Source organism: Crocodylus siamensis, chromosome 10 (assembly GCF_052110815.1).
Source record: "Crocodylus siamensis isolate JL-2025a chromosome 10, ASM5211081v1, whole genome shotgun sequence".
Taxonomy (NCBI): Eukaryota; Metazoa; Chordata; order Crocodylia; family Crocodylidae; genus Crocodylus; species Crocodylus siamensis.
The window spans coordinates 41,630,284-41,911,412 of NC_143404.1; the positions used below are offsets into that span (position 1 = coordinate 41,630,284).

Consider the following 281,129-nt stretch of genomic DNA (forward strand, 5'->3'; position numbering starts at 1 on the left):
TGTAGTAATTGTGGGGGTGGTGGAGATGTGTTGACAGGTTTTGCATTTCTTGTCGTGGCATGGTTTGGATCCATTCAGTGTGTTTTGGGCCTGAAGAAGTTTACTTCTGGTGATGAGGTTAGCAAGGTTTGGTGGTTGTTTGAAGCCTAAGATGGGTGGTTCTGGGAAGATCTCATTAAGAGTAAGGTATCTTTCTAGGGTATCATATGCATACCAACCCAGCCTCTGGCTTCTTTACTATTCATTCCATCCAGGAACCAACTGCAGAAACTTCCTCAGCTCGATGAAGGGTTTTGAAACCCAAACCTTACCAAAAAACATTTTTTCTAACTATTTAAGTTGGTCTAATAAAAGATATCAGATTCACCCACAGAACCTTGTCTGCCTATATTACTGCTTGTCATTTCAGAGTTTCTGCTGTATGGCCTCTGTTGGCTACTGCAAATAATGGGAGGAGCTAAAATATCTCACTGAAATCCAAGCAACAAAGTCCACTCTTGGCAAGGAAAGTCTTCCATTGGAAAGAGATGACTTCCCTTTCCCTGGGATTTTGTACCTGGAAGTAAGACTGCCCTAGTACTGTCATCTCCCTCCCATTTCTCTCTTCTCCTGAAGGGCAGGAAGCCAGGCTGCACTCAAGAAAGACACCATTCTGTCTTCTGAAGTTAAGTGGTCAAGGAACAAGGAAGAGGAGGCAGGAAGGGGATGTAATGGGACATGTAATGAAATTGTCAAGAAATGGAGTTGGGGCATGCACAGGGGAGTGGGTAGGATGAAGAGGATGGAACAGCAGTTTCTGCACTGCAACATTTGGAGGGAATGAGGGGAGTCCTTTCTAGGAGCCAGCAGTTTTGGAGTTACTTTTAAGGTCAAGTTTGAACTTGACATGATGCTGCCCAAGCAAGGATCTTCCCCCAAAAGATCAGTCTAAAAGGCACCTATTTGGACACCCAAGGTTGCCAGTACAACAGGGAATAAATGCAACAAACACAAGCTCATGTACTTCCTACAGCCCTGGAAAAGTGATTGCATCTCACCAGCTGGCTTTGGGAGGGAACCACACTGGGTCACTGTTCATATTGGTGAGTTAAATCAGTTCTGAAATCAGAGCTTTAGATGAAAAACCCTCCCATAACTAATAGAGAGAGGGTAGGGCAAAGCCGCCACCCTGTTTGGCTCCTTAGCCAACTGATTAGAAGGGCTGGGTTTCAAGATAATGAAAGGTGCACTGGTAATACACAATCTGGTATTTAAGTTGTCTTGTACTTTGGTGCTTCTGCTCTCAGCAGAAATAAAAATACTGAGTGGAGAATTGGAAGTCCAGAGTCAGAGAACTAAACGGGTGCAGGACAGGATGCTAGTGCATATTGGTATGAATGAATTAAAGCACATTGATGCTTTCCAGAGAGAGAAGTCACTGTTTTAGGAGGCAGTTGCTGTACCTCTCAGGAGGAGTGACTTGACACTGCCATGCTGGGATAGGGGCAGCTTCCTTTGTGCTGTGACTGACAGATGGGGCACTCTGAGGAAAGTAGAGGGAAGTTCACAATGCCAGGTTAAAGACTTGAAGGGGCAGATAAGACAATGCACAGATGCTTTATTGTCTTCTGGTATGTGAGGCCTCAGTCAGATGCTCTAGAAATTCTCAGTGATTGGGAATGAGGCCCTGGCACACTGTGGACCTGTAGCTTAACATATTTGATCACAGCATGGCTGGAATCAGGGAATACTGTGAAGGTGCATGCCTTGACTAGGTGCCCCATGTGCTGATGAACTGCAGGGGCTTTAGCACTGGTATGAATGTCCCACATCCCATCCTTATTCTGAGATCCTCACTGTCCTACTGATGCTGAAGGCCATACCCCTGAACAACAGAGGTGCCCACCACACTCACAGCACCCTCAGCAGCAGATGCCCTTCCAGCAGTACTCTGGATGAATGTGCTAATGAAGACATTATGGCTGTGAACCAAATTATTCCACTGGTAGTATCATGGAGTATTTATTTTAAATTAAACAAATTTAAATTAATTAATGTTTAAAACATTTAAATTTGATGCTCCTTTAAGAATATGACATCCCTGTAAAAGCTCTCCCCCTGTGTTGATATATCATTATCAATGTTGCTGCAACATTATAGCTTGTTTTTTGCTAAATTCTGATCAGAAATACTGATCACTTTAGAATCCCTGATGTGCTCACAGTTGTTGGATTCACAATTACAACATCCTGATGATTCATATAGCTGTCTTACAGAAGTTTGGACTGATTTTCCAGGTGTTACCCAGATTAGAGGTAACTTTGTTGGTCGGCTACGGATAAAAGAAGCAGAAACAGGTTTACAGCCTGAACTTTTATTTGCTTGCACTTTAAAACATGGTAACAAACTTTTATCCCAAAGCCTACCTGGCTACCTGCAACAACACAATATCGAACCTCACCTATCAGCTGAGGTGACTCAAGATGTGGGAGAAGAGTTGCATGCAGATTGGCAGCAGGTCTTCTTGACTTTGCTGATTCTTCAAATTTCTCTCCTGCCTTTGCCACATATTTATAGATGGCTGGTTTTAGTATTTAAATAAATGAGCTCTGATTTATTTAAATTTCTTTGTTTCACTGAAAGTTTTGGAACTAGACTGAACCATATCTCTCATGGGCTTGGAAGGTGTCAATAAGTTGGGATTTGTATCCTTGGGAAAGAGAAAGTGTTTCTTATTTCCTTTCCTTCCACATTGTGGAAGGCTGTTCCTATTTCTTCTTTACCTAACTTTATGGTCTTTTCTGACAAAGCTATTTTTGTTTTTACACATTATCTAAGCATTTTAACAAAAATATATCTATTATAGCAAAATAACATCTAATATATTTGGTTACATCAATCACTGCTACTACTACTTTAAGATAAAGCTATGATATAGTTTATATGAGTTATTTATTGTATGGTTTTCTCTCATCTCCTTTTGGGCCTTGTGCTTTGTTTAATGTTGTTTAATGGCTTCCTTTACTTTGACAACTAATTTGGACAGCATTTGCAAAGTTTCACATTATAGTCACTCAGAAACAGATTTTGAACCATCTGCTTAGCACCACTTCTGGAACTTAGCCGCCAAGGCTGGCAACATTGGCTTTTGGCTGTACTCCTGAAAATAACCTCTGTCATACTGATGATGAAATTTAGGCATCAAGCAGTAATAATCAGAGTCCTTGAAGTCTTAAGACTATATTAGGCCACCTCTACATAGGACAGATATTGCACAATTAACTGGTTAATTAATTAATCAATGTAGATTCCAAAGAACATGCAAATTTTGCTGAGACCTAGTCATCAACAATCTCAGAATGTATATAATGCAAACTTGCAACAGGTTGACCTGCTGTGTCACAATCATGGGCTTTTTTCAGGGGCGGTACTGACAACCATCGTTGTAAACCTAGAGGGACTCAGAAGTCAAATAGGGCATTCTTTCCAGGATTTGCACCAACTACGGTGGTTGTATGTTCTACCTCCTGGAGACACACAGAGGGCCAAACAGCAAGGCCATTGATCCCTGGGATGAGATTAGCCATTGAAAGGCAGCATGAGAAATATGGCAGCACTATCTTCATAAAACCAAAACTCATCATCAATACAACATCGATGACAGAACAAAATGACATTGAAATTTTGATGATTGATATGAACAACTTCTCAAAAGCATCCATTTATAAGCCTCCGGGGAAACGTTTTGCCTGTGTGAGCCTAGGAAACCTAGACCATGAAAAAACATGCGTGATCATTGGTGACTTTAATAGCCACAGTGACACATGGGGTTACAGTAAAAACAATGAGAATGAAAACTTTGTCAAGATGCAGACTGAGGCACAGCACCTAAGCCTGATCCATGACTCAAAGCTACCCAGGGCTTTGACTAGCTCCAAATGGAAACAAAGCTATAATCTAAGCCTCACCTTTGCTGAAAGCAATGTAGAAGTTTATGTGCAAAATAGATGTATTGGAACCCATTCTCCTCACATAACACAGACCAATCACTATCAATGTCACAGTAGCCACAACTCCAACTATAGTACTAATATGCAGATGCTTCAATTTTAAAAGCAGACTGGAGAGGCTTTTCTAAAGACCTATACAAAAAAAGTAGGGGTGCACCAATATATCAGGTGGCTATCAGATCAGCACCAATAAAAGGAGAAATTACATTACCAGCTATTGGCTTTTTTTGGTCGTTGTAGTAGATAATTACAGCTGTGTGCTCAGAGGACCCTGGAGAGCGTAGTCTGGTCTCCATGCCCGGCCATCGGCCTGAGCCCATGGTAGACTACAGGTCCCAGAGAACAGTGGGAGGGGGATGAGGGACTAGAGAGCAGTCACAGGGCACTGCACTCAGCAACAAAGGGACTGTTACGGGATCCTGGTGCTGCTGATGCACGGACTTGAGTGCTCAGGCTGCCATGGAGGCACTGGGCTGCATGTGGATGGGGTAAGATGCTGTGTGAGGGACATTCCACTCCGCCGGGCACCTTTGCAAAAGCAACTTCTTCCCAGCAGCCACAGGAGCTCAGCTGTGCAGGGCCTGCCAGCGCTGAGGCAGCAGCATGCTCTGGGGCTCCAAATGTGCCCAGCATCACTGTCCATGAGAAGATCTGCCCTGCCCACCTGGGGCAGCAGCATAGGCTGCACAGGAAGCAGGGCTGCAGGTAGGAGCCATAAGTGAAGGGGCAACGTGCATGGGAATAAGGTGGTCACTGCCTTCCTCATCGAGGGCTGGAGTAGGCAGGTGTGTGTGTGTGTGTGTGTGTGTGTGTGTGTGTGTGTGTTAGAAATGCAAAACAAACAAAAAAGGTTTATTTATGTTAGTAGTTTAAAATGCCTTTCACTGTTACTAAACATCAGTTATTGGATTGGTATTGGCTGATATGGTTGGTTGAACATTGACTATTGGTATCGGCCAAGAAATATTTATCAGTGCACCCCTACAAAAACATAAAACACATTGAAACAGTTTTGGAAAGCTACAACCTCTTCATGAGTGCACTGTGCAAAACCTCCAAGAGGTATATAGCTTGAGGATCAAAACTGAGTATATTCCAGAGCTTACTCCCATACTAGCAGTCAAACACAAAAAATACCAGCAAATATTTTAAAGAGATCCTTTCTCAGAAGACACTATTGTGGCAGGGACAGTGTTACGCAAATAGCAAGAATACCACCTTGATGTTAGGTAAATAACATGGACATAGACTTTTGCTTATTGCTTTTAATCTTATGAATTTTCTTGAGTTTTGCATTGTCTTAAGAAACTCCATTTTGTATTGCTCTGTAGTTTGACATAAGTGCTCAACCTTTTTACTTTTTTGTATGCTGTATGGGTAAAAGTATGTTTGTGGAAAAGGAAAACATCAGCTGGTGACTGATTGAAGAATGCAGACAATAAAAGACCAAACAAGAAGAATCTGCCCCAGAACAGCACGAGAGCAACGACAATCGACCTTCAAGAAAAAACACAGTGATAGCCCAGCAAAAGCCCAAAGGATGGGGCAAGACATATCCATTTTGGGTCTTGTTCTGCATGTCATCCTAGAGCATTGGTTCATCTGATGAGATGGACTGGCAGGAGCCCAGCTCCCACTCGGATCAACTTGGATGGCTGCTATGTTGATCCAGGCACTGATAAGACTGGTAACGTATACCAGCACAGAACAAAAATTGGGGTATGAATGTGGGGGGGGGAGGTGTATTAAGTGCTTAATCAATAAATGCAGCACTTTTCCTTATCCCTCTCATAAATTCCCGCTCATGATTTGAACAACTGGCAATTTGTGTAACAACAACCCTAACTAATAAGATCCAAGAAGAAAGGCAATGGAAATGGAAAGAATTGATCAAAGATTCCACGCTAGCAGGAAAGCATGGTTAACCATTTGCAATCTGAGTAACGATCCAAAGAAACACCACAGCCAACCACATAGCTCACCAACTTTTCAACAGCAAAAATAGCCTAAAATATGGATTAGACAGCAAGCTGATCTGGAGGAAAATCATTTTAGCATGCCATACACAATGGATGAAATCAAGTTCATTTCAAATTCCATCATTCAAGTGTTGGAATAAGTCACTTGAAGAACAACAAAGCAACTCGACTCGATGACATATGCATGAAGCAGATCAAACACTTTGGTTCCACAACCAAATATGGGTATTACACCTTTTTAACAATTGCTCATCAACCCTTAGAATACCTAAATTATGGGGACAGGCCCATGTAATAGCTCTATTAAAGCCAAGGAAAGAGAACCTTAGGCCAATGTTATTTCTGTGCCATTTATAAGCTTATGAACACCTTAGTCTCAATCGCCTTTCACCTCATATTGAACAATATCTAATACCAGAACAAGCCAGATTTAGACCAGGCAAGTCCTGCCCTGGCCAAACTAAACATTACCCAGCATATAGAAGATGAATTCGAGAAAGGGATGATAATAGGTGCTGTGTTTGAAGACCTATCAACAGCATACAACACAGTTAACCACCAAAACCTGCTTGCCAAAGTTTACAATATGACACATGGCTACCATCTAGTGCAGCTCATCTGATCTCTTTTGAAGAACAGATGTTTTTACTTAGAACTGTGCAAGAAACAGAGCCACTTGAGAAGACAACAAAACAGCATCCCACAGAGTAGTGTCTTAGCACTGATCCTTTTTAACATAGATACCAATGACCAACCCATACAGAGTAATATGAGGAGCTTCATATATGCTGGTGATCTATGCATCACATTGCAAGAGAAGGACCTCACCACCATCAAAAACAGACTGACATGCACACTGTACAACCTCTCAGATTGCTACAATAAGAACCAGCTTTGTGCAAACACAACCAAGACACAGGTCACAGCTTTTTACCTATGCCAGGGGTGGCCAATTGTTTGGGCTGGAGGGTCAAGTTTTGGTAAACTGTTGAGGGCCATGTGCAAGCTCACACATGTGTTTACACACACACCAAACTCCCTGCAGCCTGGCTGAGGCTAGCACCAGAGCAGCAGAAGGAGTGGGAACATGAGCCCACCAGGGGCTGTAGCATCTTATCTCCACTCCTTCCCACCCCCTGGCTGCCTGGCTTGACTAATCCCAGAAGGCAGGAACAGGGCTGAGAGTTGCACTGTGCCAGAGGTGGGGCCATGGCATTCACAGTTTTGCAGAACCGGGCTGTGGAGGGGTTGAATGCCTCTGTATCTTGGCCTACCCCCTGACCCACTGTGCAGACCCCTGCCATGCAGTGCTGGGTGAGTGGGCAGGGCTCTGGCCTCTGCTGGCATAGCTGGGGATACCGAGCAGAAGCAGTGCCACCCACTGGCCTGGCACCAGAGGGTCAGACCCCATCTCCCAGGCTTCCATCCAGTGCTGGGCAGACAGGCGAGACTGCTTCCATCCAGTGTTTCCTGCCACGCCAACAGAGGCCACAGCTAGAGCCACCACCAATGGGCCCATCAATTGATTCTGTCTGGCCCACCAGCTCAATTGGTGGGCTGGATACAGCCCATGGGCTGTATTTTTGCCTATTCCTGACCTACACCATGTCAAGAATAATTCTTTGTGTTTCCATATGACATGCAAACAGAATAGCATTGGAGTGTTCAAATAGCTCTGATGGTTCAGGAAATGGTCCAGAGGAAAATGTTTTTGTGATGTAAACCAACTGTGTAGGTGGGAGTGTTGTTGGATAAGCTTTTGAGCACAAAGCATCCTTCTTCATGCAGTTAGCCCAGTAAGAGACATCACAAAAAACCCTTGTTTCTAGTCTTATGCAAAATATAGTAATATGATTGTTGCCGGCACAAGGTGCCCGAGGGAGGCAACAATTGGGTTTGTTGCCTGGTGTGCGTCGCGCCAAATAAACACACTGGGGGGAGAAGCAGACAGAGTTTATTTGAGCTCAAGTAAAAGGCGCAGGGAGACTGTATTGTCTCAAATCCTGCGCGCCTAGCCCTGCAACAGTGTATTTTTTATACCCTGGTCAATTTTCTGCAGTGGTTTTCCACTAGTTGGCCCCCCTCTTCCTCACCTTTCCCTCCTCCCTTCTCTCTCCGAGCGGTGCCCTTGCATTCCACAGATAACAGTTTTAGCTCGCCTGTTTTCCAGAAGGACAGGAGATTACAGGCGCCAAAGAAAGGGTTACAAAGATTGGGGGGGGCAGGGCCCTGGCTCGCCTGGGCCCAGAGCAGAGGGGCTTCATCGACACTCGTGGTCTTCCGTCTCTCAGAGTTACCTAGGGTTATGCCCAGTAACACCAACAACTCCCCCCTTTGAGAATACTCAACAAAGTTTTGGCTGAGTTTTCTCATATTCTGAAGATAAAAAGCGACTGAGTGTTTGGGGATTGGGATCTTCAATGCAGGGGTATAGTGAAGCGCTCGGGGAGGGGGATACACAGACTTTGCGCAGGAGGGCATTGCAAATAAGAGCAGGGTAATTAAACACAACACAACACCGGTGACCAGGAGGTGAAAGATGCCCATTCCTAGGCCTCCGAGGTTGGGCAACCAGCTCCAGAGAGAACCAAAAACAGTGGGTTCACGTTCCTGACTCTTCCACTGCTCAAAAGCCTGTTCGGCTGACAAAATGTGTTTGTTAATACCTTGGGAATTTGCTGGGATATAAGTACAACATTCGTTCCCAATTAGAGCACATACCCCCCTGAGATGCTAAAACATAATCTAGAGCCTGACGGTTTTGAAGAGATAATAAACGAAGTTGATAAATCTCGGAGTTAAGGCTCTTTTCAATAGCTAAAGTGTCATTGGCAAATTTTGTAAGAAACGCAGAAAGTTGACGATACAGCTTGGCTAACCGGCCCACTCCATATGACGGGAGAAAGCTCATACCAAATCGGTCTCGTGATGAATCCAGTTCTTGTGTCCATCGACCTTTGCCGCTGTGTGGGAAACTACTAGGACAGTGTGAGGTCCTTTCCACTTCTCTTGGAGGGGCTCATCCTTCCAGGTACGAATGAGCACGGAATTCCCCGGCTGTAACACATGGACTGGAGCATCCAGCAGAAGAGGCTGCAAGTCTTTAGTGTACCTATGGAGAGAAGAAAGAACAGCAGACAGAGAGCACATATACCGTGACAAAATATTACATCCTATTTCCCACTCCCCTGCTAAAACTGGCGTCCCGTTCATAGGCCATGCCCTTCCAAACATAATTTCAAAGGGGCTAAGCCCTAATCTTCCCTTGGGGAGGGCACGGATGCGAAGCAGAGCAAGGGGCAAAGCATTGGGCCATCGCAGAGAGGCCTCCTGGCAGATCTTTGATAGATGACACTTGAGGGTCTAATTTGTACGAGTACTGGGGATCCAGGAGCTCCCCCACTGATGGAATGAGGGCATGCATATGGGTGTCAGCAGGTCTTGGTGTCCTCAGGGCGGCAGCATTTTTAGCTTCTCTGGCCGCCCGGGTGTTACCCCTGGCTACGTCTTGATCCTCTTTCCGATGCGCCTTACAGTGCATTACTGCCACTGCCAAGGGAAGTTGAACAGCTTCCAGGAGTCAGAGAATCTGGGGTCCATACTTCACTGGGGAGCCTTGGGCTGTCAGCAGTCCCCTTTGTTTCCATAGGCCAGCATGGGCATGCAGTACTCCAAAAGCATACCTAGAGTCGGTATAGATGTTGAGCCGTTTCCCTTTTGACAGTTCTAGCGCCCAGGTCAGGGCCACCAGTTCAGCAAGTTGAGCAGATGTTCCGGTGGGCAAACCCTTGGCCTCAACAACATCATAGAGGGTCACAACAGCATAACCTGCCCTCCTTTGCCCTTTTACAACAATGCTACTGCCATCAGTGTACCACTCACAATCAGCATTCAGAAGTGGCCGATCCTGTGGGTCTGGACGGCTGGAGTAATGTGCATCTATGATGTCTAAACAATCATGCTCTTGTTCTTCCGTTTCAGGTAAGAGAGTAGCCGGGTTGAGGGAGGGGCAGGTTTGCAGAGTCACTTCAGGGTTCTCCAACAGCTTAGCTTGGTACCGAGCCACTCGAGCCTGGGTGAGCCAGAGACCCCCCTTTGCGTCTAGCAGAGCCTGGACCATATGAGGGGTATACACCTGCACGACTCCTCCCAGCGTTAACTTTTCAGCTTCCTCAAGTACTAGGGCAGTTGCCACAACTGCTCGTAAACACGCTGGCCATCCCTTGGCAACTGGATCAAGCTGTTTGGAGAAATAAGCAATGGGACGTTTCCACGCCCCCAACAATTGAGTAAGCACTCCCAGAGCCATCCCTTTTCATTCATGCACATACAATTGGAAAGGTTTAGAAAGGTCCGGTAAACCCAGGGTGGGGGCTTCCATTAGTTTCCTTTTTAGTATTTTAAATGCCTTGTCGGCTTCTGAAGTCCAATAAAAGGGGTCATGGTTTGCTCCTTTTACACAGTCGTATAGTGGTTTTGCCTATAGTCTAAATTCAGGGATCCATATTCTGCAAAAACCTGCCATGCCGAGAAACGCTCTGAGCCGCTTACGGTTGCTTGGGGTGGGAACCTAACATATAGCCTCCTTTCGCTCGCTTGAAAGCTGGCGCTCCCCCTGTCTTATGTGAAATCCCAGGTATCGTACTTCGGGGAGAGCAATTTGAGCTTTATTTCGAGCCACCCGATATCCTCAAAGTCCAATAAAGTTCAGGAGGCTTACAGTGGCGTTAAGGCAAGAGTTTAAATCTACAGCAGCAATTAATAAATCATCCACATATTGTAACAAGAGAACTTCATGCTCATTATTCCACTCCTCCAAGTCTTTAGCTAAGGACTGGCCGAAAAGGGTAGGAGAGTTCTTAAATCCCTGGGCTAATACTGTCCAACAAAGTTGTTTCTTAACCCTTTTTCTGTCCTTCCATTCAAAAGAGAATATCTCCTGAGACGGGGGTCAACTGGAATCGTAAAGAAAGCGTCTTTCAAATCAAGAACTGAGAAATGAGTATACTGCCCCCCTATGGAGGCCAGCAAGGTATACGGGTTTGGGATAAGGGGATGAATAGTTTTAACTCATTCGTTAACTGCCCTTAGGTCCTGCACCAGTCGATATGTGCCATCAGGCTTTAGTACAGGCAAGATAGGAGTGTTCCAGGCTGACTGACACTCTTGCAGTATGCCATACTTTAGGAAACGGTCTATAGTCTCCTGCAGTCCCTCTCTGGCTTCCTTTTTGATTGGGTACTGCTTGATTCGTACTGGACCTTTTCCCGGCAGTAGTTGGATATTAATGGGGGTTTGATGTGTAGCCTTTCCAGGGACCCCCCTTGCCCACACCAAAGGGTATACCCGGTCTTCCCACTGGTTCCACTCGGGGGGAGCGTTCATAGCCGAGGGTTCAACCGCGAGGGTCATTATCCATGCATTTTCAGGGGGCAATGCGAGGGTTATTTCATCCTGGGTAAAATGCAGTGATGCACCTAATCGACAAAGCAGGTCTCATCCTAGCAGGGGTGTTGGGCAATCTGGAAGGTAGACCAATTTGTGAGAGAGAGCCCGGTCTCCCAGAGCATATTCTGCAGCAGCATACACTGGGCACTGAGTCTTTTTTCCCGTGGCACTCGCCACGGTGAGAGAGTCCGCTACGGGAAGTTGAAGAGGTTGATTTACAGCGGTCCGTGCTGCCCCGGAGTCTACCAAAAAATCAATTTCTGAATTCCCCACCTGCATTTTTACTCGGGGTTCCGGGGGTGGGGTGGTCCGTTTCCCTGACACCCCTACTCCTGTCCTTCCGCTGCCATTACAGGAGTGCAGTCTCTCCCTTTCTCTGGGCATTCATTCTTCCAGTGTCCCTCTCGCCGGCATAAGGCACACTGGTTCCATCCCAGGCATCTTTCTTGTGGGCCAGGGCGCCCGCACCCATGACCCCTTATACCTCTGCCTCTCCCACCTTCTTGTGGCCTTTCTCTGGCTCCAGCCTGTACTGCTGCTATTAGCATTCTAACTTGTCTCTTCCTCTTCTTCCTTTCTGAGGGTATACGCCCTGTTTGCAGTCTCCAGGATTTGTGCTACAGACATACCCATTAAGCCTTCCTTTTTTTGTAAGAAGTAAGACGGGTATGATCCACAGGGTTGTTAGGGTCCCATCTAGGGTCTGCTAGGGGAACCACATCTGCTGGAACAGGAACATTGACAGGATCCCTTTCATGCCTCCGCTGCGCTTCCTCCCTTGCTTTGGAAATAACTTGATTCCACTCTACTTCAGATAATAAGGTTCGCATAAGGATATTACAATCGTCCCAATCAGGCTTGTGACTAGCTAAACATCCCTCAAAGACAGAGATAAACTTACTGGGGCTAGTTGAAAATTCTCCAGCCTGTGCCTTAAAAGCCGCCAGGTCCACCGGATTAAAAGGTACATGGGTGTATACTTGCATGGTCTGGGCTGCAGGCCCATCTGCCCCAGGCCGGACTATTACAGTTTCAGTAAGTAAAGGATAAAATCCCACTGAGGGAGGGATCTCTGGAACCGGGAGCATCTGATCTTTATATGGTGGAGGTGTTAAAGCTGAAGGGGACACTGACTCTAGCATTACAGTGGTTGTGGGGGAATGCTGAGACTCAACACTAACAACTACCAATCTTGTCGGAGTCAAATTACACTTCTGCAAAATATCTGTCTTATTTTGTAAAGCCATAAACAATTGCGCATACTAATATTCATTCCACTTACCCATCCGCTGACAAAACAGGAGTAATTGGAGGATTGTATTGTAGTTAATTGACCCTTCTGGAGGCCACCTTTCCTGATCCTCCAGTTGATAGTGAGGCCATTCCACTGTACAGAACCTTTTAAGATTGTTTTTAGTCATTAAATCTGACTTAAACAGTTTCCAATTAGTCAGAATGCATTCTAAGGGTGTACACCGTGCCCTGCCAACAGTACTCTGTCCCTGCCCCATACTCCAGGGAGACACTGGGCGTCCCCAGGACCTACAGGGAGACACTGGGCGTCCCCAGGTCTTAACGGGCAATGCTCAGACTGCTGAGCTTATCCTACCTTGTCCGAGGGACCGGCTCCACACCATCGCCCACGATCACTTCTCCACTATTTGAGTGCGTTGCACTGTTGTGCCCTCCGGGGTCGATCAAACCGAGGCCCCTGATGAAACCACCGTGTCTCTGCCGAGGCCCCTGATGAAACCACCGGTGCGCGCTGGGCGTCGGTAGTTGCTGCAAGTCGTTGACCCCAAGAGGGATCCGGGCAAGGCGAAATGTTAGCCTCGAGCCCCACATTGGGCACCAAAAACTGTTGCCGGCACAAGGTGCCCGAGGGAGGCAACAATTGGGTTTGTTGCCTGGTGTGCGTTGCACCAAATAAACACACTGGGGGGAGAAGTAGACAGAGTTTATTTGAGCTCAAGTAAAAGGTGCAGGGAGACTGTAATGTCTCAAATCCTGCGCGCCTAGCCCTCCAACAGTGTATTTTTATACCCTGGTCAATTTTCTGCAGTGGTTTTCCACTAGTTGGCCCCCCTCTTCCTCACCTTTCCCTCCTCCCTTCTCTCTCCGAGCGGTGCCCTTGCATTCCACAGATAACAGTTTTAGCTCGCCTGTTTTCCAGAAGGACAGGAGATTACAGGCGCCAAAGAAAGGGTTACAAAGATTGGGGGGGGCGGGGAGCCCTGGCTCGCCTGGGCGCAGAGCAGAAGGGTTTCATCGACACTTGTGGTCTTCCATCCCTCTGAGTTACCTAGGGTTATGCCCAGTGACACCAACATGATGATGACTGATTATCCAGGAGTGATTGAATGTCTCATAAAAAGTTGAAAAAGTGGCTAACTACTGATAATTAAATCATCCCTGGGTAATAAATCAGCATTATCAGTCTCCATGGAGAGACAGATTAGCCATATTTTACAGTGGGTACAAACAGCACAGGCAGTTTTAATTTTTCAGTACATCATCAGAGGCCATATCCTTTTCTAGAGCCCTTCTGTCTATACAAGGGCACCTGTGGGTGGAACAATAACAGTGTAAATCAATAGTTCAGGTGCCAGGTCAGTTTACATCTTATAGGCAGAAGGCAGAGAGCCAAGTGGCATCTTAAAGATTAACTTGAGGCATGAGCTTTCATAGGCTAAATCCAAATTTGTCTGTACAGGCTGAGACACTCAGGCTATTGCTGAGCACCTTAAGGTCATTACATGGCCCCTGTTGTGATAAGGAACTAACACAGAAGAAGGGAAAGAAACTGAGTAATGGGATTGGGGTTGGGATGATCTGGATTGGGATGACAGAATTAGAATCCACTGACTTCAGAGGAGGCTGTTGCATTTAGGAGCTAAGTGGTTCATTCTGCTATTGCCAAAGCCAAAGGTGTTCTAGCCACACAGAGGGGCTTCTCATAATACTAGGGCAGCATGATCCAAGGTGCTAAACACTAAGTACCACTGAGACTCATCCCAGTCAGCCATGTTTCCTCTGAGCAGAAAGCTTGGCCTTCAGACAAGCATCCAGAGTATGACATACAAGGAAGCTAGAAGGAAAAAAATGATTGCAGCCCAGTTGTGAAAACCATGCAGACCTCTGTAGAAGGAAGAGCCTGCCCTGCTCAGAACAATTCCTAACATACAGTTACCAAACACAGCATCTTGACAGGGACTGCCTGGCTTCTCTTCTTAACGCATCTTACTTCAAACAATCAGAAGCACAAGGGTGTGGATTATTAGTAGAACTTTAGAAATACACAATCCCCACCCCACCCCACCCCGCAGGTCTGGCTATGCATGCTGCTCCTGCTTACTTTCCCACCTGACCTGGAGGCTACTTGTGAGGAACGCCTCCAGCACTACTGCCAACATAGAAGCCTACTACTGTGTAAGTATCCTTCCAGTTTATGACATAGATCGATAGTCTTTCTCAGCAAATACTGAGCTACCCATTTCTCAGGGGTGAATCATCCCTGGGTGCAACTTCATGGTACTTTAAGTCCTGTAGTTATTTCATTTTGTTATTTTATTGCATGAATACTTCCTGGTATAAAAACAATGGTAATAGTTACAATCTGTGCCTAGGAGAATAATGGTAGTGTTATGAGCCAGGATCTTAGTTTTCCCTAATTAAAAAAAAAAAAAAATCTCTGATAGAAACCCCCAAATCTGTGATTAAAATGAAAGGCTACTATAGATATAGGTATCAGTTGAACACAATATTTTCTTGATATATTTACAATTTTAAAGCAATTTGGAAGCCTACCTGTGCCTCAATCACTATAATAAAATAAATTCTAAATACCTATAAATTTTGGTATTTGATTTTGGTTTTTTTAATCAAGGAAAATCAGAGTGCCCCCTGACCCCGTAGCTCACAGTCCAGCACCCTCACACACAAGCCACAGCCCCCAGCCCCTCACTCCTCCCCACAGCACCCCTGTCCCTGCTGGTGCCCCTCACTCCCCCACAACCTCCCCAGCCATGCTGGTGCCCCTCATCCCCTACCCACAGCCCCCTGCATCCCTCAACCCTGCCAAAGGGGGCCCCCAGCTGCCAGGGTGATGGGACCAAGGACCTGGGTCTGCAGCCCCCTGCAGCAGCACCTGAGCCCTGGCCCCTGCTCACAGGAAGCAGCAGCTGCTGCAGTGAAGAGGAGCATGGAACCCATCTCCCCCTCCTTGGTGCTTGCCGCCTGTCTGCTGCGGACTCGGGCAGGTCTGCTACTGTGTGCACCTCCAGGAGGGACCCATGCTCCCCAGATCTGTGCACTAGGCAGGTGTTGGTGTGGGCTGCCTGCTGTGGGCTCAGGCTCCCTGCTCTGTTGCCCTCCCCCAGGGCCTCTGCAGCCCAGTGGGTGTGACCCGGCGCTGCAGGGCAGAGCGGGGCCACACAGGTAAGCTCTTTGCCTCTGTGAGCTCCATGCCACTCTGGCAAGGAGGCAGCAGGAGCAGTGATGTGGGGTTGTGCCCCTCACTGCTGCCCACACCCGTCCCCCCTCTGTGCACAGATCTGGGAGGCATGGGTCCCTCTGCCCCCTGAGCAGTATGCACAGTGGCAGGGTGCTGGCCCCACTCCCACATCTCCTGGACAAGCTGCCTGTAGCCCTGTCCCGCTCCCCATCGGGGCCCTGCAGCTGTGCATTCCGGCCCCAGGACCCAAGCCCCATGCACCCCGCTCCCCGGTTGGGCAGCAGCAGTCTCAGCTCCAGCCCAGCCCTACCCAACCCACTCCCTCCCTCCCTATGAGGGACTCAATCTGCTCCCCCCAGACTTACCTGCAGGAGCTCTTCTCCAGGTTGTCTGGTGGTCATGTGTATATACATTCACATGGCACCCCCTGCCTGATCCCCCTCCTTCCACTCCCCCACAACCTCTTGCAGGATGGAACTCTGCCAGCCTGCAGAGAGTTCCTTACAAAACAGCTAAATCTGCTGGGTTCTCTGTTAAAATAGAAATCTGCATTTTCCTCGAGTTAATAGGAAAATCCATGTTTTTCCCTGTTTTTCTGTGAGAAACAGAAAACCCAAATCCCTGGTTATGAGTGACGAGTAGCTCCCATCTCTCAACAAGGTAATAGAGTGCAAAAAAAGGCTTGGTCTATACCCCAACTGGCACCAGTTTCTTGAAGATGATTTAGGAATTTTGCTGAATGTCTGTTTAGGGAGGCTTTGGGAACATCTACACACAAACAGTAAAATCTATTTAATTCTTACTTGATAGGTTAGTGCAAATCCATGGTGGCCCAGCTCTCATTATAGTAAAACCATCTCAGTGCCTAGTGGGGAAGATTATTGCAACTCAGAGCCCTTTCTCCTAGATTGTGTGTGGCTTCAGGTAGACATTACTCAGGTCCCTAATAATTCTTACTGGCCAGAAACAGGTTGTTAGGTACCTGGAGAGGACTGAGAAATTTATGCTATATAGGTGTTTCCAGGTCCAGGTGTTCCCAGCTTAGGGCTGTTTGGAATGCAGATCTTGGGTAAATAGACTGACTAATAGCCAGTCCCTTTCTTGAGAGGTGCTGAACTTGGTCCTACTGTAGGTTGCAAAAATGCTGTGCAGCTACATTCCAGCCACTCCCGGGGTCAGTGTGGGAACACATAGGAGGGGCCAAATGCACTGTTGCCTCAAAAGAGTGTAGCAAAATAGGCCAGATTTTATCTGCTTCTCAAGTCAAAGGATACAAGGTTTGGGGGGAAAAGTAAGTCTTAAGAGAAACTAGACCTCTCTGTGCAATCTCAGATTTAGGAAAATCTGGGCAGATTTAGTAGCTGGGCAGATTTAGGAAAATGTGGCTGTCTGACAACCCTTTACTTTGCTTCCCATTAGTTTAATTCTTGTCTTTTGTGTGTACTAGGATATAACTTGGAACTCATTCCTTTACTTTGCATTTACATCATCACACACTTTCTACGGGGGGAGCTGAGATTCTTCTCTGAATTATTCATCATTGGCTAGACACTTATTCACAATCTCTCCCACTTCTGGGTAGTCTCCTTTTCACAGAAAAAACTGACTCATTAAACAACATCAGTATTAATTTATTTATTAGCAAGAGACTTGCAGTCAGACAACAAAGTGACTCTTAGGTCTGAAGTTAGTAAAGCCTGTGTATTGGGAGCTAATTTATGTCCACAGAAAAGGGTCTTTCCAGGTAAAAATGACCTCTTATTTAAGCAAAGTAGAATACTCCACCTTGGAATTCCACAGTCCTGTTTGCTAGACCTTCCAGAAACTTTGTTATTTAAGTAATTCCCTAAACAGTCTAAAGCAGTTTGGGAACCTCTGATACTGTTCAAAGCCATACAGAAAAATATAATAGTAAACTGACCTTGACTTACTTCCTTTTATTGTGTTTTATTGTGTTTACAAAAATCACTGTACATTTCTTTTTAATGCTACCCTATCCCCCCATTGGCAGACAACTGTTTTAAAAGTTCAGCATATCTTCTGGGCTGAAGCCCTTTTCAGTTGAACTCAGCCTCAAATTAATTATTTTTAGGGAAGTTAAAAGGAATAAACCATTCTGAGTTCTAAGAAAGAGGAAGGCACTCCTAATTATAAAAAACATTCTAACTGCTTTAATTTAGCTTTATAGCAAAAGTGACTAATCTTGGAAAGATGGCATATAGCCAGCCCTAGATGAAGGGTTGTATCCTTTAAAGCAGCTTTCATTGCACAGTTGTGAACATCTGAAATTATTCCATTGCAGGTCTGCTCAACAAGATCCTTAGGGAATGATGTTCTACACCAGGGGTGTGCAAAATATGGCCTGGGGACCAGATGCGGCCTGCCAAGCCATTCTATCTGGCCTGCAGGGCCCCTACAAAATTTAGTAAATTAATATTTATCTGCCCTGGGCTGCCTGTCATGCGGCCCTCGATAGCTTGCCAAAACTCATTAAGCGGCCCTCTGCCCAAAATAATTGCCCGCCCCTGTCTTACACAAACTCATTTATAAAAGTACACAGCTAAGTTCAGAGAATCTACAATCACCCACCTTCTGAATAGTCTCAGTGTTCTTAGTAATTAGAAGTTATGTGTATATAATACTAAAGTCTATGTTAAAACCTGAAACATTTGATTGCCTAAGTTATAGCAGTTTCAACAGCAACATGAATTTGCTCCTATGTACCTATTTGCACATCCCACTTTCCTTGTTAAATAGATAACTTTTAATTTAAGACTTCATTATGGTAGGTGTAAATCTATGCAACTTGAGAAAGGCTGCTTTATGCTTTCCCACAACTCCTACTGTGTATCCATAACACACAAAGTCTCCCATCATTTGCTGGGTGTAACAGGTAACCCTAACCCCGTTACTAAGAGGCAGGGTGGCCTCTTTAAGCCCAGAACCTTCCAGTCATGGCCAGCTGGTCAAGTAGCGGTTAAGGCTCAAGCCCTGCCAGCCAGTCAGGTGACCAGAAGGGGCAGGGCTTGGTTCACATATAAACCCCAGGGCTGAGGCCAAGGTGGCAGTTCCCTGCCAGCAGCCAAGGGGGAGGGAGCTCTCCCAGAGCAACCAAAGGAGAGAGGCCTGACTGTAGGTACAGCCTCTGGTACAGGTGGGGGCTGGAATACCCTGGGTGTGGCTTGGATGATGTTATAGCTGGGCAGTTTGAATTTATGTTATAGCCCAGGGGCTTGTGTTTTGTTTGCTGTTTAAGACCGGGTGGTTTGGGTGAGGCTATTAGGGGATGGAGGAGGCGTCATAGGGGACCCACCCCAGTACCAGAGAGGGAACAGCATTTTGGGGCATGCCAGTGCCGGAGAGGGGCAGAAGCCCAAGTGAGGATTTTCTTTTTTTGAGAGCTAGAGCCTGGGAGTCAAACCCTGATTAGTGGGTTGTTTATTTGACTGATGGACCTAGCTAGAGAAAAAAGGGGTAGGCCCACAGTGGCCTAGACCCTGACATAAAGAAGAATTTACAAATACCATCTGCAAGGCTTGGGATGCAGTGTAGGGGAGGAATGGAGCTGCAGATAGTGCCCCTTGGCATTGGGGCAGAGAATGGGCAGCCTCCTGCTTAATTACATCTATTAATCAATTAACAACAAGGTGTGGCAGGTGAGAAGGTGGGTGGGGCCACCAGTACAGGGACCCCAAAGAGGCACCCCTGTTAGACTGGGAAGAATTAAAGTCGCTCAATTTAGTGCAGCCTAAATAACTATGGGCTAGACACCTAGAAAGCCTAGCAGACCACAGGCAAATGCAGCACCTGGGAGGACAAAGTATCCCAAAATATCTTTGCTCTGTGGCTGCTTACCTAAGCAAATTTTCCCAGGCACTGATTTCCTGGGCTTACTCTGCAATAAAGACATACCTTCAGTGAAAATGCATAAATGCAGCTAAAAGGTATGTTAATATAAAAAGCAGAGAGGAACTGAAATAAGAGCTCAAACAAGGTAACAAATCAAAGCTGGTTATTTAGAAAACTGCAAGTGGTGTTATTTTACTGAGTAACAAGACTGAATTATTTTATTCCCATTTTGAGAGAAACTATTCTCATCTATGCTTTCACAAAACTTTCCCTGTCCTGTAACAGCAGAGAAACCAGGAATGTTACTCAGTAATTTAGTTTCCTCTTCTTTTACACAGACCAATCAACAAGATAGTACCATCAAGAAGGAAGCAAATCTGCTTGGAAGTCATACCCCTCTCCTGGCATAAGTTTCTCTAAGCAGCATCTTTTTCTTTACACTTGTACTCTGCTTTTTTGCATATCTGTGGAAATCCTCTTCTGGGAAGAAGAAAAGGTCTGAATAGAATTCACAAAGATTTCATAATTCTTTTGCCTTCTTACTTCCTGCAAGTGATGCCCTTCAGTCAGTTTTCCTGAATAGCTGATGAAGGTTAGGAGAAAAAGGCCTTACACCAAACTTCTGCTTCATTTGCTGTCTCTTTTACATTTCTTTTTAATCAAGAAATCATGATACTGGGAACCAGTTGACTTGCCTTGTAGTTAGTGACCTGCTGGAGTCTCTTTGGTCAAAGATTAGACTATTATGTGAAACTACAATAAGTTCCATCATAAAACCAAGTTCTCAAAAACCCAGAGTTGATCACAATGGAAGTAAAGTTGCAATGATTTTGGACAAAATACTGTTTTCTCTCTCTTGTCTTCAGTTACAGACATTTCTAACCCCACATGGAGAACTACACTGTACATAAGAGGGTCTATGTATATCAAGGCTCAGTGAAATTAACACTGATGCACTCCCTCAGGCAGTGATGCACAACCCCTTTGTCCAATACGCTGGATGGAGCCCCATCTGGACATGCAGGGGAGAGGGCTTGACTGGGCCCCATCCAGCCCTGAGGGATGGGGGTCAAGGCCCAGCCCAAACTCAGCCCGGGGGGGGGGGGGGAGGGTGTGTAGCCTGGCCCTGATCAAGCTGCAGGGGAAAGGGGGCATGGCCTGACCCCAATTCAGGCTTGGGGGGAGTGGGGCATGGCCAGCCACAATCCAGCTGCAGGAGGGGAAAGGGTTTGGGTTGGCCCTGATGCAGCTAGAAGGGTGGGTTGCCTGGCCTCATTGGGGGAAATAGGCACAGTTGCCACACAGGGCTTAAGGGTTGGACATTTGGCAGGGGAGAAAGTGGCTGTATTAATGGCCACTGCTCTCCCACTGCCAAATTTCTTGACCCGTGGGGAACCCTGTGGGCCTATTGGCCAGATACAATAGCTGCATTTGCCCACAGACCAGAGCTTGAGCACACCTGCCTTGGGGGAAGGGGGGATACCTGTGCTATCCTTTTAGGGACACACATCTGGGATTATTTTGAAACATATTGGGCACATCTGCATGAAATGCTAAATTTGCAGTAGCCTAATACTACTGTGCAGTAGTGTGTCATGTCTAAAACAGTATTAAGACACTACTGTGCAGTAATATTAAATTACTGTGCAGTAGCATCACTAAAAAGGTGTTCACAGGTGCTAATGCACAGTAGCACTGGTTACTCTGCCTTGATTTAGTACTTGGTTAGTAGCTGGAGAACTTGCAGGATATGACATCAATATTACTACCCTAAGCAAGACCTGGACAGATAAAGGCCAGCTGAAAGAAGAAGAAGGTGGCTATACCTTTTCTGGAAAGAAAAGTCACTTGAAGAGAGGCATATTCACAGGGTTGGCCATCAAGAACAATATTGTTAGTCAGCTTTCAGAACTCCCTCTGGGCAGTAATAAGCACCTTATGACTCTCCACCTCAAGCTCAGTAACAACCAGTATGCATCAGTGCATGACCAGTGGGCATCAGTGCGTATGCCCCCTGTACTTGACAATGAAGAAGTCAACAAGGAACAGTTCTACTGTGCTCTTGACACAGTCCTGACTGCTACTGCCAAGGAAGACAAGCTCATCCCTCATGGGTGACTTCAATGTAAGAGCTGGGCAACACTCTGAACTCTGGAGTGGTACCATTGGGAAAGAGGGGGTGGAGAAAGTCAATTCCAATGGTATCCTCCTCCTCAGAAAATGTGCAGAGCATGACTTGCTCATCATGAACACTATCTTCAGACAGAGTGACAAATATAAGACCACTTGAAAACTTCCACGCTCCAATCACCGGCACCTTCTTGACTATAGGCAGTCCTCATACTTACGACAGAACTGGTTACTGAAAACCGCGTCGTAAGTCAAAACATTGTAACTCAGAACCTATTTTTTACAAATGGAGGATTGGTTCCTTTATGATGCTCGATTACCAGCTGGACACAGCTGTAGTCTGTTGTGGTAGAAGGGGAGGGGGCAAATGAACACCCCAGGAGTGAAGGAGGGATTAGGGCTGGGGCAAGCGGTGCCTAGCTGGGGCAGAGGATGAAGGCATGGCTTGTCTGGGGGGCACAGGGATGGGGGGGGGCAGTTCCCACTGCTGTGCACTACTGGTCTGGGGGGGCATGCCCCCGGATCTGCATGGTGGGCAGGGCCAGGGCCAGGGCTGCACGATGCTGCACTCCAGGTGGGCGAGCACTGGCAGGGCATAGCCCCCACTCCCAGCACTGCTGCGCCTACCTGGAGCACAGCACAGTGAAGCCCCAGCTTTGCCCCCCCCCCACGCAGATCTGGTGGCACGCCACTCCCCAGTGCCCTGCCGGACCAGGAGCACAGTGGTAGGGGCTGCCCCCCCATCTCTGCACCCCTCAGATGAGCCGTGCATTCGTCCTCTGCCCCCATGCCCTCGCTGGGCAGGGCTTGCCCCAGCCCCAATCCCTCCTTTGCTGCTGGAGCATTCATCTGCCCCCTCCCCTTCCACCACAACAGACTTACCAGCTGGACGCAGCTGTATTGAGCTTCATAAAGTTGAAACCTGAGTTGGAACCTTAAAACAGGGTGTCCATTTAAAAAGGCCGTAAGTGCCGTTTGTTGGAACTCAAAATGTTGTAAGTCGAGGACTGCCTGTATATTATTGTCAGAGCCTGTTATCGCACTGATGTCCATATCACAAGTCCTAAGAGGTGCAGATGACTACTGAATGGACCACCGTTTAATCAGATCAATCATGGACAAGCAGCTTGCACCACAACACTGTAAACAACTGAAAGTAATGTGGAAGGGATTTAATATTATTAAGGCACTCCAAGACCAAGCTAGATGCAAAGCTCTTCAGTACCACCTTACCAAGAGGCTCTCTGACTTACCTGATGACATCAAGAATACCCAGGCACATTGGGAGGAACTTAAGAACATTATTTACAAGGCATGTGCCGATTTAACTGGATACTTGCTGTCACCAAGATTGGTTTGATGAGAACAATGAGGAAATCCTAGCACTTATCCATCAGAAGAAAGCTGTGTTCTACAGTTGGCAAAATGAACCCTCCAACCAGCAAAAACAAAAAACTTACCAACGGTTCATAGCTGTAGTTCAAAAGAGGTTATGGGACATCAAGAACCATTGATGACAAGCAAAGGCCATGGAGATCCAGAGTTTTGCTGACCAACATGACATGAGAATCTTCTTTTAAGCCATAAAAGCCATCCACAGGCCATGTTCCAATGGCCCAACCCCCTTGTGATCACAGGATGGCTCCACCCTTCTCATAGACAATGTATCCATCAAGCAATGTTGGAAGGGGCACTTCAAGACTGAGCTGTGAATCTAATGTCTTCAGCTGCAACAGATCCATAGAAGTTTAGGGCTGGAAGGGACCTAGTGAGATTGAGTCCAGCCTCCCTTCACTGGGCAGGAAAGACTATTGGGGTCAAATAACCCCAGCAAGGTGTGCGTCCAGTCTCCTTTTGAAGATCTTCAGAATAGGTACCTGCACCACCCCCACTGGGAGTCTATTCCACGATATGCTCACATGAACTATGAAGAAGTTTTTCTTCATATCCAGTCTGAAACCTTCTAGGAGTTTATGAACATTGCTCCTGGTTTTCCCCTAGGGTGCTTTGGTGAGCAGTTGTTTTCCTAGTCCCTGATGCTTTCCCTGATATATATGTAAGCTGCCACCAAATCCCTCCAAAGTCTTCTCTTTTCTAGGCTGAACAGTTCCATGTCTGTCAGCCTTTCCTCATTTGGCTTTCTCTTCAGGTCTCTAATCCATATAAGTGGCTCTTCTCTGGACTCTCTCAAGCTTCTCCACATCTTTCTTGAGGTGTGATGCCCAGAACTAGACACTATACTCCAGCAGCAGCCTTACCAATGCTGAGTAGATTTAATAAATGATAGGGTTGAAAGGGACCTTGGAAGATCTTCGAGTCCAGGTCCCTGCCCCAGGGGCAGGAAGTCAGCAAGGGTCATAGGATCCCAGAAAGATAAATATCCAGATGTCTCTTGAAGGTGTTCAAACTAGGTGCTTGAACCACCTCCAATGGCAGGCTGTTCCAGACCTTGGGGGCTCAGACAGTAAAGAAGCTCTTCCTTATGTCCAGCCTGAAACGGTCTTGGAAGAGTTTGTGACTATTCAACCTTGTCATCCCTTGGGGCACTCAAGTGAACAGACATTACCCCAGATCCTGGTGAGCACCCAATAAACTTATAGGCAGCCACCAAATCATCCCTGAGCTTGTGCTTTTCCAAGCTGAAGAGTCCCATGGCTCTCAGCCTCTCTCATAAGGTCTGTTTTCCTGACCTCTGATCATGCACGTGGCTCTCCTCTGCATGCTCTCAAGCTTCTCCCCACCTTTTTTGAACTGTGGAGCCCAAAACTGGACGCAGTACTCCAGCTGCCGCCTCACCAAGGCTGAGTACAACAGGAGAATAACGTCCTGGGATTTGCCTGAGAAGCATCTATGGATGCAAGCCAGTGTTTTGCTTGCTTTACTAGCAGCACTATCACATTAAAGGCTCATGTTCATTTTGTGGTCAATCATGACCCCCAAGTCCCTTTCGTCCATAATGCTAGCTGGCATAGCACGACTGAGCCTATAAGGATGCTGCAGGTTTTTCTTCCCAAGGTGGAGAACCTTGCATTTTTCAGTTATAAACACCATCAAGTTCTCACCCGCCCATTTCCTGAGCCTGTCAAGGGCAGCCTTATGTCCAGTCTGAAACAGTCATGGAGGAGTTTGTGGCTGTTCAATCTTGTCATCCCTTTGGGTGCTCTGGTAAACAGCTGTAGAGTAGAGCAGAATAACTTCCTTAGTTTTGCTTGAGATGCATTGGCTGTTGCATGCCAGTGTATTGTTTGCTCTGCTAACTGTAGCATCACACTGGTGGCTTATATTCATTTTATGGTCACTTATGATCCCCAGGTCCCTTTTGGACATGGTGCTAGCTAGCACCACTGAACTTGTAAATTTGTTGCACATTTTTCCTCCCCAGATGGAGCATTTTACATCAACTCCGCTGGGCTGGCCACTGTGTACGGATGGATGGCTGACACATCTCCCGAAGCAAGTCCTCTTCTCTCAGCTTAGTCGTGGTAGGGGGACCCATGGAGGGCAGAGGAGCACTACAAGGACACCTTGAAAGCATACTTTCAGAAGGGTGGCATCAACCCTACAAATTGGGAAGTCCTGGCTGGGAACAGGTCTCAATGGCAATGCACCATACATCAAGCTATAGCCTATTTCAAAGAGAACCATCTTGCTCAGGAAGCCAAGAAATGGCAGGGGAGCAATGGCATACTGGCAGGGGGGTGGCGTGGGGCCATGCCCCCAGGGACCAGCCTGGGGGGAGAGGGGGAACGCTGGCTAGGCCAGGCCCTCCAGGGGTACTTGTTTCCCTGGCAGCACTTTTGGTTTCACTGCCAGACTTCTGGGCTCGGCAGTTGACCATGGACAGGGTGGGGGCCACAAATGGAAGCATTGGCCCCCAGGTGCTGGAGACCCACAGTATCCTATTGCAGAGGAGGAAGAAAAGCACACAACATCCTGGCCAACAGTTGTGTCCTCCTCAAGGCAACACCTGTATCTGTGGAAAAACTTGCAGAGCACAGATTGGACTCCGGAACCACCTTAAAACTCACCAGTAACCCCCACCCCCAGCAGACATCATCCTCATATTGAGGGATACCCAATGACTGGGTATACCAGTACTAAACTTAATGTGTAGTAACTACATTCATTAATGACTGTGTAGATGACTCAGGAAAAAGCTTTTTGGCCTCGGAGGTGGGAATTGCATACTACTACACTGTTTCAGAATTGTGAACCAATAGATAGCAAAATAACATTTACTATGGCTGAGTAAATACTTTTTTCACCTGTGAAAGATAACTCTTCATAAAAATCAGAGAGAAGCAGATAAAGCCTTCTGAGGCTGGAGACAGACAGCATTTGAAACACCCAGGGACCCACTATCATATTCCAGAAAGCAGTGATTCTCAATCAGGTTGTAGCATCCTGAGGTATCTTAAGAACCTTTCAAGGGTGTTGCAGGGTGCCACACACCATTATCACTGTTAGGTGTGCAAACATGATTTACAAGATTAACCCGGAAATTTCAAGTGGAAATCTGTAACATTAAAAACATTTTGCCCTGCTGTGGTCTTTGGAGTTCTCTGCAACAGAAGAATTGTTCTATTATTTTTCTGTAATCAAAAATTGAATTAAAACATTTTTTTTCCAAGTGCTGCCATGGGTCTATTGAGGGATACCTTGAATCTAATAAGGTTAAGAATGCTCAACCTTTTAAAATAAAAGTACCCCCAGTGACCAAACGCGCAGTGGGGGGAAAGGAGGGGCATGCACTCGGTAGGACACGGATGGCATGCCAAGCAGCAGCAGGGCAGGGTGGTGGCAGTGGTTGCTGTGTGCAAGCTTCCCTCCCCCTGCCTCCCTGCATCTGGCCAGCTGGGTGGCACCTGTGCGGCCCGCAGAGGGGCGCCACTGCCATCGCCCCACCCCAGCCTGGCCTTAGGAGGCGGGGGTACGTGTACCCCCAGTTGACTACCCCTGCTGTAAAGCATCCATACGTAACCTGAAGCAACTCATTTAGAAGTGCTTCTAAATAGTAGCTCTTTCCTTCAGGATTAATTTGGGAGTGCTTCAGCCATTTTTGAGCACTTCAAAAGGTGCATATGTGCTTGGCTTGCTTATTTTAATACTTCAAAGACATTTGAAGGACTTTAAATGCTGTATGTCTGTCCACATCCGAAGACAGGGGCTGGAAATTCTTTCAGGTGGCCGCTTACCGAGCTTTGGCAAGTTGTTGAGAGCCAAAGGGTAGCCCTGCCCCCTAACAGGTGCCTCACCTCCTGGTTGCCATCTTGTGGCCTGAAGTCCCACCCCCTAACCTCTAATTTTTGCCACCAGAAGTCCCTCCCTTTGCCCCTGGAAGTACTCCTTTTAGCAAGAGGTTTTGCCATCTTGGGACCAGAAAAATACCAAATTATATTCTAAAAAATGAACATCTACATTCATTAATTTCAAAAAATATTTTTGTCCTGGTTTACATACATTTGTGTAGTGTGCATAGAAGTGATTGCATAATAGCTTAAAATGAAGTGTTACTCTTGTATATTGTAGTGGGGTGGGCTCCATGGTGGGTAGATATAGCTTTGTGAGGGGCTGTGGTTGTGTGGGTATGTGGGGTGTGTCCGTCAGGTGGTGTGGGTGTGGGGTGAGGGAGTATGTGGGTATGTGTGTGAATATGTGGGATGTAGGTAGATACGGAGTTTGTGGGGGGTATGTGTGGGGGGAAGGTAGCTGGGGGGTATGAGGGGTGCAGGTGTCTGTGTGTATAGCAGTGGGGGGGCGTGGGTGCATGTGTATGGTGGGGTGTGCATGTGGGACTCACCCTATGAACACATACTCACACACATGCTGCCCCTCCCTACACACACATGCTGCCCCTCTCTACAATGCCCCCCCCCCAGTGTGCCCTGTACTCCCTGGTCTGGTGATGCAACTGGGAGCCATTGGAGCAGTGCAGGGGCAGGAAGGCAGTGGGTAGGCTGGGGTGGGGTAGGGCAGGGCTGGGCTTCTTGGTCCTGCTGGCTCCTCCTGGGTCCTACTGGCTCCTCCTGGGTCCTACTGCTTCTATCTCCCATCATCTTTGACAGGCAGCCAGGAGCAAATAACTCTTAATTTACTAATTTTTTTAGGAGACCCGCAGGCTGGATATAATGGCCTGGTGGGCTGGATTCAGCTCATGGGCCGTATTTTGCCTGCCCCTGTCCTAAGAGAAAATTTCCTCAGTGCTGGTTCTTGTTGTGACTGTCTTTTATTAATCTTATTTACATTTTTTAAAATAGCCATTCATGCTATTTTGGCACACTTTATGTTTTATAGTAAACTCATTTTATTATCAATACTCCATAATGACTATTATGGCAGAAGCATTACATGATTTGCTAAGTGCAGCAAATCAATTTCCCCAACATATGCAATTTACAATATTTAAGAGGTTATACTCAGTTAAGGTATCAAGTTTAAACCAAACCTAATATATTCCCCTATTCTGTGCAGCCTTCAATAAACGTCTACCAGTGCTACACAGCCCTGTGGGATTATCATGCGTTTAATGTAGTTTTGCCAACTACTTCATAGTAGGACCACCTCTTAATAGTCTGGATCCTGTCTGCTACCTCTGTGGTAATCCTGAACTGAAAAAATGACAGTAGGAAATATTTCAGGTACATTTAGCATTTTTAATGTTTCTAACTGTTGAATTGAGGAGAGAGATATTTATTCTTTCAGCTCCTATTGCTCAAAAGTGGCTACGAACCATGGAATAAAGTATGATTTTTTTAGTTCATAACAAAAGCTTCATGCAAAAAAGGCACACAGAAGTAATTATTGTAAAAAAGAAAATATAATAGAGGTTATTTTTGCAAAATCTGGTAACTAAAATAAAATCTCTTTTTAAAAAAACAAACAAGCGATACTAGTAATACTTTATAAAGTTGCAATAAAAATTTAGTTTTTCCTGATAATCCAGACAACAAGCAACTTGGATGTAAATTGATATAAAAGGATCTCCCTTAAGTTAATCTGACAGAAAAGAAACTGTCTAGAACAGGGATTGGCAACCTACAACCTGCAAGTTGGATCAGCCTGGTAAGCGATTTTACCCAGTCTACACAGCCTAGATATAATCAGCAACTCTGCAGTGAGGCAGGGTTCACATGTGTTGCTGCAGCAGATGGTTCCAAAGCACCAGCCCGCTTTGGACCAAGCTGCCATTATTTTGGCCCATTGATTCTGAAAGGTTGACAACCCCCGGTGTAGCACAATGAAGTGCAGTAAGTGTTGCATATTGGCAAACATGATCTTGCTATATTCCATGGAAACTTGTGTTCCTTATACTCATCATAGAAAAAAAATGTTACTTGGATGGCAGCTTTTGGCAGACTGACACACCGTATGACAGGGGTTGGCAACCTATGATCCTTGAGCCAGATCTAACCTGCAAAGCCATTGGATCCAGTCTGCAAACATAGAGCCTTGGTGGCATTCAGCAGGTTTGGGGGCGCTTCCCCTGTGCTGTAGTAGGAAGTGGCAGCAGGGTCCTAGCACTCACCTTCTCATTTCTACCCAAGCTGGGTCATTCCAGCCCGCAGACTGAAAAGGTTGCCTACTGTTGCCATGGGAGGTTTGAAATCAGGCTTACACCAAGCAATGAAACTAACCTGTTTATGTGTTATTCTTGCAATATGGAGGTCAGTTTTGCTATTTCTATTGCAATAACTTACTTTCATTAATTCATTCTTCTGCTAAAAACCTGCCAGCAGTTACATTTTTTTCATGTTTATATTTCTCACTCCTAACATACACAGAAAGCCAAGGATATAAAACAGACACAGATCAGAAGTGATAGAGAAAAAAATATATGCAGAGATGCTCTCCCAGTTTGGGGGGAAGTACACAATGAGCATGCTCTAATTTATTCTTTCTTTGCTTCAGGTAGCTTCACAGGGGCCCATCCCTGCATCTTGTAATAGGACACCAACTGCTTAGGAATTTCAGCCAGGACTGTCTGGGAAAGAGCTTCCTGAGGAGCCTGTGGAGAGAGGGCAGTGTAAATAAACCAATGTTACAGTACATAAGTGGCTCATTTATACATCATTCCCTTAATACAAGGAAGGGCCCATATCCCAGTGTCTCCAGCTTCAACTCTCATGGATTACTAGGGACTAAAGGAATTCTGAAAAATGACTACAGCACTATCAATAGAATGCATAAGGACACTTTAGATACATTTAGGAGCATGTATTTGCTTTCTCTACCAGTGAATTGTTTGTTGAAAGAACTAAACTTTGATAAGGAGCCCAGAAATCACCAGAATCAATCAGACTGTGGTTCATCCATATTTTGAAGTGGTCCTTCTGCTCTGTTTAGCACTGGTGAGGCCTCTCCTGGAGTAGTGTGTTCAGTTTTGGGTATCAGATTTCCAGAAAGATGTGGACAAATTAGAAAAAGTCCAGGAGGACAACAAATACAATTAGAGAACTGGGAAACATGACTTACAAGGCAAGGCTGAAATAAATGCCATTATATAATCTGGAGAAGAGAGGGGGGAAATCGGTTACAATCTTCAAATACCTGAAGGGTGTTAAGAAAGATGGCAATAGACAGACTATTCTTTGCAGCCATGGGAGACAGGAATAGGAGCAATGGTCTCAAATTGCAGCAGGGGAAAATTAAGTTAGATGTTAGAAGAATTTTCTCACTCTGATCCTGGCTAAGCATTGGAACAGGCTACCCTAAGAATCTTTATTCTTGGAAGTTTTTAAAAGCACGTTAGTTAGACAAGCACTTGGCTAGGTTGGTTTAGTCAGGGACAGTCCTGCCTTGAGCAAGGGGTCAGACTAGAAATCCTTCTGAGGTTCCTTCCAGCCCTACTTCTAGATTATTCCATCTGGTCAATGTTCCCTCTCTTACGTCTAGCACCAGAGTTTGAAAAAGAGGTACTGGAAATCCTGCAGCTGGGGAAGTTTCTTTTTTGCCATTCAGATTCAGCTGGTGGCTTACCTTAGGGCATCTTTTCCATTATCTCCATTTTTTGTCCCTCCCACCCGCTCCTCCATATAGCAATTTGGATATTCTTGTTATCCAGATACCGTACTTCACACTGTAGAGTCGAGGTTTGGAACCAAAATATTTACCTTTAAATTTCTACCTCGACTTATACACCATTATCAATACTTTTGACCCTCACCCTAGCATCACCTAAGCCCAGCCCTGACTCGACCCAACCGAACCTTCTTCACTTACTGACAGCATCCCTATTGCTGGAGACCATGGGACCTGGGCCTAGCCTGAGCATGACCTGTTGGCCTTGCCATCACCATGGAGATGCTGCTCAGCCAAGCACTGAGCCCAGCCCCATCCCCTGCAAACGGCGGTGCCTGAGCCACCCCACTGATCACCAAGTCAGGCCTTGTCCCCTGAGTGGCACTGGTGCAATCCCATCCCCAGCGAGCAGCTCCAGGGTTGATGCTCAGCTGACATGGCCCAGGCAGCACCACTCGCAGGGGATGGGGCCACGCCAGCCAAATGCCGAGCCTGGCTCCATCCAGAGTGGCACTGCCTGGGCCACACCAGCTGAACGCTGAGCCCAGCCCTGTCCCCTGCAAGTGGTGCTACTGCACATGTTCACTCTCCAGGTGCCTGACCTGCAGTGAGGGTGCACAGGGCCTGGTATAAGTTGACTTCATATTTCTGATCCAAAAAGTTAGGAGTTTCATAGATCTGTTTAAATGTTTAAGTCAACCTAACTTTTTGGATCAGAAAAATGGGGTCGACTTATATACAATGTTGACCACTCCACTGAGAAATATGGTAAATAAATGTCTCAGTCTATTTAAATCCTGCCTCAACCCTGGCCCTATGTCTTGCAGCAGTGAAAACCACATGCTATGTTCTATGGAAAAAAAATTCCCTTTTCACTAATAATTTTTCTACCTTTCAGTTTCATTTACTGACTTGTTCTTGTATTTTGAAAGAGAATAAACAGACATACCTAGCCAATCCTCCCTATAATCCTCTTTGTTATTCTATGTTTTTGTCACATGTCTTCTTATTTGTCCCTCTCTAGGGTAAACAGCTCCAGTCTTTTTTGGTCTTGCCCTGTGGAAGTCTCTGTGTCTCAAATCTTTTTGTTAAATTGCGAGTAAATGCTAATATTCACTTCAGGAAGAGAGAAATAAGCAACAAGCTGATATCTAGAATGGCTTGATGACAAATTCTCCTATGTTTTGTATGTAAAGACTACACTAACAGAATAAATTTGTCGGTATAACTTAAGGTGCTAATTCAAGCAGATGCAACTGTATTGACATAATCTCCCATGTGGGTGAACTTCATCCAAAAGGAACAGCTAGCTGCAAGAGTAATATGGAGGCCCACTTTCTGTAAAAAGGTTACCTGCTTTATGCATTAATCATATGATTAATAGGTTTCCTAGACAAATGCTTTCTCTTGGATCCAATCTGTAATAACTGTATAGAGTAGGACAAGAATTAACAGGTTAGGTTTTCTTCCTAAAACATTAAAAGAAAAGGTAACTTACATTTTTGAACTGTCTGAAAGGCACAAACTGAACAATGTCTCGTGCAACTGGTTCATTTGTCAAGGACCTTAAAACACCATTGTCGCCATCAAGGAATTCCATGGCTTTGAAATCAGCATTGCCAACTCCAACAATAATAACAGACATAGGCAGCTTAGAGGCGCTAACAATTGCTTGCCTCGTTTCATCCAGATCGGTGATCTCCCCATCTGTGATGATCAACAGGATGAAATATTGCTGCAAAATATTAAATCATGCAATCAGCAAATTTAATCCAAATATTAGGTGAAGAGAAGTCTCTTCCTATCAGAAGGGAAAGGAGTTAGTTTTGTGAATAAGGCAAAGGACCAAGCATTATATAAACTAAGTTATATTCCTAATTTTGTTTTTCACTATGTGATCCCCTGGAAGTTATTTTTCTTTTTGTACCTCAGATCTCCCATAAAGGTAGTACTAACATAATATTTCAGGAAGGGATTTTGAAGCTTAGTTCAAAGATGTTTATAAAGAACTCTACCTTGTGACAGAAAGTAGTTGAGACCATGCCAGTAATGTACCATGACAACAAGCAAGCAGGCTGCAAAACCTGATACTGGATGCTATTTTGCTTGCTACAGCTATTATTACATAAAAGAACAAAAGAACTACCATATTTACTTTGTTTTAAAGACGAGGGAAAACACCTTTTCTCTACTGCTGCAGGGAGCAGAATAAAGACCAATCAATGGTCTGAAGTTGCCGCAAAGTCTAGTTATCAGGAAAAACCTCTTCAATGTTAGAACAGTCAGGCAGTGGATTAGACTGCCTAAGGAAGCTGTGGAATCTCAATCACCAGAGGTTGGATAAGTGACTGGTCAGTAATCATCTAGGAGGAGCTATGTCTGTAAAGAGAAAAACAGTCAGAAGCCCAGGAGCTCCACCTCAACTCCCCTCTCCCCACCCAATGCAGATTGCTGGGAGATTATAAAAAACTCGGCAATCCAGACCAGAAGGACAGGGATGATCCTGCCTCAAGCACAAGAGTTATACTAGATGACCTACTAAGGTCCCTTCCAATTCTACTTTTCCATTACTCTGCAACTGGGGGGGCTTGTATTTCCTGGTGGTCCTAGGTACACTGCCAGTGTATGACAAAAAGGTCTGTATTTGACTGTGACAAGTACTAGATGCGATAAAGTAGGGGTGCTCCACCCCTGGCCTACAGGCCAGATACAGCTCTTGGAACCATGTCATCCAGCCAGGAGGGCTCCCCAAGGGTCTGAAAATCTGATATCAGGGGAGTGGTGGCTGCTCTTCTGCTGCCAAATTTGCAGAACTGTAGGGAGCCCTATGAACTGGCCCAGTGTGCTAGATCAGGCATGCAGGGCAGGGCAGGCCCAGTCCTGGGAGTGGAGGGACAGCATGGGGCCCAAACCCTGTATGCAAGGTGGTGTGGGGTCCCAGGGCCCAATCCTAGTGCAGTGCATGATGAGCGGTGCACAGTGTATGTGGCTGGGTAGGGCAGCACAGAGCACCAGCACCTGATCTCACTATGTGGGGCTGGGCAGAGGCAATGTAAAGCCTGATCTAGCCTGCAAACTAGCTCTGTGCCACTCATCTGGCTTGTGGGGCCCAAAGGCTTTAGAGGAAGAATACATGAACAAGGCGATGACCTGGTGGGGGATTTGCAGGTGCAAGGTAACCTAGGGGATAGTGACCATCAATTGATTGAATTCACTATCCGGTGTAGGGTGGGGAAAAGTAACCAGCAGGGCTGGAGTGCTAGACTTCAGAAATGCTAACTTTAATGTGCTCAGACTAGTTAGTAAGGCATTGAAGATCAAGAGCATTGGCGAGATGGGAGTTCAGGAAGGGTGGTCGTTCCTCAAGGGAGAAATCCTTTGGGCAAAGAAGGAGACAATCCCATTGCAGACTAAAGGGAAGAAACCCTCTTGGCTAAACAGGAAAATCCAGGAAAGCCTAGGAACAAGAAAAGAGGCATACGGGCTGTGGAAGCAAAGGGTAGCTACCAAGGAGGAGTATACCTCCTTGACTCCCTGCAAGTGCGTGTCAGTTAGGAAGGCCAAAGCAGCAATGGAACTGAGGCTGGTGACAAAAATTGAAGACAGCAAAGTCCTTCTTCAGGTATATAGGGAGCAAAAAGAAGGCACAGGGTAACACAGAACCCCCACAGAACAGGCTAAGGCAACTGGTGACAGATAGGAGGGACAAGGCTGAGCTCCTCAATAGGTTTTTTGGCTCTGTGTTTCTGAACATGAATCAAGACAAATCTCCCAATTACATTATATATAAGCACAGGGGGAACACTAGCCCACCAATGGTCAGCACCGACCTAGTAAAGGGACACTTAGAGGGGTTGAATGTGTTTAAGTCAGCAGGCCCAGGTGATCTTCATCTAAGGGTACTGAAGGAATTAGCCAGTGTCATAGCAGAGCCACTGGCATGGCTGTTTGAGCACTCACGGTGCTCAGGTCAGTTCCAAGAGGACTGGAAAAGGGACAATGTGGTCTCTATTTTCAAGAAGGGGAGGGCGGAGGTGATTGTCCCATCTCCAGGTACTTGTCCCATCTCCTCTTAAAGACCCCCTAGGTAGGGGAGAGCACTACCACCCTTGGAAGACTATTCCAGATTCTGGCAACCCTTTCTGTAGAGTTCTTCCTGATGTCCAACCTAAATCTCTCTGTAAGTTTGTGGCCATTGTTCCTGGTTATTCTGAAGGGTGCCCTGGTAAACAGAGCATCTCCTACTTCTTGCTGCTCGCCCCCCACCGATGAGTTTGTAAATTGCCACAAAATCCCCTCTCCGCCTTCTCTTACAGAGGCTGAAGAGTTCCAGGTTCCTCAGTCTCTCCTCGTACGGCCTTATCTGCAGGCCCTTAACCATATGAGTGGCCCTCCTCTAGACCCTCTCAAGGTTATCCACATCCCTCTTGAAGTGCAGCACCCGAAACTGGACACGAGCAGAGAGACTACTAGTGGCGAGCAGAGAGACTACTTTGATGAACATATAACACTTTTGTTTATACTTTTCTGAGATATAGTTAACCCATTCCATTTGTGATCTAGTATAATTCTCCAGATCTTTTTCTGCATAAGTGCTGTCCAGGCAGTCATTCCTCACTTTGTATTTGTGCTTAAGTACTACCTAAGTACCCTTAGGTACTTGTGCCCCTGATGAATGAAATGGGACGGCTAATAACTGATGCTCAGGACCAAACTCCTGAATGAATACTTCACATTGGTATTCTACCAATCCAAGGGTTAGCTTGCTTGACAAGATACAGGATCACGGTGGGGGTGACCAACCTCCCCACAGTTGGTATAGATCTTGTGGGGGAGCACCTACAAAGGTTAAATATCTGCAAGTCAGCAGAACCAGATGAACTACATCTGGGGTTGCTAAAAGAACTGGCTGATGCCATTGGTCGCACAATGACAGTTATTTGAAGACTTGTGGCACTTGGGAGAGGTCCCAGAAGACTATTTGGTGCCCATCTTTAAGAAAGGCAGAAAGGAGGACCTAGGAAATTACAGGCCAATCAGTTTGACCTCAATCCCTGGTAAAATCCTGGAGAAAATGATCAAGGAATCCATTACAAACAGGTTAGCAGAAGGCAGTATTCTGAAGGATAGCCAACACGGCTTCATCACAGGCAGGTCATGCCAGACCAACCTCATTTCCTTCTATGATCAGGTTACTTGCCACCTGGATAGGGGAAGTGAAGTTGATGTCATATACCTGAACTTCAAAAAGGCCTTTGACCTGGTCTCCCATGAAGTCCTTATGAAAAAATTGGGAAAATGCAGCCTCTACTTTATGGTCTGGTGGCTAGGTAACTGACTCTGCAGTAGGATCCAGAGAGTATTGATTGAACTCAGTCATCATGGCAGAAGGCGATCAGTGGCAGCTCTCAGGGTTCAGTACTCAGACTAGTACTTTTCAACATGTTTATCAATGATTTGGATTCGGGTATTAAAAGCAAACTAGCAAAGTTCACTGACAACACCAAACTGGGGGAGCTTGATCATGCCTGAAGACAGGCTGGCAATACAGGCTGACCTGGACAGGCACATGAGATAGGCAGACCTCAACCCGATGTTGGTTAATACAGAGAAATGTAAAGTGCTCCATCTGGGGAGAAATAATCCACAACACACTTACAGGCTTGGCAGTACTATACTTGCTAGCACCACATCTGAACAAGACCTAGGTGTCATGATACATAACAAAATGAACATTAGCCACCAATGCAATGCCGTAGCTGACAGAGCTAATTAAACACTGCCATGCATCTACTGAGGCATCTTGAGCAAGGTTAAGGATGTCATCCTCCTTCTCTACTTGGCCTTGGTGAGACCACAGCTGGAGTTCTGCATCCAGTTATGGGCTCTGCACTTCAGGAAGGATGTGAAGAAGCTCAAGAGAATCCAAAGGAGGGCAATGCACATGATTAGAGGCCTAGAGACCAGGTCATACAAGGAGGCAGAAAGACTTGGGACTGTTCAGCCTGGAGAAGAGAAGACTCAGAGGGGACTTGGTGGCAGCCTATATCAAGGGCATACAATCAGGGCCTGGGGGAGCATCTGTTCACCAAGGCCCTGGAGGGGAGAACAAGAAATAATGGGCACAAACTGACTGAAGATTGCTTCAGGCTAGGCGTAAAGAAAAACTTCTTTACAAGTCAAGTACTGAGGGTTTGGAACAGGCTCCCTCCAGAGGTGGTACAGTCACCCACCCTGGCGATCTTCAAAAAGCATCTTGATGCCCATCTTGCTGGGGTCAGCTGATCCCAGCAATCTTTACTGCTCAAGTGCAGGGAGTCTGGGCCTGATGATCTGTAAGGTCCCTTCCAGCCCCTAAGAACTATGAAACTATAAGTAGTAGACTTGCACCTGTTGAACTGGATCATATTTATTTCAGATAATCCCTCCAGAATGTCTGGAGTATTTTGAATCCTAATACAAAATGCTCACCACCCAACCCAGATTGGCATTATCTACAAATTTAATAAGTGTAGTATATTCCATCATTCAAATAATTTATGCAAGTATGTTAAGCAGTACTAGATGCAGGACAGGTGCCTGTGGAAGCTCACTTGATAAATCCTACAGTTTGACAGTTACGCTATCTATATATGCTGATTTTTCAACTATTTATATAACATACATTTGTATATCTCAGAGTAGTTTCACCTAGATCCTATTTCCTTAGCTGGCTTATGAGAATGTCACATAAGACAGTAGCAAAAGCTTACTAAAAATCAAGATATTTCACATCCACTGCTCTTTCTTATGCCCAAGGCATGTTCAGTCATAGAAGAAAATTACATTAGTTTGTTTTCTTGCCAAATCCCTGTCAGCAGGAATTTATGACATCATTATATTTTAAATTTTTATAAACTGATAGGTTTATTGACTATTTGTTCCATTGTGTTTCTGGGAATTAGGAAGGCTAATCTGCACTACAATTTTGAAAGAACTTCAGCTCTGCAGTTGCACTGAAACTGCAGACCCCTTTTTTTTTAGCTGACATTTAGCATCATCTCTACTGAACCAAGTAAAGTTTCTCTTACAGGTGCTGGGTTGTGCTGATGCAACAACACTGCTTCTGCTCCAAAGCTAGCGCTGGGCATCTCTACACAATGCTGCCTTGTGCCATATAGATACACTCACAGTACTCATACTTTGGATCTCTATCTAGAGGTGCTGGAATCCTATCTTAGAAGGCAATTAAACTCTTCATTTTCACTTTCTTCATCTCACAGGATTGCCCAGCACAGGTTGAAGGCATGTCCAGATACTCGCATGCCTTTTGCAGGCTACCACAAAGAGAGCTGTGTGGCCAGTGGCATCCTGCAGGGTTTAATTCTTGGCTTCGTGCTGTTCAACATCTTTATCAACAGTTTAGATGAGGATGTGGAAAGCATGCTCGCCAAGTCTGCAGAGGAAACTAAGATATGGGAAAAAGCAGTCACACTAGAGGATAGGCTGTAGAGCCAAATGGACCTGGACACATTGGAAAGGTAGGTGGAGCAGAACCAGATGCAGTTCAATAAAGATCAATGCAGAGTGCTTCATCTGGGGAGGAGTAATCCATTACATGAATATAGGTTAGGAGGAGATCTTGTGGCCAGCACACTGGTCGAAAGGGACTTTGGGGTTATGGTTAGTCACAGGATGAACATGAGCCGTGAATGTAACACTACAGTCAACAGAGCTAATAGCATACTAAGATGCATTAGCCCAGGGGTTTTCAACCTTTTAAAATCAAAATACCCCCGGTGGCTGTATGCAGAGTGGGGTGGGGTGCGGTGGGGGGTGGCGTGCAGCTGGATGTGGAGCAGGGAGGCAGGGATGGAGCACAGGCAGGAGGGGATGGAGCTCCACTGCCTTCCAGGAGCAGGAACGGGGCAGGGCAGGGAAGCTCACTGAGCTGAGGTGAGGGCAGTAGTGCCCCTCTGCAGGGCAGAGAAGCTCACCAGGCTGGTAGGTGGTGGTGGCTGCTGCCACATGTGAGCTTCCCCGCCCTGGCCCTCCTCTTGGGAGGTGGTGGCGCTCCATCCCCACTGCCCGCACATACGCCGTAGGACTGTCCCAAGTACCCCCATTAGCCAATGCATCCTGAGCAGAGCTAAGGAAGAGATATTTTCTCTCTACTCAGTGCTGGTGAGACCCAAGCTGGAATACTGTGTCCAGTTCTGGGTGACACACTTCAAAAAAGACGTGGAGAATCTTGAAAGGATCCAGAGAAGAGCCACAAGAAGGATTAAGGGCCTGGAGGCCTCCAAACCTTGTGAGGAAAGACTGAGGGATCTGGGATGTTCAGCCTGGGGAAGAGAAGACTGAGAGGGGACTTGGTGGCCATCTATAGTTATGTAAGGGATGAATATTGGGAGCTGGGAGAAAAACTATTCACTAGGGCACCCCAGGGGACGACAAGGAACAATGGCCATAAGCTGTTAGAGGGTGGTTTCAGGTTGGATGCCAGGAAGAACTTCTTTACAGTAAGGGTCACCAGAATCTGGAACAGATTCCCTAAGGAGGTGGTGCAGCCCCAACCTTGAAAGTCTTCAAGAGGAGACTTTCTGGGATCCTTTGATCTCAGCAGTATTCCTACCCAGAGCAGGGGTTTGGACCCAACAATCTTTTGAGGTTCCTTCCAGTCCTAAATTTCTATGATTTCCCAGGGATCATTTCATGCCCTAGCGGTACTAGTATTGAATAGAGATAAGTACAGCCAGCAGAAGCAGGCAGATGTTCATATGCTGGGATGGTCTGGCAGCAGCATGAGACGAGTATAGACAGGGACCAAGGCTGACTGCTTGAATAATTCCCTGAATTCCTTTTTCTTTTTGTAAAGACAAGCAAACAGTCTTATGAAACACTACAAATCCTCCACAAGTTTTCAAACAGACTTTCTAGCAGCTCTTAGGTTGGTTCAGCCAGATCCCAAAGTCCTCTCAGACGAAACTGATCAGATCAAGCTGATTGAAAGACACTTTTATAACTTCTTTCCCTATTTTAGCCTGAATTTTTATCCCTTTGTTGTTGATTTTGATTGTGTTAGTTGGCTTATCACCCTTAATTTTTTTGTGAAGACTAAAGTAAAAAAGGTATCAACACTTCCACTTTCTCATCATTGATTATTAGCTTTCCCTTCCCCCACTGAGTAAGTTGGCCGACTCTTTCCTTGGTCTTCCTCTTACTACTCTTCCTCTTAGTTAAAGAGTACTTTCTTATTACTCTCTATGTCCCTTGCTAGTTTAGTTGCATTTCATTTTGTGCTTTGGCCTTTCTGATTTTGTCCCTACACGATCTTGATATTCTTTCAACTTTGTATACAAAGTTACTGCTTTTCACATAATTCCTTACTGAATTCCATACCTCTGAATGGCTCATGATTTAACTAAGTTGATTCAACTAAGTTGGTCTCTAAACTTTCTATCTTTATTTCTATAATAACTAACTAAACTTTCTATCTGTCCTTCTTTAATAAATTGCTAACATTGCTCTTTAGGCTTTTATATATTCAGCCTATCATGATAGAAGGACACATGGTCAAACCTGGTCATGCCAACTGTGATTACACATAGTTTTTCACTGTAAAAGTGTTTGCAAACTTTTAAAGTACAACTTCATTATGTTATTCTGTCATCCTTTGCCAAACTGTAGCACCTCCAGGGAAGGCTGTAGCAAGATTATAGCAACTTTAGTGGAACAGGACATATCTAAAAGCTGATGTGGGTCACAGAGGCCTCCTGCTCAGAAGTAAGCAGAGCCAGGTTGCCAAAGACACGTAGGAAATATTTACAGAGATGTAAGCACGTAGGGGGATAGCAAACTAGAAGGGCCTGAGTTAAGGAGAAATTACTGCACTTTCATAAAGGGAAACTGAAAATGTCAAACAAATGAAAGTCCATGGACTCACAGCAGCTATCCTTTGTTGTGCTGCTTGAGCTGCAAATCTTGCCACATGGTTTATAATAGGAGAGAAATTTGTTGGTCCATATAGTTGGATCTGAGGCAGTGCCTGCCGATAAGCGTCCACAATTCCTTGGACACCTGTACAACAAGAATATCTGACTTACCACAAAAAGTTTTACATTTCAAATATCTTGCTAATTCTTTCACAAACATAACAACATGTACAAAGGATGCATTAACAGTTAATTTGTATGTAGAAGGCCATAATGGACAGATTATAAAATAGCAGACAGTACTATGCATGGCAGGGTAGTATTGAGTATGTAATGTGCTATTAGGCATAGCAACTGGGAATCTGCAGAGAAAAAGAACGGTGCATGGCAGATTTTTCCCTTCCTACAGTCTTCATTTTTCCCCCCAAACAATGCAGTTCCTGTGACTTTATGATATAAGGGAAGTTTTGGAGCAAGATACATTGGTAGGGTGGCTACCATCATGATGTGATTTATGCAAACCCATATGACCTTACTATTACAATAAATGTATATCAATTTAACTAAAATCAGATTTTAAGTGCAGATGTATGGAAGCAATGCAAACACTCAGGTAGGTATGTTTCCACCAGATTACTCCTTGCTTGTATCAGTTTAGTTTCCTGCTGTCTGCCTGTCTGCCACCCTAGCTTAAATTGTGCCGGTGCAATGTCAGCTTGAAGGGGACAGCCTTGAGATCTGCAAGGAAAGAGACTGTAGAAACTTAATGGGCAACAGTATCTGTTCTAGGAACATAACCTGGATTCTAAGAGTGAACCTCCCAAAGGTTAGTTTTCTGTTAATTTCAAACAAGAGAGAAAAAATGCTTTAGTATTATGGTAGGACACGTTGTTTAGAAAGTCCCTATTCTAAGACATTTATAATCCGTTTAAAATAAAGAACAAATATTAACAGGAGCTCAGAAACAAGCTACTGTTAACAACTTTAGGGAACAGAGAAAATAGCATCAATATTTTTAAGGCATGAACATTTAAGTATTCTGAATATCAACTACCCATATCCATAAACTGAGAGCCCTAACAATTCTGGCAGATGTCCAGCTAGGATTACTCTACAGTGCATTCAGAAAGCATGACTGCAACGCAGGTACACATGTGTGCCTTTTTCTTTAATCTACCTAGCATGGCTAACAAGAACAGTGAAGATGCAAGTGCACAGATTTCAGCATGGACTTGGAACCCAAGTGTTTAACCAGGGTCACCAGCAGCCTTTGACAACCCACAGCAAAATCTTCATTGCTACTGGTGCCCAAATTCGATTAAAGTTAGAACAGGTACCCATGTTGCAATCCCACCTAGTAAATACGCTGCCAACATGCCTTTTGGCTCATGTAGCTTGTTTTAACAGACTTGTTTCAAAAAGAGGAGGACTGTTGTCCCACTTCTGGTTTTTGTTAAGAAAAGGAAAACATAAAACTAACCCACAGTCATTCTGTTAAAGAAATATTATCAATAAAAAGAAATGTTTACCCTCACAATAGGGGTTGCTGGGATTAAAGTTCAAGGCAAATTCATGAGATATCTGGAAGAGAGAACAGTTACAATCATTTAATAAGATGCTGACATGCACAAAAGGTGTTGTCTGAATTCTGAGATGCCTACCTGGAAGTTTGGAGGAACCTGAGCTCCAAAGCCAAATGCTGGAAACAACTTATCTCTGAAAAAGAAAGGAAAACAATGAGAAGTTTGTAAGTTTACTAGCCAATTGCCCATCAAGTATGACCAGGGGGCGGCGGGGGGCAGGGACAGAGCACATGCTGCTGCTGCTCTGCCTCTGGCCCTCAGTCTCTGTTGACGTGGCGGCTCCATCCCTGCTGTCCCCCTCTGCCTCCAAGGAGCAGGGCTGGGGCCAGTGTTGTGCTTTTTTGTCATTGTGGCTTTTTTCCTTTTGCATCCGTTGGATGCTGCGGCAAGGCTGGATCCGCCTCCAGCCGCTGTGCCCTCCCTCACCCGCCATGTCCAGCCCCATGTGCCAGAACAGGGGGGCGAGGCCAGCAAAGCTGGCCTTGCCCTCCAGCTCTGGGCCCTCAGTCCCCACTGTCATGGGGGGGATGGGGGGAGAGGAGGAGGGAGGCAGGTGGGGCCTGCTTTTCCTCCAGCCCTGTTCTCTCCCATGATGCAGTGGCGAGACTGGATCCACCTCCAGCCCCGTGCACCCTCCCCCACCCCCTGTGTCTGGCCCCGTGCGCCAGAACAGGGGAGCCAAGACCAGCTTCGCTGGCCTTGCCCACCCACTCTGGGCCCTCAGTCCCCACTGTCATGGGGTGGACAGGTGGGGACAGAGCCCCACGTCTGGCCCCGGTCCGCTTCTCCTCAGCCCCCACCCCCCCCGTGATGTGGTGGCGAGGCTGGATCCAAGGTTAGATCTCTCTCCATGCACGCCGCTCGCCCCCCCCCACGTCCAGCCCTCTGTGCCAGATTGGGTGGGGCAAGGCCAGTGCTGCTGGCCTCACCCCCTTGCTCCATCGCCAATGCCTGCAAGGAGCAGGGCCGGGGGGGGAGCAAGGACACCACTGCTGGCCTTGCCCCCCCCCCCACTCTGTCCCCTCTGTCCCTGCCATCACAGCGGTACTCTGTTACGCTCCTGTCCAAATGCTTTTGGAGCACTCTGACTGGTTGGTTTAGTCAGCCAATCAGAGTGCAAAAAAGCGTTACAGCCAGACAGACAGACTAAGGTTTTTATATATATCGAATACCTCATTCTCCTCACCCATTCTATCCCGTCTTAACTAAATTAATCCATTCATATCACTACTTCAGTTGATGAAAGTAAATGATATCATAGAGCCCACTGAAATCAGCGATAGGAAGACTGGACTAGAGCAGTGGCTCTCAACCTTTTTAGACTCAAGGCTCCCCTTGGAAAATGCCAGCTCTGAGTTCTTACTCTTTATTTTACTACAGAAAAATAATAGAGCAGTTCTGCTGTTGCAACGAATTCAGAGAGATCACAACTATGGATTTCTATTTGAAATTTCTGGGTTTATCTTGTGAATCATGTTTGCACACCTAGTAGAACTAACATTGCATAGCACCTCGCAACACCCTTGAAAGGATATCAAGACACCCTGGTTGAGAATCACTGATTTAGAGATTTCAAGTCATGATGAATCAACCACCACCCTTGGTAAATTGCTCCAAAGGTTAATTATTCTCAGTATTAAACATTTACACCTCATGTCTAATTTAATTCTGGCCTAGGTTTGCCTTCCACCTACCCAATCCTGTTATATCTTTTTCTGCTAGATTAAGGAAGTTTCTGCCATCAGAAACCCACTGTTCCCTCTACAGTTGTTTAGATTGATCAAGGTATCTTTAATCTTCTCTGTAATAAGTTAATTCAGGACTGTCCAACTTCTGAACAGCCAGGGACTGCATGCTGCACAAAGTCACATGCCACACACATCATTGGTCACATGCCATACAGGATGTCTGGGACATGAGCAGCACAATCCCCTCATCACAAGGGCAGTACAAGCCCCCTGGCTGCCATGTGGATTGCAGGCTCACTGGGCCCCCTACTGCCACACTGCCCTGCCCCAGAGATCCTGGATGCCAAAGCAGCAGGAGCAATGTGGGGAGTGGCAACCAGGCATGATCCTGCAAGGTGGTTGGTAACAACACAGGCCACAGTTGTACAATTCTGAGTTAAGGAATACAGCCAATTTAAGTCTGTTATTGTAATACAGCCTTTCATGACAGGGAGCCATTCTACTGGCTCTTCTCTGAAGTTTGACTCTTCTCTTCTCTACTCAACATTGGTGCGGCTGCAGTTGCAGTATTGTGTCCAGTTCTTGGGACTGCACTTCAACAAGGACATGCTAAAGCTCAAGAGGAACTTACAATCCCTTGTATGATCAGGGACTTGCATGGCAAGCCATATGAGGAGAGGCTGAGGGATCTCAGACTCTTCAGCCTAAAGAAAAGAAGGCTGAGAGGGGACCTTATGGCGGCTTACTGCTATATCAGAGGCATACATCAGGGGCTCAGTGAACAACTAGTTCACCAGGGCACCCTGGGGGAAAACCAGAAACAAGGGCCACAAAGTCCTGGAAGACAGTTTCAGGCTGAACATTAGGAAAAACTTCCTTATAACTAGGTTGTCCAGACTATGGAACAAGCTCCCCGCAGAAGTGGTGCTATCATCTACTCTAGAGGTCTTCAAGAGAAGACTGGATGGTCACCTGGCTGGGGTCATCTGACCCTGGATGTCTTTCCTGCTCATGAAAGGGGCTGGACCCAATGATCCTTCGGGGTCCCTTCCAGCCCTATGATTCCAATTCTATGATTTTATGTTTATAAACATCTCATTTTACTGTTTATGTATCTATAGATATATCTATCTATATATATCTATATCTATCCATCTATCTATATATATCTATATATAGATATTCAAGGCCCATTTGATTACATGAATTAGGTGATTTAATAAGTCACTGATCTCATATTCAGCTATTTCACAGCGATAGTTAAAAACCAATCCCAGGCATAAGGAAATAGACTTTTGCCCAGTCCCACTAACCCAGAAGGATAATTATAATGTAGATCAGGGGTCGGCAACCTATGGCCTATGGCCGGTTCTGGCCCAGGAAGAGACTGGATCTGGCCTGTACAGCACTATGGCCAGAGCAGCATAGGAGACATGTCCGGGGTCCTACTGCCTGCCATATTTATTTTATTTCCTTTGCTGTGGCTGAGGCTGTGACCTCAGGGACCTACCAACTGCTTTTTTCTCATCTAATCCCTCTGCAGCATCTGCTGATTGCTGGTGGGTACAGAGATTTGCTGCCTGCAGCAGAGGCTGGGTCACAAGGTTTGCTGACTCTTGATGTAGACTGTGAAAGAACTCCATCTCAGCCTCCTGTTTTAGGTTTTTTTTCCCCTTTCCTTTTTCCTCTCAGATGTCTGTCAACCTGGTTGCCCTGGGTTACTGCATACATGACCTAGCTCAGGTATGAGGGTGTGGATTTAACCTCTCTACTGTTTTGAGTTCTGACCTCATGACATGGGGGCAGGGGCTTAAGCCCATGTCACTCCATCAAGTAACTGATGTTTTTCAAATCGATTGGCTGGTATCAAATGACACCAGTCCCTGACTAGGTCCAGGTGGTGAGGTCAGGAGGCTATTTAAGAGGGTCTCTGCAGGAAGACATCAACTGGGCATTTTAAAACACACACACAGAAGACTGGACCTCTGCAGCTCTCTCTCATTTGCTGGATCAGAAAGTGAGTAACTTACTGGAAATTGAACTAGAAATTTAGTTGACTGGAATCTAGTTGCATATCAAAAGGCTACCAAGCCACTTCTGTTTGCTCAGGGTTATTCTTTTGCTACTTCTCTGACTTGTACCCCTCCCCATGCCTACCCTCTCTACAACAAAGCTATCCAGTATAGCCAGCCTTGTTGTACATGCTTGAGAGATTGGGCAGGCCTTCTTGCTCCCTTTACTCAGCTGACTAAAGAAGGCTACTTTCTATGCCTCAGGCTACAAGAAACACCCAGATATATCCTGCTGGGGTTAAGCAACCCCTAGGTCTACAGGGTCTGTGCATCCCAGGTGGCACAGGGCCCAGACAAAGACCTGAGTCTGGTTGTGGCAGCAGTACGCTTGTGGGCGGGCTCAAGGAAGGGGATTGGCCATAAGTTGGTGCCCCTGGGGAGGTACTCGGAGCCTGGTTTTTGGCCGGGCACAGTGAAGTGGGTGGTTCAGTGCAGGAGCGCTCCCTACTGGGCCACCACAGGACTGCAAAGAAATTACTAAAAACATTGGCATAGGAAGAAAGCCCGCAAGCACTCATTCCCCACTGAATTAAGATTTGGGAAAACAGTGTATTCAGACATGTAATGCATCTTCAGCAATACGGGATCTGAAAATTACAAAATAAACTGTAATATGTTATTGCAGTTGCTTAAGAATTCTTGCACCTTTCAAAAACCTGTGGTTGGATCAACTAAAAAAACTGTTACATACGTGTCATAATCTTGGACCACATTCCCTACACTCCAGATGGCAATCAGGTACTCGTTTATCCCATTTGGACTGATGAAGTGAAGAGAATCCGGTGATTTTGGATCTCCATTGGAACCAGTGAAGTCTATACCTACCTGATCAAGAAGATAAATACAGTAGATCACTGAATCATTACCAATGTCACAAGTGAGGGAAAAGAAAACTATTACACCCAATAACAGGGTTGCAGCTAGCCCAATATTAGCACTCTTGTAGAGTAGCACCATGCCTCTACAACACCACCATACAAGCACTTTCTTACTCCCTGGCTATCCTATATACCTGTGCTAACACACCCTTAGGACACAAGCAGATGATAGTGTGCCCATTCCTAGGAAATGGCAGTTTGATCATTATTGGTTTAAACACAGAGTACTTGGAAAGAAAACATATAAGTTCCTCTCTACCTAGTAAGCATAGAGCAACAATAATGATTAAAAATAACCAAAGAAATTACATTTTTCAATTTTTTACAATCCTAATCATCTCTCAGAAATACAGACATTAAAGAGAAAAGAATTTTTCATATAAAACCTCATAATTATTATGTTATTTACATATGAAGACAAAGCAGGCAAGCAACTCACTGTAAAATTAATCTGGCAACCTCCCATGATATAATCCAGGAAAGAGTATTCCGTTTCAATCTAAATAAATAAAAGATCAGAGTTACACCTCCTTCCAACAGCATAAAAAAGATCCTGGTGGTTAGGAAAAATCTCCTTACCTTGCAAGATTTTATTATAACAATGCCAGAGTTCTTGTACTTCTTTTTCTTTTGTTTCTTCTCAGGATGAATACATTCAAACTCCACCTGCAGGAAGCAAGGCAAAGAAGAACCAAATTACACAGAGAACTGAAGCAAGCTGAGTTCAGAGACTTAAATCAGAACCCAAAGAGCCCAAATTCCACTTTGTTGCATTTTAAACCAGGCCCCCAATAAAATTAATAAGATCATTAAACATAGATTCAGTAAACAAAACTAATTTAACTTTTGTGATATCTCTGTTTTAACAGCTAGGTATATTTAAATAGTCAGGCTTTCAAAAGAAGATAGATATGTACAAAATGCCCTTCACTGTGTGCCTAAAGTACATGGCCCATTACCAAGAATGGACCTGCAACAATATGCTTAGATAGCTCTGTGTGCTATCAGTTAATCTTTTTTGCACACCTAATAATTTTAAATTTTGTTATAAAAAATCCTTCACACTGGATGGATAAATATCTGGAACAGCTTGAATCAGTACTATGTAAAACAGAGATCAGCAACCTATAGATTGCAGGTTGTATCTGGCCTGTGGTTCCATTTGATCCCGCCTATGGACATGGGGCTTCAATAGCTGGATTGAAACAGTTTGGGCGAGATGCAAGAAGGCATATGGAGTGTTGGCACTAGGACCCAGCCATCACTGCCACTTTTCCCAACAGCAGCACATGGAAAGCACCTACTTTTCCCTGCAGCAGCAAGGGGCTTTGGCATTAGTTACTTTCCCCTTCTGCAGTAGGTACAAGCACCAGCTTCAAACACTCTCCCAGTGCTGAAAAAAGTGATGGTGGGTGCTTTTCCTGCACAACCACTGGGCAAAGTGGTGGCAGTGGGTGAGTCCTAGTGCCTGCCCCCTGCAGGCTGGCCCACCTCTGACCCAAACTGCGTCAATCTGGCCCACAGCCTGAAAAGCTTGCTGACACCTTATCTAATGGTTTAAAATAGTACTCCTCTTCCTTCCGGGCCTGTGAGCTGGAGGCATGATCTCATACACTAGAACTGTCCACAGAGTGACCCCACATGCCCGTGTGACCCCACATGCTATCCACCCCACAGGGTACTCTTTGGTCTGGAACTTCGGTGGCAGGGGAAGAGTGGCAGCATTAATTGCCATAGCTATGGAATTTGCAGTAATTAATCCTGCCACCACTCCCCACAACAAGATTTCTGAACACTTGGGATGCTCCACGGGCCAGATGAAATGGCCTCACAGACCAGAGGTTAACCACCACTGGTTTAAAAGCTCTGCCACTTCAACATTACACTGGTAAGTTGCTGAACATTTACAGTGCCTTGTATCTTGGGGATGGGAGCAGTGGCAGTTAGACATATAACAGATTTTTAAAGGAACTGGAAGATTTGGCAGAATCCTGAAATTTAATCTAAATTTTTTAGAAACATTTTGCTGTTAAAAGTTAAGCAGGATGATCCAAGTGCTTCTGGATTCTTGCACAGTTAAGCAGGTCATGGAAAGATCTCAAGGAACCATGAATGGCGTGTGCCCCCAGTGGCTGGGAGGGGCATGGCTGAGCTGGCAGCAGTGGGAGCACAGCGGTGGTGGTGGGAGCCTGGCAGCGATAAGCACAGAGCTCCTGCAGACGCTGCCAACATTGTTGGCAGGGGCGGAGGTGGTGAGCGCCAACCAGGGGTTGGCGACCACCCACAAGTGCTGTTGGCAGCGGCAGCAGCAGCCAATGGCGATAATGGGCCTTTTGGCAGGGTGCACCACCGCCCTCAGGGGGTGCACGTGCACTCACGTGCACCCCCTATGCGTTGACCCTGCAAGGAACACTCCTTCATCAGCAATATGATTAGTGGGCACATCTATACATGATATTAATGCTATAAAGACTTACTGCACAGTAAGCCTTCCTTGGGAGCAAATCTGTTCCCACTCTGCTCTAGCCTGGTGCAGCAGCCAGGGGGAGCTCCAGGCTCCTTTGGGGTGCTAGCCTGGTGCCTGGCAGGGAGTATGGGGCTGGTCCGCATGTGCACAGGGCTGGTCCCCATGTGCACAGGGCCAGGAGAGATCTGCCACCTGCAGTGGCAGCTGTCTCCTTGCCCTGTACACATGAGGAGGGGTCCAGATGTGCATGGAGCCAGGAGACAACTGCTGCTGCTGAGCTCTCTCAGTCCTATGCACACTGGGACAAGCCCCATTCCCAGTGGGGCCTCTCTGTATGGCCTGGAGTTGACCGAGAGTTGTCTCACTTCTGGGACAGCTCCCAGGCAGCTCCGGGCTGGGTAGAGATATCCCCAAGCAACCTGGTCTGGTCTGCTTATCTCTTGATTGAGGGAGGGTATACATTCAAAGGGAGCAGGAGTGTCAGGAACTCTGATCAGGCAGGCTAGCCCAGGCCTAGTACCTAAGCAGCCATACCTGCAATGTTACCAGCTAATGAACTCTGTCCAATTTAGGAACAGCGAGCATCCTGATTGGCTTCTGGGAGAGCCACTTAACCATTTAGTCCCTGCTGAGGCAGTGGGTTTCCAGGACAATCAACAGCTTTGACCTAGTCTGCTGTGCGAAACCTCTTGATTCCTCCTTTCTCTGGTGTTCCTGGTTCCTGAACCAGGTTTCAGCCTTCCCCTGGATCTGGCCTCAGATTTCCCCTGTAGATTGGTTTCCTGGTTCCTGATCCCTGGCTTTGACCTGTGAATTACTCCCCGGCTGTGCTAACCTAGATGCTGGTTTTCTTGATTCTGACCCCAGCTTGTGTTGTATATGGTGCTCCAGTTTCACCCTCCAAATCTGGTAATTGGCCCCCAAACCCTCAGCCCACCCTTAGAGACCCAATTCCTGCCCCAGGCTTCCTATGACTCAGTCCCTTAACAATGAGAAGGAAGAATCTTGGCAGGAAGATGGAAAGCACAAGCCTAATTTCCCTTGTAGGTGCAGCATAAGATAAGAGATGGACCAAGATCCAGGAGAGAGAGCTATTCCCTGTCCTACTTGTCTTGGATGGCTCACCCAATTTTCTTCTCCCCTACTTCTGGTTTCACAATGAATTGAGGAAATGGGTTGAAGAAAAGGTCACATACTTCCTCTAACATCATGAAGTTAACTCACCTATGCAATCAGGACCCTTTCTGGCCTGTCTCCTGCAATCTGCTCTGAAGGGGTGAGAACAAGAGACAGAAAACTGCTCTGCTTTCACCCAAGTTAGCAGAAACAAAAGAAAGCAAAGCTGCTGAAAACATGGCACCATGGAACTTCAAAACCAGGAGAAGTAACAGACCAGTTTTTTCTGGGTGAAGAACTTTTTCCTGAAATGTGTTTAGTACTATACAAGGTACAAGACAAACACAGTTACAATAGAATGGGGAACAGAAAATCTGTATCGCAAGATTATATAATCCCTCTCAAACAGCTGAATAAAAGGGGAGAAAGAAACAGCTTACCAAAGAACCATCATGTGCTTTCTGCAGCTGAGACAGGTTAGTTTCAAAACTCCCTATCAAGTCATGTGAGCCATCACTATCATAATCTGTACAATGTACCTGAAAGGAAAGAAACAAGAGGCAATAGACTAGTGTATTCTATCAGAAAGAAGAACTCTTGGCTACAAAAGACCAACTCAGGGGATCATAATAAATTCTAGTTTACTGGACGGGATGTGAAGTTACCAATAAAATCATAAATGCAAACTTTGACTTATGGGTGGTACTGGTCACCTTAGCACATACACACACACATGCACTCATTCATTCAGACCCATGTAGTATAGTGTGTAGTGGCTGCTGTAGTGATTGTGAGCACTGGTGTCAGCATATCTACGTAACGGAGGCCCTGGAATCTGCTGTTGATGGTCACTTCCTTCAAGGTGATGTCTTCTCCAGAAAGGGGTTGCCTGCTTCTCCTGTTTCGATAGGTCAGGTGCTGGATGAGAGGGTGCCACTAAGGGTCATGCTTCACTAACTTTTATCCCTTTCTGGAAAACTTGTGTGATCCCCCAGCATCATCTTTGCTATCCAATTCGGAAGTTGCTGTCCCACATAGGTCTTGAGTAGTACCTGACAGCTGTTAGTCACAGGGGTCTTTGCCTGCTGGTACCTGGAGTTTTAGGAGTCCACCCTTGACTTTTAATGGCTGTATTGTTATGGGTTACATAAATAGTCCATAGGGTGAGTGCTCAGTTCCAGGAATCAGTTCTTTAGCTTGATTAGCTTAAAATGGAGTTCCTTTGGCTAGGCTATTGTCTACTGGTGATCATCATTCACTTGCATTCACTCAACAGATTTTATCACTCCACAACTACAATTTCAATGCAGTTTTAACAATGGTCCTGGGTGTAACTTCATTCTAGAGGGAGTACATTCCTTAAGAGTTTAAAAATATAACATATAAAATACAAAATGCCATGGTAAAGATGAGACAGATGAATATAAAATGCACAGTGAGAAATATATAACAATGCAATATGAGGTAGTGAGGATCAAAGGCTACTGGGGACAGTAAGTGAGTTAGGTTAGCACAGGACATATTTAAAGACTTTGCAGTGGATATTTTAGTTCTTTTGTTTTCTTTAGTGACACTGAGCTTAACTGATATGTAGATGTATCTTGTAGTGTTCTCCTACAGAAAGCCACTTCAGCTTTCTGGCTTGCTCTGAGCCTTGCCACACCCATGCAATGGGTGTGCTAGGTCTCTGCCAAAACTGAGAAGGAAAAGAAATGCCCAAAATTGGGTGGGGGTTGCAGGCAAGAAGGGGCTTCTGTTATATCCATGTCCAGAAGGGAAATGTACAAAGGGGGCTTTCTGCTACAGAAGAACTGCTCACCACATGATTTCTTGCTTCCAACAGCTTTGCAGTGATGAAATGAACTCCCCTATCAAATCTGAATTGGTACTGTCATCCACATCACTAACTGAAACCTGACAGTAAGAGAGACACTCAAAATGAGTCCTGATTAGTTTGAGATATAACTTCTCAATCTTTTAATTATCATGCAAAAAAACCTAAATCATACAGAAAGCAGAAAATGTCCTTCATCCAAAATCTCTCCTTGATTAAATGTGATAGGATGTAGAACTGAATATTATTATGCAAGTCCAGAAGTATAAAATGTGAGTTTAATTGTACACAAAACACAACTAGATTAGAGGAAAGGAATAGTAAGCATGCCACACACACACCCACAAACACACTTTCTACTTATTAAGATCTCAGAATGCAAGTAACTGAATTGTAAACAATTAAAAAGCAATACATATAATCAGAAGCTTTTCCCTTCTGCTCTAAAACAAAGTCCACTTAGAATTATAAACCTAGCATCCTTCTAGGGTCTGGCTTTAGTAACTCAGAATGAATATCACCACAATAGCCTTCCATCAACCTCAAATTTTCCAAACATTCCCTGTCAGGGCCTTCCACTAAACATTCTAGATCAGGGCTGCTCAGCCCCATCCTGTCAGCCAGATCCAGCTCCTAGTGCCTTATCTGCCCTTTGGGCCCCCCCCACAGATCTGTGGAGAATCCTGTGGGCCATGACCACACGCACTAGACCAGGTGCACAGTGCCTGATCTTTGTGTGGGGGGACTGGGCAGAGATGGTGCACAGGGCCAAGAGGGGGCAGCATGGAACTCGATCCAGCCCAGGGATCAGCCCCACACTATTCATTTGACCTATGGGTCAAACTGTGAACACCGCTATTCTGAATGAGGATGTCAAACTCTTTGGAGAGGCCAAATTCCACATTACAGTCTAGAAAGCAAAGTGCACATTCAGGACTACTATGGATTTTCCATAAGTCAGTGGGAAATCTAGGGTAAAAAAAAATCAGGGTAAAATATTGCCTTCATATAACAAATACTAGTTCCGTTAAGAATCAAATTTTCTCACTCAGCCTCCTGAGTGTGAAAACATGCTCATTTACATGACCATAGCTATTTCTTCCCATTATTTCTATTCCTTCCCTCATCCTCTTTTTCTATTTTCCTCCCTTCTTTTTATTTCCATCCTCTAGCACACTCCAGTTTCCACTTCGGGCTTCATTACATCTCTTCCATCAATCCACTAGTTGGTGAAAACCACCAGGTAATAGTTAATACAGGCAGTCCTCAGACTTACGATGCAACTGATTCCTGAAAACTGCGTCTTAAGTTGAAACGTCATAACTTGGAACCAATTTTCCCACAGGAACGTTATAAACGGGGGATTGGTCCCTTTACGACCAGCTGGTAAGTCTGTTGTGCTGTGGGGGAGGGAAGGGGCATGAGGGGGTGCAGATCAATACCTTTACAGCGAGGGAAGGAGTGGAGCTGGGGCAAGTGCTGCCCAGCCGAGTTTGGGGGCAGCTCCTGCTGCTGCGTGCTGCCAGGAGGACATGGGAGAAGAGGCTTGTGCCCCTGGATCTGCATGGGGTGGGCAGGGCCGAGGCTGCGCCGGGCTATGCTCCAGGCAGGCAGTGGAAGGTTCTGGGAACAGGGGCTATGCCTTCCTGCTGCTTGCCCAGGCAGAGCCAGACAAGCGCAGCAGCTGCGCTGCCTCTGGACAAGCAGCGGCAGGAGCCGCCCCAGCATCCCCATGCCTCCTGGACAACCTGTGGCTTCATCCTGCATCCCCCTGCCTGGCTAGGTGAGTGGCAGCAGCGGCAGGGCATGGGGGGGGTGCCCCCAGATTAGGGCAGGGTGGGGGCTATGTGGGGGCTACCCTAACCCCCCCTGCCAGCCCGGTGCAGCCCTGGCCCCACCTGCCCTGTGCAGATCTGGGGGCACATGCCCCACCATGCCCTCCCAGACCAGTGGCACACAGCAGAGGGAGCTACCCCTCCACCTCCCTGCAGCCCCTTTCACCCCAGCTGGGCAGCGTTTACCCCAGTCCCAGCCTGAATCCCTTCCTTGCTGTGGGGGTGCTAATCTGCCCCACCACACCCCTTCCCCTTCCACCACAACTGACTTGCCAGCTGGACGCAACTGTGTCAAGCATCGTAAAGTCGAGACCTGCGTTGGAACCGCAAAGCAGGGTGTAAATTTATAAAGGTTGTAAGTACCATTTGTTGTAACTCCAAAAGTTGTAAGCCGAGGACTGCCTGTACTGACATTTAAATCAACATAAAAAAAACCCAAATGACCAGCCAGAAAAAATAACGGAGATCTCACCTCTGAGCCAAAAAAAACCAAATTTTGTTGAGTTTAATAAAGGGGTGGGCAATGAGTTGGGCTGGAGGCCTACTTGACAAGTTTTGATGAGGTGTTGAGGGTTGCACACATAAAATTAATGGTGTTTAACAACAGCTATACTTAAAAATTGTTATGGCTTTTATAATATAAACTTTATACCATAAATGTTATAACCAGCTTTCTGTACAATATCACCATATTTCTACACATAATTCCAGAAAAATTATGACTCACAATTACCAGTTTTCCACATAAATCTCATTTCCACACATTTTCAGAAAGAGTTCTAAAATTACCATACAATTTTCCAAATATCCTATTTTCATAAACATTTCCACAAAACATTTCTCAAATCACCACAGACAATCGCATTGCCAGTTTCCACACAACTCCCTCTCCACTGCCCAATGCTGTGGCAGTGCCCAGTGCTGGGTCCTGCCCATGGGCCTCACACCTCCCCCTCCAGTTGTGCCGCCACTGACCTGGTGCAGGCTGTGCTGTGCCCTCTGCTATAGAGTGAGGCTGCGCTATGTCCACCACTGCCTGGAGTGCAGCATAGCCATCATGGCTTGCCTGGAAGTGGCAAATCCATATGGGCGCAAGGCAAGCAGTGGGGTCAAAGGCAGGCAGCATGGAGCAGCATCTTGTTGGCACCGGCTCTGTGGAGCACGGGCCCATATCCATCTGCTGCTTGGCCCCGACCTCCAGCCCTCATGGGACCTTACAGGAGAGTGGACAGGGGCTGTGCTGCCCTCCTGTGGTCAAGGGCAGGAGTGAAGCATTGGGCCCTGCTGCCCTCCACTGGACAAGTGCAGTCATAGAACCAATGTCTGAGAACTGCCTCCCTCACCAGATTCTCTTCTTCCAGCTCTCCGTTGGCCAACATTTAAAGGATGGCCAAGGGAAATGGTACAAAGACACACACTCAAGGTTGCCCTCTAGCACAGTGACATCAACACCAATGGCTGGGAAGAGCAAGCTGCTGACCGTTCAATGTGGCGCCACCTGGTCTGCCAAGGTGTGTGCCACTTTGAGGCCCAGTGACTCGATGCTGATGTGAAACAGAGGTGGTGGAGGAAGGAGATCAATCTGGGGCTGCAAATTCCACTCCCCTATGCAACAACATGCCCCCATTGCCGAAGAATGTGTGCATCCAGAATTGGGCTCCTCAATGACCTGAGGACCCATCAAACATGACAGACATCATCCTCAATTTCAAGGAACTGCTTCCACTGCCAAGTAGCCAGAAAGGCCACATGCAGTTTTCCATCCTTCATGTCATTTCCACACTTAATCAAAATAACATTTATGCTAATTAAGGTGATACAGGTCTCCCGAAAAGTTACCTGTGGGCTGGACAGAATCAATTGGCAGGCCAGATATGGCCCACAGGCCATATTTTGCACACCCCTAGGTTAACACTTCATATCAGGAAAATTATTTTCACAGCCATGAAAGACACTTTGAAGATGTAAAATGAGATTCTGCAAAATCTGAATATACTCTGGGGACCTTTGTTATAACACACAGATCAGATCTGACCTGCAATCTGAGCGTTTGACAACACAACTTCTCTAACGAGAAAACCACTCCCATCTGCTCTATATCTGGATAAAAAAGGAATGCAGGGAATAAATACAACTCATTCACTCCTTTTCATAGCATGCTCATACCAGCTGTTAGGGTGGGGAGTTGGAGACAAAACACTACTAGGCTATTATAATGATTTAAAGGAAATCATCTTAGGTCTGCTTTACCTGAGGAATACAATGTGTGCAATACAAAGGTGTGTGAATTTACAAGTGTGCTCAGCCTCAGTTTCCAGTGCGTAAAAGTCTGATTAGTGGTGGCTAAGGAAAATCTTATCCCTCCATGTTTGAATGCCTTAAAAACCATTAAAATATTCACTTTTGTAGTACATCATTTTAACTTTAACACTAAATCATAAAAAGCAGCAAGTGGGAAATAGCAAGATCTACTCACATTTTGCATTTAACCATTTTTCAGGACTCAAGCATTATGGGATAGGATCACACTAACACCTGAATCTTCTTTGGCAGTCGAGGATGATTGTCTTCCATGATTTCATAAAAGACACCTGTGTGTGACTTTCTTATTGTGGAGAAGGTGCTGCACATCAGCTTCCACATGGCTCTTGACAGAATGTGACCTTGATCCCATGGCAAGACAACTGGCGATCTCATTCCGCTGCAGCATTCATCTGCCTTCACAGCCAATGAGTTTCTAACATCTTCTTCTGCCTGCTCTGCCGCTGAGAACTTGTGGACCCATAGCTGGGGCCTGAGCAGGCTTATTATAGTGGCAACCTGTACTCACATCATGTCACAGCACAGTCAAAGGATATATGTAGCTTTTCAGGAGGGAAAGCATTGTCATCTGCTGTCCTCACTACATCCTGATGGTGCTGCCACTGTTTGTTCCGCAACTGCTTATTCATGAGAATTACCCCTGCTTATTTCACAGCTAACCTTCCCTGAAGGTCATTCCACTATTCACCACCTGTGGATGCGCTGGCTAGCAGTACAGCTGTGCCTCAGAAGACACCTGAATATCACTTGGATGATCAACATGAAGAATAGGTTCTGACCTTAAAAATGACTTCATACCAGGTACCAATTCTACTCTCAAAAGTGAAGTAAACAGTCCTGTATTTAGTGGCCTTACAGTTTTCACACAGATAGTGCAGAGTAGGTAGTGCACTATAGTGGCAATATGTAGGGGGTACACAGGGGTGCACATGAACCCCTTGACAGGCTGTACTTGCTGCTCAGGGCGGGGGGGGGTAGACAGGAACGCCAGTGCCCCCGCTGTGAGCGCCAGGCAGGGACCCCCACAAGTCGCTCACTGGGGGGCATGTGCCCCCGTAACGAAGGTGGCACCAGTCACCCATGGTGCACTATACAATCAGATCCTAAACTACTACGTAGTGATTGCCATATGTAGGGAATCACTGCACAGTCTATGTAGGCAATCCCTCTAAAACTTGCTCTTTACAGTGGAATCATATGCTCAGCAATATAATAGAGTATAGTTCAAATTGCCAAGATTGTCAGCAAATACTACACTGCATTTGTCCAACAGGAACCAAGAGGTACTCAAAGTAAATAAAGAATCCCTTTCCCTGCCAAAAATGAAAACCTGATCAAAACTCACAGAAAGGACAGAATTTTGTTCAAGTTTTATCAGTAAGCAGATGAATTAGCTATTTTGGTTTTTTTAATCCCATGTTTATATACCAAAATATTTCTAGAGAAAATACTTCTGTAGAGAAGACAGCTGTGTCAGTTTAAAAAAAAGAGAGAAAAAGAGTCAAGGATGTTATTTTGTCACAAGATTACTGTACAAGTTTTCCTCGCCAACCATGGTTTTGCTAACCACAGTTTTGACTACCCATGTTTAATATTCTATATACCATTTTGGCTACCATGGTATAGTTTTGAGTAACCAGGTTTTTCTGTGGCTGTGCATCAGCTCGCCACCTACCATTTTCCCCATAAGCCATTTGTCTTGCCATCCACAGTTTTGCCAACCACAGGAACTTTCAGGAACCTAACCCCAGCAGTTGGCAAGGGAAATCTGTATTTTAAAAACATGAAAGCAACAAAACTTCAAGACCAATCGCTACATCATAATGCAAAAAAGCAGTAGTTGCAGCATATGAAAAATACAGTGAAATATTAGCAAATATGTCAGTGGTAATCTGTGTAAACCAAGATTTATGTTTTATCTTAACTTTGGTTAAACACTTTTTCAAAAATATCCTTAAGATTTACAAAGCTACATTTTAAGAAGCCAAACCAAACAAGCTGACTTTTACATCCACATGAGATCTTTGAGTAACTATGTTAATATATTAAGAAGTTCAAAACGGAGCCCACGTTGACTGATTGTTATGCTTCATGCATTCTTAGAAATGGCCATGATCCCACTCACTACATAAACAGATCAGGGGTCTGCAAACCAAAAACCTGATGCGAAGTTACTTCAAAATGAAGCAGTTCTTGCCAAACAACTGTCCTACTATGATGTACAAATATTTAAACCAAGGGACTTGACACCATAAATATCCCATAAAATTTTCTCTCAATGTCTTCAGAAAATTCCAGCTTGATAACATTTTATATGAACGCTACTAAAATACTCCTATATTCCAACCTAGGATGCAGATTAAAAATAATAAACCAATTTTTCCAATCAAAGAAACTGTTTCTGCGGGGGAATGGAGAGAGGAGATCATAGGAATTAGCAGGGGTCTGGCAACAGGGAAGGAAGTGGGGAAAGAGGGTAAGTAAGTCCAGCTCTAGCTCCAGTAGCAGCAGGGGTAACTGAGGGTCTGACAGAGACAGGGGTCCTAGTAGGCACCTAGCAGTGCCCTAGGACCCAGAGTGGAACCCAGCAGTGGAGAGCTGGCAGGGTTTTCCCCCCAGTCCCTATGCACAAGTAATAAAAAGTTAAATGCTTCAAAATATCAGTTCATTTAAAGAGGTACTCTTGCACTCTTCAGCTACTCTTGAAAGTTTTCAAAGAGCACATACATTTGTATAGCTGTCCCTTTGAAACATTTCAATTGTTATTTCTTTCCTACACCCAGACTCACCTCTGACTCACTTCCCTATTTGTAAGCAGAGAATACTACTTCCCTACTTCCCAAGTGTGTGGGGAGGACTAAGTGTCTAAATATTTTGAGCTCTGTAGCACATAGTGAAAAGCATTATTATTAAAATGCATTTGTGCAAAAGTGAACATGAACTACCACTGTAAAATGAAGCTTTCAGCATAATAACCCCCTACACAAAATACTTAGCACAGAAAATTTTTAAAAATTATTTTCACCTGGGCAAACACAAACACCTTTCAAATAGCCTCATCATATCTGCTCTCCTAGACCAAAAGGAGTCATTTTATGTTTTAGTCATTTTCCCAGTAATGAATCCCATAAAGTTATCACTTAAAATCTTTTATCACGTACTTAACACCCTGGGCCACATCTGAACGTTTATTTAAAAATTAACAAATCTCAAGAATTCTTTGAATTTATCCTGATACACATGCACACAGAAAAGCATGAATGCTTTTTTGTTAAACCTGTAATAACAGATTCCCACAATGAGGTTTCCTCTTGGAAAAGATGAAACAGGAAAAAATTGTTGGGGAGTGGTTGACAGGATAACGGCCTAGTTTAACTAGAACAGCATGTGTCTTTGAAGGCATTTAATGCGGAAGAGGGATAGTGTTGACTGCCATGTAAGAGAACAGATTTCAGTGAATTAAGTACATAATATAACTGTCATATATTTTGAGATACAGAAAACTGCCACAGTAAGTGGTGACTTGTTAATAGCTCTAAGTCAGAAAGAAGTAATTTATTATATGTAGGAACTCTAGGGCAGAATCTAGACTCAAAACCAAATCAGTTGCAAGGAAGAACACCTACTCAAGGTGGCGATAAGGAAAGATCCCTTATCTATACAAATGGATTAAACTGAAGATGGCACTAAGGTTCATTCTTCATCACCATCAATCGTACTAGTTTCAGCACTTATGAGCATGTTCATTACTTTTTAAATAGAAGTGGGTAGGAAAATAAAATGTACAATCTATTAAAAATTCATATGAGCACAGTGCAAAAATTATTGAAAAACCTGCTAATTCTTGCCATAGATCTGTCATTAAAAAGTAACAGAAACTCTCTTTTGCATTTCTTGATTTAAATTTGACAGCTCATATTATATTAACAAAGTTTTTGTAATTTAATAGAAATGTGGTAACTTGCTAATATTTAAGATTGTAAAGAACTGTTATAAATAACCAAACAGATAATATAAACCTGGAGACTGGGACTTCCAATAGCAAAGGACTAAGAAAAGTAAGCTTAGTCATTCAAGAGTTGTCATGGAGTTTACCTTGATTGGCTTGCTGAAGTCCCCACCACAGAATGTATGCAAGGGAACACTAAACCTCCTCCAGCATGGATTTATATTGTTCTTAATCACCTTCAAGGAAAAAAAAATTATTAATTATCTTATATGACAGATATCTCATGCAAAACATTAAAAAAATTAAGAATGTAAGAACCAAGGGTTCTGAACTAATGGTGGAAACCTACTGGAGGCAATTTGAGCAATGGGCATAAGCATGTTGGGCTATGAACCTATCAGATGATTTTACATACCAACAAAAGCTGGACCTAATTAATACCTGAAAGAGAAATAAAGTAAAACATAAAGTATTTCAGGAAATAAGAATCTGTAGCTGAGTAGGTGCCACTTTTTCTTCCAAGTCAGCATTAAATCAATGCTGTGTTAGGGAATGTTGTGCTTTTTTCACAGTAAACAAAGTCCTAACTTACGGCTCTTAAAGATTTTCTACTGTTGAAAAGGGTCATAAATTATAACTCTCCTGGGCTTTATTTGGAAAAAATTTTGGAAACCTTGCAGACAAAACATGCTATTTGAAGTGCAAATTATCATTAATTGAGTTAAAACCAACTTCTCTAAATACACAGCAATATTCTGATCCCTTATAATCACACACATTATTCTTTCATTACATGCAATGAAAACAGAACTGAAAAATGCAAGAAATCTTTGGATCACTGTAAAAGTTCTACCTCTGATCTGTAAACAAGCTGCCATGGTCCACTGTCACTCTGTTTGTAAAACTCCAAAAATGGATCTGATTTGCCCAAGAAATCCTGTAAACAGCAACACAGTTGTAGTAATCAACCCCTCAAGCTTTACCCAACTAATGAAGGACTATGACAAAGTAACTGCTATGCACGTATACACTATGTTACCCCACTTTTTAAAAATGTCTTTTGTTTTCCTCTTTTTCCATTTGCTGACTTTTCAGAAACATCAAATACAACAGACTCCAACAGACTCTTCCTCATGCCCTTTAAGCTTACATGCTAGCTGTCATCTCAGCTCAATGTCTTATCACCCCTCAAAAAATGCCAGCTCTTAGCTTTCATTCACTTTTGATAACAGAAAGATAATAGAGCAATTTGTCTGATGCAAAGAACTCAGAAAGACCACAACAGCTCAGAATGGCTTTGCCACTACGGAGTCCTGTTTGAAATCTCTGCGTTGATTTTGCAAAACATATACAAGTGGCACACTTAAAAGGATCCCATGGTACTGATACCTTGGTTGAGAATCTCTGGCTTGGGACAACATTTCAAAGATCTGCATATCACCACTGACAAAAGGGAAATTTACATTATTGGCTTTCCTTGGCTGGTGTAGCCAATAATGTTCACTAATAAATATAATTAATTATGCCTTCTGGCCAGGGCCCCCAGATGCCTGAGTTCTCTCTCACCAACAGGGCTGGGGCCCCCATAGCCTTGGGTTTCCTCAGGAAATGGCAGACTTTCCATTGTAGGCGGGCAGCAAGTGCAGTCCTGCTCAGGGCTGCAGGGAGCAAAATGCAGGGGGTGCGCACATGCACGTAGCCAGGAATGAAGCCAGGCAGTGTGGAGAGCAGCTCCTTGCAGGTACATCTGTGGAGGGGAAGGGGTATGTGGGGGGAAGATTGAGGCCCCCCATGGTGAGGGACTGAGTGGGGCAGGGGCTAGGGGCGTTACTCAGCAAGGGCGGTGCAAGGGATCCAAGGCCAGGGCAGGGAGTAGGATGGAGCCACAAGCAGCTTGTCCAGGGAGCATGGGGGGGGGGGGGGGGGGGGGAAGAGGAGGGCAGCTCCCTGCCACTGCACACACCACCTGGAGGAGGCATGGGTGGGGGGGCATGTGCCCCTCTAGATTTGTGCATGGGGTGGATGCAGGCTGCTGGCTCAGAGCTCTCCACTCAGCTGCCTTTCTCTTGGGAGCCCCACACTGGCCGCATGGGGGGCAGCAAGTTGTGCCTCTTGCTGCCAGGCAGTCAGGGGATGCACGGCTGGCATGGTGCCCCTGGGGCAAAGGCAGCAGAGCAGAAAGCCCTGAGCCCACACTGGGCAGTCTGCATTCGGCCTTGCCCCACTCAGCTCTGCTCCACTTAAAAAAATCCTTGGGCTTAAAAATGGTGGTGGCGGCAGCACTTAAACTATAGTTCATTCAATGAACTTTAGTTAAAGTGCCCTGCTGCCTTTTTAAGTGCCAGGACACTGATCCCCTGTACGAGCCGTCTGTGACTCTATCCTGCTCCCCACCTCAGCCCTGTGTCACATGCAGCGCCCTGGCTGAGCAGTGCCCCCAGCGCCAGCCCGTCCCACTCTATCCCTCAACAAGGGGGCCTTGATCGTCTCACCACTCCATGCCCCTTCTCCTCCACAGATATACCTGCAGGGAGATGTTCTCCACACTGCCCGGATGCATTGCTGTAAATCAGTTATCAGATACAGCTGGTTAATAATCGGGTATCAGTATTGGCCAAGAAAATCTTTATTGGTGTACCCCTATTAAACTCTTGTCCAGGCCCCTATCTAGCACCTTGACTTATGCAACCTCCTCCTCTATAGCCTGAACTATTGCAACTTTGCTCAAGTATTTTAACAACCTACTTCCTACCTTTGCAGTGACAAGATATTGACAGTTCCTTTGTCCCCCTACTTTACTTGTGACAAGTTAGACCGTTTTTTGATGTTTCTACAGGTATTGTGCCTGGTATTTCTACTAGACAGTTGCTCATACAATTTTATGAACTGGTTAAGCCAAAGGCTGGTCTAGAATGGTTTAGACAGGGATGATCCTGTCATGAACAGGGGGTTGGGTTAGATGACCCAAAGCTGGGCTTATGGCAGCAACCCCTCATTTGCCTCTAGGGACTGGGTGGGGAGCAGGTGCGTCCAGGACCCTGGGGTGCCCCCAACTCAACCCCACTGATCACACCAGAGGCATCTTGTCCCAGACCCTGGCGCTGACCAATGCTGGGTCCTGACACCCAGCTGAGCATCAGGTAAGGATCTGTCAAGGATTAGCCCCAATATGCCACATGTTCAATTTAAGGTGAGATACAAATGGGCCACAAATGTGGAACATCTTTGGGGCTTGTTTGGTATATTATCATGTCATTTATTCACTTTAACATATGGGGAGATTACTATTTATGGAACAAGAAACACCTTAATTGCACTATAAATGATTTCAATTATAATGAATAGTTATAAATGAACCAACATTCCTTTTCCTGCCAAGACCAGCAAGAAGCTACATACTGCACCAAATCTACTTGAGATATGCCTGTTAAGCAAGTTTTAATAGATTACGTAATGGTTTTTAATAGAGGTGCACTGATTTATCAGTGACATATCAGATCAGCACTGATAACAGGAAAATTAACATTACTGGCAGCCGGCTTTTTTTGGGTGATAATGTTACCAATAAATGCTGCGTGCATGTGCGCGGCTGCAGCATGCATGAGGCCAAGAATGCGGCCCAGAAACTTGGACAGCAGTGTCCTGCCGGTAAGTCTGTCAGGGGGAAGGGGCATGCGGGGGCTGATGGAGGCCCCCATGGTGAGGAAAGGAGTGGGGCAGGGGCAGGTGCTGCCCAGCTGGGGTGGTGAATAGGACCCTGGAGCTGAAAGCAGGATGGAGCAGTGGGTGGTTCATAGGGAGGAGGGGTTGGCTACTGCTGAGCACACCCCAGGGGAAGCATCAGGGACATGTGCCCCCCGCCCCCCCTGGGATTTCTGCAAGGGATGAGAGTGGGTTGCCTGCTGTGGGCTTGGGGCCAGGGGCTGTGCCAGGCTCTTCCCAGTTGGGGGGCTGGGCTCAGAGTAGGTGGGGGTAGAGCAGGTTCCTCTGTGTGGGGTGGGCAGCAGTGGCGCTGGGAGGGGTGGCTATGGGAAATTTTGGGCTGGCTATAGGCCCCCAAGTGCTCCTCTAGCATTGCTCCTGCTTGGGGAAGTCTGTTCTGCTGCCTTTCCCTTGGGAGCCCCCTGCTGTGGGGTGGGCAGGGGATGTGTGGCCAGTGCAGGGCTTCTCAGGGAAGGGCAGCAGAGCAGAGTGCCCCGAGCAGGGGTGGTGCTAAGCGGGAGGCTACAGCCACCCCTAAATTCCGCAGAACCACCTCTCCCAGCATCACCACCACCAGCCCTGCACAGCTGGGTCATATTCCTGTTTATAACCAGTATCTGAACACAAACTTGTACATAGGAGACCTAAATTCCACCTCATTGCAAATCCTAACTGTATCTATTAAAATATGTAAGACTGCATATGAGTCATTACCTTTTTGTCCAAACTCCGTGCTTCAATCTCAAGATTTACAACTCTGGTGTCCTTAATCTCTGCTGCTGAAATCTGTATTATAGGAATTTAAAGGCAAATTGATTATTAATGCGCATGAAAAGGACTTTGCATAATATATCTCAAACAGCCACTTCGCTTGACCACTACAGGTAATTCAAGTGATGCAGTTTAGCAATGCTAATATGAATGCTGGAATTTTCAAATTAATTTGTTCAAATCAATTTAAGTGAAAGTAAGCAGTAAAATAAGTCTACACACAAAGAAAAGATGATGATATTTACCGTAATGGTGCCTTTACCAGCTGGTTTTCCTTTTTTTAATTCCAAAGGTCGAGTGAGTCTTTTACTTGACACAATCTAAAGCCAAATGACAGTCATACAGAAATATGGAGTTAACATGGTTTCAATCCAAGGGTAAAATTCTCAAAATTACTCGACTTCAAAGCCTGACTTCCATATGATAAAGCTTCTAAATGCCTTGAGTCCTTCCAAAAATTTTATTATAAAACTTTACATTATGAGGTTTTTGTATTCCAGTTCTGATATCTACTGGCAAGATCCCAATTTAATCCTTCACCTCTAATTTTTGCCTCCCATTGACACCAAAAGAGATTTTACAATAAGTTTTCAAGAAATTTTAGATGTGGGATGATACCAGATTTATGTGAATACCTACCATATTTATGTGAATCCCCATTCAAACATGGGAGGGGGCAGAATGTCTTGGATTAAATACTAACCTAGGGCAAGTGGTTGTTCCTCCACCCAGGCCAATGAGCTGGAGCCTATCATAGGGCTGGAGCCAGAGGTACCACCTTTGCTGCTGCCTGGAGTGAGCAATCATGGAGTCAGCAGCAGCTGTGGCAGGGACGGGGCCAGGGGCACAGGCCAGGGAATTGGGCAGCAGCATGGGTCAAAGAATCATGTGGGAGAATGGGTCAGGGCTGCTGCTTAGCCAGGGCCAAGGCTGCTGCCACTGCAGCTCCCTGGCCAGGACTGGAGCCATCATGTGCTCTGTACCCTAGGCTGGAGCTGAATCCAGAGCCACTGGATAAAGTAAGTGGTGAGGAAGGTTGGGCAGCAGCATGGGGGCCAGCACAGGTGGGGAGGGCAAACAGGAGGCCTTCCTCCCCTCACCACTACTTGTGCCTCTCTGATACTGCAGTGGATGGAATGGAGGGGGATGACTTTTAGGAACAATGGCCTGGGCTGCACTACGTAACTTGCCAGAATTCCAGTGCACTTCACACCCCAGTAGTAAGGTTCCTGAATGGAATTACCAGAAGCACTAGTGCACGTATATGGACTGGTGGCCTGGCAGTGGCAGTTGCTATCTACCTCCAGAACTTCTGTTACCAGAGTAATTATAGATCAGACCTATGTGTGCCTCCTCTTCCATGCACTTCTATTGCTACAGCATACAATTCATGTAGGATGTCAACATATAAAACTGTACTGGAAGGACAAGCAATAACAAGATGAGGATGCTATGTTGGAAGGTGTTAATAGGAACGATCCTTCAGATCCTTAATGTCTACACAATTACAAATGTGGCTCTACTAAGCAGGGTTCCAAGCATTTCCCTATTTTCTTCAAAATCAAAGCAGTTTTGCCTGCCAATCCCTAGAACTTCCCCTGAGATTTTTAATTTTGAATGGATGTAGTCAAAAAACTAAAAAGAGACAGTTGACAAAATTGAATACAGGGACTTGCAAGTTCAGCCAAAACAGTAAAAAAGAAAAAGAAAACCCCAATTTGAAAACAAAGCAACAAAATACTTTGGGTTGAGACAAATATCAGGACATTTTCACACTAAAAGCAAGTTTTTGACCACACTACAAAGGAAAGTTATTTATGTTTAAGAACTGAATGGATCTTTCAGTTAGTCAGACATGACCAACCAGGACGTCTCATTTTAGAGGACATAAGAGCCAGCAACAAAACTGCTGTGGTCATGGCTCAAAAGGTCCTACACTGAAGGAGAGAAGTCAGATGCAGGGAGTACAAATGCCCCAAAGGCATATTTGAAAATAATATTCTAAATGGAAAGCAAGACATACTAAATTTCTGATGGCATTATTTTTAGAACACCAGAACTGGAAGAACTCTATGCCAACTCAGACTAAACTTAACGGTTATGGATGACTGAATAGCAGTATTCCTAGTCCAAAATATTTATGCTTGTAAAATTTAATTTCAGTACAAATCAGACAAAATCAGCATTTTCAAAGTTCCAAACAAACTGAAAACAATGGGAAAACTGTGTTTCAGAAACACTGGAAAATGACACAGCTTCCCAAACTGTGCCACTATACAGTGAACTGACACTTGGTTTCACAAACTACACTAACCCTAGTGAAACTGATTAGAACACTAGTTTCACAGAGCAAAACAGGCTTTTGGGAGCTAGGGCTGCCCTTGTATTGAAGACTGATGAAGGACTCAGACTACAAGTCATGGCTCTGCAAAGAGGAGCTTGTTAGCTCTGAGAGCCTGGCTCCAGCTAGAGTTCTCAGAGCTTCCAGGCTCCCTACTACAGAACCACCAGTGATCCTCTATTACAACCAAAATCTTCAGGTTTAGGGCTCCAGGGCAGAGTTTGGAAGCTAAGGCAGACTGTCTGCCCTAGAGCTGGAAACTGTGGAAGCCCAAAATCAAAGAATCAGTATTTCTGGGCAGCTTTAGTGCTGGCATGCTTCTTTTTGATGGAACAGATTAGCCTAAGGAAGTAGGTATTTTAATATTTAAGCACATCAAACAAAGCTCTTGATGCCTCAGTTTCTTCTCTCAGTTACAGAATTAAACATACATTTAACTCCATTTTGCATGCTAATTGATCTAGTATTTTTACAAGTACCTGTCCCAATGAACACTCAGTCCCTCCAAGATAATCATCATCACTTAAATCAAAGGACTTATTATCAATATCATACACGCCAAACTTTATTTTCTGTACTTTCTCGAAGTAATAATCAATGAGCAGCTTCTTGGAGAATTCAGGTTTTTGGCAGTTCTTTATCCTCTCAGTTCGATCCAGCTGTGAAGAGAGAGAGAGAGAGACATGATAAATTTAGGTAATCACAAGGGATCTAGGTTTTCCTTTTCCTGTGGAAAAATGCAGAAAAACGTGGATTTTCTTCCCTTTGAAGGAGGAAGATGCAGATTTTTCCCTTTGAAGCAGGAAATCACAGGTTCCCCTTGCAGGCTGGCAGAGTTCCAGGCAGGGTGGTGGGAGCAGCCCTAGCAGCTGGATACTAAGTCTATGGAACAGGAGAGAGTTAGAGGGTCAGGGCTTGAGGACTGTCTGGGTGGCTTTGTGTGGGGCATGTGTGTGTGGCAGGGGTGTGTAGAGGGTGTGTGAAGTATGTGTGCGTGTGCAGTGTGTGGGAGTCTGTGTGTCTGTGGGTGCCTGCCAGTGCTGGGGAGAGGTGTTCAGGCACCAGACCTGCAACAGGGCAGGGGGGTCCGAGGCACTACTCAGTGCTGCTGTAGGGGATGTCAGTGGCAACACCTTGCCCTAGGCTGGGGTTGCCATGCTGCACCAGGCAGCCTGGCCAAGGTCACCCCCCCTCCCTCCCAGGCACTGTTTTCCAGCTGCAAGCATGGGCATTGGTCCCCAGTGGCCCAGGCACACAGTTCCCTGCCACCCTAGAAGGACCCCTCCAACCACCTTCCTCCACTGTAGTCTTGTGGGTCTCACAGGGATGGCCAGGGCAGGGGGCAGCTGAGGGCACCCTCTGGCAGGGGGACAGGGGCCACAGATCAGGAATGAGGGGTACCAGCAGGGGTGGGGAGCTATGGGTTGGGAATGAAGAGCCTCAACAGGGCCAGGAAGCTGCAGGTCAGGAGGCTGGTGCATCAGCAGGGCTGGGAGGATGGGGGGCTGTGGTTTGGGAGTGATGGGCACCAGGCAAGGCCAAGAGGCTGCGGGTTGGGAGTGAGGGGCAATGGCATGGGTTGGGCTGCTCAGCACCACAAACCAGTAGGGGGAAGAGCTGAAGCTGGACCTGAGTCCTGGTGAGTGAAAGGGGTAGGAGGAGCTCTGATTTCCTTCAATAAAAAAAAACCAAATCAAAGCAGAAAAATGCATTTTGGGGGTTTTAATCAAACAATTTTGGATGTTTTTTCTTTTATCAGAGAATAAGGGATCTGGGGGTCATCATTGGCTCCAAGATGAACATGGGCCAGCAGTGTGGAGAGGCAGTAAGGAAGGCCAACCGCACCTTGGCATGCATCCACAGATGCATCTCGAGCAGGTCCAAGGAGGTGATCCTCCCCCTCTATGCGGCACTGGTCAGGCTGCAGCTGGAGTATTGCATCCAGTTCTGGGCGCCACACTTCAAGAGGGATGTCGACAGCATGGAGAGGGTCCAGAGGAGGGCCACTCGTATGATCAGGGGACAGCAGTGCAGGCCCTGTGAGGACAGGCTGCGGGACCTGAACCTGTTCAGCCTCCAAAAGAGAAGGCTGAGGGGGGATCTTGTGGCCTGTTATAAACTAGTCAGGGGGGATCAGCAGGCATTGGGGGAGTCACTGTTCCCCCGAGCACCGCCAGGAGTGACCAGGAATAACGGTCACAAGCTGGCAGAGGGTAGGTTTAGGTTAGATATCAGGAGGCGCTACTTCACGGTCAGGGCGGCTAGGGTCTGGAACCAGCTTCCAAGAGAAGTGGTGCAGGCTCCTACCCTGGGGTCTTTAAGAAGAGGCTGGATGAACACCTTGCTGGGGTCGTTTGACCCCAGTATTCTTTCCTGCCATGGCAGGGGGTCGGACTAGATGATCTGCTCAGGTCCCTTCCGACCCTAGAAACTATGAAACTATGGGATTACTAAACAGAGAAAACCAGGATCCCTGGTAATCATAATAGTCACATGTTCTTACATACAAGTCTGTCTTCCTGTCTCCCAATTTTCTTGCAGATCTGTATGACAGTAATGGAAGCATGCAACATCTAGGCTGCTTAATCTAGCAATTGCTATAGGCTTCTGCTGGCCTTTCTGCAATTCTTACTCATATATTAATGAATAACTTATGTCAATTTTCTATTTCTTTTTTACTAGAAACTGTAAAATATACGGGAAAAAAGCCAATGAAGCACCATATAAAGTGCTCACCTCACAGGAATCTCTCAGAGCACAGCATATTGTAATAATAATAATTTAAATAAAAACCCAAAAATCCTAAGTCCCATTCCCTAGAGGAATGTGAAAATTGAATATCACAAATTATTATTATTACTACTATAACTACCTCTGCCCATTGATCATCTCCTATGTTTTGAAGTAAGACGCACAGAGGGTCAGATTTTGAGCCAACATCTTTGTCAAGGAGATTCTCACAGGATATAGACAGTTCTATCTTGGTCACACACTGAGCCATCTGCCAGAAAGAATTGAGAACAAAAATAAATGTAAACACTGATAACGTACTAGCCAGTAAAATCACATCCTTCACACTGAAAATAGTGAAACGCAACAGTAAGCAACACATCACCTTGAAAAGACCTTAAATTAGAGACAAACCCTTTAGAGAGTGGGAGAATCTCCCAAGAGTTTCAATTCCAATTTTTGAAGACAGCAACACTTAAATGTTGTTTTACCATTATTTTATCTGCATTTGGATATTTTTAAAACAAAGGTTCCATGCAGAATTCTTATATGTTGTGCTCAAGGGTTGTAATACACAGCAACTTAAAAGACTGTTAATATAATTTATATTAGTTAATGGCTCCACTCAGGATTGCTTATAGCATACTCCGTATTCTCTAAAAAGACAAAAGGTCCTCCCTACAGAAACTTTATTACTTGGACTAAAACCTGTAAAGTGAAAATGGCCCATGCCAGTAAAACTGCACGCTGGAAACTATTTTCACCCCAAGCACTACACAGAATACCTTTGTAAAAAAACCCAAACGTGAACAACCAACATTACTGAATTTAGTGGAGAGCTTTGCATAACCAGGCAATTTTTTTATATATATTTTAAAATTTAACATCTTGAAAATATAAACTTGAAAAATATAGACAAGCTAATATTTTAATTAGTTTACAACCAAAATTCTAGTAATCTATTTGTTTTTTTTTTTTTTGAAGCCTTGTAGTGTTGCCGAGTAAGAAAATTGACATACCAAAGAATATTGTAGTATGGGTATAAAAATGATTGTAAAGGAAACATTCTTTATTTATTCTCTCAATAACCTATTTTAAGTGCAGAGTCTATAATTACACACACTTGACTGGCACAGCATTGTATACCATTGTGCAGTTGTTTAAATGAATGTGTTTTTAAAGTGTGTACTAATTTAAAGATACACATTTTTATAGGCATCCTTTCCTTGATTCCCAAATTGATATGCTGAAGTGGGGATACTTGGAAAATTTGCTTTTGTACCACAACTTGTTCCCCCAAAACAGTATTTTAGGCCAATTTCATTTGGAAAAAGAGGAGTTTTACTTAGGCACATTTTCAAATACATTTTTGTAGAGACATGATGAATAAAATGTTAATAAATGTTGAGGGTGTTATTTATTATAAATCTATATACAGCCCTTGTTCCATTTCCTGCTGAGTAAAAAAAAAGGGGGGGACTCTCTCTCTATGGAGTCTTTAGTCCAAGAATTTGCCCTCTTCCCATATAGTTTTATAACTTTTCAGATGCTGCTCTGCTAGTACTGAAAAACAAACAGGTGCATCTGGACATCATTCAGTGGGGGGACAACTTTTTTGGCAGGTGTGCCAGAAATTACCCCAGCTCAGCACCCTCCCCAGGTGCCACTCTGATCCCCTCCCATGCCCAGTCTGTTGCTGTTTCTTCTCCTAGCCCTGCCTTCCCTGCCCGATTGGCTGCTTTGCTTTCCTACCCTGACCTACCTGCAGCTGTGCTGGACCCCCTCCCGACCTGCCGCCTGTCACACACAGGGCCCCCTGCCAGCCCCGACCCGCAGGTTTGGCTGCCCGGGCTGCAGGTGAAAACTTCTTTCCGACTAACAGAAAACCGGTGCTTGTTGCAATAATCGTTTTTCCATCTCGGGCAGGCTGTGCCCTTGCGCACGAGCTGTTAGCTCCTGACTCGGCGCCCGGGACACCCGGAGGGAGGCTGCCCGGCCGCGGACACGGGGGCACCTCCACACGCTGTCTGTCACCGGGCACTTCCGCGGCGCGCCCGCGCCTCTCGGGCGCTAGGCCGTCGCTGCGGGACCGAAGCGCCCGCCTGGCCGCGCTCCTGCCCCCGGGGAGCGAGGCTGCGGGCGAGGAGCAGCCCGGGGACGGAGGTGACCCCGGCCGCCTTTCCCTGCCCAATACGGCGGTGACAAGGGGGAGGCGGGCAGTAACATCGACCGGAGCGACCCCGAGCCCCAAGCGCGTCCTTCGCCGCCGCCCCGCGCGGGCCCGGCCCAGGCCGGCAGACTAAGGGCGCAGCAGGGCCGCGGGCGGCTGCGGCCGGACGGGACGCGACGCGCGGCGCGACGCGACGCAAAGCCTGCGCGCAGGCCCTGGCTGTTGGCTCCCGCGGCCCGGCGACGCGGCTCGGCAGTGGCGCTCGGACCGGGAGCCCCGGCGGCCCCTGGGAGCGACGGCCGGGGCCCAGAGCTCCCCGCCCGGCCATGCGCACCGTGCTCGGGGCCGAGACACCGGTGGGAGGTGGCGCTGGTGCTCCGCGGTGTCTGTCTCCGAGTCCCGGCGCCGAGAACGAAGAAACCGGCTCTTTGCCCGTCGGCTCAGGACTGTCCTGCCCGCCCAGCTCCCGCCGCCCTCCCTTCCTCGCGCAACAACGGGGCAGGAGGTCTCGGCCGGACACAACGCGGCCGCCAGCACTGGAGCCCCTGCGCTAAAGCCGCTCGGAAAGACACCTCGCTTCGAGCGCTCCTGCCTCGCGGAGCCGGCCCCAACACGGCTATCAGCTCCAGCATCAGGAGTTAACAATGAATCAACTGTTAACTACTTAAGGATGTTAGCCCTTGCTGGGTAGCCTTCCCCCGTGGGTCGGATTCGTAGGTACCTTCCTACCCTACCGGGGAGAATCGGGTTTGAGGGGCTTGGGTTTCCTTCTTGCCTCCAGAGTTTATAAAGGACAATGAAAACCTAGGCACAGGGGAAGACGGCAGTAGCTACATTCTAGAAGAACCAAAAAGATTGCAGGGCATGAAGAAGGAAGAACAGCACAAGTAGGAGTCTTTCCATCTACCATATCATTTGTCCAGGCCCTAGAACCTCACCCAACTGGTATCATACTTGGAAGGAGGGTGCCACAGCCCCATGATGAGCGTAATCTTGTCCCACACTAATAAACCCTTGAAAGCAAACATTGCTTGCTGAGTTCCAGCTTGGAAGACACTGAGACTTTATCCTTCATCAAGGGGGTACCAGAAGACTTAAAATTATTAAGCAGATCTTCAGATCGCATCAAGGCTGTGCTGCTTCTGAGATCATGCTACTTCATATTATTCATTTCTGTCCACTCTGTATTTACCAGTATTTTATCTAGATATGAACACTCCTGAGTCCAACAGTTTTGACAGATCTCCCTCACCATCCCTGCCCTTCCTTCAGCAGCTGAAGAACTAAAGCAAAGAACTGGCTTGCCCCAGAGTTCACACAAAATATCTGAGGAATAAGCAGTAGATCCAAGTTGATTCTTGTCACTACCTCCTGCAGCTAATCTTAAGGAAATTCTGCTTTCACAAGGAAATTTGAGGTAGAAAACAGCTCTTAAGGTCTCATGAATGACCTATGAAAGAAGATGTTAATTACTGTCTGATTAGACCTATCCTTAGTACCAACCAGTCATCAACATACTGAAGGTCTGTGATGCCACTCTTGGTAACGTCAGTTTTGCTGTGATGGGGCCGCAGATTGAAAATCTGACCATCCATTGGATACTGAACCCCAATTACAGGAGGAAGGTGGTCACAGAAAAGAATCAAAAATCACAGCAAGATAGATGGAAAAAAGGGTTAGGGCAATAATGCAGCTCTGCTTGACACCAGTACAGATGGTAAATGGATCCCTTGCAAAAGACTGTGGCAATCATCCTGTCACAGAGTAGCCTGAGGACACTGATGAACTTCAGTGGACAACCAAACCTAGCAGCACCTGCCATAAGGCTTCACGACTGATGGAGTTGAAAGCCTTGGTTACGTCAATGAATGCCATAAGCAACTCCTGGTGTTGCTCTTTACATTTCTCCTGGATCTGTTGTGCAACAAAAATCATGATGGTGGTGCTTCACGAGAGTCTAAAGCTACACTGGGATTGTGGAAGGACATCTTCAGCAAGAGGGAGGAGGCATTTCAGAAGGATGCAAGTAAGAACCATCCCAGCAACAGAGAGGAGAATGCCTCAGTAGTTCCCACACACTCAGTAGTCCCCTTTCTTGAAGATGATCACAATGTTGGCATTCTTTTAGCCAGGTGGAACTTCCTCCTTAACCCACATTTTGATGAGAAGATAGTGAAAGTTTTGCTTTAGTGCTGTTCCACTAGCTTTGAAGACCTCTGCAGTGATGCCATCTAAGCCTGGTGCCTTATTGTTCTTGGTCTGAATGATGGCACGCCAGCCTTCCTTGAAGGACAGGGGTCAGCAAGAGGTGTTGAGGGATGGACTCCATGGTGGCAGCTGACACCTCAGATTCATGATTGAGTAGAGTCTTGAAGTGTTCCTTCCAGCACTGCTCAATGGATACCGACCTTCAGGACACTGATGATGGCTATCCTTGTGCACAACAAGACCGATCTGTAGTCCACCCTTGAACTTTTCTCAGGTACCTATCACAGCATGGGACTCTCCCTTAACATTGGGAAGACAAGGTGGTTCATCAGCCTGTCCCAGCACAAGCTGCCCCCCTCCCCATACAAATTACCATTGGGGGAGAGCCCCTAGAAAACATCAAGCATTTCTCATAACTTGGCAGCCACCCCTCCAGTCAGTCACAGTCTTGATGTAGAAATTGAACATAGGATTTACTGTGCCAGCGTATCCTTCAGAAAGCTGCTTAGCTGTGTCCTTGTTGACCAAGATCTGCAGATGGAAACTAAGATCCTGATCTACAATGTAGTGGTTATCCCCATGCTCCTCTGTGGGTGTGAGACATAGGTCACATATCAAAGCCTTCTTAAGTGCCTGGAATGGTTCCTCAGCATTGCCTCAGGAAGATCCTTTACATTAGATAGGAAGACCACTGCTCCAATGCCAGTATCCATTCTGCAGTTAACATAACCAGCACTGAGGCAAAGATCACAGAACATCAACTCCACTGGGCTGGCCACTGTATGCAGATGGCTGGCACTCATCTTCTGAAGCAAGTCCTCTTCTCTCAACTTAGTCATGGTAAGAGGACCCGAAGGACAGAGGAAGTGCTACAAGGACATCCTGAAAGCATACCTTAAGGGTGGCATCAACCCGACAAATTGGGACATACTGGCTGAGAACAGATCTCAATGGCGCTGCACTGTACATCGAGCCACAGCCTACTTCGAAGAGAACCATTTTGCTCAGAACTGAGAAACAGCAGAGGAGGAAGGAAGTGCACAACATCCTGGCCAATAGTTGTGCCCCCTTGCCCTGCAAGGCACCACTTGTCATATCTGTGGAAAAACTTGCAGAGCATAGATTGCACTCCTCAGCCACCTTAGAACTCACCAGTAATTACCCCCCACAGCAGACACCATCCTCATATCAAGGGATAGCCAATATATAGGTATAGTACCAACCACTTCATCTTGCTGAAAAAAGCAGCACTGTAGCTTAACGGAAAGGGTTTCCAATATGAATCTTTGCCATACACCTAAACTTACTTATTTGAAAGCCTGAGTCTAAAATCAGAAATACAAGAGCACTGGTCCTGAAGTTTCTCAGCTAGGAATCTAGAAAATGTCAATGGTTTTATAGGAAATGATGCCTCTGTGTATCTTTATGTATAGACGGCCTTTATAGGCATGTCCAGATGAGCAGGAGTGTGTATGGGAGATGTTGGGGCTAGCAACTGTGCTGGTTCCAACAGCCTTATCTGGGGTCCTGGGGACCTCCAGGATCTGCAGCTGCAGGGGGCCTGCAACAGGAAGCTTGGTCAGCACCCAGAGTGTGGCTCCAGTCAGCCAGGCTCCATTTTGGGCAACACACACTGCCTCCACATGCACGGCCACACTTGTTTTGGCATAAGTTTTTTTGACCATGGGATCCCTCCCTGCACTGTAGGATATCAGTACAGGGAACACTTACATGTGTGGTGTGTGGCACCACAGACCTGTCTGTGGTGCCACATACTGCACGTCTGTGCCCATCTGGATGTGCCCTCGTGTCTTCAGTCTACTGTGGTCCATCTTCTAAACCTGTGACTGCATGACACATGAAGCTTGGACTTTGATCCTTAGGTTAAGAAGAACATGCTGGTCTTCAGGATCACATGGATTTCTTGGGCTTCACAGCTGCTTTAGGAAATCCCCTGAACAAGGCAGTTGCCCAACACCTAACTCTAGAGCAGTGCTTCCCAAATTTTTCCTCAGCATGACCTCATTTATGGCCCCATTTCCTCAGCATTGCTCTGTAATCCCAAACCACAGCCGATCCACTGATGTTCTGACCCCATTTGGGGTTGCAACCCACAGTTTGGGAACCACTGGTCTAGAGACTACTACCAGTAACTACTTGCTTATGTGCTTTCAGGACAGAGCAAAATACAAGAAGAGTGTGGTTGCCTTATGATAGAAGAAATTATTTTCTAGAAAAACTGTTAAAGAGGTCTTTAACAACTTGTCATGTCAAGGCTTTGATTACCTAAACTTGGTCAACAAAAGCAGAAGTCAAGGTAGAGATATACCCTATAGGTCAACTGAATTACATCTGTACACAGCTAACTACCTTTGTCCAAGGAAGTTATGGCCCTTGAGGACAATGGGTTGGTATTAGTGGTTGAGACTCAGGAGGTGAAATAACTCTACCATACTTCCGTTGGGCAGTACTGTCCTACAACAAAGTTAATTAGCTTATTTCAGCCTAATAGCACCACCCATGTAGAAGGTGATGCTTTACTGCAGTGCTCATTTGCCAGCTCTGCAGTAAAGTATCTCCTGTAAATGCATCCAGGATCACATAAAGAGGACTGTTCTTCTCTGGCAGTCCCTGTGGGATAAATAGCTCTTGAAGGTGATCATCAGGAATCCAGGTTTTCCATTTGCCACAGAAAAATGCGGTAAAATACAAGGAGACAAGTGTGGGAAACAGTGGGTTTCCCCTTGCTGAGTTCCAACCTGCTAGGGGCTGGAGGGAGCAGGGGAAGGGCAATCAGGCAGCCTGGAGAACAGCTCCCACAGGTAATTGGGGGGGGGCAGGAATCGAGGCCTCCATAGTGAGGGATGGAGTTCAGCAGGGCTGGGTCTGCTGTCCAGCCTGGGCAGTGTGTGGGGCTTGGGGCCCAGAGCCAGAATGCATGGTCGCAGGGTGGGGAATGGGATGGGGCCATAGGTGGCTCATGCAGGGGTGGGGGCTGAATCCTCACTGCTATGCACACTCCTGTGTTGGGAGTTGGGCAGGGCTGGGGCCATGCACAACCACAGGGCCTGGGCGGGGAGCAGGATGGGGCCACCGGCTGCTCATCTGGGGGGATGGGTTGGCTTCCCACCGCTGCATGCATTTCTAGGGGGTAGCGGGGGGTACATGCTTCCCAGATTTACGCACAGGGCAGGGGCAGAGGTGTTCTCTCTGCCATGCTGCCGCACTCCCAGAGCCTCCGCAGCCCAGAGGATGGGACCCTGCCCAGCAGGGCAGAGCAAGGCAGGAAGGTCTGTGCAGCTGTCGGAAGCCCTGGGCCACCACAGCAAGGCACCCCCTACCTGCCTGGCAGCAGCAGGAGTAGCAGTGTGAAGTTACGTCCTTCATTGCTGTCAGATGGCAGGGGCCACCCCACAACAGCAGCATGAACTTCCCCACCTAGCCCTGCCCTGCCGGGCCACAGGAAGAAGGCAGCAGTGCGCAGGAGCCCAAACCTGCAGCAGGCAGTCTATACCCACGCCATGCTGCCCATGGGGAAAGGAGAGCAAAGCTCCACACTTTGCCCTGCTGCAGCAGCCACCACCTCCCACGAGCAGCATCTGGGGCTCAGGCTCTGCTGCAGGGGGCAGGAAGCTGCAGACCCAGGTCCCTGGCCCCATAGCCCTGGCAGCTGAGGGCCCCCTCTGGCAGGGCTGGAGGTCTATGGCCTGGGAGTGAGGGGCACCAGCATGTTGGGTATGCTCAGCACCACAAAGTATGATGGAAAACAGATGCAGCTGGACCCACATCCTGGTGAGTGAAGAGGGCAGGGAGAGCTCTGATTTTCCATCATAAAAAATCCAAATATCAAACTCCAAAATTTATGGTATTTAGAATGTATTTTATTAGAGTGACTGAGGCACTGGTAGGCTTCTTAATTGTTTTGAAGTTGTAAATATATCAATAAAACATCTTCAACTGATACACACATGTGTGTGCATGGTGTTTCGTTTTAATCACAGATTTTGGATTTTTAAAATTGGAGAATTTGTGATTATCATAAGAAATTTTGCAATTTTTAAACAGAAAACCAAGATCCCTGGCGATCATCTATGAAAGAGACAGCTTTCTGGGATCCATTTTTAGATGAATTACACATTATTTCTTGTTGTTGATGTAATTTCTGTATATGCTTGGTTGGCCTTTGCTCTACTGAAGCAAATCTCATACCACCTCAATTATAGCCCCTACATTTGAATGGACTACGTTTGTTTTTCTTTGACTTGGAGGGAACATAATTGTTATTCTTTATAACCTCCTCTGGCTTTTCCCATTAGTTAAAAGGTACTGTCTCAGAATGTAGATTTGGAGGGAAAAAAATCTATTCTAGGTTTCTTAGGGCCATCTTGTTCCCAAGTAGATTTTTCTAAAGAAAGGGAAACAGTAGAGGATGAAAGGACAATCGGTGCTGCCTTAAAATAGTTATATAGAATTCTTTTACTTTCCATTAGCACGAAAGGAAAGAAAGCATTTTCTCCTTGATTATTTTTTTTTGAGAGAGTTGTAGAACTTCCGATTGATCTGAAATATGGCTTAAATCCATCTGTTTACATCTTAGAAACTTGTTTTGGCTTTTTAAAAATTTTTTAATACCTTGGCACAAGCAGTACTTTGTAGATAATTAATGTGGTTCTCTAATTGTCCTTAAAAGTTTTGTTTTTCACAATATGCAAAATAATTTTTGTAGGATTAGACCCCATCTCTTTGAGATGACATTTGGCCACTTAAGACTTTCTTCACCTCAGGATGCAGCTTGAAAAAGAAAAACAGGGTCCTATGCTTCGTGGAATAATAGGAGGATGAGGACTAGCATATGATTAACTCATCTTTCTTTACTAGGAAACCTTTGGGGTGGTTATTTTATACTGTGCACAGACTGAAAGGCTGCGTCTTGTTTGTCCTGGCCAGGGGAAGGGAGTTTGAAAGACATAAACATGTCTTAGAGAATCTGACAACAGAAAGCTTCATTCCTAGCTAGGGCTTCTTTCACCAACAGAAGTTTCAATAACTTTGTGACAAGGCATCTTTTTTAACTACTGCACTTTAATCTGTAATTGATGTCTTGCTCATGGTATAGACTGTCCCCATCAAATTATAAAGAGGCATAAATAATGACGCATGTGAGTGGACAGCATTACGCTAAGTAATAACAGTATTAAAAGCTTGCAGAGAACTGTTCTAAAGCATTGAGAAGCACTGTAGGAGAGGGGGAAGGAGGGAGGATGTGTCGAACATGAGGCCAGATTATTTGATCTTTTTGGGAATCAGTCAGTACAAAATCTGAGAAAGCCATAGGTATCAACCAAGTACCAGGGGTGTGCAAAATGGGCTGTATTCGATTTGGATTTGGCCTGAATTGGGGCCAGTGATTCAATTAGTTGATTCAGCAATTCAGACATAGACACGTTTAAATGTTTTTTCTACATACCTCAAGGTACCAGGCATGGCTCATGAATGCTGGGGTGGATGGAGTGCCTCAAAGGAGTGCGTGTGTGTGTGTGGCGGGGGGGCACCCTCCGTGTGCTCAGCAGCAAACCCCAAAGTGAATCAGAAGTACTTCTGGTCCACCAGGGAGCACACTGAGGGGCCTCACCGTGCCCCCCTGGCTTGGCAATCAGTTGCAGAGGGACCCCAGATGCCCCCCCGCAAGACACAGGAGGCACTAGTTGCTGAGCCAGGAAGTGCACAGGGGCCCTGCCCCCCACACCCCCTGGTACCCAGAAATGGACCGGAAGTGCTTCTGGTCCACTTCCGGGTCTGCTGCTGAGTGTGCTGGGGAGTGCCACCGCCCCGTGCTGCTGTGGGTCACGCCACGTGCCCCACCATTGCAGCATTCATAAGCCGCCTGCTACCTGTTTTTTCTATGTCCGAATCTTTCTGAAAATCGATCTGGAAGGTTCCGATTCGATTCAGAGAGATTAAAAAGGTCCTATGATTGGATTTGGATTCAGAGATTTGGCCACCGAAGCGGGCTGAATTGAATCAGGGACCAAAGCTTCGCACAGCCCTAAGTACCTATCATATTCAGCTCATTTCAGAAAAATTATTTTCTTGACTGGCCACAGATATCTATCTAAAGTATTGACTATCCTTTACATCAGAGGTTCCCAACCCCCAGGCCACAGCTCAGTACCATTCCACAAAGGGTTGGCTGCCAGTCCACAGGAGGGTTGGCTACCAGACCAAAAGTGACCAGCATACTGGATGGCTGCTGGTCTGCAGTATGCCAGTCCACAGTCTAAAAAGGTTGGGAACCACTGCTTTAAATCACACTTCAGATTTGAATCATGCCACTTAATTAGAATTTTGGAAGGTATTCAGACACTACAATGATAATGGCAGTATAAAAAAATTATGCCAAATGCATTTTACTGAAACTTTAGAAGTGGACAAGACGCTTTAGATATATTCAGATGCAGGCAAGTCATCCTCCCCCCACAACACATCCTTTTAATTAGACTAGTTTTTATTATTGACCTCACATATAAACACAATCATTCAACCAAAGGGGCTGTGCACTCAGCCTCAAAAGTCTGCCATTACATTTGATGAACACATTTCTTCAATGCTGCTTAACAGTAGCTCTGATGCTCCTTGTCCCAGATCCATCTATACTGTGTCTCCACATCCCAGTTTAGTATATAGATCAAATCTATTATGAAGTCCATGTAGTTCTTTACAGCTCTCCTATGCATGCTTCCATTCCTAAAAATATAGCTTAAAATACAGCTTTTTACAATGTAGGAAATAGAATTATAGCCCTAGCTCTATAGCCAGAAGCCTTAAATGTTACCTACTGTAACAGTCTGATTTTCATGCAAAAATAAATAAGATGCTAGAAAGAGCAATTCATGTCATCTCCATTTGTATGTTCACACACATAGCTCAGCACAAGATCTAGAGCATGGTTTGCCTACTCAGCAAACTGTCTCCTCTGTTTAAGGTTCGCTATCTCCAAGAAACAACTATCCTTTGTAGGAAGACTATCATAACACTGGCTTTGAATTTATATGATGCAAAACACACAAAATGCACATTCATGTTTTTTCCAACAGGGTTTTTTGTTCTAAGTCACTTTAGAACGTCCCATATCACAAAATATACTTATTTGACTCAATGTCCCCATTTTTCAAGTAGTCCCCCATCTTCCTTCCTACTTTCTATCAGTCAAATCACTAGCATCTTAAATTAAGCCATTAAATTAGTGACAGACATTTTAAGTGGCAGCACCCATAAGTCTCCCCCAAGATTTGTTATTGCTTAATTTTAAATTAAGCATTTGTGTTAGACTTCCCCTGAAATGTATCCCAAAACACACACTTTTTCTCTGGAAAGTTTCAAAGCGCGAGAACACAAGAGGTTTTACCACTAACCCAAGTGTTTCTAAGAAGGGTGGGTAGGAACATTTCCTTGGACAGACACTTCCTGAAATATCTGACCTATTAGGCGTAGTGATAAAGTAATTTTGCTGCCACTAAGGGGGAGCAACCAAATTTAAAAGGAAGAAAAGCTACCAATACATTCAGACAAGCATCCAAGACTTTATCAATAAACCCTAAGCAGTAAACATATGTATATTTATTGGTACCCATCTTACATCCACAAAAAGCTGCGATACTATTTTCCCATGAGATACATGGGATACATTCCCTTTTGTTCAGTGATTAAAATCCATCCACATCTCCAAGCATTCAGGAGACTGAAGTTAGGTCATGAAGTTCTTGAACATGTCAATCAGAAAATACTGATCATAACTAGCCAATTATCAATCTAAGCAGAACCAAGGTCTGCAAAGCCTATTGAACCAGGAGTTCCATACAAATCAGATTTGAAGCTCATTGTTATAGTAATTTGAAAAGAAATACTTCTGCAGCATGTATATATAAACAGAGGACTCAGGGACTGAGAAACCAAGATACATTCATTCCAAAACATTTATATAAAGACATGGGTAGAGACCCCACTAGCTCTTTTGCTACTTCATTAAGAATTTCTCTTAGAACTTGTTGTTGTCAACTGTTTATTAAAAAACCAAAACCCAAAAAACACACACAACCCCAAAACAGTAGTTTCAACTGTTACTGTGTAAGTGTTGATGTTAGAATCAACTGTCAACTTATGCTTGAAGTCACATTAGTATTATAACATGTAGATCACCTACTGAGATTTTCATGAGCAGCATTCAGTTTCAAAACCCTCCCAAATGATGTTTTTCTTCTCACTGGAGGTTTGGTCTTACTGGAGAGAGGTACCAGATGTGAGATATGATCTTCATTTGGATTCTGCTGTACCCACTTTCCAATGTTAAAGTGCATCCAGCATATAGTTTTAAATCTAACCAATCCTTGCATTTCCTTGGTATCAAAACAGGTGTTGGTTGGGGAAATAACTTTGTATGAATCTTACCCTCTGGACTATCCCCATGTGCTTGCTCCATATATTAGAGCCAGAATGAAATACTGTGATTTTCATATAGCTCTTCTACATGCTCCTGTTAGGACATTATCAGTGACTGAACCTAGAAGACTTGAGGTCATAAAGGGTACCTTCTTAAATTGCACATATTTAGTACAGGATAACCTCTAGATTCTATCAACCTATGTCTTATAAAGTGTGTGTGTGGGGTCTAGTTATTAAAGATTTAGGTTGAAATTAAAATACCTTAAGTAAGTAGGCTTTACTAGGTAGTTCATCTTTCCTCAAAAATAAGTTATCCTATTCCAGTACGGACAGGAAGCTAAGTTTCAGTTCACACTTTCAAGCCAACTCAAACTACTTTTACTCTGGCAGAAAGGGGATGTAAATAACTTAGTAGCATTCCAATTGAGATGCTTTAGTTACAGCAATCAAAAAAGAAAAAAAAGGAAAATCTCAAAAATATTTTAAGAAGAATAGCTCTTGAACATGCATTGTTCATATGTAGAGGCAATACACCAAAGAACTGGTTAATCTAAGCATTCTGGGTCCTGCAAGTAATTCCAGAATCTTAAATATCGTTTCAGTAGAAGGTTCTACACAAAATTAGTTAGATATTCTTAATATACAAGAATAGTTTAATAGTGAAACTTAAAATGAAATCAGTTTTACAGGAGAGTTCCATCTAGATAATGTCCTTGGGTCACCATTTATTTCACAATTTTGCAACTACAAATTTTGGTCTGTGATTTCAAATCTTGGTTTTAAGATATTTTTCTAGTCATTATAGTTATGAAATAAATTTTAAAGCAAGAGTAAACCAATAAGGTGCTGTCTACCTGTATCTGCAGAATCTGGAACAAAAGCTCTGAAAGGTTAAACTGCCCTATTCATCTCAGAGACTTGGCGATGTCTTGCATTTTTCAGAAATGCAATAGAAAGCAATTGTGCTTCAGCGCAAATACCAAAGACCTTTTAGCTCTCTGGAGCCTCTTAATTCAATTTTCAACTCAAAGGCTCCTGGTTTTCTAGCCCTGGAACAGTTTAAAAGGGATCCACCCAAACTAGCTACAAGCTTCTCTTTCCCTAATGCAGATGGCAGGGGAAGGGAGTTCTGAACCAGGTCACCTGAACATCACAGCAGCTTTAAAAACCTCAGAGCTAGGACATCTGGAAAAATGTAAAGTCTCCATGCTAATTTAATTACAATTGAAAACATTGATCAAACATAATATTAATCAACTGTAAGCCATAAGTGTGCATGTTTTTAATGGGACCAAGACTGACAAGGATGTCAGAGAAAAAAAATATTTTAAATGAATCTAAAATTTAGGGCAGTTTGCACTGCATAGTATGGTTCTACTCTTCCCCAGAGTGCCTTGCATCTTATTTCTCCTGCATAAAGACCATGTTCATTCATAGCTAGTTTTCAATAGTTCCTATTGTTTTATGATTGCTTTGTAGTTGTCCTCAATATAACCTTACCCTTCATTGAGGTTATAGAAAAGTATAAAGCCAACAGTCAAAAAGTCTGAAGTTGTTTCTCTGTAATAAAGAGGGGAAAGAGGAAATAGGAACTCTCCTTTTCAACTTCTACTTCAAACTTTATCGTATATTTCAAAGTAATCGCAATACCATTGCTATATGGTTAGTTTACACAACAATTGGTTACAGCTGAGTTTTTTTGCAGACAAGTAATAACCTCATAGAAGAAATGCCACCTCTGTCAGTGCCAGCTTGATTCCAAGAGCTAATTCTCCATTTTCTCCTGTCCAGTTTCAAACTCCTCAAAAAGTACAGATTCCATCACTTCTCATAAGAAATCTATTCTTGTTCCATTGCTCTTAAGATTTCTTTCATATTCCTTTTATGCAATTTGTTTAACCTCATGATACCTAGCTAGACTATTTTCAGTTCTTTAAACTGGTTCATCTGTATCCCTAATTTGAGAGGACGTTTCCCTTATGTGTACTCATCTTCATGAAGCCAGATTGTCAGTCAACTAATAAGTCTTCTTCTCTGAAACATTCACAATTTTTTTTTTTTTTACCTTCATGAGAATTACATTGGAATGCAGGGAGCAACAGCAACATTTCTTAATTGTATGGGTCAAATCATACTATTAAGCCAGTAGAATCATACCAAGCATGCAGCATTACTAATAGCATTAAAATGCACTAAAAAAATTCAGACCATTAATAGCTTTTAAGAAAAAAGGTCTGTATGCTTTTCACATAAAATGGTTCAGGACCTATAAAATATGCTTATAGATATTAGGTTGTGTGATCTCCTTGTGGCATCACTAGCCTCTACCCTAAGCATTCATAAACTCATCCTACAACAAAAAGCCCCATAGCTGAAAAAGTAATGAGTTCCACAATGATTTTTCAGCCATTTTATTTCAGTTTGGTGGCGGAGGGAATAAAAAAGGAGCTTTTATATCCCAGTGATTAATAGCAGTAGCAAAATAAAGTGTTATGAAAGTTGCACTAGGAACTCCTGTTATCCAATGGTGAAATTTTAAGTTTTATGTACTGGACCTCCCTTCAAAATATGCATTTGTGTACTTGGCTCAATTGTTTAGTCACAAGAAAAATGCCTTTTCAGGCTAGTAAATGTAATGATTTCAGAAAAATCAGTCCTGGAAACTGACGACTTCTGTTTATCTACAGAATAGCAGAACACTGGCAACACTAACCTTCTGTACATACTGTTCTGGAAAACTGATTCCATCCTGACCAGGAATAATGAAATTTAGATGCAAGATGCTGGGATTTCTATTGCCCAATTCAATACCCTTGGCTTCAATATTGAGAAATGCTGCAGGCACAAAAAGTTAGGCTGAGATGCCATTTTTCCAAAGGCTACTGGACAAACAACTTTGCGCTAACCTGCAACAAATCCAAACCTGTGATCAGCGATAAAAGGCTCCACACCATTACTAACAGACGGAAAATTCAAGGAACTGTTTGTGATGTATCTGAAATACACCCAGGAATCTGAATGTTTTTCATAGCCACTTTGACTTGAAAACTGTGGCTAGAAATCTAAAGATAGGCTCTAAAGTCTACTGGTGATAACTGTTTTCAGGCAAGCTAGACATACATTTGACAACTGTTAAATCTTTTTGGGGCTAACAGACAGCTCCCGCTGTCATAAATGGTAATGTAAAAAGCATTTTACTTGTCCAATAACACATGAAAAACAAACACTGAGGAAGTTTTATAAACTGACCCTAGGCTAAACTTACTACAATGAGGAGACAGCCCTCCTTTACTTATGATAATCAAACTTAAAGCCATCATCAAGAGCCTCCGAATTGTTATCGAAGGGTGAAAATGTTAGGAAGGTTTAAACCATTTCTTCTCTTTTTTAGCACAGCTTTCCCCAAAATCACATAAGCTGAGCCTCATTTCAAGAAAATGGGTCCCAGTTAACCATTCCTACTCTTTGATTCCACCCTGTGCTATAGTCTTGTCTCATCAGTATCACCAACTATACCTCCCATTCCTGGAGTCACACCTTGCTTTGAGAAAGGTTTGAACAGACTTTTATAATATGCCATACCCTTCAATGCACAGTAAATAATTAAATATTTCAAACTTCTTGTTTATAGGTAGCCAAAAAACTTCAAAATTTGGCTGAACTTAAATATAGATGCTTCTAGTTTTTGGCGATGAACAGTTTAATTTACTAGAAAGAATGCATCAAGTGATAAATGTCTCCAGACTATCATACCTCATTCTGGTTTGGACCTCAAGCCAGGATTTCTATTTGTAGATAAATGTCTCCAGACTATCATACCTCATTCTGGTTTGGACCTTAAGCCAGGACTACTATTTGTAGGAAGATTTGTACTCTTACTCCATCCATTATGTAGCCATGGTGGTTCAGGAAATGTATGGGAAGCTAGGATTTTGTTATCTCTTTTACTGTACCAATTTTATATTTGGGAGAGTTACTGGACAAGCTTTCAGATATCAGGTGCCCAGACATCACCTCATAGATGCTAGGGTCAGAAGGGACCTCAATGGATCGTCGAATCTGACCCCCGCCTGTGGCAGGAAACAGTGCTGGGGTCATGTGACCCCAGCCAGGTGCTTGTCCAGTCTCTTCTTGAAGACCCCCACAGTAGGGGAGTCCTCCCTTGGAAGCCTGTTCCAGATTCTGGCAACCCTTACTGTGAAGTTCTTTTTGATGTCCAACCTAAATCTACTCTCTTTTAGCTGGGGGCTGTTGTTTCTGGTTATTCCAAGGGGTTCACTGGTGAACAGAGCAGCTCCTATTCCCTGCTGATCCCCTGCCCCAGTGAATTTGTATACTGCCACAAAATCCCCCCTCAGCCTTCTCTTTCGGAGGCTGAAAAGGTCCAGGTCCCTCAGCCTTTCTTGCAGGCCTCTAACCATATGAGTAGCCCTCTAGACCCTCTCAAGGTTGTCCACATCCCTTCCTTCAAAGAGTTTCAATCTAATAATCAAGACAGACACAAGATAAGAAAAAGGAAGGTGTCATCATCCCTCATCTCTTGATATTCTACCCATGAAATATCTAATTATTTAACCACCCCTAGATCCAAAGGGAAAAAAAGGGAGAACAGACACTAACGCATAAGCAAACTTTAAAGGTCCAAGCCAAAACACTTGAGATGGAATACGTTTTGTATCATTTTTCCCCAAGTACTTGTGCAAAGGGAGAACCCCACTCCCCTAAAAAAAAAAAACAACCCCCAAAACAACTAATTTTCATGCCTTCTCAATTTCCAGTAATATTCCATGGCAGGATATATCAAAAAAGTTTCTGGGGGAAGGATTTTAAAGCAAGTAACTGGGGGCATTGTACTGGTCAGTCATTAGGCTTTATAGTGAAAAATATATATAAATACCTAAACATTAAGCTACAAATTTTGCTCCAATATGTGCAGTTTCTTGTACTACTTGCTTGTTCCTCACTCCAACTGTTACATTTTTCATATGATACTGAGAAACTGATGTTTTTGGGAGACACCAGAACTGAAACCAAAAAGTTTTAAGATTTTGATAAAATATGTTGATATATTTGAGGATTCAGAATGTTTTTGTTAATCAAAAGTGATGTTAAGATGTACATATCCTCCCACTATGAAGTCAACCCTCTTCCTTTTGCTTAATCCTCAACAATTTGCTTTTCTCCCTCAACCCCTTCATTCATGGTGTTGACAAAGCAAGCTTCTGCAGCACCCTATGTTTTGCTCACTCTACAGCAGCAGGGAGACAGCTCAGGCTACTGCAGAGAACTAAGTGTGGAAACACTCAAAAAATGCCCTTCTACACTCCAAGCTCCCCCTGTGGGAGTAGAATACTAGCCTCTGTCTAAAGACAGAATTAATCTCTGCCAAGCAAATAAGGCTTATATCACATCACCCAGAGAAGAAATGGTTCAGAAGCTGATGAATGTGGAAGTGGAAGAGTTGAGTGACAATGATTATGAAGCGATATAGTCAAGATCCTAAGGAAAGGAAGGATAGCACCTAAATAAAAATTGTGGACTTGAGGAAAGCTCAGGAAACTGCATAGATAGGATCCCACAGAAAACAAATTCGAGGATAGTAGTAGCAAAGGGGTTGGTTCTACGTGAAAGAGATGGGTACACAACTGATCAAATCACCACAACTCTTGAATAGTCACCAATGGCTCAAAGTCCAACTTGGAGGATGTGTCAAGTGGGGTTTCCCATGGACATTTGTCAGGGGCTCAGTACAAATTCTTATTAATGACTAAGAAGATGGAATTCAGAGTACATTTAGTACAAATCTGCAAATGACACCAAGTTGGGTGGAGTTGCAGACGTTTTCTCAGACAGAATAAGGATTCAAAATGACCTGGATAAACTGGAGAGATGGTTCAAAATTAGTCAAATGAAATTCAATAAAGAAAAGTTCAAAGTACTGCAAAAAGCAACCGTCTTAAATTGCAATAGGCAATTTAGATTGGATATTAGGGAGAACTTTCAAACTATGAAGGTGGTTTAATACTGGAAGTTTTTATATGCTGGTTAGATGGACATTTGTTTGGAATGGTCTCGTCTTGAGTAGGGGGTTGGAGTAGATGTCTTTTTCCAGCCACTTTTTAAAAAAAGTAAGATTCTAATACTGTCAGAGTTTACCACTCCACCGAGATGACAGGGATAAATCGCTTTTTAAAAGATATTTTGTCCAAGATTTAATACATTAATTACCTTAAATAAGGATTAATCTACCTCCACTGGACTACTGCACTCACTTAATAGAACTGTTTTAAACTCATGTAGGTTGTCAACATCAGAACAATCCTTATTTTTCGTGGTGTAAAATGGTCTTTACAGCCAAAAATACTAGGCAAATATTAAAATTAATACTTGGTTCCAGAATGTGAAAAAATGGCATCCACCTAAGGAAAATACTAAGTCCCACAAACCAGTCTAGATGAAGCCTTGCTCTCTGTACTTGGAATAACTAATGGTGTTAAGCTGCATCATTCCTTCCTTAAGAAAGCATACCCTATTGCTTCAGCAGCAGTGAAGAGTAACTTCTACTCAAGTTGTAGCTTTGTGCAACATTTTTCAAAGCCATTATATTATGTCCCTTGCCAAAAATTATTTTCAACAAAAGGAAAGAAGAAGTGTAGCAAAATCTTTCAGTTGTCAAAAGAATCTTAAGATGGATATTGAAACAGTATATCATACTTACTGAAATGGAAGATAACTGATTACAAGACCCCCCCGCCACTTAATTTCAAATAGGTGGCACTAAACTTATCCTCAAATCGCTTCTTGGTCTTTTGGCTAAGATTACCTGGCAGGGGAAACACTATGCATCTGGGTCCATGAAGGCAGTTTTCCTTAAGCGCTCCCAGGGATAATTGTTCTTCTGGCGTGGTGTAGTACCTGCCAAGGTGTTGGGGCTTAAAGCCCACTTTATGGAAATGGGAGGCTCCTCCCTAGCTTGCTCTTGCAGCCATATGGCTGAGGACAGGTGGAACTTGGGGGCATCTGAACTCCAAGCCCTCTGGGCTTGGGCCTGCACATAGGATGCCTGCCAAAAGACTTCGGAAATATCTGAAGCTCCTGGAGGATGTTTGCTGGTTGTAGGCCCACTGATGGTTCTGGGCTGGGAGATTCATGCCTGTGTGGTACTACTAACCAGCAAGTATGATTGAGCTCTCCTCAGTCAACAGAAATTGAAACTGATTTGGCTAATTTGGCCTGAGACTTGAAATTTGTATTTAAAAAACCCCTCAGATGAGCTGCATTAACCTGTCCTTGTGGTACTGACCTAATCAGCATATTTGTTCAATGTGGGCCATGTCTTTTATAGTTATGCTCACCGTTAGCTACATTTAATCAAATCCATAGTTAGTTTCTATTACTGTGCCTATGCTGCTTTTGGCAGTAGTTTAATGATAGACTGTGTATTCAGTGAGATTTCCTTGCATGTGATTACAAGATGAGGGGCTTCCGCCCCGTCAACTGAGGAAAAACAACCCTCATCTTGGAATTGAGTAAATACAGTATTATGAAAAACCACTAAAATGCATTTTCTGCATATCCACCAAAAAACCTCTCTTTTTAAAATATAAGTATGCTACAATCTCTACAGTAGGTTTCCCTTAAAAACTTTGCATAAATATAAATTTAGTATTTATAATCTTGAACTAAACAGAATAAACAGAACCTTTCAAAGGACACTTGTCTTTCAACAGATTCTGAACATCCAGGGCAGTATTTTTCAAGTGTCTCACGCTGGTCTAACGGTTTCCATTGAAGCTGAATCATTATAATTTATTTTAAATGGAAGCAGATTTGGGTAACTGACAAGAATTTCTGGAAAATCTCAGCCAGTCCATTTTCCAAGGTGTATCTTATTTTATGTTTTGGATTATTTTAATAGCACAGATGTAATCAGATCTTCACTTTTTTTTGTCCTTTGACTCTTCCACAACAACTTAATTCAATATTTGAACTACAAACACTGATGGGTAAAGCTTAGAGATGCACAATTAATTCTTACTTTTTAAAAGATACCATATCTGTTAATCTTACATTTTGTTGAGGATACGAGTCTTCAATCTGGACCAGGTTTGGCCAGAGTGTCCCTTTAACCAATTCCAGGAAGTGAAACAAAGCTGATGTTGCTTCAAACTTGGAGAACAGTCATAGCCTTCTTTACTACTGACTCACTAGATTTGAGTGATTATTTCAGCTCCCAATTAGCAAAAACAGAAACATTTACTTACCCCAACCTCAGTAAAGAATTAAATCCTTCAGATGAAAAGCTTTAAGTAAATGCAAGGCTCCATGACAAACTGGAACTACATTTTCTAGGAACATTGGAATGGAGGTCTGAAATCCTAAGCGAGTTAAACAATGTTTTACTGAATTTCTTGTGAAGATAAACTGCCCCATTTTTTTTAAAGCTCTCACAACCTGCTCTTAAATTGTGATTTCTTGTATTGCTAGCCCACGATTATGTTTCGTTAATTATCTTAGTTTCTGCGGTTTGAGTACTATGATTCTGAACAGTGAACAATCGTGGACTTTAGCTCCTCAGAATTTATTGAAGGTCTACTGGAACTGAAAGGTGCGGTCATTTTAGCAAAAGCATTCGGCTAATCGTAAAATAAGATGAACTGTCCTTTTTACCTTACTCATTCCCACAGAAGGTTTAGATGTGAAAGGACACTTCATACTTGTATACCTTGTGTGTCAACTCCAGCAGTGGTGCTTTGGTTAACTAATTAATATTTATTCATAATCGCAACACTAGCACATATAAAATAACACTCTGGAACCTGAGTGTATTTCAGAAGCCACATTTCAGTTTTCATTATAAATTAAAAGAACAAATGTCAGCTATACTAGGAAAAGGACCATGTAAGTACCTGAAAAGGTACATAGAACTTTGAAGTCCTGCTTTCGGGGGGGGATATACCAATCAATCAAACTTTAAAGGGTTCCTCACCCTTTAAAATTTGCAAAAGGAGCTCATTTTTTTTTATATTGTATTTGTAATTTTCCATGTGAACTGGCCTTGCTTTGGTTCAAAACTGGAATTCTTACTATTGCAGAAAGCAGCACAGTGTTTGTGTCAACTCAAAGAACTAGATTTAAAAAACAAAGCAAAATCCACACATGCAGGTTGGAATGAAGTTGTGTGATTGCTTGACATTACTAAATAGCTGGCAAAAATTTCACCTACCTTAAAATGGTTAGAATTCAGAGTTATATTGGCCTCTGGGGTCTTTGCTTAATTAAAAATGCATCATAATTGTTTTATTAAGTCCTCAAAAAGTCACCATTTATTCAGATTATACCAAGAGGCCCAAAGAGACAAAGCGCAAGTGCTTTTAGTGAGGGAAGATTCTTGGAATACCATGCAGGATTTGAGACATCCTGCACACCTCCCATTGTAACAAACTTACATACAAGATGACAATTTCTCTCTTCACTGTACAGTTGTGCTGCACAGCCCAAGATGAAGTAAGAAGTACACTCAAATTTCATTCCCAGAACTATGCTGCACATGATTTACTATACAAGTGCAGGAAAAGACATGCTAATAACATCAGTAACAACAGGGAAAATAAAACTGTCCCAAGAAAAGAATTAAAGAAATTTGAGAAGTATTAACAGAGGAAATGGGCAAATATACATTTAACTGCTTTAAAAGGTCAGGGGGGCTTACACTGTACTTATGTCAGCATGACCCAGTAGTAATACCAGTTAGGTATGGACAGACATAACATCATTTCAAGTAACTTCGGCAGCTTCAGAAGGTGAGCTGATGGAGGTAAACACTCTTTGAAACATTCCCAAAATGGCCAAACTGCTCCAAAAGTAAGCCGGAAGGAAACAAGTACTATTTAGAAACCTGTTATATGGACATGGTCTACAGAGCATAGCAGTAAAAAGCAGAGTCCTCCAATATCCCACGTACTCCATGTTCCTTCCAATATAGTAAGACTGAAGGCCCCATCCCCCACTTGCACCCCCCACAACACTAAGGGGCGGTCCTCCAGGGCAGAGATGGAACACAAAACACTCATTGACATGCTGGCTGCGCCCAGAAGCCACAGGTTGCAGTGCATCCTGACTGGAGAGCATGCCATAGCATGCAGCTGCAAGGACTTTGGAGTGCTCCATGGGGGTAGGGGTGGGGAGAGGGAAGCTAGAGAAAGGCAATAGGGGAATGTATACATTTCTGCAGCTAAAGTGCTTCAAAGTGCAGCTCACTTCAAATCTTTGAATGTTAAATCTGTCCCTACACCCTTAACTAAAATCACCCTAAAACTTGACTCTAAATGAATCAGGGTTACTTTGAATGGTTTTGTTACACTTGTATCTCTACATGCACAGATGCAAGTTGCATCCTAACAGCTTGTACCAGTATCCTTTGAGATCGATACAATTGTTATGTCCCCCTATAACCAGAGGGTTCTACAAAGTGTCACTCTTGGTCCTGTGAAAAGCATTCTTTGCTCTGAAGGCTCGCTTTAACACATTTGGGAAGCAACCAGTAACTATGTTTGAATTCAAATGCCATTGTATCTAGTGCCAGAATTTAAAAGCTGCCTAGAATTGAAAGATCCTATACTAGAAGCAGTTGCAAGGTAAGAGGAGGAGGGGGCAGAGGAAAGGCTTTCATTTTACTTTGTGCATTTAATAGAATTTATATATAGTCAGTTTCCACTGTTTTGCTGAAAGCTAACTGCACTTAATTCTGCACTAATACATCAAATCATGCATTATTCTATGCGAGTCTACTCTCTCTACTCATTCCAAGGCTCTGAAAAAACATTTACCAGCAACAGCCTTAGCAAAATGAACTGTAGGGTCTGCAGGCAGGAGGCTGCGAACAGACAGGAGGAAACCTAGCTAACACATTTAATATTTGTTTTCAGGCCACTGCACATTCTGAACTACTTTTACACAAGTAGAACAGAAAACTCCAATAAAATCCTCCACTTCATTATGAAGAATGATCAACCTTTTTTTTCCCTAAAAGCAGTCCATTAAAACAGAACTGGGATCAAGAAATGTTACATAAAAGATAGCAATGTCTACTTTCTTTCACCTCCACTACACTTCAGGCAACTTGGATAGTTTCTCAAGGTCTTCTTGTCTTATTTTAGGAGTTCACAGACATGACTGAAACAGGAAAACAAACCCATGCAAAGTTTCTAGCCTACTTGTTGACCTCCTCTGAAAACCCGGGTGTTTAAAACTGCCTTAATATCATAATTTTTGTTGACTTCCTTATTAGTTTTCCTTCCTACTTCCAACAGACTCAGACATTATGCATGTAAGGGAAAAGGAAATAAACTGTTTACTGTATAAAGGATATCCTTCAATTTTCTAAAAAGCAACAGACCTTCAAAAAGTAATTCTACTTTTAAAAGGCAACACAGTGGCCCTTTACTGAGAAATTCTTACCTTTATCAATATACAACAGTTGTAGTTCAAAAACAAAGTTGTACTTGCTCCATTAAGAGCAAAACTTTGTTTTAGTTTGTGCAATATTCATTCAATAAATACTGCTTTAAGAGCAAAAGTTTAGATTTAGTACCATGGTGGCATCTTCTTGTTGGAATTTAAAGTCAGTTAAAGCCTCTTTTCATTTTATTCTATTTTTATTTCACATTGTTGACCTTAGTGTACAAATAAGCCACAAAGTCATATTTCTTTTTACACGGGGTATTTTCATAGCTGAATGTTTAATGCTTTTGACATATTTCTGAAACTCACCAGACACATTTAGATCCTGATTTGGCTCCAAATTAGGCAGCCTAACTTTAAAAATAAAGCCTTACTCCGACAACTTGGTCAATTTCAAAGGACTTCTAGATTAATGTTTCAGTTGACACTATATTTAAAACAGGCCACATTATGAATCGGGTCCAAAATGCAATGGCTAAATCTGAAGCAATTTATTTTTTTTCAAGTTCTTATGATAATGGTAATTTGGTAGCAAGTGATCCTTCCTCTCAACCCACCATGTAATAAACTATGTACGATTACAGGTCTTACCACAGCAGCAATATCCTCCACATCTTCTACCTCATGTATTAAACCTCTAATTGTTGCTAGTTACATTTTTTTTTTAAATAAGCAAGTCACTTTTTTTCCTGCACATCTTACAGTGTGCCACAAAGTTCCAGATAACTAGGATCCTTTAAAATTTCACTGCCTTGATTTCCACAATTTTGGACACCAACTAACGCTAAAATGACCTATGACATATTTGGTTATAATGTATTTGCAACTTATTTTAGCCCACTGCATTCTTTTCTTTATACTATCTTGAAGGAATTTTAATTCATCATTACTTATGGTAAGCAGCATGCTACTAAATCATTATATAGAAGACACCTCAAAGCTTTACATGCAAATACGACTTCCTAATATTTGTGGGGAGTTCACATTTATTTACAAGTATACACTTTACAAAGATGCATTTACTAATGTATTATGCTAAAGGTCATGAGTATACCAAAGCACACAGCAAGATACGGAAAAGCGAACTCAAACCCGTCATTAGAAAATTCCTTTTCCATCAGTATCAATCCTACTAAATACAAAACGCAAACTTTGTTTTACATAAAATTTTGAAAATGAAAAGTGTTTACAAATGCACAACTTAGGAAATAATTTTACAAGTCCTTTAGACCATACAGAAAATTAAAATAACCAGAAATGTAAGTTTTCCCAACACAAACCTGCAGCTTGTTAGAAAATCTGAAGAGATGTGTAAAAGCAGATATCACGATATAAGAAATTCCTGGAGTATTTCAGAAAGGTCTACTAATGCTCTGACATCCAAAAGAGAATCAAGATGCACTGCACTATTTTAGCTCTTAGATGCATATGGATCAAATTTCACATACCAGTAGTTAAATTACAATTTCACAACAAGGAAAGCATGTTGTGATTCATTTAAGCTTGAAATAGTTATCATCAATGTCTGCAAGCCATATACTAATATCTTCTAAATTCAACCAGTTCTGTCCACAGTGAAACCAGGTTTTCCTTTTCAGTACTTTTATTCTAATGTGAAATATGAAGAAACAGCACCCAAATAATAACTGAAATATAGTAGGAAATTTTAATTAGAAAATTGTTTCAAGAACAAAGAGCAAAATTTTAAAAAAAGCTCAAATACTTGTCTCCTATTCAAATCATCTTACTGAATCAGTAATAGTACTCTCAAAGAAAAACATCTGTTGAAACAATATCCCCAAGACTGTTAAAACGCATAACAAAGACAGACAATTTTATTAACAGGAGACTTAATTGTAAACAGTATATACAATCACAAAGCTTTTCAAATGTGGGAGTGTACCACCTAGTGATTTGTCAAAAACAAATTTATTCTGATGAATTTCAAAAGGATGTGTAATGCAACCACCTCTTTATTGTAGTACACCTTTTACAAGCCTTCCAAAAATTCCTGTACTGGAAAATCCTCTCAGAAGGTAGCGTTGCACAGGTTTTCAGATCTCCCCTATACACTACATGAATAAAACTGTTGCCACTTGCACCTATAAATTATGCCAGACAGTATACTTCAGTGTTCCATAATATGCAACACTAAAAGGCACGAGATTTCTTTGACCAAGAAACAGAACAGCTTACAGGCTACTATGTTTAAGTACAATGATTTGCAGGGAATTGTGGAATTTCAGACAGCAAAAAGAATTTGAATATCTAATAAACCAAGAGTAGACAAACTACAAATTCTATTGTTCAATCTTGTGAATAATTGCTTCCTTTTTGATTTTCTATTCTCCATGAAAGTCTTCACTGCACAGTAAAGAAAATGTCAACTCTTTACAGAATTTGAATAAAACAGCACAAGTTTATTGCAAAAATATAGTAAACTCAAAAAAGTGTTTTCAAGGTTTTTTGAGGGGAAAAATAAGATTAAATCTCTGTATTGACCCATGACAGTATTTCACAGCACAGTTGCTGAAGTTAAGATAAAAAGCATTTAAGAGTAGTTTAAACATGAAATCTTTAGCTGGAATCCAATCTTCTAATAATGATAATCCCTTTGGTTCTCTTAAATAGAGAGATTCCTTGCGAGTAGTTCAGCAGATACACAAGAAATACAACATTCACTATCCAAGCTAGTGTCAAAGAGTCTATCACAACTGTTACATAATCCTAACAAATCAAGCTACTTAAACAATGATGAATGTTTCTGAGTTGTTGCTGGTATGGCACCAACTTTATTTTTTACTAGAAAACTAAATACAATAATGTTTGAGGGTAGCTACATTTGTGGCAAAAGTCTTATTCTGCACAGTTATAGTTGCAACAATAGCTAAAGGTTATTCCACAAAGAACAGCTTGAATTTTACAGAACAGTTCTGCTCATAGGTATATATGAAATAGCTTGGTAGACATTAGCCATGTGCATAATTCTATCTATACAGCAATAACCTTTGAAAATAGGAGTACATACACAAAACAATTAATCTATACACTGAGAATTCATTCACTTGCAGAGGAAAATTATAAACAAAGCTTTAACCCGGAACAAAGTAATTCAGCCAGTTTTTAACCGAATCTAGGAAGAGCTATCTATTTTACAATGGCTTGCAATAGCACCCACTGAGGGCCTCATTGACTTCATCTCATTACATAAACTATTTCCTTTATCCACAACTACATAAAACCAATCTAGATTCCTTGATAAACATCATGGGGTCAGTTTAGCTTCAGCAAACTTTTTCTATTTCGTGCAAAAGAATCTCTCTTCTCACATATTTTTAAATCAAAAATCCTCTGCACATTCATCCTTGCAGGGTTTCTTATATAAATGGTTAAACCACTGTTTTGTCTTCGCAAAACAAATCTGATTACAATTTAAACAAATCCACAGGTTCTATCCTGGATACACTATAAAAACAATGTGGATGCATTAATCACAGCACTATGGGTATCTATTCTACAGACATTTCATATGAACAGCTACCCCAAGACAAGTTTGACTTTTCTTGAGCCTATAGGCCTGTCATTTAAATCAACCACAGCAGCCATTGCTTCATCACGAGACTCGAATGCAACCATTGCTTCTCCTGTGGGCATTCCTTTTTCATTGTATTTTAAGCACACTGAACCTGGGATCACTTGGTAACCATAAAAGAAATCCAAAATTTCATCCACTGACACAGTAAAGGGCATATTTTGTACTTTAATGACAGTAGGCCCTGGCTTACCAGAACCCGTTCCAAAACCCGGGGGTCCACTAATATGCAAGTTTCCTGGTCCAGCTCCAAAACCTGGAGGTCCACTTAAATGCCCAAGTCCACTTGCAATACCTGGAGGGCCACTACCAAAAGTAGGAGGGCCACTTAAATTACCAGGCCCATTCCCAAAGCTTTGCGGTCCCCCTCCAAAATTTGATGGTCCGCTCAAATTACTAGGACCACTCCCAAAACCTGGGATATCAATACCTGCACCAGGCAAACCACTGCTTCCAACTGAAGGCATTCCTGGTCTAGAATCACCAAAGCCACCAACTCCTGGTGGTGGCAGAGGGGGACCAAACGTAGCGCTAAAATTACCAGGAAAATTAAATGGAGGGCCATTGTTGACATCTTTCGAACTACCACCCATGAAGGAATGCTCATCACCACCAGCATTTTGTACTCCTGGCACTGCTACATTCCCTTGCATTGGCATTTTCAGCAACTTTTTGCCTTGGGATGGTGGATTTCTTTCAATTTCTCTCATTTCTTCTACAGTAATCAAACGTAAAACAACATCTCTTCCATTCAGTTTTTTACGGTGCAGGCGTTCTGCTTTGTGAGCATCATCTTCCGTTTTAAACTGAACCAGGGCTTGTCCTAAACCTTGCCCGTTATTATCAACAAGAATTTGCACAGAGTTTTCTTCTACTGCCAGTCCCTCTAGAAACTGAAGAATCTCAATTTTTGTAATATTGTATGGAATATTTGATATATGTGCACATAATTTTGGTGAACCAGTCTCCCCCTCCGTATTCATTATGATCTCTCTCTGATCATAGTTGAAATTCTGCAGTCTTTTCCGAATCATGTCTATCTTTTCTAACATCGCCTTTTTAGTTATGGGATGAACTTGAATAAAACGATTCCCTATGTACTGCTTATGATGACACAGAGCTGCTTTGTAATCGGCTTCATTCCTGAACTCAACAAAACCCTCACCAATTGCTTTTCCATTGGGTCCATAAGCTATATAAATGCTGTCTTCAACAATATCTAATTTTTTAAAGAAATCTATTACATGCTTGTTCTCTGATTCGAAAGGCAGACCTTTCAAATAGACACAGAAACCCTGCTCATGTGGAGATCTTGATCTTGACCTTTTCTGTCCACTAGGAGATTTGGACCTAGCATGTGTTTGTGGAGGAGGATGGGGCTGTCCAGAACCACCCATGGTTTGCTTGAAAGTGATATGGCCTCCAGCAGATACCCACTGTCTCTCTGTTGCAGGACTAACTTCAACATAGCGTTGAATCATTAGCATTCTGTTTCGCTTCAGTGCTTCAAATGTATCTTGAGGAGAGAAAAACTTAACTAGTCCATTTCCATTATTTCGGCCTACATGATCTTTTAGCATATGCACTGCATCCACACGAAGCCCATGGAAAAAGTCTTTTACATCAGATTCTGTTGCAGAGAAGGGCATTCCATGAACACTGACATACAAATCATCTGGATTGATAGGAAGTGGTTTCATGCTACTTTGAGAATTCATCTGAATAGGATTTACAGGATTCATGGGACCTATAAACATTGGAGTCAAGCCACTGTTCATATTCAATGCTGTTCCAGACCCATTCATTCCAGCAGGTAAAGGTGCTACAGGTGGAGGATTCATAGGAGGCATTCCTGATATAGGGGGCATAGAGGTCATTGGTGGTACAGGGGGTACAGGAGGTATTGGGGGAACAGGAGGAACAGGAGGCAGGGTAGGTACAGGAGGTGGGACAGGTATAGGAGGAATGGAAGGCATAGGTGGTAAAGATGGCATAGCTGGCATAGGAGGAATTGGTGGAGGTGGTACAGCGTTCATAGGGGATGCTGTACTAGGTATTGTTGAACTAAATGTCGGGTTACCAAAGGTAGTCCCAAGATTTGGAGGTGCAGTTCCCATACTGGCAGTGGAGAATGTGGGTATGTTTTTGTTGCTGTCATGAACAGTAGTAGAGGCAGTTACTACACTAGGAGAGGGATTGTTAAAGTTAGTTACAGTAGTTGGTAAGTTTACCCTACCACTCATTCCAGAACTAGGTGGTGGTCCAGACCTGCTAGCATTTGCTGGTGGCATATCTAGATTGGCAGTTTCAAAACGCCTACGACTGAGTTCTATCATGTTTTGCATTTCAGTTTTGCTACTAAGCAATAGTGTTACTTTTGACCCTTTAATAGTACCACCTGTGCGCATCATACCAAGCCTTGCATCTTCATCAGTGGCAAAAACGATGAAAGCCTCACCCAGTTCACCCCCTACAATATGCACGCCCCCATCAGGAATGGTCAATCCAGAGAAGAAGTGACGAATGTCCATGGTCCCCGCCACAATCGGGAGACCTTGCAAGCGGATGACCACAGCCATGCTGCGCTGAAACAACACACACCTGCAGATGAGAAAAGGCAACGGCCATGTCAGACTACTGTTTATGACACCATGCATTTACCTACAGACACCATCTACTATATTATTTACAAACTCCTAAGGACATCATGCAAAGAAAAAAAAAGTATTTTTATGTTCTAGAGTTCTTTATTCAGATTTGTTTACCACATTGAACATTTACGAACATAAAACATGAACTGAAGATTTTTTTGCTGCAAGTAAAAAGTAGTTTAAATCAAAATTCAAAAAGGAAAGATCAGCAGCCTAAGACCCAAACAAGCATCAGTACAAAACCCAACTGTCAGCAAAAATCATTATATCAGAAGGTTTATTCTTTAATCAAATGCAAGGAAAATGGCTGTTTTAACTAAACAAATGAACTTATCATATGTATCTTAGGAGACAAAGGAGAAACATTTGTACACTTAAGCAGCTCATGTTTTGACTGAACAGAAAAATACAGCACTACTGAAACATTGTAAGAACTTTTTATTTTCCACAGATCTTAAATATGTAAAGAACAGCAAGAAATAAGATGCAATTGATCTTATTTCCTAGTTTAGCTGATTTCCTATTTTTAAACAGCTTAATTGCTAAAGCTTTTCCTTGTTTTTCTTATTGTGTTTCTTTAAGACAATTCACACCCCAAAAATGTAAACCACACTCTTAGAAAGGTAGAGTGTCTACCCCTAAATGAACACAGTGCCTATGACCTAACAATGGAGGTCCTAGGACCTCCTCTAATGGAGACCTAACAATTACTAGGACCTTTGGGCATTACCCCAATTTCAATAACATGCTTCTGAATATACTTGGCTAACAGAATGTTCCTTCAAATTGCAAACAAGGGAAACAACAAAAAACAACAATGATCTCTTCTTTCTGATTAAAGTCAAGGCCTGATCAAACTCTGTTAATGACATGTGGAGCAGAGTCATAGTATGAACACAACTACATGGGAGTCTAGGTACCCTGTAAATACATAAAGAATAGGGCCAAGAGATTTTAAAAGGAGTACCTAAAATTGGAACCCTAAAATCAACTATGATCTTTAAAAGTGTTAAGCACCCCAGAGCTGCCAGCAGCTTCAAAAAAGAAATGCTGGATGCACAGCACTTTAAAATTAAGTGTGTTTTGTTTTCTTTTTTGATGTCTACATAACACTTAAGCATGCTACTCTGAAAATTTTGACCTAGACCTACAAATATTTCCAATCTGGGCGAGGAAAATAAGCATTTCATAACAACACATAGACAGAATTTAAGATTTAGTGCTATATTCAAAACTTTTAGCTGGTTGAGTCCAACCTTATTTTCACACTTAACTACACAAACTGCTAAATTATTTTTAAAAATATATTACAGTGTTAATGTTTTTAAATAGCACCTACTTCTCCAGCCCTAATCTACAAAAGTTCTACCAAAATACTTACACAGCAGCATGAAAAAATTACACTTAATAACCAATGGAGCTCTGCTAGCTATCAGCAGAAAGGGGGTTGGGGTGGGAAAGAGTTGGTGCAGCTTGGGCAGTTCAAACTCCTGGCGCTGCCAGAAAAAACTACAATACATGCACACCACAGGGGCTGGTCACTTTAGCCCCTTCCCCTGCTGTTAAAATGGTAGTACCTCCTGAAATACAGGTACCTTCTGAATACAGGCAGTACCTCCTGAAATCTCTAAACAAAATCCACAGATTAACTTCAATTTAGCTAGTTGAAAGCAACCACAAAATAGCTATACTTAAGCAAAAGGAGTTAACTTTGTATAGCCTGAGTAAATCTGACCTAGTAACTTAGCTGTTCTCAAATTCTTTCAGAATCTAGAAATGCCCCTTGGAAAGGAGGAGATGCTTCTGACTTGACAAATCAAACAATTCACTAGGTCAGAAAACCACTTCTTGTCTTCAAGAAATTATCATCAGCATCTCCCTTTGCCTGATCACCACTTCCAGAGTTCAATTAGCTCCCTCACTGACCAGTGTGAGCTAGTTCAAATCTGCATGGAAGACCACCAAGAACTCCTAGATCAGAGGTTCTCAATCCCCTTACACTCCAGGCACCTCTTAGAAAATGCCAGATCTATTTTCACCAGTTTTTTGACAACAGAAAAAACAATAAAGCAATTCTTCTGTTGCAATGAACTCAAAGACCCCACGACAGGTCAGTATAGTTAAGAATCACTGTCCTAGATGCTAAAGTATGTATAGATATTCAAGCAGAATCCCACTCAAAGAACCAAACAACCAGCACAGACTAAGGAAGGCTACTAACATGCCAACTTCTGGATATAAACTAATTTTCATCATTTGTGATCATTAAAGATCCTAAAGCACTCTCTCAGATTAAGGCAAGAGACGCATGAATAGATTAACCCCATAGCAAGACAACATGCCCCAATTATCAGTTGCAAACATGATAATCTGCAAAAGCAGCAACTCCAGCTCAACAGTGGGAAGTTTACAAATAGTAACATTCTCAACACAGCCTGCTCAGTTCTGAGGCTTTCAAATATGCAGCCTATTTCCATACTGCTTCTACGATACAATTTGCTTCAACTCTCCATTTATGCACCTATAGCCCAAGCATTATTTACCTTTATACCCATGTCAAATTCTGATTCAGTTACATTTGTCTCCCTGATTTCCCCCAGCAATTTCAATAAAGATTAATCTCCAATTCTTGTTTCTACTTGGGAGAATTTTTGCAATCTCTGAATTTTCCTTTGCTTGATGAAAGGCATTTGGGCCTGAAAGCTTGTAAACATTTTTTAAAAATTGTGCAACTATCTAGTTGGTCTAAAAAAAGCTATCATCTCCATCACAAGAGTTCTATCTGTTCCATACTGTTGCACAAGGTTGTTGTTCGCTGCTGGGAAAGTTACAACAAAACAAAAAGCTATTCACACTGACACCAAGTAAAAACTTAATACTCAGGAAACAAAAATGCTGCTCCTAATCCTATTCTGTCATGGGCAACACATCAAAGGCTCTCTAGTATTCTGCAGTTAAAAGCAACTGGAGAAGAATGAATGATCCATGTCCTTTGTTGAAATATTTTCCTCTCCCTCTAATACTTGATGTTCATTGTCATAAGCATTAAACAGGCTTTGGCCAATTGTTGCCTAATTTGCACTTGTGCATCTGATCATTCTGTCCTAATTGCAGGGATCTGCATTTGTTCTTACTGAATTTTACTTTGTTAATTACCAACCACTTCTCCAGCTTATCCACATTACTGTGAATCCTAACTCCACAGTGTCTCCCTGCTCCACCCAGGTTGGTGGTCTTCTGTAGCTCTGTTAAGTATGTGCTCAACACTAAATTTCATTCTCCATATCATTAATGGAGATACTACTAAAACAGTACCAGACCCAAAACAGAACCCTAGGAAACCTCACTCAGTACTTCCTCCCAATTAGACGCCGACCCATTGATAAGACAAACATCAAATGTTTTCCTAAAGTCAAGGACAACCACTGTTCTCTAATCTTCAAAACTCGTCATCATCTTGTAGAAGGAAATCAGGGTGAACAAGAGTGACTAGCTCTAGACAAATCTATGTTGGTGATTTATGATTACCTCTAAATATTTAGAAACAGTTTTCTTGATGATCTGCTCCATGATCTTAACTTCCTTGCCAGGGCAAAGGGAATGTTAGCCAAAAATTGACAAGTGTCAGTTAAACAAATATTCTTTACATTAAGTGAGGAGTTTGGTGATTTGCTCCACTGACACTACTTTAAGTAGTTGATCACATTTTTGATGTGATATAGTTTTTAATTTTTTTTTCTGAAGTATTGTGTTTAAAAAACAAACTAAATTCATCACTAGATATTCAGAACAGATATTGTTTTGTGAAGACAGTATTTACATCAGGTTTTTACAAACATTAAGATACCAAAAAATACACAGAACTATTTTTTTGTCTATTTGCTGACATAATTGCCAGCATGCATGCTCAACTGCTGTAACTGCACGAGTTTTTTATCTAGATTTGCAGTTGAGTTTATGAAGCACCATCTACTCTTCATGTAATCATTAGCACATTTTGGAAAGGACATGACATCCAGATGACTGAGGAGATCAGAACTCTCAAATTATCACTTCACATTGTGACCTTTCAGGTGTGATAAAACACTCATAACTGCAACTCAAAAACCCATTAAAAACAGAAACAAACAAGAAACAGGGGCTTTCATTCTGAAGACTAATACTGTGTCATAAGTGTCAGTTAATTACTTAAGATTCAGGTAATCAAATCCCTGAAGCAGTGCCATCAGCCTCAGTTCCAATTATTATTTAAAGAGAAGCCCTTTTTTTATAGCTTAACTAAATTATAAATGCCAAGTTATTTTGAATCTAAATTATTGGCAAGATATACTATTTGAATTCTACAAAACAAATACAAACCAAAACAGGATGGAAAAAATTAGGACGCTAATCATGCAAATAATTTATTAAGAATTTTAATAGTTCCACTAACTCACATTCTTGAAGTTAAGCATGCTCATTAATATCAGATGTTAAAACTGCATTTTAATTATAGGTTTCTTCATAGCATAAGATTTGTCAATTGAAAAAAATAAACTGCTTCAGTATTAACCATAAGCCATCCAGAATTTCAACATTTTTACAGTGCTTTTTAAAACCACACTTGGAAGTCAAACTTCCTAAGAAGAGCAGTCTGCAGTTAGGATCCTATCATCACAACGTAGATTCTTAAAAGCATTTAAGTGACTCGGGAACAAACGTCCCATTGACTGAACATCTGATAGATAAATATAATCCAATCAAAGCATTTCAACACCGACTTGTGAAAAGTCAGTATATTGGAAGATGTTGACAATGGTACATACTATTCACTTATTAACTTTGTGATCAAAGCTCCATTGCTCTCACTGTAGGGATATTAAAAAAGGTCCTTAGATTGTCATTTTTGGAACAGGAATTGTGAAAGTTTAGCAGAAAGAGTCTCTTGTTTGCAAACTGGTAGTGGAATTTCAGATTTGACAAGTACAAAACATCCACTTTAACAATTTAAGACCAAAATGGAAGGGGCTGCCAACATAGTAATAACCTAGTTTTAAAATTCTAATAAATTACATATTTATCATGATGTGTAACTTCCAATTTCAAAAAGAATACAACATAGGCAGAAGGATAATATTGTCTCCTCAATGTACAACTCCATTAAGATTAACAGAAGCTTGTTGCACAGAGTAGAAGTAATTTAAGGCCATATGTACAACACACTGCACAGAGAAAGCAATGGACTAATTTTTAAATATATGTTTAGTTCACCAATTAAAACATTTGGAAAGCTCAACTAGTTTCCTAGTGAGTGTACAGAGATTTGAACGGTAATGTGTTCCAAGATGCTGTCTTCAATCAAAGAGATAGAATTATTGAGAGAAAAGATGGACTGGATGGAGAAACGCAAGAAACGGGAACTTTGAAGTTCTTTGGGTTTGTAGCAATGACTTCGTATGAAACCACTGAAATAACCGTATGCACAAATACAGACTGGGGAATGACTAGCTAAGCTGTACTGTGGAGAAGGTGCTTGGGGTTACGGTGGACCATTAAGTTGAATAAAGCCAATATTATGCTCTTGATGGAAGGGAGAAAAGAAAAGCCAACTGCATTCTGGGTGGTATTAATGGGAGTATTACTTGCAAATCCAGGGAAGTGATTCTTGTACTGAGAGCAACAAAATTATCAGGGGCCTGAGAAGCAGAACTTAAAAGGAAAGGCTGAAAGAACCAGGGTTATTTAGCCTGGAGAAGAGAAAACAGGGGGGATTTGTTAACAATTTTCAAATACCTGAAGGGCAATATTAGAGAGGGTGGAGATGGGCTTTCCTCTGGTGCTGTAAGGAACTGAACTAGCAGCAATGGCCTCAAGCTGTGGCATGGGAAATTTAAGTTAGAGATTAGGAGGAGCTTTGTGACTATGATGGTGGTCAAGCAATTGGAACAACCTACCTAGAGAAGTTGTGGAGTCTTCATTCCTGGAACCTTTCAAGAGCAGGTTGGACAGACTCAGTTGGGATGGTTTAGTCAGGAATGATCCTTCCTTATCGAGGGGACTCAACTAGATGACCTTGTAAGGTCTCTTCCAGCCCTACTTTCCTATGATCAGGAATACCATCACTATGTGCACAATTTCACAGTCTTGAACAGAAAGAACCTAGTAGCTGAAAGAATACTGCCATTCAGGAAGTTCTCTCTCTCTCTTTTTTTTTTTTTTTTTTTTTTTTTTTTAAGTATGCAGCCTCATGCTGTCTGGCAATAACTAGAACTAGCCAGGTGGCAAACTCTTTTAAAAGACAAAAATTAAAAACACTGTTCTCTCAAACAAGTGTTTGATCTCATTTGTTATCTCAAAAACCTAGTAAGAAGCTTACCAGTACATTTCAGTACCTGTAACTCCTGGAAAAATGCAAAGCTATTACCTGAAGCAAATACCTATTTTTATAAACAATGCAGAAAATTTGTTTGAGTACTCAAAGCTACCACATGCTGATAAAAACAGTAATATTTTAGCGTTTGGCAGAACATCTGTTTAAGGGGACAATGCTGCCAAGCCAACCATCACCAATGGAACCAGAATTAAAAAAAACCTAACGACATGATTTTTTTTAACAACACCCAGAAGCATTCCAAAACCAAACTCACATACTTCAAATGACCTTTAAGATTATATCTTAACATGTAATCAATATGCATTAAAAAAATCTTGAATCCAAAACCTCTTACCTGCAAGACAGATGTTTTTTTTCTTAACAAGTAGCAGAAGCCAAGCCAATCCTGTGGGCAACCAATTAAAACCAACTTTTAGACTGCAATAAAGAATAAATGGAGGCAAAAATCAATGCAGGCAACACAACAGAGGTGACAGTCCACAATGAACTGTATATTTAGAAAGTTCACGTGTGAGACCACCACAATGCACTGCAACATACAGCAACCACAAGAATAAGATTTTTTAAAAGTTTAATATATCCAATCCTTACACCAGTGTCACATTTTGATAACTGCATTGTTTGGTTTTATTCTGATTGTTCTAAAATCATGACTATGCCTTACTGGAACATAAGTTATACATAAGTTAAAAGTCAGAAGACAGAATTTAACAAACATCACTTTTTCCCAGAAAAGGGAATTAGTTATCATCTCATTTTAAAGGCAACAGTTATATACAACCTCCCCCCACTTCCTCAATGCAGGATCAAATCCTAAACTTTTGGGTTATAACAGAAATTAGTGTTAGTAACCACAGTTTTACTAACACTATCAGGACAACTGCTTCTTAATTCTGCACCTACCTATTCAATTTGAGCAAAATACTACCTTAAGTTGCTGCTAAGGAAAATCTCTGAAAACTACATACACCAACATCCTCCCATGAGCCAACAAAACCTATTCTAGTCAAGTTACACCTCAGAGACTTTACAATAACCTCACTTCCACACAGCATTCTGAAAACTGTCTACTGTGAACCCGTCTATCTGCAGAATACTGCCCTGTAAATACATCAAGTAGTTAAAATTTTAGTAATTTTTTTTAACTTAAACTTATTACAATTCTATCCCAGGCATCACAAGAATGAGCAAGAAAGCCAAGATATCTCTACTGAAATGTTCATCTGTATTCGCGCCTGGAAAAAAACACAGCCAATAACTGGTTTGCTTGTGGATGGAATCTCTCAAACTATGTTTGTCCCTCTGGAAAATTCCCTATAGAAAGGTCACATAACTAGCAAATAAGACAGACATGATCAAGAAAAATTACAAAATCAAGATTCTTAATATTAACAGAGGCAGTGTCTGTTACAAAGGGTTATCAACAACTTTTATCTATGAACTTCTTTAAAGGAAGCCACAAAGCTTACACTCCAGATGGAATTCTCTATTAAGAGATAAAATGAGCATAGTTATTCCTAAAAAAATCTTTTTTGAAAGTAGGATTCCAGATCTATACAGAAGAAAAATGCAACTGAAACCTCGCCTTTGATACAAGTGCCAAAGAGTTTTAAGACTGAACAACATCCAATTAGAATTCTCTGCTTCTAATCTAGCCCCATTGCAAATAAGACTTAACAATACAAAACTATGAACCCTCTGAAGTACAGCTTTCACAGTTTTATCCATTTGATAACAACTTTCATATACATACAACATTTCACCAGAAAAAAAATCTTAAGTTACTCAAAATATTTCCCGTTTAGAGGCCGAGTAGTATATACTTGTCTAGAAACTTTAAAAAGACATAATAGGCTAAAATCCATGGTTTATATACCCGCATTAGACTGCAAAATGCCATCATAATATGCAAACTTACACAACTTTCTTCAAAAAGATTAAAAAATACAAAGCTACAGTCCACCATATTTCAACTTTTCATAGCATCATGTACCACCAGTCACATTATACTTTACACAAACAAGTTAAAACTTAGCTGAAAAAATATTTTAAAACACAGATTTCTTTAGGTATGTACCAACATTCTTTCACTCCAATTTAGCACTCAAGAACATATCACCTAGTCACATAGCCAAATACAGTATAAAGTAGGTATACTGCTTCCCCATACAGAACTGACAACATACTTCAATTCTGACTATAGATGCATGCCTTTATTGAAGAGATTCAACCACTAAAGTTCTCCAGTGAACAGCTGGCAAGGAAAAGCACACATGGTAGACTAGGTGCTTTGTTGACTGGGATGAAATATAAGTTGTTCTGATCTAAAGAGATTTTCTATGTGGGGACTGCTGATTTATTTATGCAACCCAAGCACTTGAAGGTGAACCATGATACACAACTCTGCAAGACAATACAAGAACTAAAACAATGATTTTATTCTCACAGGAAAACATTTTAGCCAGAATTTGGGGATAACGTGCTTCAAAGATCATAAATGCATTTAGACTTTTAATCAGACCTAATGCCACCCCCCACAGCAATACCCACCTTACACCATCACAATTAACTTGTTATATACACTAACCTTTGATTTGGCATCACTACACATCCTCTAAATATAATTATACTGGGGGGGGGCCCGGTGTCCTGGTAAAGGAGAGACATTTACCCTATAAAAATTGTTTCCTTCTTATTCCTTATAATATTCCCAGAAAAAGAGATACAGGCATACTTCACCAGCCTTTCCAAATAAGCTCTACTTTGCACCAAAAGCACACCTTCATGGTGACATCGCTCCAAAACAGGAGTCTCTTTTATGCAAACACCACCACTGTGGATGGGCGCACGCAGTGAAAGATGCGCACAACTGTCCAGAGCCACTAGCAAGACTGAGTAACCCCACCGTGTCTCTACAAGGGGCTGCACGGATTTCTTTCAGCACTTACTTGCTACCCCCGAGCTGCAGGGCTAGGCTCACCAGGAAGACTCAGAGCAGGGCACCGCATTCCCCGAGCCAAGCCAAACAAGCCAACTAATGAAGCACTCACTGTCAATCAGACACGGGCCGCTCACAGGCTGCACATCCTGCAAGGAGCTATCGCCCGAGCATGCGTTCTTACACCTTTAAACCAGCTCCAGCCCCGCCACGGCTTTTGCTTCGCCCGAGTCGGACCCGCCACGCCGCGCTCGCCCCTCGCTGCTGCTGCTCCCACTGCTGGTCGGCCGCCGCCTCCCGCGCTCGCAGGGGCCGTGGGAAGGAGCCGCAGCAACGCGGGCTCTACACGGGCGCCCGGCGAAGCGAGGCGAGGCGAGGCCGGGCCGGGCCGGGCCTCAATCCCGCCACCGCCTGAGCTCTGGCCACACAGACTCACCTGCCCGCGCAGCCGCCGCGGCAGCTCCGAGCGGCGCCCGGCCCGGCCCGGCCCGGCCCGGCCCGGCCCGGCCCTCCCCTCCCCCCTCTTTGTGCGGCAGGCGAAGCGCGGGCGGGTCCGGCCCGGCCTCCCCCCGCCCGCAGGCGGACCCGCGGCGCAGGAAAGGGGCTTGGCGAGGCCCGGGCGCTGCCGGCTCCTTACCGAGGAATCTGCACGGGAAAGGGGACTAGAGAGGAGCAAACACTGCCCGGGGCCGCGCCGCGCTCCAGCGCTACAAAATGGCGGCCGCAGCACTGCCTAGCCAGCGCTGCGGGGCGGGGCGGGGCGGGGCGAGGCGAGGCGAGGCGAGGCGAGGCTCGCGGTGGCGCTCGCCTGCAGGGCGGGGCCAGTAGGCGCTCCTGCCACCCCGCCCCCGCCCCGCTGGTGTCGGCAGGTGTGGGGCGGCGCGCCGTGGTGCTAGTGCCCCAGGTCGCGCTGCCTGGCCGGCCCCTGCCGCGACCGTCTCCATCTCCGTCACGCCCCACAGGCTGGGAAGCGGCGGCCTGCGGCTGCCTCCCTAGAAGGGTTCTCGGCTCCGGGTCGTTACCCTTCTGCCCTCTGACGGGACTAGCGATTCTGGAGGGCTTGGGACCTCCGTCTCTCTGGTTTCCGGGCTGAGCTCCGTGCTTTTCCGCCTTCGCCCGCGGTCCTGGGCCTGCCTGATGCCCCGCCGGCACCCTTAGCCTTCTAAACTGCAAAATCCAGTAGACTTCATAAGCACCTGAAAGCCCTTCCTCCGCCTCCAGGTAAAGTACCGCTAGGCATCACAGTTAGGAAAATACCGGCATATGAAGCAGGGGTGTCAAATTCATTTGGCCTAACTGAATGGCCTTACGGACTGCAACTCCCCATGCAGGATCCAGCGTGTGTTAGGCCAGTCTGGGACATGTGCTGCACAGGGCCCCCCCAGAGTGGGTTAGGGGGTGCTACATACAGCACAGGTGCAGGGTTAAATGGAGTGGCTGTCACATGCAGTATGTCCTGGGCCCTGTGCACTGGGCTGGGCTGGTGCCTGGTGAATGCAGTGTGGGGGTCAACTCTAGACCCAGGGGCAGCACGGGGTGGGGGGAGAGGTTGGCAGATGATGGGGCTCTGCAGACCACATTCAGTCCATGGGCTACATCTTTGGCATCTCTGATTTAAAGTAGAAGCAATTCATAATGAAAAAGCATTACTATTTGACTAGTTATATATTCTACTAGCTTTGAAATGATTGTGGAAGGGATCCCATTTCTTATTCCAAAGAGAACTTTCCTTCTCCCTTGATTCCATTCAGTCTCCAAATGAGAACCCCTGTTATACACCCATTAATGACATGTGTTTCCAATCTGAGCTAGAAAGTCTTAAACATACCCCCAATAATCCATCACTCTGGGCTCCAGACCATTATTCACAGACAAAAGAGAAAAAATATATATTAATACAGAGTTAAGGGATCTTAACAATGTTTTCTGTCTTTCTAGACCACAGAGGACAGCAAAGTTCAACCTCTGAAAAACAATAAAGGTAAAATAGATTTGGTAAGGTGCTGGCAAGGGTACTGGGCTGTTTGTGTGCCACTTGTAGGGAGTGCATGCCTCCTTCCACTCTAGGTTGAAATACCCTTATCCCCTTCTCTCATGTTTTCATAGAACTTTTCTTCTTCAAAGGGTGCCTCATGCTCTCTGTTACTTTAAGGCAGCAAGAGCTGAGGGAGAGCCCCAGGTGAGGAAGACTGTGAGGGAGAAGCTGCAGGAGACAGGCCCAGGGAAGCAGGACAATCCTCATGTGAGCAATAGGAAGCCAATTGCAGGGCTAGCTGCTCCACAATGGGATTGTAGTCTTGAGTCCTCCAGGGGAGACAAAGCACTGCTACAGGTAAGCTTCCATGGAGACCGGTTGATAAACTCTAATTAGAGGGCACCTGCAGCCAGCTCTGTGACATCACCTAAGTGGAAAAGGGCAGGGCCTGTGAGAGAGAGAAACAAGGGCTGGAGTCAGTCTGGCCCTGGAGGCTGAAAAGGGAAGAACTCTGGTGAAATACCAGAAAGGACTGTGTGTATATTTTGTGTGTTTTGCATGCAGTTGCAGACATTATAATGGGTATGGGTGGCCGGTGGGCCTTTGTATGGGTGCGATATTTTTTTTTTCCTGTAACAGGATTGGTATATATATATATATTTTACATGGTTATATACATATGTGTGTGTCTGTATGTATATAAAGCCTATTGCTGAGAGAGACTTGTGCATAGTATGCCTGAAAGCAGCAAGTGAAGGGATTGAGGACTAGTAGCAGACTAAGGCCTATGGCTGGGTAGTTTTGGTATGTAGCCAGGTTAGAGACTTAGTTATAGCCAGAATGTTTTTGGTTTTAGTTTTAACTGGTGGTTTGAGTTTGCGACTGTTGGGGGAGGGTGGAGGTTCTAATTGTGTCTGGGGGGCATGGGAGTGTCTTGAGCTCTACTAGGGACTCAAGGCACAGGGAAGGCTTAGCCAGAAGATGGAAGCTTGGAAAAAGTGGCCGAAGACTAGCAAGGGTGAAAGCCAGACTGGGCCAAGGGGCTCAGCCTGAAAAGGGTAGAACCAGGGCCAGGGGGCCCAGCTCCCAAGGAAGGGTGGGATTGGGGCTAGAGGCTCAGAGATCCTAATGACTGACAAGGCTGAGGCTGAGGTAGCCAGACCTGAATCTGGAGGCTTGCAGCTAGAGGAAAATGTGTGGAGGCTGAGAAAGCCAAGGCCCTAACAAGGTAGTAATAGTACAGTAACTGTAAGGCATGGGTATTGGGGAACCCACATAATAACCCTTAAAGTTACTGGTACCCTGTGGGGGGCAGGGGCAGGTCAGGAGGACACATTTAGCTCGAGAGGGGCAGAACGGAGACCAGTGAAGTCCAGGAGGGACCTGCTGGTGACTAGGAGAACTGGGATTTGCTCTAGGACCCTAAGGCATCTTCCCTTTTGATCAAACAAATACATTAAGGGGTGCTGAGCAAGTGAGAAGGGGAGGGCACCCTAGAGCTGGAGCAGGAAAGGGCTGCAAGGTCCCTGAGGGATGTTACAGCTGCTCCTGCAACCCAAACCTTGCTACAGAACCCCACACACTATTTCCATGTTATAATTGTTTAATGTGAAGTGCATTTGGTACACACATATGTAAAGTCAAATTCAGTGTTGGATTATGACATGCTGAGGCCATAAACTATGTCCAGTTTAAGAGGCCCCATATGATTAAAATAACCCAGTGTTTGTATATATTTTTGTCATATTAGAATGAAAATGTCCATATTTAGAGAGTCATTGTCCCATATCTCCTTTATTTACCAGCTGATTATTATAAAACTTGATATCCAGTCAGGTTTTTTTTTTTCTTATTTAGAGGCCTCTCATATTATGAGGCTCTAAACTGTAGCTTAAGCCTAAATCTGGCACTGGTCAAATCTGCATTAATTTGAACCTTACACGGTTGTGCCCTCTTCCCATTCTGTAGCCCAGAACCACTGAAAGAGCTAGCCAGGGCCTCACAGACAAGAAGGCCCTCATATCTGTGGTGCTCACAAGGCTGTTTCTGGGGCCTGGTTCCAGCTGTCAAACTTCTGGATCTTTACTTTCCAGGCTTCCAGAAAGGTCAAGCCAGTGGTTTCACAGGTATGCAAGATGCAGGCTGAAATTACCATTTGGCACATGTACCACTCTGGCATCCAGATGCACCCACAGTGGCTGCCTCTATGCTTTGATGCATTCAAACATGCACTCCAGTCACCCAGCAGCTGCTCAGCCAGTTGAAGAGGTCCTTCCTGGTATCAGTATCAGGTGTAAGCCTTCAAGAGTTATGGGAGGAGTGGATGGACCAAATCTCCAAGTAAGACTGGGATAGTTACTCCCTTCCAATCTGGGGCTGGGAGTGCTATGGGGAACATTCATGTCAGCCGGGCAGCAGGTGGGAGACCCTAGTGTTGTATACCTCAACTGCCCCCCAACAGTCTTGGGGGTAAGCTATCCTCAGTGGTCCAAGACCCTCTGCAGCATAATGGAGCCTCATCCATTGCAGTTGATAGTCAATGTGCACCAGATACAAGGGAATGTGGGTACCATCAATTACCCCAATATATTTTTGGAAGCACCCCTCTTCTTGAACTCCTCCAAAAATGGAGATTCCACAGTTATCTCTAGGCAGTCTATTTCACTGCTTTGCTGTTCTAAAAGTGAAGATTTTTTTTCCTGATATCTACTATAAGCCTACTTTGCTGTAACTTCTAGCCAGTGGTCTGCATCCTGCTGTCTGCAGCAAGAGAGAAAAGGTGTTCTCCCTCTTTATGACAGCCCTTTAAGACTGCTGCTTAAGATAGCATCCTTTTCCTTGCTCTCCCCTCTTAAGCACTTATTCAATTAATTCCTACCCATCAAAAGGCTCAGCTGAGTTTTTGGCCTTTTTTGTTATCTCTTTTTTGCTGCCTCCTGTCCAGAATGTTCTTGGAGTACTCTGATTGGTTGTTTGAGTAACCAATCTGAGTGCTCCAAAGAGCATTATGGACAGACAGATGGATGGACTAAGCCCTTTATTATATTAGAATGACAATCCTTATTAGCTGTCTAGTTGCAGCCTAATTTTGTGTGAAGACTGAGGCAAAGTAGCTGTTGAGCAGCTCTACCTTTACATTTTCTGTTAAGAGTTCACCCTGCTTATTTAACAGTAAACCCAGAGCTTTCTTTTTCTTTTCTGGCCAACAGTTCTTATTGTGTTTAACTTCCCTCACCAGGTAAAGCTTGCTTTTTACCTTTGCCGTACTGATTTTGTCCCTTTTGTCTCTTGCTACTTCCCTGCTACTTCCATTGCCTGTATACTTTCCTTTTGCACAAGGCATTCTAGAAGCTTCTTATGTAGCTACATTAGTTTCTTGCCATTCTTGTGTTTCCACTGTAGTATAATATAGCTTCAGCTTAAAAACATTAGTAGTAATAAGGATTGATACAACCAAATATATCAGATATACTTTTTCTGTAATAGAAATATTTGCATTATATTTCTGAGTTGTAAGAATGAAGCAGCTTTGCCAGTGAAAATCATAAACCAAGGTGAAAAGAAAACAGTACAGTGGAAAGCAGCATTCCAAGATAGTGAAGGAAGGAGATGAGAAATTCTCTACCAAAAATTTTAATTTTCACAAGAACATAAATACCATCTAATTGACATGTTCTAAGACTACAGAGAAATTGGTCCAGTCTGGTTCCCAAAGTTTCAGTGAACCAAACATTTTTAATAAACCAATCATAAAATGTGTTGGAATAAGCCATGTGTCAATATGGTATGTAAACCGGAGAGGAAAATTGTAAATACAAGAAAACTTATTGCCAATTTGTACACCACTTTTCTCTCCTTAATCTTCCCAAATGGGATAGGTGAGAATCTGTATGGTGCAGAGGGCCAGTAGCCAGGCAGACATAAGTGTTTACTAGCAAATTGCCCATGAAGATGACAGAGGGGTGGGGGACAACCCCCCCCCAGCCCCATACCACCCACCTACCTCTCTGGGTCCAGCCCCACTCAACTTCTCACTCCCCCCCTGCCCAGCCACTCCAGATCCAGCTCTGCTTAACTCCCTACTACTCTGGGTCCATGCCCAGCCGACTATTGTCCCCACCACTTGGGGTCCAGCCCCCCCCCCCGGGTGCTCTGGGTCTGGCCCCACTCTACCCACCCTCCCCACCACTCCAGCTCTGGCCACACTCAACAAATAGGGATAGGTTGCCATGGCAGTGAGGTGGGGAGGGAATGAGGCTGGGACTAGGGAAGGGCCTGGGGGAATGGTGCCATTCCCGGGGCTGCACAAGGCAGCAGAGGGAACAGAGCAGCACTCACCCCAGCCCCGCTGCAACAGCCCTGGGAACAGCTGGCACCAGCTGCCTGCAGCCACTGGGCTGCACCGTGCTTTGCCTGTCCCCACTCACCTCTGCTCTTGGGCTGCACCGTGCCCTGGTGCAAGCAGCTAGTGTTGGCTGCTCCCAGAGCCACTGCAGCCAGGGCTGGGGTGAGTGCTGCGCCATACACCACCTAGGGCTCCACTTGTCCTCACTCACCCCCAGCCCATGCTGGAACGGCCCTGGGAGCAGCTGCCTGCACAACAGCATGGTGCAACTCAGGAGCTGGGGTGAGCCCAGGTGCAGGGGGATAGGCATGGGTGTCAGGGGGCATGCGCTGACACCAGTCAGTGACTGGGCAGGGGGGGTCCCCTGGTGGCCTATCTTGCTGACTGGGGGAGGGAGGCTGGGAGAGGTCCCCAGTGGTCCATCCTGCTGGCTGATCACACTCGCTGTAAAAGCGGCCACGCCACTTCCAGAAGCAGCGTGGCAGCTTTTGGTAGCAACTCCGCTTCCCGGCTGGCACTCACTGGGAAGGGGGTACTGTTACTACCACCTGCCCCCTTGCCTACCAGCTATACAGGGAGTGCAACTGGACAAGGGGTGCACCAGCACTCAGGGGGCGCACATGCAACCCCACGCACCTGCTGTGCGTCACCCCTGGGGACAGGTGAAGCATGGTGCAGTCCTGCAGCTGCAAGTAACTGGTGCTGGCTGCTCCCATCTTTAACAGACCGTAATCTACATATTTTCTTGGGGTTTGTTAGTACATTAATCCATGTACTCTCATGATCTGGTGCTTCTGAGTTGCTGATAACTCTAAAACAGGCAATAGTGTCTAATGGAGAGTGCCATCCACTGCTTGCACCAAATTTCATCCTTCCTAAACAAAGTATGACCAATTAAGGTAATGTTACAATTACCTTACTTTTCTTTTTCTTGCTTCCTTTTTCACATTGGTTCATTTTTTTTCCTTAAGACACCAAGACTTAGTTTGCATTTTCCTTTGACCTCCCCAACACCTTACATTATTAAATGTAATGCCCACACTGTTGCTCCATACAGTCTACAACTGAGATTAATGGCCCCTCACTCATCTGTGAAATATAGGGTGTCCCATTTGAAAAAGCTCTCTCCTGCCAGGTAGGCTGTAACCCAGTTGCCACAGAGTCTGCAGCCCATGGTTCACTTCCAGTATTTTTTGCTATCTCACTTCTCTTGTCAACAAGACTGGAAGTATACCTTCAAAAAAATTTTCATTTTGCCCAGATTTGCATGCATTTTCATTATTGGATGCTGAAATGGATATCCATAGAAAAGATGCCCAAATCTTGATACTTTAGGACGTGGACTGCTACAACATTTGAAGTTCTCCAAGTACCATTAAAGGGCTCTAGCAAGTGAGAGTGGAGATATGCAGTGGATTAAATCAGTGCTTCTCAAACTATCTGATGTGGCGGACCGGCAATTTTTTTTTCCAGTGGGCCCCCAGGGACCGGTGCCCGGTTCAGCCGGTGGCAGCAACTGCGTGCAACAGCGCTACACAAATGCACGACCGGCTGTTTCTTTCTCTTTTCTCACCTTGCACAACGTGACATCACCTGGAGTGTTGGAATGTACAAACTGTGGCGCTATGACATATCAACGTTATGCTTCTGAAAATATATTTCTTTCTTTCCTGACAGCTCGCTGCGGACCGGCGACCAGTGGCTCGTGGACCGGCACCAATCTGCAGACCACCACTTTGAGAAGCACTGGATTAAGCAGAATTAGTTCAAATACAGCCACTGCATTTCAAATATGACCCTCATCCTCCCAGAAGAAACGGGAACAGCTCCTTTGTTGCGAAGTGCTTCATGTTATTTTCACATGCTCCAACAGAAAGCAGTAGACAGCGGGTCTTCTGGCATCCCACAGTGCTTTGCTTCCACCCCCACCCCTCACAGTGCTCTGAGGATGTGTTTCCTTTACCTACTACACTGAACTCCTGGGTCATAAGACCTGCCTGGCTTATGATCTCTACTTTTTATTGGCAGGCACAAAGGTATCCTCATTTTGCTGGAGGCAAACTGGGGGACTCTCCTGCCCAGAACAGTGGAACAGTGTTGAGGACCCATTTCAAGCATGTCAACAGCAGCTGTGCACACAATGTTAGTGCCACTATCTTCATAGATGCAGCAGAAGTTGTCTACTAACTGGAAACAGACTGATGTGAGGGACCTTTTTGCCATCTAGGGTGAAAGGGACACCTAACACTCACTCCAGATAAGCCACCATACCCATGCCATCTATGAATGTATTACTTCCAAAATGGCTGCTTGGGGGTGCAACCAAGATTGGCAGTGCTTTGACAAGGCCAAAAAGTGCTAAGAGCACAGTATAAGAAGGCCCAAGATGTCAGTCAGGTCTCAGATGCTCAGAGGGTGACTTGCACATATGATTTAGGAGCCATCACAGATTCTGACAGGGAATTAATGAAACCTTACTTCACCAGCAACTCCAGGGTTAACCCTAAGGCCATCAAGGACTCAGAGGGATCTGACTAGGAAGATACTCCAGTTTCTGCCCCCTTCCATGGCTCCTACCCACCATGACTGAGAAGCAGGTACAGGATAGACTGGATAACTTTTTTTCCCCCATTTCCTTCTTTTCAGGTGCACCACTCTGGAAGCTTATCATCCCTCTTCATTTGAGATGACACTGATATTGACCAAAGGGCAAGTACATTCAGAACAGGTTTATTCTTAAGTTTTCATTCAAAATTTTGAATATCCAAAACAGACCTGAAGAATAAGTAACAGCCAGTTTTATATACTGTTTTTCTCCAAATATGTAACTGCCACCAAACCGTGGAGAAGAGAGGAAAAAACCTGCCCAAACCTGCAACAGCAGGAGACCCACCTGCCTGCTGCACCAGAACCAGCAAAACCAGAAAGAAAAACGATGCCGCAGGAACCACATTTTATCAGCAGCTGTTCAGTCTGAATCAGACTGCTCTGCAGCTGCATGGGTATTTCTGGCCTGCCATGTAGACTGGAGGGAGTGTAAGATGGGCGGGGAGAGAGCGCCCACATGCGAGAGCACCCACATGCAAGAACACTGGGAGGCTGAAGGACAGATTCCAGAGGACAGGGAGCTGGCTGCTTGCTAATGTAGGAGCTCAGAGGGACTCCAGTAAGCCAGGAGACACCAGCATTGAGCCTGCAGCAGGAAAAGCGGTAGAAGCTGGTAGGAAGCCTTGCCGGGGACAAGCCGGCCATGGGAGAGGCAGCCATACTCAGTTTAAGGTTCTGGTTTGTTTTTTCCATTTTTTCCGTTTCGTGGTGTTGGCCAGAGGGCAGTCGGCCAGGCTGAACCCCGACCTCAAGACCAAGAAGGGGAGGAACCAGCAATGGGCCAAGGAAAAGGGGAGAGATGCGGGGTGGATGCCATGCTCCCATACCCAGGGCCCACATACCGAGTTAGGGCTGAGAAAAGGCCCACATCCAGAGGTGCGCAGACCTGGCTGAGAGGTGTTAAGCCAGCATGGAAGCGCCCAGGGCTGGGGGACCTTCACACTACAGTGAGGCAAGCCTAGCCACGTTTTGTTTTTTTTACTTACTTTTTTGTTCCAGAGAGAACAGGCCTCTGTGAAAAGGGAAGAGCCTCTACAGCCCTCTGGGTCTGAGTGCGCTGCAACAAAAAGACTCCACCTGTAGGCTGCAGGGCCTAAAGCACTGAAAGGACTTACCTGAATTCAAGTTAAATGTCCTGTGTCTTCTGTAGTTCTTTTTATATTCATGACACTTTGACAAGGGACTGTTCAGGCCCCGGTGCCTATCATATAGGGGAGACAGGCTCAAAGCGACCATGAGCCAATAAGTCCGCCAGTCAGATCCAAGGTGGCGCACGCATGCAGTGTAGGGGAGGTAGGAGCCCCAGAAGAAGGATCTGATGCTAGGAAGAGGATCCTAGACAAGTTGTGGTGGAACTGAACACTTCCCGATTAAAGTATCAGCCAACATTAAGTCATGGCAGGCGAGAACTGGGTAATTTGGTGGTGGGGCTAGATCAAGTGTACTCGCACCCCCAGAGCCCAGTCCGGTTGGGCAAAGGGTTGCGGCCTTATCCTGAGCTGTGCCAACACAAAGACTGAAAATTATCACATTTAAGTCTTATATATAAGATTTATAATTTAGGGAGCAAAACAATTTAACAGAAATAAGTTTTTAAAATAGGCTTGCAAAGTATTATTACATGGTTACTCCAGCAACTGTATGCAAGTTACAAACAAGCTACACAGAAAAAAGTACACATTACAATTATTTTGAAAACCAGATATACAACTGAAAAGTCTTTAAAAGCTTATGATGATGCATTACAAATGGCCATCACTACAATATTAGAACTAGTAAAGGCAGTAACCACTTCAAATGAAAAATGACCCAGCAATATCCGCACCCACTATAAAGGGCTAAATCTATCACTGATGGTAAAAGTGATAAAGCCAAAGGCTATGTGATCAGATTGCGGAGGACTCTGCAATATGCCTCATCTTGCAGAGTGAGATTTAGCTTCAAGGAGAGTGCTTTCATTTGTGGTGAGCATCTGAGGTAGACACAAGAGGTGTTTTTTACTGTCCACAACAGGAGACATGCCAGTAAGATGCCTTAGATCCTGTGCCAAGTAAAGCATTCAGTTGTGGACCAGCTATTTTCTGAGAAGTAGTATGCATACACATAAGCCAGGTAATAAAAAGGCACTTTAGAACACAGCATTAAATTCTCTATCTAAATGTCTTAATGAAGTAAGGAGCTAAAACACTGAAGTTTAATTAATTAGTTATTAAGATGCCCTTTAACTGAATAGAATAGATGCCATACCTACATGTCTTCAATAAAAAGGGAGTTAAGCATCAAGAAGTCTCCACTGAGTTTCATATGTCTGTACCTGCTAGCAAAATATTCAGATTAGAAAGACAAAGCTAAGAAAAAGATAATTAGCCCCATTAAGAAGACTATTGCACATGATCAAATCCTTAAATGGGAGGAGTAAAGGGCTCCATCACCAAAAAGAAAACAGAAACAGCATTAGGAAATTTACAGTGAATTACAACTGGTGTCTTTCTCTCTCACCACTCCTATTCAAACAAGCCATGGGATTCTGCAACCCTCCAAGAAATAGAAAAAATGTTTAATGTCTTTACTTTCAAGAAAATAGACTTCATGGAAAAGAAACAGCGATGGGGAGAACACAGTGCACCATCATACCCTAGGACTGGGAAAGAAAGGAGGCAGCATCGGGTTAATCCATGCTGGTCTGTATGAGGATTAGGAAAAAAATAAATGTAAAGAGGTAAAACTGCAAAAGAAGTAGCAGTGAAAAGGCAAAACCTCTAGTTAAAAAAAGGGTTCTTAACAGCATGCAGATTAACTCTGAAGGTATAATTAACACAATGGAGCATCCACCACCACCAGAAGGCCATAAATTAAGATTTCAGTTTCCTTCAGAAGTGCTGACTGGTCTTCTGTAAAAGAATTAATTTCTGAGCAGACTATTTATCTAAATAACACAGAAAGCAGGTGTTTGCTACTGAGACTAATATCCCTGTTGCAGATAAGTCACGAAAGTGGAACAAGTTTCTTGGTAACAGAATTTTGCCGTAAGCAGAGCAATTGCAGAAGACATACTGTACCAAGAAGGAATTTCCTAATGGGGGGGGGGGGAATTCTTCTGTACTAAGAAATAGCATGGCTAAAGGATGAAACAACACTCTTACATAAGAAAATAAAATTCCATGGACACCAGGTCAGAGTGCAACTTTCTTTGTGCACATGTATAGTGAAATGGAAGTGTCCTAACCAAATTTTACCCCCTTTTTAATTTTAGGATTTAGGCTTTAGAAAACCCCAAGCCATCAAAATGAAATTGATTTTAGAAAGTGCCACATGATTTTGCTCAGGAATGTACACAATGTACTTGACTTCACATCCATCTAGTCCAGGGTTAGAACTGAACTGCCTTGTTAGTGCTGGGTCCATTTAATGCTTTTGAGGTCAATTCCATCCTGCACCATTTCCCATAGAGGACTGTAAAGACAAAAAGAAAAAAAAAAGAAAAATTAGATTTGATCTGGAACACCAAGAAAAATGGCATTACTGAAAATAATCAACAAGCACGATTCATCTCCAAAGAGTTCACTAGGCAGATGGGAGAATTCTTTAAAAGGATAATTCTCTACTCCAAAGTCTTGTACACACCACATTCATTGCTAACTTAACTTAGCTCCACTTTTGATAGTACCCTAAGAATGGTCATGTAGGTCAGATGAAAGATCTGTCTCTGTTAGTATCCCATATCTAGCACTGACATGTATAAGACACAGGGCAAGTATGAACTGATCCATCTTTTCAGAGCATCCAAGTCAGCACCGGTATTAGCAACAATGGGTGGCTATGTGTAAAGGGGCCACCAGATTTTAAGTACTTTGTCAAATGGATCTCATTTCTAAAATGAGGACCACACCATCAGTACAATTTGAGGAAACCCAAACGAAGCCTACAGCATCCAGTGTCCTTTACACTCACTCATTAGAGAAGTGGCTCACCTCATCTCCCTCAGTCTTTTGACATGCTGTATGCATTTCTGTACAGTGTAGTCTACTTCTTCTTCTGTAGTAAAACGACCAATGCCAAATCTAAAACAAAAATATGACCTGTAAGTGATAACATAGTGAGCGCATGTGGCATAAGAGAAACAAATCCTGTTTTCAGTCTAGGAAAGGGAACAGACTTTGGAAGAGTCCAAAGTTTCATGGTACTTACCTTATGGAAGAGTGAGCCAAGTCTTCGTCGGTCCCAATCGCTCGTAAAACATAGGATGGCTCCAGAGAGGCAGATGTGCAAGCACTAACCAAATTATAATTTTACATTTTAACTTTCAATTTAGGATGTGTGTATGAAAATGAAAAAAGTAACATTCCATACTACATCAATACTCTCTAATAAATAATATTTTCCCTTTAGACTCTTAGATTTCCATGACTCATCACAAAATTACATCAAGACCCTGGCCCAAACAGCCAGTTAAAACAAGGAGCCGGGGTGAGAAAATGAACAGAAATTGTTGCAAGGTTGGGGAATTCCAGGAGCAGCAACAGGAAAGAAGGAACAGCAGAAGGCAAGTGTAATAAGGTTAAAGTGTGAGAAAAAGGAAGATGAGGACAGATAAAAAAAGCAGGTTGGCTCAAATGCGGCCAGCAGCAGGGCTTCCTTCTTTTTTATATTCTTATTACAAGGTATTTAGCAGAATTTGTGGATTTGTTGGACTCTGACATAGCACTTTGCTATGGCCTTAAACTTGCAACCTCTAGGCTATCAACCATGCACCTTAGCATCCACACCACCCCAACACCCAACAGCAAGGCTGAAAGAGGTAAACATGAAATGAAGATCTGGACAACAGACAGAAAAAGAATAAAGAAATCTTTCAGAGCAAATCAAGGTAAAAAGTGACAGTGTACCAGTGGACTAATCTGTAAAACAAACTTGGCAATGGCAACTACTGCTTAACCCACAAATAGTAGCAGAATCCAGAGAGCGAGAAACATTTATGAAAAACAGGAATCCTGAGTGAGATCACCCATTTACAATACTCGGCACTTCAAGGAACTTGTGTGTCAGAACTACACAAAGATGGCCAAGTACCACCACCCCAGTTTTACAGCAAGGAAATCTGAGGTACAAAAGGGATGCATTTATAAAGTTCAAACACAAAATATTAGAATTGAAGAGGATTTTAATACATTAAAAATGCTCTGGCCTTTCTTTTCTTCTTAAAGAAATTAAAACAAATGAGTGGCCTTTCAAATGAAAAAAAATGACTAGCATTAGCCATAGCCAGACATACAAGCAGCTTAATAATTTCCAAGATGACCAGGTGAATCATAATTCATAACCTGCATAAGGTGGGCTAAAATAACATTTCTCAGTGCAGGATCTCTTGGCAATGTGGTATTCAATTAAGTAGATTTCAAAGGGCCTTTTCTTTCAAAATGCTCTGCTTATAAAATGGATACCTGCACACCTCCCCTAAAAAAACGTACATCTGAAAGACTGCTTTGCTCTGAAAAGCGAAGTAAAAATGGTACCTTAGTACTATTCAGGTTCTCTCTGTTCATAAGAGCTGCTGACTTCAGCAATACAGGGGCCTTACTAGTGTCAGTCTTGCAGAGCCAACACAGCTCTGTACTGGATTCTCATCTTGCTTATGCATCAAACATAAGAACCTGCAGTTTGTGAAGATACCTGTCTAACCCTATCATGTTACAGTTATGCTGTTAGTTATATGAAATCCTATTGAAGCCCAGAGGTTGCACATTTAGGGGCACATTTGGATTGAGAATCTTTATACCAATAATGATGTACAAGACAGTCAAGATGGGCTCTTAGATTTTTAACTGAGCCTACGAGACTGACAGTTAGAAAAAACTACTTTTTTACTTGTCAACCGATCAGCAGGGATCCTGGTTTTCCCTGATAAAATAGAAAGAAAAAGAAAAAAAAAAAAAATCACAAATTCTCTGATAAAACCCCCAAAATCCATAATTAAAATTAAAGTCCCCCCACAGCTCTCCCCAGCCCTCCATACATGGCTTCCCTTAAGTGCTCATAGAGCCACTCGCAGTCCATGTGCAGCTGGCCGGGCACTCCATAGCTCTCACCAACACCTCCCGCTCCTGGCCAGAGTGTCTGGCTAGCTGTACATGGACTGCAAGTGGCACTATGGGCTCTTAAGGGAAGCCATACATGGAGGCACTGAGCCTGGTCAGGCTGATAGCGCTGCTGGCAGTTCATGTGCAGCCAGTCGGGCACTCTGTGTCATTTACCAACACCTCCCCACTCCCTCAGCCCCCAGCCAGCTTCCCCCCAGCCCTGGCCCACAACACCCCCAGCCCCCTGCAAGCCCCACTTACCTAACATTACAGGCTCCAGAAGGAAAGTGAGCTAGAGGTAAGCCTTGGGACTGACTAAAAGCCTCAGGCCTCACTCTTCCCTCCCACCCTCCCTCCCCCTTGGGGCAGGGCTGGGGGTTTCCCAGCCCTTTTGCAATCAGTTCTTGCAGACTGGAACTGTGCCAGTCTGCAGAGCTTTTTGCGAGTGGGAAACCCATGGGTTTCTCTGCTAAAAGGGAAAATCTGCATTTTCTCTGATAAAGATGGGAAATCTGTGGTTTTCTCCATGTTCCCACGGGGAAATTGAAAACCTGGATCCTGCTGATTGGATTCAATCTAGAATCCCAAAAAAAAACATTTTTAGAGAGAAATGGTATAGCTGCATCTCAGACTAACTAAATGCAAGAAGTCATGGAAGAGCCTTTCCCAGGTCTGCAATTCAAACAGTAGGTGGCCTTCCCCTCCCAGGAGTAATTTATCATAAGCTTCCTTTTCTGCATCCAGTATCTCACCTACCTTCCTGAAGACAGAGCCACATCTTTCAGAGCCATCAGCAGACTCTCACCTTCCACATAAGCAAAAGATAAATTGATGCAGCCTGTAGTTAAGAAAATGGTGTCAGCTGAATTCAAGGAAAATCCTGTCCCACACAGGGAGGCTTATTTGGGGCTTATAGTGTGGGGGATGTGTGACAGGATTCTGTTCCAGAGGCAGCCATGACTCCCCACCCCCAGTGGCTATGCAATTCCTGCCCTGGCTCCAACTCTAGGGTCCCCCCACCCTTAGTCACCCACCATGGCTTTGATGTGAAGATTCATTAGGAGAGAGGCTCCTGCAGATCTTAGAGCAAGCCCATCCTCATTCCAGGACTGGGTTTCAGCCTTCTCAGCTTCTGCCCTTTTCCTCTTGCTAACCCCTCTAGCTCTAATTCACTGACCAAACCAAGTTTTGGGCTTATCAGCTTCTTGTCTGGCCTTCCAAGGCCTTTGTCTCTGGGCCCCCTGACCTCAGTCTCCACCATTCTCAAGTACTAGGTTCTCTGCCCTCAAGCTTTGCCCTTCTCAGACTCAGGCCCTTCTGGCCCCCAATCCAAGTCCTGCCCTTCCTAGGCTTTTGGGCCACTGGCCCCCAGTCTGTGTCTCTGGCATTAACAGAAAAATTTTTCCTCATGGACTCTATAGGATTGCACCTCTGGGTGTGCACCACCTCCCCACCCCTGACAGGCACTACAAGATCACCCTGCCGGGCATTCAGGGATCAGTAGCCCTCTACCCCCCAGGTGTTATGGGACCTCCAAGCCACCCCTCACAGTCCCCTCAAACCACCCTGTCTTCCCTTTCAGTATCTAGTCCCCCATGGGCACCAGACCCTCTCAGTCCCTCCAGGCAACAGACAAAGCTGCAGGTACCTAGTCCCCCAAAGATGCCAGACCCTTCTGGTCTGCCCCCAGGCACCAGGTCAAACAGAAATCAAAACAAGCCCTTCTGGCTATAATGAAGTCCTACCCCAACTCTGGGTCTATTAGCATGGCTAGGCCTCAGCTTCTCATGCTGTCTGCATGCCTGGCCTGCTCCCAGTATGGTGCAGCCACAGGTACCCCTGCAGAGCTCTTCCCTGTTCAGGTTCCAGGCTAGCCTGCATGACCAGTCTCAGGGGCTGCCTTATCTCTCTGGCCTTGCCCCCTTCCAATCAGGTGACCCCTAATTATATTCATTATCTAGCTGTCATGACAACCCAGCTGCAGCTGTGCCCTGCCTTCCCTTTAGGGCTGTGCCTGAGCTCTTGCTCTCTTAAAGTGACCAAGAGTCCCAGGCTCTCTGCTGGGGGGCAGGGGTCCTCTACTATACAGCACTGACCCAATCTTCACAGGATTCACTGAATACAGATGTAGATTCAGTATAGTGAATGCAGAGGCTCAAGGGTCTGCATATCTTTCAGATTTCCTCTGAGGAGGAGCACAAAAGGCTGAGGAATCCTGGTAGCATTTGTGGAACAACTGCTTGGACTCGGGAAGCATTTATCTTCTTTTTTCTAACTGCAGTGATTTCCCTAGTGTATATTTCAGTCATTTGGTCTGAATCTGTGAAACAGGATATAGATCCAAGAGATTTGGGTCTAGGAGTCTGCAGCCCACTAGACCTGACACCTTTATTTGCTGACGTGACTGACGTTCCTGTAGTAGTTTCTACTTAACCTCCATCTGCTCTTGGTTATTCCTTCTGGTATTAAATGCAACACAAATCCCAGCTCCTCACATTTTAAATCAATCTTATCTTGCCACTAAATTTTCAAACTGAAATAGATTTTTATATTGGTAGGTTGTAACTGGACCTGGCAAACTGGTAGGAAGCATCCAATTTTCCCTTAACAGAATAAAAGGTAGCAAGAGCTTTGGCAACTATGAAAGGGAGAGATGTTCTGGGGATTTAGCCCTAAGGACACGAATCCTTTTCAATGCAGGGCTTGAAATACAAATTCCTATTTCAGTAACTTTAACAAGCATCCAGCCAACTCACATATTCACCAGTGCTTCCAGAGAAATAACATTATTGTTAAAATGAGCAGCAGTGAAACTGAAAGTGAATGGGGCATTTTACAGATCTCAGACCTAAAGTATAAGGCTGCCTAAAATCTGAGGAAGATGTTCCAGCACTGACCATATTATATTACTCCTAGAAAGTTTTCTGCACAACCACTAGGGACAGATGCTTTTAAAAAAGAAACCAAATGAAAAATAAAACAGTCTGCAAATATTGATAGATTCTATAACCCTAGAAAATATCAGATTTCTGCGACTTTTACCTGGATAGCGATGTTCTGGATCTCCATTCATAACCACATCAGGAATTTCTTTCATTATTTTTGTAACTAGTTGGTTTGCCAATAAAGAGATTCGTTTATGGTCATACTAATAAAAGAAACAGGAAGAGAGATCAGTATATGACAAGTGGACACAACTTTCACTCCTTTACGTATTGCGCAGAGTCGCCAGCCATTTGAGACTAACTTTTTTAATAAGTCTGGCTCAGGGCTTACTGTCATATGCAGTGCAATTTTAATGCAACTACTAGTATGTGCAGCTTCCAATATATGAACTAGCCCACGCGGAGTGGGCACAGCATCTCAGTAGTGCTTTTTTGCATCTATAAGCATATCCTTTTTGTGGCCATACAAAGTTTTCTTGTATTCCCCTTTGATTTACAAAATATTGCATGTGGGATAAGAGCAGAGAGAGACATCTCATTTGAGTATGGCAAACACATTAAGTAATAGTTTACTAACTTGGAACAAAAACCTCAGTTGAGATTAATAACCCAACAGCACTGATGTGACTTAAGCCTCAGTGGGCGCATCTACACATTCATTAATGTGCAGTAGTTACTGCATATTTAATATAGTACTTGTATAATTAAGTACTAAATAAATGCACAACTGGAGTTACTGTGCAGTAGCGCCAGCGAATGCCTTTTTAGTGATGCTACTGTGGAATAACGCACTAGCATTGTCCATGCTATGACGCACTACTTACCGTACAATTTATTAAGCTACTGCACAGTTAGTGTCTCATGTAGATGCACCCAGTGAGTTGAGCTTGGATGCAATCAGGATTTTTTTTTTTTTGAGGGGCAAATTAAATACTATGCTATTTTGAATAGGCCATTGTATTCATGAACAGCGATATATTTTAGAACAAGGGTGGCCAACTTGCGGCACAGGTCACAAGTGGCGCAGGCAGCCCCTGCAAGAGGCATGCAGATCAGAGAGGAGACAGGCAGCACAGCACCCAATACCGCTGAAAGCAGAGCAGCAGACTGGGAAGAGAAAGGGGATTGGAGTGGCACTCAGGGAGGATATGATGTTAATGGGTAACACCTGCCAAAAAGGTCAGTCCCCACTGTTTTAGTGCATGTGTAAATTTTTTCAAAGCAAGTCATTTAAGTTCTACTGACTTTATGAAACTGAGCTTCTCTGTCACTTTTGAAACCAGGATTTAGGTGCATTTGAAAATTTTGCCCAAATGCCTACTTTGTACTGTTTATGTAATATAAAAACTGAACTGTTTATGCATAAACAATAGAGGTACACCAATACATGGCTCTGACATCGGATTCGCACCAATATAAATAAAATTGATTGCATCAGAAATCGGCCTGATATGACCAATAATTTAGCAGATAAATGCCCATGCATGTGTGCAGCCTCAGTGCAGCACACAGACAGCAAGGAGGCACAGCCCAGCAGCTTGTCAGTCTGTTATAGTAGAAGGAAAGGGGTGCAGAGGCAGATCAACGCCCCCCTGCAGCGAGGTAGGGAATGGGGCAGGAGCTGAGGCAGCTGCTGCCCAGCCAGGGTGGGGTGGGCACACAGCGGAGCTGTGGCTCATCCTGGGGGTATGGGACGGGGTTGTGGGGGTGGCTCCTGCTGCTGTGCATGCCCCAGAAGGACATGGGGGGGAGGGAGGGGGATCTGTGCCCCCAGATCTACGCTGGGGGGTGGGATTGGCTGCAGCTGATGGCTGAGGCAGGACTAGGCTCTTCCCACACGTGGGGGCTGTGCTCAAGGTGGATGGTGGCAGTGCTGGGAAAGGGGTTATGGCGGAGCTATGAAAAAATGTGGGGTGGCTGCAGCCCCCTCCATAACCCCCATCCCAGCACCACTGCCATCCACCCCAAGCACAGCCCCAGCCCAACCCCCTCCCCACGCACCAGGAAGACTGAACTCCGGCCCCAGCCTACAGCTGCAGTCCTTCCCCTGTGGGGACCCACCCTCACCCCTCCGTGCCCCCCTGGGGTGAATGCAGCAGCAGGAGCCACCCCACCATACCTCCCAGATGAGCCATGGCTCTGTCCAGCGCTTCAACCTGCCCCAGCTGGGCACTGTCTACCCCAGCCCCATTCCTCCCTCACTGCAGTGGGCACTGATCTGCTCCCCCCAAACCTTTTCTCCCCACTTCCCCTCCCTATCCACCATAACAGACTTACCAGCTGCACGCAGTTGTATCAGAAATCAGATTGGTATTGGCTGGTATGCCTCCTTAAAAATCAGCTATTGGTCTCAGCCCCCAAAATCTCTATTGGTGCACCCCCAATAAACAAATAGCCATTGCATACAGTCATATGCACACTGTGACAGAAGGCTATCCCCAGGACCAGACATAATGTCGGTCTGCCCACCTGTCTAGGGCAGTCTGCCCTGACTTGTCTGCCACACCTTGATGTATTGGGAAAAAAAAAACAGATGGAAAATGCAGGAGGCTGCCTATTTAATGCCCTGATGCCAAGGGCATAATACACGGCTCTGACTTCCCCTTTACCATGGCTCATGGATGGCATCCAGAAATTACTTCCAATTTCCCCAGCCTTGTTGCTGGGCTGCACTCAGTAACTGGCCCAAACTTGGCCTTAGGCATTCTCAGGCATACCTTGGCCCAGCCTCTGGCCCAATTTGGCCTCACATGTCCTTAGACATAGCTGGGCCATGTGCCTCCACTCTGGGGCCTCTACTTGTGCCAACTCTCTAGGTTCTTTGCCTCTCATCAGGCTCCTTGCCCCTCACACTTTGCCCCCTCATTAGGGCCACTGCTCCACCTTCTCATTGCAGCTTTGGGCTTTGTGCCCCTTGGGCATCAGGTGTCCGTTGACATGCCTGGACTCCACCCTTGGTCTTCAGCCCACTCAGGCCTCAGGTGCCTGCTGACATACCCGGACCCCTAACTCAGGCTATGGCCCACTTAAGCCTCAGATGTCTGTCAACGTGCCTGGACCTCCCTGTCAGCCTCACTCTTATTCAGGCCTCTCCACTAGACCTCACTCTTATTCAGGCATTGGGCCTCAGGCCCTCCTGGCCCATGTTGCCGCCCAAGGCTCACTTTCTCAGGCCCTGGGCCGCAGGCCCTCCTGGCCCCAGTGTTGTTGCCCAAGCCTGGTGCTCTTCTCTGAGGGTGTGCTCCCCTAGCCTTTCCCCTCCACAGGGTCACCTATAAGGCAACAGGGGCTGAGGGTTTCTGGTGCTCCATACTTGCCTTTCACTAAAGAAACACTGGTGTGGCATTTCCTGGGGACTGCCCTGCCACAGGCAGCCCCACCATCTAACCCCAGCAAGGTGTAGTTTTAGGTCATTCTCCAGGACCAACTGCAGGCCTACCTGCCCTGGACTTTCCTCCCCTTGCTGAGCTCCTGGATGTTCTTCCTGGGCTACTCACTCCTGGGCACTCTGTTGTACCCTCCATCTCAAAACATGCCCTCACAGTCACTGTCCCCATCTCTCTGACTCCCTTATAAGATTCCTTCCATCACAAGGCTGGGCTTCAGTCTCCGTCATTCCAACATGCTGGCTGACCACCTATCCCCTCTTGGCAGTGATGAGGGGACCTTCAGCGTCTTTTAGGCTCTGGCCCTGCCTCTAGGCCAGTTGGCGTGCCAGTAGCTCTCCACAGCCCTGACCTGCCCCTTGCAGTGGGCCAAAGGAGGCTGTGGGTCAGGAGTGAGGGGCAATGGTGTTGGCAGAAGCGGGGCACCAGCATACCAGGGCTGCTTAGTGCCACAAAACAACAGTGGGGACAGCTGCAGCTGTACCCACGTCTTGGTGAGTAAAGGGGATAGATGGAGCTCTGATTTTCGGTGATAAAAAAACCAAAATCAAGCACCAAAATACATAGGAATTTAAATTTATGTTGTTACAATTATTGAGATACTGACAGGCTATTTTGCTTTAAAAAACTGTCAATATATCAAAAAATATTGTATTAAACGGACACACACACACACACCCACCCACCCCTATATAGTTTCATAGTTTCTAGGGTCAGAAGGGACCTGAGTAGATCATCTAGTCCGACCCCTTGCCACGGCAGGGAATACTGGGGTCAAACGACCCCAGCAAGATGTTCATCCAACCTCCTCTTAAAAACCCCCAGGGCAGGAGCCAGCACCACTTCTCTTGGAAGTTGGTTCCAGATCCTAGCCGCCCTGACCGTGAAGTAGCGCTTCCTGATATCCAGCCTAAACCTGCCCTCTCCCAGCTTGTGACCGTTATTCCTGGTCACTCCTGGCAGTGCACGGGGGAAGAGCGACTCCCCCAATGCCTGCTAATCCCCCCTGACTAGTTTATAACATGCCACTAGTTCCCCCCCTCAGCCTTCTCTTTTGGAGGCTGAACAGGTTCAGGTCCCGTAGCCTCTCCTCATAGGGCCTGCCCTGCTGTCCCCTGATCATGCAAGTGGCCCTCGTCTGGACCCTCTCGATGCTGTCCACATCCCTCTTGAAGTGTGGCGCCCAGAACTGGACGCAGTACTCCAACTGCATCCTGACCAGTGCTGCATAGAGGGGGAGGATCACCTCTTTGGACCTGCTCGAGATGCATCTGTGGATGCATGCCAAGGTACGGTTGGCCTTCCTGACGGCCTCCCCACACTGCCGACCCATGTTCATCTTGGAGTCAATAATGACCCCAAGATCCTTTTCCGCCTCCGTGCTGAGAAGAGGGGAGTTCCCCAACCTATAGGTGTGGTGCCGGTTGTTCCTCCACAGGTGTATCACCTTGCACTTGTCTGTGTTGAATCCCATCCTATTCACATCCGCCCACCCTTGTAACCTGTCTAAGTCTGACTGTAGCCTGATGCTTCCTTCTAGTGTGCCCACATCCCCCCACATCTTAGTGTCATCAGCAAATTTGAACAGGGTGCTTTTTACCCCCTCGTCCAAATCGCTGATGAAGATGTTGAACAGTGCAGGCCTGAGGACCGAGTGCTGTGGAACCCCACTGCCCACGTCCTACCAGGTTGAGAAGGACCCATCCACTACCACCCTCTGGGTGTGGCCCTCCAGCCAGTTGGCGACCCAATTGACTGTGTGGGTGTCGACACCACAGTCCCCCAGTTTCTTAATGAGAACAGGGTGAGAGACCGTGTCGAATGCCTTCCGGAAGTCCAGGAAGACTATGTCCACTGCTACCCCTGTATCTAATGATCTGGTAATCTGATTGTAGAAGGCCACCAGGTTGGTCTGACAGGACCTGCCACTGATGAACCCATGTTGGTTGCCCCTAAGCATGCAGTCCCCTGCTGGCCCCTCATGGATGTGTGCCAGCATAATTTTTTCAAACAGCTTGCCTAGGATCGAGGTTAGACTAACTGGCCTATAGTTTCCTGGGTCCTCCTTCCTCCCCTTTTTGAAGATGGGAACCACGTTGGCCCTCTTCCAGTCCTCTGGGACCACACCAGAGCACCACCAGTGCTTCTAAAGCCATGCCAGGGGTCCTGCAATGACCTCGGCCAATTCCTTTAGAACTCTAGGGTGGAGATTGTCCGGGCTGGCTGACTTGAATACATCCAGCCCCTCCAGAAGCTCCCTAACTAGTTCCTCGCTAACCTTTGCCCCAGGTGTGCCTCCCCTGGGGCCCGAGGGGGGCCCAGCAGGGAGGTGACTGTTCTGGTCCCTACTTAGGAAGACGGAGGCAAAGAAATCGTTAAACATGTTAGCTTTGTTGTCTGGTGTGACAACCAAATTTCCCAACGCGTCCTGCAAGGGCCCCACGTTATCCGGAACCTTCTTTTTGCCCCGTATTTAAAAAAGGACTTCTTATTGTCCTTAATCTGAGAAGCTAGTCCTAATTCCATCTCTGCCTTGGCCTTCCTAACTGTCCCCCTACATCTCCAAGCAACTGCAGAAGTCATCCCTGGTGATGATCCCTTCTTTCCATTGGGTATAAGCCTCCTTTTTAGCAAGGAAACATTCCCAGATTCTTTTGGTGAGCCACGGAGGCTTGTGTGGTCTCCTGCTCCCTTTGGTCCTCGTTGGGATTACCTTCCTTTGGGCTTGGAGGATCGCCTCCTTGAGGAGCAACCGCTCTCCTTGGACACGTGGCTCCCCTGCCCTCTGGGACCTCAGCACATCCCCAACTATCCTCCTTAGCTCATTGAAGTTTGCCCTCCTGAAGTCTAGGGCTGCTGCCTTACTGCATGCCTTTGCCACCTTGCGCTGGATGGTGAATTCCAGCAGGCGATGATCGCTGTCACCCAGGTGGTCGAGCACCCGCAGCCCCCTCACCAGGTCATCACCCGTGGCCAGCACTAGGTCCAACAAGGTGTCCCCCCTGGTGGGGCTGTGCATCTCCTGGGTTAGACAAGAGGTCCTGCACTCTGTTTAAGAACTTATGTGAGCGGTCAGACCTGGCTGACTGCTCCTCCCAGCAGATGTCCGGGAAGTTCAGGTCCCCCATGACTACCACATCTTTAGCCTTCACTACCTCTGTGAGCTGACCTAAGAATTCCTGGTCAAGCTCTTCTCCCTGGTTGGGAGGTCTGTAGTAGACCCCCACCATTAAGTCTCTCTCCCCTCGACTGCCTTATACTCTAACCCAAAGCACCTCAGAGTACCCCTCCTCTGACTCCTTGCTAATTGACGAGGATGTGTATTCCTCCTTGATATAGACTGCCACACCCCCACCTCTCCTTCCTATCCTGTCCCTCCTGTACAACCTATAGCCCTGGACATTCACCGCCCAGTCATGCGTAGAGTCCCACCACGTTTCCATGATCCCCACTATGTCCAGGCTGGTGTCAGCCATCAGGACGGCGAGTTCCTCCTGCTTGTTCCCCATGCTACGAGGGTTTGTGCAGAGGCACTTGAGGCCTCCTGCGGATGTGTGTACTGTCCCCCTAGTCCCAGCGTTGCCCTGGCCCCCAGTGCTTATATAGTGGGGTTTCATTTTAAATTGGGGAAAAACACTGATTTTAGTTTTTTTAAATCAGAAAATTTAGGATTTTTTTAAACACAGAAAACCAGGATCCCTGGTGATCAAGCAGCAGACTGTAGAGAGTTTTGGGGCTCAAGGACACACATACAAGGTATAAGTGCACCCTGCTTGTATCATATGCAAAAAAGCAGGAAGACAGACAGGGTAGCACCTTAGAGACTAGAGGGAGGCATTAACTTTTGTAGCCACAACCTACTTCATCACATGCTAGGAATGGACTGGCAACAATCTACTTTGACAGATGGTAAGAATGGACCTGTTGCCCACAAAAGCCAGTACCGCTCTGAACCAGTTACTCTCTCAGGTACTACACTCTGCCTAGCTTTCTGCCTGTCTTCAGAGTGACACAGCTAACCACTTATATAAAAATGTATAACAGAATTGTTATACCATATACCTCCATCTCTTGCTGTGCCACTTCACATGCTGCTCCAAGGCCAACTGCTAGAGGAGTAGGTACAGTCCCAGACCGCATTCCTCTCTCCTGGCCTCCTCCGCTCTGTAAGGGTTCCAGTCTTACCCTGGGCCGACGACGAACATAAACGGCACCAACCCCTTGAAAACAAAAGGAAGAAGATGGACATATTCAGTACATGCATAACATTACTGCAAGGGAAATTACTACAAAGATACCTTACAGAAACTGCCCACGTGGCTCCATATCTAGTGAGAAGTATAATGCATAAATTCTAGAAAGCTCTGACTATTAGCCTTATTCCCTGCTCCTCATGGAGAGTTCTGAGGCTCTGGAACAGAGAACCCTTTGGTTAGCCAGATTTTTGTTGCCTGTGCTGTTGTGGCATCATCTGCTTGGCTTGTTTCTCTCTAATGTTGGTCCCACCACAAGGAATTCTACACGTAGCTGTTATTTTCTTAACTGCATCACTCGCTCACTCACAGTTCCCTGACTTTGCAAAACAGGCTTCTCTGAGGTTCTCTCCCCTTCTGTTTTTATGGACAGCTCATCAGTTGCACCAAGCTCCAGTCAGCAAATATGACAAAAAACTTTTGAAAGGCTTCTTCTACACCTCAGTTTACCTTTCTGAATAAATAACACAGAAAAGACAGACCTCGATAACTGCAATAACAAAGGTTGCTCACTGCTTCTCTCTAGCTGGATTGGAACCTGTCTGCCCTTCTCCCAAGATTTCATAGACATTAAGGGCTGGAAGGGACCTCAGGAGATCGAGTCCAGCCCCCTGCCCAAAAGGCAGGAAGTCAGCTGGGGTCATAGGATCCCAGCAAGATAAGCATCTTGAACCACCTCCGCTGGCAGACTGTTCCAGACCTTGGGGGCTCGGACAGTAAAGAAATTCTTCCTTATGTCCAGCCTGAAACGGTCTTGCAGGAGTTTCTGACCGTTCGACCTCGTCATCCCTTGGGGCGCTCTGGTGAACAAATGTTCCCCCAGATCCTGGTGGTCACCCCTGATAAACTTATAGGTGGCCATCAGATCACCCCTGAACCTATGCTTTTCCAGGCTAAAGAGTCCCATGGCTCTCAGCCTGTCATCGTAAGATCTGTTTTCCTGACCTCTGATCATGCGCGTGGCTCTCCTCTGGACTCTCTCAAGCTTCTCCACATCCTTTTTGAATTGTGGAGCCCAAAACTGGACGCAGTACTCCACCTGCGGCCTCACCAAGGCCAAGTACAAGGGGAGAATGACGTCCCGGGATTTGCTCAAGAAGCATCTATGGATGCAAGCCAGCATTTTGGTCGCTTTACTAGCCACAGCATCGCATTGGAGGCTCATGTTCATCTTGTGGTCAGTGATGACCCCCAAGTCTCTTTCTTCTGTAGTGCTCTCCAATGTAGCACTGCCGAGCCTATAAGGATGCTGCAGGTTTTTCCTCCCAAGGTGGAGAACCTTGCATTTTTTGGTGTTAAACACCATCAGGTTCTCCTCTGCCCATTTGCTGAGCTTGTCCAGGTCAGCCTGGATCACCCGCCTATCTTCTGGCGTGGATGCTTTGCCCCAAAGTTTGGTGTCATCGGCAAACTTGGCCAGTCCACTCCTGACTCCGATGTCCACATCATTAATGAAGATGTTGAACAGGATGGGTCCCAGATTTTTGAGACTAGATGATGTTTCCCCAAGATACGTTCTTCAGCGCTCCAGAAAGTGCACAGAGGGCAATAATCCTGGCAGAATTCTTGAACAGAGTTTACAAGCAGCAGCATGAATGATCTCTTAAAGACTTAATCTTGCATTGCCCATTCCACAAGTGCACATCGAGCACACCATCACAGGAACATCAAATGCCTCAGCTTTCGCTTAAGAAACATTGCCCAGTATATTGTATTCTTTGCTCTGGCCTTGGTTCAGGCACTCTACTATTTTCTTGGTCAAGATACTCATTAATGAAGTCACACAGGATGGAACCGAGATGCTGCTGAAAACCTTGGAAGGTCTGAAAATGCAATGAACGTGCCAAGAATTTTTAATACAGCATAATTACTCCTAAGAAAAATGCAGGTACTACCCGAGATCCGCTTAATTCTCTGTACCATCTGTTAAGTAACACTACACTTTCAACGGAAGAAACATTTAGGACACTTCAACTGAGAAGCCAGTCAAGCAGGAACTGTGTGTGGCATTCTAGAATTGGCAACGGACAGCCATACCAACTTCTCTGGTCAATAAACACTGTTGTCAGTTTTATCTAGAGTTGCAGAAGGATAACATTTTAATGAAACAACCTCAAGTCTCAGAATGAAGATTTCCACCGAGTATCATAGAATCACAGAAGTAGGGTCGGAAGGGACCTTGTAGATCTTCAAGTCCTACCCCCTCTGCCTGGGCAGGAGAAAAAAAAATGGACTCAAATGAGTCCAGCCAGGTAGGCATCAAGCCTCTTCTTAAAGATCCCCAGGGTAGGTGCCAGCACCACTTCCCTTGGAAGTTGTAAAAAAAATACTTCTGAAAAGTGTTTAAAATATACAGTAAGTAAACTGCATTCTACAATAAAAGGCAGAAAATGAAAACACAGGCTGAAGCTGGAGACATCTAAGAACACCAGGTGAATATAAATCCTTCAATCACTTGTGGATGTCCTTGGTGCCAGCAGCATTTGGCATGATTACAAAGAGATTATGAGGAGAACATAAAATATGAACTGCCCTACCATATTGTGTCTCTACAAAAACACTTATAAACAGCAGAGCCATTTCAGATCTTCTAGAAGCCTCCTTTCAAAACAGTTTAATTAGGATCCATGGCCACAAAACTAATATTTTGGCACGTGATTTCTTTCACTAATCCACTCTAATCTCTACTAGGGAGAACTGGCAGTATTTCCAGAAATGGTGTGTGTGTGTATGATGGAAGCTATGGAATTACAAAGAAATGTTCTAATATCACCACATCACATTACCTTTTGGACCATAGATTTTATGGCCACTTATGCTCATTAGATCAATTTTCATATCATTGACATCCACAGGAACTTTACCAATTGCCTGTGCAGCATCAGTGTGGAAGAAAACTTTATGCGAGCGGCAAATTTGACCTGTAACAAGAACATAAAAGCAAGGGAGAAGGCAAAGCAATACTTAATGAATCTAATGCCTATGTATTTCAGATGATGTGCCTGAATGGTAAAGAGAGTCACAGCCAGATAAAGCAGGGACAGAACCTAATTTTCAACCTCACTCACCCTCCCTTTCCTGCTCAGGCAAAAGCTAGTTTTAACTCTTTCACAGCTGACCTGTCAGCAGCTCTTGGCTGGTCTGCCAAAAGCTGAAACTAGTTGCTAGTGAAGACTGGACTCCACAGGTGGATCTGGGATTTTGGAAAAAAAAAAAAAATGGTCTGGAGGGTTGGAAACTAGGAAGTAGCAGCTAATTGCAAATATTCAGCAAAACTCACAAAGAAAGGATAGCTTGAATCATGGAACACCCATTTCATTAAAAAGGAGAACAGATCATTAACACCTGTTGAGTGACAAGCAATTAGCAGGGATCAAGTATAGTCTAATGAACCATGAAATCAGCTGGCTCCCTCAATGCTGCTTGAGCAGAAATGCTACTGCTGCTATTCTGGGCAAAAAGTCAGCTTCCCTACTTATGACACACAAAACAATATTGGAAGTCTAATTGGGGGAAGGAAGAGGTATGCTAATAAATACAGTATTTTACATCAACATACCTTTTCTAGCTATTAAGAAACATTAAGCAGAGGCTTTGATTTTTCCAAATCAGAAACATTTATGTCAGGTTGATGGCAGCCAGTGCTTACTTACCAATGTCACAAACAGGCTGCTTTACTCCTATTTCATTATTCACAGTCATTATGGACACCAAGCTTGTGTCTGGTTGGAATGCATTCTCCAATTCCTGGTGAAAACATTCAACACAGATAGAAGTTGTGACTAAAAGCACAAGCAAAAACTTTCTACTCCTTAGCTTTAGCTTTGCCAGAATTTTTTTTTTTTTTAATAAGATTTAATATTAAGTCCTTTAAGTTATCTGCAGTACAAGTGATATACTATTGGAAATGTTGGCCTACATCTCCATTACACTTACTGACAGATGTTAACATTTGAAATGTTTTTATTATGGAAAGTATCAGCCACAGACTGACGTACAGGCCCCTGCCACACATAGAATGATAGAAAATTAGGGTTGGAAGGGACCTCAGGAGGTCAGCTAGTCTACCCCCCTACTCAAAGCAGGACCATCCCCAGCTAGATCATCCCAGCCAAGGCTTTGCCTAGTTGGGTCTTGAAAACCTCCAAGGATGGAGAGTCCACAATCTCTCTGGGTAACCTGTTCTCGTGTTTTACTACCCTCCTAGTGAGAAAGTTTTTCCTAATATCTAACATAAACTTTCCTTGCTGCAACTTGAGACTATTGCTCCTTATTCTGTTATCTGCCACCACTGAAAAGAGTCTAGCTCCATTTTCTTTAGAACCACCCTTCAAGTAGTTGAAGTCTGCTATTAAATTCCTTCAGTCTTCTCTTCTCCAGACTAAATAAGCCCAGTTCCCTCAGTCTCTCCTTAGAAGTCATGTGCCCCAGCCCCACAACCATTTTTGATGCTCTTCACCTGACTCTCTCCAGTTTGTTCACATTCTTTCACTAGTGGGGGGCCCAAAACTGGACACAGTACTCCAGATATGGCCTGAATACTCCAGATGTAGCCATCCTGAGGGACAGCTTCAACACTGCCACACTGGTATGTAGTGGTGGTGCTCTCCAGCCAGGAGGTAAAATGGGCAGTAAAAATAAGCTACAGTTGGTGATGGAAGCTAAGGACAACACCACCAAAAAAAGGTTCTATAAATACACTAGTCAGAAAAGGAAGGCCAAGGATGTTGTGGGTACACTGCTAAATAGCCAAGGTAAGCTCTTAACAGAAGATGCAAAGAAGGTAGAGCTGCTCAACTTTGATCGTCCTAATGAAAAAAGAAAAAAAAAGATGCAACTGGCCATCCAGGAAGGATTACAATAAAGAAAGAAACCATCAGGCAACCTTTGATTGGTTTGAATGAATTCAGGTCACCAAGGCCTACTAAACTTTATCCCAGGGTACTGAAGGAACTAGCAGAAGAGGCATTATAACTGACCAAGTTGTGCAAGACAGGCAGGGTGCTAGGAGAACTGGAAAATGACCAAAATAGGGCCCATCTTTAAAAACAAAAACAAACAAAAAAGACCCAAGGAATTACAGACTGGCTAGCTTCAACTCAAGACCTGTTAAATTACTGGATTATACCATACAGAGATCCATTTCTAAGCAACTTAAGTAAGAAAGACTGATCACAAGTAGGCAGCATGGATTTGCTAGAAACAAATTATGCCAAACAAATCTGATCTCCTTTGAAAAAGTAACTAGCTCAGAGGATAACGGCAGGTGTGTCAAACTCATGTGGCTTCACAGGGCTAGATCTGGAAGCTAAGGTCAATCCACAGATTGGATCTGGGAGCACAGGGCAATGTCACCTGAGGCCAGAAATTTGGGGTTAGGACAGGTGGTGGCAGCACTAATTGCTATAGCTCAAGGAGATACAGCAGCTACTGTTTGCCTCACCACCAAATTTCTGACCCACTGGCAGCCTTGCAAACCAGATGACACTGTTGTACACACCAGCTGACATACAAAGAACACTTTGAGAAACTCCTGAACCAATGAGACAGCCATGACAGATACCACTACCAAGTCCATCCCCCAACACCCTGAAAGGGGATCCTTCACCAATTCTCCTATTCTAGAAGTCTGGCATGCCATCAAGGAAGCCAAGAACAAGGCTACTGGACCAGATGGCATACCTGCTTGATGGCTAGAAAATGGTATGTAGAGGTTTGCTTTTAGGAATTGGTTTGTAGGTAAAATAGATATTGTATTAGAACAATGGTCCAAGGCAACAGCAAGGGTTCATTGATTTCTAATAGCCTGTTTTGTCTCAGTTTCACAGTTTCCAAACTTTATTTTAAACTTTATTTTCATAATAGAGATAGGCCTGGCTCCAAGGCTCAAGTGCCCACTTGCAAAAGCCCATGGGCTTTCCAGTTTTGGGAGAACAAACCAAATTAGGAGGACACTAGAAAAACCCAAATTAGGATGTGTGCACACTACAGATTTATGAAAATAGGATTCTGGCTGACAAGACAGAATGTGAACAGTATGGCAGCCACAGGAAGACCAATTAACAATGCCCAAAGATGAAGAGTCATCGGAAAAGAAAGAATCCAAAAGGAGGAGTTTTCTAAACAGCAAGTTGGCAGTTGGCATCAGCTCCCAACTTTCAAGGTTGCTAGTGTCGGACATTCAAGCAAAGAACCTCAAGCTGGCAATTACATAGCGGCTGGCCAGATCACACGCCCTGTGTATATTCTGCACACTGGGAAATTTGGGTAATGTATGTTGTAAATATCTTGCTTGCTTTCCCTGCATTGCTCTTATTTCCTATCACTGTGTATCAATAAAATTTGCGTATTATCAACTGGAGGAATTGTGGTCAGTTTGAAGGTTGTGCTTGCCTGAAGCAAGATATGGCGGCTGGGTTCTGAATCCAGCGCCAATACTGCTGAAATCTACAAGGCTGGCAGTAAGGAACTGGTACTGGGACTCCACTCTTCAAATGTGAAACAATGAAAAAATCCCTAGGGACCTGAGGAATGCCAACACTGTGACAATCTTCAAGAAAGGAAACTGTGTGTGGGAACTATTAAGGGATAGCTCCACAACAGGAAAGATCTTCTCCTGCATCCCCCTTAACCATCATCTACCTCATACTGAGGAAATCCTGCCAGAATCTCAGTGTGGTTTCAGACTATCTTGTGGGGCAATTAACATGATCTTTGTTACCTGCCAGGTCCAAGAAAAATGTTGGGAACAACATCAGGGTCTGTGTATGGCCTTCATTGACCCTACTAAGGCCTTCAATTCCATCAATTGCAAAGCCTTGTGGAAAGTACTGGCCAGATGTGGATGTCCTGAAAACTACATCAAGGTTCTGAGGTTTCTCCATGATCAGATAACTGAGACCATTCTTTGTAGCAGATCAGAAACATATCCACTTGTCATCCAAACTGGCATCAAGCAGGGACATGTTATCACTCCAAGTCCCTTCTCCATTTTTTTTTTTGAGAGTCACCCTGGTTCTTGAAGCAGAGAAGAGACTGGAGAAAGGAACAGAGAAAACTCAGCATACAGCCTACCCTCCACTGCAGAAAGACCTGCAACTGCTGTGGATGGATCTGTGGCTCAAGGATTGGACTCTAAATTGATCAAAAGAAGGAAGCCATAAAAAATTAACTTGAAGGCAAAACTCAGAGGCATCCCTGATTGAGTGTAACCTTCAAGATGAAAAAGGCATCTTAGCCTAGCAGGAATTATTTGAGCTTTGCTTCATTCCTAGGCAAGAGGCAATCACCAACTAAGGAAAGGGGGAAAAAAAAAAAGTCAGATCACTTTCTCTGTCTCTGAAAAGACTGCCAGCTTCTTTGTTACAGAAGTGACAAGAGCAACAGAAAACAACCTTGAGAAAAGAGAATCATTATATCAGAAAGGCAGATTTCTTTACCATTCTTGATGGGCAATTGGCTAGTATAAGCATAAACACAGAATGTTTTAAATGTTTTACACTCTTCCCAATTATTAAAAGTAAATGGGTGTAGCTCCTTAATTTCAAACTTCATGCTGCTTTAGTATATTTTTAAAAAGGGGTTAAGAGGACATAACTTACCTTTTTCATCTTTAATGTGCTCCAAAACCTCCCTTAAAGTTCATAAACTACACATGAAATCCACTCTACATACTCAGCACCCAGACTTTACAGAATGGTTTTGCTCTTCTATGAAAATTTGGATTTAGAACTATTCCAGTACTGCCAATCTACCACAATACCCATCTTCTCTATCTGTTAATTATATCAACTCTATTAAGAAAACAAATCAGGATGGAGAGAAACACCTCTTGTCAAAGTAGCTCTTAAAAGCATGAGTTGTGTGCAACTTTCATTCTTCTGTCTTATAATACTTAGGAAAAGATTACTGACAGTATTGTCTTTTTCAAAGTCATCTTATACATGACAACTTGCTGTGAAAATTTTTCACAGGTTTGCTACTATTTTAGCCACAAGAAACTTACCTTTAAATCTATGAGTCCATTTCTTTTAACAGGCAAGTATGTGACCCGAAAGCCTTCAGCTTCCAGGGAACGGCAAGAATCCAGCACACACTTGTGCTCTGTTTGGGTTGTAATGATATGTTTCTTTCTGGATTTATAGAATCTTGCTACACCCTGTGGTACACAGTAAAGGAACAATAACATTGAGATGAAGTACATGTAAAAGAATAATTGTATATAAATTGAAGTAACAAGATACTGAGCAAAGAGAAGCTTCCACAACATGGCAGCGTGGAGGGCTACTGCAGGGTGTCAGCTTATCCCAGCACTGAGTCCAGATCAGTCCTGTGAAGAACCCCATGGTCAAGATCCACCCCAGGGGGCAGTGTGAGTTTGACATCCCTTAGTTAATCTAAGGAGAGTAAGTCACGACTCTCCAATAAATTTTACTTATTAAGGGCAGCGAGGAAATAATCCAGCTTTCCTCACCAACGAACCACCTCACCATCCTTTTCCAATTATTTACTTGTTCTTTTAACAAAAATATTATAATATGATCATCTTGCTCTTCACAATTGCTCCCAGCACCATGTAAATTTAACTACTTCTTTAAACATGTAGTTTTTACCAAATAAACCTTTACATCACATTAGGCACCACTTCTCAGAGAACAAGTCTTGGAAAAAAATGAAGGCATTTAATATTATAGAAGTATGTATTGAAAGAGAACTAGTAATTTTCCACTTTGAAAGAGAGTTTACACAATTTTTTTTTAAAAAAAGATTTACTAGCAAAAATGAAAACATTTAAGTGTAAGCTAAGGATCAAAAACTATCAGACAACTGGTTCACAATTAGACTTTCTGCCACACCTTCTTAACATTTCAGTTACGTTAAGTGCAAAACTTCATTTAGTACACATGGGACAAATAAATATTTGCATTATACTTACGTAATTAAAAAGAAAAGGTGATTTTGTCCAAGCTTTAAAGAAAAACCATCTTACAACCAACATCAAGGATGGACAGTTCAAAGCCCAAAGAATTTACTAATATAGCCATGCTGACTGCAGAAGATTTCCAAACAACTTACTTAGGAACAGCTTAGTCAAAAGCTTTCTTCATTTTAAGGAATGGACAAACAAAGCACTGCATCTGCTCTAAGGCATGCATCATGCCAAGTCTGTTCTTATTGCACATAACCAATCTACTGCTGACTTTGAGTTTTGGGGACCAATGAAGGTTTGAGAATCTTTTCCCAGTGAAACCAAATATGTGAAAAAACATGATACCACACACATTTATTATTCCCAAACCACTGCTGAAAATTGCAGTGCATGTTACATGCGAGCAATAAACGTAACAGCAGTTTCTACTCAGTCCTGGCAAATGTGAAAGTAAAATCTGCAACCGACTCACCAGGAGAAGAAAAATGAGCAGGCTTTACTCCCTACCTACTGCTATTCAGATACTTACTAAAAGGAAATATCTTTTTTTCTTTGTTCTGCCTTTCAAAAACAAGGTGCATGTTATATTTCAAGGCATGTATATGCAAGAAAATACAGTACTCACAAAATTAAATGTATTGTATTATTGAACAGAATGAATATAACAGATAGTATTATCTAGATAAGTCGTGTCAACCACTGATTAAAAATAATAAAATGCTCATTAACTTAAAACAGTGACTTATTTTGGCACTCAGCCATTTGGCACTCACATGAGTGGCACAGGGCTAACCCACAGGCTGGATCCTACAGACAAGGTCAATCCATGGGTCTGATCCAGCGTGGGATCAGGACATGGGTGCAATCTGGTACACCAGCCAGACCCCACATGCCACCTCCAGCCCTGGAGTAACCCTGTATGTTGGCCCAACATGTGCCACGTAATCTAGCACACAGGGCCATGTCATCTGGTCTACAGGGTTCCCCACAGGTCAAGAACTTTGGCAGCAGTGGAGCAACAATTAATTCTGCCACCCCTCCCCCACTTACAAATTTCTGGACCCACTGGGAGCCCCACAGACAGGATTATACAGCCTCATAGGCCAGATCTGGCCCATGAGCTGGAGTTTAAGCATCACTGATCTAAAAGATTAACAGAATTGTTATTACCTGAAAACAGAAATAAGTTGCTCTTAAATTTTCTGAGTCTTAAGGTTTTAAAAATCTCTAAAAAATGGAAACCCTGTCAGAGAAGAAAGTCTTTGCAACCTAAGAAGTTAAGTTTCAAAGAAGTACTGATCTTGGTTTACCTGCAGATGGACAATTCAGCAAGAACCACGGTTCAAGGTTGAAGAGCAAAAATTCATAGGTGGACCTGGGCTTTTATCCCCAGTTACCTTGCCAGGCTTTAAAAAACCTTGCTAAATAAACATCTCAAAGAAGGCTAGCAGACATACGAATTTGCCTAACAGGCCATCTCATCCAAGTGTTACTCTATATGTAAGAGAGACATATGCTTGTTCTGAAGCGTAATACAACTCAAGAGGTAGGCCTGCTTAAAGCCTCTAGGACAAGGTCAGAGGGAACAGCAGCAAGACTTATATTATCCTACAGCACAAGTAGCCTGTGTGACACATGCACAGCAAACCGGGGAGGGGGCAGACAGCAGACGGCAGAGCAGCAGATCAAGCAGAGGAAAGGGATCAGAGTGGGGAAGGGTGTGAGAAGGAGAAACTGGCTGAGAATATGAAGGTGGAACGTAACTTTGGTGACAATGACCTTGAACCAGACAGGGCTCAAGATGCTAAAGAAAGTAAGTAAGGAGGGCATCAGATTATAAGGACATCAGGTTTTAGAAAAGCAGACTCGTCTCCTCTTGGAGATAAGTCTGACGGGAAAAGGATATCAAGAGAGCTGGTTGTACTTTATGGAGGCCATATTAAGGGTGCAAAAGCAAGCTGTCTCAATGCAAAGAAAGGATAGGAAGTGTAGCAGAAGACTGGCTCAGTAAACACCTAACTCTTCAACGAGTTGAAAGTCAGAAAGCGATCCCACAAAAAACTGGAAACATGGCCATAGTCCTAAGGAAGATTATAAAAAGTTTCACGTGGGCAAGAAGGAAGGAAAGAAGGCAAAGGCACAAGTTAAGCTACAAGTAGCACTGGACACAAGATTAAAAAAAACATTCTATGTCAGAAATAAGAGGAAGACTGAGGAAAGTATAAGTCCTATTGAATGCAGAGGGTAATCAAGTATGGATGATGCAAAGAATGCATAAGTATTTAATGCCCCCTTTTTTTTTTTTTTTAAACACATTGGTCTTCATTAATAAGATCAGCTGCTGAACAAGGTGCACAGTTAGCAGGAATGGTAGCGGAGAAGCTAAGCAACCTAGAGTAGTGGAAAAAAGAGCTTAAGGATAATTTAAGAGATGGATATTTTGAAGTCAGCAGAGCCAGGCAGGAGGCATTCTAGGGCACTGAAGAAATTGGTCAAGGTAATTTCAGAGCCATGGAGAACTCATGGAAGTTGGGTGAAACCCTGGATGACTGGAAAAGGGCAAATATAGTGTCCATCATTCTGAAAGGGGGAAGGAGGATGATTCAGAGAATTACAGATCCATCAGTCTGATTTCAACATCTGGAAACATCATAGAGCAGGCCATCAAGGAGTCTATTTCTAAGCACCTGGAGAAGAACAAGGTGATCAAGAACAGCCAACAAGGATTCATCAAAACCACATCATATCTGACCAACCTGTTCATTCTATGACAAAGGGACAGGCTCTATAAATGGGAGTGTGAAGGGAAAGCAATGAATGGAACATACTTTGATTTTACCAAGGGTTTTGACATTGTCCTCCATGACATTCTCATTACCAAGTTAAAAAATACAGTCTAAAACAGGGTCATGCAATTATATCAGCTGGAGAGCCATTTAACAAGTTTTACTAAGCTGCTGAGGGCCACAAGGGTAGCCCCACCCCTTGACAGGTGCCCCACCCCTTGGTTATCATCTTGGGACTAGAAGTCTGGCTGCCTACCCCTTGATCTTTGCTACTGGAAGGCCCTCCCCTCACCCCAGAAGTATTCCATTTGGGAAGGGGGTTTCCCCATCTTGCAAATGGAAAAAAAAAAACAAACAAATTATATACTAATAATCAAACATTCACAATAACAAATTTTCATTTTATTTAAAAAATATATTTTTGTCCTCATTTGTGTATGTTTGTGACATGTATACAGAGGTGATTTCGTAATAGCTCAAAATGAAGTCTTACTCTTACATGTTGCAGGGGTGGGTGTGCGTGTGCGCGTGCACACGCGCATAGCTGAGCAAGTTTCTGCCCAGCCAGCACTGCTGCTGCCACTGTTTAGTGTGAGCAGGTGAGTCCAGAGTAGATGCAGGGCACACTAGGTCAGGGCTGTGGAGCGGGTCCCCACTGGAACTGCAGGGCTGGGGCCAGCGGTGGCAGCAGATGGAATAAGCTGCTGCCTGGTCTGCCTAGAAAGGCAGTCCAGCTGCAGAGCTGCCGCAGCCCTGCTGCATGCTCAGGGGGCAGCAGGACACACCACAGCCAGACAGTGCCTGGACCAGGCGGCACCCACCATGGGCCGAACAAAGCCCCTCCATGGGCTGGATCCAGCCTGCAGCTGGATCTTTTAGATCATGGGTGGGCAAAAAAGTACTGCAAGACAGATGCATAACAGGTTGATAATAGTGCTCAAAGAGTAATCCATCAATGGCTCAAAGTCTAGTTGGGAAGAAGTATTAAGTGGGGTTCCAAAGGGATCTATCCTAGGTTCATTTTTGTTTAATTTCTTCATTAGTGATTTGGAAGATGACATCAAGTTGGCTGAGGTTGCAGACAGTCCAAGCAGTAGGATTAGCATTTAAAAATTACCTTGATTAACTGGAGAAATGGTCCAAAAATAATCAAATGAAATTTGATGAAGAGAAATGCAAGGACCTGCACTTAGTGGAACAAATGCATGCATAAATATAGACTGTGAAATGTATAGTACTGCACAAAAGACCTGCTGTTAGAGTGTACCATAAGCAGAATACAAGGTAACGGTGTGCTGTTTTTTGTTTTTGCAAAACTCAAGAACACACTGACTTATGTTAACAGGACTGTCACTTGCTAGTCGAGGGAAGTGATTTTTCATCTCTACTTAGCACAGGTGAGACCTCACCTGGAGTGCAATGCCCAGTTCAGGGCACTGCACTTCAAGAAAGATGAGGACATATTAGAAAGAGTCAACCAGAAAGCAACAGAAATGAAAAGGGATCTTTGAAACATGTCTTACAGCGAAAGGCTGAAAGATGAAAGGTTGAAAGAACTGGGATTATCTGATCTAGAAAAGAGAAGACCAAGGGGAATTTGATTATACTCTTCAAATGCCTGAAGGGTAGTTATAAAGGGGACACAGACAGAGCTATTATTTGAGGACACAGAAGACTGGCTTAGGAGCCATGGTCTCAAATTGCAACAAGGGAAATTTAGATGGGCTATCAGGAAGAACTTTCTCACTATGAAGATGGTTAAGTATTGGAACAGGCTACCCAGAGAAGTCATAGAATTTTCATCCTTGGAAATTTTTAAGAGAAGATTAGACAAATATTGGCTGGGATAGTATAGTCAGGGATGATTCTCTTTTGAGTAGGGAGAAGATTAGATGACCTCCTCAGGTCCCTTCCAGCCCTATATTTCTATGATTCTATGAATAATAATAATAATAATAAATATAATGATAAATAAAATTAAATCATTCTTTCTAATGTAGTAACTGAATGTATCAGTTGTCTCCCAAGGGCAGTCAATGACAAAGCTGCCTCTGCAATAAAACCCGATTTAACCAGTACAAAACTACAAATATAGCCCAAAGTGACCCTAAATTCGCCTACTTTACTTAACTGACTTTCTTCAGCATTTTTAATTCTTCTAGTCCGTGAGACTCTTTCACTGATTATCATTTAATTTGCTTCTTCCTCTCTTATCCTAACTCTAAATAATCAACTTCAGGCACATATTAAGTTGAATGTTCCACTACTAAGCAGTCTAAAGCCTAATAAAGCCTACAGCCACTCCCTACACCTGCTCTACAGCAAGATTAGCCTGCTCCTGTGTCATGGGTTAGGCTACCCAAGAATGTAATAAAACCAAAATAATCCGACTGGAATCACTGTTTATTTATTAGGACTTATGAACCACAAATAAAACAATAGTTTTTAGCAGTAGGATTTTAATTCCAAACTCTTTCAGATTTCATTGCAATTTTACTGTGCATCTCTGTTTAAAGCAACCACCTACCTTGATTGCTAAATTGTTGGATTCGGTAGCACCACTGGTAAAAATAATCTCTCTAGGATCAGCTCCTATTAATGATGCGACTTGCTGGTTAAAAGAAATAAAATATGATTTGGTATTTTAAGATATAAACATTTTCTTTTAACAAACAAAGAATACACACAATGCCTCCCTTAACATAGCCTCAGCCCCAAGGCTAGCCTAGAATATACAGGATTACAAATACTATCAGTTACTTTTTAACAATTTAAGAATCTCCTGTCCAAGTCATTTTTTCCTAGCATTTACATTGCTTTAATATCACATTCTTATATTGTTTTTTGAATTGCTAAATTATATTATAACAATATAAATAGCTATTACATTGTAAACTCTCTGGTTATTGGAAGAGATCAAGTTGACAACTCTAGCCTCCAAGGAAGTAAACCTATAATTACTGGGATGTTCTTGTTGCTTTTAAGTTAGATCAGTAACTGGCTCATGAGCAAGAGCTCAGACATACACAATGAAAACTGAAAAGCCTCACCTGTCTAGCTTGTTCCATGGCAGCCTCACTCTCCCAGCCGTAGGCATGAGTTCTGGAATGGGGGTTGCCATAGTAGCATATTAGATAAGGCAGCATACTGTCCAAGACTCTAGGGTCCTACAAGATAAAACATACAGTGTTAAAAAAAATGCAGTCTCTTTCTCCTTCCTCTTTCCTTCTTTAAAAGACCTCCCACTATAGAAAGGAAAAAAAAAAAAATCTCTGGAGAAAGCCCTAATCCTCCTTTGTTACCAAATACACCCTCAGCTTTATTCCAAGCAAGGAGCCAGCTTCTCTCAAAAATATTGTGAAAATACAGGCATGTTGTACATTTTCTGTATCAACCTCTGCAGTGACTGCCTGGTAAATATTTGCTAACGACATCTTGCAATGACACACAACACTCCTTCAAGTCAAATCTCAATCCATATCACGAACCAGATTCAAGAGAACAGAAAAAATGCAAGATCCAAAGTTATGGGAAATTATGCAACATAGTTTTGAAAACAATACACTTTATCCAAGACAACTCCATCATTACAAGATTTAAATTGTAGGTAAGCATATGATAAATCACTGCCATAAGGTACATTTACTACATCTTCCACCAAAGATTTATTATTCGTTAGTAAACCTCAAAGACCCCATAAAAGTAAGTTCATGTTGATGACAAACATGCTAATCATAATAAAGGTATACTAACCAAAAAAGAAAAAAAAATCCCTGGAGAAAGCCCTAATCCTCCTTTGTTACCGAATTAAAAGAACTTTAATTGCAGACCTCTGCTGATTTGGTTTAGCTGCTTATCACCACAGTCATCACAACAAAGCAAGGGACCTTAAACTTCATAAGCAAACAAACTTTATTTTCAACTAAGCAACCCCTCTCCCCCCACCACCATTTTATGTGTTCCTCAGGGAGGTAGCAAAGAGAACGAAAGAGCTAGAAGAAATGAGCAGCAAATGGTTGGCAGGTATGGCGAGGCAACAAATGAGAAGGAAACAGCTAGGAGCAGAAAAATAAGTGGGAGCAAGATTACGTAGCAGTAAAATAGCTTGAATCTGCTGTGACAAGACAAAGAAGTCAACAGAAGGAATAATGTGGTACAAGCACATCAAGAAAAGTAGATCCTGGTTCTTCATTAACATAGGATCATTCTTTTGGATCAGAATACTGCACTGAAAACAGTATTACTCCAGGACAACTTTTATGGAACTCCTCAGAAGCATTCTATTTCAGCTACTGAAGTCTGCACTTGCCATCGTTCATGTGTTTCAGCTGGTTATAACTACAAAGTTATAGTATGTTTGATATATTCCCATCACTTTATTTTACAAACCAGAGGAGTAGTTGCTTGGACATCCATGTACAGTGGCCGGAGCTTAGATTGTTCATCACTGTTTTTTCCTAGAAAGAAGAAAAATACTACAATGAAATCTGCATAACTAGTACAAGGCATGAGGAAGGATCCAATATAAGGGTGGAAAGAGAGGCAAAACTTCCCAATATAAGCATGGATTGACACACAAAGGGAAAATGAATCTGGGAATGTGTCAGCATGGAACCTTTGTAATGAGAACACACAACAGATCTGGCACGCTGAAGAAAACTAGTCACTACTTTTATGGGGAGGAAGGAAAAAAGACAACTCCCTTGTAAGTCCTAGCAAACAATTATGTCAGCCACCTATGGGTACAGGCAATATGGTACATAAGTAAAAACTTTAGGAGGATTGGTAAATCTTTAACGCAGTCATCTGAGGTAATTCTATGTCCACCACTTCTGTTATAGCCAAGTGCCTCAAAATCTTTACCGTATTTCAAAGTCACAATACTCCTCTGATTACCCCCATTTCACATGGGAAGCAGAGGCATGCAGTGCCTCAAGGAACATGCAGAAGCCTGTGGTAGGACAGGGAATTGAACACAGGTTTCCCTAAGATATAGGCTAGCACCCTAATCATTAGACTTTATGCCTCTATGTGACTTTATATGAGAAGAATGCCATCCTCAAATTAATCTCTAAGGCTACTGTCTTCTCTTCCTTTAAACCTCTCCTTAAGATCCCTTTTTGGTAACATATCTAAAAGAACTGAGTCAATAAGTGATGACTAGGTTTTACCCCTCTTAGAAAAGTTACTTAGGAATCAGAAAGCTGTGCAAAAACAAACATGATCTTTTTTGTATGTACGCTCCCTGCTTTGCTCCTACAGCCCTGTTTAGGCTTGGATAGCAAGTAACAGGACCTTTGAGGTCTAAGGCAGCTCCAATTAGCAAGAGAAATTTCCATCCCTCAGTTGCTAGTCAGACGCTAAGGATGAGTCGGAACACAGAAAGTCTCCAGTAAAGAATTCTGAAGTCAGCAGGAACCAATCCCGTCTGCACCCACGTGACCCAGCCCCATCCCTAGGTCAGGGCAAGCGCAGGCAGGCAACCAATGTCAATGGCACCATTGACTCTGCAGGGCCCGCGGGACCTTTCTAGGTTTCTCCAAAGCAGCAGCAGCAGCGGCCCCGCCTGGGTCAGGCCACGCTGAGGAAGGGGGCGAGGGGATCGGCCAGCGCCGAGCCTGCCCCACAGACCCTGACTGCCGCCCGCCCTGGTCTCTTAGGTACACAGAATGGCCAACGGCAAGCGCAGCACATCGGGCCGGCTCCAGCGCCGCCCTCGGCAGCGAGATCCCCTCCCCGAGCCAGGGGCGGGTAGTGCAGCGTCCAGGCCCACACGGAAGAGGGTCCCCGGCCTTCGTAGAGCAACGGCCGAGCACGCAGCTCCCGCTGCCCCCGGCCCCTGTAGCGGCGCGGGCCGAACTCGCAACACCCGGCGCCGGGAGAGCGTCACCTCCGTGCTCGGGCGCCGCCGAGAGCCGCCGAGCTGGGAAGGGCGCAAGCCCCCGCAGCAACCCAGCCCTGCGCAGCAACAACATCCTCAGTCGCGACTGGGCCGGCCAGATGCCGCCCCTGACCTTTCACCCGCGACCCGGAAGGGCTTCATGCGTCACCAGAGTGAGTCGGAAGTGAGGGCCAGCGAGGTGGGAACGCAGCACCGGCCGAGGCGCGAGGTGAGGCCCTACGGGCGGCTCTTCCCTGCTCTCTCTCGCGGGCCCGGCACAGCGAGCGGGAGACGTCACGCGCAGTCACGAGCTCCGTGTTATCCCAGGCGGCAGTTGCTCTTGGTCTGTCCTACGTGGGCTCCTGCCCAAAGTCGCCATATTTCCAGTTTCAAGAAAGAGAACACCCGTGGGAGGAGTATTTGATTGTGGGGCCGGCAGTGATATGCCCGTGCCCTACCCCTGCCCTTCTCTCCCAAGCCACAGCCCTGCCATTCCTGCCAGGGCTTCTCACTCCCGACCCACAGCCCCCTGTTCTCCAGCCTTGGTGCTCCCAGGAATTACCCCTCTTCCTTCGCTGGAGGGGCAGGCACCTCCTCCCCATCCTGCAGCTCCGGCAGGCAGACACACACGTGTGCTTGCACATAAGTGGATGTCCAGGCCAGAGTGGCAGCAGCTTAAGCCAAGGGTGTCCCTACAAACATGCACTTACTTGCAGCTGCCAGTGCAGACTCAGGTGATGGCTCTGCCCTCTCTCCTCCGAGCCCCAAACAGCTCCTTGCTCAGTCAGGCAAGCCAGGAAGTGTCAGGAAAGCAGAGGCAGAGCAAAATTCCAGACATTTGCTGATAATTAAAAAAAACACCCAAACAGAGATGGGAGGACCCAAAAAGAGGATGTCTGGGAAAATCTGGATGTATAGTAACCCTGCTCCTCATAGGTGATGCGTAGGGGGAGCACCAAAATTGGCAGATGCTGCTTACCCCCACCACCACTGTGGCCACCTGCAGGTGGTCCCCACTCGTCCCACCCTCACCACCAACATCATCACAACTGCCTACAGGTGGTCCCTACTCGGTGCTACCAATACTACCACCACTGCCTGCGGGGCTGTCGTCCTGCCCCCCCAGTTTTGGGAGGCACTAGTCATTCATGCTATTTCTGATCTCAGCCTGGGAGAGCAGCACTGCTCCACAGGTAGCCAGCGTGAGTCATTGGAAGCTGCACTCCACGAGTACCTGCCCAGCAGTGCACCAAGGGCCCCACAGGATCTGCCCTGCTGCTGCCCAGGCCTTGCAGGTTTTTCTGGAAACAGGATTGCTAAGTCCTGAAACCCTAGTCAGGAGCCTTCCTAAGAACTGCAGCTTGTACAAGCTATGTTGCACCTGGAGAAATGTGACCTCTTGTGCAAACCGTGATTCTGCCATATTTCTTGATGCTGAGTTCCTGCAGCAGAGATTCTGGTTTTCCATGTGTGTCCCATCTCAGCAGGTTGGCAGTTTTCTTTTTGCAGCTTAAAAATCAGCATATTGGAAAGGCTGTTTAGATGGTGAGCTCTGGGCCTTCAGATCTAGGAGATGGTGGTTCTATACCTTAGTCTGTGGAAACTGGGAATGCTGCAAAGGTGGTGTACTCAGGAAGCCCTCCAGGCAAAACTTATTAGTAAAACATATTCCTGCTGACCTGAAAGTCCCTTCAAATCCTTTATCAGAAATATGATGGCTGTTTCTGGGGTTTTGAAAGCTTTCACGTGGGCAAAATAAGTTTGCCTTCAGACTAATCGTTGCCATATATAAAGGGAAACCCTTTTGTTCTTGGCTGCTCCCCTTATAGTCTTGGGGTACAAGGCTCTGAAAACCTACTGGGCTCACGGTTGTATAGCCTACTTGGTGACTGAAGAGTGGCGAGACGAAAAAGCCAAGGCTCTGGAATCAGGTCTCCTCACTGAGTTTTGCTTTTCCCACTAGAAAAGTTTCCTTTAGATGCTAAGTAGTTGTAGTTTAATGAACAAGGCACTAACCCAGTGCACTTGTATAGTTCTGCAGTTTAAAAGCAGGAAGCTTTCCACTCAGACGAAAAGGGGGTGGTGGGAGGTCTGTGTTTGTTTTAGTGTCTTGCTTCTTTTTCAGATGCCTGTGACTGTGGGGCCACATGGACAGTCCCAGCCCAACTGTTTTGACAGAGTGAAAATGGGCTTCATGATGGGCTTTGCTGTTGGAATGGCAGCAGGAGCACTGTTTGGCACATTTTCCAGCCTCAGGTATGTTGTGTAAAAGGCTGACTTACATACTTTGTTAATAGTGTTTGGCCCCATTACTCTGGGACTGAGGAGGGCACGTGGCATTGAGACTTGGTGGCATTTTTGGCAAAAAGTAGGGCAGGGTGGCACCGTAAAGACTAACTGATGCCACCTGAAATCCTGCCCCACCCTACCTTCTATCTGAGTTCAGATTAACATTGCTAACTACCTCTGCCTTTGGTTTCATTTCAGTACTTAGTTTTGATTGTTGAGACTCTAAACTATGCCAAGATTTTGGGTGTTTGAGCACTGTTCCATTTATGCTACAAAATGGGACCAGGTTGGAGATAGGTAATCCAATCACAAATGAGCTGTCATGGCTGAAGTTCAATATAGACTGACTCTCAAAGTATTATTCAATCCGTTCTCTGAAAAGATTTAGATAAATCCTGAAGAAAAAATATTTTTAAGAGATGAGTCAAAAATTTGAACCAGGTAAATTGCCTATGTTTGGCACTGTGAATCTGAATACAAAATAACCTCTTAGCAGCAAGGTTGAATATGGCATCCTGCAGGCTCTTCTCTTGTCTTTACATTTTGTTTTGATTCTTTATAAATGCACTGGTTTTAGGGACTGCTAGTGCTACTTCTAAGGCACCACCCTTCCTGCTGTCTGACTTCAGGCTAACACATCTAATTATTTCTCTCAGCACACTCATATGTTAGACTAGAATTTAACTTAATTTCCACTTCAGGGTAGTTGCTTTTATTATAACACATACCTGGGTGGCAGCTGAGATTGGGGAAGGACCAAGTCTCAGCACAGGCACCAACTTGGCCACCAAAGCTGGAAGGGAAGAGGGCTCATTAAATCTGCAGCCTCTACAAAGCCTGTAGGGCTAATCTGGGTTGAAGACTGCTCTTTATACCACTTCCTGGATCTTCCATAGACTGCTGCAGCTCCCTTCTCAGTGGGGGCTGCTCACATTGCTGCCCTCTCTTTTTCCCTGTGGATGGCAGCCCGGGGGGCAGGAGCGGGGCTGGGATCCAGTGCAGGTACCATCTTGGCTACTTGAGCTGGAGGGGAAAAAACCCAGCCATCTAAAGCCCCTGCAAAGCTTGCAGGCCTCCTTAACGTGCTCCCAAGATGGATGCCACCCTGGCAGTGCTAAAGGGCATCTTTAGCACCACACTTTGGCAGCAACAGAGACGGTTTTAGTATTTCTTGTTATAATTCTTCTGAATCGAATAATATTTTTGAGGAGGACTGTGTTTTGGGGATGGCCATGTCCCCCTGTGAAAGGGAAAGACATTAGGGGTGGGGGAAGGGGACTCCTAGGGGTGACAGCCAAGGAAGGAATAGTGGGAGGGGATATGGGGAGTGTGGGAAGAACAAGTCTGTCTTTAATGAAATAAATGAATTGGGAAGCAAGGTTGGGCTGGGCAGGGTGTGGATGTTCTCCCAGGTGAGAAGCAGGGGAATGGGGCTGGGAAGGAATTTTTAAGATTTTTAAGTATCATTTGGGAAATTTGTTATTATAAACACTTTTATTTAAATATTTTTTTTCCATTTTTTAAGTTATTTGATCTTTTATTTTTTGCTCCCCTGAGCATTTTTGGGGGAGGGTGCCATATAAATCTAATAAATTATTGTGGTGCCTAGTAGCTTTACTTACAGACAAGGATCCCATAATGGAGTATACAGACACAAAATTAAAACAAGTCTGTATCCCAGAAAGCTTCCAGTTGAGACAAGACACTACATTTTCTGTATTTACATTATAATCTAAAAGGACTGATAAACTGATGAGTAATTAGAGCAACAGTATATAGGCACTGAATTGTCTTTAGCTAGCAGCAGTGATATTTGGTAGTGACTACCTACATGGGAGAAAAACAACCATATAATATGCTCTAAAAAGATTGTAAAAGAAAAAGTAAATCTGTGATGATGGTCTTCAGATCATTGTGCATGTCATTCGTATGTACTATAATGGTATGGAATGCATTAACTTGATTAAAGGGCCATAAGTTGCTGAAATGCAATGAAAATTTATTGTAAAAAAAATATAAAAACCTATGGTACATTAAAAAGATACCTCCAGCACTTTTTTTAAATTCCAGCATGCATACCTGTTTATATACTGTAACATTCTGTACAGTATTTTAACCCCAAATATTGAAATATATAGAATGCGATAAATAAACTGAGCTAACTTATTTTCATTGTTTAACCTGAGAGAAAAGCAAGTAGGGGCCAAATGTTCATCAAAACAAATTAATTGGGCTTTAAAAACTGAAGATGGTGTTAGCAATAAAGGATTTAGCTTATAATGTAATATATTTAAGTCAATAGTATCCTTTTAAGCCAAGTGAAATCTACTGCTTCTTGTATGCACAGCCAGACAGGATACAGATGCAAGAGTTTAGATAGACCTTCTGCACCCACTGGCACTCCCTGTACGTATACAGAAGAGAACGAATTCTCCTGAATATATCTGACGTGTTGCAGAGATACTTCCAGTGGGTGATAGGTACAAGGGAATGTGTCTGTTTTCTTCTCTCACCCTATGCACCCTGTAGCCACTTGGCTCCAAAACTGAAAACTTGGCTTAAAAACCTAGATGAGAATGAGTTATAATCTGCCGGTCAGAATACCAAAAGCTAAGTGGGCAAATCAGAATTGCTTTTGACTTTTTTCTAAGCTGTATTATTGCTTCAGCTGTATAATGGCTCTAATCTGTTTATGTGTACACTTTTGTTTTTTTCCTTTCAGGATTGGCATGAGAGGAAGAGAACTAATGGGTGGAATTGGCAAAACCATGATGCAGAGTGGTGGCACATTTGGGACATTCATGGCCATTGGCATGGGAATCCGCTGCTAACTTGGAGCTTGGGATTTTTTACCCTGAAGACTAAGGCCCTTATCCAATCATTCCTCTTGTGTAATAGAATAAAACCTTTGGGTATCTAGACTTCTGACTGCTCAATCATAGCGAGATTATAAAATACAGTTCAGTAAGCCTTTTCCTGTACTCTGCTCTCAACAGATATTATTTATTGTTCTCTACTGAACTTTTTATAATTTCTTTCCCTAAGAAAAGTTACCCCATAAATGTGATAAACCCAATAGTCCTTTCTACACACAAAGAGGAGGAAACTGGAAATATGGCTAGCTTTATATAGGTATAATGAAAACCAGATCAAAGAGTCATTCTTTTTAGCTTCTTTTTACCTCCTCCATCTTGTAGCTTCATAAGTAATTTACCTTCAGAGATGAATATGCACGTTATCTGTTTAAAGGAATACCTTTGTTTAGTAAAAAATTCTTATTTAGGGGGTGTTAATTTTAGACAGCTCTTTGGAATGTGGGATCTTGGGGTTTGGAATATCTCTGCCTAAAGAAGCACGTACCTGTTTAGCACCACTCTTGAGGCAGCACAGCTCCAATGCAAAATTCACAGAGGGACACTGCTGGCATTATTTGTCTTCTGAATGGGCTTAGTAGGAGCAGTCGTGCTTATGCATGATAACGTTCTACTAAGGGAGCAGAGATCTGCTTTTTCTATTCAGACTTCAAGCTGTAGGATGTAGAGTTCTTCTTTGGCAGTGCAGTGTCTAGCTGAATCTAGGATTGGTATGAAAGATGACTGATTCTGGCCTCAACTAAGATGGAGGTAATGTTAGTAGATAAGTAGAGACAGCCAAAGGAAACAGTTGCTTTGATGGACAGTTGATCCATCTGTGGAAGAAATCAAACTTCGCGTTGTGGTTGAATCAAAACTGACAGAGCCAGCTTTTCTTTATTTAAGACTATACTGTGATCACAGGGAGAATTCCATACAGCAAGGGGAATCACCCACTTGTCTGTTTCAAAGGATTTCTCAGACTCTCTAAGTTTACAAGCTTATTTATACTAAAGACAGAGAAAGAGATAAAAAATACACCTTGGAGAAACAAAACAATAGTAAATTACACAGAAATTTAGGAAGTTTACTTAAACAAACTATCTGTACACAGGGCAAGATATCAAGATAACCTAAGGATAACCCAAGGTGTGCGGGATTCCTTATCTCAGAACATATAACTGAATTAAGCAGTATCAGCACTTCTGGTTTTTGTCTGTTTTTCTAGTCAAGTAAGCTAATTACTCCTACATTCCCTAATTTTTTTTATTTTTTTTTAAGCCATTAGAAAACTAAGCTCCATTTATTTTAAATTCTACCTCACACTTACTGACTTCTACTGCCACACGAGATCTATTACAGGTCCAACAGAACTTTCCAGGAGTGGCATATGCTAATCGCACATAGACTGGTTGCAACTTACATTCTGCCAAGTTCTGTTTCTATGAAAATCTGAATAGTAAGGGGCTAGCATCTGAGTTGCATTCAAGGGTACCGGTATCATGGGTATTCCTCCAGTATAATAGATAGGGACATGACTACATATCCAACAACAAGAAACATTTAAAACTATTCCAATTTGATTAACTAAAGAACACATTTTCATGAAGTGATCTTCTTTGTTGGTGCAGAAATGTAATTTGGTTTACAGAGTTTCTTATAACTGATGAGTCAAGTTCATATAAGATGGCTCAAAAAAGAAATACTGAGAACTATCCAAATCACGACTAACCAACTCCACCTCGGAAACCAGGAACTAGGTAGAGGCCTTTTTCCTGTCCCAAAGGGCATAGCGGTGTCATTGTTTCATAGATTCATAGATGCTAGGGTCGGAAGGGACCTCAATAGATCATCGAGTCCGACCCCCTGCATAAGCAGGATAGAGTGCTGGGCCTACATTACCCCAGCTAGATACACATCCAACCTTCTCTTGAATACCCCCAGGGTAGGGGAGAGCACCCTCATTGAGGCACATCCTCTTCGCTCTGTAGTGGCAAATCCTCTTCGCCAGTAGGCACTTGGCTCACTATTGGTCTTGAGCTCTCTGTCAAAGATCAAAGTCTTTGATTTCAGATGCTGATGGCAAAAGGTCAGATGGCAAACGGTCAGAAGCTAACACAACAAACTCTGTAATTGTAGTCTCACACTATTATTTTTTAGTTTGTAACAGTGCTGCATATACACACCCCTGTCTGTGCTTCATTTCAAATCACTTGAGCCCCTCATACAAGAGAGAAACTGACCTTGACAGCCCAGCACGAAAGATAAAGTACCTATAGTAATGAGATTAGCTGACTTTAATGAAACTGTAAGATCAGAATAATGTACTATGCTCGCCCTCCTGTGACCAAACAGGACCAGTACCACCTAAACAAAAAATAACCCCCCCTTTTTCTGAAACCTGAGCAAACAAAGAGAGCACAAGTGCCAACTCGTTAATTATTCATGCCTGGCGTGTAGTAATTGGTCACCTGGCCAAGTATAACTTTGAAAGAACTTCCACCCAAAGCAGAGAACTCTCCACACGCACACCCAGGAGACGCAGTTTGTAAAGTAGCCTCTTACAAACATCTCCCCGCCTTCGATCCTTATCTCGGCGTAACTCCGTCCTTGCTGGCTTGATTATCTCCCTCATTATCTTTCGTATCAAAAACTCTCGGTAATCTGCAGACTGCAACGGCTTGTGTGAATCGCTCAGAATCCATAACAAGCAACTCTCTTACCCACCCTATAAATGCTGGGTAACATGATATCTGCATGCTGTAACTGAATAAATCAACTCCTCTGCCTATGCTGCACTACATCAGTAGCGTAAGTAAAATAAACTTTCTGTGTAACCATTATGCTTTAAATCATCTGACTCCTGCTCTCTGTTAACACCCACCTGTCTGGTCATAAATCCTGCCTCGCGCCAAGCCGGTCGTGCCAACCCAGGCTCGCGGGCAAGGGTGCACCGGTCATTGGGGCACAACACTTCCCTGCTGGCAGGCGCTAGGCTCACTACCAGTCTGTGGAGGCTGATTACAAGATTGATATGGAGGAGACTCTGGGTCTAATGGGGCTGATGTTTTCTTATTGTGTGAAGCGTGGATCCATGTCTGGAGTCCTTGACACTTTATTGCAGTGTTGGTGGTCAGGAGTACCTGGAATGGGCCTTTCCAGTGAGGTTCCAGTGATGACTTTCGCTGATAGACTTTTATATGGACCCAGTCTCCAGGGAGGATAGAATGGCACAGCTCACCTGGTTCTTTGGGGAGAGCTGCCTGTACCTGTGAATGAAAAGCCTTAACACACTTCATTAGTGCCTTACAATAGTCTAGAATGGTATCATCAAGTGAATGTATATCGCAAAAATGGGAAGCAACAAGTGGCGAGGCGGGGACCCTCATGGGTCTTCCCATTAGAATTTCATGTGGGCTATGGGAAGTGCATCTGGCCATTTTAGGTGAGTCTCAGCACAAATTTTGGCCAGTTTATTTTTCAGAATGCCATTTTGGCGTTCTACTTGGCCCGAGGCCTGTGGATGGTATGGGCAATGAAAGTTCTGTTGGATCTGCAAGACTTTGCAGACTTCTTTCATTATCTATCCAGTAAAATGAGTTCCTCTATCAGAGTTTAGGGATAAAGGAATACCAAACCTTGGAATAAAGTCTCTAAGCAACTTTTTGCTTAGAGTTATAGGGTCAGCTTTTGCACATGGGTAGGCTTCTGCCCATCCAGAAAACATACATACAATAACAAGAACATATTCATAAGAACAACATTTCTGCATTTGAATAAAATCTAATTGTAAATTTACAAACGTGTGGGATGTGCTGCCTTCTTTGTTTTTACAGGCTTTAAGGAGGTAGATGCCAAAAGCAAATCATCCACATATTGCACAAGCACAGAATTTTCTTTAACTATTATGTCATCTAGATCTTTTTTCAGAATTTGAGAAAAAAAGAGAAGGAGATTCAGTATAGCCCTGGGGCAATTGCATCTAGGTATAATGGAGTCCTTGATAGGTAAATGCAAAGAGAAACTGGCTATCAGGGTGTATTGGAATAGAAAAAAATGCAGAACACAAGTCAACAACAGTAAAATAACAAGCTTTAGGGGGAATACAGGCCAAGATAGTAGCTGGATTTGGTACAACAGGAAAAGTAGGTAAAACTGCAGAATTTACCGCACGAAGGTCTTGTACAAAGCGATAGGTATTCTTTCCAGGTTTTTTTTACAGGAAGAATAGGCGTATTACAAGGGCTCTTAGGACAATGATACCTTGCTTTAAAAGGGCAGTTATAACAGGGCGTATGCCTTCTTCAGCTTCTGGATGTAAAGGGTATTGAGCAACTTTGGGTAAAGGCTTAGCTGGGTTTAATCTCATTTTTACAGGCTGGGCAGTATGGATTTGTCCTACTTCATTAGCATACTGGGACCAGAGAAATGGAGGGACAGCTTTTATGATTTCTTCTTGCAACACAGAAAGATCAGGGAACTCAGGCTCAGGAGGTGAGCTAGCTAAAGCGGCAAGTACTGCTATCTCGTTATCACAAGGGACATCTAAATAAACACCATTAGGAGAACAATAGATAGTACAACTGAGTTTACAAAGCGAATCTCTGCCTAACAAATTAACAGGAGAACAAGGAATAAGGAGAAAGGCATGTTGATCAGAAACAGGACCAAAAGAAACATGTGATGGTTGGGAAACAGGTTGAGGAACTATTTGATTTGAAATTCCCACAGCATTTACAACAGCAGAGGAGAGGGGAGTTGCGGAAAATTCTTCAGCTTGAAGAGTAGAGCAGCTTGCACCAGTGTCTACTAAACATTTTGTAGAGATGCCATTTATCACACAGGAAATGAAGGAATCATCTTGATTAGGTGGGGAAGCAGGGCTGTGATGATGTTACTATTCCTCAGGCTGGCCTAACAGGAGGCTCCCTGATTCAGGACAGAGAATTGAGTGAGAAGAGGTGGTGGAGGGTTAAACATCATCCCTGGCTGGCCAGGTCGGTGAGGACATTGAGCCTTGCAGTGTCCTGGTTGGCCACAATAATGACAACTCATTATTTTGGGACTGAAATCCTCCTCATCCTATCCCATGACCACGTCCCCTACCTCTGAACTGTCCTTGATGGAAACCTCGGCTTCTGCCCCTGTCTAAAGTCTGTAATTGCAATGACATTAGCTTAGTTTCCGTAGATACCTTTTTCTTTTCCTGGCAGGTTGTATGATGATTTGCAATGGTGACTAGTTCTGCAAGTGGCTTAGTCTGCCAACCTACAGCAGTTGTGCACAACTGTTCCTGGACTTTAGAAAGAAGTCCGTGGACAAAAGTGGAAGCAACTGCTTCTGGGGCAATTTCAGCTGCATTTTCAATACCCAAATGTCTTTCAAATACTAGTTTCAAGCTGTCCATGTAGTCTGCTGGGGATTCTCCTTTATTTTGTTTACAGTTATGTATTTTGGCCTAGTCGGTTTTCCTGGGGCAAATTTTAAGCACAGCCTCAAAGAGGCGTCTTCGGACATCTGCTAAGTGATCTCCAATTCTGGGGTCTTGAGTAGGCTGGGTAGCCTGTGCGATGAGGCGGTTGCGGACCTCAGAGGGCAGAACACTTCTCATTAATTGGTTCAAATCTGCCCATGTTGGATCATAACAATGGATTACAGTTTCTAATTCATCTTTAAATTTCTGGGGAAATTGTTTAACAAGGTTTAGGAGATCTCCTGGGGTCCAGGGGACAGGGACTGTGATTGTAGTTTCCCCATTTGGACCTTGCCCTGGAAGTTGGTGTAAAGGCATAAGCTGAGCCTTTTTAGATTTTAAAGAAGGGGCTGGACCATACTGGGTACCAGACCTTAAACAAGAGGAGGGAGTTGAGATTTCAGGAGACAGACGCCATGTCTTTGGTGGACGTGGGCATGCCCCGGGGGCAGGTGACGGTTGTTGAGTGATAGTTTCCTGGCGAGGTGGGCTAATCCTGCCGGAAGAGTTTATTTGGTTACTTTGGACTTCTTCAGGTTCAGATTGTGCCTGGGACTGATATGGGGGTGGCACATTAAGAAAATCAGTTATATCTTCTGCAGATTCATTCTCAGTTATTTGTGGATAAAGTTGTTTTGGTGCTGATGGTACTATTGATGGGGGGCCCCCTTATGGTGCACCTTTCTGTTTAATTCCTTTATCTGAGATTTCAGTTTCTCTTGGGAGTCTTTAAGACTCCGAACTTGAGATTTTTTTTCCCCATTTTATTTATTTATTTTGACATCTTTTGGAAGCTTCTTTATATTAATAAAAAAAAATGTGTCCCACTGAGTCTGTGGTATATGACTACCTCTTAACTCAAGGTCTCTGAGGAGATGAACAATTTTACTTAAATCAAATGTTCCCTCCAGGGGAAACTGCCGGCTAAAATCATCTCTGGTATACCAATTCCATTTGTCTAGAAACTTAAAACTTTTATAGCCATAGTGTGTGTACATGTACAATGCTGGAGTCCCTTTTGGCAGAGCCGGTATGTCTTTTAGACTCTCCGCTCCCCATATCTTTAAACTCAATTCACACAGGTCTTTCATACAGGAATGGCTTATTCAGGGTGTCCGGTCAGGTTGTGAGATTTGCTAGTGGCACAGAGATGCTGTGGCTAATGTCCAAAGACAAGACTCCACTGCAATAACAGCACACAATGCAGCTCACAGTTAGACACGGCTCATTATGAGGGTGGGGAAAAGGTAAACCTGTCCACTGGGTCATGAGGTTCCAGTTGGGCCCCCTTGCGTTCAAAACTGCCCTTCCGGACAGCCTTGGGGTGGCTGAACCCAACCTTAGTCTCAGACTTGGTTAGTGGCTCATATTTCTCAATTCATACTCTCAATTCACACCAGGGGATTTCTGCATTGAGGCATGAGGTTCAAGAGCATTTTTTTAGTCTCAGCCTTGGTCAACGTTTATTGTGGAAAACACTCACACTCTAAGAGTTTCCACTTTGCACCCTTGCTTTCGAAGAGCACACAGAACAAATCTGTTGTCTTCAGGGCAGCTGCACAAGGTTTCCACTTCTGGTCTCAGAGAGACCTCCTAGTTCTTTACAGAACTGAACTCAATTCACACGGGGAAATTCTTTCACTGACAACAGCAACACAGAGTCTTGACTCTTAACCTTGACTCTTTCTACTCACAGTTAATACTTCCACGTTGGGTCTGACAGTTCTGGCAGCAAAAGTTCGGCTAGAGTGAGCCTCAAGTAGTGAATCAGGAAGACACAGAGACAGCCTCTCACTGAAAAGACCCAATAGAGATTTCAAAAGGTCTTTTACCTTGGTTTGGCGCCACGGCTTCAGTGAAGAGAAGAGATGTCTGTGTCCCAGCTGATCACTACGGGCATCTCTATCTGAGTCACGGCACCAAATTGTGGAAGAAATCAAACTTCATGTTGTGGTTGAATCAGAACTGACAGAGCCAGCTTTTCTTTATTTAAGACTATACTGTGATCACAGGGAGAATTCCATACAGCAAGGGGAATCACCCTTGTCTGTTTCAAAGGATTTCTCAGACTCTCTAAGTTTACAAGCGTATTTATACTAAAGACAGAGAAAGAGATAAAAAATACACCTTGGAGAAACAAAACAATAGTAAATTACACAGAAATTTAGGAAGTTTACTTAAACAAACTATCTGTGCACAGGGCAAGATATCAAGATAACCTAAGGATAACCCAAGGTGTGCAGGATTCCTTATCTCAGCACATTTAAATGAATTAAGTAGTATCAGCACTTCTGGTTTTTGTCTGTTTTTCTAGTCAAGTAAGCTAATTACTTCTACACATCTAACCATGCCTTTGATTATTTTAGGAACTCAGTGTGATTCTCACCTACTGCTGGATATTCCTGTCCCAGCAGTGATTTTCTTCTCAGCAGTGATTGATTAGGAGAGCTAAAGCAAGCTTCTAGAAAAAAAACTTGGTATTATTGCATTCCAGGATTTGCAGTCATTTACAGTTTTTCTCAGATCTAGGTTTGGGCCCATGAAGCCCTAAAGCTAAATATCTGACTTGCTCTCCCAGTATGGTGCTGCTGCTGCAGTTTGTCTAGTGGTGACTCTCGAATTAACAGCTGTTGGTTTACAGTGGAAAAAGCTAATGGAAGAATACTCCAAGGTTCCTCTATCCATTTGCTGTCTTGGCCTGAATTGAGTTGTAGGGTCTGTTACAAGGGTATGTATTTCTGTATGCTTTCTTGCTAGGAGTGGGATCTTTCTATTAGTATTTAGTGGTTCAATTTGCATTTATCAATTCTGTTTATTTGTGGAGTGCCAGGAAGGATAAATTAACCTGATCCCTAGTAATTTTCACCAGGGTCATCTTTGCATTTTGGAGGAAACCATTAACTTATGACTAGAGCCACTGCTGCCCTTTCTTATACTCCTGAACATCTCTTTCGTAACTCTCTTCAACCAGTGCTTAGAATGCTGGGACACCCCACTCTTCATGGAAGTTGCAGACAGGTGAGATAAGAGGGAGAAGCCTGTGTGAACCCAGATCATTCCCATCCCTCTTCACTTTTTTAGCTGCATGCAAAGTACATACTGCTCTCTTGAAAAGATTTCATAGACATTAGGGCTGGAAGGGACCTCAGAAGATCACCAAGTCCAGCCTCCCCACCCAAAGGGAGGAAGTCAGCTGGGGTCATAGGAGCCCAGCAAGATAAGCATCCAATTTACTCTTGAAGATGTTCAATGTAGGTGCTTGAACCACCTCCGATGGCAGGCTGTTCCAGACCTTGGGGGCTCAGACAGTAAAGAAATTTTTATGTCCAGCCTGAAACAGTCTTGTAGTAGTTTATGACCGTTCAACCTCATTATCCCTTGGGGCGCTCTGAACAAGTGTTTCCCCAGATACTGGTGGTCACCCCTGATAAACTTACAGGTGGCCATCAGATCACCCCTGAGCCTGAGCTCTTCCAGGCTAAAGAGTCCCATGGCTCTCAGCCTGTTGTCGTAAGGTCTGTTTTCCTGACTTCTGATCATGCACGTGGCTCTTCTCTGGACTCTCTCAAGCTTCTCCACATGCTTTTTGAATTGTGGAGCCCAAAACTGGATGCAGTACTTGTCACAGGAGCACTGAGGTGCCCTGTTCCTAAGAAGTGGAGAAGTGGAGCTGCCAATCTCCAGGGGCAGCTCAGGTGCCAGTTGCTGCAGCAACCGGGCGGGCCATGCGACTGGAAGAGGGCAGGGTCGGACCTTTATAAACAGCCCAGGCCGGAGCCCAGAAAGCAGTTCCCTTCTGGCTGCTGCAGGAGCAGGAGCAGGAACAGGAGCAGGAGCTCTGTGGGGAAGCTGAGCAGCCTGAGTCGATGGTTGCAGCCTGACCACCCTGACGAGCTACAGTGATGCGGGCAACTGTAACCCTATAAGAGACCATGACTAAGGAGCCGAGTAAGCGCAAGCTTTGTGTTATAAGCCGGTAGGCTTCTTGTTTGTGTTGCAGCCGCTTGGCTCATGGTTTTGTTATGGTTACACCGGAGGACCGGGTGAGGCTGTAGGGGTGTGAGGAGGCCTCACGGGAGCTCCCCAGTGGTTTGGGGGGTTCCCGGTGCCCTGTGTGGGCAGACAAGTGGTGCCTGGGATGGCATAGTTGGTCAGTGCCGAGGCGGCACAGTGAGTAGCTCTGGGTGGGCAATAGTGAGAGGCCTGAGCTGGGTAGAGGACCCAGCCCAAGGGTCGTAGCACCAGGATGAAGCCTGCAGGGACTCGTGTTGGGCTCCAGGTGTGGGATCTATGCGGATAAAAGCCTAGGGTGGGTGCTGTAAAGGCGACTAGACTGACGAGGGCGAGTCGCTATAGAAAGCCCAGAGAAGGTGCTGAGAAGCTGTGGGTGCAGGCACGTGTAGAAGAGAGGCCCCAGGCGGGGCATGGGTAATAAGAAGCAACCCCAAGAGGGGGATAGATTATTGACAGCTGCCCCAAGAGGGGTGCGGGCCTAGAAGATGTTCCAGAGGGTTTCCAGGGTAACAGGAACCCCGAGGAACCGAAGGGGCCAGGTAGGCTCAGGCAGCCGGAGCCTTATCTGGATATTTATTATTGACAGGACCCAGAGGGGCCAGGTAAGGCTTAGGTCGCCTGAGCCTAAGTGGATAAGTAGTGTTGACAGGAACCCGGAGGGGCCAGGCAAGGCTTAGGCCGCTGACCCCTAGTGAGGCAATAGACCCAGACGGTGGTCCAGGGGGCCAGGTACGGCTACGGCCACCTGAGTCCCAACTGGGGATAGGATTTGGATAATTAGTGTTGACAGGAACCCGGAAGGGCCAGGAAAGGCTTAGGCCGACGACCCCAGTGGGAAGAACATCCTTAGGGAGCCCGATTTGGCTAATTGGGAGTAAGGGGCACTGGTTGCGTGACGAGCTCAAGGGCGCCGGAGAGGGGCGCTGGTGGTGAGACACGCCCAGGGGCACCAGGTAGGGCGTAGAAGATTAAGGACCGGATAACGTCCAGAAAGAGCTGCGAGGCTTGGGGTGTGCTAAAGGGGAGGTAGGAGGCACGCATTGCCCTTAAGGCAGGGGTGCATTGAGGCACCCCACTTGGATCGGGGAATAACATTGGTGCGGTGTCAAAGGTGCAAGTAGGCAGCCTCCCATAACTGAACTCATAACATCAAAGAGGTGGCGGGTGAGTAGAGGGTGCTGGATTGCCTGATTGACACGGCAGGGGGCGCTAGTGAGATCACGGCCGCTCCTAAGCCCCACCCGTGACAGTACTCCAGCTGCGGCCTCACCAAGGCTGAGTACAAAGGGAGAATGACATCCCAGGATTTGCCTGAGAAGCATCTATGGATGCAAGCCAACGTTTTGGTCACTTTACTAGCTGCAGCATCGCATTGCAGGCTCATGTTCATCTTGTGGTCAATGATGACCCCCAAGTCTCTTTCTTCCATAGTGCTAGCCAGCGTAGCACTGCCAAGTCTATAAGGATGCTGCAGGTTTTTCTTCCTAAAGTGGAGAACCTTGTATTTTTTGGTGTTAAATACCATCAGATTCTTGTCCACTCATTTGCTGAGCCTGTCCAGGTCAGCCTGGATCACCTACCTGTCTTGTGGTGTGGATGCTTTGCCCCAACGTTTGGTGTCATCGGCGAACTTGGCCAGTCCGCTTCTGACTCCAATGTCCACACCATTAATGAAGATGTTGAACAAAATGGGTCCAAGGACAGAGCCGTGGGGGACCCCACTGGTCACAGGACACCATGATGATTGACTTCCATCAATTACTACCTTCTGGGTCCAACCACGGACCCAATTTCCCAGCCAGCCTCTGGCTTCCCTCATTGCTCAGATACCAGCTCTGGCCTACTGTATACCTTCTGTGCTCTACTTTAAAGATGGATATTAGTAAAGTTTGGTTGACAGTCCTCCTGTGCCATCCCACAGTGCTACCTGTGTCATATTTTCTGTGTCCTCATAGATAGTAAATGATTCCACTGACCTCTGGAGCTGGGTAAAAATTAGCTTTCTAATATATTGCCAATTTTGAAATTTCAAAAGATGTTGTTCTGGTTTGGAATTAATTTTTTATATTAAAAAAAAATAAAAAAAATATATTTCCCAATTTGGCAAATGAGAAATTGTCTTAAATTGATTGAAACATTTTGGTTTTCACTTTTTTTTTTACCAAAATATGCTCTACTTCTTTCCGAATTTTCTTTGAATAATAAATCTCAAACAGAAAACTGAAACATACTCTTTCAGATGTTTGAATTTGTACAGTTTTTAATTCTTTTAAACTGGCACAATTCACAAAATAGGTCACTGTTTCAAATCTACATTTTTTTCAATGAAGAAATGTTTAGAAAATTTTGCCCAGCAATACTAGCCACAGTAGTGGCTCATGTTGAACAAGCATGGGCGCTTTTAGTGGTGAGTCTAGATTTATTTCTAAGTTGTCTTGGCCCTCTTCTTCTGTGTGCAGCCTGTTGCGCACCAAAAGAAAAATGTGTTAACATACAAATGTACAAAGGAAAAGAAATGCAGAGTGGGAAATGCCTGTGTCAGCCTGAGTGACTAGTACTCATATGCTGATCTCTTGCAACCACCTTCCTTTGACTAGATTGTATTCATCATACTTCCCACCATCTACTTCTACTCATGTGTTAGTTCGGGGGCTGGGCGATTAATTTTGGATGGCAGGCCACTTAAGGTTTGGTGAGCTGTTAAGGGCCACACACAAGCTTTCAAAAGATGCTATTTTAACAAATTATAGATGAAAAATAGTACTAAAAGTCAAACATACTATAACATTTAATTTTATTTAAAAAAATAGTTTTTGTCCTGATTTATGTTTTTTGAGCAATGCACATAGAAGCAATTGCATAATAGCTCAAAGTAAAGTCTTATTCTTGTATGTTGCATGCATGGAGGGGAGGCGAAGCACTGCCCACAGTTTAGGTTCTAGGAGGTAGCAGGGGTTGGGGGGGGAGAGAGTGGGTGAGGGGGTGCATGCGGCAGAGCTTGCTGTCTGTGCAGTGCAGGCGCAGTCCACCTCCACCCATATATGGCAAGCTCTGCATTGGGTGGAGCCCCACACAGGGCAGCCCAGCCTATAGTCCTGTCCACACCCACCCCAGCTCTGGGCCTAACCAGCATGCACAGCTTTCCAGAGGGGCTGCCTTCCACTCACTCAGCTGCCTGCAGGTGGCTGCTTATTGTACTGGGTGAGCAGAGTGGGTAGAGAAGGTGGCCTGGAGCTGAACCACTGCTTGCTGGGGCAGGGGCCATCTGGCTGCAGCTTCTCCCCTACGTGGCAGGGCACACGGTGCCCAGCAGGCATCTCTATGGCTGCTGTCTCTTCTCCACACTACCTGATGCCCAAAGTGGTGCAGCAGTTGCAGGAGATACCGCTGGAGGCAGGGGGAGCTAAGCAGTACCCAGGCAGTTGCTGCAGCAGGAGCAGTCTTGCCAGGAAGCTGTGAACACTGACCAGGGTCAGGGTAGCACTGAGGGTGGGTGCAGAGCAGGTGCAGGTAGGAGTGCAGTGCAGGCTTTTCCAGGCAAGAGTGCCACAAGGGCAGTTTGCAGGCCAGATGCAATTGGTAGTCTGTATTTTGTCCACCCCTGTTTTAGGTGCTTCTCTCTGGCCTCACAGGATCAAGCCTGGTGCCTCCCACAAAGCTGCATTTGCCATATACAAATCTAAGCCTGAAAAGAGCAAAGCATCATGCAAGAAAAACATGACAATGATTTGTGCTGTTTATTACCGACATCCTGCTTGATGAATGTGTGGCTGGCCTCTCTGACAGGTCCAGGTAACAGAGAGCTAAATTATAAGCCTCCCTAACCCTCCTTTCACCCACACATTAAACTCATTTCACATGGTGCTTCAAGCCTAGACTAGTATTCTCAGAGGAACTGGTTCAAAGCCATGTTTTGCTTCAGCCCAGGCTTTGAGCACACCTACTGGACAGTAAATATGTGTGTTAATAAAGTCTGGCTGGCTGGCAGGCAGCCCTCCAGTACCTTTCCACCATTCCACTTGGGCCATATTTTCTTCTCTTTTGCTTATTCCCCTCTTCTGCACTGCACTGAAAGTCATATAACAGTTTATGTGTATAATACCGGTCAGTGTTTGAATCCAATGTTTGCCAAGTATCTTGCTGCTGCACTTCATAGCATTTGAAAAGACTAAGAAATTTTCATGGTCATAAGCCACATGCTGATACTCCCCCAAGCAAGTCTGGATGCCATTACAGTTGCAGAGAGAAGCTTTTAATAAAGTCCCAAGTTAATGTCATATAATGTCATAACTGATTAAAAAAATACAATCATAATGGCAACGTGCAGAGATTGTGCTCACTGTAGAATCATATAATCATAGAAAATTAGTGTTGGAAGGGAGCTCAGGAAGTCATTTAGTCCAGCCCCCTGCTCAAAGCAGGATCAGGCTTGGTACTCCTACTTTAAGGGCAGGTAGGCTGCAGATGAAGCAGGCTGCAGGTGTGGTAGGAGGCAATCAGGAGCCACATGACCCAGCAGGGGAGGGGAAGAGCTTACATGATATAGGCCCAGGGCCAGGCCTAAAGAGTAGAGTTCCTGAGTGGAAGAGTTGTAATAAGGTTCTTCATTAATAGCTGAACTGGGATAAGCAAGACTGGTGGTTTAGGGATCGAGATTGTAGGAGCAGTGGAGGTCTCAACTGGCCCTGGAGCAGGGCTAGGACCTGAAGAATAGGGGCCAAGGCTGGGGGCTAGCAGGCAGGGCCAGGGAGTCCATAGCCCAGGAGGGTCAAGAAGCAGGGCCAGGGAGCCCATAGCCCAGTGAGGCCAGAGAAAAAACCAGGCTGACTCCAGGAGAACAAGCAGGGGCAGGGAGATCAGAGGTCTTAACTGGTCTAGGAATGGGGCCAGGATTCAGAAATAGGGGCCAAAGATTGAGGAAGGGCCACAGCCAAAGACTGCTGGGGCCAAGGAACCTGGAGATCTCAGTTGGCCTAGGAGTGGGGCTGGGGATTGGGGTCAGAGGCTGAGGAGGGCCACAGATGAAGACTAACAGGATAGGGACCTGCAGCCTAGAGAAGCGCAAAGCTAGGGTTGGAAGCCCAGCATCTGAGAGAGGCAGCACAGGAGATGACAAACAGTGACCCCTGGGTCCATCACTGTGTTGCAGAAATGGCTGCGGTTCGTTTCTCGGGAGGCGAAGAACTCTCAGTCACAGACACACTCCATTAGTAACACAAAAGGTATATATTTGCAAATAGGGTTGGAGCAGAAACAAAGGATCACTCCAACCGCTGAGGACAACTCTCAGCTGGCTTTTATCCCCTCTCTCCTGAGCACGTGTGCAGAAGCAGGAACTCTTACATCTCATTTCCGGTTCATACAAACATATATGAAATGACGTCACGTCATCCGTCGCATGTGCATTACAATTAACTACTTAAGTATGCGGGGCGGATAGGCTTATACGCATTAGCTAATTGCGCCTGCTCGGAAAGTACTTTAGGTTACAAAAAGTTCAAACCTTTTCTGTCCCAAGGCCAGGACCATTAAAAATTGCAATTTACTCTTATCTGCATGAGAACGCTAAAGAGTATATGCTTTACTGTAACAAAGAGATAGTAAATTTGCAAAACAAAGAGAGAGTGATACCTTAATACAAAGAGCCCTTAGTAGCTTCTCCTCTAACCTCCCCCTCCCACCAGGGAGAGCTGACAGCTGTGCTGTTCTAACAACACTATTGATAATGCATTTTCAATAATATTTCTAACAACTGTAAGATCTTGTTTGGGGAGCCCTGGTGCAGCCTCCCTTAGTTATCATAAAGACATAATCGCACCAAGCCATGGCAGACAAGCTGAAGGGGAGATTGCCTTAAGAGAGTAGAGGGGGTAAGGCAAGACGCCATTACACTCACATTATCCAATATATTAATTGCTCATGAGACGTGAGAGTGCAGACACATAAAACATTCTTATTTCCCTTGCCGCCTTCCTGGAAACAGCCCTAGTCATTTTTAGGGACCTGTTGTTTGTGTAATTTTAAGAATAGACTGAACACAACACACAGAGTTTATATAGGATATGGGCAGATTGCACAAGGTTGTAGTATTACAAACTAGTCAAGGCTGTATCAAAAATAGCAGTGGATGAGACCTACTTCTGATGTACTCCACAGTATAGCTTTTGAAGTCAAACCTGTCCTCCCTATCAAGTGTAAGGAAGAGTTGACAATCCCAGTGTTTTACTTTCTCTACCACCATTGAGGTTGTGCCTCTGTGATAGAGTCCCAATTCTAATTCTCTGGAGTTGCAGGCCCTGCATGTGACCTGAGTTTTTTAAAAGCTAAATGTGAAAGCAAGTCTCTTCCACTATTGCTGAACCATCACTCCATGAAGTTGGCTTTTTGTGTGATGGGTGGTTGAGGGCTTTCACCATTCTCAATCTGCACCACAACTTGTCCAGTCTCGGAAACATGACACAAATTAGAAGTGAACAGAGGTCCTAGACACCCTCTCTATCTGTGGCAAGGGTAGTACTCAGCAGTCCTTACAGAAAAGCCATTGAATCAGACTGGTTATAAGCAGATTATAGGAGCTATGGCAGCTCACAGACACAACTGGGACTGGTGTCAATGTTAAGCTAAGTTTAAAGCTTGGAGTGTCCAGAACAAGATGGTTCAGGATGTCCTTTGTGTTTTGAGAGCCCAGCAGATAAAGTTCTCTTAGTGGGAGGAACTGTCCCAGATCTTTAGTGAGGACAACTCCATCAGACATTGCTTCATTGCCAACTTAGAGATTGATCCAGAGTTTTGTAGTGATAGCCCTGCCATTATATCAGTAGGATTTCAAGGAGTCTTCTGCCAGGAGGATCCTAGGGAGTTTTTGCTTCTGTTTGGGACCTAGCACTACTGTTTATCAGGACAGGAAAACTCAGAAAGCACACATCAGGGAGAACCAGTTAACTATTCTGCTCTCATCTCAACCAATCACCACCCCTCATCTTCCTAGTATGCTGGGCCCAGTCACCTAGAGCAGAGATTTTCAGACTTTAAGGAGTATATCCCTTCTGGGCACACTTTTGGCAGAGCGAGGGAAAGTGGGTGGTGGTGGTTGGACATGGGGGGGGGGGGGGGTACAGGCCGGACCTGGAAGGGGAGGGGCAGGGCTTGCAGGCGGCAGTGGCACAGGGTGATGGATGGCAGTGGTGGCTGTGTGTGTGTGTGTAAGAGAGAGAGCCTTTTGTAAGCTGAAACTCACTTCATCAGATACTGTGAAAAGCTGTGCACAAAGTAGTATAAAGGAGAGAGAAATGTGAATAAAAGGCAAAATGGTGGGGTGGGGTGGGGAGGTGGGGGAGTGAAGGGGCAAGGGAGGGGCAGTGTAGAGAGAAGCAATCAAGCAAGCAATAAACCCATTGGAACAGAAGGACTCTCAGAAACTAATCCAGGTAACGGGATAAGAATCCATAGTCCCTGTTTGAACCATACTTATTACCAGGGCAGACCCTAGAGAGGTGTGGGATCTGGAGCAAACCAGCCTCTGTGGGCCCCCTTAACATTTTATATAATTGAAAAGAAGTTCATATAATTAATAAAACTCACCAATAAGGATCAGTGTTGCACCGCCTACATTCTGAAATCCACTGGGAAGCTGGGGGAAGGGCGACAGCCCTCAGCTCCTCGTTCACTGGCTGCAGGGCTGGGGCCAGGAGAGCCAGGCAGCATGGGCCGCAGAGTGGGATGGAAGCGGAAGCCCTGGCCCTGGTGCTGGCACTGTGGGTGCTGTTGCTGGCACAACCTGCCCTGGAGGGCTACCTGCAGCATGGGGCAGACAACACGAGAGGTGCGCTGGGTGGGCTGGGGACACCCTTGTAGTGGGGGGTCCTGAGCAGGGCTGAGCTGAGCCACGGTGCCCAGTGCCTGGCAGCCTCACAGGGCTCTGGGCCAGGTTGTGCTGTGGGGCAGGTGCTAAGCAGCACCTCTGCCGCAGTCCTCGGGGCCAGGAGTGGGACTCACCTGCCACTGGCCTGTCCTGTGGGGCGCTGCCAGCCCCTGTCGAAGCACAGGAGCCCCCAAAGTGCAGGGCCCAGGGCTGTCACCCTGATCCACTGTACCCTGCCTACCACAGTCCAGTATGTGAATGATTTCTTGGCCTTCATTTTCCTGTTCAAATCAGTTCTTAAAGGTTTGCTGCCAAAGAACGGCGACCTTCTGGTCAGTGATAGAATGTTCAAGTGTTCTGCTGCAGGCCTGTGCATCTTGCTGCTGCTGCTGTCAGATCTCTGTTCATATATTCTTTCATGCATGTTCTGTCCAATGTAGACAGCAGAGGGGCACTGTGAACAGGTATTGGCATATATGGCAGTGGTAGAGTTGCAGGTGAGTTAACCTCAGATGTTATAATCAGTGTTATTTGGTCCAGTGATTATGTGGTCTGTATTGTTGTTGGGGCACTCCATCACCCACAAACATTAAAAGAGCTGAATTCTCTGAGCCTGCTGTTGAGTAGATTAGGGTCCAAACAACAGCTTCTATAGATACCTGAAGAATAGCAGTGGACCCCTAGCAGCAGAGCAGTAACCCCTGAGGGAAGCAACAAAGGAGCAGTGATCCCTGGCAAAGTGGTCATGAACTCAAATGTGAAGCCCTCTACCCAGCACTTGCTTCTTTGCCTAGTATAGATGGTAATGCCCCCAGAGCCAAGTGGCAACTATGGGCTGCAAAGAGCATCAGAGTGGACCTCCCTACCCAGCACCAGCCACTTTGGGCTGGTGTGGATGGTACACTTCTAAGACAGCAGCCCTGGGCAAGTCTTCCACCCCAACAGACTAGGCTAGGTAGTATGTCCCTAGGATTAGTTTGCCAATGACTGCTCAGACTGAATTGCTTGGAGTTTCAGTTAGATAGTTAATAGCTAAAGTTTTCTTTACGGGTGTATATTTGTCCCCTTTCTCCTTGAATAAACCCACTGCTCAAAGCAGGCCCATCCCCAGTTAAATCATTCTAGTTGGAGCTTTGCTCAGCTGGGCCTTAAAAACTGGTCAGGGGGATAGGAAACATCTGCTTTCAGCATCTGTTTTCATAACTGCCTACACCTGGACTAGTGTCACTTCACAGAATTGGATCCTAGAACTGGTAGTGAACAGGTACTCCTCCCAGTTGGCATTGCTACCCTCTCCAAACCTTTCCTTAGCTATCTTTCCAAGACCCTTCTCACAAGAGACCGTTATGTCATCTCTGTTAATGTTGGCAAGAGGCTTTCTAGGGGGTAAAGGTGGTTATTAAGAGGGTGGTATTCCACTGTTCCAGCTAAGAAAGCTTAATGTATTCCTCTACCCCAGGGCTAGGCAATTTTTTGGCCAGAGTGCTGAAAAAACTGCAATGTCTACCTTGTATGGTGCCAGAGTGCCAGCGTGCCATAAGAACAAAACCAGGGCAGGGGGTACATGGCAGGACGCACTGCATATAAATATAGCTAATAATCATAAATGTTGCTTTCCCCTCCCCCCCCCCTTTTTTTTTACAGTAAATAACAGGTTTTCTAAAAATTCTAAACCTCGTGAGAAGAAATAAAGTTTTATATACTACTTTTGTTCTTGTGTTTTCTTTTTTTGTTAAACATGTTTTAATGAGAGAAAAAGAGAGAGAAAAAAAGGAGAGAGAGAAGAGAAAATGAGAAAGAAAGAGGAATAGAAAAAAAACAGAAATAAAGAAGAAGGAAAAAAGGAGAGGAGAGCTAAAGAAAAATAGGAGCGAACCAGACACATACATGCACAAATGCGGAGAACCAGATGCACACAAAACACACGCACAGAGACACCCAGAAGCAGACACACACAGAACCAGACAGACACACATCCATGCACAGAACCAGACATACTCGGACACAAACATGTGCACACAGAACCAGACGCACACGTATACACACAGAAACAGAAACGCACACACATGCGCACATGCACACACTCACAGAACCAGATACTCACATGCGCACACAGAACCAGGCACACATACACATGCACACACATCTGCACATGGAGAGCAGACACACATACACACACAGAACTGGACACACACACACACAGAACTAGACAGACATATGCATGCATACAGAACCAGACACACACACACAGAACCAGACACACGCACACACATGCACACAACCAGAAACACATGCAGAACTGCACACATGCAGAACCAGACATTCACACACATGTAGAACCACACACACACACACAGAACTGCACGCCATGCAGTGTGCAGCATCAGACACACGCAGAATTGCATGCAGCACCAGACACACACACATGCAGAACCAGACAAACACACAACCAGACACACGCATGCACACACACGCAGAACCAGACACGCACGCGCACACACACGCACAACCAGACACGCACGCGCTCACACACACGCGTGCGCGCACACACACAACCAGACATGCACGCGCTCACACACGCACGCGCTCACACACAACCAGACACGCACGCGCTCACACACGCACGCGCTCACACACAACCAGACACGCACGCGCTCACACGCGCGCACAACCAGACACGCACGCGCTCACACACGCGCGCACAACCAGACACGCACGTGCTCGCGCGCACAACCAGACACGCACGCGCTCACACACATGCGCGCGCGCACACGCACAACCAGACACGCACACGCTCACACATGCACGCGCGCGCACACACGCACAACCAGACACGCACGCGCACACACACGCACAACCAGACACGCATGCGCTCACACACATGCACGCGCGCACACACACGCACAACCAGACACGCATGCGCTCACACACATGCGCGCGCGCACACACACGCACAACCAGACACGCATGCGCTCACACACATGCGCGCGCGCACACACACGCACAACCAGACACGCATGCGCTCACACATGCGCGCGCACAGACACACACAACCAGACACGCACGCATGCGCGCGCACAACCAGACACGCGCGCACGCACAACCAGACACGCGCGCACGCGCGCGCACGCACAACCAGACACGCGCGCACGCACAACCAGACACGCGCGCACGCGCGCGCACAACCAGACGCGCGCGCGCACAACCAGACGCGCGCGCGCACAACCAGACGCGCGCGCGCACAACCAGACGCGCGCGCGCACAACCAGACGCGCGCGCGCACAACCAGACGCGCGCGCACAACCAGACGCGCGCGCGCGCGCACAACCAGACGCGTGCGCAACCAGACGCTCGCGCGCGCGCAACCAGACACGCGCGCGCGCAACCAGACACGCGCGCGCGCAACCAGACACGCGCGCGCGCAACCAGACACGCGCGCGCGCAACCAGACACGCGCGCGCGCAACCAGACACGCGCGCGCGCACACACACACAACCAAACAACCAGACACGCATGCGTGCGCACACACACACAACCAGACAACCAGACACGCATGCGCGCACACAACCAGACATGCACGTGCCTACATACAACCAGACGTGTGCACACATACAACCAGACGCATGCACATACGCACACAAAACCAGACGCATGCACACACACAACCAGATACATGCCTGCCCCCACCTGTGCATGCACAAAGAACCAGACACGTGCACACGGCACACGCGCGCACGCAACCAGGCACACGCGTACACAACCAAATGCACTCACGCGCAACCAGACACACGTGCACACGCATACAGCCACGCACAGCCAAGCAACCAGATACATGCCCACCCACGCCCGCCCGCACGTGTGCACAAACGCAACCAGACGCACGCATGCACACACAAAACCAGACGCGCGTGCACGCATGCAACTACATACGTGCACATACACACAGACATGCAACTAGATACATGCCCACCCATGCCCGCCTGCATGAGCACAAACGCAACCAGACAGGCATGCGCATACACACAACCAGACATACAGGCATGTGCACACAAACAACCAGACACACATATGCACAGACGCACGCGAGACTCACTCTCGCATGCACACACACAACCAGATGCAGGCAGGTACACGTCTGTGCGCACACAGACGCACACAACCAGACACGTGTGTGCACACAGACACACACAACCAGACCTACAGGCACATGCACATGCGCACACACAACCAGATACATGCACACGTGCACACACACACACACACACACACACACACACACACAACCAAACACACGCATGCACGCAGACTCACACACACAACCAGACACACATGTGTATGCGTGCACGCACATGCAACCAGACACATGCTTGCTCACACATACACACACACAACCAGACACACATGCTCTCACACATGCACACAGAGACATGCCCACACACGCATATACACAACCAGACACAAGCCCACCTGCACGCACATGCATGCATGCATGCATGCAATGAGACTCCTGCATGCATGCACACAACCAGATGTGCCCGCACAGCCAGACTCCCCAGGTCACCTGCCACCTGGACATGGGACACATGGTGGACGTTATATATCTAGATTTCCAAAAGGCTTTTGATCTAGTATCCCATGATATCCTTGTGGGAAAACTGGAAGATTGCGGGCTCAGCTGCTTGACGGTTCAGTGGGTGGGAAACTGGCTACAGGGTAGGAACCAGAAAGTTCTTATGAACCTATCTGTGTTGTCCTTGCACGAAGTGGCCAGTGGTGTCCCTCAGGGGTCTGTGCTTGGACTGGTGTTTTTCAACATTATTAATGATTTGGATGAGGGAGTGAAAAGCTCACTGGTCAAGTTCATGGACAGCACCAACTTATGGGGCAGTGTGGTCATGTCAGAAGATAGGTTGCAGATACAGGCAGACCTGGACATGTTCGAGAATTGGGCAGACCGGAACCAGATGAAGCTTAACACTTAGAAGTGTAAAGTGCTCCATCTGGGGGTAAACAACTCTCAACATACATACAGGCTCAGTAGTGACAGTTTGACTTGCACCATGGGCGAAAGGGAGCTAGGGGTAATGATTGACTATTGCATGAATATGAACTGTCAGTGTGAGGTGGTGATCAACACTGGTGAGACTGTAGTTAGAGTACTGCATCCAGTTCTGGGCACCACACTTCAATAAGGATGTGGAAAAAACTTGAGAGGGTCCAGAAAAGAGCCACCCATATGATCAGGGACTTGCAAAGCAAGCCATACAAGGAACAGCTGAGGGACCTGGGCCTCTTTAGCCTAAAGAAGAGAAGGTTGAGAGGGAACTTGACAGTGGCTTACTGCTATAATCAGAGGAGTGCATCAGGAGCTCAGTGAACAACTGTTCACCAGGGCACCCCCAGGGAAGACCAGACCAGTGGATAGAAACTCCTGGAAGGCAACTTCAGGCTTAATACCAGGAAAAACTCCTTCAGTCAGTATGTCCAGAATGTGGAATAAACTCCCACTAGAGGTGGTGCAGTCACCTACCTTGGAGGTTTTCAAGAGGAAACTGGACAGTCGCCTCGCTGGGGTCATGTAACCCCAGTTGTCTTCCTGCCCACAGCAGGGGGGCCGGATCTGATGATTTGCAAGGTTCATTCCAGCCGCTAAACATCTATGAATTTATGAAAAAACCCAGACACACACACCCATGCAGAACCAGACCCCTGCCCCCCAAGCACACATAACCAGACACACACATACACTCAGACATTCATGCAGAACCACACACACACACCTGCATGCAGCCAGGCTGCTGGTCCAAGCATTATGGCCTCACTTGCCATTCTCTGGCATGCATGCTAGGATATGCTGACCCCCTATCCATTGGTGATGTGTAGCAGGTGCACGCAGATGCACGTGCACCTCCTGAGTTTGGCAGCGCACCCCTTGCAAAAAGCACTGCTGACACTGTCAGTGGCACCTGCGGGTGGTCATTACTCACTGCCTCCCCCCCACCACTGATGGCATCTGCAGCAGTCCCCTATTGCCATTGGCTGTTGCTGACGCTGCTGGCAGTCTGCAGGTGGTTGCTGACCACTGGTCAGTACTTGCCAACCCTGCCCTCGCTGCCGACCACTGCCGCGGCTGCCTGCAGAAGCTCCCTGCTTGGCCTGTCCCCATCACTGCCACCACCACAGCTACCTGTGGGAGCTCCCCGCTTGCTGCCGCCACCCACCAACACTGGTGCCACTGCCTGTGGGTGGTTGCCATGGCCCCCAGGCTCTGAGGGCACATGTTGTTTATGCCCTGATCTATCTGTTCATATTCATGATAACCAACTTGGTGGTATTTGGACCATCCCTACATCTAGGAGATAGGTTCATCTTGCTGTAACCATAAAAATGCCAGTGTCCACGACTGCAAAGCGTGGCATAGGAAACGAGCTGGTGAGAAGGTCACAATTTGGTTCAAGCTGAGCAAACAGCTACAAATATCGTCAAAGCATCAATATTGTCAATGATAGTGGGGAGACGAATGGACAGAGAGAGAGGATGTGTGATAAGAAAGGTATGCAGTTGTGGGTGGGTTTATGCATATAGGGTTTTAGAAAAATGCCTAGTAGTAAGAAATCAATTATATAAGTAGCCTGTAGCCAGGAGTAGTAGGTAATAAAAAATAATGAATATACAGGAAACACAAGGTATAAAAACAGCTGGGAAACAAAAGTTCATTTGACTACTGGATTACAGCTCTGAATGTCCTCGTGAGACCCTGAACTGTCTGATCAACAGGATAGGAAGCAAGATGCACCTGTAAGGTAACTAGTACATTTTTTAGTATAGGAATGTGCTGTCTGTGGAATAAACCTACATTAGTGGAGGGGAAACTCCTGTTTCACAAGCATTCTCTGTCTCAACAACCCAGTGGCTCCCTGATCCAAGGGTTTGGGGTAACAATTTAGGATATATTTTTCCACACTTAGATAAGACTTTCCACACAGAAACTACTTTAAGTTTGGCTTCTCTACAGATCCAATGGTCTTCACCAAGGTCCTCTCAGGAATGGCCACATCTCTCAGGAAGCAAGGGGTCAGGAATGTTTCTTTATTCAGATGATTGCTTCTGGGGGTGGAAAAAACCCCAAATCTCAGAATGGGTGTCAAGTCATATTTGAAGGAGGATGTCCTTTTTTCAATCTCTTGGACTCATGGTCAAAGAGAAAAGCCAAGTCTAGTCCCAATACAGAGGCCTGACTTCATGGAAGTCACTCTGAAGTCTGTTCAAGTATAAGCATACCTCCCAAAGGATCAGTTTCCAGGTGCTAATGGAACTCATTCTGTAGGTCAAGAAGTGGCCAAAGACAACAACATGATCTTGCCTGTCAATCTTTTGGTACCTCTCTTCTTACACTTCCATGACACTGTATCAGATTTCACTTGCAGGGCCGATATACACTTTACTCTCCAGAGACACCCTACTGGATGAGATGTTGCATTATCATGGCTAATACAATCTTCCTTCATATGGTGAAAGGATCTATGCTCAGCATGCAGAGGGGTGGCCTTTGCGTTATTCCATCTGTCTTTTACCATAGTGATGGATGCGTCTCTTCAGTGCTGGGGAACCATATTAGAGGTCTCCAGGAGCAGTGTCTCTGGTTACCAGAGATAAGCCTTCACACATGAGTGTGTTAGAGTCCAAACTTGCAAGATCTTCATTCCCTACATTCAAACACAACAAATCTATAGGCTACAAGGCAGACCTGGAGTGGTAGAAATTAAGCTTTTAGTTTGGAAGTTTGGCAAAAGGCATCAAAATATTTGGAATCTATTCACAAAGATTCTGAGATGAACAGAATCAGTACAAATAAGTATCATGCATCTACACAAGACCATTACTGCAATTGCTTCACTAGCTCCAAAGAAAGTATCTCAGTGTCTACACATGCAGTGCTATTAGGACAGAATAAACTAATTAACTCCACCACAGGTTAGTACTTGAATTTACAAGTACTTGTATTTACAAGTACTATCCTGGGGTGGTTTTCTTTTGGGGTCAGCTGTATTGGTCTGTATATGATAGACAGGTATATGATATCCAGTTGCTTACACTACTGACGGATTCTCCAGTATACACAAAAAATTCACACCCCTTCTGCACGCCACTTAGCTTGAAAAAGGATATTGTGTCATCTGAGATCTTGCTAGAAACATCAACCCATCTCCAAGTTGGTCTAATAAAAGATATTGATTCTAACCAGAAGACTCTGTCTGTCCTAGGGTGGAGTCTTTCTGCTCTCCAGCAATGCACATACAACCACTAACAGGGCTAGCTGGGGCATAAGGGTGCTTCAGTGAGGAGGCTGCCTGCTGGCTAGCCCTGTACTGGAGCACCCTCGTGCCCCAGTGAACTCCTCTGCAGCATGTCAAGCTTGCCCAGAGCAGCCCTGGGCTGGCAGGCTGACCCCCTGGTTGCCCTGCCAGCTGGGACTGCTCCAACCTACTTCAAAATGCTGCAGCCCTGGGAACATGTTCAAATACAGCACTTGGTAGCAATAAACTCTGGCACAAGATGCACTGGACTTTAGTGCTATACATTAATAGTACATATAGATGTGCCAGTAGATAAAGAAAGCTCAGAGGATGTACAAATACACATAGTACAATTCATATGAAAGGTACATAGGAACGTTGCAAATACATACAAAACCCAGCAAATTGTGAGGTGCGTTGCACCAAAAGTGATTTGATTGTATGTGCAATGATTCTTGTTTGATAGAAGCGCTTCTGATGTATAACAAAAGGTAGAAGAGAAACGCACTTTGGATTTGTGTTTAATTCAGCACTGACCCCGCTATTGGCCAGTATGACCACCTAGCCAATACTATGAAATAAAAGCTATACAAAGTTCCCTTACCAGATAACTACATGCTTATTCATGCCACATTGTGGTAGGACCTAATTAGTAGAGATGCACCAATGTATTAGTTGCATATTGTATTGGCACCAACAACAGGAAAACTGACATTATCAGCAATTGGCATCGGGGGAGGGTGGTGCACAGTGGTAGAGAGCTCTCCCCCCTCCCCACTACCATGAGCCCCCTGCCCCTCTCCCTCCCTCACCACAGGGGCCTTGGTCTGCCCCCTCACATCCCTTCCCTCCCCCACAGACTTACTGGCAGGCTACTCTCCAGGCTGCCAGGCTGCATTCCTGTAAATCAGCTATCCGTATCAGCCAAGAAAATCTTTATTGGTGCATCCCTACTAATTAGCCCCACAGAGGCAAAAACATTCAGATAATGATTAGGCCTGTGCGAAGCAGCAAGTATTCAATCGGATTGGGCCAATTTGGAGGGACAGTGATTCAATTCAGTGATTGAATCGCTGTCCCGATTCGATTCAGATTTGGAGATTGAGTGTCGATTCAGAGATTCAGCCATAGACTATGATGGGGAATCACTAAAATACCTGTAACATTTTCATTTTTTTTTGCAGATTCAGATGAAAACAGCAGGGATGGTAGCCCCTTCTGGGGGTATGAAGCCTGCCGAGTTTCAAGGAGATAGGTGCAGGGGTTTCTGTGAAAGTGCACCTCAAGTTCTGAAAGTCAATAAAAGAAACAAATAGGTGCAGACAGAGTGAGGAGGGTGGCGCTCACTCCATCTGCACTTGGAGCTTGGGGAACCCCAGCAGTGGGAAGCTCACCTTCAGGAACACCAGCTGCTCCACCAAACCAGGATTGAAGCAAGTGTAGTGGGGTGTCACAACATCCCCAGCCATGCTGAACACCATCTCGCATGGAACACTGGTCAGTGGACACAACAGGTGTTCCTGGGCAACAGTAGCCTGAGCCTGCCACACCTGGCTGTGGGTAACCCAATAGGCCAAGGGGTTGCAGTCCAACAGCTCCACGTCCTTTGCAAGATAGGTAGCCACCAAGGCCTCTGTGCTACCTGCTGCATAGTGGGATCTAGTGCCTCTGGACCCCAACATTGAAGCCATGCCCTTGGAACACATTGGCAGCAGCTGGCGTGGAAGAAACTGGCTGGTGCTGGGATTGCTGGCAAGCGAAAATGGATCCCCCACCTTCCACATCCCCTCACCTCTGCCCTTCTGCCTTCCTGACTATTCACCAGCACCTCCATCCAGTGATTGAGGGTTTTACTGCTGCAGATGCTTCCCATCACCTTAGGGTTGCACATGCCCGCCAGCACATGGACTGTACTGGACCGCAATGGATTCATTTTTTTTGATGCCCTCCTTCAGCTGCTTCACCAGTGCCTGCACTTCTGGTGAAAGTGGCTTGCCCCAGCCAGGAATATCAATCCTCTGGAACTTCTCCATGTGGTTCTCAAGCTCGACTATGCGGATCACCTGCCTAAGGAGGGCATCGCCAGCACTGAGGGTACCAGTGGCCTCAAAGAACGGCTCGAGGACCACCAAGATCTGGGAAAAGGTATTCCATTCCGCTTTCTGAAAGGGGCTGCAGATCCCAATCTCCCTGAGCAAAGCCATCTCATGGATGGCCTTCTGTTACTCCACCAGCCTTTCCAGCATCAGGTATGTGGCATTCCACTGAGTCTCCATATCCTGCATGATTTTGTGCAGGGGGATGCTCAGCTCTGCCTATTTGTCCTGCAGCATCTTGCCCTCCTTGATGCTCTGGTGGAAGTAGCCCACCACCTTCCTGCATTTTGAAGTAAGCTGGCTGGTAGTGACAGCACCATCACCAGCAGTCCTGTTCCCCTCCAAGGCATCCCCGACTACGAAGTGGAACTTGTGCAACATAGTGGATGCCAACAAAGTTGGTATCACACACTGCCTTGACCATATTGGCCCTATTGTCAGTGACCATGAACTCACCGGTAAGCTCCCCCTGCCCAATGAGCCACCCTTGCACCATGTGGTTCACAGCCACCATGATCTCCCTTGCTTTGTGGGATCCATCCATCGCTTCCGCTTGGAAGAGAGCCCACTGACAGCCTGACCGATTGCACCAGTGCCCTGTGAGGGAGAGGTAGGCATGATCTCCACCCCAGCTGCTCCAGATGTCTGAGGTGAAGTTCAAGGCTACCTGCAGACCTGCCTTCTGCAGCTCCTCCCTCAATTACTCCCTGCATGCCTCATACAGGGAGGACACCACCATCCCGCTAAAGGATGGTACGATGGGAGCGTAAACACTATGAGCTGCCTGAACCCTGGACGCCCAAAGGAGAAGGGCTGGCCATCCACAGCAAGCATCTCCCCAATGCTCTGGGTGACCTCGCTCACCTTCAGAACATGCCCCACTTTGTCTCCGCCTTTCCCCCACTGGTTCAGGGTGGCCTGCCTCTGCTTCACGGGGATGGGGGCTTTGGAGTGAGAGGGGGACTTCCCCCCCATGCCAGGCTTGTAGCAAAACCCCCAATTTTTCTTTTTAATTTATTTTAAAATGCATCCCCTCCCCTTCCCCAACCATTCTGACTTTTTCTCTCCCTCTGTATTCCCTACAGATAAGTATAAGTAAGCTAAGATGGAGGATTAGCTTTAACATTTTACTTTAGGTAGTAAGGTTTATTTCTCTCTCCACTCTTTGCTAATAAGTGCCCTGCTATTTTGATACAGATATCCACAGTTTTAAAAGTGATAATTATTATGTTCGTATTGTTTTTTAAATTTTTTTTTTACTGCTTTTATATTGTGCAATTACTGTTTTGGACCTATATATGTAAGTTACACAAGTCATGTCAAGTTTCCATCTTGTAATGTCAAGCCTCCATCTTATCCCCATGCCCGGTTGTGTAACCCATGACTCATACCTACCTCTCCTATGTAACTTGGTTCCTGGATGAATGAGGGTACTTGAGAGACAATGGCAGTAGGTCTAAAAATAGCTCCCTCTGAAAGACCAAACCATCAACACCAATACCTGAACCAACAACCCAGCCTTTGGAACCACCCTCAGCATTCAAGAAACAAAGATGAGGCAACTCACCATTGTGCCAAGGCTGCACATGCTCAGTAAGAACACCTGGAGCCCTCTGGAACAGGACTGACATTGCCTGGACAGGCCCTCCCCACAGGAGATCAGAGGTCACATAAAAGGGGTAGTGAAGACTAATTCCTTGGGACGCCCTTTCCATCTGGACCAGCACCATGCCACACTACCTATCCACCCAGAGGCCCTGTCGGTGACCCCCGTCTGGACAACACCTACTGGACAAAGACCCCTTTCCGCCTTGATAGGTAGCTATCACTCCCCACCCTCTCTTCAACCAAGGACTTGGACTCTTCTTTTCCCTACCTGGACTCCAGCCCTTCCACTGAGTCTCTTTCTCCTGCTGCCATTGTCAGTGCGTGCGCATGTGTATGCGTGTGTGCATGTGTGAACCAATAATTTCATGAGGCTGTGTACTGTGTTGTCTGTTTAATAAAACTGTTATTTGGACCCCTAAGTTGGGTTTTGATTTACTATGGTTCGGCCCTACTCCAATCTCTGCTCCTTGCCTCTCTAACTTCTGTCATTTTTCCCTCCGCTGCTTCTGGCTCACTGCCACCTCCAACACCTGTCTTGAGCTCCTCTCTGCCTCCAAAGCCCCTGTTTTTTTGCCACTGTCTTATCTCCACTGCCTTTTCCTTTTCTCCCAAGCAGCCAGGTTTCTGCCTCAGTTTCTTTCCTGGCTGTCTCCTCCTTGCCACCATTATCTACGCCCCCCCCCCCCCAAAAAAAAAAATCTCCGCTGTCTGCCTCAGTTTTCAGCCCCAAACTCCCAGGTTTCTCTCTCTCTCTCTCCCCTGGCTGTCTCCTCCTTGCCCCCAGGCTTTTTTTTTCTTCTTTCCCTTGCACCAGTGACCTTGAGTAACCCTGGGGTCACTTGACCTTAAGTAAACCCAAGCCTCATTTCCTCAGCCAGCTTTTCTTTAGTCCACTGGTTCTAATCCCAGTTCTGGCAACTTTCACTCTCTACACTTTAACTCTCTCACCTTAACCCTTTCCCCAAGTATCTCAGGTAACCCAAGCACACACATACACACTGTACCATCCAAGTTAGGAACTTACCTATGTGTACGTATAGGTGATATATACATAATGTCATTGTGTGCATGATATACAAGTTAGTGATCCGTGTCTAACTTTTGAGGTGTATAGTGTATGCATTTGAATTGGTGATAGGTATGCATGTGCCTAGACTGGTTTGGATGTGTATGTGTATGTTGGTAGTGTGTGTGTATGCACCTAATTGCTTTGTGTGTTTATAGATGTGCAATTGTGTCACACCCTCCCGTCTAACAGTGCAATATTGAGATCCTGAGAGCTGGCCTGACCCCACAGGGCAACAGGCTGAGGAAGAACAAGGGCAAGGGGGTGCTGCCTCCTGGGATTCAGCAACATCACCATGATGGCAAAGTGTTTCACATCTTTGCCCCAGCTGATCTGCTTTCAGTGGTGCTGGTAGGTAACATACCTAGGAACATCCACCACTTCAAAATGATCCTACACTACACTACCCACCCACTTTTGGGTTGAGCGTGGGGATCCCACCTTATCCCCCTCCTCATCAGGCAGAGGCATAATAACAAGAGGAGCTGAGCCACCTGCCCCCACAACTTCCTCCGAAGTGCCTTCCAGAGGAGATCTGCCTCTAGGGGAATTTTAAGCCGCATGGGTGACTGGTGCCTTGAATCACACATGCCCCACCCCCAACATGAGTCAGTGACTGGGGGGATCCCTTGACAGCTGATTTCATTGACTGGCCACTGGGGGGCGGGGGGGACTCCCCCCAGTCTCACCAAAAAGTGGCTGCATCACTTCTGGAAGTCCTGTGGCCACTTCTGGAAGTGGCATGGCTGCTTTTGCTGATGGCATTGCTCCCGGACCAGCATTCATGAGGCCGGGGGGGGGAGGGGAGGAGCACCAGCACTCCTGCCTGCTCCCCTGTCCATTGCCTAAACAGGGAGCTCAGCCTGACAGGGGTTGCACCAACACTCTCAGGGGGTGCACATGCACCCCCATGCACGCCCTAGGCATTGCCACTGTTGAGGGGTATGAAGCACAAATTCAGATTTCCCCTTCTTCCCCAGAATTTCCTTAGCTATGGCACTCAGCTCCTATGCTTTCAGATCCAGTTCCACCTACAGGAACTGGAAGGCTCACCTTGGGAACTGAAATTGGGGTGGAGACTGTCATGCTGTTGCTTGTTAGTAGTATTAATGGTGGTAGTGCAGGTGCAGGCACTATTACCACCTCCTTGCTCCCACTAGCAGCAGAGGACTCATCATTGCCAGGAAAGTTTGGGGCAGGGGGAACTTGCGTCTCTCCCTCTGATCCCTCTTCCTCCCCTGCCAGCAGACCTAGGTTTTCTGCATAATGATGACACACTGTCAGGGAAAACAAAGATTCCTCTTTTGTGGGGGGAATAATCAAGACAGACTAACAAGAACAAATAAGAGGATTTTGGGAGAAGAGTAAGTTGAAAGGAATGGATAGGGATAACAGTAGGGATCTCCACCTTTTCCACATATAAAAGATCCCCCCATCCTCCTCCATCTCAGTTGCTGTTTGCTGCAAGCCTTCTGAATCTCTGCAAATTTTAATGGATTTCAGACTGAAAATCAGATCGAATCAAATTGGCTAGTGAAGCTTCATAAGCCCTACTAATGATGTACCTCAACCAAGTTCTAGATCAACAAACAGGGCAAAAGTAGATTCTCCCTCTTATGCAGGGAACCAGTCCAGCTTGGTACTGATATACATGGAACCAGATACACCCATCTTCAGAGTACCTCTCTGGCTGCCACAGATTTGGAACAGGACACCTCAGCAGAGTAGATACCCTTAAATCATTAGTGGGAGATCAAAGACTTGTTTCTTACACCTAGTTTTTTGAATTGGTGGCACCCAGGTCATGCAGGAAACTCTGGATCTTCTGCTTCAGGCACAGGGATAGTACCTGCCAAGGTAATGTATAGTAAACCTCCCACTTAGCTGCTGGAGTGGGGAGGTCTTGGCTTTAATCTCACTTCATGGAAATGGGAGACTCCTCCCTGGCTTGTCCCTGGGGCCTTATGGCCGAGGGCAAGCAAAACTCAGGGGGAACCAAACCCCAAGCCTTTGGGCTTGGGCCTGCAAGTAGCATACTCCACCAAAAGTTTTGAAAACATTTGTAGCCCCGGATGTTGCCAGTAGTAGGGCCACATATGGTTCTGTAGAGTGCAACTGGAAGTTGTTTTCGCTAATTTGGCTTGGAATACAGAAAGTTAAAAACAAAAAAACCCCCACCCAATTCCCCCCCCCCCCCCTCATGATAGAGGCCTCAGTCCCAACCCCCACCACCAGACTTACCTGTGGGTAGCTGCTCTCCAGGCTGCCTGGCGGTCACGTACATGTGTACGTACACTTGGCAGCCCTGACTAACTGCCCTCCTCCTGCTTCCGCCAGCCTGCAAGGGAAAACTCCCAATTTCCCAGGTTTTTTTCTCCACAAAATAGGAAAATTCACATTTTACAATGACAAATGGCAACCCTGATCCCTGGTTAAGCCAGTACCGTATTTGTTGACTCCGAGTCAAAACAGAACTCCTCGTTTTTCCTTCCTTTGATCCTCCCATCCCATCTGTTATTATTCACCCAGTTATCAGTTAAAAAGAGTGCAATTGGTACAAACATATATTAACTTTTGATAAGCCCAAAAATAATGTTTGCTTAATTCTCAGTCAATGCAAGATATACTGAATTAAGCCCATCTTAAAAGTTGGGTCCACGTAACTTATTTTTAAACATGCAAAAAAAGGGTAACTGGTATCTTAAGGTACGAAGTCAGGAGCTTCTGCTACACAAGGCACATCTCCCCATGCATAAACCTATTACATGCAGTAAAATTAAATGGAATGTAGTTTTTGAAATGCAATAAAAGTCCAGCAAAATTAAATGCACTTATAAAAGTGCATAATTACTGCTTTTGCAGAATTGAAATGCTGCATACGTGCATATGGCATTTCATTTTGTCCAAAGAAAAATGTGAACTTTGGGTAACTTTTAACACAGAAATTGGGATTTAATTTTTTTTTTTTAAATCAGAGAAAAAAAGAAAAAAAAAAAAATCGGGATCCCTGATAATGAGGAAGATTCAGCTATATCCATCCATATTTATATTACACTTTCCAATGTCCCTGGCACTTTGTGGAAGAAATCTGCTGTTAAAAGGACAATCTACACCAGGGGTGGGCAAAATGCGGCCCAGGGGCTGGATGTGGCCTGCCTGGCCATTCTATCCAGCTCGTGGGGTCCCTAAAAAATTTAGAAAATTAACAGTTATCTGCCCTAGGCTGCCTGTCACGCAGCCCTCGGTGGCTTGCCAAAACTCAGTAAGCAACCCACTGTCCAAAATAATTGCCTGCCTCTGATCTATGCTGTGGCAGACTTTGGATAAGAATGAAAGACTGGAAGATCTTCATACTACACACTAGCAATGCACCCACCAAATTTTGGTATTTTCTTGTATATATATGCCTTTTTGCCTAAATCAGATCCCCCATCCCCTTCCTGCCCCAGACTTTTGGGGTGTGTAGATTAAGCAGGGAAGATGGTTTTCTGCTTTGGATAGAAGCACCCCACTTTGATTCCTGCTCTACAGTGCAGCAGTTGTGGTGTTACTATTCAGCTTGCTAAGTCTATTGACGTAATAGATTTTCACTCTACAGGTGTTAACTAACCATCTCTCCTTTTTAATGGTCTTGATAGTCCACTAATCAAGCTAACGTATACTAGGGCAATTTTGCTGCCTGGTTTCTCTCTTCCTATTTAATGTACCTGGGAATGTTTCAGATATCACAGATCCACCCATGGAGACCAGTCTTCAATAGCGACAGAATCATAGAATTACTCAAAATGAGGGTTGGAAAGGTCATCTAGTCCAACCCCCTGCTCAGAGCAGGACCATCCCCAATGCCAAGGCTTTGTCTACTCGAGTGACAGCGTTAGTTAAGTCAGAAAGGGAAGGCAAGTCAGCTGAAGATTAGGCTACTTATACAATCAGAATTCTCAGGAAAAAAATTATTTTCTCTTCCTACTGCCTTTCAAAAACAAGATGCATATTATACAATTTTGTGCTGTATGCAAACACAGCATGTGCTACAGAAAATACTTTTAGATTGTACTCATTTCCTAGCATGCAAAAGGACAATTTACCCCTATTTTTTTTTTTTTTTAACATTAGTTGCTGGCAGCTCTAAATCTGATGCAGAGCTGGAGGAAAAAAACAACTTTATCAGGAGGCCTTTTTAAGGGAATTTTATTTTTGAGCAGTTCTTACAAAGATTGTTGCAATATGAAAGTCATTTGTTTTGATAGAAATATTAAGCTGTCTTGTCAAACACACTGAAGTAACCCAAAATATATTTCAGAGCTCACAGAGCTTAAAAAGAGCAAAGATTATATGCAACCAGACAAAACATATTTCTGTATTTCCTACTTCTCCGAACATGTGCATACTATTTGCATGGAATTAAACTTATCTGGAAATTCAGAAATAGCTTTGTTTGGAACCTTAGACACACTGCACACAGTATTTACAAAGAAACTTACAGATACATTAATCAAAAGTTACCATCAAAAAACAACCCCCTTGAATCCTATTATCAATTATTCAGCATAAAAGCAAGCTGAGTGGCTGAACAAAATCAGCTTTCAGTAGCCTTCTGAGTTTTCAATTTATACAAAACACTAAACATGTCCCTTCATAAATTCTATCTCTGATATTAACCTTTAGCAGAACACCTACATTTACTGAAATGTAAAATGTAACTGTTGCATTAAAATAAAGGCTTGTGAAACTTGAAAAACGTCATTATTTCCTATCTGCCTTTTCCAGAAAAATGTGTTTCTATGAGCTACTTTTCATTTCCTAACAATCAACTCAGAAAATTTACAATTACAAGGCAGAACATGAAGTCAACAGCTTTGTATACAGTGGAAATGCTAGTTAGGGAAAATGAACACACGGCATTCCTGCTTACTTCATTTTATTTTTTTAAAGGTAACGGGAAGCGTAGACAAAATGACACTAAACCCTTTCCTTTAGTTTTATCTAAATAAAAGATAACTGTATTTTCCTCCAAAAAGAAAAAAAAGAAAAAAAAAGAAAAGAAAAAAGCACTATGTACAAAACTGACTACATCCATCTTCATCGTCGAACAGGAACCAGTAACTGGGTTGCAGTCATGGAATCAGGAAAAAGGCTGTGGTATGTCGGAAGAGGTACATATGCTGCTGTAATCATTTTACCTAGGCAAAAAAAAAATATGAACAGGTATTACAAATTTTTTTTTAAAAACACAAATCACTGGAGAAATTCAGTTTTTTAATAGGAATTTACTCACCTGCAAACCACCTTCCATGTAATGCATTTACAGCTGCAATTGCTGCAGCAATTGAGGGGCATTTCACATATACGTTGCCCTAAAAACACAAAAGCAAGGTTGCAATCTATTAACAGACAATTGTTTCTGCCAGTTGACTCCACATACATGTGGGGGTACCAGAATTAACAGCAGGGTTATTTTATGCTTCATATTTGGTAACTGCTATTGCAGAACTACTGCAAAGAGGTTCAATAATGCATGTAAATTTTTTTGGAGACAAGCATTACCTGATCAGAAAGTTAATTCTGTTTTCATACTAAATAATTCAGATGGATTTTACAAATCTGAGACCAAGACTAATACTCAAAGCAGAAGGAAGAGACTTCTAAAGGCAAGAACTGGTATACTGTTCCAAGTGGTTCAACTACTCTCAATTACCTTTCTGAGATTTTATGTACTTATTTTGTAAGCCAAACTATACTTATTTCATTAATATAATTCTATTACATTCTACTGCCAACATTTTCAAGCAGAAATACCACATTTTCAATTACACAATACTAGAAGCAGTGGGTGCTCAGTACCCATGAAAAATTAGCCCACCAAGGGCACCATAAATACTTAGTACCCTTAGAAAGCAAGACTGCTGGTATGCATGTCCACAGGTGTGTTCAGATACCTAACCTTACAGACAAACACTGAGATGGATGGGAAGGAAGAAGATGATCATGAAAAGATTTCGTGAGAAGTTCCTATTAACCACATACCTGCTGGAGTACCAACATTAATATCAGCAGGCAAATGCTCATGTCTGGGAACAAGAAGAGTGTGGCAGAGGGGGCCGCCCTTAGGGGCCAGAGAGAGGGCAGCCCACAGACCCCGGCACAAGGAGGGAGCCATGCAAGCCAGCACTGCGCCAGCTTTTCAAGCGGCTATCAATCAAGCTGGGTGGTGGCTGGCTGATGACATCTGCTGCTGTGGGAGATTAAAAAACCCCAGCAGAAGATGGGTGCAGGGGGGGAAGGTAGGAGGCAAGATGCCAAGCTCACCAGGGTGCTACCCAGCAGAGCAGAACTCCCACAACACTGTCCCGCTGGGGATGAGCAAGGGCAGTAGTAGGGAGCCAGATGAGGCCTCCCAATTCCAAGCTCCGTGGGAAGGGACTGGGGGTCAGTCACAACCCCTAGGACCTGGGCTGGGCAGTCAACCCTGAGTCTACAGTGGCACCACAGACACAGGCCCAGCGCAGAGACACAGGCAGGACCAAGGTTTAGGAGTGGAGAGAAGGCTATAACCACAAGCCTGCACTTCGAGGAGAGGTTGATGAGGCTGAGACCCAGCAGCAGAACACAAGAGGCTGGAGGTAGGAGATGGCACAGCAGCATGATGGCCCTCACAGTTGGCAAGTGGACAGGATGTAGGGGAGGCAGAGCCCTGGGACCAACTGCAACAAGCCAGTGAGTATTACCAACTCCAGCCCAGGGGCAAGAACACCACTAAACCCCTCCTTTCAGTTACAGTTCCATCAAGTCATGGCAGGCGAGTTGTGGGCTAGCCCAGGGAGTGGGGAGATGCTCACAACGCTGAGGGCACCACAAAGAGCTACTGCTTAAAGAGGTTAGATGACCTCTTTGTGCAATGGTCCCAAGAAGGTCTGGAAAGAGAAAATGACATGCTAGTCTTATCTGCATTAAGAAAACCTTGAGTTTTCCATTTAGTAAAATTACACATGTAGCTCAAAATACAAGGATAGTGCCACATTCTTTAACCAAAAAAAAAAAGTGTACCTTTACAAAAGCAAGTTTTGTGCATTTCACTTGGATGCTTACTGGATAAACATACAATTCACCTAACTGCATTACATCATGCTGGTCTCAATGTTCTGCCTACTGCTTACGCTGCAGTAAGCACCGGTTACCTATATAAACCACTTAAATAAGAATTATTTGGTACTACTACTTCCTGATATAGTTGTACTCTATTTAACTGCATAATTGGCAAATCTGATTAGGAACCACTTCAAGGCTTTTAAAAGCAGCTGACTTGGTCCTATCAATTTCAAGGCTGTTACTAGAGGCAGAAGGCCCTTAGAGCCAAACTATTCTTAGTGAGTCACAAAAATATTTATATTCTTTTTACCTAGACTGTAGTTAAGTAAAGTAATTAGCAGGGATCTTGGTTTTCTCAGATTAAAAAAAAACCAAACAAAAAACCAACCACCCAAATTCTGGGTTAAAAAAAATAAACAACTAACTTGAAATGCACATTTTCTGTGATCAAAATGAAACGCCACTATACACACAGATATGTATTGGTGGTGTTTCGTTCTAATTGCGGAAAAATGTGGATTTTGGGTTACATTTTTTAACCTGAAAATTAAGGGTTTGTTTTAAATCAAAAAATACCATGATCCCTGGTTATCAAGAGATCCTTTATAAAATACAAGCATTTTTAATAGGTAAACAGCATTCTCATATATACCAGAACTGAGTCAGAGGTAAGCAATTAGGATCTTTATCTGGCAGATGCCAAAGTCAATTCCCCAGTAATTTTGCTTAAAACTGTGAGATGAGAAGTCCTCTGAAGGAGATGCAGTGAGAATTCCACCATGATCACCTCAGCTGAATCAGTACAAAGACAGAATTCCAGAGCTGACATAACCATGATAAAAGCAGAATGGTTCCATGCCATCTCTCAGCAGTAATTACTGTAGGTTCTAGTGATTTTCAAACAAGAACCAAATTTGACAGATTAAATTTTGGCTTGGGTGGCTTTCATTTCATACCTCAAAGGAGGTAGCATTCATTTAGGTACTGCTCCTGATTTGGCTTTTAGTTCCTCATGAATAAGGGATCAAGAAGAGCCAACCCCAACAAAAGGATAAGGATATAATGATGGGATTAGGTGTCAAAGAATCGCATGACAGATGCCATGATGGGAAATGATGCAGAGGAGATTGATTTAAGAAAAAGAACTACATTAAAGATTTCTGGAATCTCCAATACTTCAGACTCATACCTTTCAACATAAAATAAGAGCATACAGGATACCAGGAAGGAGTGGAACCATCTACTTCAGTCCTTTTAGTGAGCTAAAAAAGGAAGAGTTCTGAATGGTAACAGAGACTGCCCACAGACAAGGCAGATGAGTCACACCGCCACATCAAAAACAGGCAGTTTGGGGGGAGGTGAACAGAAAGGGGACACAGGAGCAGCAAGATCAGGATCAGGTGTGGTACCTGCTAAGGAAACTGACTGGAGTCTGTCGGCAACAGGGGTGTTCCTCTATGCTTTGGCACTAAGGATTATATCTACATACAGATGCATGCTTCAGTATCCAGGAATTGTCACTGATGTGACTACTAGTTTTTGCTGCTGGCAATAATTATATAACTCCTTGATACTGGGAAGCTTGTTGGCCTAGCTCTCTCATGGTAAGGGTTGGATATCAAGCCTGGGGTTCGGGTTTAATTTTCTTTTTCAATTTGGAGATTCTCTTTTGAGGTATAAAGAATCTGGAATTGTTTCTGGCCCAGACTCAGCATCTCCTCAGCATTTTTTATCTTGGAGCCAGAAAATGAGGCACCTGAACTGGCTCAAACTCTAGATCCATTGTGAAAGATTTGAATGGATTCACCAGGATGGAATGGGATCTAAATCCACAATTTTTGGGGGGAGTTAAACTTTACTTTCTTTAAATTGAAGACGCATTTTCACAATATTTTAATGCAAACTTTTAGCAAATTTGTATGACTTTGCAGTTATAGGATGTTTTCAACAAACCTAAAATTATTTTAATAAAACTGCAGAACTATTCTTCTTTTTTCTGAATTTTGTTTGAATACTTTTTTCATTTTATTCACTTCAAAACATTTCTCTGTCCAGCAGCATGCTTACAAATCAAGTGTGCTAAAATTAGTTTGGTAGCTCAATGGGAACAGACATACCTGTGCTGAATTTTTGTCTACATAGATGTGAATAACTCCTCCATGTTTATTACATTCTTCAATCACATCATCCTTAATTTCTGTATCCCAGCCATCCTCTTCCTCACTGCAAAGCAAAAAATTGGATGGAACTTCATATATTTGATGTTGAGCCAGTAAACTCAACTTCCACATTTTAAAACCATGAACTAACATGTAACAATAAAAATGGAAGCAGACAATAGATTACCAGGAATCTGGGTTTTCAGTTTCCTGTGGAAAAAAACATGCATTTCCCCCTTTAGAGGAGGGAGAAAAATGTGCATTTCCTCTTTTGCAAACAGCTCTCTGCAGAATTCCAGCATCCAACAAGGAGCTGTGTGCAAAAAGGGCATAAAACCCTAAGCACTGTCTGGAGGGGGTAGGGCCCAAGAATCTGAGACCAGTCAGGGCTAGCTCAGACTCACTTTGTCTCCTGAAGCCTTTGGGTAAGTAGGGCCTGGGGAGCTGGGACCCTCTCCAGCAGAGCTGGGGGAGGCAGGGGGCCGTGAATGAGGGAGCCAGTGATTTCTTGGTCCCTGTGCAGTCCCTGGGCCCAATTTTGCAGGTTTTGAGGCCTGCTGACTGGCCCTGCAGGGAAGCAAAAGGAAGCCTGGTGACAGGCAGGGCAACTGGGAGGAAAAAGGAGGAAGAAGAATGCAGGAGGGGCCACCCCTGGGGGCCAGGCAAGGTCTGCCCCTGCCACTTTTTAGCTCGTGCCAAGCAGGGACTGCTGCCACCCACCCACTGCCTCCATGCGAGTCCCTGGCCTGCTGCAGTCTCCACCCAGCCCCGCTACCCCACTCTCTGCTCCTAGGTGCTTACAGCCCAGATTGGTCCCAGATGGCTGTAGCAGATGTGTCAAAGCACTTTGGCCCAGCAGTCCATGAACCAGGCTGGGCTAGTGCGGCAGAGCAGCTCCGAGATCTGCAGTGAGGGCAGACAACAGCAGCCCTGGCAGCCTGCAGGGGCCAGCCAGAACTGCAATCAGCCCACAGCTGTGAGCAGTGGCTCTACTCTACCAGGAAGTGCTGCATTACACTCACTGTTGCCATCTGAAACCATTTGGGCAGTGGGTGCCTGGGAGCAGGAGGGCAGAGGTAGTTGGGGTGACAACTTCGGTCGGCCAGAGACTCGCATAGGGGCAGCAGGTGAGTGGCAGTGGTCCCTGCACAGCAGGGACTAAAAAGGTGGTTGGGGACAGACCCCACCTGGCCTCATGGGTGGCCCCTGCTGTGCCCCCATGCCATCCCACCCTACCCCCCTTTCCTCTCCCTCCCACATGCCCTACCTGATGCCAGGCTTCCCTTAGTCAGGAGATAGCAGAATGCAGGACACGGGCACTGGCATGGGCAGGGACAGGGCACCAGCATGTAAGGGCTGTTCAGTACCACAAAGCAGCAAGGGGAATAGCGCATTTGGACCCATGTCCTAGTGCAGAGGGGGAGTTGCTCCCAGGAGGGAGTAAGAATGAGGCAGGCAGAGGCTGTGGGTCAGGAGGGAGGGATGCCAGCAGAACTGGGTGGGACTATGGCTTGGGAGCAAGGACCACCAGCATATTAGGGCTGCTCAGCACCACGAAGCAGTGAGGCACACAGTCACAGCTGGTTCCACATCCTGGTGAGTGAAGGGGGCAGGGGAAGCTCTAATTTCTCCGATTAAAAAAAAACCAAATCCAAATACCAGAATTCATAGGTATTTAGAATTTGTGTTATTATAATGATGATCGAGGCACCAGTAGACTTCCTAATTGTGTTAAAATTGCAAATATATCTGTGATACGGGGCAAGCCCAGGGCCGGGTCTCACATCAGCCCACCCACGTAAGTAGGGGGCAGTCTGCCCAGTCTTGCTTGCCATGACTTTGATCTTTAACTTGGTGTAAATGGGCAGACCCCTGCATTTTAAGACCCCGATGCCTAGGGGTTAGACATGGCTCCAACCTTCCCTTACCATGTCCCATGCCTTGTAGATAGCATCCAAAACAAGTTCTTAACCTCTGACCTAAACCTGGCTTCACCACATCTGAGGATTTACCAGGGTCTTGGCTTCTGGCCCAACTGCAGCCTCAGGAGTCTGTAGATTTACTTTGGCCCAACCATACATTATTGCTCCTGCTCTGGGGCCACTCTCCTGCCCTCTCTCCAGGTCATGTTACTGCCCCCTCTGGGGTCTTACACCCTTGTGGGGCTCAGGTGTTTGAAGACATACCTGTCCCCAAATCTGGGTGACCCACCAGGATGCGGGGGCTGGGGTATTAAAAGCAACTCTCCCTGCCTTTCACTGGGGAGGCAACTGGCCTGGCATTTCTGGGGAGCCACAGGTAGCTCCACCAGGCCACTCTTCCCCAGTAGGGTGCAGTTTTCAGTGATATCGAGGACCAGAAGCCTGCTGCCATCCCCATAGCTCCTGCCCTTACCTTCCAAGATGATCTGAGCCACAGCTCAGCCAGGTGAAGTTCCCCCAGCTGCCTAGATCTAAAATGGCCACCTTATCAGGGCTGGCCCACACCTACCAGCTGCCTGCTCCCAGCCTTAAAGTAGCAGGCACCCAAAAGTGCCCTGCCACGAACACAATGTTTTATTGATATTAACTGACACAGACACAGTGGCATTTCATTTTAAGCCCAAAAAAAAAGTAGATTTTTTTTTAAAATCAGAGAATTTGGGGGTTGTTTAAAAATCCAAAATTCTCTGATTTTAAAACAGAAAGCCAGGACCCCAGGTAATCACTTACGTTTGAGGGTTAAACATATTGGAGAGCTGGAAGCATTGTGTTGCAAGTGGTTGTACAGAAGCAGCTGCAGCCAAAACTAATTGAAGGAAAAAAAAAAAAAAAGGGACAAAGCTATTCTATGATCCAAGTATTTTCTGCATAAAATTCAGTTTAGGTAAGACTATTTCAATACGTACTTCCCGAGTATGATATTTAGATGGAACCATATTGTTATTCAGATGCAGAGGCAAGAGCAGAGCTAAGTGCAGTTGCTTATCCACATCAGACAACCAAGTCAGTGGTGGAAAAGGAAACAGAACTCATAACATTCAATGTTCTTCTTTTTAATAAAATCTACCACTCACAAAGTGAGACTGATTTGTTTTTAAATTTTGTGGAGCCACTCTGGTTAACATTCTAGACATGCTGAACCAAGTAACTAAAAAAATGTGAACTGTAACTATAAAAAACAAACAAACAAACAAACAAAAAACCAACAACCCCCCCACATCTTTTCTGAAAGGTTATAACTGAATAAAACTAGGCTGCACCTATTCCAGAAGTAAACTGGCATGTTCTGACAGAGTTAAATAAATATCGGCTCTGAAATCGCTTAAGTGTAAACTCTGTAATAACACAAATGTTCCTGCTATGTCATAACCACTGAGCTATGAAATCTGCCAAAGTGTAAATAATAATCAAATGCCTTTTAAATGTGAATTATTAAAAAAATTAAAATAAAAATCCAGCCAATTATTTGACTGCCACAAATTGTTCTCTGTAATTAACTGAAGTTTACTTTTCACATGACACTAAGTTCATTTTGGAGTAAAGAGTTTACTATTCAGAAAGCTCACTTGCTTTGTAGGTCAGTGGAAATGCTCAGAGGATGACTTTACCAAAGTTACAGAAAAATGTCATAACTGATTTCAGAACAAGAATCTAGGAATCTTACTCTGGGATGTGTTGTTTACAAGTCTCCCCCTCTAAAATAGGGACATCCAACTTTTGAGTGGTGGGTGACTGTACAAACTTGAACTACCCCAACCCTAAGCCTCCACACTTGCACAGGATCCCTGGGTCCTCACAGATGCAGATTCCTTTGGCTCCATCAGCCCCATCCCATGGGTGGGAGGAGAAAGTTGAAGGGAGGCAAGTCTAGAGCAGTGGTTTTCAACTTGTGGTCTGCAGACCCCTGGAGTTCTGCAGCCTAAGGGGTCCACAAAAGATTATTATGATCAGAAGTATGTGAATACTCATACTTATAATTTAAAGGGGTCCGCACCTCTATTTGAAATTTCAAAGGGGCCCAACAAATGAAAAAAGGTCACAAACTACGGTCTAGACAGACTCCAGTGGCAGTAGAGTGTTGGGGGAGTTGGGGGGAGGGGGGGAAGCACACCTAGACTGGTAGCCCAAAAGCCACAGGTTGACCCTTTGGCGGGCAGCATGTGGAACACAGGCTTCCAGGTTTAGAGCACGGCTGTCTAATATGGAAGGAGAAACGTTAAAAAAAAGTAGTTTTCCGGTTCATATTAGAGCAACATTTACAGAAGTTCCAGGAAAAAAATTCATGTACATGTGAAATTTCTGCTTTGGAAAGCCATTTTAAATAAACAAATTACAGAATTAATGGCTCCTACAGATATTAAAAATAGTAATTCCTCAGTGTAGGAATAGCTTTCCATCGATATAACAAATCCCAGTCTGAAAGAACCAATGAACCCCCACTTGACAACTACAGCTTACCTTCATTCTGCTGGGAAAGTCTGGTTTGTAAATCTAAAGAAGAGTGCATATAAAAAGTTAAAAAGAGCATCAAGGACACTACACTAGATATTTAGCTACCTGCCCAAATCTCTAAAACCAGCTTGGATAGATCTCTTATACATACAATCTTCCCACTTCACCCCACATTCTATAAAACTGTACATATGCATTCATTCAAGTAGAGAAAGCATTTCAAAGCTTTTATCACATTGGGTTGCACTCAGATAATGTAGAAGAGGCTATCAAATTCCAATTCAACCACACAAACTGTTTTTGTATCAGTCAGCATTGTGAGAATTAATTCTGCTGCTCAACCACCATCACTTTAACAGTAAAATGAGGAAAGTAATTAATGTAAACAGAGTCAGCTTCACCCCTTCCTCCCCCACAATCAAGATACATTAATCCACACAAAACACAAGAAAGTATTCAACTAGGGCAGACTTTTATATCGACAAATTTCCTGACTTCAGAGTTAGACCAAAAGATTCAACAGGGTACAAGAAGCTTAAAAAGACAATGTACAGAATAAATGACTTGTAACAGTTTCTTTCTGAAGTCAGGAAGTGTTAAACCTTTAGGACACATAAGCCACTTTTCTAAGCAGCTTACTCTAAGGCACCTATTGATGTTCTCATCTAGATGAATATAGCCCAGAAAGTGCATTAAACTGAGGAAGCTTCTGGCAACAATGAAAACAGTCATGTCAGAGTTTATTACTCTCTCTCCAACAGAGAACTGAACAATTACTATTTTGAGTAAGATTCTCAGAGGCTACGCCCTGGTCCACAGCAATCCAATTATTTTAAGGTTAGAACAAGTAAAAGAGTCACCTTGAAAAAGAGGTACGAGTATCTCTGGCATCTGGACCAAGTTTTTTTTTGTTTGTTTGTTTTTTTTAAGGATGTTTTCACCTTGTTTTGAGCAGGGAACAATCTGCCCTAAAGATAGGAAAAACTACCTTACGGTATGCTCTCTGTAAAGCCATATGAAGTTTATGAGGGTTCGGGCCACTCTACAAACAATTAGTAAGGCCAATACTCACATATACAAGCACCAGCTAGTTGATTAAGTTGTCTGCCTTGATTGTTTTTGTTTGTTATTTTGATTTTTCCTACATTATTCCAATCCAACTGGGACAAAAAAAGCCCACTCAACCCACTCCAATTCTGACATACAGAAGTCCCCTGTGATAAACCCACCTTAGCTCTAAACAGTTGAAGATCCTATAGAACATTTGGTGCAAAGGTTAGCTACCAGCTGACTAATTCCTTTGCACCACTTCTGACAGGTTCAGACAAAAGAGAATCAAGTTATAGCAATGAGTTTCACAGGTGAATTTTGTGCTGTATAAAAACACGCAAACTTTAAAACCTTGCTACTTTTAATATTAAATTGTACAACTGCATTTAAGTACAATTGAGAACAGTTACTTAGATACCGAATTAGATTTGCGTATTGTAGAATTGTAGATTATAGGCATTTGTATTGAAAAGACAAGTAATACTAGTCCAAGTGCATTTTGAAGAGAGACAAATGAATTAAGTTTGTTCTAACTGGATCTTTAGCATTTTCATTAATGGGAAATGCATAGCAAATCTTTAGTAAAAAAAAGAATTCTCAAGTTTCAAAAATAGTTATATTTCAATGCAATATTAATGATGGTTGTCACCACTATTCTGTATAATCCTTACCATATCCTGTATTAAGCCCCTGTGTTCCACTAGCCTCTTTAGACATTATACTATTGTTTCGGTATAATGAAAGGGGCATGGGATGACAAGCCAGTAACTTCTAACACTTGCATTACAGCAGTGCCCCAAAGACTCCTCTGATGCTGGGAGTTTTACAAGATCAGGACCATTTAGAGAACAACAATGGACTGGAATACGTTTTCATGTAAGTTAATTGACAACTGCCATATTGTTACACATGTTGCTTGTTTTAATAAAGATATTTTAATGGTGACAGATTAGGTAAGCAGGAATAAACTGAAATGGAGAGTTGAGAGCGGGATAGGGGAAAAAGGGGACCGTTTCATCCTATCACCTGCTTAGCTAAGACCAGTTTTGTTTTCATAAGGCAAGTCTTGGTCAGGGGAGATTTGAAATGGGATACAGAAGTAGTTGCACAAATGTTCCCCAAGCTTCCTCCTCCAAAGCACCATGTACAAAAAGTCGCATGGGAAAAAGGATAAAGTGCTGGATACAGTAACTGACTGGTGAGTAATAAAAGGGTAGCAATGCCAAGTAAAAGCAAGTGTCACTACTACAAACAACTACTTGCATTTTCGCGCACACAGCCCGCACACTGATATAACCCGCAACAATGTATAACCCGCGGAAAATTGTATTTTCATAAAACAGTCCATGTATAGACCGCACCCATGTATTCCCTGCACCTGATAGTGCAAGCTCTGCTGGGCACAGCTGCCAGAGCTAATTGGTGCTAATTGCTACAGGGGAGGGGATGGATGAGGAGCTGCAAGCAGGAGGGAGGCAGCCCGGCTCCTCGCTGCCAGCCATGCTCAATCCTGCCAGGGCTCACTGCCGCTGTGACATCAGACCGCAGCCGGGGATGGGCTATGCTGTTCTAAAGACCCTGCATTACCTGCAACGTGTATAGCCCACTGATTATATGCGTGAAAATACGGTAATCTATGAGATAAGGAAAGCCTATGTTACGAAGGATTTAAAGCATTAAAGAGAAGCCTGTATATGAGGTGGCAGGGTGGATAAAAATCTATTAAAAAAAAAAAAAAAATCAGCTTTTTTTACTTGTGTTTTTAAAAAATTTTTTAAAGAGGCTTTTAAAAAACCAACCTATGTAACAACACTTTTAGTTTAAAATATGTTAGAGCTCAAAGATATCATCATGGAATAGGGATTATAACTTCTAATTATATACTATTTGAGAGAATACCTTCATGTAACCTTTTTAGAAAAGTTTTATAAACAGGTCATAACAGGCCATGGACTATATTAGAGGCTCAATCTCACAGGGTTCTCAGAGGCACCTCTATAGATTAATAAAGATTAAAGAAAATCACTCTACCTAATGGGACTCACTGCTCAAATCCAGAAGATCCCATTAAGCATCTCAAAGTTCCCCAGCTGAAAACCAGGAGCAATGGTCATAAATTCCTTTTAGACTGGATAAGGAAAAACTTCTTTATGGTTCTCATGAGATCCTTTTCCTGCCCTAAACTTCTATGAATCTCTGTGATGCTTAGTTTCAAGTTTTCAAATCAGATGCATCTCTCCAGAGAGAACACCCTTGTTAACAGCAGTATATGGAGATGAGAAAAAACAGACCTGATTACCAGGGATCCTGGTTTTATCTGATAAAAAGGCCTTTTTTTTTTTTTTTTTAAATATACACACAATTTTTATTTATTTATTTATTTATTTTTTAAGTCAGAGAAAATCAGGATCCTTGGTAATCAAGTCTGGTTTTCCTCATCTCCATATAATCCCTATTGCACGATGAGATAGACAGATGGATAGATATGACAGAGTTTAAAGATATATATATTAAACTGAATCTTAGTTTATACTAATCTATATCTTAAACTAAAACTCTCTCTCAGAGAGGGAGAGATTTCATTTTGATCACAGAAAGATGTCGATTTGGAGTTACTTTTTTTAACCCAGAAATTGAGCATTTTTATTCATTTTAAGTCAGAGAAAACCAGGATCCCTGATTACCTACCCATCAGCCCTACTGTGTCTCTGCAAGTTCGTGTGCACAGATCAAGCCTTTACCTCTCTCTAAAAGTGCAAAGTTTCAAGATGTTAAATGAAGTAGAACAGGAGTGGATAATTAGTTCGGGCAGAGGGCCACTTACGCAGTTTTGGCAGGCTGTGGAGGGCTGCATGGGTAACCCCACCCCTGAACAGGTGCGCCACCCACCCCCTGGTCACCATCTTGGGACCAGCATCCCAGTGTCTTGGAACTAATGTCCCAGGGCCAGCACCGGTGGGGCCCAAAGTGGGGGCTGTGGAGCCAGGTTGGGCTGCACCACCAGGGAGAGGGGGGAGCTTCCCCGGCTCCACAGAGCCCCTGCCAGCTAGGACCCCATGCTCTTGCCACCCTGCTCTGGGCCCTGCCAGCACGGACCTCATGCTCCAGCTGGCTCCCCACCCACTCACTCCCAGTGCCCCCAGCCCCACAGTACAAGCGGGGGGCAGCACACAGCCCTGACCCTCTGCTTGCCAGCAGGAAAGAAGCTGGTGCTGAGTATGGGGAAAAGCGGCCCCTTGCCCACCCCATGGCCGGCACTCCCTGCTGCAGCTGCTTGCAGACCATCTGGTGCCGTCTGGAGCAGGCACAGGCAGCCCCATGTGGGCTGCAAGCAGCTTCAACATGGGATACTGGCCACCCGGTGAGCGAGGGGCTGCTTTTCCCTGCTCTCAGCACCAGCTTGTAACCCGGCCCCTGCTGCCAGCGGCGCCGGGTTACAAGGTGGTGCCGAGCACAAGGAAGGGGGGAAGCAGCCCCTTGCCCGCCCCATGCTGCAGCTGCTTGCAGCCGGCCTGGGGCTGCCTGTGCCTGCTCTGGACAGCTCCATGTGGGCTGTGAGCACCTGCAGCAGGGAGCACTGGCCATGGGGCAGGCAAGGGGCTGCTATTCTCCGTGCAGGGGGGGAAAAGCAGCCTCCCCTGCCCCATGGCCAGCGCTCCCTGCTGCAGCTGCTTGCAGCCTGCATAGGGCTACCTGGAGCAGGCACAGACAGCCCCACACGGGCTGCACGCAGCTGCAGCACAGGGCGCCAGCCACGGGGCAGGGAAGGAGCTGCTCCTCCCCCCTTCTCCCCTCCACTTACCTGTGGTTCTGGTGCAGGGCAGCCACATGCTCCCAGGCCAGAAGCCCTGGGAGGGGCTTCTGGCTGGGGGGGGCAGGGCAGGGAGGGGCTGGGCAGGCCCCACTGTTGTTGGAGCCTGCTGGGCTTCTCCTGGGTCCTACTGCCCTTGGTTCCTCTCATTTGACAGGAACCAAGGGCAGAGAAATATTAATTTTCTGTATTTTTTAGGGGCCCCGCAGGCCAGATAGAATGGCCTTGCAGACCGAATCTGGCCCATGGGCCATACTTTGCCCACCCCTGAAATAGAGGATTGTTGGGGGTGGAACAAATCTGGGCAAGGAGAAGGAGCCTGGAAATTAATGCAAGGAAGGAGGGGGCAGTAGAAACAAAAGAAAAAATGTTTTGAGCAGACTACTCCAGAAGTCTTAAGAGATATGTTTCTGAGTATAGCCTCTCCATTGATTTGAGATCTAGTGAGGGAATGGTACAGTAGAAGGGAACACTTATCATGGCAGCAGGCTTGCCAGGCTGTAAGAAAGATCCTGTCTGGGAATATTTTAATAAAAGTTCTATCAAACAACAAGATTGCACTTTTTGTAGATATCAATGATAAAAAAAAAAGAGGCTCCCTGACCAGTGATTTAAGTTGATTTGATTTAAATCAAATCCACCCTGTGAGGTGGAGTGGAAGCCTACAGTGAAGGGAACTGAATCGGTGTAGTATGGCCCATACAATGATCCTGAAAGATTTCATCAGGAAGATTTTACACCTATTTGTGGGGCACCACAGAACAGACTGGTTTTTGCTTTTTTCTCCCACAGAACATAAAATTGCTTCTCCATTCCTCAGCAAAAGTTGCATAGCTGAGAGATACAGCAAGCCCATTTAACACTAAGAATTGTCTGCAGGAAATGCCGTGTTGGTACGTGGCGTTATTTTTGTAAATATACTACAGGACAACTGAACCACAGTGTAAGTGGACTACATTATGTTATGTTATCCTGGTTGCTGGGTTTGTTGTAGCCGTGTTGATCTAAGGACATAGGCAGGCAAGGTTCTTTGAGTAGATGTGACATCACATCTACTCAAAAAGCCTTGCCTGCCTGTGATCCTGGTTTGTATTTGTCAACCTGATCATGGATTTCAAGAGTTTGATAAATTTACTAGGTTTTTGGTCGTAGCCATGTTGGTCTAATAAATACTAATCAGTCTAATAAAAGGTATCACATCTGCTCAAAAAACCTTGTCTGTTATAATGTACCCGAAATGTAACTTGTATTTTAACCTATTGTAAGCCCCTTTAATTGCAATGTTAAAGCACAAAATAATCAATATTTTTCTTTGCTGAATTTCAAGACTACATCCTAGCTAAAATAACATCAATGTCAAATTCTTACCTGCCACAGCACCAAATGCTAAAGATCCACTCATCTGCAGAGCTTGTTGTGCAGCTGGAGGAATTTGCAAACCAGTACCTGTAATGAAAAGCATAAATATTATCTTGTACTAGTGTCATGCTTTTCATTTGAAAAGAGAACTAGGACACAGACAGTTGCAGAAAGTATTTCTCACTACATATATATGTAACAGTCTATCCAAGGTATTCCTTCTTATACAAATGGAATGCAGTTTACAGCTAAATATTACAGGTAAAAAAAAAATTCTGTTTGGCCTAGTCACCAAGAAGTATTTAAGCAATTGCAATATTATATATATCTATCTATCTATATAGAGAGATATATCTATATCTATAGCCTATTTATTGTCTAACTTACCTTCTGCAAGTCTTGCCATCAACTGTAGGCGCCCAGTTGTTCCCAAGTCAATTCCAGTTCTTTCCAACTCATCACTATCCAAAAATGAACTGGCACTGGAAGCATCTGTGCGTTCAGTTACATGTCCAACTTTCATTGGCCTGCCAGCTAGTTCAAATCCATTCAGTTGTTCCAAGGCCTTTTTAGCACATTCTGAGTCTGAGAACTGTAAAATTTAGCCGCATACAGTCAGCGAATAACACTGTTCATACGACAGAGGTCTGTTTTATCAAATACAATGTCTAAGAGATATACATAAGGGGAAAGGGTGTACCGAAAAGATTTTCTTGGTGGATACTGATACTCGAATATTAACCAGCCATACTGGCCGACACCGATCCTATAGCTGACATTTAATAATAAAGCTTGAACAAGCTTTAGTTGAAGTGCCCCCACTGCCATTTCCAAGCATGGGAACTTTGATACAAGAGACATGTGGCACTTTAATTACAGCAGTTCTTGGAGCCCCCCACTCACCCCACCAGCCTCTATTCCTGGAGCACATGTAAATGTGCCCTATACCACTTGCAGCTCCTGCCCTTAAACCCCAGCCTGGGGGCAGCAGCCTAAGCCCGAGGTTGCCCAGGGCTGGGAAGCTCAGCTCTTCCTGCCCCTCTCCCCAGTCACATCTGTGGCTTTTGGTGCTTTTTACAGTGCCTGCTCTGGCCCCAGCCTGTAGTTTGCATTAGCGCAAGGGACACTGCCGCAGCTGTTCTGCTCCAGCCCAGCCTGCAAGTGAGGGGTTGGGGGCATATCGAGGGTCACCCCAGCTCATGGGAGGGAATCCAGGTGTCTGGGGTCCCCACCATAATTAAATCAAATTGGAGAACTTTATTGGCTACACTGGCCGAAAAAAAGCTGACATGTTAATTTTCCTTTTATCAGTGTTGATCCGATACACAACCAATATAATCAGAGCACTTCTAATAAGAGGCACATTAAAACTTTAAGAGTAATATGTGGGTTTATTTTGAACAAAGAGAGAGATCAGGAAGAATAACAAAGAACAATCAGCTTTGGAGATTTTTAAAAAATTCATAAAGAACCCTAAAAAAAAAAAATCTATATATATAAATCACACGGCTGGAAGGCACATGAAAGACCATCTAATACACATTTGCGGGTGTTCATCAACAGTGCCAGCGCTCAAATTAAATGTTTCAATTGAGAACATGGTTGTAGTTTTCTTTCAGTAATCTGGCAGGCCAGTAATATGGTCTGTGGGCCATATCCAGCCTACCTACTGACTGGATCCAGCTCGTCGGTGGGCACCTGTCAATTGATTGCATCTGGTCTACAGTACCCCTGCAGCTCACTACACAGGGCCAAGCCCTGCCTGCTCCCTCCTGGGGCAGCCCATGCCATGCTCCCACACACACAACTTCCCTGTGGGGCTGCTCTCAGTAAGGCTGCAGCTACTTGGGTACTGCTCACCTCCCCCACCTCCAGAGGTTCCTCCTCCTCTTGCCTCTGCTGCGCTGCTCTGGGCACCAGGAAGTGCACGGAAGTGACACCAGCCACGGGGATGCATGCTGGGATGTATACACCCAGCCAAATGGGGGGGGTGCAGAAGAAGAGCTACATTTGGGGGTTCCTGCCCAGCACACAAGGCTCCAGCTCCAGGCTACCTTCAAACCACTATGCTTGCCTGGCATGATGAGCAGCCACTCATAGGCTGCTGAGTAGGTAGAAGGTGGCCTGGAGCTAGAGCCCCAGGCACAAGGGCAGGAGTCACCTAGCTGCAGCTTCTCCCCCACCTACAGTGGTGCAGCAGGAGGAGGAGCTGCTGGAGGTGGCAGGGAGCTGCAGTCACACTGGGAGCAGCCCCACCAGGAAACTGAAGGGACTGCACCTGTACCGCACCACCCAGGTGAGCTCTACTACCAGGGCTGCCCCTAGGTGGTGGGGGGCAAATTGGGATGACCACCCTGGGCCCCGCAGACAGTGCTGTACAGGCCCCGCTGCCATGCTCTGCTGTTGCTAAATACTGCTGGCTCCAGACACTTACCACCCCCCACCCTCTGCACAGACTGATATGCTCTGGGTCCCACACACCTCTAGGGATGGCTCTGTCTACCACCACCCACTCCAGCACATCCCCAGCTGGCTCACACGGCCTAGCACGTGGGCAGTCCTGCACAGTCCCCACAGCAAATTCCCCGCCACACTACACAAAAGTAAGTCTTTATTGTGAGCTATTATGCAATCACCTCTATATACACTGCTAAAAAACCCACATAAATCAGGACAACAAATATTTCTTGAAATAAAATTAAAATCCATTATAGTAAAAAGTTTGATTTTTAGTATATGATTTTTTAAAATCTGTCTTGGTTGAATTGTTAATGTGTGTGTAGCCCTTGACAGCTCAACAAAACTCATTAAGTGGTCCTCTAGCCAAAGTAATTGCTCACCCCTGCCCTAGAGCCATGTACATCATGAATCCCAGCTGTGAGATCACCCTTCTTTCAGGGGCATTTGAAGCATCCGAGATCATGGATCATCTAGGAGTTCAGGGGACAGTGGTTGCCACAGAAAGCCCTAATTTCTGGAATCTGATTTCCCCAAAGACTAAACTTGCTAGTCTTCAGAGCCTAGTGCAAAACCAATGTTCATTCAAGCTTTGCCTGCAAAGTGATGCCTGAATGTTTAACAATACTAATAAAAAAAAAATCCATTAATTTAATTATGGTACTTCTCTCTGACTTATTAATTATCTAACCATGATGGCTGCAGACACCAGGAATAGCCAGCAGAAAACAGATCACACCTATATCTGCTGAGTAAACAATATTACTATGGATTGCCATACTGGTGCCTACACTTCTGAGAGTACAAACTAGATCCTCCTTGGGATGAGCCCTTTGAATGCCACAAATGTTTTTAAGCAATGGATTTCTACTTGAACACATTTTTTGATCATACCGTTATAAATCCATATCCTTTGGAGCGTCCAGTTTCACTATCCATCATCAGCTGAATGCTTTCAATCTAAAAACAAAGTGTTAAACTTAATTACCACACTTTAAAACCTAAAACAAGTAACTTCATTTACTTTTTCCTTCACTTATGCTGTGGCATGTTTCAGAGACAATACAAGGGTGTAGCACCACTCAGATACATGGATTATACTCATGCATGTAACTAATGAAGAAAGTTTTACTATTTCCCCATTGCTTTAAGAAAAAAAATTCTGTTAAAGTTAAGAAAATGTGGAGTTCACCAAGTACTGTGGTTCCTTCTTGGGTTCCCCTAACAAAATCATTAAAAAATTACTTACAAAGGATGATCAGTTAAAATATGCTGAGTAACTGATACAAGTATTAGAAGGATTTTGAAGAACTGAAACCAAACAAGAGAATTCTCCCTCCCAGTACTCCAGACTTAATAAATAAATAAATAAATAAAAATCTCAGAGCTCATCTCAGGACACAGATGGATATAACAACTGTAGTCATGTCAAAAGGTTACCAAAACAGGTTGTCACAATGCAACGGTTACATTTGCATAGTTCTGTAGCAAAACCACTACAACGTTATTAGGGTTAAGGTGAAGTTAGGTTAAGTAACTTTATCAATATAGGATTCATGCAGATGTAGACTGTTCAGGATGGGCAACTATTTTCCTGCTGCGGAAAAGAGAGCGATATCTCAATAGCTTACAGAGACTTATCACCCTTCTTGAAAATAGTCACAATGTTGGCATTCCTCAGGTCCCCAGGGATCTCTTTGTTGTTCCAAATTCATAGAATAAAATTCAGGTCTTAGTACCAGTTCCTCACTACCAGCCTTGTATATTTCAGCAGATGTACTATCTCCTCCAGCAGCCTTGTTCTTGGTATCCTTGATGGGACAGACGTTTAAAGTAGGAGGGTTGGCAAAGGATCAGTGTTGCACGGGATGGACTTGATGGTAGTATCTATCATGGTTCACTGATGGTTAAGGAGTCCCTCAAAGTGCTTTTTTTTTTTTTTTCTATGCAGGCTGGATCTGTAGTCATCTGGCCTGCAAGGCTGCCCACAGGCCAGAAATTTGGCAGTGGGACAAACAGTGGCTGTTGCACCTCCTGAAGCCACAACAATTAATGCCGCCCTACCCCAAATTTCTGGTCTCAGGGACCTTGCCTTGTGGATTGGCCCCCACACTTCCAGATCTGGCCATGTGGAGCCAGATGAGTTTGACACGTCCACCGTAATCCTCTGATTTCAGCAGCTATGCTCTGGTTACTCTTGGTTTCCTTGATGGCGCACTAGACTTTTCCTAGGAGAGTTGGTGAGGGATCCCCTTTTCAGGGTATTGGGATTTCAATGGTGGTATCAGACTCACAAAACTGCCTTCTACCTCTTGGGGAAGAAGTCCTGTTGGAATCTCCACATGGCTTTAGACAGTCCTGTGGGGCAACTGACATGATTTTTGTTGCCCATCAGGTCCAAGGAAAGTAGAGGGAACAACATAAGGGGCTGGCCTTCACTGACCTCATCAAAGCCTTCAATTCCATGAATTGTGAAGCTTTGTTGAAAGTATTGGCCAGATTTGGATATTCTGAAAAGTACAGCTAGGTTCCGAGGCTCCTCCATGACTGCCACCATTCTTTGTAGTGGATTGAGATAGATGCATCTCATCTGAATTGGGCTCAAGCAAGGGTTCAGAAATTGACCCAACTCCGTTTTCCATTTTTTTTGATAGGTCATCCTGGTTCTCATTAAGGACCACCTTCCTTTTGGAACTGACACTGAATACTGAACAGATGGAGGGCTCTTAAATGCGACTCTCCTCCCATTGTCTTTATTCATTGTGATGTCTGGAAAGGCACCAAGATCCAGGTCTACAATGCAGGCATCATCCCCATCCTCTATGGATATGAAACATGGGTGACCTACCATTGTCATCTCAGCAGCCCGGAGCCAACAATGTCTCCAGAAAAATCACCTGCATCTAATGGGAAGACTCCCACACAAATGATAGCATCCTTGCTGAAGTCAAATGCTACCAGCCTTGAGTCATTGATCCTCGAGCACCAATTTCACCGGAACGGACATTGTGTGTGGATTCATAGAATCAGAGAAAGCTAGTGTTGGAAGGGACCTCAAAGCAAAACCATCCCCAACTACATCATTCCAACCAAAGCTCTGTCTAGCTCTGTTCACCTCCCAAGGATGGAGCTTCCACTGCCTCACTGGATTACCTGTTCCACTGTTTTACTACCCTCCTAGGTGAGAAAAATTCTTCCTAATATTGAACCTAAACTTTCCTTGCTGCAACCTGAGACCATTGTTCTGTCATCTACCACCACTGAGAACAGTCTAGCTCCATTCTCTTTCGAACACCCCTTTAGACAGTTGAAAGCTGCTATTAAATCCCTTCTTAGTCTCCTCTTCTCAAGACTAAATAAGCCCAGTTCCCTCAGTCTTCAATCATAACCCATGTCCCCCAGTCCCCTCACCATTTTTGTTGGCCTCTGCTGGACTGACTCCTATTTGTTCATGTCCTTTCTGTAGCAGGGGCCCAAAACTGAACACAGTACTCCAGATGTGGCCTCACCAGGGAAGAAGAGGACAATAATCACTTCCCATTACCCACTGGCAACACACCCAGTATGCCATTAGCCTTCTTGGGAAGGTCACACTGCTGGCTCACATTCAGCCTATGGTTCACTGTAACCCCCAGGTCCTTTTCTGCAGAGCTGCTGCCCCAGCCTGTACTGGTGCAGGGGATTGTTCCATCCTAGGTGCAGGACTCTGCACTTGCCTTTACTGAACTCAAGAAATTTCTTTTGGATCAATCCTCCAATTTGTCTAAGTCATTCTGACTCCTAGCCTTCAGCATATCTGCTACTTCTCCCCCAGCTTGGTGTCATCTGCAAACTAGCTGACGGTGCAGTCTATACCTTCTTCCAGGTCATTGATGAAGACACTGAACAAAACTGGCTCCACAACTGACCCCTGGAGTGCTCCACGACTGACTGGCTGCCAACTAGACATCAAGCCATTGACTACAACCCTCTGAGTCCAATGCTCCAGCCAATTTTCTGTCCATCTTACAGTCCATTCATCTAGCTCATACTTCCTTAGCTTGCCTGCGAGAATGCTGTGGGAGACTGTATCAAAAGCCTTGCTAAAAATTAAAGTGCATCACATTCACCGATTTCCCTGAATCCAGAGCCAGTTACCTCATCACAGAAGGCAACCGGGTTAGTCAGGTATGATTTGCCTTTGGTGAATCTATACTGAACTGTTCTTACATCACCTTCTCCTCCAAGTGGTTAAAAATGGATTCTTTTGAGGATCTGCTCTATGATTTTTCCAGGGATTAAGGTAAGGCTGATTGATCTGTAGTTCCCTGAATCCTCCTCCTTTCCTCTCAAAGATGGGCACTGTTTGCCTTTTTTCAATCATCCAGGACCTCTCCTGATCACCATAAGTTTTCAAAGATGATGACCAATGACTCTGCAATCACATCAGCCAACTCCCTCAGCACCCTCAGGTGCATCCCATCTGGCCCCAGGGACTTAGAAAAGCTGGACATGTAAAGTACAGGCAGTCCTTGACTTACAACATTTCGAGTTACGTTTTGCACTTACATTTATAAATTGACACCGTTTCAATTTTTTGATGTCAGTTTTGATTTACAACGCTTGATCTGATGCGACGCCACACCATCGAACAAGTTCACCATGTCACTCATCTCCATGGAGAACATCTGTCCAAACTTTCTTGGACACTTCCTTTAAGAAAGCAGACAAGACTCCAGAAAAACTTACAGCCAAGACTCCCGAGAAGACTCCAGCCAAGAGCCCTTCAAAAAGTCCAGCAAAGTCACCTCAAAGAAGTTCTTCTAAATCAATATGATTGCTATTTATGATATAAATACATTAATGTAGCCATGTTACTCATCTATAGTTAACAGAGTACAAAATTCTGGGGGTATTTTTGGTGAAAATAGGGTATCAGGCCTTGGTTTAGAACCAATCCCCCATTTAATAACATTCTTATAATAAAATCGGTTCCAAGTTACAACATTTCAACTTGAAGACACGGTTTTCAAGAACCAATTGTGTCGCAAGTCTAAGGACTGCCTGTAGTCTCTAACCTATTCTTTTACCACTGAGGGCTGCTCACCCCTTTCCCAAAAACTGTGCTACCTGGTGTAGTAGTCTTGAAGCTGATCTTGCCTGTGAAAGCACTGAGCACCTTCAGCCTTTTCTGCATCATGGCACAAGGTTGCCTCCCCCATTTAGCAAGGGACCCACACTTTCTCTGATCCTCCTCTTGCTACCAACACTTGTACAAAAACCTTTCACATCCCTTGCTAGCTGCAATTCCTACTGCGCTCTGGCCTTCCAGACTTTAACCCTGCATACCTGAGCAATTCTTCCCTAGTTATATGTCCAAGTTTCCACTTCCTTTTTGTGATTTAGCTTCCTGAAGAGTTCCCTGCTAAGCCAAGCTGGTCTTTTGCTATACTTGCTAGCCTTCCTGCACATCAGGATGATTTGTTCCTGCACTGAGTCATCTTTGAGGTACAGCCAGCTCTCCTGGACTTCTCTCCCCCTCAGTTTGGCTTTCCAGGGGATCTGTCTGCTCTTCTGAAGTCCAGAAACTGCTTAAATCTACTCCCAAAACAAGTGTTCTCTCAGCCTAGTTAGACTGAGATCTTGTAGCATTTTCTCTGGCCACTACAAGGATATATTGAAGGCATCTCTCAAGAAAACAGATGCTGAAATAAAAAGGTGGTAGAAACTAGCTACTAATGGACTCCAATGGTTCCACAGCCCATTTCAAGTCAAATCATCGTGTTTTTGAAGCAGATAAGAGTGCAATGGATGGAAAAGGAAAGAACTCTAGGCCTACTCTGTCCTACAGAAAGACCTGTAACTTCTGTGGACAGGTCCCTCTCTCAAGGACTCTTACGTCATCTGAAGACACATCTGTGAACCATGGTAGAGATCATGCTCAAACAGAGTGCCACCAACAATGATGGAGGGATAACAACTGCATCTTAACAGCTGCTGTATACTCCCAAGCAGCAGCTTTTTGCCCCTTCTAAAGCAACTAAAATGGACATGTGTCTATATCCCAACTGGTATAAAGGTTTAAGAACACACTTCTGGGATATGCTCCTGCTAGGCATGCATTAACTGAGAGTACAGACATCTAATATCTGAACTATTCCCAAATGTCAGATTGGGAACCAGCCAACACTTGTCTGACACCAGGAGGTGTGGATGAGCATCCTGCCTAGCATGCCTCACAATGGGACAGGGGCAGGGGAAAGGGGCTGGCACAGGGTCCCAGGGAGGTAGATGACCTGTGGCTGGGATGTTTTTACTTTCCCCTTCCTCCTAAGCATAACTCTAATAGCTAGTATAACTCCAATAGCCTGCAGTGTGCTTACTGGGGAGGGGAAGGCATGATTAAGGGCTGTGGTCAAATAGGGAGGGAGAACACAGCTGCTTGTTAGAAAGATTTTACTGGTCAGTATACCTCAATAAAATGAGGGGGAAATAAAAAGGGGGGGGCCAGCAGTAGAGTTCTGTCTGCATACCAGAGCAGTCAACTCCCTACCCACTTCAAGTTTAAACTGCATTTATATCATTTTAATGTTGTGTGTGTCAATGACCTGAACATATGTTGTATTTTTATCTTTCGGCAGGCAAACAGAATTGTTGGGGGCCAGGACAAGTACCCTGAGGTCACTTGCACCCAGATGAAATTAAGTTCCTCACTTCCTTCCTGATTTCATGATTTAAAAGACAGAGGAAGATGTCATAACTGTTTAGAGTAAGAAAGCACTGCTGAGACAGACATGTATCATGGCAGGCTGTGAAACCAAATCTTCATGAGAACGAAGGCAAAAACTGCCTGAGTCACAAAACAATTAAATCACTGATAACTCAAATAACCATGTACCCAGAAACGTTCAGTGTATGGTTTAGTTTCCACTTCTCACAGGTTAGTCACTAACTTCTCAGCAACCCATATCACCTACCTGTTCAATACAATGGCTGAGTAATAACACAATTCTTAAAGTTTTTTTTTTTTTAATAAAGTTTTCTCTTTGTTTTTGCAAGGAATCGGGATACTTCAACCCTCAGGGATTCATGGGAACATAACGAAGAATCAAGTATTGTAACAGTGGAGTTCATGTTCCTTCATGAAGCATTTTGTAAACCCTGAATCTATTTTGGAATTGTCATACATACAGTCAAACAAATATAACATATGCATTTAACACTTCTCTTAGGATTGAAAACTCACTCGGCCAAATGGCTCAAAGATTCCACGAAGCATATCTTCTGTTATGTTGAAGTGTAATGAGCCTACATAGAGTCGCATAGGACCAGCACTGCCCTTTTGTAGGTTATTGGCCATTGCTGCTGCTCTGTTTTTCTCAGCCTAAAGAAAATTAAGTTGTCATTTCTCATAAAACAATACATGTACTAAACTTATTTTTAGTAAGTTCCAAAGCTCAAACAGTAAGTTTGTATGTGGATTAACTTCCTAGCTTTGAAGTGCCAAAGTTCTTCTAAAAATCTTCAACCTCAAATGAGCTGAAGATTCCCGATTGTCTTTTAGCAACTAAAACGCACTTTACTTGTTATATGCAAAAGACGACATTCATAAAAGATAAACAACTGTACTTCTGTACAAACAACAATTCCATGCTCCCTCTGAAAACTTTAATGGTTTCCTCATCTTCTCCATTTTGCCTTGTACTAAAGGCTGTCATCTTCTTGCCCTGGATCTTTTATTGGCAAGTGATTACTTCTGTATATTATGTAAACAATTCTATATACCTTTCCAACCGTCCTGAATTTTGCTAGAAATTGGCTCTTTGGAAAAAGACAAAAGTTTCAGGCAGCCTGAAGCTCAAATGACTGAAATGTAATGAGTACAAAAGAAGAAAATCTTTCTCCAACCTAAAACAAAACAAGACCTGACTTTCTTTTCTAACTGGTGACAGTGTTCTGAAATTTTCACACTATTTCTTTGTTAGAAGTGCCAGATTTTCCTGGTGAAAGTTATTGACTCTGAGGCCCCCTCATGTTACAGGTATTTCACAATTACTTGGTTAACTGGGCAATTACATTAAGACCTGCTACTCGTGCAAAGCAGCTATGACGTCATAAAAAGTTCCAACCAGCTATAAAAGTTAGACTCTAAAAAGGTAAATTAATTTTATAGCTAAGAAACAAAACACTTCCCAGAGATGAACCGATAAACTTCACTTCAACCTCCTGGATACTAAAAATCATGGACTAAACATAGATATTGGATTTATGACATGTTATAACCTGCCTGACATCTGACTCCCCAGGTACCTCTCCACTATTCACCCTCCTTCTATCCCCCTGTACCCAGCCTGTCTCTCACCCACTGACTCCTCAATCTACATCTGCATTGACTGCCCATCTTGTATGCACACCAACCCAGCCTCCAGCTGCTTTACTTTTCATTCCATCCAGGAAGAGCACACACCAACTGCTGACACTTCCACAGCCTGACAAAGGGTTTTTGAACCCGAAAGCTTGCTTAAAAGTTGTTTTCCAACTATTTAAGTTGGTCTAATAAAAAAAATATCAGATTCACCCAAAGAACCTCATCTATCAATAAAAATCGCAATTTTGATTTGATGAACATATACAGAAATTATACGTTTTAAGCCCAATTTTTCTCCAGTCCAAACTGATTCTGCCTCCTAAAATCCAGACTTATTCTGCATATGCCTACACATTTAACTGTAATTTTGCTTCCTAAGTGAAGCCCAATGTGTGTGGGAAGACACACCTGTTAATTGCAAATCAACAAAAGGAATCTGGCATCACATTTCAGTGACTTATTAGCAATCTGAAGTGCCAGAGCTAGCCATTAACTGTATAAGTAGGAATCTTCCACTGAAGTGTACAACTCCAGGCATTTAAAAAACAAAAAACAATTCTTGATTGTAAATTAAAAAAATGCCAGTAGTTGAACATGCAGTTTTACCCCTAATTTATTAGTTGTTCATGCTTCACTAATATGGATTAGTGCATGGTTTGCTTAGGTCTTAAGTACTAAATGAAAATACCAATTGTAATCAAAGGTGAAAAGAGAATGCACTTTTGATCCCCTCCCAACCTCTGAATTTTCTGGCCTCATTCGAACTGCTACTTCACACAGAAGTATTACTACAACACTGATATAAAATAATTTATTTTGATATACAAACAATACCTTTGTAAATGAAGTAGAGCCTTACTGAAATTAACCTGACTGCAACAATACTTATTGGCACCTCTTGGTCAAGCATCTGGGCTACAGTATAAGAGAGTGCATAAGTCACAGTTAACACACAACCAAGCATAGCTTACCTGTGATGCTTGTACTATGATTGGTACCCCCAGGACTCTCTGTCCAGTTAGTCCTATTGCCAGGGGCACTGAACTAACATCAACAAATTCTACATAAGCAATTCCCTTAGAACGTCTGGAATTTCTATCAGAAATCATTCGCACATCACGAACCTATAAAAATGAAAGAATGAAAAGTTTTTCTAAACAAAAATATTTGCATGCAGTTACTATGGCATCCTAGCCCTCTGGACCATTGACTTGTTTAGAAACAGTTTCACTGAAACTAGCTTACAAGTAACAGTGGGAGTGGTTCTGTATAGCTGTCAGTCCAGGAAATATGCAAGTAGCAAGGGTTTTTAGTGGGGTGACCTCCCAAAAGAGTAAGAGCGCCTTTCTTCAGGAAGCAAGATAATCACCCAAAAAAACCTTGCTTCTATAACAAATAAGAATTTAGCTTCATAAAGGCAACTTGACTATCACAAATCTGACACAAAACAGAAGGTAACAGATGGAGTTTTCTAAAAATTCACCTACAAAAATACTTATTCCAAGAGACCTAATTCGAAATAGTATTTTAAGAAGCACAATCATTCACAAGAATTAGTTACTTAAATTAGTTATCACAAGGAGAACTGCACCCCATTGCAAGAGGCATCATACAAATATAAAAAGAACCCCCCCTCCAGTGTTTAGCATTTGATCCTGTCAGCTCTGACACCAAGTTTAGCTGATTCCTTAATTAACAGATTTCCAAGTCAAAGAGCCCTAACAGCACCTCAATTTTTGGAGATAACTTTAGTGCTAGAGGATGCTCTGTAAGAGCCCCCAAAGATTCAAGTTCACTTAAAGCACTCTTGTCCAGTGCTCGCTTACCTTTCCTACAGTAGAGAAAAATTCTTCCAAGTCTCTTGGCCGAATTCTTGCAGCTAGCTGCATACAGAATACTGTTCGAGCATCTCTCTCTTCGGGGGTTAGATTATCAATTGGCTCTCTGAAACAACGGAAGTTTGATTTTAGCTACTTGGTTTCTGACACAAGGTCACTGACAGTTTGAGGAAGAATATTTGCTTTTCATATTTAATAATTCTGCAACAAGGGTAGTGCAAAATTTACATTTACAGCCTACTTGTCAATTTTATGGATATTCTATCACCTCAAAGCATAGAGGATTTTTCAAATACTCTCCTTCCATTCTAAGCAGTACTGACGTGCAGTTTTTAGAAACTGGCAAACTGAAGATTCAGATTTAGTTGCATCTCCCATTCTAGTAGGAGATCACTAACACACTTTAAATTATAATACAATGGCCAAAAAAAGGTGAAAAAAGAGCTACCTGACAGGGCTCTTGTCTTTTCTGAATGGACTTTTGCTTCTGGAGCGCCGTCTGCTGTAAAGATAACAAGTTTGACAACATAATCAGAAAACATACAACATACCAGCCCAGTTTGTAGCAAACCTTATTAATTATGCAAAGGTAGAAGGAAAAAAAAATAAAATCAGAAACCTTAATTTGATGCTGTGAGGCAGACCAATCTTCCCTCTGATTGCACTGTTGAATTTTGGACCAGAACTAGATTACAGGCAAAAGAAAGAGAAGTTACTTACAGTAAAGGAGCTCATCAAAACTTACTGTCAATTTGCACATCGCATTGTAGATGTACATGTGCCTCATGCACCCAAACTAAGATTTTCTTTCCCCCTTAGTAGTACCTACACAGTGCTACTCCTCCTTGTGCTCTGTACGAAAAGCCTGGGGGGGGGGAGGGGCAGGGGGGAGGAACAAGAAAGAAAAAGAAAAAAATAAAATAAAATTTACAAAATAAATAAATAAATAAAAATTAAAAAAAAAAAAAAAGAAAGTGCCCACTTCCTCTTCAGTTCCTTCCGAGCCAGAATATCCCAGGACGCATAGGATTCTGAGAAAGAGCAAGATGGAAAGCAAGATAAGGATTGTGCATATGGACAACATTACTACAACTCCACTTACTCTGGAAACTCACTCCTTTCTCCTCTGAGTACTTGTCCATATGCACGTTCCACTGTAGGCAATTCCAAAGTAATGCCCAGTTCACCTGGAGGCAGGTCTTGGGAGTTTAATAACTAATTTTCCCAAATGCAGGATCTAATCCAGGAGCTTCAGTGCTAGCACAGTGCTTAGTGAAGGTATGAGTGGAAGTCGAAGTACAGTTCAAGAGATGCTTGGATGGAGACATTCTGGAGGGAGGCTACTTATTTGTTGGCTGATGCAGTCTAGATCCACACAGTCTCTAGGCAGAGATTCTTTTAGCCATAGCATTAAAAATGCAAGGTACAAACAGGCATGGAGCTCTTATGAAAGGCTGAGTCTTGGTAGGAAAGAGCCCTTTTAATGTCCAGTGTGTGCAATGATGCATCTGCCCTGAAGGAACAAAGCTTTGGGAAGAAAGCTAGAAGATGGAATTCCATTATTACCTTAAAGCTAAGGATTGGTCTTAAAGAAAGCTTTGTTTGTTTGGAAGAATACAGTTTAAACAGGAACCTTCCAGGAGAATTTTGATTTCCTTTATCCTCCCTATCAAATGCTGACAAAAGAAGATTCATTTCAGAGGCACTATGCAGGTTGTCACTGGCTTCAATGGCAGTTTTCAGGCCTTGAAGAGTCTAGATTCAGGTCCTACAGGGAGATTAAATTGCTCCTTGGCAGCACACCTTACTCTGGCCCTTCTTGAACTTCAGCATTGCAGAGAAGATAGACTAGCATTCCAAAAGGCAGCTGATGGACGAAAATGATTCTGTTAGGATGTCCCTATTTGCTACGATGGCTCACTATACTTCAGCTCTACAAATCAGGCTGAAATGGCTGGGATAGAAGCCTGAAAGGGGACATTATGATTCCAAGCCAGAAACCTAGTTCATTTATCCATATATCTGCAAGCACAGCTGGGGCTACTTTGAATCTCTAACAAAAGAAGAGCATTTTTATTTTACTGCTTGAAGCCACCCACCATCCACACAGATATGGTGGGTGTTCTGGTCTGAGTCCTGAAGAGTGGAAACAGGAGTAATGTGAAGTCACAGTACCTCACAACAATATGCTTAGTTATGGAATCAAAAACTGCCTTGGCCAAGCTGGAGTTAATAGGATGAATTGTACAGTTTTTGCCTGAGCCTGCAGGTCGTCCTGGGAATCAGAGTAATCATTAAAGTATACAACAGTTTTCTTGTCCACAGAAAAAGTCAGGCAATTGGACTAGGAGTCTTGGCTGAGGCCTCTAAGGCTCTGATGGAGGAAGAAGTTTCCCACTACATGACACTAGTCCAAGAGGACATATCACACAAAAAAGCACTTGATGTCCCTCTTGTACCTCAGGGAGACATGCCTGCAGAAAGTGTTCACACAGATGTTATGAAGTCCCACATGATGTAATGCCAAAAGGTATACAATATGACAGTGCATCAGTTGAGGCTGACTGCGTCTTTCACCTTCCTGCAGCAAAGAGGGGCCCTTTGCATGCTTGTTATTTAAGTAGGGAGATGCTGTTGTTCTATCTAGGACATTGCTACCATACCCGTAAGAGACAAAAAGGTAGAATCGTGTATAAAACATGTCCAAATATGAGCCACAAGTATTTCCTGAAGAAAGGCAAAATGGTAATCAAAAAAAAAAAAATCATGGAAGCCAAAATGCAAGCCTGTTCCCCAATTACAGGGGATTATGGTACTGCTATTTTGACACTAAGGTTTATAGCATCATGCTTTCTTAAGTCCAAAATAGGTTGCCATCCCCCTTATTTCGGAAATCAAGAAATAACCATTGTAAGATCATTATCCTCAGTGATGAAGAACTTCTGTATGGCTCCCACCACTAGAAGTGGCACCACCTATCACAGGGCAAAAGGTTGGCAGTAGGCAAAGGGTTGGCAGTAGGCACAGCTAGCTGTGTCCATGCTTAACACCCATTAGAGTTCATTGTATAAACAGGCTCAGGCCTGTCTGATATTGGCCTAATTATCACTTGAGTGTGGAGAAATAGTATCTAGAATCCCAAAACTGGGATGGGGGGCTAAGTGCCTGCATGCATGCACTACAGCCCAGCAAGTCAGTTCGTGGGGGACAGAAGGAGCAGGGGCTAGATGGAGGCCACTGTATTACGGGCAGAGCCACAGAGACAGGAGCAGGGAGGGGTAAGTTGAGTGGCCACCTGGCCAGGTGGGACTTACCTGCTGGGGAGGCGTGCCCCACAAATATTTTTTTCTCCCTCTGCCTTGATCTGCCCCCACTTCCCTCCCCACAGACCTGCTGACCGGGGGGTGGCAGCAACACATAGTAAATCTTATTTTGCTTTTAAATGCCAAAAGGTGATCTCCTATTTAAAAAGTTTGAAGACCACTGATCTATAAATAGGGATCTACCTAAAATCACAAAAGATGCCTTAGTTGTTTTTTTTTTGCTGTCCCAGCAGTGTGCAGCACCATTTTGCAGTGCAGAGCAGCACAGCAGCCCCCACAGAAGCCCCTCCCCATTGACAGATGACTATCTGTAAATCTCTGGGGAGGAGTGGGACTTGCAGGGCCTCACAGCCAATGCCCAGCCCTTCTCTGTGCTCCAGGATGCCTGGGCTTCCCACTCTGTTAAAACTACATAATTGCAGATTTGGTAGGTCTCTATAAGAAAGCTCTTCCAATGGTTGGCTCTGTGATCCTTTCCCCAAGGGCCTCCCAGGAAGCAGAGGGTAGCTTCTCTATGAAAGATACTTACCTTTAAATAGACTACGAGGTGGGTGGGAGGGCAGAAGAGAGGAAATCTTACTCATACTATAGGAGAGAGAAAGCTAATCTGTAACCTGAAAATAAAGGTGAATAAGAGTATATTTTATATTTTCCTGCCAAGCAAGTCCAAGTTTTTACTTCTGCTAGATCCATAATGGTCTCACAAAATAAGGACAGGTCAACTTGATGGAAAATGCAGTGTAAAACAGTTGCTAGTCACGGCATAGGCACATTAAATTCCTTCAAGGAGATCTGGAGGCTGTGACCTACCCATAAATCCCCACAAATCATCTTATTAAGAGGCTGTAGAATAACCTGCTGCCTCATCCACTGATATAGGAGAACAGCAGGTTGGAGTTGTCACAGATCTGTGAAAGGAATCTGGAGACAGAAGATCAAGTGGAGGTGCTGAGAGAATGCTGGAGTCTTCCTGTACAGGGACCAGTGTGGACAACTGTGACAGTCCATGAATTGAACTGGGACCGTGGCACAGGGTGGGATAAGACAGAGATAGGCTACTGAACTGTCCCACATTTCAGAGCTGCAGAGTGCTTCTAACACAGTTGACTTCATGCTTCCACTGCCAAAATTCACTCCCTGAAGTCAGGGCTCACTGCTAAAGTCAGAGACCACAAAAATCTCAGAGATGACAGGGCACAGAGTGCTTCCTCAAAGAAACACTGAACATGGATCTGCCCCTCATGCTGGTCCTGGCACCATGGTTCTTCCTAGTCCAGAAGTGAAGGTTGCAATAATACACTTCTCAGTGACATGCAATTCCACAAAGCAACAGATACACTTGGCATGTCCACCAGTTGCAGTCATGGCCCTATATGATGAAGGTCATGTCTGGAGAAAGCCATGCTGAAATGCTGAGATTGAAACTGATGCGAGAGATTCACTGTTGCTGAAAAATCAAACGACAGGTGCAACTTGCACTGTCCTCCTTTGCCACAAGTATAAGGAAACCAAAAGCTAATGAGAACATTACTTTAAAATGTGCTTCTAAGGCTAAACGCTAGTCTGTACAAGAAAAAAAGATGCTGTATCTTAAGAGAAAGGCAACAGAGGAACTGGGGAGCTGGAAACATGCACTGTCTCGTATGTTGTTTGTGCAGAACAAGGGAGAAGCAAGGTACATGTATACTAGAGAAATAGTTCTAACTGTAAAAGTCTAAGTTTGGGTGCAAGAGGGGCAGTGGCATGTGTATATGGACAAGCACTAAAGAAAACAGCTTGTTAAAAGTACAATACACAGCAGGAGAAAGTGTTTTGCCAGGCCAATGCTTACTGATTCAGTATTCTATTACATCAGGGCTCACCCTCTGCTCCCCACATCGCACTGCCCTGCTCCTGTGCGGTGGGTGCAGACAGCAGGAGCTGGAAGGAGAGCTCAGAGACTCCAACCACTTTTACAGCTGGAACCTTGAGGGGAACAGCAGTAGCTCGGCAGGAGCCCAGAGGCTACAACATAACCCCTACTTCAGGAATCAGTTTGACAAGTACAGAAAAGCTCCTCTTTTGGTGATTCCAGTAATCCTCCATGTTAGAATGTGTGTTACAGTTGGGAGAATTTGAGGTTTTATTGTTAAATTAACACAACTGAGCCAAACTCTTTCAAATAAACAACTACTCACTAACTACAAATGTTCTTATTTATCATTAGTTATACCTGGCTCACAAGCAGCAACAATGATACTGTTCAAAGAGGAGTGGCCAGGGTGTAAAAGCTCAGCTACTCCCAACCCCCGCAAAAAAACCTCAAGTCATGATTAAGGGCATTTCTGAAATAACTGTGCTCCATTCCTTGTAACAAGCCTTTTCACACAACAAGTAGTTAAAGACTTCATACGATGTATCTTCTCTTTAATGTTCAGCTGAAAACATTTGTTTACTGCCTGCTCTGTGCACCAGCATTATCTATGCCAGCAAACTTCTGGGACTATACTTGATACCTGTTGCAAACCCATCCACAATTTTTACTCATCAGTTTAACTGGCATAGCTAATTTGCATGTATTTAAGGATAAAAAGCAAATTTAAAACAGGAAGCAATAGAAATGTTTACTTTTCCTCTACATAGCACAGCTTTGAACATTTTTTTCCAAAGACTTACTTAGCACAATGTCAATTTAAAAAACCACACTCAATTTACCCATTAAACAACTTACTATGGGCTCCTATAGCGGCCTCTAAATCTGCGATCTCTGCTTCTAGAACGGCTACGTCTGCGTTCTTTGCTTCGGCTGCGCTTCCGTTCCCGACTTCTGCTTTTTTTCCTGTCACGATCACGACTTCGTTTGCGTTCCTTACTTCTGCTCCTCTTCCTGTCATGACTACGACTCCGACTCTTGCTCTTTTTCCGCCTGAAAAAGGCAACTCGCGTTACAAATGTAAGGACACCTCAACATTGATTTTGCAATTATATATTATAGCTTTCCTCAGCTCATTAGACTGTTTTCGCACAATGTTAATTTTATTGCTAGATTAGTGCCTGTGACATCAGATTGCAGCAGTAATACTTCCTATATGCAAAAATGTTAATGACTTATTAAAAAATGGATCAGTTATGAATCTAGTAAAATCTGAGCATAAACAGGATTTTGAGAGCTCCCAGGTTAAGTTACACATCTATCTGACTAGGCCTTGTAATTCTTAGAATACTAAGTAGTCAAGTACAGATGAAATGGTTGGAGATGTTTCCTCAGGCATCTATATACCAACCTGTGTGGATGCCAGGGAGGGACAGATCACTCTAGATGTATCCAGTTCAATGCTCTAAGGCTAAGTACAGATAGTCAAAAAGCCAGAGGGTGACTTGATTCACAGGTTAATCTAAGCTGTAAAGATTGAATTGATAAGCAAGTGAACAGGCTTTCACTTTCGACTGACAGCCACGTGCCTGCAGCAGGCCAGGCCAGAAGCTGGAGGGCACTAGAGCACACCTCCCTACTCACTGGGAGCAGACAGCTTCGACCAAGGCTAGCCTGCCCACCATGCAAGGGGTGGTTTGTGTGGGGAAGTGCACAGCATCCAGGATGCTGGGGGAATGTGAATTAACTTGAATCTGGAGGGGATCTGGGACAGAAGTTCAATAAACTAATTTAACCTAAATCAGTTAAGTCTGATACTACATTCATCCAGATTTACCTTAAACTGTTTTCAGCCATTTTGAAAGCAGTTTATGTGCATTGAACTCCTATTGTATTAAAGATATGAACCGGTTTCCAATCACTTATACTGGTTTATATATAAATTTCTCTTCCTAGCTTAAAGCATCAAGTTTTGCCACTGTCAGAGACAGGACTCTAGGACAGATGATCCACATCTGACTCAGTATGGCACTTATGTTCTTAAGTATGGTAGTGGGGCTGAAAACCTATGGGATAAAATGTTAACTAGTAAATTCAATGTAAAACGTTATCGTTAAGATTTCAGAAATTTCAAGGAGACAACTGTATTTTCAAAATTCATTAAAGAAACCTAGGTTTGAGCATAGAGACAGTTTTTTTCTTTTTTACTTTGAAAAGTTAGGAAAACAAGGTAGAGAGACTGTTTCACTTCTGCAACACTGCTCAAACAGAAAAGTGCCGACTCATTTTCAGATACTATTCAGATACATGATTCTTAGAAAGTTGTTTGAACTCCACAGCCAGGAACACATTAACCACATCCTTTTCTAAGAGAAGGTATTGTTGTAAACTAACTACAGACAGACAAGAGCATTCCAACATTAAGATTACCATACATTTTTAAATTTCTTTTAGTGCCTGGCTGCGCAATAGAAAAAGCAAAAACTCCTTCAGTACAGCCTACAATTTTTTAAAAACTTTCCTTGCTAAAAATCAGAATATTGTTGTTGTATCATGTTAAAGAGCTTTTGGTATATTCTGCACATTTGAAAACACAACACTCTTTGCCTGTTTCCTGTTACATCACAAGACAGAAGAGGGGAAAAAATTCCATCAGATTGTTAGCAAAGGCACAGCCTTAGATCCTATTTCTATGTTACTGAATGTCTGAACAGCCACGTTGACTACGTCCTGCTATGTGAACTGGTCAGAAGGCAGCCAGCTTACCCAGCAAAGACATAAGCAGCAAATTCATCTACTAACAGGTTTGATCACCTCCACTTATCATTATCCCCTAACTTTTCTAGATTAACAACTTTATGTGGCACCCTATTAAATATTCATGAAAGTTCAGAGAATAACGTATCAAATCTTTCCTCTCTCTAATAATAAGTCACCTACTAAAGAAAAGTATTGAGTTATATTGTCCAAGTTATATTTGGCAAACCCATGTTGCTTTTTATACAACTTTATTAACATGTCCATGTCTTTCTACTAACTAGACATACTGTTATCTATTCTTGTCAGTATCACCCCCCTTTCTAAATGTTTACACTTAATTGCTATTCTTGAGTAATATAGTCTCCCTTAACACTAGACTTGAAGTTGCATTTAACAATTTTTACAGCAACCTAGGATGGATAAGGAGACTCCCCTTCCACTGCTTTCTGATTTGAGCACAATGAATACAAAGAGTTTGCACTTCCCTCTTAGATGTTGTAATTTCTGCATCCATATTGCCATCCACCAGCTTTTGCCCAAGTTCTACATTTATCATACTGAACGCTAAGGCAAGCTATTCATCTACTTGGTTTTGGGGCTACTCCTATGCTTGTAATCTCAGTTTAATTGCATAGCAACCTCTTTCTACCTTTCCCTGTTTTGCTTACTGTGAAATGTTTTTCTAACAATAAGACAAGCATCACTAAACTAGGCCTTACCCCATGCAGTTATGAAAATATGAGTTTGATCAGCAACTGCACAAATGTAAACATTCCACTTGCATCTTCCTGTACTAATACAGTGAGGCAAAATTGTTGCAACTTCAACCTATTACCCACCACCCTTAGGTTTACATCAAGGTAGCTCATTTGTATCACTAGAAGATGAAAAGACTAAAGCAGTGGGGGCCCAACTTTCTTGGCAGATGTGTCACAAAGGTAAGACTCACCCTCTGTAAATGCCACCTGCCCCATCTCCTGCTCTGCTTTCTGCCCCATTCATCACTGTTCCCTCCCAAACCTGCAACATTACACACAGAAAGGTTGCTCGTGCCACTTGCAGTACGCAGGCTGAACACCCCTGAACTAGAGCATAAACTCCCAATTCCTAGTCTGAAAGATAAATCTTCCTCCCTTTTGAAGTAGCTATAAAGTACTTCTACCACATTGCCTTTTACAAGTTGAATCATAGAAAGCTAGGGTTGGAAGGAACCTCAGGAGGTCATTTAGTCCAACCCCTTGCTTAAAGCAGAACCACCCCCAACTAGAACATCTCAGCCAAAGCTTTATCTAGCCAGGTTTTGAAAACCTCCAAGGATGGAGCTTCTACTGCCTCACAGGGTAACTTGTTCTAGTGTTTTACTATCCTTCTAATGAGAAAATTCTTCCTAAAAATCAAATCTGAATTTCCCTTACTGCAACTTGAAATCGTTGCTACTTGTTCTGTCATCTGCCACCACTAGCTCCATGCTCTTTCAAAACCCCTCTTCAGGTAGTTGAAGGTTGCTATTAAGTCTTCTCTCAGTCTCTTCTCTAAACTAAATAAGCTCAGTTTGCTCAGTTTCTCCTCGTAGATCATGCACCCTAGCCCCCAAACCATTTCTGCTGCCCTCTCCTGGACTTTCTCCAATGTGTTCACATCCTTGCTATAGTGGGGTGCCCAAAACTGAACACAGTATTCCAGATGTAGCCTCCCCAGCACTGAACAGAAGTCAGTAATCACTTCCCTTTACCCACTGGCAACATACCTACCAGTGCAACCTGGTATGCCTTTAGCCTTCTTGGCAACAAAGGCACACTGCTGGCTGATATTCAGCCTATTGTCCACTGTAACCCCCAGGTCCTTTTCTGCAGAGCTGCTGCCCAGCCAGTCAGACCCCAGCCTGTATTGGTGCATGGGATTGTTCCGCCTTAAGTGCAAAACTTTGCTTTTGTCCTCAATGAACCGATGACATTTATTTTGGCCCAATCATCCAATTTGTCTAGGTCACTGAATCCTAGCCCTACCCTCCAGCTTTTCTGCTATTCCCTCCCACCTTGGTGTTATCTGCAAACTTGCTGAGGGTGCACTCCATCCCATCTTCCAGGTAGCTGATGAAGACACTGAACAAAACCAACCCCAGAACTGACTCCTGGGGCACCCTACTTGAGACCAGCTGCCAACTAGACATCAAGCCTCTGATCACTACCCTCTGAGCCCAATGCTCTAGCCAGTTTTCTGTCCATCTTACAGTCCAGTCATCTAGCTCATACTTCCTTAGCTTGCCTGTGAGAATGCTGTGGGAGACCCTATCAAAAGCTCTGCTAAAAATCAAGGTACAACACATCCACTGGTCTCCCTGCATTCACAGAGCCAGTCAACTCAAAGGCAGCAGTCAGGCATGAACATTCCATTGTGCAGCACCACACTTTAATTAAGATGGGAGCAGGTTAAAAAGAGCCCAGGAAGCAACAAAATGACCAGACAAAACATGACCCATGAGGAAAATCTGGAGAACTAGGATTATTTAGGTTGGAAGAGAAAATACTGGGGATTTGAAAACTTGAAAGGTGGTCATAAAGAGAATGGAAATATACAAATTTTTTATGCCTTCAGGGAACAGGGCAAGGGGCAACGGTTTTAAACCATATCAGGTGAAATTTAGGTTGGATATTAGGAAAAACTCATTCATGATAAGGCTAGAGGCTACCGGGGGGGAAGAAAGTGTTGAACCTCCATCTATGTAAGATTAAAAGAAGGATGAGTTCTTCCTGAGGTCCCTTCCAGCCCTACTCTGAAGATTTTATGATTTCTTGACTATTCAGGTGCTGCTGGCTTCCCAAGCAGCTCAGTCCCAGAAAAAACAGAAGAGAGAGTCAGGCATTCTGGCTCAGCCACCTGCAGCGGTGTCCTGCAGCTACAGGGTTAACAGCAGCCACATTGTTTTGCTACTCCCCACCTCCCTTTGTAGTTGCCTGTGTTTTTCTTTTGAAAATACCATACCTACCAGTACTGTCAAGAAAAGAGTTTCTTCATTCCGAATTAAAAAAAAACACACCAAAACAAACCCCACAGAACACTTCTTTTTTTGGTGGCATGCAGCATATGAGAAATTATGGTATTAGGACTTTTTGAGCATACCAATCATTATAACATCTACTCCACATACTGGTGTATCATGGGATTCTATACGCAGACATTCTAGGAATATAAACATAGCTACGAAGAAAGTATGGGGAAAGGACATATATGAAACAGGCTTGCAAGGTAGAAGAAATTAGCTTTTTTTGTAACTGAAAAATAGTAGTGTACCTGCAGCTTTTTATAAAGGAAAATTCCCATAATTTACTGGAGTGATTTATAAAGTCAGTTTGTAAACGTCTTTTGGGGGAGAAGGGGCATGGCAATTGCTATCTGTTAGTAACACATTATGCCAAATCAAATTGATTTTTTCTTCAACAAAAAAAGCTTCTTATGAAGTTTCATATGGTATTCTCCAAAGAAAATGGAAGATGTGTAGATTATATTACATTATAGCAAGGTGCATACCTAGCTCAGTAACAACAAGCAAAGAGTATTACATATATATATATATACACATATATACACACACACACACACACAAAAACATCAGACTGGCAGGTGGTTTTAATGGAGTTTTACAGAGATGTGTCCTGAATCCAATGTTATTTCTCATGTTCATTAATGAACCAGATATCAAAATAAAAAGCTTCCCAATGAAAACTGAAGATAACGAACTGAAGAATGATGAAAATATTCTGGAGTATAGAAGACTTCAAAAGCATACTAGGAGACTGAAAAGCTGAGCCAGAGAGAACAGAATGAAGCTGAACACTGACAAATATAAAAAGCAATGCCAATAAAATAATTAACAGAACACACAGAAAGAGATAACACAATGGGCAGTTGTGTTGCAGAGAAGGATCTGAGGGTTTTGGTGGATCACAGACTTAGTGAGTCATCATTATGAATGCAGTCACAGAAAAAGCAAATGCAATTATAGGCTACAAACAGATTTATAAGACACTGAAGGAGACAGTGCCATTCTACTAGGATTTAAGGAGGACCATACTGCAGCAAACCCAGTATCCTGTGACAGAAGTAGATGCTAGAGGGAAAGTTCTGAACAGGATATATCTGGAGTGATCTAACCCCTCCTCACTCAGTACCCTCTCTGGCATCCAACTTTGTTTCCTCTGGCATCTCTAAACAAATACCTCCAACCATTCTATTCAATAGCCATTAACAGATCTATCACTTATTAATTTATCTAGTCCCTTTCTGAACCAGGCTATGCTATCTGCCTCCAACATCTACTGTAGTAATGAATTCCACAAGTCAACTACTATGCATTGATCAGACCTCAGTTACAGTATTATGTGCAGTTCTGAGTTTCAACTTAAAGATAGGGAAGAGCTGCAAAAGATCCAAAGGCAGGTGACAAAAAAAAGTTGAGAGAATGTTTAACTCGGGAAAACGCAATAACAATTCTCAAGTATTTGAAGGGCTGGGGAAAAAAAAAAGAAAAAGGAAAACAACTGTTCTTCCTTGCCAGAGAGCAGAACACAAACAAGTGATTTTAAGGCTCCAGAAAAAAAAATTCAATCTCATGCAAAATTTCCTTGCTGTTTGAACAGTAAGGTCATGGGATGGACTACCTCAGGAAGTTGTATACTCTCCTTCATTAGAAATTTTCAAGAGGCTAGACAGGCATTGAAGAGGGAAGATTTAGGAACAGCATTGCTGTATTCATGAAGGGGGTTGGGACCACATGACCCTTGAGGCCCTACGATTCTATGAGCATACTATTGTTCTGGGCAGTAGTGCACTAGTATCACTGTGAATACTAGTATTTTAGGCCCCAGAGATTTCTGAAAATACAGTATTGTATACAGCTGCTTGAAGAAGCCCAGCCACCATTCCTGCCACTTTAAAGAGGGATTCTCTCACTGAAGAGAAGTCCCTAACAAAGTAGGTCATTCAGGTGCAAGAGCTACATAAGCTACTGATCAGTGGGCACATCTACACAAGATGCTAGTGTGAAGTTGTTACTGCAAATTAATTTAGTACTTGTATTAGCAAATACAAATAAATGCTCAGTAACTAGTTACTGAGCAGTAGTGTCAGTAAACCTCTATTAGCACCGTCCATGCTGCACCGCGCTACTGTGCAGTACGTATCTTATGTAGATGCGCCCAGTCTAACACAAACAGAACAAAGGGTACAAATTCCTCTTGAATGAGATAAAAATTAATGAGTGCTTTTGGAAAAATAGAACTAATTAATTTTAACTATATTTTTAACTAAGGGAAATATGTTAGTGGTGTTTGAATAAATTAAGGAGTAAGTATGCTTGATTGATCTTAGTAACTAACCCAGCAATGGTCATAGTTGACTTCATTCAACCTTTTTTTTTTTTTTTTTTTTTTAAAGCCAGGGACCACTTAATCTTAATCTCAAAACTTAATCCCAAAATAGCATAAACAAACAATCCTGGAGGACCGATGTCATTTTTAACCCTCAACTTCCTTTTAATTGTTTGGGATTATCATTTGTACACATTTTTAGAAGTTCTATTCACTAAGATGAGAACAGATAGAAACTGTATTATACTGCTGTTAGGAAAACAAACTAAACGTTCTTTTACTTCTTTAATATCAGTAACATGGAGGTACTCGTCTCCAAAAAGAAAAATTTTCATATTTGCCAATAGAATGAATGGGAAAGTGAAACTAAAGGCTTCATCTGGGGCAACCTGTACCATTGCGGTTGCCCACACGTGACTAGGCTATACGTTTGAATGCATAACAGGCTTAGTTTCCATTCACGAAGAGGTAATTCTGCTGCTTTTACAGGCTGTGTTCTGTGTACACAGTTCTGTAAAACTGGAACCGATCGACTTGCCATGGGCTTATGTATTAATGGGGGGTATATCCCAAACATCCATTTAATTTCCTTGGAACACAGTATACATAATAGAAAATAAAAACAATAAAAGCAACCTAAGTCACTGTTCTTAAATACACTCAAGTATTAATGAACAGAAAACCACTTACTTTTTGCTGCGTTCTTCATGGCCATTGGCACTGCTCAACTTGTTCTCATCCTAAGCAGGGTTGATAGAAGAACATCGTGAGGACGAAGCGGAAACATTGCAAGTGGTCAAAGGGTAATGGGAATAGGAATAAGAAAATACAAAACAAAAATTTTAATACTAAATTACGTGTTTATAGATTAATATGGAAAGCTATAAAAAATTTAGGTAGGCATGTTTAACCACTTTGCTGCTTACATTTAAATCATACAGTTATAAGAAATAATTAAACTGTTTAAAAATATATTAAGTTGATGTACTTCCTTACATGTAGTTAATTATCTTGTAGAGTTCAGCATTCAAGTGGTTAAATATTATTTCTATAAAATGTAAGAGGAAGTTTCAGATTTATGCATTTTGTGCCTTTTGATCAATACCAAGGCTATATCTCTGCCTAAGCCCCAAGTGGCCAAGCTAGCAGCCAGCCACTAGCGGTTTCCTGTGACCGATGCCATTCCCGAGATCTTCGCTCATTTTCGTTGGAGGGTTGTTAGAGCTTGATGCCACATCTGTCACACATCTCGCCCTGAAGCAAACAGGGATTCACACTGCTTTAGTAACGTCGACTCCCAAGAAAGTCATCAATAATCCACCAGTCCAGCCTAAACATTCCCTATTTCCATACCTGTTTACATGGAAAATATCCATGTTAAACTAGGACACAAGAATCTTAACATTACAATATTACAACTTTCTCTCCAAGATTTATATAACTGCTAATTTTACATAAAAATAAATATACAGCATTAAAAAAAAATCCAAACAAACAAAAAAAACCTTACAAATAGCCATCCAAAATCGTTACCACATGATTGTGATAAATACTCCAAAATTTACAGTAGGTATTATTTTTATATTATGTATGATTTACAGTTTAATCACACAAGTTACGCCATGAATACAACTATTTAAACTTCATACACATTTCTTGTGAAACCAGTGCTAATGCATGCATAATGTTAACACTTTTACCACCGTTTGGTAAAAAAAAACAAAAAAAGAAAAAAGAAAAAAAAGACAGTATACATTTGCTGCCTGTTTAAGTCAGAAACTAAGTACAGCACTATTCTAGCCATTTATAAGTTTAGCAGAATTTTGGGTCAAAATTGGCAATTCCTAATTGAACAACTAGGACAGAAGAATGCAACAGAAATTTACTGAATGACACTGCAGACTGTGATACTGTCTTTTACTTGCTAAGTCTGTAACTATTCAGGGATCCAAGAATTCACTCAGCAATTGATATCTACCTGTCCTGCTAAGATTAACCATCACCAGTGTCCTGAATAAAAAAGTCACACTCCTCTTGCACTGAGCAGACAGTTTAATGATTTACTGGCCATGGACTGGTGAAATGGTTATTCTTGGAACCCTGCTGTTTTCCCAAAACACTGCATTCACCTTGTTGCTATACCAAACTGGAGCTGGCAATTTTAGGACTATTTTTTTTTTTTAATTTTTTTTACCTAGGGGACCACGGTACAGCGATACGTCACTCAATTACTACCTTATGATTGACAGTTCACACTGGAATCAAAGGTGAATTCATGGGAGTAGAGGTGAGATATCGTTAGGCAAGTCTACAAAGAGAGATAGATGGGCATTTATTCATCACGCTGAAGTGAAACTACTGCACAATATAATTACATTTACAGTATATATTTACTTGCAAGTTACATGTAATGCATCTCCAATAAGATAAATCATGAGGGCTCCAGGGATGTTAGTTTACAGTTCAGCAGTAGTTTCATGAATAATGCTAAATTAAGGTAAAAAAATAGCAAGACCTCATCGGCACATTTTTCTCACCTTCTTGTAAGGAGCCTCAAGCATTGCTTCAATATCAATATCATCAGCCATTTTTCAGGACACCTGAAACAAAGAGCAACGTCACATCAGACATGTATTCTATCGCGTACTTTATACTATAACAGTTCTATTTGTAAGTTTTGATAATACAGCTAGTGATGGGATCTCCCAAATTTCAAAAAAAATGATATAATAAAGTGAGAAATATCCAACAGAGAAGAACTCGGCATGAATAAAAAGTCCAAGTGTAATCTGCATACTGACACAGTAAAAACGATATAGGCACCAGCCAGTCTTGGCTTTGAACACAAGATATACAATTAAAAGTTAAGCATCATAAAGCAATAACTTCCATGTTTACTACCTGCTTCTTATTAAAATGCAAAAAAATATGAAAGATCTGTTTGCATTAGGCAGGAATTCAGAAAAGGGTTTGACAACAGCCAGCCAAAGAAACCCATGTAACTGAGAAGGCAATTTCTGGAAGTGGGAATTTACATTTGTAAAATCTAGTTTTTCTAGGACCAAGAAGAATCAAAACAGTCAGGGGGTGTAACAGAGGGCCCTCGTGGTCCCTTCCAATCCTACAATTCTATGAACCAATCTGACTTTCTGCAGAGCACCAGTAAGAACTAGTTTTATCTAGAACATACTAGACACATTTTCTCTTGATTAAAAAGTTGAAATCAAATTTTCTTGATTAAAAACATCAAGTTCCCTGAGAAGGGAAAAGACTCCTACCCCACTTCACTTTGTTGCAGTTGGAGCTGAGCCAGGCAGCACACATATTCCTTCACCAGCTCCCCTACCTTGCTGTTGGCACTGTGGCTATGCAGTCCTGGCACCATAGCCACTGGGCTGGCATGGGACAGAGTGTGATGCAGCACACCAAGTAGCACTCCTGGTGCAGCAGGCAGGATGGCAACTTGGCATGCTACACTGTGCCCCATTCTGCACCGATGGGGGGGGGGGGAAGGGGACACAGGGATGGAGGGGACAGGAGTCTGCATGCTGCATAGCCCAACCCCAGCTACAGCAGAGCAGAGCTGGATACAGCCCTGCCTCTTCAGGCTGGCAGACCAGACAGGCTTAACAGCTGCCCCCACCCTTAACAGCTCGCCAAAATTCCTCATGTGGTGCTCCAGCCCAACTAACTGCCTTCTAGTAGTTACCAGGTTAAAGAATGGTCTTGGTTTGAGTTCCTCATTTTTTGTTTTTCAACCTACAGCCACTGGATCTTGCTAGCTTGTTATATTAATGTCCCTTTACTATCTGACTCGTTTTACTCACATAGATACTTGCAAACTAATTAAGTCACTTCTTAATCTTTTGTTCACTAAAATAGACAGATTTTAATTCCTTAAAGCTCTTGCAGAAAAGCATGTTTCATTCCTTACTTGATAACTTTTGAACTGTCAAGGTCAGAAAGGACACAATACAATTGCTTCACTACATACAGAAGTAAAACTCTCTGTGTATTCCAATATAATATCCTACTTGGATCCAGGGACAGTATTAGTCCAGTGGCTTTCAACCTTTTCTCATTTGTGGAGCCCTACATATTTTTCAACTGGATGTGTGGACCCCCTCTGAATTGTAAGTGTGGTTATTCACATACTTCTGACTGATCATGAACCCTTAGACACAGACTGCAGACCCCAGGTTGAAAGCTAGTGCACTGTTAGTGCACAGATTGCAGCACTTCCAAGGTGAAACTCAAGCTGCATCAGATCTCCAGCACATCTCCACTTAAATCATTGCCATATCCCTGCTTTCTGGGATACAACCCCTCTACTACATTTCAGAAATGGAAAACATGTTTTTCCTAACTGTAGGACTTTGTATTTAGCTGTGTTAAAATAAAGTTAATTTATGCCAAACTTTTAAAACTACTCAGAGCCACTGTAATTCAACCTCATTACACCTTTATCAATGCTTTTCAGACAAATTTTATTAGCGCTGATGAAGACAGAGTAACACTGAGTTAACATATTCCTGTTGGACTATACTAGCATCTAATCTGATGAGACACTCATTAGCAAACAAACACAGAAGTATGGAGTCCAAATATTATAACCTTAATTATGCATAACGTGATACTTTTGTATGCGATGTGGAACTAGGTCAAATACTACAGGTATCTAGCATATAAAAACATTACCTTTGTAACCAAATTCACAACAGAAAACACACCTGGTACTTTTCAAAACAATTATTTTCTATAAAGTTAGTATTCACCAACTTAAAAGTGATATAAAAGCATTAAAAACTAGACACACTACACACCTTTCTCTATGAAGGGTAGAGAAAGACTGAGTGACAAATCATTAAACAGATCAAACAAGATTCAGGGAAAAAACAAAACTTGACACTCCTGATTTCTAAAAATAAAATCTAGGCATAAAAAGCCTTCTAAAAACATCTCAGGTAACTGAGGCAAACTATTGCAAAGGATGTAAAAGCCAGGCATGTTTGTAACTTGGAATTCTCCCCTTTTTACTGCCTTATGATGCATAGAGAAGTCTTAAGAAGCCATTGCCTCCTTATTTTTCCCCTTAAATTCCATATAGGCTAACTTTCTTTTCCTTTGGTTTTGCTGGAAGACTCCTGGGAGGTCTCAGGAGTTTACCGTAAGCCGTAACATCTGCAGTGAAAGGGAAAGAATATTGAATTTTTTTTCAGTAGGCACAGTCCCACCATAAAAATGGCTTTTTTATTATCAGCTACAAAACTAACAAATAAGACAGCTTACGTGTGTTTGTGTGTTAAGAAAATGAAATATGGAACAGTTAACCCTCAAGCTGCTGACAGGTGAGAACCATGACCTTACCTGCACCTAGGATTCTATCCATGGTGCAAGCTACTACATTTCAGCTTCCCCAGTGCTATGAACCCTGTTTCCTCTCCTCCATGCTTTAGTCAGGAAGTCTGAGGAGCTAAGGAAGACCAGTGTTTTTTGGCCAAATGACTAAAGCTTCCCTTGCATTCATGCTTGCTCTTGGCTCATACCACCAACAGACCCCCAACGTTTATGCCACCAGTCTTTCAGCCTCCCTGGGACCTTGTTTTTCCCACTTAAGCCAGTGAGATTTTTAAAACACCGTCCCTAGATTTAATTCCTTTGAGAGACGCGCAGAGCACGGGCCCTGGCCGCGCTCAGCAGCGCCATCACGGGGAGCTTAGGAAGGGACAGGCAAATCGCCAGGGGCAGCTAGGCCGTAGGCCCGGCCCGGCCCGGCCAAGCCGCTACACATCTGTTGCAGGTGGATTTCCAAGCCAAGTCCTACAACGCGGAGAGGACGGACACAGCCCCACGGCGGGGAACACAGGCCCGCGGCATGGAGGCCGAGCAGGCGTCACTGGCGGGGCAACGACCGAGCCCACGCGCGGGCCCCAACGGGCGGCCAGACCTCTCCGGAGACTTGTGCTTCTAGCTGGGCCGAGCGGAAGGGGTGCGCGGGGCCCGCTTCTGGGCTCAGGCCGGACGCAGCCCGCACGGTTACCTGCGCTGGGGCGGCGGCTCCTCCTGCTCAGGTGCCCGGCCGGCGGCGACTCCCGGCTCTGGCGTCCACTGCACACTGGACGACACAGGTCGGGGCGCGCGAGTCCCTGCCGGAGCGGCGCGATTCCGTCGGCTCCGGGGCTCAGTCCCGGCCGGGAGCAACTCAGACGTCGGAAGCTGCTGCGGGCCCGGGCGCGAACGAGACCTCCGGCACTAGCTGCTCCCTGAAATGGCGCCCGCTGCCTCTCGCTGCTCAGAAGGTCCGCGCACTAGCACGGGGACACCTAGCGCCCTCCGCACGGGCTCTCGCGAGACCGGGGCTGAACAAACCTGAGCGCGCCACAGCCTCCCATTCTCGCGAGACAGCGAGAGTCCCCGGAATTAGCCGCCAGCTCACGCGCGACAATAAACAACTGGCTGCCTACGCGCACTTCCGGCTTTGAGGTCTCGCGAGAATATGGGGAGGTCGAAGATGAAATCTGGAAATTTAAAGGCAACAGCGGCCACTGGAGCCTGGGAGGTCTTAGGACTTTCTTTGTCATTTTCCGACCTGTGCCATGGCCTCAGTACGAAGGTCGCGCCACTCTGCCCCGGTTAGGCCCTCAGGCGTGCCCTTCCCCTTCTTGCCACTTCCCAGGGCTGTGATTTAAGGAAACAGGAACACAAAACCAGGCCTCCAGGGCCAGCAAGTCTCTTCCCTGGTTTGCAGAAAGCCCCTGACCCAAAGGCTCTCCCGAGGCACCAGTCAGAGAAATAAAAACAATCAAAATGTAAAAAATGATAGTACCAGGATACAATGTTTCTCACCCAGTCAAATACTTCACACCACAGACAGTGTAACATTTTATGTAGCTTTTTAACCTAATGACCTTATTAAGTCACAAGTCAAAGCCCTCAGAAAACAAACCAGAAACAGACCAAGCCCAGAAATGCCAGATAGCTGCCAGGAATATCTAGCACTTGCTACAGGCAAAAGCAGGGGAGAGGAGGTGATGTGGAAATCACGAGGATCACTGCTTGGCTAACAAGTGCTTTATTTTTCATGGCCAAGGGAGAAGCAGCAAGGGCAGCTAATTCTCTGCTGCAGCAGCTCACAGACTCTGTTAGATACTTGTGAGGAAAAGACACACGCAAGCCCCCCCTGAATACATTCTTGGCAATCTGACAATAAATCACCCTGGAGTCTTACTAGACTAAACATGTTTTCTCCATTTTCTCCAGCTGTCTCCTGATAAGTTTCTCTCAAGGTCTCTTTGTTTTTTGGCCTTTACTTATACTCCTTATTATGGCCTGACTTTATTTTTTGCACTCCAGTACTTTTTCCTCATCATTCCACCCCTTGTAAGTGCTTGTGCTTACGTCTCTATATTCAAAAGCCTTTTGACCTCTTCTTGACGCTTACACTCGTAGGCCACTTCTCTGAGCACCATCATCTGCAACTCAGTTGCAGACAACCTAGAAACACTTTGGGCGGTTTTTGCTAAGCAAAGGCGTGAACAGCACAAAATCATTTGGATAATAATAAAAAGATCAAAAGGGCATAATACACTTACAATTCACCACTTCAATGGGGATTTCACCCATCCCCCTATATTTGGCAGCCAACCCCACCAATCAAAGAATTCCTCTTCAGCAACAGCATGGATCACTTGCAACCGCTTTCTTATGATGCAGAGATCCCCTTGCACTTGTTGGTGCTCATCTATTCAAGTGCAGCATGTGTGGTTCACAACTGCACATACCCCTCTTTGGGCAACTAGGAGATAGTTCAGGACCATACAATTTTCAACAGCTACTTGCCCCACCTGGGTAATCTCATCATTGAGAGCTCCTAAAGTGTCAGCACTAGCATTGATAAATTTCTCCATGACTCCTGCAATGTTTATAATGGCCTTTTCTAATTCAACTACTCCTAGCCAAGGGAGGAATGCCCTGGTAAATTGGTGAAACCCTGTGCATTGGAGAACCAGCGGGTTCTCAACCGCACGCTGATGTCTGGGCAAGCCAGGCAGGAAGTTAAACACTTCATGCCAAGAGAGGTTAGAGTGCAAGTCAAATGTCAGGATGACTCTGCCGAAGGTCCAGGTACCAACCCAATTCCACGGTAGAGTCTTACAGGCATCATCCCCACATAGTCAGTACAAACCGGGAGTTGCTGCAGTACTAAGATCCCTACAGGGTGTATTTCCCTCCTGACATTTTTGATTGACCTGTAGGGTATAGGAAGGGGCACATTGGCTTTCCACCATTCTGGGATGAGAGATTGATTGGTTACAGGAAACAGGACCTAATATTACATAAAAATCGAAGCCATCAAGCACTGAACTAGACACCACACTATAATTCCCATCTGTAGGTATAAAGATGGTGAGGGGTGCTTTAATCACAAAAATGGGACTGAACCTCTCCTGACACTTTTCCCCTTTTCTCAGCCCATGGCCAGGTGAAAGTCACCTTGCATCTGGGGTAATACCCTACAAAGTAGCCAGCCTCCCCCATCCTTCCTGTCCTGTTAAACCTATGACAGAGGGCCGCTTCCAGCCCTGAGGACAATTTCCAACCGTCTCGAGCCGCTTTCCACCATGTAGGTATTAACAGTTGGTTTCTGCTAGACGGGGGGAGAATCTGATAAAGCTGGTATTGGAGTCAGTGCCCCAAACTTCAAGGGGAACCAGCACCCTAAGCATTGGGATTCCCTTGGTCGGGTGCATGGGCCCATGTATGCCTACCCAGCAATTTGTAAGATTTCCTGCATGAGCAATGCTCCGTCCCAGAAATATAATACTGTTCTCTTCCCATGCCCCAACTGGAACCCCTGGCAAGAGACAAAGCAAAAGAAGGGACATCATCTTAAGGCCTGCCCAAGTGCTATCCCAACACAGCTCTCTCTCAAAACGCTGAAGAACTTTCTTCAACTGAAACTTGGGCCTCCAGCACACTACTAACAACAAAACACTGATCACAAGAATACAAAACAGTATCACTCCCTGGGGAGTTTCTAAATCTACATAATTGTCTGCAATTCTCCTACGGGTTAGTGTTATTCACACTAATATTACTAAAGAATATTAGTACACAGAACTAAAGTTTAGAGCTTCAGATGAAGCTTGGCTAGCCAGGTAGGCTATTTTCGAGACTTTGTTGTCTAATCTTCACTCACAGGAACTCTTCGAGATTTTGTTGTCTGATCTTCACTCACAGGAAACCTCTGGATCTTCAAGGAGGTATCGCTGGTGAGAGAAACCTTCCACCTCATCGGGGCAGATACTTTTTTGCAGTGGGAGGTATGGCTCCAAGCAGAAGCCTTAGCAACATTTACAGCAGTTGGGGTGGTTAGCAGGACCTGGAAAGGTCCCTTCCACTGAGGCTGCAGGCAATCCTTCCTCTGGTGGACCTTAATCAAGATCCAATCTCCTGGTTGGACCAGATTGACAACCGAGTCACCATCTAGAGACTGATGTGATGCTGTGGCTTTAACCTGAGATAACCTTGAGGGCCTTGGTGAGCCCTTGGCAGTAGGTTAATAGAGAATCATGTAGATGAGTCAGATGTTGGGGTGGAGGTGCGGTGAGTCCCCTCATGGGTCAACCCATAATAATCTCAAAAGGGGTCAGACCCGAGGATCTCTGAACAGTGTTTCAGATTTGGAAAAGAATCAAGGGAAGGGATTTGGGCCATTTTAGACCGGTATGTTCACAAGTTGTTGCCAGGTGAAGCTTAATATCAAAGCTTTTCCGTTCCACTTTACCTCCACTCTGCAGATAATTTGGGGCATGGAGTTGGAATTGGATAGAAAGGGCCTTGCAAACATGTTGGATTACCTGGCCAATGAAATGAGGGCCTCAGTCTGAGTCCAGGGAAAGGGATAGACCAAAGCGAGGCACCAGGTCAAAAAGAAGCTTCTTGGCCACACCGAGAGCATCAGCTCATTGGCAAGGGTATGCCTCAGGCCAGCCACTGAAAAGGCAGACAATGACCAGCACATATTTCCAGGGTCCTGACCTGGGCAGTTCAATAAAGTCCATCTGGAGGTAGGAGAAGGGATAATGGCCCAAAGGTCTGTGGAAAGTATGTAGCTGGCAGGGTGGTCGGCCAGGGTTGTGTTATTGACACTGTGGGCACTGGTGACAAAAAATGGGCTGCCACAACAAAAAAAAAAAAAAAAAAAAAACAACAAACAACCCAGAGCAAACCAGTGATGGCCTACTTCTGCCATCATCCCCCCTTTGGCCGAGTGGACCATTTGGATTAAAAGGGACAAACAGGGCTTGAGGGGCTACAAGGAATCAGGGTGGAGAGAGCAGCCTGTGGAAATCCAGGGGTCTTTTTCAGTGTCCAGGGCAGCATCCTGGAGGGAGGGGAGGTCAGGGAGATAGGCGAAGAGAGGTAGAGAGCGGCCTGAAGGACCAAAAGCTGAGAGTTCTGACAAGGTGGTGGTCTTGGCCGTGGCATCTGCCCTGTCATTTCCCAGAGACACAGGATCATCAGCAACAGTGTGCGCTTTGCACCATAGGACAGCAAAGGCAGAGGGAAGAAGAATAGTGTCCAGGAGAGCAGTAATAAGGTGATGGTGAGAAACAGGAGTTCCAGCAGATGTAAGAAAATCTAGCTGCTTCCAGATCTGCCCGAAAGAGTGGCAGACACCAAAGGCATAGCGAGAGTCGGTATAGATATTAGCAGGTTGTTCAGCAGCAAGGTGGCAGGCACGAGTCAGAGCAATGAGTTCAGCAGCCTGAGCACTAGAAACAGAAAGAGGAGCAGATTCAATGACAGAGTGGTTGGAACAGACAGCGTAACCAGCTCGGAGAACACCATGATTGTCTCAAAAACAGGAGCCATCAACGTAAAGAATGGAAGTCAGGGTTAGTCAGAGGGGTATCAGAAAGATCAGGACAGGGAAGAGAAACAAAATCTACAAGCTGGGTACAGTCCAGGGGTTGACCAGAGGGAGAAGGTAAAAGAGGCGAGATTGATGGGGTCACAACAAACATGGGTCACGTGGTCCGCCACTAGGAGGACCACCTCATAGTGGGTTAAGCAGCCGGGGGACAAGGACCAGAGTTCTCCCATGTTGAAGAAGGGCGAGGACAGCATGAGGGACAGCAACACTAAGGGGGTGCCCAAGAACAAGGTTAATCAGTTTTAGAAACCAGCAGGGCAGCAACAGCACAAAGGCAAAGGGGAAACCCAGAAGCAACTGGGTCAAGGGAGGCACTATAATAAGCAATGGGACTGTGTGGGGAAGGCCCAAAAGACTGGGTTAAGACACCAGAAGCAGTGCCTTGGTGTTCATGACAGAAAAGAGTGAACAGCTTAGAATAGTCAGGCAAACTGAGAAAGGGAGAAGAGGAAAGGGCTTACTTGAAAGCCATGAAACTGCCTTCTGCCAGCTCATCACAGGGTAGTGGATCAGGGGGAAGAGTCACAGGTGAGAAGGATAAGAGGTTTGGAAAAGTCCAGAGTAATTGGGAATCCACTGTCAGCAGTAGTTCACAGCACTTGGGAAGCCACAGAGCTGGTGTTTTGTCTGTGGGCAAGGCAGAGAAAGGACAGCAGAAAGGCGATCAGAAGACAGGTGAAGGGTACCGTGAGCAATAGTATAGCCCAGGTAGGTAATGGAAGCCTGACAGAATTGGAGCTTAGAGCAGGAAGCTTTGTGGCCTCATGCTGCAAGTTGTTCTAAAAGGGCAACAGAATCAGCTTGGCAATGAGAGAGGGTATCAGAGCAGAGTAGGTACAAGAACTCCTTGCTCTAGGAGCCCTTGCATAACAGGTGCAATGCCTCGAGAGGCAGCAGCTAACAGCAGGTATTGCGGGACCGACGGGGGAGACACTCCTGGTTTAACCTCGATAGAAACTGGGATGGCACTCTTAAGAAGCCCCACATCAGTTGTGGAGTGGGACCAAAAGGACTCAGGAAGGTAAGCCAATAGTTCCTGTTGCAACAAGGAAGAATTGGGCTCAGGTTCCTGTTCCACTTGTGTCATCATCAAGGCAGGAATTTGGGTCTGGGGTAATGAAAGGAAAACCCCATCCGGAGAACAATGAACAGTTGCTCGCCCCAGCAGGTTTACAGAAGCACAAGGACTCAACAAAAAGGCATGTTGCTCAGTAAGGGGACCCAAGATAAATGAGAGTGGCTATGTAACAGGGTGGCCAATAGGATGATCCCCAATACCTACAGCAGTGATTACTTTATCAGAAACAGGAACCTTAGAAACAAAATCAGAGCTAAATCATAGACAAAGAAGCACTGATATCAAGAAGAAAGGAAACAGTCTGTTTTCCCACAGTAACAGGTATTGTAGCATCAGAAAGGGTAGAAAGCAAAGGGGCTAGAGTCTCTAGGTTCTCTCAGCTGTCCTAATACTGATCTTCACCTTCAAGGGATGGGAGAGGAGCTGGTCCGGGCAGTATTAGGAATGTTAAAGGAACCGGGTGGCTAGGCCGAGTGGAACGGCCCAGTAAAGCACCATGGTCTGGTGTCCCCTTGAAGGTCTCTGATTTGCAGAGCCACCAATTTTTCCTTAGCCTTTGATTTTTGCTGCTGAGCTTTGGTATAGAAATGAGTGGCAGCAGTCAGAATTTCGGTGATGGGTTTAGCTCCCCATCTAATTACAGCTGTCTGCAGGGCTCAGAAATCTTTGGCAACAGCCCTGAAACAAAGGTCTGGATGATCATGGCAGAAAGGTTAGCTTCTGGGTCTTCATTGCCGGAATGTGCCTTAAAGGCTTGGATCAGGTGAAAATAATAATTGGCACGGTGCTCTTCTAGCTTGTGTTTACACATAGAAATTTTGGACCAGTCTGTCTTTTGTGGGGAAACCTTAGGGACAGTGTCTAGGACCTATTTATAGAGGTCCTGCAGACCAGCATTGCCAGGGTCCTGAGCAGGCCAATGGGCCTCTTTGAGGAGGGTATCCCCGTGGTCTCCAGACAGAAGACCACTGAGGAGCATCTGAATGTCACCATAAGTTGGCTTGTTGACCTCAGAAAGGGTTTTAAGTAAACCCAGTAGGGTCTTCACAGAACTTAGGGAAAGTAGTTGACCAGGAGATGATTTGAGGGTGAGAAGGGGACATGGACTACCACAGATTGCACCCCCCCCCGGCACAGGGTACTCTCAGAGAAGATACTGCACCACAGCAAGGTTTCCGCTCCGACCAGTAATAATCTTTCTTACAATGGCTCCCTTTGTATCCATGTTGGTGGTAGCATTGTGGCAATTCCGCAGAATCAATCTGCTCGGGGAGTCATGTTGGTCTAGGACAGCTGAATCTATGGTCCACCTGTCTACATGGTCCAGGGGGACAGTAACCTCAAATTGGTCCCCCTTGGGAGAATTAAAGGTGAGAGTAGTAACAGGAGGCAATGAGCCAGAGGCAAGGGTCAGCAGAGCTATCAGAGAAATTGGCATGGACGCAGCAGCGCCTGAGGCTGCAGGACCAGCAACCAGCAATGGAGCAAGGGCCGGAGCGAGCTGTGGCGGGACAGGGCCAGAGGCAGGGGTGGGGGCGGAAACCAGTGATCCAACAGCTCATCTCGAGGTGGATCATCTGGTGGAGACATGACCGGGTACAGCCTAGCTGGATGTGGTGAACAAGGGGCAGGCAGGATCAGCTCCTGGCAGTGGAAACCTTTAACTTGGTTCTGAAGCTGATCATTCTGTTTCTTAAATTTTTTCCTTATTCTCCTTGTAGGAAGCCATAAGGGAGCGCTTATGGCACTTTTTGAACTCGTCTTCCCATAGATATCAGGCTTCCATTTGAACAGGGTGCTTGCTTTCCAAATTTCCCTGGAGATGTTTGAGAATTTCATGATTCCAGGACCTGTCTAAGAGCCAACATAACTTAGGGTCATCCTTGGTATATGGATTCCATTTTGCCAAGTATTGAGTTGACCAGGGCCCATATTTTAAATGCATGAACCGGGCGGGATCCCGCTGTGGGACCTTAGAGGTCCTGCTACCCATTGTCACGCCTAGGACCTACAGACACCAAAACAGACAGGTACTCACCCTGGCCAGGGACTTTTCCTCCAGAGCCAAGCAGGCAGGTAACAGATCAGGGTCCAGAGTGTCAAAGCTGCAGAGCCGAAGAACCAGGTCAAAGAGAGCCTTCTCGGAGCAATGGAGTTGAAGAGCTGAGGTGAGGGTCCTATTCAGGGCAGTCTGTGTAAGGACACATGCCGGACAAGCCCCCAAGATGATGTGGAAGTCACGACAGGATCACTGCTTGGCTAACAGCGTGCTTCATTTTTCGTAGCCACAGAAGCAGCAGCAAGGGCGGCTAATTCTCTGCCACTGCAGATCACAGACTCTGTTATATACTTGTGAGAAAAAGACACACAAGCCTCCTCCTGAATACATTCTTGGCAGTCTGACAATAAATCATCCTGAAGTCTTACTAGACTAAATGTGTTTTCTCCAGCTGTCTCTCAATAAGTTTCTCTCAAGGTCTCTTTGTTTTTTGGCCTTTACTTATACTCCTTATTATGGCCTGACTTTATTTTTTGCACTCCAGTACTTTTTCCTCATCAGAGGGTACTGGCAGCATGCTGTCACTGCATATGCAGAGAAACACCTGGGTAATACGTGCTCAGGTGATCCTAGGAAAAGGCTTATGCCCACCTTACAGAGGAAGGCAAAACAACCAGTCTGCACCAATCTGACTTCAGAGATGTATTTTATTGTCTGATCCCAGATTTGGTGATCAGTAGGGCTCCAAGTAGGACCAGCAAGATACTCTAGCCAGTAACCTCTGGATTTCTAATGCAAGCAGGAACATCAGCACAGCTCAGTCAAAGAAACTCCCATCTTTAACTGCCAAACACCCCCCCCGCCCCCCCATGGAAAACAATAGCAGGGGGGAAGTGCGTTCCTTCCTGGCCCCAACTGGCAACCAGCAAAGCCTCGAGACATGGGTATACCAGATATCTTCCTCACTACATTCTATTAGTGAATATTCAGAGAGTCAGTTAGTTTTATGAATATATTTATTGAGAAGTGAACTATTGCTGGTATCTGTACTGCATGACAAAGAAAAAAATCTTGGTTGTGTTTTCAGAAAAGTTCCCCTCACTGTCCACTGAAGCTGACTGAAAGAGATGCTGCTACAGGAGATAAGCAGAAAGTTTAAGAAAGAAAAAAAAAAAAATCATCCACACTGTATTGTGGCTGCTAGGATATTACCCTTAAGGCACATTGTTTCATAGTCTGGTCAAGCAGCCACAGGATGCCCCAATTCACCTCTTGAGCCTTTTGCCTTTCATCCAGAATACAATCCTGCCATTCTGAGATTCCTGAGCCCCAGGCTTGACAGTCTTGATCAGTTCTGAAAAGATCTTTTCTTCCATCAGTTCCTTTTTCCTCCTTACCATAATAATTTTCTCAGCACGTGTAGAAGGGGCAGTCCTTAGTAATATCCATGAATGCCTTGTGTCCCCAGTGGCTGGGGGGAGGTGCAGGGGCAGCATGGCAAGCTCCCACAGGTGGCTGCAGTGCTGTCAGTGACCTGAGCGTGGAGCTCCCTCAGGCAGCAGGGCACTGTTGGTGGTGGGGGAGTGGGGGTGGTAAGCACTGACCAGAGGTCAGTGACCACCTGCAGACACTGCCAGCAGCATCACCAGCAGCTAGTGGTGATCACAGACTGCCCACAAACACTGCCAGCAGTGTCAGCAGCGAGGGCAGGTGGTGAGTGGCGACTGCCCGCAGGTGCCACTGGCAGTGTTACTGGTTGTGCACCCCCTACATGTTGCCAGTGGTAATACTCCAACTGAGGCCACTGATAAAATCTAACAGTGGTGCAACATCTGCAAAGGCTTCCTTAGCTGCCAGCTGAATAGGTGAGCTGTGCTTAAGGGCTTTGCAGAGAAGAAGTGGCAAACAGCTTGCAGAGTGCCCCAGCTTTCCAAATGGAGGGTGTGCTGTGCAAAAATGCATGCTTTTTACTGATGCATTCCAACTGCGGCCAGAGCCTCCACCACACACCCAGGGCTCTGATTGGCTGTGCTTATGGTTTAAAAGCAGCCCTAATAAAGGGAAAAAATATTGAGGAGGATTCAATTGCAGGCTGGAGATAAGGGGAGCATTCAGCTTTTTCCTTCCCTTCCCCACTCATAGTATTAGAACCAATTATTTTACTGTTGTATTAATAGATTGTATTCAGCTTATTGGTTTTATTTTTTTAAATTTTTATATATATTAGAGAGAGAGAGAGAGAGAGAGGTCTGTTTTTTTAATTAATTTTTTTTCCTTTCTATTTATAGTTGTATATGAACAAATGGGTTTCTTTATTAATGGGCACTGGAGTAAATTATTGGGTGATGAGAGTGAGGGACACACCCCTTTTATGGGATACCTCAGCCAGCAGATCTGCCTGAGGGAGATCCCACCTTGAGGATCCACAATCTGGCATATCACCTGGCCTAGCATGATGGAGAGAGTTACAGTGGCTTTGTGGCAGGACAACCTGTAGGGGTGCCGTGACCTCCCCTAGCGCCCCTACCTACCGTGCCAAATCGCGTCCTGAATGCACCCTCTCTCTTACCCGCCATGTCTTGCTGGTAAATATCAGCAATGGGAGGCTGCCTTCCTGCCCTCCTTGGCACGGTGCCCCGCGCTCCCCGCCCCCAACCGGGGCCGGTGCCCCACACTCCCCGCAAATTGAGGCTCAGGCAGCCTCACCTGGCCCCAGACCCCTTCCTCAGGTCTTAGACCCACTGGGCTTCTCCCAATTGGGGCTCAGGTGGCCTCAGCCTTACCTGGCCCCCCAGACCCGCTTTCTTGGGCCTATGCCCCACTGGGGCTTCTTGCATGCACTCACACTGAGCTATTCCCAATAATCACCCACACTGGGGCTGGGATCGGGACACCCCAAAACATAGCACCACTCTCCAATGCTAGGAACCCCCCCACACTACTGGGGAGCTCCTATGAGGCCTCCTCCATCCCTACAGCCTCACCCAGTCCTCTGGTGTTATATCACAACAGCCAACCAAAACAGAAAACACAAAGCCCCTTGGCTATAACACAAATTCTAAGCCAACCTGGCTGTCCTTCATCCATATTCCTGTCAGGGTCCTCTTTACCCTGTATCATCATGTCAACACTGCTCAAGTCATCCAGCTTCCTTACTATGCCCACAGACCTCTGCTCACCTTGCTTGCTCCAGCAGAGCTCCCACTTCTTAGGCTGGGAGAGAGGAACTGACTTCAGCCTCACCTCGCTGGTTATGAAGGCCAGGCCCTGCCCCCTTCTGGTCAGCTGACCCAACTGGTTGTCTTAGCAACCTACACCTGTGCTGCCCTGGTGAGTGGCAGCTGAGCCCATATTCCTGTTATCAGTAGCAGGCACCCTAGTGCCCTGCTACAGGCTTCCTGTCTGATTGTTTACAAATCCCTCAATCTTTTCCCCCATATACAACTATATAGCAATGCAAACAGACTCATGATCCAGAGGATGCATGGGTCAGCAGTGAATTCCAGCTGCTGTCATACCATCAGCATGATTGTGCAGTTGCAGTGGCAGGTGATCTTTTTCTGCAAACCCAGAGCAGCTGACTCAGGTGCCCCCGCCCAGTTACACTAGTTTCACAATCACTACTGTTTCCTGACTATTCAGCATCAAACAGCACTGTAAGTATATGGAGGCACTATTCAAACCCTCTAGCAATGAATGGGGACTAGGTGCAGAGTGACTTTAGGGATACTGTAGTAAAGAGTACAAAACTTATTGCAGACATTGGTGATCACAGTAGATCATTCATATTGTTGCCAAAGCCCAGAATAAGCTTACTGAGACAGTGTGTGGTCATCTGGGGCCATAGGCTATTGGCCTCTTTATAGCTATAATTTCTAGATGAATCCTTTCATAGTGGTCGGAGAGGATGTCCTAGCATGGATGAAAAAGGTATCTGAGCTGTTTGGACCATGAAAAACTGTCTTCTGCACATGCAGTGGAGGCACCCACTGGTTGCTGGATAACAACTGGAGCAATAATCAAGGTCACAGAAAAAACATGAAACAGATCCTTTGATGAACCTGAACTCTGTAGGTCTTCTCCTGGACGATCTCTCCTTTTGCCCAGGTTGCCCACCTCAGAATGCATTGGGCCTTCCAGGCCAGCTCAACCTTCCCCACAGCCAGTTCCTTGACTTCAGGCAGGCTGGGACACATAAACCTGCCCTGTCTTAGGGCTAGCTAGAGCTTCCAATGAACACAGCAGAAATAAACATCCGGCCTCCGCCAACGGACCCCTGGGATCCTGTCTCCCAGTGTCCCTTGGTTGCTCAAATAAAGGAAACAGAAGAAAAGGAAGGGGACTTGCTTGTCCCTTCGCTCCTAGTGATAGTGGGGGTGGGCAGGCGCCCCATGCCCTACCCTGATCCGTCTCCTCAGCTCAACTGCCTCAAAATCCTGGCTGACCTGGGGTCTTTCTCTGGCTTCTCCCGAGCTGGTGGGGCATGCGGTTCCCGCACTGGGCTATTCTTGCCTCCCTGCTGAGCTGGTTGTGAGGGCTAGCAGCTCCCTGCTGCCGCTTCCTGCCACCGTACCTGAATTCCCTGGTGGGGCTACAGTGTCACTCCTGAACGTCTCTTGGCTCCTCAGGCTCCAGCTTCCTCCCTGCCCTGCCACAGCCCTCCAGTTGCTGCTCTGCTCTTCTTCTCCCATCTTCAGCCTGGCGATCCTCCTCCCTGCAGCAGGCGTCTCCTGGCCGGCATCCTGTTCTTCCTCCGTCAGCTGCTCAGGTGTTCTTCCGGCTGCTAGCTGAGCAGCCCATGTCTCTTCAAGGCTCCACCCCTGTCCCTCACCAATCCGCAGCTGCAGGCGGCTCCGGAATCACAGAGCTTGCATCTGTGATTCTTCCTGGCTGCCACTCATTTGGATCCCTGAGGTAGGTATCAGGGTGCGTGGGGCAGAGGTCCAGGACACCCTAGAGGGGCTTTCACTGCCCCTCTCACACTGGGTAAAAAGGTCCATCAAAATAAGAAAACCAAGTAGCCTGGGGTCAGTGTGAGTTGGCCAACCCTGGGGATCATCAGAAGGGTCTGTAGCCAATGGCATCCAGGCCATGTAGAAAGAACTAAACCAATATAACCTAAATAGCTGTGTTTGTGTCTGCTTTAGGCCTTGTTTTGGCCTTGCAGCATGTGGCCACCTTTCTTCAGGCGCTTGAGGCTCTTCAGTGATGACTGTGAAAGTCAAGCAGAGCTGGGCCTACTCACAAAAGTTAAAATACAAAATATTGATGATATTTGCATACTGCAAGAAGATGTAAATTTGCAGCTGGACCTTCTGAAAAGAAATGATGAGGCATAATGTCCAGCTTAACTTACTATATTTATGATGATTTTAAGCAGGTCTCTGTGTGTCTGGTATATAACTATGTGAAATGTCTGTCCTTGATTAATTAGTATAGTAAATATTTCTTTGCAAATATTCCTTTGCAATTTCTTTCTTAACTCATGTTTATGTGTAGGAAGAGACATTCTCCATATGGACTTTGGTTGGTGTCTCCTTTTGATTTACTCTTGTTTTGCCTCAGTGGTTCCCTTGATCTTCCAAGGACAACTTCTCAAAAACTTTGTGTTTTTCTTGGTTGTTAATCAATTTCGTGACATGTTCCAACTTAGTAGAAATTGATAACCTCCTGTTACTGAGGAAGGTAATTCAATCAAAATTGGGACTTTCTGATAACCAATTATGGACAGTTTAATTAACAGGATTTTCCTGTTAGTTACTGCTTGGGATTCTCTCTTGATTTACACAACTACAAGAATTCTTTGAAAATTCTGAGCTAAAGGATATAAAAGAGGAATGAAGCAGCCAACAGGGCACACTTCAAGAATAAGAAATTATTTGACAAGTACTGCTAATCTTCTGGTGGACAGATCCATGCCTTGAGAAGCTGACAAGACAGAGACCACCTCTTTGCCTGTATTGGTGAGATACTATCACTTTTACAGCTAAATATACTGGACTTTGCTTTAGGCTCATTTAACAGTGAATAGTTTTAATAAATAAAGTCTTTCTGTCATTCATTGAATGAGTTGTTATGTCAATCCTTTATATGCTAGTCCTGAATCCTACTTCATGACTTAACATTCAGGGTACACCCCCTGTCGTGAGCCTAGTTCAAATGAGCAGACCTATGTCGGGCCAAACCCTTCAGGTAGTCTGAGGCCATGGGTATTATAACCCCCACCAGACCCCTGTAGGTACCTGACCTCCGGTGTCTCCAAGGTGGTCAGGATTCTGCAGAGGGAGCCAGGGTTGAGGTGATCTCAAGTCGGATATGCTTGGCTCTGGTGGAGAGAAGCGGCATGGGCCAATGCCTATGCCAGCACCTCCATCTCTGGGGCTGGTGGTGCTGTATAAAGGAAGTTCCAGGTTGGCCTGGTCCAAGCTGGACCCCTGCATGCCCCCACATGCCATGTGGCCGCTCCAAAGTGCTCGGAGCCACTGAGGCGCTCATCATCTCCTGCAGCTGTGGCTTCTGGGCTTTAGACCACACTAAATGTGCCCACCGCTTGTTTTCTTATCAGGCTGGGCCTCAGGCCCAGGTGGAACCCAGCTTCCAGCTCTCAGTCCTGCCCAGGGGATGGGACCATGGGGAGCACCCACTGTCTGTCCACCCTACCTAGGAAGTGGTTGCACAGAGGGGTGTGCTGTCAGCCCACAGCCTTGCTGCTCTTCATCAGGACAACTCAGGAGACTGCAGCCTGTGGGGCATTCCAGTGGTCTTTGCCTGAGTAAGTGTGGGGCCTGGCTGGATCCCTACTACAGACCCCCCTCCGCCCCCTGCCGCCCTTTAGGTTGGCAGGTGCACTCACTGCCTTCCATTTTGTGTTCCAGTGTACCCATATCCATGATTCAGTTGGTGCCTTATCTTCATCTTTATATGATAATATTTTTCTTGCTGGGGTGGTATTGTACTGCAAAATGAAAAGGTTGTGGTGCCAGTGCCCATCTAGTGATGTGAGCATTATCTGGCTTTGCAGGCTGGAGCCACCTAAGCGGCGTGTGATCTGTGACCAGGATGAAAGTCCTTCCCAACAGGTAATAATGGAAAAGATCTACTGCCCATTCAGTAGCCAAGCATTCACGTTCTATGATAGAATATTTCCGCTCATGTTCTAATAACTTATGGCTTGCATATGTAATTAGGCGCTCTGTTCCTTCTTTTTCCTCTGTTAATACAGGCCCCACAGCCACCCTGATGCATCCATCTGCAAAGTGAAGGTTTGGTCAAAGTCCAGAGTGTACAAGACCAGTTCCTGTCGTAAGGCCTGTTTTATTTGTTCAACTGTTTCCTGGGCTGCTGAGTTCCATTTGATCTTGTGAGGCATATTGGACTTAGTCAAGTAAGTTAGAGGCATCACTATTTCTGAAAAATGTGGGATGAATATACGGTAGAAATTCACAAGGCCTACAAAGGATCCGACACTTTTTTGTTACAGACTGCTTGTAATCTTTTAAAGCCTGTATTTTATCAGTTAGCAGCCATATTTTCCCTTGTCCTACTTGGAAGCCCAAATACTGGGTCTCTTTCTGGGCAAGCTTACATTTGCCCAGTTTAGACATGAGTACGGCTCCCTGCAGTTCCTAGTGGACCTTTCACAAGGCCTCCAGGTGTTGGTCCCAGAATTCCAAAAATACAGTTACACTGTCTATATACGTAGAAGCATAGGCATGATACGGAGTTAACTGACAATCCACTAGGTGCTGGAATTTGACAGTCATGCCATGTAATCCAAATGGCATGCAAAAAAATTTGAATAGTCCCCATGCAGTGCCAAAGGCTGTTTTTTCTCAGTCCTCAGCAGCCACAAAGATCTGCCAATACCCTTTTGTCATGCCCAAAGTGGATATTAACATCAAACTTGGCTACCACTGACCTGTCTGAAATCTATACATAGGTATAGGGACCCATCCATTTTAGGGACAATGACTAGGAGGCTTCACCACTGGCTTCTGGATTCTCTGTTAATTCCCTTTTCTAGCATCTTTTGTAATTCCTGTTTAATAGGTCCATGTAAATGTGGATGCACTTGCTGCCAAGTCTCTCTGACTACCCAACCTGGAGGGCTGCACAACCCTTTGCATGTCCAGGTTCCACGCAAAATATATCACGGTACTCTCATATTAATCTCCGTAATTGCCACTGTTGTGTGGTATCAAGCTGCTTACCAAGCATATGTCCTTCTGCAAGGTCAGGCTCCTTCAGCAGTGGTCCTAACTCCAGGCTGTCTGGGAAAGGGGTTATTAGGAAGCCCTCCTAATCCTGCCACTCTTTTAGTATATTTACATGAAATATAACTTCATAATCCATGGACCCAACTTGGCATGATATCTCAAATGGGCCCTGCCACCTGGACAGGAGTCGACTATTTTAGTCAGGTAATAATACCAGGACCTTGTCCACTGCTTTAAATGTGTGCTCATGAGCCCTTCCATACTTCAGGATTGTTGGCTGTAGCCGTGTAGGTCTAAGGGCATAGGCAGACAAGGTTCTTTGGGTAAATGTGGTATCTTGGCCCACAAAAACTTCATAGATGGCTACTGCAGACCCTTCTCCAGAAGAAGGAAGAGGAGAAAGAAATGGAGATGGGTTTTCTTGGTTAGCCATCATGTTGGCCACCACCTCGAGTGACTTGGAAGACAGTCACCTCACACTGCAGGAAATGCAGGGTCAGGGCTGCTCCTCTCTCTGGCCCTGCACAACAGGTACGCTCCCCTCTCCACACATGAGGAGGCTCTGATGGTGACACCAGGAGAGGAGGAAGGTAAGCAGCTTGCTGCCACCCCCAAGAGGAGGCACAAGGTGCCAGTGGGGGGATTACCTTCTGCAAGGCACTGAGGGACCTATTTGCTATCCTGACCCCCTAGCCTGTGAGGTCTGCTGCCTCCCAGGGGCTTGCATCTGAGATGTAGCAGAGAGGACCCCCAGGCTTGCCCAGCCCTCTGACTACTACCCCATGCTCTTTATCGATGTGGGAACTAATGACACAGCCAGGAGTAATCCAGACTGGGTCATGAGTGATTACAGGGTTCTGGTGGGTGGGCTCAAGAGGTTAGGGGCCCAGGAAGTCTTTTCTTTTGTGCTCCCTGTTTTAGGCTGCAGTCCCAGAAGGGAAGAATGCATTAATGAAGTGAACTGGCAACTCCAATTCTAGTGCCACTGAGAAAGCTTCGGATTCCTTGACTCTGGTGTGCACATCAGGGAGAGAGCACTCCTGGGAAGGGACAGCATCCACCTCACAAAGAAAGGTAAGTCCCTGTTCGCAGCCAGGATGGCCAATCTTCTGGACAGGGCTTTAAACTAAGATTGCTGGGGGAGGGGGATACACAAATTCAGACATGTCTAGGGACCAACATACAAGTAAGCCCTGTAGATGGGGACACTGGGAGAGCCACTTTTGTGGCAGCTGAGGGAATAGTTCTTCATCAGCGGGACAGGATGATGAGGGCCTCAGTAGGAGGACTCAGGTGCCTATACACCAATGCCAAGAGCATGGGGAACAATCAGGAGGAGCTAGCCCTCCTACTCTCCAGTGTGCATTGTGATCTAGTAGGTATTATGGAGACCTGGTGGGACTCCTCACATGACTGGAATGTAGCTATAGAGGGTTAAACCCTGCATAGAAGGGACCAGGTGGGGAAGAAAGGTGGAGGCATTGCTATCTATGTGAAAGAGCAGTACACCTCCTTGAAAGTTACCATGGGGGGGCACAGCCAGAGAAACCTAACTGTAGGTGTATATTACAGACCACCAAGCTAGGGGGAGGAACTCAATTTGGAGTTCACCTGAGAACTGACTGAGGGCACACATGCACATGACATGGTTGTCACAGGCTATTTTAAATATCCAGATATCTCCTGGGAGGAGCAGTTGGCCAAGTTGGACCAGTTGCGATCCTTTCTGACCTGTGTCGAGGAGCTCTTCCTGACCCAGGAGGTGCATGGCCATCTAGAGGTGGTACACTGCCTGACTTGCTCTTGGCCACAGGAGACAACTTGGTGACCAACTTAAATATAGAGGGAAGTCTGGGTGACGGTGACCATGAAACCATCATGTTCACTGTCCGACATAAGGCAGACAAATCAGATAGCAGGATTGAAGTCTTGGACTTCAAAAATTCAAATTTCAACAAACTTAGGTCACTAGTAGAGGAAGTGCTGCAGAACCAGGGACCAAAGGCAAAAGGTGTACACAAAGAGTGGTTGTTCCTTAAGGACACAATCCTTGAAGCACAAAGGAAGTCCATTCCCATGTGCAGAAAAGGTAACAGAAGGGCTGGGAAGCCCTATTGACTAAACAAGGAAATCACGGTCCTCTTAAGAAAGAAGAAATAGGCTTATAAACAATGGAAGCTCAGGGTGGGCCCCAAGGAGGACTATTCCATGACGGCCCACATTTGCAGGGGACAGATAAGATAGACTAAAGCGATGACCGAACTTAGATTAGCAATGGGAATCAAGGACAAGAAGAAGTCCTTCTTTAGGTACATGGGGAACAGGAGGAAAACAAATGTAAGTGTGGGGCCATTGTTCAACAACCAGCACCCAGGAGAAAGATGAACTCCTGAATGATTACTTCACTTTGGTCTTTCACTGGACCAAGGAGAAAACCACACCAGGTAGAGTAGATAATGAGCATGGTAGGAATAATCGCCTTCCTACTATTGCCATAGAATTGGTGTATGACCAATTAATAACATTAGATGTATACAAGTCTGTGGGACTGGATGATCTTCATCTGAGAGTGCTGAAGGAGCTGGCCAAAGTCATTGTGGAACCCCTGGAGAAACTCTCCTGTCGCGCCCCTAGCGCCGGTGCACTAGACCCTTGACCTGCGAGCCTGGGTCAGCACGACTGGCTTGGCGCAAGGAGGGGGATTTATGACCGGGCAGGTGGGTGATAACAGTGAGCAGGAGTCAGTATGATTTAAACACAGCGTGATGGTCTTACAAAAGATTTATTTTACTTATGCTTCTGATGTGCTGGAGCGTAGGCAGAGGAGCTGATTTATTCAGTTACAGCATGCAGATATCATGTTACCCAGCATTTACAGGGTGGGTAAGACAGTTGCTTCCGAGCGATTCATATAAGCCGTTGCAGTCTGCAGATTACTAAGAGCTCTTGATAAGAAAGATAACGTCAAAGATAAAGAGATAAATGGACCGGTAAGACGAGATACGCCAGAAAGATAACGTAGGCGGAGAGATGCACGATTTGTTCTTCTTGAGTGTATACACAGTTCTCTGTTCTCTGCTTTGGGCGGAAGTTCTTTCAAAGTTTTATTTGACTCAGGTGACCAATTACTATATGCCAATCATAAATAATTAATAAGTTGGCACTTGTGCTTTCTTTGTTTGCTCAGGTTTCATAAAAAAGGGGGGTTATTTTTACTTGGGTGGTACTGGTTCTGTTTGGTCACAGGATGGCGCGCATAGTGTATTTAATTTTACAACTTCATTAAAGTAGTTTCATTTTTATCTGGTCACTATGGGTACCAATATCTCTTGTGCTGAACTGTCAAGGCCAGTTTCTCTCTCTAGTGTGGGAACTCAAGTGATTTGAAATGAGGCACAGATGGGGGTGTGTACATGCAACACTGTCAATACAGAGGGATAAATTACAACCACAGAGTTTGTTGTGTTAGCTTCTGACCCGTTGCCATTTGACCTTTTGCCATCGGCATCTGAAATCAAAGACTTTGATCTTTGACATCTCCCACAACTCATGGCACTCTGGAGAAGTCCCTGAGGACTGGAAGAGGGCCAATGTTGCGTCTATCCACAAAAAGGGCAGGAGGGAGGACCTGGGTAACTATAGGCCAATCAGCCTAACTTCCAACTAAGGAAATCCTAGAAAAGTTCATCAAGGAGTCTATCTGTGATAACCTTGCAGAAGGTAAGATTCTGAATGACAGCCAGCAAGGTTTCATCATGGACAGGTCTTGCCTAACCAACCTCATCTCCTTCTATGACCAGGTAAGTCACCACCTGGAGAAGAGAGAGCAGGTTGACATTGTATACGCAGACTTCCAAAGGGCCTTTGATCTAGTATCCTACAATGTCCTCATGAGAAAATTGCAGGATTGTGGACTTAACTCTGAGACAGGCAGGTGGGTGAGAAACTGGCTGCAGGGTAGGACCCAGAGAGTCATAGTGAATGGATCTGTGTCATCCTGGTAAGAAACGGGCAGTGGTGTCCTGCAAGGGCTGGTGCTTGGTCCAGTACTTTTCAACATCTTTATGAACGATTTGGATGGGGGGGTGAAGAGCTCACTTGCCGAATTTGTGGACGACCCCAAGTTATGGGGAAGTCTGGTCACGCTTGAAGTTAGACTACAGTTATAGATGGACCTAGACATGCTAGCAAGTTGGACAGATCAGAACCTGATGATGTTCAACATTGAGAAATGTAAAGTGCTGCACCTCGGGATGAGCAACCTCCAACACACCTACAGGCTTGATGGCACCAAACTGACTAGCACCACGAATGAAAGGGACCTGGGGGTAATAATAGACCAGGGTATGAATATGAGCCGGCAGTGTGATGCTGTAGCCAGTAGGGTAAATAATACTCTGGCATGCATCAATCAATGCATCTCCAGCAAAACCAAGGTGGTGATTCTTCCGCTGTACTCAGCACTGGTGAGACTGCAGCTGGAGTACTGCTGCCAGTTCTGGGCATCACACTTTAACAAGGACATGTACAAGGTTGAAAGAGTCCAAAGAAGAGCCACATGTATGATCAGAGTCTTAAAAGGCAGGCCATACGAGGAAAGTCTGAGGGATCTGGGACTTTTCAGCCTAAGGAAAAGAAGGCTGAGTGGGGACCTGGTAGCAGCTTACCGCTACACTAGGGGAGTACATCAAGGGCTCGGTGAGCAACTGTTCACCAGGGTACTCGAGGGGAAAACCAGGAGTCATAGCCACAAACTCCTGGAAGATTGATTCAGGCTCAACATTAGGAAAAACTTCTTTACAGTCAGGGTGTCCAGACTGTGGAATAAGCTCCTTCCAGAGGTGGTGCAATCACTGACCCTGGAAATCTTCAAGAGGAGACTAAACAGTCACATTTCTGGGGTCACCTGACCCCCACTTATCTTTCCTGCTTGTTGCAGGGGGCTGGACCCGGTGATCTTCTGAGGTCCCTTCTGGCCTTACAATCTATACAGGCATACCTCGTTTTATTGCACTTCGCTTTACTGCGCTTCACAGATATTGCATTTTTTACAAATTGAAGGTTTGTGGCAACCCTGCGTTGAGCAAGTCCATCGGCTCCATTTTTCCAACAGCATTTGCTCACTTCGTGTCTCTGTGTCACATTTTGGTAATTCTTGCAATATTTCAAACTTTTTCAGTATTATTATATTTGTTATGGTGCTCTATGATCTTTGATGTTACTATTGTAATTGTTTTGGGGTGCCACGAACCACGCCCATATAAGACGGCGAACTTAATCGATAAATGTTGTGTGCGTTCTGACTGCTCCACCGACCGGTCGTTCCCCCGTCTCTCTCCCTCTCCTCAGGCCTCCCTATTCCCTGAGACACAACAATATTGAAATTAGGCCAATTAATAACCCTACAATGGCCTCTAAGTGTTCAAGTGACCCTCCACCAGCAAAAAGATTACGACTCGCTGAAGGCTCAGATGATGGTTAGCATTTTTTAGCAATAAAGTATTTTTTAATTAAGGTATGTACATTGTTTTTTTTAGACATAATGCTATTGCACACTTAATAGACTACAGTATAGTGTAAACATAACTTTTATATGCACTGGGAAACCAAAAAATTCATGTGACTCACTTTATTGCGATATTCGCGATATTGCAGTGGTCTGGAACCGAAGCTGCAATATCTCCAAGGTATGCCTGTAAATGTTTTATTAGACCAACTAAATAGTTGGAAAAACTGTTATTTGCAAGCTTTCAGGCACAAACACACTTCTTCAGGCATAGGGAGAATCCGATGCTGTTTTATGTACTCTCCTGGGTGGAATAGAAGCCATAATGAAGATCTATGAAAATGCAAATGAATGGATCAGAGGGGATGGAAGTGATAAGTGTGAGAGAGGTGGGAGAGGAAGAGGGGGATGTTGAACTCATAATAGAATGTAGGTGGTAAAATGCAGACAGGTTACCCAGGATTATCAAAAGGCAGGCAGGTTATAATATGCCATAAATCCAATGTCTACATTTAGCCCATGATTTTTTGTACCCAGTAGATTTATGACATGAAGTTTGTAAGGTTATCTAAGAAAGGTGTTTTGTAAATTCCCTTTGAGGATTAGAACTGAGAGATTGACGAGAGAGTGGTTGTCTTGTGAGAAGTGTGCAACCAAAAGTAATTAGACATTTTTGTCTCTGATAGATTTTCAGTGTGCATTTATTTTGGTATGCTGTTGTTGTTTGGTTTCTCCTACACATTTTCCATCAGAGCATTTACTGCACTGGATGAGATATATTACATTTCTGGGAGGTACAGGTGTCAGATCCCAGAATGGTGGTGGTTCTGTGGCAGGGTGTAGTTTTACATTTCTTGTCCCAGCATGGTCTGGATCCATTCAGGGCCCAGGGGCAAGTTCCATGACTGGGATGTGTCCTTCTCTGCCCCTGCTGTGCTGCCATCCCTCACCCACTTCAAACCCCCGTCATTGATACAGCAAATGCATACCCCGACCTCTGCTCTCCCAATTCATAGTGCGTGAGTGGGGCAACCCCCCCCCCCACTGGCAGCCTCATTTTGGTATGGAAAACCCCCCAGACACACTGGCATTGGGTTGGAAAAGAGGGTGAAAAGAAGGTGAAAAAATGTGCAAAGTCCCTGGATTTGTGTGTAAGCAAAGCAGGTCTTAAGCCCCATGCCACCCTCTTACCCATGGCCTCGCTTTGGTGTTCCAAGACATGCATGGCACCCATCTGGGGAAAAACCGCAAAAAGAATCTTGAAAAAAGCACATTTTCAAAGTTTCCATCTAGGGAAACTGCAAGGTTTGTGAAGGGTGAGCCAAAGAGCCTGAGAAGGCATGAGCCCCTGTGGGCAACTTTGCAAAGTGGTTGGTGGGTTGCAAAAAAGCAAGCCAGGCTTCCCTTCTCACTGCTTCTGATTTCACCTCCCTTAGTTGAAAGTAATTATTGCCTCAAAAGTGACTTTGTACAGTGAGCACTGCCTTTACAAAATGCTGGTGTGCAGGCTAGCACTTGTGTATTGCAATCTACCCAGGCAGCCCCCCCCCCCCCCATTTACCTCTGGAGCCCCCCCCTGTGTGCTTGTGCAAGAGAAAATTGCCAACCTCTCCCCCATGGCACCATGCAACAAGTGGCAGGAAAAACAAACAGAGAAATGAACCCAAACAGTAAACAAAATCCACCTTTGCAACCAAGCAGTATAAGGGTGGATATGGAGGCAGACACAGGAATCCAGGAAACCATAAGGTTTTATTGTTTGCAATACACTATTATAGTTACTTGTGCTTCTTTGCTTTCCCACAACCATGATCCTGAACTGCCCGTCTCCCTGAAATGCAGTTGTGCCCTCCTAGCCCTGCTGGCAGTCATGCAGCCCTCCTGTGACCCCCTGAGTTAGAGGGAACAGGTTTGGCTGCAATTCTCTGCTCATCTTGCAGAGGCTCGTTGACCACATCTTTGAAATTCCTCATGATATCTTGCACTTCCTCAAGGATGGCATCATTCTTACACAGCAACTCACGTAATTCATCCTGCCAGGCATCTGCGTGTTCCACTCTGGCTACTAAGGAGTCTGCCAAAACCTTAAGTGAGGTTTCACAGGACTATCTTTGCTTGCTGCAAAAATCTCTGCAGTGCTCTGCTGTAATGTGAGCAGGGTGCTGTTCCAGGGAGCCAAGGGTCAAGGTGGCTGATAAACAAAGGAAATAACAATGGTTGCCTCCCCCCCCCACCCCACGAGAAGGAAAGTACACCTCCCTAACATGCAGTGCACACACAATGCTGGCAGGCATAGAAACAGACCCTGCAATAGTGGGGCACCAGTCATACTGCCCAAAACTTAAAAGTACTCACTTCTGAAACAGGTCCACAGTTGCTACCGCCTGTGCTAGCTGCAAAAAATTAATTAAAGCAAATAATTAGTTTGGCATCCATTACATTATGAGCTATGGAATCCGTCATGCACTGCCAGCAAAACACATGAATTTCTTCCCCTCCCTCCCGGCCCCCCCAAACCCAACCAGCATGAACCTAGGAGTTGCCTGGCAGTGGCAAGAGGCACATTACAAAGAGCCTTCCATGGTCCAGCATGTTTTTGTATCTTGGTAACAGTATGTTAGAAATATTATTAAAAATGTATAGTGAATAGAGTGTTGTTACAAACTGTGCAGTTTTATCTCATACCTGATAAGAAGAAACACCACCAAGGACATCTCGCTAATTTACTATCTCTTTGTAACACTAAATCACACATACCTTCAAACTCCTCTGCCTCTACTCTTGTAAACTACAAAGGCTATGATTTAATTGACTGTGTCCTTGGGAAAGTGGGGGGGGGGGGTTTGAACTTTTGGTAACCTGGAGAGCTTTTCTAAGCATGCGTAATTAGCTAATGCATATAAGCCTATCCGCCCCGCATACTTAAGTAGTTAATTATAACGCACATGCAACGGATGAAGTGACGTCATTTCATATATATGTTTGTATGAACCGGAAATGAGTTGTAAGAGTTCCTGCTTCTGCACACGTGCCCAGGAGGGAAGGGATAAAACTCAGCTGAGAGTTTTCCTCAGAGGCAAAGTGTGGTCTTTTGTCTTCACTCTGACCCTATTTGCAAATATACCTTTTGTGTTGCTAATAGTGTGTGTCTGAGAGTTCTTCGCCTCCCGAGAAATGAACCGCAGCATTTTTGCAACAAGTAGATTATATATTGGATGCACGGGTTTCTTCCTGACCCTCCACCTCCTCCGCTTCAATATCTGTGCTAGTCTGTGGAAAGAGGCAAAGTGGCACTAAGTGTATGGAGGAGGTAATGGCAGTACTGCTTCTGCAAATGCTGTTTACTTGGGGATTACTGCTGGAATGCTTGAGAAGGATAGGAACTGTGCTAGTGTTCACTGGCAAGTTGTGTTCCTGCTTTAATAGCATTAATGACAATAAGAAGATACCTAGAGGACTTGAAATATACAGAGGAAAGCAAAAAAAGTGGAATTTGACTGGGCTCTGTTGAAAAACCTGAGGATAACCAGAATCTGCCTGGTATGGGCCCATGAGAGCAGCTTGAACTGGTGGGAGCGAATCATGCTGATGATTTGGAATGACCACCAGTGGCTGGAGATGTTCCGAAGGAAAAGGGATACATTCTATCATGATGCTGGGGCCCCACACCATGAGGCAGGAAACTAACATGCATTTGGTCATCTCGCCAGACAAGAAGGTTACAATGGCCATCATGAAACTGGCCAGCTCATCCAACCTCCACTACATTGTGAACCAGTTCACCGTGGCTACCTGCCAGCTTCTTAAGGAGGTATGCCAGCTGCTTAAGGAGATCACTGCAAACAAAATTATACACCTGGCAAATCCACAGCAAGTCTTAGATAGCTTTAATGAGAAGGGGTTCCTGAACTGCATAGGGGCTCTAGACAGAACTCACATTCCAGTGCTGTGCCCTGTGCATGTGTGTGTGTGTGTGAAGCGGGGCACGCGTTCACAAACAGGAAAGGATTTGCCTCCATGATCCTGCAAGCCATGATGGACCACCAGGGCTGGTTCATGAACATTTATACTGCGTGGGCTGGCAGTGTGCAAGATGTGCGCATGTTCAGACACTCCCCTCTGCCTGGCCTCATAGAGAAAGGACACTATGCACTCAGCGTGGAGGTGACAGCGATTCCTGGTTCCCCCGGTTATATTAGTGGACACTGCTTACCCCCTAAAGTCCTGGCTTATGAAGCCTTATGAAGGGAATATCACTGACCTGCAGAAGCTGGTTTTTAAACACTATCTGAGCAGTTGCAGGATAGCTGTAGAATGTGTTTGGCTGACTGAAAGGACAATGGGGGGTGCTTATGTGCCAGCTCAAGATGGAGCAAGAAAATATCATGGCCTTTGTAGTGGCAGCCTGCGTGCTGCACAATATCTGTGAGAGCACGGAGAAGTTTTCCAAGATTCATGGGAAGAAGCAGCATGACAGCCAGTGGCCAGAGATGTGGGGCAGCAGCACAGGGACTGAGGCGATATCCCCAAGGAGAGGTTGGTCAGGCAGCCCTTGTGTGCTATTGTCTTGCAGGCTATATTGCTGACAAAAACAGCTAGGAGTGCTTTGTTCTCTCTTCGTTATATTAAAACAATTCACTTACACTTTAAATCTCTGTCTGTCTACAGTGGTGTATGATGTTGTGGATGGAGGTGGAAGGGAGGATGGTCAGGGGAAGGGGGAGGAGATCTGGACTGGTCTAGGGGTTTGCTGCTTCCAGACTGAGTGGTTTGGGGGAGGGGAGCATTACATACTGTCACCCACATCTGAATGAGCACCCCTCTCCCCACTCTCCCATGTGGTTGAGAAGGTTAACTATTATAGCTCTTGGTCAGCTTGGTGGGTGGGGGACCAAGCCAAACAGCAACCCACATTTTCAAAAACATTCCAAAAACATTTCTAAAACAATTCACAACACACCTCCAAAAGCTGTATGTGGCACTACACAAACAGACTGACAGTGTACCTGGGCAGGGAATGGGAGGGTTCCAGTGGGAGCCCCCACTGGAAACTGTACAAAGATCAATGAGCTTGGGAATGCTGAGAAATGTAGTCCAGAAAACCAAGGGGAAAAAAAAAAAAAAAAAAAAAAGCCAGGAATGCTCACCACTACTACCAACATCAACAGCAATCGCCAATCAACCAAGTGGGAAGAAACACCCACCCACCTGCTACTTTAAACCCTGAATATTTTGATATCATAGCAGCTATAGTAAATCAAAGAAAAAAAAAAATCAAAAACATATTTGTAACATAGATTCACAGGAGTAGGGGCAGAAGGAACCTTGTAGATCATCAGGTCCGACCCCCTGCCCTGCCCTGGGCAGGAGAGAAAAAGAGGGCTCAAATGACCCCAGCCAGGTAGATGTCAAGCCTCCTCTTAAAGACCCCCAGGGTAGGAGCCATCACCACTTCTCTTGGAAGTTGGTTCCAGATCCTAGCCACCCTGACCGTGAAGTAGTGCCTTCTAATACCTAGTCTAAACCTACTCTCCAACAACTTGTGGTCATTCTTCCTTGTTCCCCCTAGCACCCCCTGGGGTAACAAGGTCCCTCCCAAATCCCGCTGGTCCCCCCCTTGGCCTTCTCTTGTGAAGGCTGGATCACCTCCTTGGCCCTGCCTGAGAAGGACTGTGACGGTGCGTTGTCGGCCCATGTTCATCTTGGAGTCAATAATGATTCCAAGATCTCTTCCTGCCACTGGGCTCTCAAGAAGGGAGTTTCCCAGCTTATAAGTGTGCTGTTGGTTCCTACTGCCCAAGTGTAGCACCCCACATGTCACTATTGAAACCCATCCCATTTTCATTAGCCCACCCCTGTAATCTGTCTAGGTCCTGCTATAATCTGTCCTTCCCTACTAGAGTGCCCACCTCACCCCAAATCTTGGTATCATCAGCAAATTTAAACAGGCTGCTTTTCACCCCATCATCCAAATCACTAACAAAGAAATTGAAAAGTGCAGGCCCAAGGACCAAGCCCTGGGAGACCCCACTGCCCACTTCCTTCCAGGTGGGAAAAGGCCCATCCACTACTACCCTTCCGAGTACAACCCTTCATAGTTTCTAGGGTCAGAAGGGACCTGAGTATATCTAGTCCGACCCCCTGCCATGGCAGGAAATAACACTGGGGTCAAACGACCCCAGCAAGATGTTCATCCAACCTCCTCTTAAAAACCCCCAGGGTAGGAGCCAGCACCACATTGCTTGGAAGTTGGTTCCAGATACTAGCCGCCCTGACCGTGAAGTAGCGCTTCCTGATATCTGGCCTAAACCTGCCCTCTGCCAGCTTGTGACCATTATTCCTGGTCACTCCTGGCAGTGCATGGGGGAAATAGTGATTCCCCCAATGCCTGCTGATCCCCCCTGACTAGTTTATAACAGGCCACTAGATCCCCCCTCAGCCTTCTCTTTTGGAGGCTGAACAGGTTCAGGTCCTGTAGCCTCTCCTCATAGGGCCTGCCCTGCTGTCCCCAATTATGCGAGTGGCCTTCCTCTGGACCCTCTCAATGCTGTTGACATCCCTCTTGAAGTGCAGCACCCAGAACTGGATGCAGTACTCCAGCTGTGGCCTGACCAGTGTTGCATAGAGGGATAGGATCACCTCTTTGGACCTGCTCGAGATGCATCTGTTGATGCATCACAAGGTACAGTTGGCCTTCCTGACTGCAGCCCCACACTGCTGGCCCATGTTCATCATGGAGTCAATGACGACTCCAAGATCCTTTTCCGCCTCCGTGCTGAGAAGAGGGGAGTTCCCCAACCTGTAGGTATGGTGCCAGTTGTTCCTCCCCAGGTGCATCACCTTGCACTTGTCTGTGTTGAATCCCATCCTATTCTCATCCACCCACCCTTGTAGCCTTTCTAGGTCTGATTGAAGCCTGATGCTTCCTTCTAGTGTGCCCACATCCCCCCCCCCCATCTTAGTGTCATCAGCAAATTTGAACAGAGTGCTTTTTACTCCCTCATCCAAATCACTGATGAAGATGTTAAGCAGTGTGGGCCCGAGGACCAAGCCCTGGGGAACCCACTGCCCACATCCTTCCAGGTTGAGAAGGACCCATCCACTACCACCCTCTGGGTGCAGCCCTCCAGCTGGTTGGCAACCCAATTGACTGTGTGGGTGTCGACACCACAGTCCCCCAGTTTCTTAATGAGAACTGGGTAAGAGAGTGTCGAATGTCTTCCGGAAGTCCAGGAAGTCTATGTCCCCTGCTACCCCTGCATCTAATGATCTGGTAGTCTGATTGTAGAAGGCCACCAGGTTGGTCTGACAGGACCTGCCACTGATGAACCCGTGTTGGTTGCCCCTAAGTATGCAGTCCCTTGCTGGCCCCTCATGGATGTGTGCCAGCATAATTTTCTCAAACAGCTTGCCTAGGATCGAGGTAAGACTAACTGGCCTATAGTTTCCTGGGTCCTCCTTTCTCCCCTTTTTGAAGATGGGAACCACATTGGCCCTCTTCCAGTCCTCTGGGACCACACGAGAGCACCATGAGTGCTCATAAAGCCATGCCAGGGGTCCTGCAATTCAGCCAGTTTGCAATCCATCTGACTGCAATCCATCAATGCCCATCACCTAGTTTTTTAATGAGAATAGGGTGGGAGACCATGTCAAAGGCCTTGCTGAAGTCCAGAAACACTATATCCACCATGCCACCTACATCCAGTGCTTTTGTGACCTGATCATAGAAGGCAATCAGGTTGGTCTGACAGGACCTGCCCCTAATGAAACCATGCTGGTTGCCCTTGAGCATCATCTCTGCTGCTGGCCGATCACAGATGTGCCCCTTCATAATCTTCTCAAAGAGTTTCCCCATGATTAAAGTAAGACTAATGGGTCTATAGTTACCCAGGTCCTCCCTCTTCCCTTTTTTAAAAATGGAAACCACATTGGCTTTCTTCCAGCCATCTGGCACCTGGCCAGAGCACCATGAGTGCTCCTAAAGCCATGCCAGGGGCCCCGCAATAACCCCTGCTAATTCCTGCAACACCCTGGGGTGGAGAGCATCTGGACCTGCTGATTTGAACGCATCCAAGCCCTCCAGAAGCTCTCTAACCCAGTCTTCCCCACCTTGGACTTATGCTCGGCAGCATTTCTCCCATCTGGAATCTTGGTCAGGGAGTTCTGGTCCCTGCACAAGAAAATGGAAGCGAAGAATTTGTTAGAGGTCTGCTTTCTCCTCTGGTGCAACTGCCAGATTGCCAAGCATATTCTGCAGCAGCCCCACATTACCCAGTGGGTTCTTCACTCTACCTATACATTAAAAAAAAAAAAAAAAAAAAAAAAAAGGACTTATTATCTTTGATGCTAGCTCTAGCTCAGTAACAGCCCCCCTACAGACCCGAGTGGTGGAGGCATACTCTTCTTTGGTGATAGCCCCTCCCTTCCACTGGGTGTACACCTCCTATTTGGCAATCAGGCATTCATGAATGCCCTTGGTGAGCCAGGGGGGCTTTTGGACACTCTTGCCCCCTTTGCTTCTTATTGAGATTGTCACCTCTTGGGCTCCGAGCACTGTCTCCTTAAGGAACGGGCACTCATCTTGGGCACTGAGTTCCCCTACTCTGGAGGACCCCAGTGCCTCTCCCACTAATCTCAACTCATTGAAGTTGGCCCTCTTAAAGTCCAGGGCTACTGCCTTGCTGCAGGTTAAGTGGAGGTCCTGTATCTCAGCCAGGAATCTCCGTGAGTGGTCTGACTCAGCTGACCGCTCCTCCCAACAGATGGCCGGGTAATTTAGATCACCCATGACAACTACATCCCTTGCCTTAAGTGCCTCCACAAGCTGACCTGAGAATTCATGGTCCAGCTCTTCCCCTTGGTTGGGAGGTCTGTAGTAGATCCCCACCATTAAATCCCTTTCCCCATGACCCCCCTGTATCCTGACCCAGCCCCTCCTCTGACCCCATTCTGCTGGTAGAGTAGTGTTGTGTATTGCTCTTTGATGTAGAGCACCATACCCCCACCTTTCCTTCCTGTTCTTTCCTGCCTGTAAAGCCTATAGCCCCTAATGTTAACTGCCCAGTCATAGGATGAATCCCACCAGGTTTCTGTGAGCCCTACTATGCTGGGATGGGAAAGGAAAGGAATGGGAGGGGAGGAGTCAAGTGGCTCATCTTTGGGATTAGGGATGGGGTCTTTGGGATCACATACTGATGGAGAGAAACTAGACCAACCGAGCATAGGCGGGTGCAAGTGACAAGGATTGTGGGGTGACCATGCCCATGCCCATGGGAGACTCCCAGTGAGAGTCAGGACTGCCCAGTGAGAGTGCAGGGGTAGGGACTGGGGAGCCTGGGTAGTTTACATGTGCCTCCTGCTGTAATACATTAGGAAAGACATTACAGAAGGTAAATTGCTTTTTGACTCCCCATACTGAAATCTGCAGGGGATGACACACGGGGGCTTAACTCACTCAAAAGCACTGTTCATGCGAACATGAATGCTGTGTTATACAATCAAAAAACCCACTGCACCAAAAAAAAAAAAAAAACAAAAAACAAAAACAGCCACATGAAAAATTTTCAGGTACTCTACATTAATGCCCATGTCATAGTTTCATAGTTGGTAGGGTTGGAAGGGACCCGAGCAGATCATCACATCCAACCCCCTGCCATGGCAGGAAAGAATGCTGGGGTCAAACAACCCTGGCAAGGTGTCTATCTAGCCTCCTTCTAAAGACCTCCAGGGTAGGACTGAGCACCACTTCCCTTGGAAGTTGGTTCCAGATCCTAGCTGCCCTGACTGAAGTAGTGCCTCCCGATATCTAGCCTGAACCTACTCTCAGTCAACTTATGCCCTGCTGCCCCCTGATCATGAGAGTGGCCCTCCTCTGGACCCTCTCAATGTTGTCCAAATCCCTCCTGAAGCGTGGCGCCCAGAACTGGAAGCAGTACTCCAACTACGGCCTGACCAGTGTCGCATAGAGGGGGAGGATCATCTCCTTGGACCTGCTTGTTATGCATCCACAGATGCATCACAAGGTGCGGTTGGCCTTCCTGACTGCATCCCCACATTGCTGGCCCATGTTCATCTTGGAATCTATAATGACTCCAAGATCCTTTTCTGCCTCTGTGCAGATGAGAAGGGAGTTCCCCAGCCTGTAGGTATGGTGCTGGTTCTGTCTCCCTAGGTGCAGTACCCTGCACTTGAGCAGATGTCAATACTGAATCCCATCTTATTCTCACTCCCATAACCTGTCCAGATCTAATTGCAGCCTGTCCCTCCCTTCTAGCATACCCATACACTCCCATGCTTGCCCCTCAGATGTGTGTCATGGGGTAGGGTCCTAGGAATGGTTGTGATCTCCCCTAGTGCCCCCTACCATGCCAGGTTTACTTCAAGCACCCTCAAAATCTTGCCCACCACATCTTGATCTTTAATATTAAAGGGGAGGCTGCCTTTCGTCTTCTGGGACACAGTTTTCTCCTGCTGGCACTCGCCTTGTTCTTACAATGGAGTTTCCACACACCCTGGCCTTATCGGCAATGTGTGGCTCCAACCACCCCTGTACCATGCCACAAGCCTCACTGATGTACCAGATGTTGTTTGGCCTGTTTCACTCTCTGCACCCCACAGGCACTCTGGCTTTCCAACACCTTTGCCTCTCACAACTGCACCCCACAGGCACTCTGGCTTTCCAACACCTTTGCTCTGGGGCTTCCTACTGCCTTGGGGCTCAGGTGGCCATAGCCATGCCTGGCCACCAAGTCTCTTCAGGGCCCTGAACCTCCTGCATGGCTCAGGCAGCCTCAGCCTTACCTGGCCTCCAGTTCTCCACTTCCCTTCTTGGGGCTGGGATCAGTGTGTTAGAAATATTATTAAAAATGTATTATCAATAAGTCTTGTTAAAACAGCGCAGCTGTCAGCCCTCCCTGGTGAGAGAACCGGGAGAGCTACTGAGAGCTCTTTGTATTAAGGTATCACTCTCTCTTTGTTTTGCAAAGTTACTATCTCTTTGTTACAGTAAAGCATATACTCCTCAGCTTTTCTCATGCAGATAGAAGTAAATTGCAATTCTAGCCTTGAAGCAAGAAAAATTTAAACTCTTGTAACCTCAGATACTTTCTACCCATGCGCAATAACCTAATACATATAAGCCTATCCACCCCACATACTTAAGTAGTTAATTATAATACACATGCAACATATATGATTTGACGTATTCACATACATGTTTGTATGAATCAGAAATGAGTTGTAAAAGTTCCTCCTTCTGCACACATGGTCAGGAGAGAGGGGATAAAGCCAGCTGGGCAGTTTCCCTCGGGGGCAGCAGAGTGTTTGATCTTTTGTCTCTCTCTCTGACCCTATTTGCAAATATATACCTTTTGTGTTGCTAATAGAGTGTGTCTGTGGCTGAAGGTTTTTTTTGCCTCCCGAGAAACGAACCGCGATTTTTACATCAAGTGCACCCAAAATGCTGCACCCTTTCTGGCACAGGGGTCCCTGCACTACTGTGGGTCCCCAATGAGGCCTCCTCCAACCCCTAATAGCCTCACCCAAACCACCCAGTCATAAACAGCAAACAGAAACTCAAGCCACCTGGCTATAACGTTAGTCCCACCACATCAGGAGTGCTCTATCATTCCCCCAGTCTCACAGCTATACCTGTGGGCTAGCATCTCCTCTTTGGTCAGTCTGGCAGAGCTCATTCCTCTATAGCTGCTGGCAGGAACTCCCTGCCAGACCTCAGCCTGGGAATTATATAGGGGCCTGGCCCTGCCCCTTCCCATCAGCTGACTTCTACTAGTTGCCCTGGCAACCTGCAGCTGGGCTCCTTACTTGCTGCTCCCTCAGTAGCAGGCATCTCAGTACCCTGTGACACACCTCCTCTCTTTATAGGAGCAGAGTACTGAAGTATTCTGCGGCAATTTGGACCTGGATAATTTTCTCAAAGAGCTTCCCCAGGACCGAGGTAAGACTAACAGGCCATTTCCTGGGTCATCCTTCCTCCCTTTTTTTGAAAATGGGGACCAAATTGGCCCTTTTTCAGTCCTCTTGCACCTTGCCAGAGCACCAATTCAGAGCAGGTGCTTCCTCAGCCTGATGAAAGGTTTTTCAACCTGAAAACTGGCATCCCAGGCAGCTAAGCTGAGCTCACTGAACTCATATTTCATAGACATTAGGGCTGGAAGGGACCTCGGGAGATCATTGAGTCCAGCCCCCTGCCCAAAAGGCAGGAAGTCAGCTGGGGTCATAGGATCCCAGCAAGATGAGCATCCAATTTACTCTTGAAGGTGTTCAATGTAGGTGCTTGAACCACCTCTGCTGGCAGACTGTTCCAGACCTTGGGGGCTCGGACAGTAAAGAAATTCTTCCTTATGTCCAGCCTGAAATGGTCTTGCAGGAGTTTGTGACCGTTCGACCTCGTCATCCCTTGGGGCGCTCTGGTGAACAGACGTTCCCCCAGATCCTGGTGGTCACCCCTGATAAACTTGTAGGTGGCCATCAGATCACCCCTGAGCCTACGCTTTTCCAGGCTAAAGAGTCCCATGGCTCTCAGCCTGTCATCATAAAATCTGTTTTCCTGACCTCTGATCATGCGCGTGGCTCTCCTCTGGACTCTCTCAAGCTTCTCCACATCCTTTTTGAATTGTGGAGCCCAAAACTGGACGCAGTACTCCAGCTGCGGCCTCACCAAGGCCGAGTACAAGGGGAGAACTCCACTGCAATCAGCAAGCCTCAGGCCTGTTAAAGATGTGACAGGTCTGGGCTTTCCCCAGCCAGGACTGTGCATATGTGTGCTGACTGGATGTTATAAGGCACCTCCTATCCGCCTTTCACCAGGGAGGTCCTTGGTCCTGGAATTTCTTGGGGGCTGCCATGGCACTGGCAGTCCCACCAGGCCTCCCAACCCTGGCAGGATGCAGCTTTAGTGACCATGCCCAGGACCTGGGGCCTCCTCCTTCCCCATAGCTCCTGCCCATACTTCCAAGTTTGTTCAGGCACGGGAGCTCATCGGGGACATGTTCTTTCCCTGCTGGCTGGTGATAGAGTGAGTGCCCCCTTCAGCTCTGAGAGCAAGGCACTAAATGGTTGTGAAACCCAAGGGTAAAAAAAAAGAATTGCAGACAGAGTGAGGAGGGTGGCACTCATTCCATCTGCATTACTACCCCCTGGTTCTAATCCATGTGGGCACTAATGATGCAGCCAGGAGCAGCCTTGATTGCGTAATGAAGTACTACCAAGCTCTGGGGAGCAAGCTGAAGGAGACAGGGGCAAAGGTGGTTGTCACAGGGCACTTCCGCGCCCCGCTCCTAAGGAGGCTCAACTCTGGGAGGGGGAGATGTCTAGCAGGGCACTAGGGTGCCTGCCACTGGCATTGGTAATAGGGCTTGGCTGCCAATCAGCAGGGCAGCACAGCTGAAGGTTGTTTAAGCAACAGATTGGGTCAGCTGACTGAAAGGGGGCAGGGTCTGGCCTATATAAACACAGAAGGCCAAGGCTACAGGTCAGTTCCCCTCTGATAGGTTGCAAAGCAGGAGCTCTAAGGTCACTTCACTTCACTTCACTTCACTTCACTTCACTTCACTTCACTTCACTTCACTTCACTTCACTTCACTTCACTTCACTTCACTTCACTTCACTTCACTTCACTTCACTTCACTTCACTGTCTGTGGGTTGATGGGCTGGAGAGGCCTCTATCATGGAGGCTTGATGGAGAGCTAGAGTGGCATGGAATGTTATAGCCGGTAGGCTGATTTTGTGTTCTAGCCTGTGGGCTCAGGGCTTTATGTTACCTGAGGACTGGGTGAGGCTGTAGGGGAAGGAGAAGGCCTCAGGGGAGCACCCCAGCAGAACAGGGGGATTCCTGGTGGTGCAGAGGGTGCTGTGTTTTGGTGTGCCCAGGGAGGGCACAGCAATTGGTGCCAGAGCTGACACTGGATGAGGCATGGTGTTTTGGGGGTGTCCTGGCCCCAGTGGGGTGACCTTGGGAGGAATTAGGGGGTGTCCTGACCCCAGACCAGTGGGGGTACTATCGGGAGTAAAGCCCAGTGGGGTATATGACCCAGAAGAAGGGTCAGGGGGCCAGGCACGGCTGGAGGCCACCTGAGCCCCGAGCATGAACATAGGCCCCAGAGGGGGCGAGAGTGCGAAAGGGCACGGAGAGCATGAGAGGCATATGCATAGGCCCCAGTGAGGGCATGCGCGGGCGCGAGGCATAGGCCCCAGTGAGGGCGTGCGCAGGCGCGAGGCATAGGCCATAGAGCAGCCAGGAATAGGGAGCCCAAGTAGGGCAGACTAGGTTCAAAGGCCCCAGAAGGGCGGGTGCGCGATTGGAAGCCCGGGGAAGGGCGAGTTGATTGGGAAGTCCCTGAAAGGGGCGAGGACAAGTCTAAGGAGCCCGGAAGGGCAGAGCTCGTGCGAGCAAAAGCCCAGAGAGGGCAGAGTGAGTGGGTAAAGGCCCGGAGAGGGCGCGCATATCAGAAAGCAGAGAGGGCATGTACACAGAGACACGAACGTCCAGAACACTGGCGAGTCTTGGGCGTGGTATTGGGGGTGGAAGGAGCCACGCGATGCCCTAGGGTGGGTGCACCAAGAGAGATCCATACAGGGCAAGAGCACCGAGTCTGAGAAGCCCAGGAAAGGCAGCCTCCCATTTAATACTACATAAACAGCAAAGATGTGGCGAGCAAGACAAGGGTATTGGAAGGGCAACTTGGCATGGTAGGGGCGCAGGAGAGATCACGGCCACTCCTGGGCCCTGCCCAGTGACACTGGTCTTCTCATCTGTCCTTCCAGTAAGTGGACACGGATGACACCATGAGACCTGCATCAGGGAGGTCAACTTGCGGCTTCGGAAATGATGTCTTGAGGTGGGCTTCAGCTTTTTGGACCATGACCCATACGTCAGGACAAGAGACATGCTCAGGTAGGATGGGCTTCACTTCTCCCCAGAAGGTAACTGTGTGTTCTCTTTCAGGTTGGCCGATCTTCTCTGGCGGGGTTTAAACTAGGCTCATCGGGGGATGGGGAAGATGAGGACAGAGGGAGCCATGGTACACCGAACCAAGAGCCATCCACAAGAACAGCCCAGCCAAGACAGGCAACGAGCACAAGAATACCCAGGTAAGAGACAGGGGCCCAGATAGTCCAGGGATTCGGGGGGCAGAGCATATATCTCCAGGAGGCCTTAAATGCCTCTACACTAATGCTAATAGTATGGGGAACAAGCTGGAGGAACTTGCCCTCCTGCTAGCTAACACAAACCCAGACATAGTGGGACTCACTGAAACTTGGTGGGATCCAACATGCATGACTGGGCAGTTAACATCAAGGGCTATAGGCTGTACAGGAGGGATAGAATAGGGAGGAAGAGTGGGGGCGTGGCGCTCTACATTAAAGAGCAATACACATCCTTAACAAACAGCACTGGGTCAAAGGAGGGGCAGACTGAAGTGCTCTGGCTCAGAGTATAAGAGGGTCAGGGAAAGGGACTTAATGGTAGGGGTCTACTACAGGCCACCCAACCAAGGGGAAGAGCTGGACTGGGAATTCTCAAGTCAGCTTGGGGAGGCAGTTAGATCAAGGGACGTGGTCATCATGGGTGACCTAAACTATCTGGACATCTGCTGGGAAGAGCAGTCGGCCAGGTCTGACCACTTATGTAGGTTTCTAGACAAGTTACAGGACCTCCATCTAACCCAGGAGGGGCACAGTCCCACCAGGGGAAATGCCTTGTTGGACCTGGTCCTGGTCTCTGGTGACAATCTGGTGAGTGGACTGTGGGTTCTTGACCACCTGGGCCATAGCAATCATTACCTACTAGAGTTCACCAGCCAGCACAGGGTGTCAAAGGCCTGCAGCAAGGCAACAGCCCTAGACTTCAGAAGGGTGGATTTCAATGAGGTAAGAAGACTAGTTGGAGAGGCACTGAGGTCCCAGAGGGGAGGGGAGATGGGAGTCCAAGAAGAGTGGTCATTCCTTTAAAGAGACAATCCTCCAAGCCCAAAGGATGACGATCCCAATGTGGATCAAAGGGGGCAAGAGTGCTCAAAAGCCCCCATGGCTCACCAAAAGCATCCAGGAATGTCTCAAAGCCAAAAAGGCAGGTGTACACCCAATGGAAGGGAAGGGACCATCACCAAGGAGGACTGTATACCTTTGGTTGCTCAAGACTGTACCAGGGGCTGTTAGGAAGGCTAAGGCAGAGATGGAACTGGGACTAGCGACCCAGATCAAAGATAAGAAGTCTCTTTTTTAAATACATAGGGGGTAAAAAGAAAGTACCGGGTAACGTAGGGCCTCTGCAGGACACACTAGAAAATCTAGTGGTCACACCAGACAACAAAGCTAACTCCTTTAACAATTTCCTTGCCTCCATCTTTTTGAGCAGGGACCGGGGCATCCCCCCCACTGGGATCCCCGACAGACCCAGGGAAGGCACTGCCAGGCCCAGGGTCAGAGAGGACCTAGTCAGGGAACTTCTGGTGGGACTAGAAATGTACAAATCAGCAAATCCTGATGATCTCCACCCCAGAGTGCTGAGGGAATTAGCAGAGGTCATTGCGGGACCCCAGCACAGCTTTACGAGCACTCATGGTGCTCTGGTGAGGTACCAAGGACTGGAAAAGGGCCAATGTGGTCCCTTTTTTCAAAAAAGGGAGGAAGGTGGACCAGGAAAATCCGTTAGTTTTACCTTGGTCCTGGGGAAGCTCTTTGAGAGAGTTATCCAGGAGCACATCTGCGAGGGACCAGCAGGGGAGATTATGTTTAGGGGCAACCAACATGGGTTCATAAGAGGCAGGTCCTGTCAGACCAACCTGGTGGCCTTCTATGACCAGGTCACAAAATCCTTAGATGCAAGTGTAGCAGTGGACGTAGTCTTTCTGGACTTTAGGAAGGCCTTTGACACTGTCTCTCACCCCATTCTCATTAAAAAATTACGAGACTGGCGTCAATGCCTACACAATCAGATGGGTCACCACTGGCTGGAGGGCAGCACCCAGAGAGTGGTGGTAGATGGGTCTTTTTTGACCTAGAGAGATGTGGGCAGTGGGCCCGCCCCAGGGCTTGGTCCTTGGGCCCGCACTGTTCAACATCTTCATCAGCGACTTGGGCGAAGGGGTGAAAAGCACCTTGTTCAAATTCATGGATGACACTAAGATGTGGGGAGAAGTGGGCATGCTGGAGGGGAGAGACACGCTGCAACTAGATCTAGACAGGTTACAGGGGTGGGTGGATAAGAAGAGGATGGGCTTCAATACTGACAAGTGCAAGGTTCTGCATCTAGGGAGGAAGAACCAGCAGCATACCTACAGGCTGGGGAACTCCCTTCTTGTCAGCACAGAAGCAGAAAAGGATGTTGGAGTCATTATTGGCAGCCCATGTTCATTTTGGAATCAATGTGGGAACACGGTCAGGAAGTCTAATCGCACCTTGTCATGCATCCACAGATGCATCACGAGCAGGTCCAAAGAAGTGATCCTCCCCCTCTATGCGACACTGGTCAGGCTGCAATTAGAGTACTGTGTCCAGTTCTGGGCGCTGCACTTCAGGAGGGATGTGGCCAGCTTCGAGAGGATCCAGAGGAGGCCACTTGCATGATCAGGGGACAGCAAGGCAGGCCCCATGAGCAGAGGCTACGGGACCTGAACCTGTTCAGCCTCCACATAAATTCAGGCTAGATATTAGGAAGCGCTACTTCAGTAAGGGCAGCTAGGATCTGGAACCAACTTCCAAGGGAAGCATTTGGTTCTGAAGTCCTCTCACTACAGGGATCACCAGGCTAAGGAGGGCATCAACAGTGCTGAGGGTCTCAGTGGCCTCAAGGAAGGGCTTGAGGACCACCAAGATCTGGGAGATGGTGCCCCACTCAGCTCTGTTAAGGGGGCCACTGATCCCAATCTCCCTGAGCAAGGCCATCTCATGGATGGCCTTCTGTTACTTCATGAGCTTCTCGAGCATAGGTATGTGGAGTTCCACCGAGTCTCCACATCATGCATGATTTTGTGCTATGGGATGTTCTACTCTGTTTGTCCCACAGCATCTTGCCCTGATAGATGCTCCATTAGAAGTAGCCTGCCACCTTCCTGCATTTGGAAATGAGCTTGCTGGTGATGTTAGTGCCATTACTGGCAGCCCTGTCCCCCTCCAAGGTGTCTCTGACGATGAGGTGGAACTTATGTGCCACACATTTTGATGCCAACTTTGTTAGCATCACGGGCCGCCTTGACCATAATGGCCCCATCGTTGGTGACCATGAACCCATGGATGAGCTCACCCTGACCAATGAGCCACTCCTGCAGCAAGAAGTTCATGGTCCCCATGATCTCAGTTGCTGTGTGGGACTCATCCATCACCTTGGCTTGAGGGAGAGCCCACTGATGACCAGTGCCCTGTGAGGGAGAGGTAGGTGTAATTACCACCCTGGCTGCTCCAGATGTCTGAGGTGAAGTGTAAGGCCACCTGTGGACCTACCTTGTGCAGCTCCTCCCACAAGTACTCCCTGCATGCCTCATACAGGGAGGGCACCACTGTCCTGCTAAAGGTGGTACATGCAGGCACTTTGTACAATGGGGCCATGAGCTGCCTGAGCTCTGGCTGCTCAACAAAGGAGAAGCACTGGCCATCCAGTGCAAGCATCTCTCTGATGCTTTAGGTGACCTCACTCGCCTTGGGAATGCGCCTCCCTGTGTGCCTGCCTTTCCCCCACTGTTCCAGGGTGTCCTGCCTCTGCTTCGGGGGGATGGGGGGCTTTTGAGTGAGAGGAGGACTTGTTTTTGGGCATGCTCCCACTGGTGCCAGGCTGAGGAGGAGCAAGGGCAAAGGGGCAGCACCTGCGGAGATGCATCAGCATCCCTGTGGCGCTCATGTGTTGTTCCATTTCCTTGGCTGGTTTTGGCTCTTCAATGCAAGCAGATAG

At 45.0% G+C, this 281,129-nt stretch overlaps 5 protein-coding genes and 1 long non-coding RNA gene across 15 annotated transcripts; 2 read left to right on the forward strand and 4 right to left on the reverse strand.

The window, feature by feature from the left end:
* Window positions 1-28,480: 28,480 nt before the first annotated feature.
* CPNE1 (copine 1) lies at window positions 28,481-110,657 on the reverse strand. Of its 4 annotated transcripts, none has more exons than XM_090064146.1 (17): window positions 110,540-110,621; window positions 107,299-107,349; window positions 70,211-70,339; window positions 67,818-67,997; window positions 65,243-65,317; window positions 64,941-65,012; window positions 61,378-61,461; window positions 60,671-60,760; window positions 51,025-51,123; window positions 47,581-47,667; window positions 47,441-47,500; window positions 46,815-46,948; window positions 42,442-42,496; window positions 42,310-42,361; window positions 40,792-40,925; window positions 32,365-32,601; window positions 28,481-29,853 (listed from the first exon to the last, which is right to left on the reverse strand). In XM_090064146.1, the coding sequence occupies exons 3-17, from the start codon at window positions 70,337-70,339 to the stop codon at window positions 29,737-29,739; spliced, it is 1,605 nt and encodes a 534-aa protein (XP_089920272.1). In that variant the 5' UTR covers window positions 107,299-107,349; window positions 110,540-110,621; the 3' UTR covers window positions 28,481-29,736. The 4 variants fall into 4 exon arrangements, with proteins under 4 accessions (XP_089920272.1, XP_089920269.1, XP_089920270.1 ...); XM_090064143.1 differs by having other exon boundaries at window positions 107,299-107,381; window positions 110,540-110,596; XM_090064144.1 differs by lacking the exon at window positions 107,299-107,349 and having other exon boundaries at window positions 110,540-110,657.
* RBM12 (RNA binding motif protein 12) lies at window positions 95,996-110,627 on the reverse strand. Of its 2 annotated transcripts, none has more exons than XM_090064142.1 (3): window positions 110,540-110,627; window positions 107,299-107,349; window positions 95,996-100,541 (listed from the first exon to the last, which is right to left on the reverse strand). In XM_090064142.1, exon 3 carries the CDS (start codon window positions 100,517-100,519, stop codon window positions 97,886-97,888), a length of 2,634 nt encoding a protein of 877 aa, XP_089920268.1. In that variant the 5' UTR covers window positions 100,520-100,541; window positions 107,299-107,349; window positions 110,540-110,627; the 3' UTR covers window positions 95,996-97,885. The 2 variants fall into 2 exon arrangements, with proteins under 2 accessions (XP_089920268.1, XP_089920267.1); XM_090064141.1 differs by having other exon boundaries at window positions 107,299-107,381; window positions 110,540-110,596.
* A 167-nt stretch (window positions 110,658-110,824) lies between the features above and the next one.
* LOC149856503 (uncharacterized) lies at window positions 110,825-121,085 on the forward strand. Of its 3 annotated transcripts, none has more exons than XR_016444374.1 (4): window positions 110,825-111,123; window positions 111,841-111,883; window positions 112,009-112,234; window positions 117,900-121,085. It is a non-coding gene; the product is annotated as an uncharacterized LOC149856503 (long non-coding RNA). The 3 variants fall into 3 exon arrangements; XR_016444375.1 differs by having other exon boundaries at window positions 112,055-112,234; XR_016444373.1 differs by lacking the exon at window positions 112,009-112,234.
* On the reverse strand, window positions 120,367-153,231 carry NFS1 (NFS1 cysteine desulfurase). Of its 3 annotated transcripts, XM_090064148.1 has the most exons (13): window positions 153,096-153,231; window positions 151,595-151,662; window positions 150,256-150,372; window positions 149,733-149,816; window positions 143,496-143,648; window positions 139,144-139,237; window positions 138,277-138,411; window positions 135,300-135,457; window positions 127,949-128,054; window positions 125,663-125,744; window positions 123,018-123,101; window positions 122,801-122,890; window positions 120,367-122,282 (listed from the first exon to the last, which is right to left on the reverse strand). In XM_090064148.1, exons 1-13 carry the CDS (start codon window positions 153,178-153,180, stop codon window positions 122,219-122,221), a joined length of 1,320 nt encoding a protein of 439 aa, XP_089920274.1. In that variant the 5' UTR covers window positions 153,181-153,231; the 3' UTR covers window positions 120,367-122,218. The 3 variants fall into 3 exon arrangements, with proteins under 3 accessions (XP_089920274.1, XP_089920276.1, XP_089920275.1); XM_090064150.1 differs by lacking the exons at window positions 125,663-125,744; window positions 127,949-128,054; XM_090064149.1 differs by lacking the exons at window positions 120,367-122,282; window positions 122,801-122,890; window positions 123,018-123,101 and adding an exon at window positions 123,109-124,727.
* On the forward strand, window positions 153,182-158,296 carry ROMO1 (reactive oxygen species modulator 1). Its single transcript, XM_090064151.1, has 3 exons — window positions 153,182-153,315; window positions 155,212-155,342; window positions 158,098-158,296. The coding sequence occupies exons 1-3, from the start codon at window positions 153,247-153,249 to the stop codon at window positions 158,204-158,206; spliced, it is 309 nt and encodes a 102-aa protein (XP_089920277.1). The 5' UTR covers window positions 153,182-153,246; the 3' UTR covers window positions 158,207-158,296.
* Window positions 158,297-192,813: 34,517 nt separating this feature from the next.
* Window positions 192,814-240,805, reverse strand: RBM39 (RNA binding motif protein 39). 2 transcript variants are annotated; one of them, XM_090020981.1, is made up of 17 exons: window positions 240,524-240,803; window positions 237,021-237,083; window positions 235,174-235,223; window positions 227,216-227,410; window positions 221,802-221,867; window positions 221,631-221,684; window positions 221,171-221,288; window positions 220,316-220,468; window positions 218,223-218,360; window positions 211,892-211,957; window positions 208,928-209,132; window positions 208,550-208,627; window positions 202,327-202,359; window positions 200,599-200,674; window positions 197,846-197,951; window positions 193,918-193,996; window positions 192,814-193,822 (listed from the first exon to the last, which is right to left on the reverse strand). In XM_090020981.1, exons 2-17 carry the CDS (start codon window positions 237,069-237,071, stop codon window positions 193,722-193,724), a joined length of 1,569 nt encoding a protein of 522 aa, XP_089877107.1. In that variant the 5' UTR covers window positions 237,072-237,083; window positions 240,524-240,803; the 3' UTR covers window positions 192,814-193,721. The 2 variants fall into 2 exon arrangements, with proteins under 2 accessions (XP_089877107.1, XP_089877108.1); XM_090020982.1 differs by lacking the exons at window positions 192,814-193,822; window positions 193,918-193,996; window positions 197,846-197,951; window positions 200,599-200,674; window positions 202,327-202,359 and adding an exon at window positions 202,371-203,288 and having other exon boundaries at window positions 240,524-240,805.
* Window positions 240,806-281,129: the final 40,324 nt, after the last annotated feature.

Bases quoted from the DNA above. Each gene is read 5' to 3' on its own strand.
- CPNE1 (XM_090064144.1), bottom strand. From the start codon at position 70,339: ATGGCTCAGTGTGTGACCAAGATAGAACTGTCTATATCCTGTGAGAAT. The intron at 32,602-40,791 runs GTGAGTCCATGG...AATATTTTGCAG, and splicing joins CACAACAAAGGATAGCTGCT to CAATATTTCATCCTGTTGAT. The intron at 29,854-32,364 runs GTAAGTTACCTT...CTCTCTCCACAG, and splicing joins CTTTCAGACAGTTCAAAAAT to GCTCCTCAGGAAGCTCTTTC.
- RBM12 (XM_090064142.1), bottom strand. From the start codon at position 100,519: ATGGCTGTGGTCATCCGCTTGCAAGGTCTCCCGATTGTGGCGGGGACC.
- NFS1 (XM_090064148.1), bottom strand. From the start codon at position 153,180: ATGTTGTTGCTGCGCAGGGCTGGGTTGCTGCGGGGGCTTGCGCCCTTC. The intron at 143,649-149,732 runs GTAGGTGGTTGC...TGTGTACCACAG, and splicing joins CCAACAATTTAGCAATCAAG to GGTGTAGCAAGATTCTATAA. The intron at 125,745-127,948 runs GTAAAAGTCGCA...TCTTAACTACAG, and splicing joins TCCAGAACATCGCTATCCAG to GCTGCATCAATTTATCTTTT.
- ROMO1 (XM_090064151.1), top strand. From the start codon at position 153,247: ATGCGTCACCAGAGTGAGTCGGAAGTGAGGGCCAGCGAGGTGGGAACG. The intron at 153,316-155,211 runs GTGAGGCCCTAC...CTTCTTTTTCAG, and splicing joins AGCACCGGCCGAGGCGCGAG to ATGCCTGTGACTGTGGGGCC. The intron at 155,343-158,097 runs GTATGTTGTGTA...TTTTCCTTTCAG, and splicing joins GGCACATTTTCCAGCCTCAG to GATTGGCATGAGAGGAAGAG.
- RBM39 (XM_090020981.1), bottom strand. From the start codon at position 237,071: ATGGCTGATGATATTGATATTGAAGCAATGCTTGAGGCTCCTTACAAG. The intron at 208,628-208,927 runs GTAAGTTAGACA...TTTTCATTACAG, and splicing joins GATGGCAAGACTTGCAGAAG to GTACTGGTTTGCAAATTCCT. The intron at 197,952-200,598 runs GTAAGTGATTAC...TTTGCTTTGCAG, and splicing joins AATATGTTTAACCCTCAAAC to TGAGGAAGAGGATGGCTGGG.